The sequence below is a fragment of the Perca flavescens genome, chromosome 10 (assembly GCF_004354835.1).
Source record: "Perca flavescens isolate YP-PL-M2 chromosome 10, PFLA_1.0, whole genome shotgun sequence".
Classification (NCBI taxonomy): domain Eukaryota; kingdom Metazoa; phylum Chordata; class Actinopteri; order Perciformes; family Percidae; genus Perca; species Perca flavescens.
This window is the reverse complement of record NC_041340.1, coordinates 32099044-32387401: the sequence shown is the minus strand read 5'-3', so window position 1 is coordinate 32387401 and position 288358 is coordinate 32099044. Positions and strand designations below refer to the sequence as shown.

The 288358-nt window shown below is 40.7% G+C and overlaps 9 protein-coding genes, 1 long non-coding RNA gene and 4 other non-coding genes across 25 annotated transcripts in view; 8 read left to right on the top strand and 6 right to left on the bottom strand.

Moving 5' to 3' along the window:
- snx25 (sorting nexin 25) overlaps positions 1-2674 on the bottom strand; it is a 29884-nt gene extending 27210 nt beyond the window's left edge. For both annotated transcript variants that reach the window (XM_028589989.1, XM_028589990.1), the window contains exons 1-3: positions 2459-2674; positions 1419-2167; positions 472-556 (exon numbers count right to left, since the gene is read on the bottom strand). In XM_028589989.1, coding sequence (XP_028445790.1) covers positions 472-556; positions 1419-1778 — 445 coding nt within the window. In that variant the 5' untranslated portion in view covers positions 1779-2167; positions 2459-2674. The remainder of the gene's footprint in view (positions 1-471; positions 557-1418; positions 2168-2458) is intronic.
- A 1489-nt stretch (positions 2675-4163) lies between these two features.
- On the bottom strand, positions 4164-13100 carry fgl1 (fibrinogen-like 1). Its single transcript, XM_028589793.1, has 7 exons — positions 12845-13100; positions 10308-10476; positions 9829-9988; positions 9356-9444; positions 6509-6597; positions 4561-4748; positions 4164-4460 (listed from the first exon to the last, which is right to left on the bottom strand). The coding sequence occupies exons 1-7, from the start codon at positions 12908-12910 to the stop codon at positions 4262-4264; spliced, it is 960 nt and encodes a 319-aa protein (XP_028445594.1). The 5' UTR covers positions 12911-13100; the 3' UTR covers positions 4164-4261.
- Positions 13101-18466: 5366 nt separating this feature from the next.
- Positions 18467-30796, top strand: LOC114563408 (cytosolic sulfotransferase 2). 3 transcript variants are annotated; one of them, XM_028590269.1, is made up of 7 exons: positions 18467-19010; positions 20355-20459; positions 24516-24654; positions 24834-24944; positions 27132-27232; positions 29916-30090; positions 30175-30796. In XM_028590269.1, the coding sequence occupies exons 3-7, from the start codon at positions 24516-24518 to the stop codon at positions 30285-30287; spliced, it is 639 nt and encodes a 212-aa protein (XP_028446070.1). In that variant the 5' UTR covers positions 18467-19010; positions 20355-20459; the 3' UTR covers positions 30288-30796. The 3 variants fall into 3 exon arrangements, with proteins under 3 accessions (XP_028446070.1, XP_028446069.1, XP_028446071.1); XM_028590268.1 differs by lacking the exon at positions 20355-20459 and having other exon boundaries at positions 18471-19010; XM_028590270.1 differs by lacking the exon at positions 18467-19010 and having other exon boundaries at positions 20443-20523.
- A 17027-nt stretch (positions 30797-47823) lies between these two features.
- Positions 47824-49098, bottom strand: LOC114562350 (uncharacterized). The gene is made up of 3 exons (XR_003693494.1): positions 49045-49098; positions 48719-48784; positions 47824-47907 (listed from the first exon to the last, which is right to left on the bottom strand). It is a non-coding gene; the product is annotated as an uncharacterized LOC114562350 (long non-coding RNA).
- A 2554-nt stretch (positions 49099-51652) lies between these two features.
- Positions 51653-57383, bottom strand: LOC114563061 (cyclic nucleotide-gated cation channel). The gene is made up of 11 exons (XM_028589839.1): positions 57326-57383; positions 56889-56978; positions 56551-56661; positions 56226-56411; positions 56025-56135; positions 53942-54048; positions 53313-53800; positions 52911-53189; positions 52689-52787; positions 52029-52406; positions 51653-51937 (listed from the first exon to the last, which is right to left on the bottom strand). Exons 2-11 carry the CDS (start codon positions 56975-56977, stop codon positions 51752-51754), a joined length of 2034 nt encoding a protein of 677 aa, XP_028445640.1. The 5' UTR covers position 56978; positions 57326-57383; the 3' UTR covers positions 51653-51751.
- Positions 57384-64242: 6859 nt separating this feature from the next.
- On the bottom strand, positions 64243-88861 carry LOC114563164 (plastin-3). Of its 2 annotated transcripts, XM_028589983.1 has the most exons (16): positions 88534-88861; positions 81349-81417; positions 79023-79174; positions 75591-75720; positions 75337-75469; positions 75049-75130; positions 74503-74668; positions 73058-73197; positions 71585-71680; positions 69795-69984; positions 69585-69663; positions 67498-67615; positions 66674-66807; positions 65907-66030; positions 65597-65721; positions 64243-64604 (listed from the first exon to the last, which is right to left on the bottom strand). In XM_028589983.1, exons 2-16 carry the CDS (start codon positions 81407-81409, stop codon positions 64472-64474), a joined length of 1863 nt encoding a protein of 620 aa, XP_028445784.1. In that variant the 5' UTR covers positions 81410-81417; positions 88534-88861; the 3' UTR covers positions 64243-64471. The 2 variants fall into 2 exon arrangements, with proteins under 2 accessions (XP_028445784.1, XP_028445785.1); XM_028589984.1 differs by lacking the exons at positions 81349-81417; positions 88534-88861 and having other exon boundaries at positions 79019-79091.
- Positions 88862-98480: 9619 nt separating this feature from the next.
- Positions 98481-118497, bottom strand: ptcd3 (pentatricopeptide repeat domain 3). Of its 3 annotated transcripts, XM_028589982.1 has the most exons (24): positions 118375-118497; positions 118114-118246; positions 117295-117347; positions 115859-115898; positions 115607-115652; positions 115435-115503; positions 114597-114701; positions 114290-114413; positions 114107-114210; positions 112752-112916; positions 112531-112591; positions 110682-110764; positions 109001-109145; positions 107827-107877; positions 107635-107745; positions 107457-107485; positions 105450-105556; positions 105075-105153; positions 103142-103232; positions 101480-101565; positions 101249-101394; positions 101057-101098; positions 100498-100656; positions 98481-98645 (listed from the first exon to the last, which is right to left on the bottom strand). In XM_028589982.1, the coding sequence occupies exons 1-24, from the start codon at positions 118391-118393 to the stop codon at positions 98600-98602; spliced, it is 2094 nt and encodes a 697-aa protein (XP_028445783.1). In that variant the 5' UTR covers positions 118394-118497; the 3' UTR covers positions 98481-98599. The 3 variants fall into 3 exon arrangements, with proteins under 3 accessions (XP_028445783.1, XP_028445781.1, XP_028445782.1); XM_028589980.1 differs by lacking the exon at positions 118375-118497 and having other exon boundaries at positions 107635-107724; XM_028589981.1 differs by lacking the exons at positions 98481-98645; positions 118375-118497 and having other exon boundaries at positions 100494-100656.
- polr1a (RNA polymerase I subunit A) lies at positions 118238-179078 on the top strand. The gene is given in 38 exon segments (XM_028589979.1): positions 118238-118629; positions 119408-119516; positions 121110-121205; positions 121457-121510; positions 121512-121607; positions 125897-126007; positions 126587-126672; positions 127224-127312; positions 128025-128105; positions 129007-129124; positions 129463-129604; positions 132460-132621; positions 133606-133728; positions 133887-134114; positions 134246-134353; positions 134459-134605; positions 136082-136273; positions 136499-136648; positions 136945-137128; positions 137264-137346; positions 138999-139157; positions 143997-144095; positions 144252-144404; positions 144608-144690; positions 150405-150570; positions 153225-153348; positions 154370-154470; positions 154604-154803; positions 155472-155639; positions 155981-156116; positions 158380-158534; positions 160974-161103; positions 161271-161378; positions 169345-169626; positions 172296-172496; positions 176905-177022; positions 177137-177301; positions 178548-179078. Coding segments are annotated over 38 exon segments (5085 nt in total). The 5' UTR covers positions 118238-118552; the 3' UTR covers positions 178649-179078.
- On the top strand, positions 135798-135934 carry LOC114563440 (small nucleolar RNA SNORA5). The gene has a single exon (XR_003693624.1). It is a non-coding gene; the product is annotated as a small nucleolar RNA SNORA5 (small nucleolar RNA).
- LOC114563436 (small nucleolar RNA SNORA5) lies at positions 137557-137693 on the top strand. The gene has a single exon (XR_003693620.1). It is a non-coding gene; the product is annotated as a small nucleolar RNA SNORA5 (small nucleolar RNA).
- Positions 141676-141812, top strand: LOC114563441 (small nucleolar RNA SNORA5). The gene has a single exon (XR_003693625.1). It is a non-coding gene; the product is annotated as a small nucleolar RNA SNORA5 (small nucleolar RNA).
- On the top strand, positions 148386-148522 carry LOC114563439 (small nucleolar RNA SNORA5). The gene has a single exon (XR_003693623.1). It is a non-coding gene; the product is annotated as a small nucleolar RNA SNORA5 (small nucleolar RNA).
- A 23220-nt stretch (positions 179079-202298) lies between the features above and the next one.
- st3gal5 (ST3 beta-galactoside alpha-2,3-sialyltransferase 5) lies at positions 202299-269290 on the top strand. Of its 5 annotated transcripts, none has more exons than XM_028589118.1 (9): positions 202299-202425; positions 226077-226161; positions 228166-228282; positions 252563-252680; positions 254762-254971; positions 257837-257970; positions 258116-258302; positions 264279-264437; positions 268279-269290. In XM_028589118.1, the coding sequence occupies exons 3-9, from the start codon at positions 228251-228253 to the stop codon at positions 268537-268539; spliced, it is 1101 nt and encodes a 366-aa protein (XP_028444919.1). In that variant the 5' UTR covers positions 202299-202425; positions 226077-226161; positions 228166-228250; the 3' UTR covers positions 268540-269290. The 5 variants fall into 5 exon arrangements, with proteins under 5 accessions (XP_028444919.1, XP_028444918.1, XP_028444920.1 ...); XM_028589119.1 differs by lacking the exon at positions 202299-202425 and adding an exon at positions 225777-225846; XM_028589117.1 differs by lacking the exon at positions 226077-226161 and having other exon boundaries at positions 202300-202425.
- A 3112-nt stretch (positions 269291-272402) lies between these two features.
- Positions 272403-288358, top strand: part of LOC114562511 (long-chain-fatty-acid--CoA ligase 1) — a 35206-nt gene continuing 19250 nt past the window's right edge. Inside the window, exons 1-5 of one of the 2 annotated variants that reach the window (XM_028588919.1) lie at positions 272403-272459; positions 282208-282264; positions 282415-282613; positions 284234-284348; positions 284548-284612. In XM_028588919.1, coding sequence (XP_028444720.1) covers positions 282419-282613; positions 284234-284348; positions 284548-284612 — 375 coding nt within the window. In that variant the 5' untranslated portion in view covers positions 272403-272459; positions 282208-282264; positions 282415-282418. Of the gene's footprint in view, positions 272460-282207; positions 282265-282411; positions 282614-284233; positions 284349-284547; positions 284613-288358 lie in introns of both variants that reach the window. The other variant, XM_028588918.1, reaches the window with a different exon arrangement.

Below are 288358 nucleotides of genomic sequence, written 5' to 3'. Positions count from 1 at the left end.
ATGCATTTGCATTACATGGATATAAGATGTTCTCGGCAGTAAGTCGGACTCGTTTCAGGGGTTGGCCTCCGCCATGGCTGCGCTTTGTCACCAATCCTGTTTGTGACATTTAGGGACAGGATTTAGTCGTAGTTGAGGTGGTTTGGGCATCTGGTGCCCCCTGGACTAGGTGGAGGGATAATATCTCCACCCTGGCCTGGGAACGGGCATACTGAACTGCAGGCTGCAAAAGTGTGTTTACCCCTGCTACCACCAGAATCTCTCCTCCCATGTCATGTTCATACGTCAGCTTATTAGTAATAAACTAATTTGCCTCATTGTGGGTCTTTACAGTTATGGAAATGCAGACAACAACGGGCTGAAGAAAATTCAGCGTTCCTTGAAAAGTAGACTCCTGGGACAAAATTTACCAGTAACATTTTAATGGAAACACTGCTTTAAAAAATCTCTTAGGCAAAGGTGATCCATTACCTTCCTTCAAAGCTTTGTCCACATTGTGTGACACCACCACCCTCCTGCTCTGGCTTGACTCCTGAACTGGCACCAAAAAACGGGCCTGAAAAAGAAAAAGAATATCAGATCACATCTCTTCCCTTCACAGATGGGGACAACATCATACAAATCAGGAAATATTGGGCAAGAGAAGGAGGAGAAGATTGAGAGCTGTGCGTCTAATAAGCCTGAAAATCTAACAGACAAGACAGACAGACAGACAAGATGACAAATGCTTGTGACAATACTCCTCCGCTGTCAACATCAATAAGTCATCAGTACACAGCAGCACACAAACACTGCTGAAAGGCAGCCACTGGGCTATGGCTGTCTATTAAGGCAAGCCACCAGCCGCTTGCAAGGACACAACCACTTTCCTTGCAAAATAAATCAACCCATGTGTGTGCATGTTTGTGTGTGTGTGTGTGTGTGTGTGTGTGTGTGTGTGTGTGTGTGTGTGTGTGTGTGTGTGTGTGTGTGTTGAGGTGTGTCTAAATTCAGCAGCAATGCATGACTCCACCTCATCTATTATAGAACAACACAGTGAGGATCCGGAGGCAGGGAGAGAAGATGAGAGAGGGAAGAAAGCTAGGGATGGCAGATGAAACAGTTGAGAGCAGCAAAAGAGGAGAGTTAGGAAAAATTAATGAAACATATCATACTCAGATGTGTCTGTTCAACATTTTTACATGTGCTCCAGTCTGTTGGAGTAAAGGTTAGATGTGAGATGTTATCTAAGTGCCCTTAGATAACATTGGAATTTGGGAGTTTTTCTCTCTCTGTCGATAGATTCCAGCAGTTGGTTATATATCCTAGTGTAATGCTAATGTATTATCATAGAGGGCTGGTGGTAGAGAGTGTGTGCGTTGGCAGTGGTGCACTAGATGTGATTAGTTAGTTTAAACTAGGAGACACCAGTATCTTACCATAAGCTTGTTGAAGAATTCCTTCCGTGCAGCTGACTGCCTCCTGTTTCTGTCAAAGCAGCTGACTTTGAGAGGACTCTTCCTGACCAGCAGAACAAAACTCCCAGCCAGGAAACAAAGTAGGGCGAATGACACATAAATGAACAACTTCAAGAAGAAAGAGGTGAGAGTCAGGCCTCCCCAGGCCAGCTGAAATACTACTGCTGCCACCACGCCTAGGCAGAAAGCCGGGACGAACCGGAAAGAGGAGCCGATAGAAGAGGTGGAGGTGGCAGACATGGGCCCCTCTTCTTCTCCTCCTCCTCCGGCACTGCTACTCCCTCCGGCCAGTGGTGTTGTGGTAGTTGAGGGGGTGGGCATACTGCGACCCCACCATCCATATATGAGTCACTACTAGTTAGGCTGAAAAGTTGGTCCGCTAGTCTGTACGCCAAGTCAGAGAGGTGCGTATACTGTTTACACTCGTGTATACCCTCGACTACAACACTGTCTCCAAGACAAGGCATCCCCGCTCTGACATCTCCTGTCCGACCCACAGCGCTATGTTTCCCCCGCTCCTAGCATCGGCCCGCCCGGCGGTCACAGGCACAGAGCCCCGTCAGCGTAGTCATCCACAACGAGATACTCCAGACAACAGGACAGGGCACCAGGCTTGCCTTGGAATAGGACACAGAAGATGCAAGTCGCCCAGGAAGCAGACGGAGAGAGACCCGCGGTGATGGGATAGAATTAGCAACACCCACCGTCACCTTGGAGACAAATAGGTAGAAGAGTAGGTTAGGGACTGTTGCTAACCAACTGGGCTAGCAGAATCTCAACAAAGAAGCCAATGCTGCTACCTGCTTTAACGTTAAAACAAAAAAATACATAAAAAACGAGGTAAGAGCCAGCAAATAATTCTAAACTGCTGTATGGTTTGACTAGCTAGTAACGTTAACGTTAAGCAAACTGCAATACCGACAGCTAAGTTAGCTAGCTAACTAGCTTGCTTGCTAAGTAACGTTAAACAATTAAACATCAGCTAATGTTAGCGTACTTACCTATCGTTAAAAAAAGGTGTGCGATAACAACACTGCCTTCTCGCTTTCCTCTCAGTAAAATAGTGTATCGGAGGCTTCGCAATGGCGAATTAAAAGTTTTATAAACGCAACGACAAAATACGTCAGGTCCAAAATCTCCAACAGATAAAAACCACAGGCAACTGTTATTTTCCTCGAGCTCCAGCTGACTGACTGACTATCTCTGGACGTGGAAGGGTGTCAGCCAATCAGCGCTTGTGTTAACCACAGAGGGTGCGCCTGTTTTATAAATCATGACAGCCCGGAGTGGACGGGTGATTTTGATTGAACGTTGCTGTGGATTCCCTTGGTATAATACCGACCAACTGGGCAGCTACGAATAATAATCAAGTGTACAACAAAATATAGTATAATACCTTGTTTCTCTGATGATTAATTTTTATTTCAGAGATGGCTGTCTGACATAACATTATAAAATAATCTGTTTTCCGTTTTGTGGTAAATACAAAATATATATATTTTTACAGTAATGTCAAATTATATTTCAGCCATATTCACCTTTTTACACATGCTTTATTACTCTGGATATCTACTGAATATTATTTCTTGTTCTTATCTCTGTTTTGTAAAACAAATAAATAATTAAAGTGGATAACTTTTGCAACCTATCTTGTCACAGACTAATTGTAATTTTTACTAATACTAATTGACACAAAATGATCGGCCATCATTTATCCTTAAAGGCTTGATATTAGGCTAAATGAAAAACAAGCAGGCATGCACATACAGACACTGTTCTATCAAAAACAAATTGTGTATGATATACTGAGGCTACATTTAGCAGATTTGTACTCTTCAAATCCTAAATTATTCAAGCACTATATCCAGTTTCTATCCGAGCTTTTCAGAAATGGCAACACATTATCAGTAGGCTAATACATAACATGTGCAAATGGTTATGGTTAAGGTATAGTTATCCTTAACTGTAATATTTACAGTTGGTCAGGTCTTAAAGGTGCTCATGTAATACAGGAATATGACAATATTTCAATGGACAAGAGGAAGTGTTTCCTTGTTTTATTCCGTGAATTATGGTTATAATGCAAATGGCAGAAAAAATATAGCTGGTTCACAATTGGAGTTGTAAATAACCTGTAAGTGATAGTGAGAGATTAAGTACAGAGTATGGCCTACTAAAATCCTGAAACTAATCCTTTATATTTGTGATTTTCTTTTATGTCACTTGTATCTTCTTCTTTGTTTTCATTTATGTACATCATTCCTTTATTTTAGCTGTTTGTGATACACAGGTAATTTCTGCTAGTCTTCATAACATTTTGGCAAACTTCCAGTACTGAGTGCAGCTGCTCCTTGTATCATATATTATTGCATAAAAAGAACATTTTCAGTTCTCGTTTGCCATTTTCAATGACATGATGATGGCTCCTTTCACCGCCTTCGGTCTAATCTTTCAGCCTTTGTCTGACGCACACACTGACAACAACAGATTCCCTTTTCTCCACCAAAATAGAAAGCTGTGTGTGCACCCTACTTCCCCTTGCGACATTCATGTCTCTTCAAGTCCTCTTACAAGTACGTTGTTATATAAGCTACTGAAGTCTTTAAAGATTTTTCTGTATTGTTAAAGTGTGCGAACAAGTCTACATCCAATTTGAGAGGATTATGAAATTGGATTAAGGTTTTAGTTTTTTTTTTTTTTGGGATTTGAAATGAATGATTTCCCACCAATTAATATACATTAATAAAACCGTTTCTGCCCAAAATAGTGGAGCCAAGAAGACTTGATATCTCCTCATGTGCGATCTAGAAAGGTAGTCTGTGCTGAACAGCATTGGGGTCGTTGATGGGATCTATTTTGAAGTCGATGGGTCGCAGCTTCATGATGCTTGTCTTCAGGGAGTACCACCATCCTTTCCAAGTGTACCAAACTACACCATCATCTGTCAAAGCACTGTAGTGCCCATTGGGGTAGTACATGCCATTGAGATGTGCTGAGTGACACCTGGAGAATGAAAGTCATTGATAATAGTTGTTTTGAACTGTAATCAATGACTATGAGCGTCTTGCTGCATATGTATGCAAATATCACAAAGAACTCCTACTTGTTGAACCACCAGCCTCCTTTGTCTTCCTGTGCGCAGTTCCCTTTGTAGTTATCGTTGTCCTGGTCATAGGTGCTGAATTTCATGTCCTGGTGACTGGCCCACTCTGACACACCCACCTGATCCATCCCAGACAGAGCATCTCCAGCTGTACCTACATAGGTTCCAAAGGTTAGTCTGTAGTGATCCTGCAGAGAGAGAGAGAGATGTATGAGGAGAGCTGGTCAACTTGCTTAACCCATGTGTTGTCCTTCCGTCTACCATGCACGTTTTTCTGGGTCAAAATTTAAAATGAAAACGTTTATTTTTCTGTCGCTTTTTTCCAAGTCTTTTGGCACTTATTCTGATGTTTGTTGGGTTTTTTCTGCGCTTGTTTTTTTTCCACTTTTTGAACCCTTTTTCTGACATTTTTGTAATTTTTTTCAACACTCTTTTATCAATTTTTTTCTTCAAATACTATAAATTAAATAAAACACCCAAATTCAATAATAGTAGCGAAGGGATCATTTATTTTACTTATGAAGAGCGTTGCATGGAACCATCCACGTTATTTTTTTGGACAATTTGGTTAAAGTAAAACCCAAATTTATGACGTAGAAACTTTTTAGAAATGGGTCAAGTTTGACCCGAAGACAACAGGAGGCTTACAATTTTTTTTGAAAGGAATGGTTGTGGTGGAAGAAGTATTCAGATTCTTTACTTGAGTAAAAGTATAATACCACACTGTAAAAAAAAAAAAAAAAAAATCACCAGGAAAATGTAATTTAAAGCTATAGTGCGTAGTTTCTGTCTCCCCCATGAGGAATTCTAAGTAATGACAACAAAAGAGCATCCATATGATACAAGCCTTCGGTCATCGCGCACCACCCCCACCCCTCCTCCACGCAGTTGCTTGTAACCAAGGAGAACACGGAGGATTAAAAAAACAGGGACTCTTCGGAAGAGGTCATTATCTTCGCTCGATTTTCACGCGAAAGTCACCGGACGACACCAATTTCTAAACACAGCCATACTGAGAAATACAGAGAGAGTTTTGTGGAACTGATTGGCTTAATTAGCTTTGTATCAACTCTTTTGGCAATGGCTTGAATGTAACGGACGTTCATTAATATAAAAAGGTTACGCACTAAAGCTTTAAGTATTAAAAGTAAAAGTACTCAATGCAGAAAAATCCTTACAGTTTAGAAACTGGAAACAATCAAGTCAATCAACTAAGTATTTAGTCGTGTACACAATGTCTACATGTGTTTTGTAAAGTAACTAGTAACTAAAGCTGTTAGATTAATGTAGGGGAGTAAAAAGTACAATATATCTCTCTGAAATGTAGTATGTGAGTAGAAGTAGAAAGTGGCATTAAAACAAAAGACTCAAGTAAGGTAAAAGTACCTCAACATTTGTGCTTAAGTACAGTACTTGAGTAAATGCACTTAGTTACATTCCACCACTGGAGAGGCCAATACCATGCTCATGTGTGTACGTTAAATCTGAAGCTCCATGAAGTCACTGGTCCAGCCAGGAAGGAGTATTAGCTCACACCTTCCAGGAAATCCCAATGTGTTTTTTATGGTTTTTGCAGGGATAAGGGGGAAAAGGTATAATGTGTAAATTACTAATCTTTTAAAAAGTGCTAGGTGCAATTTTTAACTTTGGACAGAGCCAGGCTAGCTGTTTCCAGTCTTTATGCTAAGCTAAGCTAACCAGCTGCTGGCTGAAGCTTCATATTTAGAGTACATTAAAGTAGCATCAATCTTCTCATCTAACTCTTGAAAAGAAAGCTAATTTCCCAAAATGGTAAAAATTCCTTTATGCATGTATACATGAGAGAAAGAGAAAGCAAGATGGTTATTATTCTCAACATTTTGCAAATATTTGTATATTTTTACCCCAAAAATATTCAGGCTAATATAAAAATGTTCTCAACATTTTTGTGGTCAGTCAGCATCAACACCTTTTCATTGGCCACTTTGAAGTTCTTGTACTCGGCATAGCGCTGATAACCATCAAAGTCTCCCAGGTTAATCCTCAGAGAATAATTCCCTGTAAAAGACAAACAATAGAAGTTTTCCAAAAATAAAAAGCCCAACTCATAATCAATCAGCACAAGAAGTATGATTGTTATTCAGCAGGGTTTTGCAACAACACTTCTGAACATGTTAGCGAACAGTTGACTATTTACACATCCAACAGACATGGAGCAACATTAGCATTCATTTGGAGACGTGTTTCTGGGTACATGAAAAATGTAAGTCCAATATTTACTCTTCTCCTAGCTCTGTTTTTGGTCTCCACCGACTCATGAGGGAAATATCTGGCTCTTTAGCTGCTAAATGCTCCAATATGTTCAGGGACATCAAGTGGGATTATCTCAAACTGCATTCCGGAAACTTAGATTAATAAGTAAATAAATCAGGGACGCCTTGGTAGCTCACCTTGTAGACTGCGTGCCCCATGTGCCAAGGCTCAGTCCTTAACACAGCGGCCCAGAGTTCAGCTCCGACCTGCGGCCCTTTGCTGCATGTCTCCCCTCCTCTCTCTCCCTCCCCTCTTTCCTGTCTACAACTGTCCTCATGACCAGCAGTATAACCGTGAGGTAGGGCTTTGCAGAGCATAGTGCAGACACTTCAGAGGCAAAGCGCAGTGCAGTTATACATCATAATTACTCATAGCTATCTTCTTATCTCATTGGTTGCACTTTGAAAGGTCGGCATCAACAAGTTCAAATAATTTAAAATGTGAAGCGCAGCGCTAAGTGGCAACTTTGAGATGTGTTCCACGCCAAGAGTAGTTTCTCTTCCTAATTGTCTCCACTGTACTTCCCATAGGAAAACAATGGCACAGCCAGTGCCTGATCATGTGTAGGCGGCCTAAGTCTATGAATGAGGCAAGTGTCTGTGGTTAGTTCACGTGTCTGTGATAACAGCAGGAGGACAGTTGAGTGTTATCTAAACTGTTAAAGTCAGTTTTATCAGGTAAAGTGAAAATAATGTTGTTGGTAGCCGTAGTGATGCCCATATGAAGCTTCATGAAGCTTTGTAAACCATTTTTTACATTTTCTGAGCCCGCTATCTGCTTAACAAAGGGTTGAAAATACACTGAATTGCCATTTCTTAAGCCTTTCTCTTTAAACAAAAAGTACCATAGTGGGCTCAGAAAATGAATAAAATGATTCCTCATATAGCTTCATTTGGTCATCACTAGTAGCTGACATTAATGTGCTAATGGATTCTGTGAGTTTTAGCTGAGCTAGACAATATTTGGTTAAAACAGATCAGTGATGCTGTTTTGCCCTCATTGTTCTTCTTGAAGTTTTATGTGGAGTGAGTACCACACTATGCTTTAAATTAACCTTTTAAATGCTACATTGTTTGTCAGCAACCGATACAGTAACTTAAGAGGCAATTTGCCTTGTGTGCTCTGATTAATTTGGAATGCTGTTATAATTTAGTTTGAATGAAAACTCAACTCCTGAATTTACTCCTGCTGTTCTTCATCGCATTACAAGTTGCGCCAATGGTATGCAGTGGTGCACACTTCCTGTTTCCTCAGTGGGCACAGGCTCGTTTATATCCATCCATCTACAAGTGAAGGTGTGGATGGATGAAAAGTTATATTTGCATGATGTATTTATATTTTCTTTTGCTAACATTAGATATTTACACAGCTAAATTAATATTAAAATATTTAGCATTAGGAAAATTAGTTATCGCAAATGTTACTTGAAGTTAGCTTATCTGTGTTGCCAGATCTCACGTGAGTTTGTTGCTGAGACAGAAACAGGTCTTGAACAAAGTTAATTTTCCCCTGATTTGTCCGTCTAAAAAATGTGATTTTGTGTCAGAATGTTCAGGAGATATGTAGCTTGTGAAAAATGGGTCCAATATTTACTTTGGTGACTATGGGGCAAAAAAAATCGGTCATGTTCTGTGTTCACGTTCACACTTCTCCAATTGGAATCAATACACTCAGGACCTGCCGGCGAAATTACGAATCCCACTATTTGCCACGCCAAGACCCATATGGAGTGGCCATAGTGGTCGATTGGTTGGTATTAGGCATTTGATCTTTAGTGGTTAAGGTTAGGATAGACGATTGGTCAGGGGTTAGGACCTGAACAAATGGGATTACGTTACCTTGTGCAAGCATGGACGCCTGGCCAATAAATGCTTTTGAAGACCGGGTCTTGGCGTGGCCACAGTGGGATTCGTAATATCGCGACCTGCCGCTAGTCTCCTAAAGAGGCGTGGCCGTGGCGGAGCCCACGTGACAGATACAGGAAATACTCCAAGTTGCGCCCAAGCTCGCAGGCAGTTTCGACTTACATGAGCTGTTTAGGTTTAATTAATAATGTTAAATAGCATGTTAGTTAGCAATAATTAGCCTGTGCCCATGTTATCTCCTTACATACACCTACACTCTCCGTATCTGTAAGATTGGGAATGATTGAGATTTCTCTTGGCACAGCTACCAGAAGACTTAGAACTTTCAGACACGTTGCTCACGTCACATTCTCTCAGTTGGAGGCTGCGCAGTAAAGCTGGCCATCCCCGGAAAAGTGCTTCTAATATCCTTCACTGGTCTCCGTCCAGAGCAACGGGGTCTATTGGTCCATTATATACGGTCTATGGTTGCGCCGCCTCGCTTCTAAACCATCTCTGGAGTGACACAAAAACAGTGAAGCTGTGGGTTTGAAAACCAAAACAATGAGCTAAAAGATGCTAAAACTCTCCATAGAGCTCTGGGTGAATATGGATTAGTGCAGCTTTAAATTACAACATTTTGTAAAAATGGTGTTGACCTTGTGTAGTGATGTAATGCAGGTTGTCATTGCCGAGCCAAAACTCTGCATCCATGTCTCCAAATCCATCCTTATACTCTGCCCACGACCTGACAGATAGATAGATAGATAGATAGATAGATAGATAGATAGATAGATAGATAGATAGATAGATAGATAGATAGATAGATAGATGGATAGATATTTTTTTTCATATGATTTCATTATTTTACACTAATAGGTTAGCCTTGTGAGACCGTCCTGATCTTCCCGACTGGTTTCGGCAAGAGTTTGATCTGATTGGTTGATTTGGCCCGTCTATCACCAACATAGGTGGTGATAAGACAGATGGTTTATCCAATCAGCTAACCAGTATTTTTGCCCCTTCCTAAAAGTTCTCCAACGGAAAGTTCCCAGATGGATATGCTGAGCAAATGCGAAGCAATGGTGGAGTCAGGTTACTAATAGGTATCAGACGCCACAGACAGACACACCTGTTAAACCTCTCTGTTCCATTGATCCGTCTCTGAATGACGATCCAGCCGCCTCCATCCCTCATATCACAGTAGACTCTGACTGGGTGAGGGCTACCTTGGGGTTTGATGGTGTAGAAACCACTGGATTTGGAGCCGGAACTGAAGAGCTGGGAGCAGTCTGACACACACGCACACAAACACATTTCTACATACATTTATTGGGACTATGGTAATACAAAATCCAGGAAATAAATGGACCATAATGAAATCATGCCAAAAAGAATAGTAGGCTACTCCACTATGTATAAGAAAAATAAGTCTTACTTTCTTTATTGCTTAAAATAGGGGCAAATCACTGACACTTATAAATAAAATAAAATAATACTAATTTGAAAGTGGTGGGGACACAAACAGGATTTTCCTGTTTCTACAATATGAGAGCTGGAACTCATAATATTTTAAGCTTTGTTTCCCAGTCCTGAGGCCGTGGCCCTGACCTGTGTACTGGGTGTCCTGGCTCTGCTCGGCTCTGGCTGTGTCCACGTTGCCCGGTTGGTTTAGCAAGTGTAGTCTGTGTAGGAGGAGTTCTTGTTTCTGAAGCTGGCCCTGCAGAAGCCTCTGCTTTTCCTGCAGACGAGCCACCTCCTCACCGCAACTGTCGGACGCCTACACACACGCACACACACACACACACACACACACACACACACACACACACACACACACACACACACACACACACACACACACACACACACACACACATTTGGATTCACATTGTGAGGATCTTCACTTGTAAATATTCTAACTCTGAGATCAAATACAAATAGTGCCTGAATTGGACCAAAAAAAAGGTGCCACTACCCTAATTCAGCAGTTGCATGACATATGCAAGATCATGGCATATGTTTCAGATATATTTATATATTCATAATGATATATATATATGTTTTGTAGGGGTGACCCTAGGTAGTCAACAATCGATTATTCGATCTTAGGAGTCTGATTACTACCAATCTACCAATCTCACAGTTGAATCGTTGCAGTGTCTGAAACTATGGTTATGAAACAAAAGGATCATTCCATGCGGGCTATATAGGGGTGCTGAATGTTTGATTTTACATAGAATTGTTTGGGTCTTTCCCAATAAATCATGATTTATAGCCTATGTTGGTATAACTATCAGCCATAGACTGGATACAGTGATAAAGTGATATGATATCAGCCTATAATACTGATAATAACAATTAGAAGTAAGGGTACTCATGTGGACAAAAATAAGAAGCGCCGATGCACACTACTGGTGAGTACTGGCCCATTTCAGGCCCATTTCAGGCCCATTTCAGGCACTGCGCATAGTGAAACATGCAAAAATGATAGTCTGCAGAAAACTAAAGTATTTTCTTTTACTATATATTTGTTTCAATTAAATCATTATTATTTGATTGGTAAAATACTGTTACTTTTTCCAAGAAAAGGTGGATTCCCTCCCATGTGCAAAAACACATGTTATTGCCAGGTGTAAATGGGGTCTATGTCTCATAGATTACTACTCATGCAAGCCTAAATTTAATTTTCATAACATTAATTAACCCTTGCCAACCCTAGCACTAATCTAAACTAACTTCCAAAGAGTATTTTGACATTTTGGGAAATATGCTTATTTGCTTAAAGAATTATGCACTCTCTCATCTGTCCAGTAAATATGAAGTTACAGCCAACATAAGACTGGAACAGATGGACTGTCACTAGTTGTTTCATTGTTTAGTCTGTACAAAAGTAAAAGTGTTAAAATTTCAAAATTTGGGGGTTATGTGCAGTGACTTTTTTTTACCAACACTCCTGTTTTTTCCAGGGTTTCTCCCATATTTCTAGGCCATCTTTATAATAGATATCTAGATTGTCTATGATACATTATTTACACAGACAATGACGAGGATAATTGCCTGACATCCTCTGCATGTCCCTCACCTTCCGCTCTCTGTGTGTTGCCGTTCTCAACATCCCTTTGCTTCTGGAAATAAAAAACAAACTCCGAACTAGCACGCTACTAGTTAAGCTGCAGGCCTGCTTAATTCTTTATGGGGAATGATTGTAAAGATTTACAGAGAACATGTTTACGGCATTTACTCTCTAATTTACATTAACCCTTGTGTTCTCTTCTGGTCGACGCTGCACTTGTTGTCCTTCTGGGTCAAAATTAACACTTTTTTTGGACCGTTTTTTTAAAAATATTTTTGTCACTTTTTCTGATGTTTTTGTCACTTTTTTCAATGTTTTTGTCACTTTTATTACATCTTCGATGCTATTTTTCACTAATACCAACTTTTTACCAATAGTTTTACACGTATTTTTGGAATTCATGGTCAATAATTCTAATTTATAGGATTATACCTAATTTTGAAATGATTAATGATTTTGACTAATATTAGATGAACGTATGTTGGTGGAGAATCATAGACGTGTGTATGTCAAAGTTTAGTCAGGTTGTTTTTTTTTAAGATTTTTTTTCGGGGGGCATTTTCAGCCTTTATTTTGATAGGACAGCAGAAGACATGACATGGGAGAGAGAGGGGGAATGACATGCAGCAAAGGAGGATATATAGAGGAGTAAACCTCTATATATGGGTGCCCTCTCTACCAACTGAGCTATCCGGGCACCCAGGTTTTGGAACCATTTACATTTTTTCAAATGCTATTAAAATTGAATACCCACAATTCAATGAAAGTAGTAACCAAGTACTTGCAATTGTACTTAATTTTTTTGAGTAATTTGGTTAAAAAGAAACCCATATTTCTGGTATAGAAGTTTTGAGAATGGGTCAAATTTGACCCGAGAACAACATGAGGGTTAAGAGACAGCCATACATAAAGATAATGAATGATAGCACACTTCCAGATATAACAATGTATGATAAGAACACATAAGCACACATAAAAATAAAGCCAAGGAAAGATCTGTGGCTTAGAATTAAAATATTTCTGAAGTGTAAAGCAACAAAGCAGCCTGACTGATTCTTTGCAGAGTACTTACACAGAGAAAGTGAGAGCAAGCTGCGATGACCATCAGTCCTGTAAGCAGCAGCAGTGGGCCACCCATCCTCCTCTAGTTTCAATAGCACAAAAGATAAATAAGTCGAGAAAGAAGAAGACTTCTAATCCTCAGAGTTTAGTTGTATCGAGAGTGTTCTAGATTTTATAAAATGTTCTCCACACATCTGGACCCGAACAAAGCTGTGTACGAGGAGAAGGAGAAATTGACGAAATGCCTGATTCTCTACAGTCATAAACTACACAAAGTATGCAGGGAGTGTCTAAAACAGATCACACACTTTCTGGAAAAAAATCTATTTTTTCTCTCTTATGTAATAGAATAGAATGTGAAGGAATAGGGGTGTGGTATTGTTATGTTAACAGAAGGTGTTTTGGGGGAAAAAACACTATAACCATATTCCTCTACAAACATATGCATTTGATCAGAGGAAACAAAGCCAAAAATCAGCTCAGCTGTTGCTCAACATCCACAAATCTCTCCATACTTGTTGTGTAATCTGTCATGTGTTAGTCTTTTCCTCACTCCCTTCTGTTCCCCTCCTGCCAGCTCTTTGATTTCCCCGCTCCCTCATGGCCACTGATCCAGCTCTCTGAGTGTCATTGAGAGACTTGAGTAGTCATTTTGTTGATGAGCAGTATTGTGCCATTTTCAAATAAATGTGCGAACTGCTAAATGCCACTGAAGGTCAGCTCTGAGCAACGCAAGAATGGGCAGAGCAGGAGACATTTCATCTCTAAGGATCCCAGAGGAACTTGAGTGAATAACGTGGCTGTGGCTGGTTTCAAATGATACGTGAAGAAGAGATATGTGTTCTGTCAAAGAAAAGGAAACAAGGTTTAAATAGCCCAAGATGGTCGAGCTGTTTAACCATTTACAGTCTTTGTGCTATGCTAAGCTAACCGGGCGCTAGCAGTAGTTACACTAGTACAGTGCCCGTTCAAAATATGCTTGTTTGGAACCGGCCGATTGCTTCTTATTGTGTTTCCTTTCTTAGCGAAATGAGTGAATTTAAGCTGGGCTTTTATTGTGAAGGGTTAGAAATGCCTTTTTATTGAGTTACCTTTTAGCGAAATGCTCTGTAAGAAGTGAAAGACACAAGGTTTAAATAGCCCGAGATGTTCGAGCTGTTTTGCCATTTACAATCTTTGTGCTATGCTAAGCTAGCCAGGCGCTGGCAGTAGTTACACTAGTACAGTGCCCGTTTGGAACGGGCCGATTGCTTTTTATTGAGTTTCCTCTTAGCAAAATGATACACAAACACACACATATATATATATATATATATATATATATATATATATATATATATACAGAGATTCCCAGATTAATTGGAGAGATTATACACAATTCAAACAATGTTTAACCGCTCCTTTATGGAGTGTCAATATCAAAACTATCCTTGGCTTTAAACTTAAATCCAGATGTGTAATTTTAATTATGACACAATAACATCCAAATCCAACACAATTAATATAGATTATTAATATAGATGAATAGAAACACATGGAAACCTGGAAGAAGATTGGCTGCAGGACTCTGGATTTCTGGTAAGCAGGCTGCTATTTTATGTTAAGATGGAGTCAATGTTTCTGGTTGTGGTCATTTAGCAGCGTCAGGCAAAACCTGCCTCGGCGCCTTTGAAAGTGTGTAACACCTCTAGTCTGAATTAGAAAGAATAGCTTCATATCAATAACCTAGGCTCTGAGCATTCCAGTTGACAAGACTCACAAGGAAATGTTAGTTTTTAAACAGGTTTTTTGCACAATTCTCTGCAACACACTATGAATGCACTTTGCTAATGCTTTCACATGTTCAGGCGTTTTTTACAGTCTATGGCTATGTTTACTATGTTTTTGACAAGAAAAAGTTGACTAGAGTGCACTATTGTAGTAAAAAAATAAAAAAAAATAAAAGCTGGCAGCATTTTAGTTCCAAAAAGCAGGCAAGAGCATCTTTTGTTGCTATAACAAGAACTACTGCTACAGTATCCTAGAGTGCAATGTGGAGCGGTGCTAACGTAAGTTAATACAAAGCGGTGGAGCGAGCTAGAGAAAGAACAGAGAGAGAGAGAGAGAGAGAAAGAGACTCCATTTTTTTCTGTAATTCTTATACCAACATTGTTTTTATTGTTTTCACAACATAACAGAGAAAAAAAAAGAAATACAGTTACATGTCTTGAACAAACATGTCACCCCCCCCCCCCCACCCTTCCAAATCTTGGTTGGGAATCAGGTCAATGAATTAGTCCATTTTGGTCCATCATACAGTCCCTGACAAAAGTCTTGTCGCTTGTGTACAAATTGACCTGAAGTGCCGCTGAAATATATTTCTAATCAAGATGTTTTTACAAGAAATGGCTCATTTTAATCCCAACAGCTTTAGTAATAATGTTTCAGTGCAAAACGAAACTGTCAAAAACTATTCCAATATTCACAGCTTGGTAAAGCCCATTGAGTAAATTTTTGCAAAGACATAAGTGTTGTCGCCTTGTCATATGAGCTTCACCTGTGACTAATAATGGATCAATTAGGTCTCAGGTGTGTATAAAAACAACCCCAGTACACTAGACCTTCACATCAACTGCAACTAGACTTCTGCAAACATGCCTAAGATTCACCCTGAGACTAAAGTTTTGATTATCAAGAGGCTGAAGACCAGATCCACTGCTGATGTGGCAGACACCTTCAATGTGTCTCAGCGTCAAGTACAGAGGATAAAAAAAACATTTGAAGACACTAGAGACGTTTTTGACAAGCCCAGGTCAGGCAGACCCCGCAAGACAACTGCTTGAGAGGACCGTTTCGACTCGAAAATCCAAGGCCAGCCCATTTTCCACTGCAAAAATCATGGTCTGGGGTTACATCCAGTATGGGGGTGTGCGAGAGATCTGCAGGGTGGAAGGCAACATCAATAGTCTAAAATACCAAGAAATCTTAGCTACCTCTTATATTCCCAACCATAAAAGAGGCCAAATCTTGCAGCAGGACGGTGCTCCATGGCATACTTCCATCTCCACATCAAAGTTCCTCAATTCAATTCAATTCAATTTTATTTATAGTATCAAATCATAACAAAAGTTATCTCAAGGCGAAGAAGATAAAGATGCTCCAGGATTGGCCAGCCCAGTCACCAGACATGAACATCATTGATCATATGTGGGGTAGGATGAAAGAGGAAGCAAGGAAGATGAAACCAAAGAATACTGATGAACTCTGGGAGGCATGCAAGACTGCTTTCTTTGCTATTCCTGATGACTTCATCAATAAATTGTATAAATCCTTGCCAAACCGCATGAATGCAGTCCTTCAAGCTCATGGAAGTCATACAAGATATTAAATTTGGATCTCACAGCACCCCTACTTAATTTGCGGACATATTTTTGTATTTGCAGTAAATTTGTTCAATTTCTGTATAGGCGACAAAACTTTTGTCTTGTCAAAATTTTACCTTTTTGTCTTGATTAAATGATAAATCTTTTTTCAGTGAAACTAATTTATTTCAGTGCATTAAACATCATTTGGGAGGGTTTTAGCTTTTCATATAAGCTATTTCTAACACCAATTGATTAATTAAAAGTCAGTTTAATAGCAGGTGTTTCTACAAAATAGATAAGCGACAAGACTTTTGTCTTGACCGGTAGTGTATAGGGTTGCTGGTTCAAGTCCCCATCCGGACCAAAGTATGGTGGTGGACTGGTAGCTGGAGAGGTGCCAGTTCACCTCCTGGGCACTGCCAAGGTGCTCTTGAGCAAGGCACCAAACCCCCAGCTGCTCGGGGTACCTTTCCATGGGCAGCTCCCTCACGCTGACATCTCTCCATTAGTGCATGTAGAGGTACTGTGCTTGTGTGTATGTGTGTGTAATTCAGGCCTGTGTGTAATGTGTGTAATAACAACAGAGTGAAAACATTGTAATTTCCCCTTGTGGGATTAATAAAGTAAAACACTGACAGGGGAAACTTTACTGCATCATGAGTGTAATACATAACTTTTACTTCAAGTAGATTTTGCTGCTAATTACTGAACATACTATTACTTACTTTTAGGTTTGAATGCAGGACTTTTACTTGTAGTGGAGTTTTTTCACACTGTGGTATTGTGTTAGGGAGGATGCACTTATAGACTAATTGACCCTTCGCTAAGCCCCGCCCTCCTTAGTTACTGTTGCTACGCCTGACAAGCTTTCGTGCCTGGCATGTCTATTACAGTATGTATGCACCGGTGTCAAACATTCCCAAGGAGATAATTAGTATTTTTTGGCAAACAGGTGAAATATCTGAGAGAGCAATACAAAAGGGATTGCAGTATGCATTCGAGGGATATATCCACGACATAATATGCAACCCATTAGGGAATAATGTCATCAAAATTGAATGTGTTTGTTGCTTGAAGCTAGCGCCGATCGCTGATTAGCTTACAACGCTAGTATTCGGGGCACAGGGAAAGTAAAAACAAATTGCTATTTATACCACTAAAAAGGCTCAAATATCACCACAAGTCAATGGTAGTATAATGAGGGTCCCTAGATGTTAACCGAAGCATTGAGAACATTGTAAGTGTACAGACAGTTTATTAAAAAGATAGATTAGAAACACCGTAGCTCCCAAGACGGCGGCCGCCTGTATATGAGAACGCAACTGTCTTTATAATCTCTCTTTCTTAAATCTATTTCTCAATGCTTTTGTTAACATTTACGGACCCTCATTATGCTACCGTTGAAGTGTGGTGATATGTTGAGCCTTTTTAGTGGTATAAATAGCGATTCCCTGTGCCCCGAATACTAGCTAGCGTTGTAAGCTAATCAGCGGTCCGCACTAGCTTGTTTCAAGCTACGAACACATTCGATTAGCATGAAAACATGTACCAGAGAGCGATTGAGTGGGTACACATCTGTTATTATCCACTAGGTTCGTTTTGCGCCGGAATTGTCCTTTATTTTACGTTCAAATATATGCATTATGAACAAAGAACCGTCATTATTTCCAAGCAATGCTGTGCTGGGTTAGCTAGCTAGCTAACATTAGCGTGTTCTGTTGTCCGCGAAGCCGGATGAAAACCCCAAAACAAAGAAATAGCAGAATCATTCCATTATTCCATACAACATATATAGCGTGGTCAGTATTAACAGGATAACTATGTAATCACTTAGATAGATGTGTTTTGAAAAGCAAACAATATCATTGCTTAGAGTGTGTGTTGAAAACCCCAAAAAATAACATATATATCTTGCTTACATATTAATCTGTTTTTACTTATATATTAATCTGTTTTTTGCTTACATACTGATCTGTTTTTGCAGTTTATGATGGAAAGAGGTTTCATTGAGAAACTGTGAAGAGTGTAGCAAAGCACCTAGACAGATAAGAAGAGCACAGGCAGAAGCTGCGGCCTTGACGGGTGCATGCAACTGTATGTGTGTGCATTTTGATGGCACATGTGTGGCCATACACAGCACACAAGCTGTAGAGTTCATGAAGTTCATTACTGTAACGTTGTTTGTGAAGTGTTTCCTACATTACCTTACAAGGATAAGGAAGTACATAAAGTACATCCCTTTTGATAACTTTGGGAGGAGTAAAATGTTTTTTGTGTATAAATATGAGTGTTTTTGCTAAGATGCCTTTTGATGCTGGGGAAAGATTTATTTGCCTCTTTGACACCGGAGAGGAGATTGCCTGCGCTCATATGAGTGTGGGAGAGATAGGAGGAAAAGAGAAGCGGCTTTAAATACCTCTGTTAGAGCGGAGGCTTTATCTTCATTTTTAGTTTTATTTCTATTTTGTAGAGGACCACTTGCTTTTAATTCCTGCTTTTGTCACAAAATAATAAAAACTACCTGAGTCCGACTTTGGACTAGGGGACCCAACTTTTGCCAGTTCTTTATTTTCTCTGGGAGCGGGGAGGGTTTCCCCCTTACGGGGGTAAGTGACTCCTCTTTAACCCCCCGTGGAGAGTCGCGTCCCGACGGGGATCGACTTGGACACGCAGACCTCCTGTTATCTCCTAGTGGGAGTGCATCCCCCTACCTACACAGCCTGGTCAGAGCCTCTGAGCATCCCCCTCTCTCAGTCCGGCGACCAAGGAGGGCCAGGCGGGCGTCCTTGAGAAGGAAGGGGCCTCCTTGACCCTGGGAGGATGGCTGAGACCGTAAGTACTAAAGAAAAATCATTGGTTTTAAAGATCCCCTCGGGCAGTGCTTGTCATATACAGGGGGATAAGAGCCCGTGTTTTTGGGGACGTCTGGTGTAGTGTGTATCTAACCTCTTGCCTCGCCTTCAGGTTCCCTGATCCGGGCGAGGGTCTCTCCTTAAACGGAGGGCGTGTGTGTGTCTCTATAAACTAATTAATCAGGGAAGCGTCAAAAGCAACTCCTTTTTAGTATAGGTCAAAACATCCGCCCCGCTGACGGGCAACTGGTGTTCGTCCGTACGGCTGAAGAGGGCACGAGTAGGGCTGGGGGTTTTCTGAGGGGAAGGCAATAAAAGGGGTTGGCTCGGCTAGAGCGACGCGACGCCTCAGTAAACTGCCACACAGGTCTACAGTTCTAGCCTTGGAGCAAACGTAGCTAGCTAAGTGTTTTTGTTAATCTTGTCGACATTTAGTTGTGAATGGGGCCTCCCACACTGCTTGATACACGCCCGGCATTTCTCCCCTTAGGTTTCGGGAAGGGAACAAATTCCACCAACCTGTCCAAACTTTTAGGATACCGGGTATCGGTTTTGCACAACACTTTGGCGTGTTTCCCTCACCCGAAAGCTTGACAGACCTCCTGCACCTAGTTACGGTTGCTAAGACACGATTGGCCTGTGGCGGTTTTCGGGCGTGGCTTAGCGAAGGGTCAACTGCTGTTTACATTGGGCCCGCTATTGTGTTTCAAAATCCACTAAGTAGGCAAGGAGAGGATTTAAAAGTTTAACAAGTATTTATTTAAGTAAAATCATAGGAGCATAAACGTGTACACGGGTCCGAGTTGAGCAGGCACACAGGCTTCTCTCATCAGACTGAATTTTCTGGCTTATACATGAATTCATATATCAGTCTCTAAGAGCATATTGATTTGTTTATTAAAAGTTGGAGGAGTACCGTGGTTTAGACTTGGCGTCCCCTGGTTGGTGCACAGACTGGTCCCAGTCTTTTGGCCCACGCCCTCTTCATCAGTTGTTAGGCAGACTTTAACTATGCTGATGGTCAGAGAGAACAATGCGCCGCTGTTGCCTTTCACAGGTTGAGGAGTAACTTATTCTCATGGTCAAACTGATATCAAACTGATATTAACTTTGTTGCTGCACTCTTGTTGCTTTCTGACCACCGTCATACAGTGCTGCTTTCTGCACATACAACAGTATCCTTTTCTCATTTTGCATGACTAAGCTGTCACAGTGCTCTTCCACTAAACCCACTAAACACACAACTATAATTAAACTATGATTTTTATCCTCATAAAGCATAGCCAGCTTGACTGATTATTTTTATTTCTTACAATTGGACAAGACAGTAACGAAGAACAGGTGAGAGCAGAACCAGAGGGAAACTAACAAGACAGGAAGTGCAGACCATATAAGGGGATGGGCGGAGACAAAGACACATGACAGACAGGTAACCACAGAGCACATGGAAAACAGCAACAAGTGTCACTGCCCAATGTGAAACGAGTGCAGATGTGAGTTGTGCATGCATCACTTTGCGACAAGTAGCCTACAAGATGCTAACGGCTTTTTGAGCTAACGTTACCAATCAAACAAGCATAGATAGCTAAAACGTTTTTGAAATGACTGCTGCTGCTGGCTACAAGTTAGCAATCAAACACAACAAAAGTTGTCACTTGAATGGCGTTTTGAGCTAACGTTAGCAATCTAACAATCATAGATAGCTAAAACGTTTTTGAAATGACTGCTAGCTACAAGTTAGCAATCAAACACAACAAAGGCTGTAACTTGAAAGCCGTTTTGAGCTAACGTTAGCGGCAAAGGCCCTTTTGAAATTGAAGGAATTATTATTATTTTCTGCAAAGTAATTGCCTTTTTGAGGGGCTTAACATATTCAAAAACTCACCAAATTTGGCGGTCGCATCAAGTCCGGTGAAAATGTTTGTATTTTAAGGGTTCGCGATTAGGTGCACAAAAATGGCTCGCTAGCGCCCCCTAGAAAAATTGAGCCCCTGCAGTGTGTTTAACGTAGACTCACGAAACTTGGTACACATATGTAACATGTCAAGATGTACAAAAAACTTAATTGTAGCCGTACCCTAAACCCAACAGGAAGTCCCTTCATTTTGAATTGAAAGTTTGAAATTGTGCGATTTTGGCCATTTCCACATGTCGTACTTTAACGAACTCCTCCTAGAGAGTTCATCCGATCAACTTCAAACTCGGTCTGTGCCATCTTAAAGGTCCCATGGCATGAAAATGTCACTTTATAAAGTTTTTTAACATTAATATGCGTTCCCCCAGCATGTCTATGGTCTCCAATTGGTTTGAAATGGCGATAGGTGTAAACCGAGCCCTGGGTATCCTGCTCTGCCTTTGAGAAAATGAAAGCTCAGATGAGCTGTTCTGAAATCTTGCTTGTTATGAGGTCATAACAAGCAAGGTTACCTCCCCTTTCTCTGCTTTTCCCGCCCAGAGAATTTGGCCAACCCATGAGAGAGAGGCATCATGGCTTTCAAATGAGCAAAGTGGCAGTTGGTCAAGGCCACACCCCCACACTCCACCTTGCCCCTCCCTCTCTCCTCCTCAATAGCTACAGACACAGAAATGGCACATCTTAAGGAAAGCTCATTGTGGGACTGGCTCTAGTGGCTGTATTTCTGCACCAAAGCTGAATTTCGGGAAAGAGACTTCAGATACAGTATTAGGGGACCACTGAGGCCTATAGAAAAGCATCCAAAGAGCACCATGTCATGGGACCTTTAAGACATTGAAGATGAAAAGTTGTTAAAAGTCATAGGGCGTGGCCATGGCAGGGCGGCCATTTTGTACGTTTTGCCGCCGAAGCAGGAAGTGGGTGTAACTCGAGTGTACATTGTCCAACTGGCTCAAAACTTTTCAGGATTCATAAGAGTCCAACCCTGAGGACAAATGACGGCTGATATTTACGTAAAGTCATAGTGCCCCCTAGTGGCAACAGGGAGTAGGCCTAAAAGTCAAGGTGCTATACTTTAACGAACTCCTCCTAGAGATTTCATCCGATGGACTTCAAACTTGGTCTGTACCATCCCAACACCTTAACGATGAGAAGTTATTAAAAGAAAAACTTTTCGTCAGACAGTGTGGGCGTGGTGTGGCAGCCATTTTGAGTGTTTAGCGATGAACAAAGAAATTGTTGTACCTTGAGTGTACGTTGTCGTATCTGCCCGAAATTTCTCACGATTGACAAGGGTCCAGGCCTGAGGACCAAAATTGACTTTTGGTCATAGCGCCCCCCCGCTGGCAACAGGAAATGTGCCTTATATGACAAACATCATCCGATTTACATGAAATTTAGAATGTGTGGTCTACATGTGATACTGAGCCGCCCCCTATACTTTAACCACGCCCACTTACTCAGGCCACGCCCCCTTTCATAACATTTGAACCGTTTAACGTAGAGTTTTGTGTGAGGTGTCATTGAACTCAGCAGAGACTTCCTTCTTCATTGGTGATGGTTTGACCCGCCCCCTAAGATTTAGCCACGCCCCCTTGTATAACTATTTACCTGTTTGATGTAGACCCTTGTGTGAGGTATCATTGAACTCAGCAGAGACTTCCTTCTTCATTGGTGATGGTTTGGCCCGCCCCCTATGTTCAAGCCACGCCCCCTTTCATACATTTTAATGTTATGGCAAGACTAAGGTAGAGTCTTGTGTGAGGTAACTTTGAACTCAGCAGAGACTTCCTTTTTAATTGGTGATGGTTTGACCCGCCACCTATGCTTTAGCCACGCCCCTTTTCAAAGCTAATGAACCGTATGACGTAGAGTCTTGTGTGAGGTATCGTTGAACTCAGCTGGGAGTTCCCTTTTCATTGTTGACGATTTGCGGCGTCTGAGTGTCGTGCAAATGCACGGTCGCAAGGAGCGGCGTCCGCCAGTAACCCTGACGCGCGCAGAGGCGCGAGGGCCCGTCCATCGCTGCTCGCAGCTTTAATTATTTTATGTATTTCACAAATTTCAGTAAGACACGTTATGCCATAAACCGTTTAAATCTGAGCATGCGCAACTCACATCTGCACTCGACGAGAGCACGTCTGACTCGGCTAACATCAGGTATGACACATTATGCCGTAAGCCATTTAAACCTGAGCATGCGCGACTCACATCTGCGCTCGAAAATGTCTTCATATTAACACAGTATAGGCTATATGTATTCCTACATACTTTTATTAACAGTGTTAATTGCTCAACATGCAACATGGAGTTAACATTTGCCATAATGGCGTTTTTCCATTACATGGTACCTGCTCGACTTTTTTTAGTATCACCTCTGTTGAGGTTCCACGCGAGCTGAGGCCATACCAAAAGGTGACGTGAGAACCTGCAGACTACTGATTGGTCGGAGAGAATCGTCACTGCGTCATCATTGCTAGCAACAGACGGGGGTGTCTTTAACTGTCTATGGGTGTCCCAGTGTCCTGAACAAAACCGCCATTTTTAAATAGTTTAGCCAGCGGTGTTTTTTTTTTTTCTGGCTCCAGCTTCTTTTCATTTCTCTTCAGTACTCCATCTGGCTTCGCGGTATATTCTTGGGTTTTCTCCGGCCAAATATTTGGCGGTCCAATAAGCGAACAGAGGGAGTGGCTGAGAACGATGACGTTAGGACGTGCGCGAGAAAGATGCGAGCGAAGCCATTCGGTCCATTGTGACAACGCTGCCGAATATCCAGAAGTTAAAGCCCAAGCAAGACCAATCTTTGCTGAGTTGTGTTGGTGGCCATGATGTTGTGGCCCTCCTCCCCACGGCGGTTTGGGAAAAGTTTGATTTTCCAGATTGCTCCATTAGTGGTGAAGGAGTTGGCCAAGGCTAACGCTAGCGATGCTAATGCTAAATATAAGCCGATATTTGGTGGTCTCCCCTCTTACATACGCATGACATACGTCATGACCAAACATTACCGATTGGTTATGGCAGATCCAGAGTGGCTCTGGGCAGGTCCAATAGTTTTAAACTTCAACAGAGTACCCGCCTTCAAGGAAGTAAACACTTATCAATGGAGAGAGGCCAGACTCTCTGTACAAATTAAATGTACAAGAGTCTGGTAGGACCAGGCTAGTGTCAAAAAGCCACATGCCGAGAATCAAAAACAACACACCTTCCACGTTCTGTGTGTGTGTCGCGATAGGTTGACATCAGTTTCCTGCGGCGTCGCTATGACAAACAGCCACGCTCGCCTCACACATGGAAATGGATAAAGGAGGGCGGGGCACCGTGGTCGAGCCGAGCCGAGCAGAGCTTGTACTAGCAGTGGGTAAACGCCAATAATAGTCACTGGTGAAAGAAGTATTTAGATCCTTTACTGAAGTAAAATTAGGATTACCACACTGTGACTGCCATTTCTCTCCTGTATTTAACGATGACTTGTAAAAGTAATTTTCTAAGACAATCTGACTTCAGTTTGATTACACAATGATCATATGTTTTGTATATTTTCTGTCTTTTTTTCTTCTTCTCTTTTGAAAGATGGATGTCTTTCCTCGACCAGAACTGTTTGATTTCCACGGAGTCTGCATGACTCACTATTTCACAGACAACTGGGAGAAGGTTCAAAACTTCCAGGCCAGGCCAGATTATATACTTATTGATTCCTACACTAAAGCAGGTCAGAGCGCACACAAGAACAGGACATGTGCTTTAAAATGTAGCTCTGGATGAGATGTGTGTGTATGGAAGTGAGGGATTTGGATGATCTTATTTTATCTGTATAGGCTTATCTTATTTTTACTCATTGTTTATATTATTGTATTATCTTTTTTTTATTTTCTTCTATCTTTCTTTTAGGAAGCACCTGGGTCTCCTACATCCTTGACCTGCTGTGTTATGATCAGACATCCATCCCTTTGTATGAAAGGGTGCCAAACTTGGAGATCGCCATCCATTCTCTGCAGCTAGGTTGAATTAACAATTACGTACAGCACTTAGCATAGCATGTTTCATATGTCACAAACATGCAAACACTTCTATGCCATGGTGGTAATTCTCAGTCGTTTGCTTAAATCGGTAAACTAAACATTGAACGTTGAACGTTGAATTACATGTCATTGTGTTATATTGTAAAGCTTGTGTGCCAGGGAGTGGGTGATGATTGGTGCATTTAAATTTAACATCCCCCCCCATCATCAATGTTACTTCACCAATAGACCATATACTATATACCTAAAAGAGAAGTATATTAATTGATTTAAAGCGCTGTACCGTGAACAGTGTTTAGTGCCATAGAAAGATAAATTCCGAGCGGCAGCTGCTGGTTGAATTTTGCCGCTCCGGGACGCCAGCTACCAGCCGCCAATAGGTGATTGTGAGCCAGGTACAGGCACCGCCAGATGACAGTCCTTTCAGGGGCCACGGTAGTGCAGTTTAGCCATAAAAAGTGAGCGTAATGTGGAGATGACAGTTAAGTTTAGGCACCAAAACAACTAGTTAAGTTTAGGAAAAATATCGTGGTTTGGATTAAGACATTATTATTAATGTCTCCCGTTTCCTGGGTTAAAGTATTTAGTCCATAATATTGCAAGGGGGATTTTATTCTTGCATGTTTTCTTTTGTTGTGCATGATCAAAAAACACAAATCGCACCCTGGTCATAATTGTACTAAATGTTTGATGTGTTGTATTGTATTTGATAATGATGTCCAAATGAAGATTCATTAACCATTAGGCAGTGTTGGTAAAGTTTTAAAATGAACTAGTTCAGTTCATAGTTCATACTTCAAAATTTTTAACTAAGTTCACAGTTCCAAAAATGAACTAGTTCATAGTTATTTTTTTCCATATGTTGCTGCAAGCTATTATTTTTCAAAATGATTGCCACAGCCCATATAGAACCACAGACAGCAATAATTGTATCAGTTTTAACACTGAAACTATGCGTCAGATTTCATCTTCATATCCAATCAGTTCAATGTGCCGTTTCAGGTTTGCTGTGTATGTGACTGAAGTGCGGATTTTCTTTTTGAAAGCCGGCGGGGCAAAGTTTGCACAGAAATGTAAGATTTTTCCCATCCTCACCGACCTCGTCATAAAACTCGTTTAAATGATCATACGACGCCTCCTTGCTGCTGTCGCCTCCATGCTGCTTTTTGTTTTGATGACGCATGCGGCGGTGCAACACTGGTGGCTGGTGTTGCCAGATTGGGTGTTTTTTCCGCTACATATTAAGGCCTATTTACGGTGTGTTTTAGCCGGGCTTTCGCCTGGAAGGCTCTATAAAAATCTGGCACCCTATTGAACAAAGTTAAACTGAGAGAGCGTGCCGTTCACAGACACCAGAATGAACGAGTTCAACGTAACGTTCATCAGGCAGTAATACAGTACGTTCAGTTCACGTTCGCCCAAAATATGAGCGAGTTGATGAACTATCGTTCAATGAATGCGTTCAGGCAAGACGCTGACATTAGGTGTATTTTGTTGAACAAACTAGTTTAAAGAAAGAAAATTTAAAGAAAACGCCTTGATGTTAGAAGTCACACATATCAGGGGGAAGGTGGGATCTGTGGATGGGTTGGTCCGTCGGTTGGATAACAGCTATGGTCTGGGATGGGGAGAGCAGGAGTAGGGTGGTTCTGGCATCATGCGCCCTTGAATCAATTCCCATAGAAAAATACCCCTCCTACCAAGCTCCACCCCTACACCACTCCTTTTTTTCTTATTATTTCTCTCCCTTCCTTCTGGTGAGCCTCACCTAATCCAACATACTCAAAACTTCATACCCACTTCCTCTCATATCTATTAACACAGTACCACGATTCACAACATTTCATACTATAATCACAAAAACACAAATAGTCTTTGTATACTGTATGTTACATGTCTCTTACACTCATTTGGGTTATGTAAGGATTGTGGGTCTTTGTAATTATATTTATAACACTTATGGCAAAACAAAATAAAAACATAAATAAAGAAAAAGCCTTTAAGGAATAGCAATTCAGTGTGCTTTTAACCCTTTGTTGAACAGAGGGCGCCATCTAGTGGCCTCAAACAAAAAAAACAAAAATGCTTCATGAAGCTTCATTTGGACATCAAGTTTTTACCATACTGTAGGATTCACTGACATGTAAACTGTTTTAATAACGTACAGGATTGGGTTCTTCTCAAGTCATCAAAGGAACAGAAATGGCGGACAACCTCTCCATCTTTCCTCGACTCATTAAGACTCATCTTCCAGTCCAGTTTCTCAAAGTAAAATTACATGGAACATTGTTTTATCATTTATTTAAGTTTGATTACTCTTTTCGCTCTGTTTATCTGTAAACAGAATACTACTGTAATAAAACAGGTCCATCAGATCATGTACTCTTCTTACATGATTTATATTCTATATTGAGTTGTCAGATGATGTACACATGACCTTATTATATCATATCCTACTTTCTTAAGACAATCATGGTCTTTTTCTGAGGAAACTATTTCATTTTCTGTCACATTCTTTTCTCTTCTCCTTGACTTCTGGGTTTTGGGACAGGGTCTGTCTTCCACGTATTCCACGCAATAGTAATACTTTAACCATGAATACATCAGTGTTGTTGTGCATATTTTATGCCTGTTTGAGTGCTTACAGATCAATGTCCTTGACTAATCATGTCTCAAGTAAATTAAGTGTGCTAAAATAAAAGGCTGCGTGTGACGGTAAATGTTAGTTAGATGAGAAGATCGATACCACTCTCATATCTGTCTGTTGAAAAGGCTAGCCAGCAGCCAGTTAGTTCAGCACAAAGAGTGGAAGCAGCTAGTCTAGTTCTGTCCAACGGTCCAACATTGCCTCCTACCAGCACCACTGAAGCTCACTAATTAACACATTATAATGTATTTTGTTTGTGTAATCTGTACAACAAAACCTAACCTAAATTAATGAATTGCTGTTTTTATGCTTAGGTTTTTGTAAGGATTATACAACAGGATCCAGTTATATCTACCCAAAGCAAAAAGTCGTCCAAACCATACAACGATATGGTGCGATTTGTTATGAGAAACCGTCTAGGCCAAAAATACTCAGCATGGTGGCCCAATGGTTAGCACTGTGGCCTCACAGCAAGAAGGCTCTGGGTTCAAATCCATTTCTGTGTGGAGTTTGTATGTTCTCCCCATGTTTGCGTGGGTTTCCTCCGGGTGCTCCGGTTTCCCCCATCATCAAAAAACATGTACAAGGTGCTCCAGTCGGTGCCCTTGATCAAGACACTGGCTCAGATCTGGAGTTGGTCCCTGGGTGCTGTAAATGGCTGCCCACTGCTCCCTTGATGGGTTAAATGCAGAAAATTAATTTTGCTATGACAATAAAGTACCTTTACCTTACTTGCAAATACACATATGGCATCGGTATATATAACACACCAATTGGCGCAGCATTGTGAGCAATTTGGGGTTCAGTGTCTTGCCCAAAGGCACTTCAACATGTTACTGTAGGCCCAGAGATCAAACCACCGACTTTCCGATTGATAGACAATCGCTCCAACACTTGGGCCACAGCCGCCCCTGTATGCATACATACTCCACTTGCACATACTGTACATCTATACTTCCCTTGAACATACAGATATATATTTCACTTGCACACATACATACATTCACTTTGACATACTGGTACTGAACACTTGCACATACATGCATACTTAACTTGCGCATACATATGGCATACATATACAGTAGACTTCACTTGCACATGTACACTTCACTTGCAAATACATGCATACTTCACTTGCGCATACATATATACTTCCCTTGCACATATATGCATGCATACTTCACTTGTACATACATATATACTTCCCTTAAACATGCATGCATAACAGGTGTGAGTAGGTATGTATGTGTGTGGGGTCAGTGGTTGGGCTGGATGGAGGTTCACGCACATACAGAACTTTTTACTCAGGACGTCAGGATTTGAGTCTGGTCTGAAACCAAAAGTCAATTAATTGACCTATTTAGTTATTTACATTGACTACTTAAATTACATAAACTTATTTTAACCCAAACCATGAATTTTTCCTAAACCTAACCAAGTATTTAGCTTGAATTCACAACGTTAACCACATGTGATGTTAACTTGAAGTTGCTACCACACCATGGAACACCAAAGGCCAATAACATAAATTAAGAAGTTGAAACAGGTGGGGGCAAAATGCATTATGGCAGTCAATAATGCGGCTCAGGTCAAAACTGTCTCTCTGCTTCAGAATCTGCTTACAACTCCTTCTGTTATCAATCCATTGCAACAGCTGTGGAAAACAATAGTGTTGCTACCCTATAATACGACCCACAGGAGCGTTTCATAAAATTCAAAAAACGTTGTGAAATGATCGCAGTTTGGTTATGTGTTGGCAAAAAAACTAGGCAACTTAGTTAAGTTTAGGAAAGATCTTGGTTTCAGTTTAAATTGGACAGTACTTCACTTCTGGTTACACACGTAATGCTGAACGTAACGTAAATTGCCATTTACTTTAGTCTTAAACAAGACTCAAACCCTGCTCCTCAGGTAAAAGTCCTGTGTTTGTTTGTTGTTTTATATTTCGTCACCTTACTTCCTGCTTTGCTCCCGTCCTAATTACTACCGCCACTAGAGGCGTCGCCCCTAGAAACGTGAATGTAGGTCGCAATCGCTGCTTGAACAAATGACCTCTGGGAGCGTTTTTTTTAGGTAACGACAGTCTCACCCAAAGGTTCTAATTTCTTTTTCATTGTTATTATATCTGCTATTATTGTATTTTGATCTTTACACAACAGTGATTATTACACACGACACAAAATGTGCGGGTTGTCCGTGCATGTGTTTGTATGATTTAGAATCTCCCTGTTCAGGTTACTTTTCCCAAAGCTCTGTGCTAGCTGATGATATTGTGGTGATAATATGTGACCATTGTGCTTCCAGGATACTGGGCGGGAAATAGACAAACTCTGCTGCTTTCTTGGTTTGTCTCCTTCAGCTGAGAAGAAGGAAAGAATTACAGGCAGTGTGCAGTTTGATGTTATGAAAAAGAACACCGTGGTCAACTTTTCAACGCTTCAATTGATGGATTTCAAAAAGTCCTCCTTCATAAGGAAAGGTACAGTGAATAGTGATACACAATACATGTGACATGACTCCACCTTTAGCTAAAACACCCGTCTGATTTTCTGTGGTTCTGCAGGGAAAGTTGGTGACTGGAGGAACCATTTCACCGTGGCGCAGGATGAAAAGTTTGATGCTGACTACAAGCAAAAAATGAAGAATCCTACACTGCAGTTTTGTACTGAAGTTTAGAGGCTGTGCATGTCCTGAACTGTGATTCCTTTGATAATGGTGATGTCAGAAGTTAAATTTGATTGACAAATAGATTAGATTAGCCTAATTAGTGTGAGAGAATACTTATTGTGATGTCGACTTATGTCATGTGTTAAAGCCTTGTTAAATATCCTTCTATTGTGTTTGGAAATCAGCAATATGTCACTCATATGTGGAAATGATTTGGATAGAACTGTATTGAATTTACATTCGTGTTGTATACAGGGGTGCAGTGAGGAGGTGGCTTCTGGGACACCAGGCCCGAATGTTTTTCAAAAGGCCTTTACTAAAAAGCCTTTTATGGTTTTATAATTAAACTAAACTTTAGATTAAACTTTGTGTAATTTCCCCTCAGTCTCTCTGATGCTGTTTATGCCAAATCCCTGCCCTACTTACTGTACTGGTACGGTACTAGACTGCACTGGTGAAAATTACTACCTTCTAACTGCTTCAGACAAAGGACTTGTACTTGTCTTATTAGATCTTAGTGCTGCATTCAATACTATTGACCATACCATCCTGTTACAGAGACTGGAACATTTAGTTGGCATTAAAGGAATTGCACTAAGCTGGTTTAAGTCCTATTTCTCTGATCGATCTCAATTTGTTAATATTAACAATAAATCCTCCAAGTATGCTAAAGTTAGCCATGGCGTTCCACAAGGCTCAGTGCTTGGACCAATTCTATTCTCCTTATATATGCTTCCTCTAGGCAATATTATTAGGAAACACTCAATTAACTTTCACTGTTATGCGGATGACACCCAATTATACTTATCAATCAAGCCAGACGACACCAGTCAGTTAGCTAAACTTCAAGCATGCATTAAAGATATAAAATCATGAATGACCAACAATTTTCTGATGTTAAACTCAGACAAGTTATTGTACTGGGCCCTAAACACCTCCGAACCTCATTATCCAAAGATATAGTTATAGTAGTTACTCTGCATGGTATTGCCCTGGCCTCCAGCACTACTGTCAGAAATCTAGGAGTTATTTTTGATCAAGATATATCCTTTAACGCCCACTTAAAACAAACCTCAAGAACATCCTTTTTTCATCTTCGTAACATTGCCAAATGCAACATTGCAGATCCTGTCTCAAAACTATGCTGAAAAACTAGTCCATGCATTTGTTACTTCCAGGCTGGACTACTGTAATTCCTTACTATCAGGTTGCCCAAATAAGTTCCTTAAGACTCTCCAGCTGATGCAGAATGCTGCAGCATGTGTTCTGACAAGAACTAAGAAAAGAGATCATATTTCTCCTGTATTAGCTTCTCTGCATTGGCTTAGCTTCCTGTAAAATCCAGGATTGAATTTAAAATCCTTCTCCTGACCTACAAAGCTCTAAATGGTCAAGCACCATCATATATTGAAGAGCTCATAGTACCTTATTGTCCCACTAGAGCACTGCGCTCCCAGAATGCAGAGTTACTTGTGGTTCCTAGAGTTTCTAAAAGTAGAATGGGAGTCTTAGCCTTCAGCTATCAGGCTCCTCCCCTGTGGAACCAGATCCCAGTCTGGTTCCGGGAGGCAGACACCATCACCACATTTAAGAGTAAACTTAAAACTCTCCTCTTCGATAAAGCTTATATTTAGGGAGTGAGGAGTTGCAGCGTTCATCCAAACTGGCGGGGGAGGGTGTGTGTCTGCAGACGCAGCACCCGCAGAACCTAAGGTTTCTCCCTAAAAGAAGTTTTTCTTTGCCACTGTCACACTAAATGCTTGCTCTTGGGGGAATTACTGAAATTGTTGGGTCTGTGTAAATTATAGAGTGTGGTATAGACCTGTAAAGTGTCCTGAGATAACTCTTGTTATGATTTGATACTATAAATAAACTTTTATTGAATTGAATTGTTTGGAAATCAGCATTATGTCACTCATTTGTGGAAATTATTTAGATAGAAGTGTAGGCCTACTGTATTTACATGTGTGTCTACCATTGGATGGATGGAATTTATGTTAGATGTCTAGCTGGCTAGATATTCACTCAAGTGAAACTAACTAGTCGGCATCTCGATAGCCATTGTAACATAGCGCCACCGCACAGGAGCTGTGCGTCAGTAAATGCTTAGATGAATGGCCTTGAACTACAAGCAGTGCACTTAAATTCTCTACCTGTATCACGCCATATTGAGGAACGTTTTTGTATTACCGCAGGGCTTCCAGTACTCCGGCATGGTGCCGGACTTCTAGCGTATGACTATTTAAGAATTTTTTTTATAAATAAATTGATTAAAAAGCCTGCATGGGATTTGTTTTTGATGCCATTGGTTTAACCAATCATCGTAGTTCTACCTAGCAATGGTATCAGTCCGACCAACGAGTTCTAGCCGATCAGAGGCAAAGTAGAGCGGGTCTTTGCCAAGAAATGTAAGTCCGCTGTGGTAACTATGGTAACCTGGCACCACGGCTAAAACATGGAATCAAAGTTTTTTTTAAATCTGGCAAAGATACAGCTTTAGTTGAGAAAGGAGTTGAAAACAAATGGCGCTGGACATGGGTAGAGGAAAAGGGTGGAGCTGGGAAGCTCTTGGTGCCACAAATTGAAGGAGCCAGGTGCTTGCTGCTGCAGCGTAGGTTCGAGGAAGATACTCTACGGCAACAGCGGTAAGAAAATGCTTGCTCGTCATGACTTAGATGCTTGACACAAAGCTTTGCTCCGTGCACTCTATCATACGAGTACGTTACTGGGAACGACGGCTACCGCGAACACCGCCTTCAATGACCGACAGTGTTTGTGACTTTAAAAAATCTTGCGTGTGCACGTTCATAGCAGAACACGATTTGTTATTCAAGATGGCCCAGCCACTGGTCGATGTGTAAAAAGCTATCTGAAGACAACTCTGCCTTGACAAAGCTGTCTGTTGCATACTGCAGTTAAAAGTCTGTTGCATACTGCAGTTAAATGTAGCAAGGTGGTTTTGATCAAAACATTTTCAATCCATATCGGTGGATTTTGTTATTCCTCTTTGATGTGGGAGCAAAAAATAGTGAACTGAAACATTTACACCTACATTTTTTTTGTACAATTTAAAGGAATACGCTGACTTACTTAAGGTGAACCATCACCTTATCGTGGTGGAGAGGTTTGTGTGTCTCTGTGAACCTGAGGGCTGTGTTGTCTGGAGCTTTGTGCTCCTGGTAGGGTCTCCCAAGGCAAAGTGGTCTCAGGTGAGGGGCCAGACAAAGAATGGTTCAAAAACCCCAATGAATAAGCAAGGTAGAGATGGAGTGACCCTGCCCGAGGAAGCCGGGGCCCCGTCTGGAGCCAGGCCCAGACGGCGGGCTTGTCGGCGAGCGCCTGGTGGCCAGGTTTGCCACGGAGCCCGGCCGGGCACAGCCCGAACAAGCTACGTGGCTCCCATCTCTCCAGCCCATGGGCCCACCACCTGTGGGAGGAATCGTTGGGGTCAGGTGCGATGCCACATGGGTGGCAGTGAAGGTCAGGGGCCTCGACGGACCAGACCCGGGCGGCAGACGCTGGCTCTGGGGACGTGGAACGTCACCTCTCTGTGGGGGAAGGAGCCGGAGCTGGTGCGGGAGGTGGAGCGCTACCGGTTAGATCTGGTGGGGCTTACCTCTACGCACAGTCTCGGTTCTGGAACCGTACTCCTGGATAGGGGTTGGACTCTTTTCTTCTCCGGAGTTGCCCAGGGTGTGAGGCGCCGGGCGGGTGTGGGGATACTCACAAGCCCCCGGCTGAGCGCCGCTGTGTTGGAGTTTACCCCGTGGACGAGAGGGTCGCCTCCCCACGCCTGCGGGTTGTGGGGGGAAAACTCTGACTGTTGTTTGTGCATATGCACCAAACAGGAGTTCGGAGTATTCAGCCTTCTTGGAGACCTTGACTGGAGTCCTGCATGGGGCTCCAGTGGGGGACTCCATTGTTCTGCTGGGGGACTTCAACGCACACGTGGGCAATGATGGAGACACCTGGAGGCGTGATTGGGAGGAACGGCCTCCCTGATCTAAACCAGAGTGGTTGTTTGTTGTTGGACTTCTGTGCTAGTCATGGATTGTCTATAACGAACACCATGTTCGAACATAGGGATGCTCATAAGTGTACCTGGTACCAGAGCACCCTAGGCCAAGGTCAATGATCGATTTCATAATCGTTTCATCTGATCTGAGGCCGTATGTTTTGGACACTCGGGTGAAGAGAGGGGCAGAGCTGTCAACCGATCACCATCTGGTGGTGAGTTGGGTCAGGGGGTGGGGGAAGACTCTGGACAGACCTGGTAAGCCCAAACGTGTAGTGCGGGTAAATTGGGAACGTCTGGAGGAGGCCCCTGTCCGACAGACTTTCAACTCACACCTCCGGCGGAGCTTTTCGTGCATCCCTGTGGAGGCTGGGGGCATTGAACCCGAGTGGACAATGTTCAAAGTTTCCATTGCTGAAGCTGCGGCGAGGAGCTGTGGTCTTAGGGTCTTAGGTGCCTCAAGGGGCGGTAACCCACGAACACCGTGGTGGACACCGGTGGTCAGGGAAGCCGTCCGACTGAAGGAGTCTTTCTGGGATATGTTATCCCGGAGGACTCCGGAGGCAGTTGCAGGGTACCGAAGGGCCCGAAGGGCTGCAGCCTCTGCCGTGAAAGAGGCAAAGCAGCGGGTGTTGGAGAAGTTTGGAGAAGACATGGAGAAGGACTTTCGGTCGGCACCAAAGTGCTTCTGGAAAACTGTTCGCCACCTCAGGAGGGGGAAGTGGGGAACCATCCAAGCTGTGTACAGTAAGGATGGGACACTGTTGACCTCAACTGAGGAGGTAATAGGGCGGTGGAAGGAGCACTTTGAGGAACTCCTGAATCCGACTAATGCGCCCTCTATGTTAGAGGCAGAGCTGGAGGATAACGGGGGATTGTCGTTGATTTCCCAGGCGGAAGTCACTGATGTAGTCAAACAACTACACAGTGGCAAAGCCCCGGGATTGATGAGATCCGTCCCAGAAATGCTCAAGGCTCTGGGTGTGGAGGGGCTGTCCTGGTTGACACGCCTCTTCAACATTGCGTGGAAGTCTGGGACGGTGCCAAAGGAGTGGCAGACTGGGGTGGTGGTTCCCCTTTTTAAAAAGGGGGACCAGAGGGTGTGTGCCAATTATAGGGGTATCACACTTCTCAGCCTCCCTGGTAAAGTCTACTCCAAGGTGCTGGAAAGGAGGGTTCGCCAATAGTCGAACCTCGGGTTGAGGAGGAACAATGCGGATTCCGTCCTGGTCGTGGAACAACGGACCAGCTCTTCACTCTCGCAAGGATCCTGGAGGGAGCCTGGGAGTATGCCCAACTGGTCTACATGTGTTTTGTGGATTTGGAGAAGGCGTATGACCGGGTCCCCCGGGAGATACTGTGGGAGGTGCTGCGGGAGTATGGGGGTGAGGGGTCTCTACTCAGGGCCATCCAATCTCTGTATGACCAAAGTGAGAGCTGTGTCCGGGTTCTCGGTAGTAAGTCGGACTCGTTTCAGGTGAGGGTTGGCCTCCGCCAGGGCTGCGCTTTGTCACCAATCCTGTTTGTAATATTTATGGACAGGATATCGAGGCGTAGTCGGGGTGGGGAGGGGTTGCAGTTTGGTGGGCTGGGGATCTCATCGCTGCTCTTTGCAGATGATGTGGTCCTGATGGCATCATCGGCCTGCGACCTTCAGCACTCACTGGATCGGTTCGCAACCGAGTGTGAAGCGGTTGGGATGAGGATCAGCACCTCTAAATCTGAGGCCATGGTTCTTAGCAGGAAACCGATGGAATGCCTTCTCCAGGTAGGGAATGAGTCCTTACCCCAAGTGAAGGAGTTCAAGTACCTTGGGGTTTTGTTCGCGAGTGAGGGGACAATGGAGCGGGGGATTGGTCGGAGAATTGGCGCAGCAGGTGCGGTATTGCATTCAATCTATCGCACCGTTGTGACGAAAAGAGAGCTGAGCCAGAAGGCAAAGCTCTCGATCTACCGGTCAGTTTTCGTTCCTACCCTCACCTATGGTCATGAAGGCTGGGTCATGACCGAAAGAACGAGATCCAGGGTACAAGCGGCCGAAATGGGTTTCCTCAGGAGGGTGGCTGGCGTCTCCCTTAGAGATAGGGTGAGAAGCTCAGTCATCCGTGAGGAGCTCGGAGTAGAGCCGCTGCTCCTTTGCGTCGAAAGGAGCCAGTTGAGGTGGTTCGGGCATCTGGTAAGGATGTCCCCTGGGCGCCTCCCTAGGGAGGTGTTCCAGGCACGTCCAGCTGGGAGGAGGCCTCTGGGAAGACCCAGGACTAGGTGGAGGGATTATATCTCCAACCTGGCCTGGGAACGCCTCGGGATCCCCCAGTCGGAGCTGGTTAATGTTGTTCAGGAAAGGGAAGTTTGGGGTCCCCTGCTGGAGCTACTCCCCCCGCGACCCGACACCGGATAAGCGGACAAAGATGGATGGATGGATGGATGGACGCTGACTTATTTGGACTTTAGCTTATTCACCGTATCCCCAGATTTAGATAAGTCCATACATATCCTTCTCATCTCCGTGCATGTCGTAACTCTGTCTGGCGCACCCACCGCTAGCCTGGTTAGCACAGATCCTGGAGGTAACCGGCTCCATCTAGCCTACTGCTCCCAATAAGTGACAAAATAACGCCATTTTCCTATTTACATGTTGTGATTTGGATAGTCACAGCTTGTTCAATTAACAAGGTCACATGAGACACAGCCATCTTCTAACTGTATACAAACTGGGAACTATATTCTCAGAAGGCGAAGCACTACTATAAGGGCGAGGGAGTGATTAGCGCAACACCTGAAAAGCACCGTTACTCTCTGCTCCTCACAACAGGGCTTCTTGTGTGCCGCGAGCAAATCACTCCGCTCATGTAGCAGAAGCAGTGCTTCGCCTTTACTAAATTTACTTTCCACATTCCACCACTGTTCAACACCCACCCATGGTTATCACCCATGGGAAAAACGCAGATGAGACCTACAGGATGACCTAAATTGAGGACAGCTACTTTATTGTAAGTGCAATGATAAGTTAAAGTCCAATATGAAACTGTATGAATGTGTGTCCCAGCCCAGGATAGGAAATTAACTAACAATGTAAAATCAACAAGCCACTGACAGATATGTTCATATTTGATTCATCCAATAAATTATTATTTTGTGTCTTAAATCCACCAGCCGTTTTGATATTGTACCAACATCATCATCCTGAGCCTTTTTGGTAAGGTTCCTAGAAAATCTCAGCCCAGAGTAGTTAATTAATCATACTAATTATTATTCGCCCCAAAACAAGTTTCCTTTTTATTTATTTTTTTATTTTTAAGAACTATACAAAAATTTTTAAACTTTTTTGCAACAACTCATGTGTTATGGTCCACATTGACCAGTGTTTTGTTGTGGTTGTGGTGCGCGTAGGCTACTCCTGATTTTGTCAGTCCTCTCATCTCTTATGGTGTAGACACATATAGCCGACGGCCGACCGTTGACAGAAAACCCTGTCGATATGATCAGTCGTGTCCCCGAGTTCCAAAAAACTGCCACAGAACAGACCAAAAAGACGAGAGGAGACGAGACATAATACATCTCTATAACAGCAGGCGGCGCTACTCTGTAATGTTGCCGAAGAAATGAAAACCGGCAGCTGATTGGACGAACGCGTCACATGGGTTTGTTTTCTCCGGAAATTCAGACATGGACTGTCATGGCGGCCGTTCAGAATACGATCTCATATTGTACTAAAATAGTTCATTGAAACGTGTTTCTGAAAACATTTTAAGCGAGAAATAGGCCATGCAGTTGCTGAATCTGTCCTCATTTCAGCTCAACAAAGGTCAGTTTAAAAGATTTTCATCAGATTTTGAGAGACTGCAGTCATCTCATTTCGCTCGTCATTTCCGGGTGAGTCCCGACGGCCCTGCCGCCGACCGAACATGTCAGGTCGGCCAAAATGAACGCCGACAGCCCCCCAGACGGACGACGGCACGGGACACACCGAACAGATTTGAGTCACTGACCTCGCCAGACTGTCCCACGGCCGATAATCGGCCTGATGTGTCCCGGCCCTTATATGCAGTGGCATAACGAGCCAACACCGGACCCCTATGCAGTATTATCAAGGTTGGCCCCCTACTACAGCACGTGATGACGGCGCAATGTCCATGAGTAGGCTACCATGAATAGGACAGGACAGGATCATAGAGACACAGCAAGTCCTGTTTTCAATGACAGTCGTAATACATAGCAGTTTTGATAGTTTTTTTCTTACCTAGATTGACTCAGTGGGAAACCTGACAGTCTTTGTTATCCACAATCCTTTTCATGGCTGGCTTGTACTCGGTTGTGGCAACTTGAAGCGACTCTTTTAGTCTGAGCATCCGTATTAACAGAACAATGTTTTGACTTCACTTAAGTCAAAACATAAGTTGATGCAAACATTGCCATTAGTGATCCTTGTGGTTCCCTCTCGCAACACAGATTTCAGTCTGTCATCCTCAGAAAGTCTAGTCATCTCCAAAAGGGAACACTGCGTCATATGTCTAAAGGGCTTTCAAACTATCCGATTGAGCAGTGAAAGGGTTAAAGGTACAATATGTTACATTTCTGCATTAAAATGTCTAAAAATGACTATACCTATGTTATATATTTTGTTGAGTTGCGTATTTACACTATCCTAAATGTTTCCAACAACCTTCAAACCCAGAGAAATCTGATATTTTATTTTAATGACGCGGCCATTAATGGCGCTAACCCACGATTACATTTGCCAGCTAACGTTAGCTATAGCTGTGTCATAGAAGACAAATCTAATGCTAACTTAGCCAGCTATCCCACCCTGTTTTTTCTGCCTCACTCCCCGCCGCTAAGGGACTAGTTCAGTCGGGGGAGGGGGGCAGCCCCGGGGACACGACACATCCACACTTAGACAGCAGCCAGCCACTATTATAAACTTACAGCAATCCGAACCCAGCCAGCACAAACTCCAGCACCGGTTGTTAACGATGCTAACGGCAGTAACAGAAAGTTTTATGTTCTGTCGGGGAAACAGACTATCTTCTTTACAGTTACGTTTGACCCACAAATGGTGACTGTCCTGTGGACAAAAGGTGAAGGTGGGGAGAGTCTGAAAGCAACACCTGATGTAGCTAGGTGTTGAGTAACATTACAACAAACCCTTTTCCCCCCGGTGCTTGTTAGCTGCTGGCTAATGTTAGCTTGCTTGCTCACTAACTGGTCAACTAGCTAGCTAACGTTTGCTACCAATACAAATCGAATCAAGAAAATGTAATTATGTGGGGGAAACAGCAGCTATTTTATCAGAATGACATGAATAGACATTACTAAACGTAACAAGGATAAAACTGTAATGGATAAACCTATCCGTGAACAGATCTACTTTAATCGGCAATTGTATTAAACTACAACTTCCATAATGCCACTACAGAGCATCATCAAAACTCCGTGATTACATCCATTGTTAGCAGCAGAAAATAACATATTGTACGTTTAATGAGGAAGGTGATCTGTGGTCGTTTTTTTTTTCTCAGGTTGCACAATCAAAACTCTGCTGCATTATTTTTTTTATGTTAAAATGATTGGCAAATGTATTATCAATAATTGGCAGTATTGGCAGATGCATTCAAATGTGTTTTGACTCATCTGAAATATGTTTCACAAAGTTAAAAATAAAAAATCAACGGATAACAGCCCCGAGCCTCACAAGAGCAGGAAAAAAACCACATGCGGCTGAAATAAAATATAAATAGATATATTAACTAACTTATATGAATTAATACATAACATTAAATGTTTAATTAGTAATACTTCTTCCAAACTGTCAAACCTCAACTTTTTTTCTCCACTCAAAACAATACAGGACAGTGTATACCACACAATGCATACATGTTTATCATATGACAGTGTAATAATGTGCATACTTTTTTATTTGATATGTGTGTATATAAATATGAATAGTGTATAGCCACACTTTTGGTCTAACGTCTCAAAGTTTTTTAAGGACCCCTAAGTAAAATAGAGACGGAGCAGGGACCCCCTACTACATACGTATATTTTATAAATTTAAGTTGCAGAATAAACTGGGCAACAATAACGTGTAGGGGGACCTAAAGCTTTTTATAGATTGTTAAGCTTCTAATAATTGTATGCATGATTTATAAATCATGTTTTAATGTTAAACATACATGTGGCACAGTGAATCCTTAGGATTAACTGTATATGTGGATGGCCTTAGTGACAGTGGATTATATTTGGTCAAATATGTTGGATTCATGTTAAGACTTTTGAAAAAACTTTCAAAAATTAACAATAATTTGGAGGCCCTCCTGCATTGACTCTGAGGACCCCCTAGGAGTCCCCGGACCCCCTGTTGAAGATCCCTGGTCTAGATCAAGTTAAATATGTACGTATAAAGCAATGTTATTTAATTGTTAGGAATGCTAACAACACTAATAAAAATACTGATTATTAATTAATATTATAGTAATGTTAATATCATGAACTACGTTATTAATATACAAACTAATATTATAAAATAATAAAACCATGGTTGCTAATTAATAAAATAAATAAGTTAGTATAATTTATCAGAGAGAAAGAGAGACATTTTTTTCCCTTTTTTCTTGACAATGTTCTGACTATGTAAACTAATAAAAAATAGTAAGTATTCATGCAGTGGTCATGCAGGGAAGCCATTTTAATTTGAAAAGAAATTGAGTGACTGGGCGAGGGTGAGAGAGAGTGAGTGGGCGAGAGAGAGAGAGAGGGAGTGAGTGAGTGGGAGAGCAAGAGAGAGAGAGAGAGAGAGAGAGAGAGAGAGAGAAAAACACATTTAGAATTTAGAATGCTGTTATGTTGTCTATGATGCCTATGATCTTTTGAAGCTTATGATCTCATAATGATGTCATGAAGGTTCCACATTCCAACTCCCTAAGGGATAGACTTCTGGGGATAGACTGCAGATAGATAGTCTGGTCATTTACCCTTGGTTTACATTAAGAGTAGCAAGACAAAATCTACTACTAAACTTTACTCAGCTTGAAAAGTGTTTGGAAACATTTGACAACAAAAATGTCTTTCCTAACCTCAGATAGTGACAGTGAAAACAACATGGAGTCAGCGCCTGCACCATTTCAGGTAAAAAAGCTTGACGTACTCTGCAGCAAGTCTGTACGCTACCTTGTACTAGATTTTAATGGCGAAGGATGTTTCGGCAGAGTTGCCAAATGTCTTAACTTAAAAACATCTGAGACTACGGCAGTCAAGATCCACAAAATGAGTGAAAATCACACGATTCAAAATGAAGTGGAAATGCTGACAAAGATCAGGGCTCTTGACCCAGAGAAGAAGAACTTGGTGAGATTCATCGACAATTTCATGTTTCAAGACACATCCTGCCTCGCCTTCGAGATGTTGGACAGGAGCCTTTGGGACTTACTGAACCAGAGCCAGACACCACTATCTCTTCACAAAATCCGCCCGATCACACAACAGCTGCTTGTAGCCTTTGAAGCCTTGAAGAGTATTGGAATTATCCACACAGACCTGAAACCTGACAACGTTATGCTTGTCAACCACCGTGAGAAGCCCTTCAGGATAAAATTAATAGACTTTGGTTTGGCGCTTCCAGCGTCCCAAGTAAAGGTTGGAATGACAGTCCAACCTTGTGCCTACAGAGCCCCAGAGGTGACCCTGGGCCTCCCCATATCTGAAGCCATCGAAATGTGGGGACTGGGATGTGTCATGGCATTCCTCTATTTTGGCGAAAACCTCTTCCCTGATCAATCACCATATCATATGATGAAAGCTGTTTGCCGTCTGCTCGGTCAGCCGAAAGACCACGTGCTAAGTGGTGGGTGGAACACCTGGCAGTATTTCAACAGGGAACAGGACTTGTCCAATCCCGGATGGAGACTAAATACACCAAGGGAGTACACAAAGGCAACTGGGGTCCAGCCCCGAAATCCGAGGTGGATTTTTAATAATGGTAGAAATTTGGATGAATCAGTAGAGTGCTACGCAGAAGTAGAAGACTATACTGAGTATGAAGACCGGATGGCATTTTTACATCTCCTAAAACGTTTGCTGGATACGGATGCCCAGACAAGAGTCACGCCTGAGCTAGCCCAAAGACATTGTTTTGTTACAATGGTTCACCTGCACGATGAGGACATGGGCGCCAACTCTTATGCAGAAGACGCCTTGGAGTTGATGACCGTCTGCCACCTGGATGATTCAGAGGAATCGCATGATTCTCCCAGTAACTTTGAGACTGAGAGAGAGTCAACTGTCTCAAGCGATGGAGTCACGAGCACCAATAGCTCCAGTCGTGAAGACGCAGACCCTGCTGCATACCACTATATTCATCAATATGCAGCTTTAAGGGCTTATTTACAGAGACAGCCATCTTGGACTTCAAGTGCTGAAGATTCGTACTGTATCAGTTCCAGTTACAAAGAACGGCATCCACAAGAATACTCTCTGGAACCAGACACCTCTTATCTTTCTGAGGGAGAGTACATTCCAATTACTGGTGATGCCAACTTCTCTGATGGAGAGTGTATTCCAGTTATCGATGGTGAAGATGGTTCTGATAATGAGATAGTGGCCATGAGTATTAAACAATTTCACAGCTCTTACTGTATCAGTTCCAGTTACAAAGAACGGGATCCACAAGAATACTCTATGGAACCAGACACCTCTTACCTTTCTGAGGGAGAGTACATTCCAGTTACTGGTGATGCCAACTTCTCTGATGGAGAGTGTATCCCAGTTATCGATGGTGAAGATGGTTCTGATAATGAGATAGTGGCCATGAGTATTAAACAATTCCACAGCTCTTACTGTATCAGTTCCAGTTACAAAGAACGGGATCCACAAGAATACTCTATGGAACCAGACACCTCTTTCCTTTCTGAGGGAGAGTACATTCCAGTTACTGGTGATGCCATCTTCTCTGATGGGGAGTGTATTCCAGTTATCGATGGTGAAGATGGTTCTGATAATGAGATAGTGGCCATGAATATTAAACAATTTCCCAGCAATGGAACCACTTCAACACATTCTGATGGACCTCCACCCCAGACTGGCATCAAGACAGAGTCACACACTGCAATAAAGAAAGATTCACCCCCGGAAAGTTCCAGTGATGGATATTTACACACCGACATCTCCAGTGATGAAGATGCCGACGCTGATCAAGACTGGGATGAAGCTTTCTTCATTCCTGAGACCTTCGACAGATCTGCGGTCACGTGAGACCTGGAATAAAGACACTGCTGTAGCTCCGCTGATGTGACATCAGCAGAGCTGTGTGGGTTTCCCCCGGGTGCTCCGGTTTCCTCCCACAACTCTAAATTTGTCCCTATGTATCAGCCATGTGATATACTGATATTTTAAATAAAAAATGTGAAATTATGAGTTGTTATTGTTATTGAAAATGTTGAAAAAAATAAGAATGCTTATACTATACTGCGTTTAAACTGTAATATGAGTGAGACTCAAGTTCTGCAGCAAACGTTAAAATCATTGGTCACTTGAGTACAGTAGCAAGGTGTAACATGCACCTAAAGCCCTTCAGCAGGGTCCAGCATTATGAAAATATCGGCTCAATCTGATGATAGTGCTCAAGTTCTGTGACCAACTATCACGTGATTCTCAGATGCCCTATAAAGCTCAGCTGGGTCATATTTAACAAATATTTGGGAGATGTTACGAGAAGGAAGGCCATTTGGCTTCATAAATTTCAAAACCTGATATGTTATGCATGTAATGTGTAACCCTTATTACAATGTAGTAAGAATGTACCTTTATGAAATAGCTTGTTGTATTGATATGTAGTTGATATCAGTGTGAATTTAGACCAGAATCAGAAGAAAACTAGATTGTTAAGAGTCAGAGAATTGAACATCAATAAAGAAACTAAGAGACCAGGATAAAGTTGAGAAGTGTATTACACAGAAATTTGGCATACATATAGATAAAAGACATAACTCTTTCCATTTCTATGAGCTCGATTGTTCTTTGATGACGTGAGTTCAGAGATGTTCAATGTTGGTGCCCTTATTTGGTTCCGTTCTCCACCAAAAACCTGACCTATAGATAAGGCCAAATCATTTCTCTCAATTACTATTCAGTAATAAAATTAATTTCTTAGGTTACGATGAAAATAGAATGAGGTAATATTTCAGCTAACCCATGTTGAAATATCTAAATCTATATTCAGTTGGACAACAGTTCTTTAATTTCTTCTTAGGTATCAAAAGCATATAAGTCCCTTTCAGGTATCAAAAGTACATTCATATTAATAGGCAACCTATACAAAAAATAAATTTCTAATTCAAGTTGTATGGAACCTTAGTAACATTAAAGGTATTGTAGATAGGATTGTGAAGATCCAGGACTTAGCCAAAGAATTTAAACATCAACAGCTTCCCTCCTCCCTATCAGGTAAAGCCCCAAACTGTCTCTTAAGCCCCTCCCCCCACAAGGGAGAATGAATGCGTGTGCATGAGCACAGAGTTATTGACACGCAGTTAGACACAACCCCTGGCCCTGATTGGTGCATCTGAACAGGGAGCTGTGGATTTTTGCAAATTGCACTACAGGCTGTAGGTGGTGCCAGAGGAGCGAGATCTTCTTTTTTTTATTACCTGCTTCGTGTAGTTCTACTCGAACATAGGGTCAGTTTCATCAAATATGACAGAAAGTTAGTTTTATAAGTCTTACCCAGTGCACCTTTAACACTATCGTAATTAAAATTGCATGTAAACATCTCTCAAATTGTATTATTTTCCCATAACTTAAGCTACAGTGTTGTAATTTAGAGGCATTAAGACATGCATGCTTATTTATTCCCTTCCTGCACCGGTAACAGTAGAAAGAATGCACTAAAAATTAGTCTCTTTAAGTTACTTCACCATAAACTCCAGTCAAACAATTAAAGGGGTGATAGAATGCAAAACCGTCATAGTTGAATAACAACAGTTCAGTGGGTAAATAGGACATACTAGAAGCTCAAAATCCCATTGACACCCCTTTACTATTTAAATCTCATATTTTGAAACTGCCGCTGAAAACAGGCGAATCTCAACAAAGCAAGTTGCTTACGTAAGCATCCCAAGACCTGTACCTTTGTCACGCCCATGGGTGTATAAAGAGAACGGTCACGCCCCAACATTTACATAGGCTACACAACTGACAACGGGAGTGCCCCCCAATTCTAGCAAGACTCCCACGATTTCATTCCGATATCGGAAATGTGACTGCGCCAGTGGAAACGCTTTTAAAGTCAGCATTATGAAGAAAGTGTTCAGTATGAACCATATACAGGTATTTATGAACTAATCGTTAACCAAGAGTGCCATTTGAGTTGGGTCAACAAAAACAACTAAATAGTTCATGAAGCTTCTTTTGGACATCACTACTATATAGCACTCGAATCACAGATATTCAGGAATTACCCATTAACAATGCAATAATTATTAGGTCATTCCTGATTCATTCCTCACTCGTTCCTTAGAAACTACTCACATTTTTGTGTACCGTATTGTAAAGTGTTACCAAATAACAAAACCAGTTTGTTTCATAGTGAGGTTTTTATTAGCCATAAATGACTGGGGTTAATATTTCTGCCTACTAGGTGGTGACACTAGTTTCATACACAACCACATGACAAGACCTGAGATGACCAAACAACATTGTGTGTTATTCAACCTCTTATGTTCTACAATAAGACAAGCTGAGGAGTCCAAATCCTTCATTCCAGCTCCAAATGTTCTTAGAGGCAGACGTAGAACATATTTTGTATTATTTTGACTATGGGACAGTCCTCAGACATTATTGTGTTCACACTGTGTAGTATCCATTCATCAATACGACTGGCCAACGAACTGATTGCCCGGCATCCTCTTGTGTGTTGGTGGGGCTTTCCTCGCATGAGGTCATTCCACTGATCAATGAACCTATGCAAATGCACAGACAAACACAAACGTACATAATTAGTTTTTGTTACCCACAGTTCACGGACAAGAGTGGACTTTGTTAATAACGGGTTTATAGGACCAGTGTGTAGGATTTAGTGGCATCTAGTGGTGAGGTTGCAGATTGCAATCAACTAAATAATACCCCTGTTACTACCCAATCTGTACCAGAAACCTGATTTGTTCAGTTCCCGTACCCTGATCAATGGGCTATCCTGACCTTAACTATAACAAAGTCAATGCCTAACCTCAACAATATGCACACATGGGTAGAAAACTTAGATTGGACAGATAGTCTAGCTAGCTGTCTGCAGTTGACCATAGTCCTCCTAAATCCACCGGAGTTTAAAATTCCAACACAAAGAAAGCGGGAGGTAAGGGACATCCAGCCGAAAAGAGTGACCTCCGGGGGAGTTTCTCGGCGGCAACGGAGAAATCCCGGAAGTGGAACATCGTGGATATAGACTATTCACATGGTAATTTGAAACCAGCTAATACTTAGGGCTGGGCGATACGGACAAAATCAAATATCACAATATTTTTTACCAAATACCTCGATATCTATACCGCAACGATATTGTAGTGTTGACTATTGGTGCTTTCACAAAACATTTACACAATGAGATTTTAGATAAATAATCATCAGTAATGTGGATATAATGACTAAGTGGGTAAAGGCAAATAATAGAACAGTTACAACTGTCTGGTAAGTTCAGAAAATGACAACTTTACTGTAATGCAGCCTTTAAAACCAGGAAAAGACACTTATGCCATATCATGATATTACGATATCCAAAATCTAAGACCGATATCTAGTCTCATATCACGATATCGATATAATACCAATATATTGCCCAGCTCTACTAATACTTAATATCGACTAGCTCGTACAAATTTAATCTCATTTATTGTATGGATGTCAGCTACTTTTCACCCTCGATAAGGGTGCTTTAACACCCTCCATGTGCTTTTACATCTTTAGAATCAACATTATTACATTATGATGACATGACACATTATCCGTTGACACATCTCCCACCTTCTGGTCTAGGTCACGCCTCCTCTGGTTACCATCTCTTCCTTGTCCCAGCTCTGTCAGCCTTTCCTACACAGAGAAGAGAAGACATTACTACCATTACTACCACAGCCTTGGGTTCTACAACTAATGATGTAGTACCTAAAACATAAAACATTACCTTTGATATCCACAGCTTTTGTCTGCTCTGAGAGCTCAGAATCATCTGGTTGATCATCATCAGACTTCTTATAGTAATACTCCTGATCGATGGGCCCAAACCTCTACATGCACACACACACACACACACACACACACACACACACACACACACACACACACACACACACGCTTTGATTTCTTGTACTGTAGCTGCCCTGTTTGTTTAGAGGACAAAACCACACTCACACATCACATTTCTTATAGTTCTAATGACAAGACAATAACCAACACAAATAAACACATACACACACACATAAACACACACATGCATAAACAGGCATACTCTACCTTGTCAGGCCACATGAAGCTAATGAAGAGAATGACAGGAAGTCCAACAGTGAAGACATAGACCCCCCAGAGCCAGGGACGCTCATTGGTGGCCAATAGTAGGCTCTCTATGATACCTGGCTAGAATACACATATACAGATACTGTGTGTCAACTGTTATATGATCATATCTACAGTATATCCAACCAAACTAAATAAACATAACTGCTAACAAGCATAAATTTAATTGTTAACAAGCAACAGATGGTGTGGACAAAACCACGGTGCATCTGTAATTTATTTATAGGTGTCGCTGCTTGGGGAAGCATAGTTTTTGACACAATGTGCTTGCAGTGTAATATCTGACCACATGCAACATTCAATTACTATTTAATTAGTCAGGTCTCAACTACATGCTATAATGTTGTGGTTTATTTAGATATTTTAGATACCTTATCTATGGTTTAATGGAGCAATATAATCAATTTTACTTGAGTTTTTAAGTTTAAGGAAGGACTTTGACATTATTTATTTTTAAGTGTGTCTGAAAGATAAGCAATAGTGCCAAATAAATGGTGTATCAGGATTTTATCCACACCATCACCTTTGGGGCATGAGTGAACAGTAAGTAATTCGAATTAGCAAGCAAACCGTATTTGTCTCAAAGTAATTTAAAAATAGATTTTAGTTCTATTGATTAATTACAGATCCATAAAGCTAAAAAAGAAATGTAACTTTTGAAAAATATACTATTTTTTATAATACTCTTGCTAAAATGCCTTGCCATGGGGATTCATTTTATCCACGTTTTTGTATTGTCTGTTTATGTTTCAAATGGTTTGTATGTCTATGTACCTGAGTTGGCATCAATAAATATGTTAAAAAAGGAAAGAAAATATTGTGTTTTCCTAACAATCATTAATAGATTAATGAAAATTGCAATAAAACGTACCTGTGCTGCAGCAGACACAGGTGTCACACTGGCTACCAGCATCACGCACAGCAACACAAAGCTCATCTTCGTGTTTGAAGATCAGACTGGGACAGAAAGATTAAGGACAACAGACTGAGAGAAGCAATGATGATTAACACACACAGACTTCTGAGGAAGTAAAATAAAAAAGTAAAGTAAAATAGATAGAAGGAAAGAACCATGCAAAGAGTACAGGGGGAAGCAGAGTGCTACAAAAAAAACAACCAAGAAGATTAAAAAAGGAAAAAGAAAGAAGTGAGAGTAAAAATAAGCAAAGCACAGAGGACCAAACGGTATGTTTCTACCTTTTCAACACAGGGATATTCACTTGCCAAAAGTTCAAAAGACACTTCCTGAAGTCTTGCCGTCATGTGATGTTGGACTTTGGATCCAAGTCACTTGCTGACATGGCTGGAGAGCATGCAGTGGCCACATTAGATGGGGACCGAACACACACACACACACACAAATTATTGGGTAGGGCATACGGAGGGTGGCAAATTAGGAAAAAGGGTTGAAAAATTAAATTGCTTATGTTGTTTCATCTTTTTAATCTGCATTCATTTAATACAATAACATTTCATTCAATTACAGTAGATGAGTTGTGAAAAGAAAGGGAACTGCTTGATAACATTTACAAATCAAATGTGTAGACAACACTAGACCACTAAATACAAGTGCATGATTTTTGTCCGGTTTGGGTGTTTTCGTCCTAGAACTTGGACCCTTTCACAGTGTGTTTTCAGTTAATGAAAGTTAAATATAACATCTTGGCCACCTAAAAATGGCTTGCTCAGCATAAGGTTGTACTAAAAGATACTACAAGGCATCAGCTCTTCATTTCTTTTTTTGCACCTTGTTAACCAAGCTGGCTAGCTAGCACAAGCTGATAAATTAGCTTTGCGGTCTCGTCCAAATATGGTCTCTTCTGACTCCAATAAAACCGAGATGGCGATGGTGAAAAACCACAACAGCGATGGCCAAAAAATGTCATACTTGAGGCTTCAATGTAGAAAAATTAATGTGTGATGTAATGGTGGTTACATCGACTTCTTATAAAACGTCTATTGTGTTATGTATCCATATATACCATAGACTGGACATAGTCTCTGTGACAGAGACAAGTACTTTGAGCTGCATTTAAGGTAAGTGGTATACATATAATATTTATTATTGTTATTAGGGCCCAAGCACGAAAGTGCAAGGCCCCAACGGTGCCTTGCACTGAAAGTGCGAAGAAACCTATTGTTTTTCGTCAGATTATTATTTTAACGTGCGCCTTAATTCTGAAAAAAGTAAGAAGTTAATATACCAATTTTTGAGGGAACATAGGTCTCATCTTGAACTCCATGGAGCTATTTTTAGAAAAAATTACAAAATTCTAAAATTTCCGAAATCTTGGTTTTCGTGCAAAAATCTTCATTTTACGAACATTTGTTTGAGGAGTTTAGGATGCACGAAAACTCTCAAACTTTTGCAGCCATGTGCAGAATATTAAACTCTTTCATCTGAATACACATTTAGGCCTGGGAGTGGTATGGTTGCTCTATAGCGCCCCCTAATTGGTTTTAGCACCTGGGCACATTTATGACGGCCTCAACATATACGAAAACTCACAAAAATTGGCAACCACATAAACACCTGGGAGCTTTACGAGACTGTACAGCGATTTGGCCCATACCTGTAAGCGGTCTCCATAGCGCCCCCTAATGCGTGGAAGGCCTTAACGTGGACATAGTTACTCCAATCTTCACCAGACTTAATAACCATATTGCTCTAATCATTGCAGACATATTTCACATTTACCTTCATTAGCTCCGCCCAAACGGAAGGCGGCCATTTTTAATTATGCATTTTTCAGGTGTTTTACATTCTTTCAAACTCGTCCTAGGCCGTGATTTCAATCTTCTTGAATCTTTGCAGGTAGTATCTGTTGACCCTCATGACGAAAAGTTATCCACAGAATTTTGATAGTTGAAAAAATGCGCAAGTTATAGGAACTTCCTGTCTAAACAGGAAGTTGCCTTATCGTGGCAACAATTATTTGCATTGCCCCGAAACTTGACAAGGTTGTTCCTTATGGCTGGTTTAGCATCTGTGCCAAAGTTGGCGGCAATCGGCCATTAGATGGCACTGTTTTCATTTTTTTTATTAATCAGCAAAATATTGATATATAGGAAGCCTACTTTGACTAAAAGTTATCAAAATAATTTTGATAGCTAACACAATGCGCAAGTTACAGAGGACCAACTTCCTGTAGGGGGCTGTCGAAACAGGAAGTTGCATATCTTACCAAGATTTATTCCGATTGACACCAAACATGACACAGTTTTTCCGAATAGGGGCATGAGCATCCATGCCAAATTTAGAGTGAATCGGCCATTAGATGGCGCTGTGAGAATTTCTTTTATTAATTATTCACATTGCGATATATGGGAAACATACTTGGTCTAACTCCTCCTGGGCCGTGAGTCCAATCTGCACGAAAACTTGGATATAGACTCGGTGGACCCTCGTGACTAAAAGAATTTTGATAGCTAACACGATGCGCAAGTTATGGAGGAACAACTTCCTGTAGGTGGGTTTCGAAACATGAACGGTTCTATCTTGGCAAAAGTTATTCCGATTTACATGAAACTTAGAATGTGTGGTCCACATGTGATGTTGCATTTGCCAGTACCCCCCGGGGCAAGAAGCAAGGGCCCGTCATCGCTGCTTGCAGCTTTAATTATTATAATTATTATTATTATTGTTATGAATTCAATACACACCAATATGTTCTCATTCTCCTTTAAAAACTGTAAAATTTTAGGAGGCCTGCAGAAAGTTTGAAAAAGTTAAGAACAAACAAACATTTAGACAGCTTCCAAATAAAATACTTACACATTTTACACAGAATTGTGTCAAATAACGGTCAGTTAACATCAAACAGACGACAAAAGTCATTATTGCATTTTTTACAAATGCAAAAAAAAAAAAAATCAACATTAACATTTCTCCACAGTTTGTCCTTCAGAAGCGGATGTTGATTTCACTGCGCACGGCGTCACCACCAAAAACACTCTCGTTGCCGTCGGCGTCGGACAGGAAGCCGCTGCCTGTGCCCACTGTGGTGACGTTGTGTTCGAGGGTTGTGATTCGCTGTTTCAGTCGCAGCTGGGAAGAGTTGAACTCGCCCTGCAGACGGGCCAAACACGTCTGGAAAAAAGGTCATCCTTAGTTATTATCTAATAACTGATGTTTGGGACGTAGCAACAGTACCAACAGCAGCTGCAGTGCAGTAACTGACCTGTAGCCGATCCAGACTGGTTTCCAGCCTCTCCACCTTCTCCTCGAGGTCCTCCCCTGCAGACACATTTACTTCCTCTAGAAGCCCCTCCTTCTGCAGGATGTCCCGCCCCCTCTGCTCCAGCTGGGCCCTGGCGTGGGGGAACTCCTGAAGCGCCTCCATCAGGTCTTGTTTGGAAAGGCAGAACAGGTCTGAGTATCCCAGACTGCGAATATTAGCCGTACGTCGGTTCCCCATTTTGCTGCCGCTGATGTTAAGGATGCTGATTTCTCCAAAGCAGCTTCCTGATGTCAGAACAGCAAACTGGGTTGTTCCATCTTCCCCCACCACTGCCAGCTGGCCATCTTTAATTATGTACATCTCCTTACCCACATCTCCCTTGGAGAAAAAAACACAGACAGAGAATATATATCAGTACTTTTAACAGCAACAGAGACAGAGCGCATCGCGTTGTACTCTGAAAGCCAAGCCCACAATATGCAGCTAACGGCTGGAACGCTAACAATGTGCCCGTAGAACTAGCTAAAACCATCAGATTTAAGCATGTCAAATTATTGTTTTAGCGGAAGGTAACGGACATCTGAAAAGAGTGACATCCGGCGGAATTTCCGGCAGAACTAGAGCAATCCAGGAAGTGGAACGTCATGAATAAATACTAACCTTTCTACAAATGTAGTCTCCAGGGCTGAAAACCTGCGGTCGAAGTTTTAATACCAATTCTACGAGGAGGCCTGCCTCACAGTCCTTGAAAATACGCACCTATGTACACACACATAAACACACACACACACACACACACATTAATTAATAACCACATTAATTAAGAAAAGAGGCTTGGAGATGTAAATAGAACTGGGGAACCATTGTCTAGTGTGTCTTTACCTTCTTCAGTGTGTCCAGGTGAACATTAATAGCAATCTCTGCTCTCAGTTTATTGGGCAGGCTCCTCAGCACTTCCTGTTCATCTATTGTCTTCTTATTGGTCCAGAGGTAGTCAAACCAGCGGATGACGCGCTGCTCTAGCACCTTGCTGACGTGCCTGAATTGCATGTAGTGTTTCAGGGTGTCCACGCGGCCCTGAAAGGCTGCTCTTGTGGCATTCATATTGGAGATCATGGATCCAACGTTACCCACAATGGAGGCAAAAATCAGAACCCCAACCTAGGACAGAAATACCAGTATTAACCATTGTGATCAACTGTAACAACACACGGTAACAGGCTTTTATGGATCCTTCAAGGTAAGATCATTTCAGCAAAGGTTACACCTTTGCTGATGACTTACCAGAAAGTCAAATATCAGGAACAAATATTCCTCATCTCTAACAGGAGGAGGGGTCTCTCCAATGGTGGTCAGTGTCAGAGTGGACCAGTACAGACAGTAGATGTAACTTCTGGTCAGGGAGCCAAACTCGGGATCTGATGCATTGGGATACACCCAGGAATCAGAGCCCAGTCCGAGGACCTTGGAGAAGCTGTAGTATCCACAGGCGTTCCAGTGGATGATCACCAGGATGTACAGCACCAGTTTACAGATTCGGAAAGCATTGGGGTAACACGTTCGTGTCTCGGTACGCTCAAACCACTCAAACAGACGTGACAGACGCAGCAGCCGGTTGAATCGAAGAAGAGGAGTGTAGCTCATTCCAACAGCTAGGTACAGCAGGTCAGTTGGAAGGATGGAGCAAATGTCAATTTTACACTGCAAGGTTCGAACGTAGGTTTCTCTCAGACGCCGCACATCTTTCACCATCAAGCCTTGATCCAAGAAACCTTCACATAGATAACAGATACATAAATTAATGAATGTAGGTGTCAAATGTATACATTAAAACCAAGATCCAGGAAAGGGTTTCCTATTAGAACATTTTCATGAAGTAATGGACATTTGAGTCTTATGACGCTATTCAGTACCTGTGTGGAGACGAACAGCTATATCCAGGATATAGACGCCATCACAGATGTAGTCCAGTACCAGCCACACCAACACATTCCGCATCTGGAGCTCATCGAAACAGGCCCTACGGAAACACATACACTGAAACGAGACTGTCCTCTCCCGAAAAACACTCCCATAGGTCGTTTGTTCAGAAAGCAATTACAACTCCTCTTTACGTTTCTAGTGGCGGCGCCCTCTAGTGGGACGGGAGCAAAGCAGAGTGCCAAGTTCTTCATAAGGAGGCAGTTTGGGGTGGTGGCTGGGTTAATCAAACAAACAGGACTTTCACCCAGAAGACCGTTTTTTTTTTTATCCCGTTTAAAAATAAAAGTGAATGCCGAGGTATTTTTCACTTTACAGAACAAACAGAGTCACGTCACGTTCAGAATCACGTGCGTAACTGGAAGTGAAGTAACGTCTGATTTTAAGTCAAACCACTAAAAACTCTAAACTCTAAACTCTAAACCTAACATAGTAGTTTTGGTGCCTAGACATAACCAAACTGTGACGTTTCACAAATTTAACGACGCTGCCATTTCATTTTAAAACCGCGAGTGACGTTCTCCAGTTTAAATTTGAGGATGGAAAGCGCTCCTGTGGGTCTTATTAGAGGGAGAGGGAATAAACGACCCATATCTTTGTATGGTTTGGAGGACTTGTTGACTGAGACGCTTAGTAAATGAAGAAACTCCTGATGGAAATATCTAACTCTTTAGTTAATAAATGCTCCACTCTGTTCACCAGCTAATCGCTAACTGCGTCTGTCTGCTGTTTGATGGCGGGCAGATAGCGAACAGTGGTTTTATCTGAACTTTTTTTGCTGAAAACATCTATGTGCTGCTGCTGGAAACGATTTGAGTGGAAAGACTCAAACAAAACAGTAAAGTTGCATGTTAGAGAAGCAAAACAAGGAGCTAAAAAGGCGCTAGAACGCTCCGTAGAACTGAGGGGAACTACAGGGTCGGATGATAACTCCGTATGGGCTTTGTCATTAGGGGCAAGCCCTTTCATATGTACATGTCATTTTCTTATTTTAAATTTTTTAATGATTGCAGTTTTAAAGTATTTTTTAGTAGCATGTAGCTTGTAGCAGTCTGCTCGTTAGAATCAGAGATGGTGCTGGCCACACTAGCTTGCTCTATATGAGTCCATGCCTCCTTCTCCCCCAAAGCCCAAATATTGGATTTCTCACACCTGAAACTGGCAAACACAGCCAACAGTAATCCCAAATTCAAGTTTCTGAACATCCCTTCAAAAAAGCTGACATCACAATCACTGCGTCCATGTTTTCTACAGTAATGGAGCAGTAGTAGTAGTTGTCATAGTAGTTGCTCTAGTTGTAGTCTGGTACATTTCCAGGATAATTGTCCCCTCAACTTCCGCTCTGTGTGTGTTGCCGTTCTCTAACTCCATTCACTGCTAGAAACAACAACAAACTTTGAGCAAGCAAGCTACACGCTGAAAATGGCAGGTTTTGAAGAAAATTTGGATCATGCAACAAAGCAGGCTTGGTTCTTTGTGGGAATGATTGTAAAGATTTATAAAGAACATGTTTACTGCATTTACTCTCTAACTGGGATGTTTTGGGACCAATTGGTGGGGATTGCTATAGACGAAGTACAGTAACCACGGCGATACACTGGTAAGAGCATATTGACGTTTAACCATGTGTCCAGTTGATTTATATAGCTCACATTACTGTATTGTGTGAACAGTTAATTTTATTTAATATTGTATGTGGCGTTGTCTTTAGCGGTGTGCAAATGTTCCACCAAAACAAGTTCCTTCCCGAGACCATTTTGCTGAGCCAGTGTCGCTGCGTCCAGAGTTTAGTTTTTTTATTTTGAAATGCAAACAACCCAGAGCATTTTTTTCTCCTATCCTAGAATGAATGTGTGGTGTAGCCAGACCTCACTCCACAGGGCTGTGGAGATAGGTCTGGCAATGCGAGACTATTCTTGTAGTGACAAAAGTAATGGGATACATAGTACTACAAGAGGAACTTCTACTTAAAACTGATACTAGCACTGTGGTGTAGGTGAAGCAATAGTTCCCAACCTGACAACCAGTAGGGTCCAGTTATAAAAAACAGCAGCACCAATCAGCATCAGCCAGTGGTAGTATGCGTCATCAGATGGTGATAAGACCTCGACATTACACTTCCACCTCCTGACAGAGAGGGGCGAAACAAATAGGTAGAGATTTGTCAATTGATGTTTTAACGTGTACGGATTTTGTCCATTTTTGTTGTTGTCTTACGTGTGTCTGGAGCGTCTGATTTCATGATCTGTGTCAGAGCCAGTATGGCTGAACCTGCTGGGAGGGTCTTGCATGTCAGTGTTGACGGGGCCTCTGAAGCGTTCCAAGAAGGAATCTGGGCGTTCAGTCTCGTCAGCCAAACTCTTATGCGCCCAGTCTCTCAGAGTCATCACCATACTAACTATCCTGAGGACAGGTAGACAGACAAATGTAAAGTTTATAATACGGGGCAACATAGCAATGAACTGTACATAATCACACACGCTGAAAATGAAAAAAGATGTGAAGTCAACTTGTGGATTAGTTAACTTATCAGCTGTCATACCTGGACAGAGCACCTCGACCATGCAAGGAATTCTGGGAATTAATATCTCTTCTGTCAATGGCAGCCATTCTCTGAAGCTCTGAGGAAGTGTCGTCACACATCGACTGTGCTCTACACACATAAACCCCAACACGCACACACACACACACACACACACACACACACACACACACACACAAACACACATCAATCATCAAATACATAAAGAGAATAATTTAGTGACTGCTGCGACAACAGCTGTAAAACTCCTACTACTTCACACAGAAAGGCAATAACGTGTGTGTGTGTGTGTGTGTGTGTGTGTGTGTGTGTGTGTGTGTGTGTGTGTGTGTGTGTACCTGCTAAGATTGCTGTCAGCTCGGTCACTCTCCTCATCTGTCCATGTTTTCACAGAAAGCCTATGTGAATCCTGCACTTGACCCGTCATCCTGTGCACACACACACACACACACACACACACACACACACACACACAAACACACATCAATCATCAAATACATAAAAAGCATAATTTTGTGACTGCTGTGGCAGAAAGGCAATACCATTCTGCAATAGATTACATAGAGTGAAACTTAAATTGAACAGAGTTGTCACATAAACCGACAGTAGGAAAAAAGAAAGAAATGTACATATATTCATTATTAATGTTTATTTCTTTTGGTCACTTTGTGGCAGGGCAACAGGCTGTTAATGCTAGATCGCTAGCCAACAAGACTTTTCTCCTCAATGACTTCTTCACTTTTCGTGAGTTGGATTTTATGTTCTTAACAGAAACCTGGCTTCACGATGGCGAGCTCACGCCTTTTTCTGAACTTCTTCCTCACCGATGTGGCTTCCTCAGCTCCCCTCGGACCACAGGTAAAGGTGGAGGATTAGCCGCCGTGTTTAAGTGTGCTTTTCCATGTCGGGAAATTCTGTTTGACAGCTGCTCCAGCTTTGAGATGCAACTGTTTGAGACACATCTTCCAGTGACTGTTTTATGTGCTGTGGTTTATCGACCTCCAAAGTTTAATAAGGATTTTATTCAGGACTTTGCAGACTTTGTGGCTGGAATTGTTTTGAAATATGATTGCTTTTTGATCGTTGGTGATTTTAATATACATGTGTGCTGCAATCCAGACCAATGTCTAAGGATTTTCTTAATCTTATTGACTCTTTTAGTCTCACACAGTCTGTCACTGGCCCGACGCACGAAAAAGGACATACGTTGGACCTTGTGCTGTCATATGGCTTAGATGTTGCCATTAGTGAAATATGCGACACATGCATTTCAGATCATCTGCCTGTTTTATTTACTATGGTTGTCCCCTGCTCGGACACTTTGTCTGTTTGCCCCGCACGTTGTGTCCGTGCAATTAACCCTCAAACTGCCTCACAGTTTTCTGCTGCTTTTAAAACCTCAGTGCTTTACAATCTTGGTGATTTTCTTAAAGTGGAGGAACTCGCCAACATCTTTGACTCTACTTGTACAGAGATACTGGACTCTGTTGCCCCACTGAGGGAGAAACGCACAAAAACTCTTAAAGAACCTTGGCTGAATGACAACACCCGCTCTCTCAGACGGGCCTGCAGAACAGCTGAGAGAAAGTGGAAGAAGGACAAACTTCAAGTGTCATTTCAAATTTTAAAAGACTTATTACATAAATACCAGGGAGCAGTTAAATCTGCTAAAACTTATTTTTTATCTCACCTGGTTGCTAGTAACACCCAGAGGCCTCAGGTTCTTTTTAAAGTGTTTAACTCATTTATTAACCCTTGTGAAACTTACTGTGCTGTGACATCCACATTGTTGTGTGAAAACTTCCTGAAACACTTCATAGATAAAATTGCTGGCCTAAGCTTTTCATCCCCTGCTTTTACCAGTGACCCCTCTGTTACCTTTTTATGCCCAGCTGTCTTCCAGCAGTTTGAGCCAGTTTCACTCCACCTTCTCTGACATAGTCAAGCAGCTTCGTCCGGCTAATTGCCTGCTGGATAGTATCCCTGCACACTTACTTAAAGATGTTTTTAACACTGTTGGGCCCAGTATTTTATCCTTGGTTAACTCATCTCTTAGCTCAGGGTGTGTTCCAGCTGCTTTTAAACATGCTGTTGTGCAACCACTTTTAAAAAAGAAACATTTGGATCCGTTAGTTTCGTCTAATTTTAGACCTATTTCTAAACTACCCTTTTTATCTAAAGTCTTGGAGAAGGTTGTTTTTAATCAACTTCAATAATTTTTAGATGATTTTAGTATTCATGAAAAGTTCCAGTCTGGTTTTAAGCCACGCCACAGTACTGAAACTGCCCTCCTAAGAGTCTACAACGACCAGGAAACTCCGCTGTTTTAGTGCTTTTAGATTTGACTGCGGCCTTTGACACTGTCAACCACTCTATCCTTTTATCCCGACTCAAACAAAGTGTTGGCATTACGGGCATTGCCTTAAAATGGTTTGAATCCTACTTGACAGATAGGAGTTTTGCTGTCCACATTGGTAACTGCTCTTCATCTGCTGCCCCTCTTTCCTGTGGGGTCCCCCAAGGTTCCATTTTGGGACCCATGTTATTTTCTTTGTACATGCTGCCCTTAGGGTCCATTTTAAAAAAACACAACATTTCTTTCCATTGTTTTGCAGATGATGTACAAATCTATTTGCCTGTAAGAAACAATGAGAAGGAAACTATCCAGCCGTTGTTAAACTGCTTGAGTGATCTCAAAATATGGCTTAATGACAATAAGACCGAAGTTGTTGTGTTTGGACGTGCTGAACATTTCAGTGCCTGTGTAGATACTCTTGGTACTTTAGGTTCCCAAATTCGTCCTTTTACCAGAAATCTGGGAGTGATTTTTGACAGTGCTTTTAAATTTGACAAACAGATTAGTTCTGTTGTTAAAACTAGCTTCTTCCAGCTGAGACTTTTGGCTAAGGTCAAGCCTTACCTGCTACGTAAAGACTTTGAAAGAGTCGTACATGCATTTATTACGTCCCGTTTAGACTACTGTAACTCACTGTATGTTGGATTGGATCAGTCATCCCTTTGTCGGTTAGTCCAGAACGCAGCAGCTCGACTGTTAACCGGGACTAAAAAGCGTGATCATATTACACCGGTTTTGGCCACGCTCCACTGGCTTCCTGTTTGTTTCAGGATTGAATTTAAAATTGTATTAATTGTTTTTAGGATCTTAAATGGGTTCTCGCCTTCTTACTTATCAGATTTCTTACATGTCCACACGCCTGTCAGAGCACTGAGGTCGTCCAATCAGATACTCGATGTGCCAAGATCCAGGTTAAAAACCAAAGGTGACCGAGCCTTTTCAGTGGCTGCTCCAAACCTCTGGAATAGTTTACCTAGTCATGTAAGAACAGCTCGGACCATTGAAATGTTCAAGTCCATGCTTAAGACCCACTAGTATTCATTGGCTGTCAATTCACGTTGAGCTTTGATATCTTGACATTATTGACCTTATTCTTTTTCTACTGTCAGTTATTTTGTATTGTACATCGTGCCTTGTTTGTGTTTATTGTTTCGTTGCTTTTGGAGCATGTTAAGCACTTTGGTCAACTGAGGTTGTTTTTAAACGTGCTATATAAATAAAATTGAAAATTAAAAATTGAAATTGAAATGGTGAATGTGTTAGCAAACAGTGCATAACCTTTCAACTGGGTTGAACCTTTGCACATCCAGCAGACACGGACGGAGCAACATTAGCATCCATTTGGATGTCAGGCTTTATCTCAGCCATGTGCAGTACATCCATTGAGCCAGACTAGTCAGTGTGTAATTTATGTTAAATGGTTTATGATGAATTTAAAGTTTAAACTAAATTGACATCTCAAATATGTGTGATGAAGAACTAATTCTATATATTTAAAAAAATGAAAATTTTACATAATTGCAAAATTAAACATTAACGATAATGTTATATTTCATACATCTGTTTTCTGAAACAACAACTTCAAATCAGCTAAGCCTGCCTATGTACAGATAGCAGCATTACACATATGATCATGAAAATGTACTGTATTTGTGTGTGTGTGTGTGTGTGCGTGCGTGCCTGCTAAGTGTGCTGTCAGCTCGGTCACTCTCCTCATCTGTCCATGTTTTCACAGAAAGCCTGTGTGAATCCTGCACTGGACCCGTCATCCTGCGCGCACACACACACACACACACACACACACACACACACACACACACACACCAAAGTTAATTCATTTTCACCACAAACACGCACACACCAAAGTTAATTAATTTTCACCACAAACACACAGAACCACACAGTCAGACAGACCAAACCAACATCCCCAACTTAAGATACACACACAGTCATAACATACATTAATAAACACAATAAAATGCAGGCTACAACACATACTTACATTGTAGAGACATGCAAACGCAAAGAGGCTCACACAGACTGCTAAACACAAACACACACAACTTACTAACCAGCACACACATGCAATGATGGAACCACAGTCAGAAAAGGAAGGTCATCCAGTACGAGGTCATCCTGTATCAGGCATCACCACGGAAACCAGATGGCATAGCAACAAGCTGGATAGCAGTTATGACAACAGATCATAAGAGGGAGAGACAGAAAGATACTCAAAGTCATCAAACCTGATGTATTTTCAGATATCCCAATTCTAGCTTGTCAGTCCATCACTTCAATTCACGTCTCTAGTTCAGCTGGATCCCATCTCTGTTTAGTTAGAGCCACGAGACGAAGCACAGACACATACTCGTATGACGAGATGGATGGATGTGATGGATGGAGTGAACAAATGTAACCGATCAAAGGAATGATCACATGGCACTCAACAAAAAGCATCCTTTAAATTGCAAATTGTGTGTGTGTGTGTGTGTGTTCCTTCTCACTAGCGAGCTCATCTGAATTCAAGAACCTTGTTTGAAGTGGCCTCTGAACTACGAGTGTGTCTCTGTGTGCGTATATTCTCCTGATTACTGAAAGAGAAGGCAGATTATGCACACACCTGCAAATGTGAATTGAGACATTTCTTTATTCAAGCTTTGTTCAGAGACAGGATTTTATGTGTATTCTGAAATGCAGGGTAATAGCAAGTATTCCTTTGGGATTGAATGTCATACAGGATTGGCTGAATTGGACCAAGACACAGGCAGGCTTTAATCCAGCAATGTACATCAATTGAGGCAGACAGATTGAGTCAGTGTGTAATTGATGTTGTCAAAATAATGAGAAGCTTTCTCAAAATAATGAGAAGCTTTCTCAAAATAATGAGAAGCTTTCTCAAAATAATGAGAAGCTTTCTCAAAATAATGAATTAATATCGCTAAATTATGACTTGGTATCTCAAAATAATGACTCAGTCTCTTAACATGACAACATCACAAAATAATAATTACAAAAAAAAGTTCTCCAAATAATGACTTAGTATCACAAAATAATGACTTATTAACATGAAATAGCATAATAAATCATAATATAAGCAGAAAACAAATGAATTGTAAGATGGAAAATGGAACACACACAGAATAAAAAAAAAATCTTAATTTAAAGACATATTACATAGATCAAATTCTTAATTGGCAAATGTAATGATTTAAAAAATATATATTAGTTTTAAGGCATAATTCAAATGCAAATTTAATCACTTTATAGTTTTGTTCTGTTTTCTAATTCATTAATCATTCCTTTTAGTCCAGTTCCAGTCCATGAACTGATTAGAATTAAATACTGACAACATCTTTAATTATTCCAGTGGCACACTCAATATTCCATATGGGACAGAAAAAAAACAACAATCAATTAATGTATATATGGAAAATTGCTTTTATTGAACGTTATTGATCCGATTGTACACACTGAGTTTTGGAAGTATTGCTATCATGTAAAGTAATATGTTTGCCCACAGTAGCACCAATAGAGATAACCATTTGGGATTAAAGAAAAAAACTGAAAAATAGCGGAACATTAGCAGCAACAAACCTTGATAACTTTTCAACATATCCACATATTCAACTGAAGCATTAGGACATACATATTTTAGACTAATACAGAAATCTCTCTCAGAATGTTTATTACAACTGAATTCATATTTCAATCACTGTTTAATCAGCGAGAAAAAATAATCTGAATTCATGTTCCTTGACATTGTTTCCATGGATCTGTTGGATCAACTCATCAAATCCTGATGCTGTGTTCCTGTGTGAATAGTCTGATTTAGGTCAAGAAAAACAATATTTTTCAGGTGCAAATAATATATTTTAAGGGATTCTTATGCAGTATTAGAGGTGCAGTAGGTAATATTTAGAAAACTAACTTTCTGTCATATTTGCTGAAACTGACCCTATTAATTTAAAAAAAAAAAAAACTGGCTCCTCTGGCACCACCTACAGCCTGTAGTGTACCGCTCCCTGTTCAGATGCACGAATCAAGGCCAGGTGTGGGTGTCTAACTGCGTGTCAATCCCTGCTCATGCACACACATTCATTCTCCCTTGTGGGGGGAGGGGTTTAGGAGACCGTTTTGGGCTTTAGCAGAAAGGGAGGAGGGACTGAGAAGTTGTTGATCTAAAAAGGTATTAATCTTTTACATCCATTAATCTAATAATTGTCCCCTTAAAAATCCATTAAAACCCCTTAATTACATCAGTATTAATGGGTAAATGAATGGATTTTAAAGGATTTACAGCTTCTAGTGTAACATTATGAACTGCATATAATCCTGCACAGCTTTGGTCATGTATACAAACAAGGCAAAAAGGTATTCAGTAAAGAATACAGTATTATGGCTTAAGTACAATTCATTAATGGTCAGACTGTGAATTGGCTGGCACATTGAGTGATACAGCAGAACTTTGTATATCACGAGGCAGTGACACATGGGGAACCTGGAGGCAATGCAGCTGGGGAAGCAAGAAGAGGCAAGACTGCCGTAACATTTCATAAAGGATAATAATAATAAAAAAAATGAAATTCTGAGGAAAAACGATCACCTATCTTAATATATTGCTTTCAGCAGGGCTGATAAATGTTAATTGGTAATTGTGGTCCCAAATTTCCACGTATCACAGCCTTTCCATTTAAAGATCCTTTGATTCATTTGTTCTCATTCGTGTTTTTTTTCTCAACAGGCTTACCCCTCGTGTACTGGGCAGACCCTGTATACATGTCGCCAGTCTAGACAAACACATTCCTGCTGATATTTATATTAACGAGCAGTATGGAAAGATGAGTGTTTTCTTAATGTGACCCTGCTAATCACCCAACTACCAAAGTGTGCAAAAGCAAAACTGAGATTCAGAAGAAGAAAAAAAACAACACCCAAACCCCAAGTATTTACCCATAGCCTTTAAAAAAACAAAATCTAATTCCTGCTGAGCTCTCAGATGATCACTATTGTTAAAGAACAATTCTGGCGCAAAAAGAACCTAGGGGTTAATAACGTGTTTACCGAGTTGACCGTTCTCTGGGATCTGTTTTCATGCTAATCGAATGTATCTCTGGCTTGAAACAAGCTAGCACGAACCATTGATTAGCTTGTAACGCTAGCCTTCGGGGCAGAGGGTAAATCACTATTTCTACACCACTAACAAGGCTCAACATAGCACCACACTTCAACGGGTACCCTCTGCCCCAAAGGCTAGCGTTACAAGCTAATCACTGGTTTGCGCTAGCTTGTTTCAAGCCAGAGACACAGTCGATTAGCATAAAAACATATCCCAGAGAACGGTCAACTCGGTACACATGTTATTAACCCCTAGGTTCATTTTGCACCGGAATTGTCCTTTAAAGTGGCACTTGTATTTTGGCTAACGCAGAATAACTGCTTTAAAGAACAAGCCAATACAGCCATGTTAACTCTCTATGTCTCATGAAATCACACGGGCAAAGACAGTCAGTATGCGTATGCGTGCGTGTGCGTTTGCGTGTGTGTGTGCGTGCATGCGTCTGTCCTTTAAGCCCTCTTCATGCCTCTCCCCATCAGGCAGGCGAAGATGGTCATCACCATTTTCGGGTTAATCTCTACCAGGTCCTCAGGCAGAGCGTAGACTTTCGCCCCGATCTTCCTCGCCATGGAAATGGCATACCTGGTGCAGGAAAGGACCATAGTTAGTATCACTATGGCAACGTATTAGATCTGTGACACTCATTGTATTTTTCCGTTGTTCACGCGTCAAATGCATTTATTTCTACTTGACATTTTCTTTTTATCATCACTATTTATTTATTTTACCTCCCAAAATATGGAGTTAGATTTGTGTCAAAACTCTGAGCTTGTAATGGGACATTTTGAAAAAGGGTGAAAAAATGGCTAAATCTTTTGGCAAACACATAAATATTTTGAAGAGAAATTGTTGCTGTTATCCACATAGGCTAAGTGCACAATACTAACTTCCATAATAACTTCACCCAACTATCATTGTCCTAGTGCTTCACTGCCACTCGAGTGACCAGTAATCCTACTAGCAATCGGATTGGAGACAAAACACCCAATCAGAAATTACCTACTTAAACGTCTTTAAAGTGAGAAAAATTTAACAGGATTTTTATTCAAATTTTTAAAATAAAAAATATGAATATTTTCCTATGTATATTGGACTGAATATGTGTGTCTATGTAAGGAGAATTTTACATAACCCATGTTTAGTTTTATTTATATATGTTGTAGTGTCAATATATTACTTTAATTTGTTTTGATTTATTTTTAGACATACACTATTTTCATGTTAAATTGTTTGGATATATAAGACCTTATAAATATTGTAAACCCTTGTAAACTGGCAGCCTATGTTGAAATTCTTTTCACGTAAGAGGGGATGCGAGAAATACATTTCTTAAATCTCTGATTGATTGAAATCGTAGCACACTAACAGTGTACAGGTAAACTTTGGCGTATACAGAGTAGGTAGGCTATGTTTCTCAAATTAAATTAGTCTTTAAATGATAATAATTTCTCCACAAAATATAATTCATGTACGTGCGCTGTAGATGTCCCATTGCGTGGTCAGAATTTTGTCACAAATATAAAACCCGGCAACAACCAACAAACACAGTCAGAGAAAAGCAGGTAGGTGATTACTTGGCATTGTTTAGTTTGTCTTCGTCTGACAGACTTCCTTTTTGAACCAGCTCAAAGTTCACACTTTGTGGCTGAATGGCATCAATCAGGTCCAGAACCGGCATACTGGTACCGATCGCTTTGTCCTACACACACACACACACACACACACACACACACACACACACACACACACACGATACAGTAAAAAACAATTCCAGATATAGGTAAGATCAAAATGAATTATTTCCCCTACAACAATGATGCTGCTCACAGAATGGTTGTGTTGTTAAACTACACTCTTTAAAAAGTAAACCATAACATAACTCACCTTAAAGCTTTTGATAGAGGAACTCTTGCCAGCCTCAGCCAAAGTCTTGTTGACCCATGAAACTATCAAATCATCTCCTGCAACTGCTCCGTGCCCGAGGTCTTCAAGAACATTTAATGTGTACCTGCGTACAGATTATTAAGGCCACGTGTAAGAATATCAACAATTACTGTAAATCAAATCATATTCCATATCCAGTAGTTAGATTGTTAGGGAGATTATTTTAAAGTGCAACATGGCAGAATAACTACATTTTACTCCCAATACTCTAAGTTCTAATGTCCAAAAAAAATGTTGATATTTTGCTTAAGTAATACCAATAACAACATAACATTTTCCTAGTGTTTCATTGTATTTAATTTAGCTGACGCTTTTATGCAAAGTGACTTCCAATAAGTGCATTCAAACAGGGAGGTATAAACTCATAACAGCAAGAATCACATAGAACGCGTGTCAAACTCAAGGCCCGCGGGCCAAATCCGGCCCCTCGCAGACTTTGATCTGGCCCGACGCTTTTTTGCACTCAACCCATTCAGCCTTGTTTTACTTAAGCAACATATGTTAAAACAGCAGAAGCACTATTTTATTTTTATTGTATAATTTATTTTAATTTAATTTAATTTTTTCTTTGTTTAAATTCTTTCATTTCCTTATTTGTTTTGCTGTGTCAAAGCAGTAATGTAAACTTGTACTACATACTATATTTCATGCTGCTAAAATTGACATAAAAATGTATTTATAAAAAGAAAAAAAGAAGATTGCATCACCTCCTCATCAGCTGCCACACCAGTGCCAGAGTTAGAGTTGGATTTCCATCGTAGAGGTCCTGTCCGCCAATTCCCACCAGGGAGAAACCAGCTTTCTTCTTACCCAGCTCCACAGCATAGGTACAGTTTTCCATCTGTCACACACACAAAGTTAATATATTTTATGATAAACTCAGTTGATCAAGCAAGACTAACACCCTATTCACATTTTGTTTTAATTCAGTGATCGGAATACAAGTGGATAGCCGAGACACATCGCTGACCACGTATGTTCAGATCTCATGACGACCCACGTTAACTCCGCTAGAAGGTAAAAGGGCCCCGCGCACAATTATAACGTCCACACTCTCGCCAGTTCTGTTAGAGATTGGGTTGGTACATCTGGAGATATCGCCGTAAGCAGAAGCCAACGCAGTCACACAACTTTGTCCAACCTCGCTGTAAAATGGTCACCAAAACAACCACCGTGTCCGGCATTGATGACCTTATTTCCTGTTACGTCTTTGTCTGCAACGCATCAGGACACATTAGCGTTTGCACTGAAAAGGTATCCCAGACCACCTCAGAAAGTGGTTCGAGTGATCGGATCACAATGTGTCTTGGTGGTCGTTTACACTGGTATTTAGCATTGAACACACACACACACACACACACACACACACACACACACACACACACACACACACACACACACACACGTTAAGGACAAAAACATATTTTATTTCATTTAATTTCTTCCTCATTAATTAAAGGTTGTAAACCCATTCTTTAAAGCATACATACTGTATTGTAACAGTATGTATGCTTTATGTATGTAAATGTACCTTTTTTAAATGCCCTGCTCCTTTTCCCTTGAATGGAGGTTGGTTGACTTTGTCCCAGTCCACTGGCACCTTAATTGTTTTATAGAGCTGGAGAATCACCATGGCATCCTGCAGATCACTGCATTAACACAAGTTTACACACATGGATGTATTGAAACAGTGTGTATTAGTAGTCCCTCTTACACAGAGAGTCCGCAAAAGCACCGCAAATGAAGGTCTGCCGCTATGCTGGCTTTGTTTGTTCACACAGAACCACGCAAAGGCGGCATAAGGCCACTCCAGTGTGGGATTTTTTTAATAGCATGCCAGCATTCCTGGAGCAAATGAGAAGTGACGTGTAATACAACAGAGTCGTGTCTAGGGTGTGCGAGCCAGCCGGCACTGTTAAATCAACCACGCGTAACAGCATAACAGAAGAGTGGAGAGATTAAATTCATTCTCTATGAAAACAGCGGTATGAGTGAAATCCGCTGACAGCGGCTAAAGTGCCTGGATGTTCACCGCTCTCCCTAGTCACCCAAAGTTGACTCTGAGTCAACTTTTGCAGTGCGGTAGCCAATAAGAGGGCAGAATCACGAACGTGCCTCCAATATATTCTGCTGTGTATACACATATGCTATATTTAAAATTCCGCGCCTGTGCATGTGAGAGTAAGGCTGGCTACACACAGCCTGTGTGGCGTGAGCGTGACGTTTCTGTTGTGTGTCAGCTGCGTGGCGGCTGCGTGGATTTTTCTATGTCTTTACACACCAGAAACGTGTCTGACGCGGTGCTGCTACTGCTAGCCTTGTCTGGACACACGTATGTTTCCCATTGATAAGATGAAATACCATGTTGAAGGTGCCCTGCCACACATATTTCATTACTTATGTGGTGATGAAGTTCTACCATGGACTCTGTTACATTTTTTTGTGGAAAAAAATGCCTTGGTTACCTTGTTTCAAGCCATTCTAGTTTGGTATAGAAAGCCTGCAGGAAGACTCAGCTCGATTTCTGCCAGTTCTCATTAATATTCACAAGCTAGGCTGTTTGAATCTGATTGGCTAACAGCTGGCCAATGAGAGCCTGGCTGTCAGCATCCTTTACCCAGCGCAACTGGGCGAGCTCATGAATAGTAATGAGCTCAGGCAACATGATGTCAGACTGACCAGATTTTGTAATTGGCCTGATTTCTCTGCTTATTTCTTTTCAGTGGCTAGAGCTGTCAGAGGAGCTGTTCATTTTCACATTCACCACATGACACAAACACATATGGACCTAACATATTTCAAAAAATACAAGGAAAAACGGTTTTGTGTGGCAGGGCACCTTTAAACATAAATATATACTGATTTGATTACAGCAAAAATAACGTTGGCAGTATGGATGGCAAAATAGGCTACAGAACATTTTGTTCTGTATTGACAGGTGCAATATTAGAAAATACATTTATATATCTGCATTTATATCAAAACTTTCAAACATCAACATGTCATTTATTAATGTTTTTGTGTCAAAATGATATATAAACATCTTTTCCTATTCTATTTTGCCTGGAAATGCTTCCACCACGGTTGCGTGTCGTGTTAAAAATAGGCGTTGGTTCTATTTCTAGCAGGCACGCGTTTTCTCGAGACGTGCGTGTCAGGCAGGCAGTGTGAAAGCTCTAACCTGTTAACATGGGAGCCGAAATATGAAGGGACACCCCACGCAGCTGACACGCTTGCGCGACGCAGCCAGTGTGTAGCCGACCTGTATGTGTGTGTGTGTGTGTGTGTGTGTCTAAGAGAGGGAGTGAGCGAGTGGAAGAGAAGGTGGACTATTGCAAGCAATGTTTTTGTAAACTAATAACTTTGGCTACTCGAAACGCTGCTTTGTCACTTTTTGACCTGCCTATGGGTCTACTCGGTCATCACTAAAGCGTGTCGTCCCGCCATGCTGGCTGTCCCTATCATACAGACGTTGTTTTGGGGCTGTTACTGCTCCGTGACTACCTTCGCTGCCGGCTTGAAGGCGCAACAACTCTCCTCAACTCTCATGCAAAGGGCTACCGTGGTAATAAGCGGTAAACTACAAATACAGTCATTTTAAGACAGAGGGATACTGACCCGTAGATATGGTGAACGTGTGGACTGACTCCGAGAGAGTTCATCCAGTTCCTGAAAGTTCTCTCCTCTCTGGTCTCGCCTTGACAGAGACAAGAAAAGAAAGGTAAGCCTCGCAGACACACAGCAGGACTACACAGGAGGTTAGCTACTCGCCAAATGTGTAGAGTGGTGACGGCATATGTGAGAGAGGGACTGTTCATCCATGCTTACTCTCCACATTGTTCCAGTCTTGGTTGTCTGGTTTGGTGAGAGCCGGGTATTTGTTGAAGAGCTTGGCTACGAAGGCCATGTTGAGCTTTGAGTTTCCAGACACGACGTCGGTGGCAGTTACAAACTGTCTGCAGCCGAGGCGCTCGGCCTGTTTGAGCATACACTCTGCTCTCTTCTTGAGATCCTTCTCCTGGGGTCACACAAACAAACACACATTTGGATTTTGTTGGAGGATCTGTCTGTGGGATACAGAACATCCTTTAAAAGGTGCAGTAGGTAAGACTTAAAAAACTAATTTTCTGTCATATTTGCTGAAATTGACCCTATGTTCCAGTAGAACTACATGAATCAGGTAATTAAAAAAAAAACTACAGCCTGTAGTGCGATTTGCAAAAATCCACAGCTCCCTGTTCAGATGCACCAATCAGGGCCAGGGGAGGTGTCGAACTGCGTGTCAATCACTGCTCATGCACACGCATTCATTCTCCCTTGTGGGGGGAGGGGCTTAGGAGACCGTTTTGGGCTTTAGTGGAAAGGGGGGAAGGACTGAGAAGTTGTCGATGTTCAATTTTTCAAAGTCCTGGATTTTTGTCAACACCATCTATGGAATGTGATTGGCTTTGTTACACAAGGATGTTACTGTAATGAAAAGGCTAAACAGCAAGGGGCAAGATGATGCATACAAACCAGAGGAATGTAACTACTTTACTCAAGTACTGTACAAATGTTGAGGTATTTGTACTTTACTTGAGTCTTTTCTTTTCATGCCATTCATTACTTCTACTCCACTACATTGCAGAGAGAAATATTGTACTTTATACTCCACTACATTAATCTGACAGCTTTAGTTATATATACAGGGCCAGAATTTCTATGTTTTAAACCGATGTAAACTCTGCATTTTATTCAGTTATTTAACTGAAAAATTAAACAAATTAAATTAAATAAATTAAATAAACTCAAATACAAACTTAGGTACTAGTTACTTTACAAGTTAAGATTTTTTTGCACACAAAACACATCTACCCAACAATACAACAACCTATAAGTCCAGCTGAAATGATTAGCCGATCCAAACACTTGAGCTGTTTTGATCGTTTCCAGTTTCTAAAATGTGAGGATTTTTCTCCATGAGTACTTTTATTACTTCAAGTTCATTTTCCTGATGATACTTACCTACTTTTACTAACATTTGCAATGCAGGACTTTTTTTTACAGTGTGGTATTATTACTAATTACTTATGAATACTTCTTCCACCACTGATACAAACCCAGCATACAAAAAGTGCTGACAAGAAAAAATGTGACAGGGAGAGATCAGATAAGAAAGTCAGAACGACATCATGATCCTAATATAGTCCTTCAGGAAGGAAGCTGGAAAGGGGGGGGCAACAGGAAGTCTGTGTCCCTTCAGCCTCTGATAGCCATATGGAAAGCCTCGACTGAGCTCAGTTTTAATGACATACCAATGTGTTTCTGTGTGATTCTGTTGAGTCATGAACGTTTTGATCCAGTTAGGCCCAAATTCATTACTTATTTAAGTTTTAATGTCGGACTAAAATAATAAATGAATATAATATAAAAAGGTTAACAACAAACATACAACATTCCACTTTGCTGTCTTAAGATACATAAATAAATTGAAATAAACTAAACACTAAGGTTTTGTGTTGGCAATCTGTGTTATATTGGGATGTTAAGTTTGTCTGTACATTACATTTAGCGTGAGTGTGTGTGTGTGTGTGTGTGTGTGTGTGTGTGTGTGTGTGTGTGTGTATATATCAACTTACGTAAAGACCAGTCATGTCGATCTCAATCCGGGGAACGTCCTCTTTGCTGCCATCTGGAGCAATCTGCTCTAGCAGGTGGAAGTACGCCTTGGAGTCCTACTCAGAAACAGATAAGATGCTTAGAGAGATATGGCTAAATACCAAACCACACTGAAAATGACTCCTGACCACACACGTCGGATCTATTCTCCTGTGAGATGATTTCACTAGCATCGTGTAATGTTTTGTGGGAATAAAACACCTGATCACAATGTTTGTTTACAATAACTTCCTGGTAGAAAACCCCTGCGTCCTGTACATTCAATTTAAAGTCACAGAGCAAACAGGGAACACGGGGAACAAGTAGATATACTCTCATCTCATTCATCTAAAATGCAAGTTTTATCTTTTTCATATGTGAACACTTTCACTAATATTAGGTCGGAGACTGAACTAATTTAACGGTTGGGCCACTGACTAAAGAAACTGACAGTACCTAAACTTAGCAGTCAGTCCGACCAGTGGTGGCTGTGGCTCAGGTGTAGAGCGGTTACCTACAAATCGGAAGGTTGGTGATTCAATCCCTGGGCCAACAGTCCCATGACAAAGTGTCCTTAGGCAAGACACTGAACCCCGAATTGCTGCGCCATTGAAGTGTGAATGTGTGTAAATGTTTATCTGATGAGCAGGTGGCACTTTGTGTGGCAGCCTTGACTACATACATTACATGTCATTTAGCCTTTATCCAAAGCGACCAATCACAACCGTTGAGGCGGGCTTTACATGATGACGATAGCGCAGCGACGGCGAGCAGCTTTTTGTTTACATTCAACATGACGGCCACCGAAGCGCAGCAACCCGTTGATGCCGCTGCCGTGATACGTCACCCGGATCGTTGGTCTGATTGGTTGAAGGACTATCCAATGCACCCAGAGAGAGAGAGACATTTGAGGGGCATCCGTTGGTTACGCCCCTTTGGAAATGAGCTGCAATGAACCTTGCCCAGACCCACTCTCAGTTAGAAGTGAGAAGGGTCTGGTGTCAACCAGGTTAGTTCGTAACGCTAAATTTGGTTTATCAAAGACGTTAGCAAAGCAGCACAGTAGAAACGTCAGATAGGTCGGACCACAGTGTTGAACTTTATATCTTTAAACGTTGCAGTTATGGCTGAAAGTGACAACAGAAATACATAAGTTTGCCTATTTCACATATCTCCGCAATTCAGATCAACCGCCATTTGTCTACCCGGAAGTGATTTTAGCCTGACGTCACTGTGATTCGGTCTATATGTAACTGTACAATATGTAAATTTTTGCAAAATAAATGTCTATTAGATGTATTTAATAGAAGCAGATGGCAGTTCACTGCGCTAGAATAAACAATTATAAAACTAAGCTGTCGGACACAGGTAAGAGCCTGAAACTAAGGTTAGTGAAATAATAGTTTCAGTCGTCTACAGTAAGAGGTTAAGGCATTTCTCTGACATTTCCTTACCTTAATATCTCCAGAAAAGTTTGATATGGACATGCCGGCTTTCTTTAAATGGAAATTGGCCCAGCGCAGCAGCAGCTCCTCAGGACTGAGTTTCATCAGTTCTTCCAAACTCTCCCCTTCCTCCAGCAGCGCTGCTATAGCTGCACACAGAAAGACAAGCATGACTCGGATTTGTGGGGGTGCAATGATCCGTGAATAAAAGTTAATAGAAGACTAAGGGTGTAAGAAAAAATCAATACACTTGAGTATTGCGATATTTTATTTTGCAATACTGTATTGATTTTCAAAAAGGCAATATCAATTTTTTTTTTTTACATGCAAAAAATATTCATGTAAGACAGTGGTTCACGTTTATGTTGTGTTCAAACCCCCTACCACTAGATGGCTATGCTAAGACGCACCACTAGTGTCCTTGCCTAACAGTGCCTATCAGTGCCTAACTTTTTGCTAGAAGCTAACAATGTAGCTATGGTTGAACTCTGGCCTACTTTAGCATATAAACATTTGCTCACTAAGAACCTGTGAACCACAATCCCAAACTGGCAGTTTGATTTTCTGTGTACTGAATTGTTTACCGAAAGTAAACTTCTTTGAATGTCTTTTTTTAAATATTAGTTTTTCTAAAATTATAGGCTACTTTAAAAAAATCCAAATATATCGCGTGACCCATGTATCGTGAAACGTATCGTATCGCCAGATTCTTGCCAATACACAGCCCTACAGAAGACAAAAATGTTTGAATGAGAGAGATTGTCAGAGTGTATTGATGTAAGTGTATAATTCTTGATGCTGTGCATATACAGTATATATATATATATATATATATATATATATATATATATATATATATATATATATATATATATTTTTTTGTGATAATATGATGTTGTAAAGTAGGGGCAGGACTTATAGGCATTATGCTTAGGCCTGCTCCTTCTCAAACTTTTTTTTTGTTCTTTGATGGAATCGGTTTGATTTGTATATGATTGTGTTTTATCTTTGTGTTTTATTTTTTCTCTTTTAAAGTAGGGTGATTGTTCGGGATACATAAATAAACTGAAATAAAGTAAACGCTAAGGTTTTGTGTTGGCAATCTGTGTTATATTGGGACTGTAAGTGTGTATGTGTGGGTACATCACATTTAGTGTCTGTGTGTGGGCTTGTTTAACTATATTTGTGGGGTCCAAAAACCTGGAGTATACTTCTGGGGTCCCAACAGCTTTGTGGGGCCAAAATGCTGGACCCCACAAGTTTGAGAGGGCTGTTTGAGGGTTAAGACTTGGTAGTAGGATTAGGGATAGAATTAGGTTATGGTTAGGGTGAGGGTAAGGGAATGCATTATGTCAATGACTGGTCCACACAAAGATAGTGCCACAAACTTGTGTGTGTGTGTGTGTGTGTGTGTGTGTGTGTGTGTGTGTGTGTGTGTGTGTGTGTGTACAAACCTTCATTGCGGCTCAGCTCTATAGCAGCGAACAGTCCTATCTTGATAATCTGCCAGAGGAGTCCGAGAACCAGGTGAGGTTTTCCCTCCTTCAGATCTTGAGCTCCGATGTTGACAACTTGGCAGCCGATGGCCGAGGCGGAATTCAGAGCCAAGTTCAGATTCTCCTATTGGGGAAAACAAAAGATGGATGACAGAGGCCAAAATTAAGGTCAGATCCATGCAATGTAATGTGTATAATCAGGGATGTAGTTTTAGTATCACAGTCAACTGGAAGAAAACTGTTTCTTGATTTTTAAATGGCATATATATATATATATATATATATATATATATATATATATATATATATATAAACTAACTTCCATTTGATATTGTTTTCTACAATTTATGCAGTGAAGTTAAAACCCATTAAACACGACATACAGCCTGTGGTGGACCAATCAGTCAAGGAACACAGGTTTAAAGTTAAAAAAGTTGGGTTTATTTTCCCAAAACAAAGATTCCACAAAGCACAGTCGATTATCTAGTTAAGCAACAAACTAACCTGTGTGGTGAAAGCTGTCAGTTTCTTTTTATTAATGGTTCTCTCATCGATGGTGTCAGCGACAGAGAGGTTGATGAGTTTACTGCAAACACAGGTGAGAAAAACGGATGCAAGACGGAAAAGTGGTTCAAGTTAACAGATAAGGACCAGTGGAGTTGAAGCTCAAATAAGGATAAAGATAAACCAAATGACGTTATGGATAGAGAAGTACAGCTAATTACAAGGTGGGTGATCAGTATGTTTTGCTATGTCATTGATAAGACTTTTGTCAGATTTGTTAAGGTTTACCAAAGGATGACGCCGTCAGCCACCGCTTTAAACAGAGCTTCAGTTTCGGGGTTGATGGGCAGCAGGTGTTTACAGTCTGGATCCTTTTCCAAAGAAGAGTTGATGTAGTTGGCAAAGGCATAGCGCTCCTGCTCTGAAATTGATGAGTCAAGTGTCAGGTCCCATCTGTCATGATATTGGCTTGATGGCATTGATGGACAGTGGACCCTTACATATCATTGGGTAGGTATTAGTGTTACTGGAGCTTTACTAACCAGAGATGGAATGCTGAGTTCCTGCACTAGAGATCTCGCTGGTGCCCCCAATGGCCACGATGCCTTGTTTCTTGTTCAGAGCTTTCTTGAAACCCTGGGCCATGCGGTCGTCCTTCATATCCTTGAAAATCTGAAAAACACATGCCAAGGCTTCAATTAAAGTCAACTGAATTGTGGCTTCATTTGTTAAAGGAGCCGTGTGTAGAAGGGATTAAATTAAAGAAATTAAATATTCATGATGATTTAGTACAGGGGGTTCCTTCAAGGTTTTTTAGGCCAGGGACCCCTAAGCTGAAAGAGAGACTGAGTAGGGAGCCAATACTGCATATATTGTATACAATTGAGTTGCATATTAAACTGTGCAGAATGGATGAAAATAAATTATTTATACATTGTGTTGGAACGTTAAACATACAGTACATGTGGAAGGCACAGTGACTCCTTAAGCTTGACTGTATGGCTACCATAGTGGCTACCTTACTGTGTGAATTTCTTTTGTTTAACAAATAGGCCAATTTATCTTTGCCATCAAAATATTGGATTCATATTAATGTATATTTTCAGACATACAAGAAGAAACCTACAAAGAAAATCTTTACTAACTCTGAGGCCCTGTTTACATGAATACGCTTGCGGGTGAAAACTACAAAATATTGTATCAGATGTGCCTTTTGTTTAGACGGCAACGTCGTTTTTAGGGCTTAAAAAACGCAAAAAACTGAAACCAGAGTGGAAATCTTAAAAACGCTCCACCGTCGCGTTCCCGTCTAAAGGGTAAAAACGCACTGTGTGAGAGTGTGTGTCGCGTGTGTGTCTGTGTATGTGCCATGTGTGTGCATTGTTTGGAGCAATAACACCACCTCCTCGTCTGTCCAGACAAAATTGTCAGCTTTTGTTGTTGTCGTTGCTACTAGGGAGAGAAGTAGAAGGAAGGTTCTACGCAGGCACGCGGACCTGGTGGTGTTGTGTGGCAGTGCTTCACACTACCACCTAGCCTAGTGTGCATACTACATCAAATTTCACACACTTTTGCGTCACCATATGCACTCAGATTTCCTCCCCAAAACGCTTGTTTAAATAAGGAATAAAAAAGTGAGAACGCAACGCCACTTTTGCGTTTTCTCTTCAGATCGTTTCCGTCTAAACATAGCCTGAGAGGGGAGGGAGAGGGGGAATGACATGGTTAAGCCTTACACCCCAGCCCAGTCACTCCGCATCAGCCATTCTGCTTGCTGCTCCCTTACTGCGAGGGAGATCTAGTCACTAGGGGTGTCCTCGACTAAGAATTTTCATAGTCGAATCACAATTTTCAAGTCTTGCCTATTGTCGACTGGTCATCGAATCACGGGGGTGGGGAGTTGGGGTGACTGTCGGTCACAGATCATGGAAAATGAAACTTAAATCTGTCATTAGGCGGTTGGATTTATGTACCCACTTGAAAAACATTTATTAAAATCTTCAAAGACTCGCAACGGGACGAAACCGCTTAAGAACGTTACAGGGAAAAGTTGCAGCGCCCGCCAGCACGGTATATGTGTGTGACTGTAGAGAGCGAGCGTCGTTAAAACAAAGCGAAGTGAATCAGAGAAATAAAACATTGCTTTCGCCGTTTCATCACTAGAAATGCAACTGTAGCAGGCATCTCACTATCACTAACGTTATCCACATTCATATTTAGACGCAACAGATAATATCCAGCTACAGAAATAAGCCTGAAAGTCGGAAATTGGAATGGAAGTACAAAGAGTCGTGCTATGGAGATCATACTAGGGCTGCTCGATTATGGAGAAAAAAAAATAGGTTGGTGTAAACTGGCAGGTTTTTAGAACGTTGCAGGCCGGCGCGTTGCAAGTAGCTGCAGGTTTACACTCGTCTGGTCCGGAATCTTTAGTCTGAATTGGACTTTATGGCGCTGCAAAGATTCCAACTGTGAGACTGGCAGTCAAATCACGCTCTTTCCATCGAAGCATTTAATATTTGACTATTCAGGGTCACCCCTACTAATTACTCAACGAAATCCCGACGGTATGCTGACATGGCTCCTAAATGGTGGAACAAGTTCCCCATTGACATCAGGAGAACTTAACCCCTTGACGCCTGAATTTATTAACAAAATATTATGTGTGTTTCTGGCTCCAAGCTGGTGCTAAAGTAAGTTGAGATTGTTAATTTGTCTATAGCATATGGAATAGATATAAATTTAGGTATGATGCAAATTAGCGACAACAGGCATTATGGTAAAATTCTTTACAAAATGGTAAAATTAATAAAAACACATAGTAGATTTCATTCATGTCACAAAGTTGTTAGAACTTCTAAACTGTAAATGACAAATACATGGATCTTGGACAACGGCAAGAAATAAAACACTCTCCTACTCCCTAACATTGACAGTAGTTTCTTTAGGCTTAGGGGTAGGGTTAGGTTTAGGGGTAGGATTAGGTGTAGGGGTAGGGTTAGGGGTAGGGTTAGGGTTAATTTCGCTTACGTGAACCGGATGTATCTCCCACTCCGACCGGTCCTACGAGAAACCAGTGCATACAAAAGGTTCCTAGGTATGTATCGCATGTAAACAAACCAGCATTGGGGGGAATACACACGCTATCTCGCCTGCAGTCCGAATGGAAGGGGTTTGATGCAAATTAGCGACAGTCGGCGTTAAGGGGTTAAAGGCTACAACCGTATCTCTTCCGACTGCACCTACTACATCACTGGCTAAGAAGATGATAGTAATAAAAAAAATAAAAGAATTCACTCACATGTGGCACTTTGTAGTTTGGCTTATTAGAAGCTGATGTACTTCTATGTGATTCTTGTTTGGAGTTTGTACCTTTATGGTTGAATGCACTTATTGAAGGTAGCTTTGGAAAAAAGCTTCAGCTAAATGAAATGTACAGTAATATAAATAAAGATGTTCCATCTTCTATTTTCATTATTACAATGGTGTATATATGTGTATTGATTTGAGCTTATGTTTCTTCTGTCAAAAACTATTGTTTTAAAAGGTACTATATTAATACAGTTTATTATTATTATTATTATATATATATATATAATATATATATATATTATTATTATATTAGTCCACACAGCATTCCGGGATGGTTTATTGGCATTTCTTTTAACAGATCACAATCGTCTTTGGTGGTGCTAAGCACCGGCAGCAGGCCACGGTGCCGCTGCAGAACAGCCCAGCTAGCTGTCTGGATTTACCCTGCAGAGATCTGAAGAGCAGTTAACCATAGTCTCATAAATCCACCGGAGTTTAGAATGCCAACACAAAGAAAGCGGAAGGTAACGGACATCCAGCCATCAAGATAGGACTTAAACTAAATAGATAGTAAACGGTACATCAAGTTGTGAAGCAGTTGTAGTTAGTTAGTTAGTCAGTTAGTCAGTTAGTTAGTTAGTTAGTTAGTTAGTGTTACCTACAGCCGTGAACTCATCAAAGTTGATCTGGCTGTCGTTGTCTCTGTCCAGCTTCTGAAGCAGTTCTCTGATCTGGTATCCGGGCAAAGGACAGCCCGCCTCGCGGAAGAGATCGCCAAGTTCAGAGGAGACGATGTACCCATTGCCGTCCGAATCTAGAGAAATGTGGTGGAGGCAAGAGGGACGGGGAAGAATGGAGGGAAATAAGCAAGCAATATTTAAAAGTTGGGTTTTTTTTGGCATCTAGGCCTGTACTTTTGTGACAGCTTGGACATGAAAGAGAAAAGAGGGGGAGTTACATACAGGTCGGAATCAAACCGCGGCCCCGCCAAGGACCAAGCCTCCACATATAGGTGCGTGCGTGCTCCACCACTAGGCCACCCAGGCACACAATTGCAAGCAATATTTTAGTTGGATCCCATGCTGCTCTAACCTGACTCCGCCAGATGGATTGCTTCGCATTTGCTCGGCATATCCATCTGGGAACTTTCCGTTGGAGAACTTTTGGGAAGGGGCGAAAATACTGGTTAGCTGATTGGATAAACCATCTGTCTATCACCTATGTTGTTGATGGACGGGCCAAATCAACCAGTCAGATCAACGAAGCGTATGAAAATACAACAAGCCCCTGCTGCTGCAGGAAAAGCATAGCTCGTTAGCTCAGCAAGCAAGCAACATGTCGGTAAAGGATATTTGCCGTTTGTGTAACGAGAATTTACGAATAAAAGGCACCCTTTCACGTTCCCGGTCCATATTCCAAAAGAAGGCTCCAAGAGAAAAAAGCATTAGCGAGCAGCTAACAGAATTAGGGTTACCGCTGGCTGAAAATACTGGTTAGCTGATTGGATAAACCATCTGTTTATCACCACCTAAACCCGCCTCAAAACCAACGCTGATTGGTCGGTCAAACGGCTCCAAATTTTCTCTATCTCAAGATGCCAGACTGATCTGTGAGTGGAAAACTGGAGCTTGCCTCGGTCTCACGAGGCTAACGCTGCTCTTCTCTATTTCTGATTGATCCGACCCTATCTAGGATTCAGTCAGTATCTTCGTGACAAGTTTTACATTTGATAATTCTAAACACCAGGAGTCTGGTAGGACTAGATTCAAAGTTTGCCTCTCAGGAACATGGCATCATGACTTTGCGTAGCTTTTTCAGCTATCCGCGTGTATGTCTACGCTGTATAGAGCGGGTATACACATACACACCACTTGGCGTGTTATCACGAGAAGAACGTGTTATTGCGAGAAGAAAGCTACGGTTGAGTTTAGGAAAAGTCACACGCAGGACAAGCAAACATCACACGCGGGACACAATCCCCGGTCTCCTGGGTGAAAGTCCTGTGTTTTACCCATCCCCCTACGCGGATTTTCGCCCTTTCATACCACTCACTACAGCGTAAATTTGCATGCAATCGCAAGGTAATGTTAGTCAATGGAGGCCAAACGGCATTGATAAACACGCTAAAAAGCGAGCATTTGTCTTTATAATACGCCAATAACGGCATACGAATTGCCGTAACATACATACGCCATTTCATGAGATCAGTCTGCTACCAGCTTGTCAAATTTACATGTGCTCATAACTGTTTACAATTGAGTACAAACTATTCTCAAATCTGGATTAATTGGGGGCATGGAGTTGAAAAGATGTGTTTATTGTTCGACACATACTCTGGACTAAAGGTCAAGATACCTTAGACCTCTAATTTTACTGTTTTTTTTTTTTTCACTCTCTCACAAGTCCCCCAACTTCTTCTAAAGCTAATACTAAAATGGCTGCAATATCCCTTTGATAACACACTGATTAAAATGAAGCTCTGCAGCACCTTCAAGAAAACCTGACAAAACTATGACATCTAGAGCAGAACTACGATATGTTGACTTACAGCATCTTGTGAACAGAAAGATCTTCTATTGTCGTTGCGGAAAAAAAGAATACTGAAAAGAGTGATATACTGTCCAGACAGATTTTGGGAGAGATATTGAATAAATGAGACTGCTTGTCCTTTGAAACAACTCAACTAACAGTTTTGTGAGAAACGTTTATTCGCTTTCTTACCGAGAGTCAGATGAGATGATTGATACCAGCTAAGCTAACAATAAGCACAGTTTCCAAAATGTCAAACTATTCCTTTAAGCCATAACTTAAATGTGGGCGCTTTAAAGGTCTTTCATTTCTTTACATGAATCCCAAGATAAACATGTGTCTGTCAGATGGTGCACACACGTGTTGGTCAGCTGCTTTAACCCACTTCAATCATGACTGACTAATTCATCATTGTCTGATGGGTGTCTGCAATATCCGCACGCACACATTTTTACTCACCCACTTTCTGGAAAGCCTCCCTCATCTCTGCCATCTCCTCGGCGCTGATGTTTGTCGACATGCTGACACCTATAAAAGAATAGGGCAGCTGCATTTAGGTACTGTTATACAATGTGAACTCTTTACACATTATACACATGATTGGAAAGGATCAGTTTCTAAAATGGTACTACATGTAACATTTTAAACAGTTATACCTTACCATCAAATTATATGCAGCGCTTCAATTTAATTGAGGGATGATGATTGCGTGCTAGAATTATAGCATAGTGTTTTTCAATAAACATTATTTCACATAAGTCCCCTGTCAGAAGTTTTCTTTTTAGCTGTGTAGATTGAGCTCAGACATCAGGGTCAAACGTGGTTGATGTTAAGAGCTCCTGTGTATTGATGATTGTTGTTTGGCTACATTGGTGCTTTTTTTTTATATTCTCATAATATTGTTGCCACTTTGCATGCTCAGGAAGAGCATCTTCCTGTAGTGTAGTGATGTTAGACTCACGTAGTGAATCGTAAACGAGTTAACTGGATTCGCAAGATGGGAGTGAATCCAAAATCTTGCTTCTGTATGGTGTACGCACAGTTGTGAGAGCCAGTTTAACTTTTGAGAGCCGCTGCTCTACAGTAAACTCGTCGTTCAGTGCGACTCTCATTCAGACTGTTTCTGCACGCATTTCCTGAGCCGAAGAACGTTGAAAGTTATTCATGACCAGTGTTGGGAGTAACGCGCTACAAAGTAACTAAATATTTTTTTGAATCAAGTAACGCAATTACAATTACTGAAATTTAAATGAGTTTGTTACTCATGTTACTCTCTTTTGTGAAAAATGACCGCTTGCAGACAAGAAGACAGATACGCCTACTTTAGCTGCTTCTGATCTAACGTTTTGTCACCTTTTTGTAAATTTGTAGCTTTTTCTGACATTTTTGTATGCTTTCTGTCGCATTTGTGTTACAAAAGTCATCAAAAGAGTTCCTTCTGGGGGAATTTCTGAGTCTCAGAGTCAGCAAATCTGCTATATTCTGCTTTGAATGTCAGGTAATTGCAGTTTTGGTTTGGCGCACAACTAGGTGGGCCAAAATATATTGTGAACCCAAATTGATATACGGGCCGGATCTAAATCTACAAGTGGCCGGATTTGGCCCGCGAGCCTTGAGTTTGACACGTGATGTAGAGCGAGGCGGTTGTTATAGCGAATACAACCCCGACAGGGTGATCAGGACCTCGATGCCTTTTTGCACAGCCGCTGCAGTTGACACACCTGTAACGTTAAACATGTTGCAATGTAAGCTAACTAATTAGCGTTGTTGTCCCTACGGCTGTTACTGCGTAGCGATCATAGACCGTATGTGAAGATGTAGCGATCGCGCACACCAGATCTGCTGTCATTGCTTGAATTGGAAGACAGAAGTTGATCCACGTTTCCCCACTTTTTGCCACAGCTGATAAAGTATCCGGACTTCTTTCAATTCAATTCACTTCAATTCAATTCAATTTTATTTATACAAGAGTTATATCGAGACACTTTACAGATAGAGTAGGTCTAGACCACACTCTATAATTTACAAAGCCCCAACAATTCCAGTAATTCCCCCAAGAGCAAGCATTAGCAGTGGCTGTTGCGACAGGAAAAACTCCCTTTTAGGAAGAAACCTCGGCAGACCCAGACTCTTCGCAGGCGGTGTCTGGCGGTGCCGGTTGGGGGTGTGATGAACAGTGGCAATAATAGTCATAATAAAGATAACAGTGACTACAATGGTAGTGGTAGTCCTTTCAGCGGATTGATAGCTAGATAGTGCGGATAAAATGAGCTTTCTCTCCTGGAAGCACGGACATTACTTTTTCGCTCGTCGAAATTAAAGACAAAAATGTAGTGGGGAGTTATCAATTATGTGCAGGTGTAAAGAACCTATCCACATCTAAGAGTAGCAATTCAAATCTTCTGAAGCACCTGTTGAAGCAACACCAGCCCCAGCCCTACGGATGCTGAAGGCGCCACTCCATGCAAACAACCAAAGCTAGATTTTACACGGACTGCAGTGCAGCCGATAAGCCAGGCAGAGCTGAATAAATTGATTGCTAGGTATGTTGTCGATGACATGCATCCTCTGTCAACTGTTGATTACAATAAATAGGTCTAAAAATTATGTTTATTGTGTTTGACTGTTCAGTACTGTTCATATTTACATTTAAAAAGCAGACATAAAAGTAACTTAAAAGTTGCTTTCCCTAGTAACTAATTACTTTTGATATACAGTAATTGGTAAAGTAATTCAATTACTTTTAAAAGAAGTAACTAGTAACTGTAACTAATTACTAATTTTTAGTAACTTGCCCAACACGGTTCATGACTCAGCGACGGACTCATTCAGCACATATTGAAAAATGTGCAAATATTGGATAACTTTAGCCACCATATGCTGCTGTACTCGTCCAAAAAAAAAAAAAAAAAAAAAAAAAGAGTTTCCCCTCTACATCATTTTCCTAGCCTGACATCGTCATACTCAAATTCTAGTCAGAATGTGAGTCTGATAGTGCTCCACTGGGCCGTGATTATGGGGCGTGTTTCAACCGAACCAGGAAAGAAAATGCCTCTGCACTCAACTGGATAGACCTACAACCAATCAGAGCAACGGAGTATGTGACATATGTAGGTTTTTAACAGACGCAATGGCAGAATCTACACATCTCAATTCTCCAGCGGCAGCCATCTTTGTTGTAAACAAATTCAACCCAAGCGCTCTTCTTTGGTGACGTGGTTGATTATGTTACTGTTGATCATCTGTCCAACACGAACATTACGTTTTCATTGATGACGGTCATTATTCCCAAGCCTTTACTAGCGCAAAATACAGATGGTTGAGCTCATCTGTGATATGTCTGCCTGTTTGACACTCTTTGACCAACTGCTGGTTTTGTGATGATGGTTTGAAATAATCCCTTATTTATTTATTTCGCCATAATAAAAGTACATAAAAGACAAGTTTAACAAGGTTAAGAATCTCTTTATTAACACCTAGACATTGCCCTAGAGATGCAACGATTACAACTTTCTAGGCCGATTCCGATTTCCGATTTTCTTTGAGTTAGGCCAGCCGATACCGATTTTAGCCGATTCCAATAAAAAAATTTCTAACCACTTTACAGCACACACAAATATTTATTTTCTATCTTTTCTTTAATAGAACATTTTGCACAGAACATAGAAAATCTTTTGAACAGATAATGGATCACTATAAAATAGAACTATATAAATTACTCCTGGGTAGGGAAATTCACACAAATCTAATGCAATCTAGTGCAATGTTATGGAAGAACCATTTCCTTATTTTCACATCCAATATCCAACTAAAGAACATTTGATTTTGGTTTTTGGTGTCGTCCTACTTTTTCCTTGCGGGTGGTTGCATATTGCAAACTTGTTATCTTCTGCACACACGCTGAACAGCTGACATGTTGCAGGTTAATTCACGAGGTTTCCTACATGTGCGAGAATAGTGCTGACACGCGCTTCACACCGCGAGCGGGTACGCGTGTGAACCGTGTCGCTACAGTTTCCGTGTTGAACGACACGTTTCCTCGGAACGGTGTGAAACGGTGTGCAACTGCTTTGAGATGTGTTTTCTCTCACTTGGTGGGTGTGTCTCTCGTTTATTTCCTGTTACATGCTTGGGTCAGCCTGGAGCCATACATCTTAATAGCATAGCTCTTAGCTCTCAGGAACAATATAGTAGTTTGATCTATTATGCAAAGAGCCATTAAGCATTACAGTTAGCCTAGAGACCCTTATAACATCTAATAGATTGATGTAGATTGCCTTTGGGGTAATATGATTCTGTATTGGAGGGTGTAAAAGGTTTGTATTATAGATTAAGTAGATAGCTATTTATGTTACAGCTACTGTATATGTAATAGCTCTCTCTACACAAAGACATGTATCATATGATCCACATAAGCTTGTGGTATCACAAACATTCATACTTTTCACCACAATGTTGTCCATTTTGCTTACGTTTTGAGACCTATGTCATAGATACCCTCTCTACCACCCAAACACAATGGATGTGAATGGCATTTTGGCATCCAAAAACATAAAAAGCAATGTGTATTTTCAGAAACAACATCCTGGGTACTTAGGTGATCCACAGATCTCACTGTGAACACTTTCTGCCGACGTATAAACACCAACCATCACCCCATTTGTAGTGGGGTACAAACTTCCCCAAATCAAACCAAAGGTGGTATCTTCTTAAGGTTTTTGGAGGCATTATGATTTTGGAATTTGGGTTTACTGACCATTTAATACCACCAAATAGGCTAATAGGCTTTTTTTGGCACGGAGATCCCTTCATTAACAGATAAATCCAGCCTGGTCTCACAGAATTCCGTGAAATGATTACAAACTGTTAACAGCGCATTACGTGGTGGTGGCACGGAATGTGTGAAAATTCCGTGTGGCCCCTGCGGAAAGCAATGCCAAAGTAAAGTCAATGAGAAGATGACGTAGCATTATAAGCGACTACGGTAGCGAGTAGTATGACAGCCCGAAAATCTGGAGGTTGGTTGGGATGTTGGTTGGGTCAAACAACACAGGACTTTCACCCAGGAGACCGGGGATCGTGTCCCGCGTGTCACGTTTCCTAAACCCAACTGTTGCTTCTTCTTTTACTAAATCAAACCGTCCCGTTCTTCTTTTACTAAACTCAACCGTTCTGTTCTTCTTTTCCTAAACCCAACCGCCCCGTTGTTGTCCTGCGCCCTGTTATTGTTTTCCTAAACTCAACCGTCTGTTCTTCTTTTCCTAAACCCAACCGTCCCGTTGTTGTCCCGCGTGTCATGGAAACGTAAGCCTACCCACGAACTTTTCCTTAACTTAAGGGGCCGTGTTCATTTCACTGAATTCTTCCGTGGGCCCATTACGGAATTTTAAGGGGCCGTGAAACTGCCACAGATTTTAAGTTAAGGGGCCATGTTCATTTCACGGAATTCTGTGAGATCAGGTTGGCTAAATCCTATTAGATCTTAGGCTTGGATGACGCTTATTGGAGCAAAAAGCAGGGCTCTGTAGTAGCAGATGTAGCAATGTATCACACAACACATCAGATAATGTTATAGAAAGTATTAGCCTTTATATACTACAGTACAGCCACAGTATTAAGAGAAGCCTGTATATGATTTAATCTGAGAGAGAGCTTTCTGCTGCAGAGAGCAGAGGCCTGCTAGCTGAGGCAACTTGATTTATTACATCTACAGACAATCCATACAAGCCTAGGAAGCCAAAGCCATCCAGCCTTATTAGTCTGAGCTATCAATGGCATCTAACTGAAAACACCATATAGAAAAAGAGACCTGATCTCTCACCTCTAATCGATGTTGGAAAAATCTAACAAAATACTACTTTTCCCTGTTTAGACATCAGTTAAAAGACGAGAAATCCAAAACCAACTTAAAGATCATACATTTCCACATCGAAATTCACTCATGTTCATTCAGGATTCCTCTCTGGGTGTCTCACAAATCTCCCGTGCATTGGCCGTGTTAGAGCATTGACGAATAAACAAATAGGCAATGCTTCAGCACAAACATGCAAATATGGTGGTTGCATAGTCAGGCACACACTCACGCAGACACAGGCAGGCCAGCAATCACAGGGCCACCAATGTCACCAAAAGCCCTTGAAACAAATATTTTTAGACTCTCCTAATAAAATAGTGAAATTAAGCAGTTTTAACACTAGTGGTCAGATAACACATAATGTCAGTATCTATTTCCAAAGTTATTTGAATAATGAATGAAGATGCATTTTCCTTAATGCAAAACAGGCCTGTATACACAAATCAGACAGTATCCCCCTCATAACTACAGATACTGAAGACCTTAACCCCATAGTTACTGATTTACCAACCAGTCACCAGTGGTGATTTACCTAATATTATAATTTTAACTAGTGTAACTAGCACATGCATGCAGAATTGTTGGATTACAGAAAAACATTTTTTTTCAATGCCACAAGATGTCACTGCTTCAGAAAGAACATACATTGCTTGTAAGGGCTGTCCTTGCTATATTTCCTGGGATAGTTTATGAAACTCGAGGTAGAATAGAGGTCTGTTTATGCCAATATTATTCTGAAAATGTGTGCATGATCACACAATGGTGGAAAAATACCAACTTATAAAGTTAACAAATTAAGTCTTCTCTGTCCTTATCAAACATATTTACAGCACCAAAAATACAAAATATAAAAATATTCATTCATCAACACTCCTGGTGTTAAAAGCCAATTATTCCTGGTGGATCTAACAGGCAATCAATAACACGTGTATTGTCTGGATGCTATTTGTCATCCAGGAGTTAATTAACCTACAAGAATCCTGATGGATCCACACAGACAGACAGACAGACAGACACACACACACACACACACACACACACACACACACACACACACACACACACACACACACACACACACACACACACACACACACACACACACACAGGTATGTCTGTGTTTAGACTGATAGCAGTTCATATCTCTTCATCTTGACACATGGTTGCTGTTGTCTGCCACTCACACTTCAGTATTTTCCATTTCGAAAATATTCATTGAGGAAAAATGTAACCTTCAGATAATATAGCCTAGGCCTAATACGCTGCGAGTAATCTGGAGGAAATTGGCATTGTCTTGACACATTCTATACAAAATAAATGTTTTTTGTTTTTTTTAGAAATACCAGCTATAAGCTTTTCCATAATAAATTGGATAGCATACTGCACATTTAAAACATAACACATAGTATTCATCATAATATAGGCATATTGAGATAAGCTATTCCTAAAATGGTAGCCTAACAAAAAATTTATAAAATATGCATAAATGCATTTGTACACGTGGTACCATTAAATAACGCTGACTGGAAAATTGTTTGTCTGGAGAAAATAGTATTTCAAGTGTCCAAACCAGCTTTTGTCATATGCTACTCACACATGCTGCCCTTTTTTTTTTTTTTTTTTTTTTTAGCTAAGTTAATGTTATTTTTATTCACATCTCTTTACATATCCTGAGGTAACGTGCTGAATGGAAGAACAGCTCTGTGCCACAAATCCTATTTACTGCTGGAGGATCCTCAGTAAGCCTCCTGAGTCATGAGAAAACGCCCTGAAACGCTCCTTCCTCTTACCTGGAGTCCGCTGGTGCAGTCAGAACAATCAACCGGGGAAATGTGTCCGTCCTGTGTCGGTCTCTCACTGCTCCTCCGTCCCGTTTTCTCCAGCTGACACCGCCCGGTAAGGAGAACCGCTCCGCCCCTCCGCGCCACTCCTTTCCTATAACCAACCTTCCTCCGCCTTCCTGCCATCAGCAGTCATCATGTCTGACCACTTAGCACGAAAACATAAACATTCTATGTGGACACCTTTTATACAGTCTAGGGTGGCATTCGAATAGCTAACAATAGCTAATTGTTTCAACCGAACTTTTCCTTAAAGATATAATAAAACGGAAAGAGAAAATGGAAACGGTTTTCTAAATTTGCTAGCTTTATAGCCAATTGTTATGCTAATGCCAACCAATTTTAATGCAAACTGCATTAAACACTCATGCACTAGCTTAATTAGCCGAATGGCTCGGTGTATAACAATTCCATTGGTAAAAAGTGTTTTTGAAGGCGGACACATGATTCCTTTACAGTCAAAGTTAGAATTCAAATAAAGTAACTGAAAAGTGATCTATAGCAATTATTTTTTACTTCAACCAACAAATGTGCTTCCAATTCTAGTTATGACAAAGCATTAGTTTTCCTCTGTTGTTAGTTTAAATACATTTAAAGATTTAATATGTAACTTTTCTGCATTAAATGTCTAAAAGTGACTAGACCTAGGCCTATATGTTGGTGAGTTGTGTAGGCCTACTTACATTGTTCAAGTGTGTCCAACAATGTTCAAACCCAGAGAAATCTGTCATTTTAATCAAGCACACATTTGGTCGCCATCGCTTGTCAATGGCATCATATTGCCTCATAAAACAACTTATCCAGTTTCAAGCCAATTTTAGTTTTTAATTACATATTTAACCGGATAAAGGATTTTAGTCATGAGACGTATGGATCTTTAGTTATCAGAGAAACAAGCTAGCAGCTCAGCTTGTAGCCCCTCCGCCAACATGACGAATAGCATTGGAGAAACACTCATTTTTAACGTGAAACTGCTTTATTTGAAGTGTTTTTACTTGTTTTAAATCACCAGGTCGGTTTGTTTTAAAGAGGAGGAGACCTCCATGGATAATTCCGCTCATCATTGTTATTTGTTTAAGTCGAAATCCCCAAAAAACTATTTTATCTTATTTTTATTTTATCTTATTTTTTACAATTTCAAGCAGAAACTGTAGGCCTATATTAAAAAAAATGGGCTTTAAGTGTTATCTTAAGGCTAATTTTTTAATATAGGCCTACGGACTGACCCACCAACCCGATAATCGGTCGTTGGACAGTCTGGCGAGGTCAGTGACTCGAGTCAGTTTGGTGTGTTCTGTGCCGTCGTCCGTCGGAGGAGCTGTCGGCCTTCATTTTGGCCGACCTGACTTGCTGGGTCGGATGGCGGGCAGTCGGAGTGCTAACCCGGAAATAACGAGCGGGATGAGTGACGAACGCCTCTCAAAATCTGACGGAAATCTTTTAAACTGACCTTTGACGATCTGAAAGGAAGACAGATTCAGCAACTGTATGGCCTATTTCTCGCTTAAAATGTTTTCAGAAACACATTTCAGTGAATTATTTTCGTAAAATACGAGATCGTATTTCGAACAAGCCGCCATTACTATCGGCTGGAGAAGCCAGACCCACGTGGCGCGTTGTCATTTCCGGTTTAAATTTTTTGTATTTTACGTCTCGCACACACAAGCTCAAGACGGTATCGCTTCGGGTGTGTTCCAAGGCACTTTTTGGACCCCGGGGAGCAGACTGATCAGTCCGACTGCCTTTTCTGCCCACAGTCAGCTGTCGGGTTGGTGTGTCAGGGCCATTACTGCAGCAAAGATGGCACCAAGCTGAAGAGATGATACCCAGAAGGAGGGCTAGAAATCTTTATTGTGAATGAGCTGCTTATGATTTTTGGTCTTCTTTTTGTTTGTGCAATAAACGAGTTCAGTACAGTAGTACTGGAACTCTACATCTACATTAGCAACTGAACAACGTTTTATTGAGTTCAGTATTTTATTGTACCTCAGAACAGCCTCACCCATCTGTTACTTAATGAACCTTATTGGTAAATACTATTTGACATTCAGCTCAAGTCTGTAACATACTATGTAAATGCCACTGTAAGATTAGTCCCTCTATATGACTAGTTTAGAGGTAAAATAATAATTTACCTGCACATTCTACACAAAAGCCCTTTGTTACATCTAACAATTGAACACATCATGTCAACCTAAGATTAGAAAATGTATCACCATCAGGCAAGGTTAGGTAGATTGTGTTCAAATAGTGATCTGCAGCAGATTACACATTATTCATTCGGCAAACATGCTTTATCAGTGAGTGTACTTTGTGAACTGTTGGAGCTCTGCTGCTGCTACCAGTCCCTACACGCAGGAATTCCTCCTCGTTTCCTCCTCCTCCTCTCATTCCTCCTCTCCTCATACATTGCCTTCCTATCCCTCCCCCCTTTTCCTCTTCCCTCTCCTCTATTATCTCCCTCCGTGGAATGATGTGCTGAATCTTGTCAGAGAACATTCCCCCGCAGTGGCCAAGACACAGGAAGATCAATATGTACTTTATGAATTAAGAAATTGGGCCCCAAAAAGGGTGAGACAGCCGGCATCAACTAGTCATGAAGTTAAGTCTTACATAGCTTGGGACTGAAATGTAGCTCTTAATGTTTAAAAAATGTCAGCCCCGCCTCTAAATGCCAGACTTTATCTCTTTATTCAAGTATGTGTTTTTTCCAGATTTGGTTGAGCTAGATGGTTAATGAGAGCTCTGTTAAACTACCCTGGGTTTATGCTTTAAATGTCCCATATTCTGCTCATTTTCAGGTTCATACTTGTATTTTGGGTTTCTACTGGAACATGTTTACATGCTTTAATGTTCAAAAACACACTCACTGAATATAACTGTATTCACCAACGCTCCGTTTTAGCGCCTGTCTCTTTAAGCCCACCTTGTGAAAAAGTCCAGTCTTCTCTGATTGGTCAGCATTCCTTTTACATAATTATGCACTCTCGGCGCCTCTGCACCATCATTGTAGACGGGGAATGATTGTATCGGCACTGTAGCAGCACTTTCTTACTATTTATAGTATAGAAACATCACAACTGTACAGAAGTCCTGAGGGCTCGTGTGCATTTCTCTGTGGATTGAGTTTTTTGACACTTTCACAGTATTTATATAGCACCTCGAACCTGCTTTATAATTAAAAAAAAACACATGGAAATCTCACGTATTAAATCTCACTTATTACATTACATATTTAAATAAATCCTTGTTCCTTCCTGTCTTTCTCTACACTATTAACTTTCCAATAAAGACCAAAAAAAAGAAAAACAGAAGTGCTCATTTACACATTAATACTCCCAAGAAAAGGTCCCTTTCAATAATATATAATATATAATAATGTTATTATATAATAGCATAATTTGCTGTTGCCATTGTCATATAGCAGAGTTGTTAAGGGCTGCAACAACTGCTGATTGTTATTACTGATTAATCTGCTGGTTTAAAAAAATAATCAATTGTGGCCAGGTTTGCTCAGTGGGTAGAGCAGGCGCACACATACTTGGAGGTTTATGCCTCGACGCAGAGGTCCAGGGTTCAAATCCGACCTGTGACGATTTCCTGCATGTCTTCCCCCTATCTCTCTCACCTATTTGTCCTATCAAATAAAGGCAGAAAAGCTCACAAAATAGTCTTTACAAAAAAATTTAAAATCAATTGATCACTGAATCTTTAAAATGTCAAATAAATAAAATAGACAGAAATGCATATCACATGTTCTGGGAGCGTCCTCAGATGTCTTGTTATGTCCAACCAGCACCCCAAAGTTATTACATTTACAGATATATAAAATAGAAAAGCAGAAACACCTTACACCAGCAAATACATGTCACTTTGCAATGAAATGATTGTATCGAAATGATTAATCGATTATCAAAAGTGTTGTCATATATTTTCTGTTGATCTAAGAATCTATTACTGTAGATTGTTCAGCTCTTTGAATGTTAGTAGAAGTCCTCAAAGTCTAAAGGCCCTGAACATCCAGACAGGTCTTTCGTTGTTGGGACTGATTAGACCTCTGCTCAGGTTAACTCTGGGCAGTGCAGGACTGAGAATTACATGAGATCACTAAATCACTAATCACAAAATCCTATGTACCAATAACAACAGTAGTACACAGTCCTGTCACATCTGCATTCATAACAGTTACATTTGAGGTCGGAATCAATTCATTTCAGTGGAATCGCTGCCATGATGTGTGGTTTTGCTTTGGGAGGCAAAGTTAACCCTGCAGAGCTTTTATCATTTTAATTTGAGCCATTGGCCAATAGCAAACTGCTGGCCTTTGAGGGAGATGCATCCTGGTCAGCAGTCGGTCATAAGACAAGAGTCGATGGTTAGGCTACAAATGTGTGTCTTAATTAAACTGTGTGAACTTAATAGTCCTGTAAGTGAAGGAGCTTGTTTGCAAAATTACACTTATCAAATACATTTTGCTTTACGTCTTTCTGGTCTGAACAAGAAAGTCAGGAAGATGTCAATCAGTCTGTCCACATGGTCCTGAGAAGACACCATATTTTCAATGACTAATCATTAGTCAAATGTTAAATTGAACACGTGTGAACACGGCAACAGAAGGACCTTGGATTTTGTGTGCTGGTGCTTTAACTGAGGCTGCAAGCTGACCACTGGCTCATGTGATAACTGATAGTATGTCAACAAGCCAAATAAACTATTGGCCAATTCACTATTGTTGGCTGCTCCTCTTCCCTCTCGGCAGTATGTGGGAGACAGACAGGGATAGGAAGAAAACAGACAGAAAGAGCCACAGACAGGGCAGATACAGCGAGTAAGAAGGACACACTAATAGACTGACCATTGTGTGCAGTTTTGGCAGGACCCTTTAAAACACATGCTTGTATGACTCATAAACCAACACACACACACACACAGAAACACTGAACAAGCTGATACTGTGCGACTCCCATCTATTTTAATATTCTATAAAACTGCGTGCAAGTACGCATGTTTATTTGTGGTGTGTTTACCAAGGTAAACATTAGTTAACTATTAAGCTACATAACACTGCTATGAACACTGTCTGTACAATGTCTTATCAGATGACAATTTAGCCCAAATTGAATTAACCTTAGATGACTCCAAAACCCAAAACTCTGATAGTCCATTTCTCAACTACTTAAAGGTCCGGTGTGTAACGTGTTTAGTTGTTCATTACCAAAATCTGTGTTGCCCCTTCACAAACTTGTCCTTTTTCGTGAATATTTACCGCCACCATCAATTCCAAGGATTCCTTTTGGCTTGACATTTTACATTTGCATTCGCATGAACTGGGGTAGACTCTCCATATTCATGCACCATCTTGAAATACGTTAGACGGTAAGGGATATACAGGACATATTGCTTCGCCTTTCGCGTTTTCACTGTCACATGATAAACTCACAGCTGCTGCTAATGCTGCTAATGGGTATCGTAGCTTCCCGGCCCCGGCAAGTTTGAAGAAGGAAACATGGAGGACCACACGTATTCAAAATCCAAATTTCAGGAACAAGAGTCTTCTTTTTCGCCCAGAAAACAACAAAAGGATATTGAAAAGAGCAAGAGACCGGCTTTTTAAAGCGTGAAGGCTACCGTAGCTGTAATACGCTCTTTGAACTGCGTGGCGCAAGAGAGTTGATTGCGATATATGATCTCAACACTAGATGAGAGAAATTCTTACACATTGGACCTTTTAAGACTTTCCTACCCTGTCAGTGGCACTCAGGCCCAAGGCCATTGGTTCCTACTGCACGTGTAAATCTTTAAAATAGGAGTTACAAATATACACTTTCATTTCCTAAAACAACTGGGCACTGGAGTCTTTTTTTAGCGAAAGTTACTCTAACTGCAGTCTATATCCACGATGTTCCACTTCCGGGATTGCTCCGATAATTCTGCTGGACGTCCCTCTTTTCGGCCGGATGTCCCATTACCTTCCGGTTTCTTTGTATAGTAATGCACGAATAAAACAACCTTTGAACGTACACACGTTCCACCAAAACAAGTTCCTTCCCGAGACTATTTTACAGCGGCACCGCGGCTCAGTCCGGCGCTTTGCACCGCCCAAGACGATTGTGATTGGTTTAAACAAGAGCATGTTTTTCTCCCATCCCGGAATGCTGTGTTGACTAGCCAGACCCTCCTGCCCAGCGCTGTGGAGGAAGGTCTGGCAAAGCGAGACTGTAAACAATGCATTTTTTGGGGACTATTTTCAGTCACATATTAATCCACATTTGGTGCTCTAGCCGTATATTCACAACAGTAGGACAATGTATTTAAGATTGACTTAAAAGAACCTAAAGTGCCAATGTTTTTACATTGGTAGCCGAGTGATTACAGTGCATGGCACTTCTGTGATTAGAGGATGTAACACACTATTGGTGGGTGTAAAAGGACTGTGGGAAGTGGTTATTGAGACAGAAAGCTATATACTGTGTATATATGTGTTGTGAGGCCAGACCTCAAGCCAATATGACTTTTCATCTTTTGCTCTTTCCAGTGTGTGGGATTAGCATTGCTTGATGCCAGTTATAGCTGTTAATGACCATGACATCTTGTTGTAGGTAGATTGTGCTACTATGTGCAGTTTGGCTTGCCAACCTTCTTTTCTTCTTTTTCTTCTCCACAGAGATATACAGCTATTCTGCTTGAGTTCAGAATTTCAGTAATACCCCTTTCATCTACTTTCATCGACATCTCTTTCTGCCCTTTCTGCTAGCCACCAGGTGGACTTAGCTTGGGGGGGGGTTGTGCAGGCTGACATGCATCTTGGATGCCACTATGGTAGAAGAAACATGATGTAGTATCCTACAGGGTGCCCTTCCAGTGAAGAAAATGGGTATAAGTGCCCTATAGGGTGACCTTAAACAGAGAAACCATGATGATGTGCCCTAATGCGCACCCTTTCAATGACAAAAAACGTGATGAAGTGCCCTCTATTGTGCCCATAAATGGAGAAAACACAATGATGTGCCCTCTAGGGCACCCTTCCAATGAAGAAAACGTGATGAAGTGACCTCTATTGTGCCCATAAATGGAGAAAACATGATGGTGTGCCCTCTAGGCTGCCCTTAAATGGAAAAAAAAATATGATGAAGAGCCCACCCGGTTGTCTTTTTAGTGGAGAAATAAAGATGCAGTGCCCTCTAGGGTGCCCTTCCAGTGAAGACAACCTGATGAAGTGTCCTCTAGGTCCCCTTTAATGGAATAACCTGATGAAGTGCCCTCCGGGGGGTCCTTTCAGTAAAGAAAAAGTGATGAAGTGTCCTCTAGTGGGCCCTTAAAAGGAGAAAACATATGATGAAGTGCCCTCCAGGGGGTCCTTTCAGTAAAGAAAGTCTTCTATAGTGTGCCCTTAAAAGTAGAAAAACATGTTTTTTCAAGATGCCGTTCCAGTGGAGAAAACAGGTGAACAGAAGTGCTCTAATGTGTGTTCTTCATTGGAGTACACATCATGAAGTGCCCATCAGGGTACCCTTCCAATGGAAAAAAAAGAGTAAAAAAGTATCCTCCATAGTGCCCTTAAATGGAGAATACATAAGGAAGTGCCCTCTATAGTGCCCTTCTAGTGGAGAAAACAAGATGAATTGCCCTCTAATAAGTCCTAAAATGGAGAAAAAAGTGCCCTCCAGGGTGCCTTCCAGTAGGAAAAAAAAACATTAGTGAGAATAACCTTCTGCACACTGGTGACCCACCCCATGCAGCTGGTGTCCTTTTTAGTTTTTTTTCCCACCACTGCCATTAGCACTTGCTTATCCTCTCCAACTGGAGTTTATTTGATTAATGATTAATAGCATTATTTTAGGATATTTCTTCCTAAACTGGGAAAGGGAAAATACCGTTATACTGTTTTTGTCTGACAACTCTCCAATTGTGTGTGTGTGTGTGCGTGTGTATGTGCGTGTGTGTTTTCCCTCAATCTTGGGCAGGTGAAAAAAGAAAACAGTGGCGTTTTGAAAGGTTGTGTGCGAAGTTTGAAATGCAACAATGGTGTGTTCATCAGTGTGTAACAGGGAGTATATTTGTATCAGAGAGTGTGCGTGGCTTGAGGCAGGTCCTCTGGAGAGCAATTCCCCAGACCACACCCATCCGACCCCCCCACACACACACACACACACACACACACACTCCACTCCTCTCACTTTAGCCCACATTAGTCCTTATATGGTCAACAGGCAACTCGGCTGATGATTGGTCTAAAAACAAACCATGTATATGATTGAGGCACACACCTGTTCAGGCTTGCACACACACACACCCACAGACTTGATACCAATGTTTCCCCTGTATGCATTTATACTATCAATGCTGTAATTATGGCAATACTTTAACACAATGAACACAATTAACTATGCCTTATTATGTATGTAATTCAACTTTGACCTAAATTGTATTATAAAGCGGTGGTTCAGCTTTAAAAGGCTGGAGTGATGTTGTAATTAAGTTGTGACACACACAAACACACACTCTTCTGGCACCTGTCTTGTCTAGACATGCTGTCCGTAAAATCCTCAAGTCTTCAAAAACACTCACAGATTTGCATACCTGGATGTACACACGCACACACACACAAACTTTCTGTTTATCTGAACCTGCTGGAGGTCTATATGGATAAAATGGGACGCTGAAATGTCTGAACAGAAAATCCAGACTCCTTAAATATGACACAGCACTTTGAGGAAGTAGCTCATCAGTGATATGAGGAAGTTCGTCCTTTATCACCAAGAGAAATGTGCCGTTGAGAGGGGAGAGAGAGGGGGATGACACGCAGGAAATAGTCACATGTTGGAGTCAATCCCTGGACCTCTGCGTCGAGGCATAAACCTCTCAGTACATTGTGCGCCTGCTCTACCACTGAGCCAACCTGGCCACCAAGCCACATTTTTTTTATGGTCATGGATTCTGCAGAAAATACAAATTCCCCCATCCATGGTCACAATAGGGGAATTTCACAATCGTGTTTTGCTTGGCTGAAAATAATCATCTAATGCATAAAAAGTGGGAAAGAAAGTGTAAAATATGACACATGCAGGAAGCGATATACGAACAAATCTCCTCAAATGTATTTTCATATCCACGATTTGTTCTTATTTTGCTAGTACCCATCGATTTCTGGGATTCACAGATATTTTCTTTTTGCTCTTTTTTGGTAAGGCAAAATTCACGAGTGGTGGAGAGCACTCTACAGAGAAACAAACATCTGGTTGTTAGTCCACAAATTGTTTGTCCAACCCAAACATAGGTTTTATACTTGAGGCACATTAAAAAAAAATGCAGTTGCATGAAAATGCATGAATATCATAATCAAATTTAGATGATTATGAGTATTATATTTATATATTAGATTATTGTTTTGTTTGTGCAGGTTGCATTTTTTTTAAGATTCTTTTTTGGGCCTTTATTTGATAGGACAGCTGAAGATGTGAAAGGGGAGAGAGAGGGGGAATGATGTGCAGCAAAGGGACGCAGGTCGGATTCGAACCCGCAGCCGCTGCATCGAGAAGAAAAACTCTATATATGGGCGCACGCTCTCCCAGGTGAGCTACCCAGGCACCCTTGTTTTTTAGTTTACCTGTATGTTGATTTCACGACTGCTGGTGTTTCTATTCTTGGGCATGTGCCAGACTATTTGCACACAACACCTGCCTACAGTGTTTAGGGGGCGTTACCTAATAAACAATTATGATCAAGTGGGATTCATCATTCAGCACACTTGGGTGAGAGCAGATTTGGATGGTTAGAAACGTATTAGGAGAATGTTGTTGCTTGAGGCCCATTGTTGCATAACCTGTAAAGTGACTACTACTAAGGAGAAATAGTGGCCTCTAGCTGACACACCAAAGACAGCATTTTAACAGGTTTACATTTTATGTGACATATTTTTATTACATAGATAACGAAACAAGTACACTAGACACAATATGGGAAATGTTTGAATTAATGGATCGGCGTCGTAGTGGTTCACCCACTATTGCCTCTTTCAGTCAGAGGGCTCTTCCGTAGACTCCAGTTCAGATAATACGGCTCTACATGGGACAGAAAAACAAGTGTCTGAAAAAAGGCATTCAGAAAAATAAATACACATCATTTCATAGTCAGTTCAAATGCTAAACAATCCTTTTCCTCTGTAGTTTCCCAGCACTGCAATTAAACTAAAATCTAAACATCTATTACACTATTCTAAAATGCTTCTCTTCTGGACAGGGTACAGTGTGGAGCTACTGTGGATGAAAACATCCTTACAGTTCTAACAGAAAGACTACTCTTCTTAGTTTTTGTCCCTGAGGGCTTCAAAGCAATGTTCGTTTTGCGGTTGTTAATTTGTTCATCCATCACACCTGCCGTCTCCACAGAGGGGACTCTGGAGGGCAATAATACAGTGCGCCAAAGCTCTGGGGCCAGTCTCACAAAGATATTTTAGACTGGTCTGTAGTGTCAGGCCAGTCTTAATTATGCTCTTCGATGTGCCAAATGCTTAGTTAGACACCTAGGGCCCTATTTTAGGGATCTAAGCGCGCGGCGCAGGTGCGTTTAGGGCGTGACCAAATCCACTTTTGCTCGTTTGACGGTGGAAAAAAGGGTCCATGCGCCGGGTGCATGGTTCAAAAAGGTTGTTCTTAGTGTCTTCATTAATTCATAGATGTGTTTTGGGCGTAACATGCAATAAACTAATCAGAGGGTCATCTCCCATTCCCTTTAAAAGCCAGGCGCGTTTGGACCTCGGCGCATTGCTATTATGATGGAGGATTTGCACCGTAATATTTTTATTTGTAATCTTTTTACATGTGTGTGTGCTGCTGCGCTTCCCTGTGTGTGTGTAACAAGCATAGTGTGCCTGGGCTGTGCATAAGCCTAGGAGCATTTTACTAATTTGCTATTAAAATAACAATGAAATGCTGTGTTATTGACTTTAGACCAGGTTTTTGTTGGTCAATGGCGCGATCACTTCCCGCTGCCTCAAGATAGCAATACGCCAAGAATGCACCTGAACACACCTCCCTGTAAGACCAGCACGCCCATGGGCACAAAGATTGGCGCAGGTGCATTTGATATTTAAACGACGCAGGCGCTGGACAGGAAACAAGAAACAACGTTGGTCTTAAAATAGCAAAGACACCTGCGTCTGGCTTTGTGCCGCGCTGCGCTGGGTGCAAGATAGGGATGCATGTTTCCACGGTAACAATTAGTGACACCTGCTGACCAGTGGCACAAAGTGTCAAAAAAACAAAAGCAGAGAAAAACGTGGTTCATCATTTTTGGTTTGCTAACATGTTGTGAAGCAAACAATGAGAAGGGAAAGAGTTTTTAGAGATCGCAGTAACCTGATGGGAATATCCGGCAGTGATGACAGGGAGTCTGTAGCCTGAGCGATGACTTATTACGGGCACTGATCCCTGCCACAGTGTCAGCTCTGCAACAGGTCTGCACTGCCCTGAGATTTTACGCTACTGGAAAGTTTTTCCGCATCGTTACGTCTTTGCTAAATTTTCACAATAAATGTGTCCTCGTGACGGTTGAATTATTTCAGAAAATACATTACATACCAAACTATTTCAGCTTGAGTGCACGGAGCAGAGCAGGGTGATGTTGTTGCTTTTTTTAGTTTGAAACCATCTTAATTTACCCAGAATTGATCAGCTAATTAATCCTACTTAAAATCGCCTAAATCTATCTTTGTGAAACAGGCCCCTGGCGTTTGTTAAATGGCAGTGATCAACCCAAGAGTGAAACAACTTTTATTTAAAAAACTCTTTCTTCCTGTCATTCATTGATGGTAAAATCAACACAAATGACAGCTTTTCTTCAATTATTCCTGTTTCACCCGTTATCCAAGATGACACATTTCCTTTTGTCATTCTATAGTTCTCTCCTCCTCACCTTTGTTCCTCGGTCAGATTAAATTCGGCCAGTGTTCGTTTCGCCAGTCTTGGCGTTGCAGACAGACAGAAGGATGCAGACAGCTGAACCAGCTCCACTGCTCTCTGGGAAGAGCCGGCGCTGTGATACATCGACAGGAAGTCCTCTAAGAGCCCCTCCCTGGAAAATAACCAAATGTGTGCCGTGTCAGAAGTAGTGCTAAAATGGGATTACACGTCAATCCGACAACTTGTTTTATCTGTTGGAACAGTGGCATCCAGAGTCATTTACATTAGTGAATGTGATGCTTAACTATTTGTATGAATATAAAATTACATTTGATTACCTCGTTCTAGTGGCATGTTTACCGACAAGTTTGAGATAATGGAGCCAATGAAAATTCCATTTCTTTTCTATGTGTTATTACCAGTTAGATGATGTCATTATACAATTTCCTATGATGGTAGTTTTTACCAGCAACACTTTCTGTTTATATGTGAAATTATGTAATAAATTAGACCTCTGTGGTAACGTGAATGCTGTTTAAAGAGTGTGTCCATTGACAAAATGGATTTCTTACTCAGGAACTCTGTTCTTGGTTTTGAAGAGCTGCAGCATCTCCCTGCAGACGCACATAGACAGGAGGAGAAGTCAGATGCATTTCATTTTAACATCATTTGGCAGTGGATGAGTCAAGTCGGACTACAGTAAAAGCTCTCGTGTTAAAATGGACTGACAGACAGACAGACAGATATACAGCGGTCTCTCCTACCAGGCCTGTTGGCTCTTGTTGGCTCGCAGCAGCAGGGAGGTGATGTGTGAGAGGGCGGAGGTGCTCCACTCCAGACTGTGCCTCCCTCGGTCTCCGTCAAACACACTCTTTACATCCAGAGCACACACTGCAAAAGCCTCCTGAACCTACACACACACACAAACAAACACATTATATATCTCCTATGCTTTACTTTCTCCCATCTCTCATCATTGTCCACGCCTTACTGACCTCAGGACCGTGTCTGTCTCTGGCCATCAGGGTGAGCAGCTCCTCCACCAGATCAGACTTATTATCATGACCCAGAGTCCGGATATCTGGAAAACAGATTAGAGTACGACAGTAACCTACGTTAAGTGGCCTGAAGTTTGTACTTGTGCGTGGTGTGTGCATCGACCTCTTTAATAGCAGAGCCGGCGTGTGTGTGTGTGTGTGTGTGTGTGTGTGTGTGTGTGTGTGGGGGGGGGGGTTAGCTTCAGAGTGAGTACCGTCTCTAGAGGCATAGTGAGAGAAACAAAGTGTCTCCCCTGTGCTTTCTGACCACGGTCAGAAAGCTGTTGCAGGAAAAGTTAGCCCTTTCCTTGATTTCATGTTGTTTACAGAGAAGGAGAACCCGGAAATGAGTTGGGGGCGAATGCAACGCTACCAAGCCACAGCCGAGCGACGTGGCTTGGTCGCAACATGTAGTTATTTTTCGAGAGGTGCACGTCAGGCTACGGCATAGGGTCCGGTGTAGAGTCCATGTGTCCACGTAGCTATGTATGTACCCACAGCGTCGATTTAACACAGAGGCATAGGTCACGCTTAAAGGACAATTCCGGCGCAAAATGAACCAAGGGGTTAATAACATATGTGTACCGAGTCGACTGTTCTCTGGGATATGTTTTCATGCTAATCCAATGTGTATTTAGCTTGAAACAAGCTAGCGCGAACCAGTGATTAGCTGCCAACGTTACCTTTCGGGCCGAGGGTAAATCGCTATTTAATACCACTATCAAGGCTCAAAATAGCACCACACTTCAACGGTAGCATAATGAGGGTCCCTACATTTAAACCGAAGCATTGAGAGTTTTGTAAGTGTACAGACAGTTTATTAAAAAGATAGATTATAAAGACAGTAGAGTTCATGACTGTTTTTCAAGACGGTGCCCGCATGTAAACATCACTGTTTCACGCTAGCTTGTTTCAAGCTAAATACACATTCGATTAGCATGAAAACATGTCCCAGAGAACGGTCGACTCGGTACACGTCATAACCCCTCGGTTCATTTTGCACTGGAATTGTCCTTTAAGGCTACGTTAACATTTTGGTTAAAAAAAAACTAATATCTTTTGCTATGTTTACGCCACGCTACTACAGTGTTTCTGAGCCCCGAAACAGAGACATTTGGAAACACTGCTCTTATCGGTTAGGTAGGCTTACAAACCTTTCTGTAACCGTTCCACCTCGCCGTCAGCCCAAGCAAATAAATCCCTGGTCTGGTGTTTGCATTGTTCTTTCTCCAAAGTGTTTTCTGTATTTTCAACTTATAAATTTTATGATGATTTTCAACCGCAGAGTTACGTCAGACAATCTGCTTCCTGTTCACACCGGCACTCGCAAGCCCAGTGTTGTCATGTGATATGCGTCGTCAGTCATGTTAATATGGACGGAGATTAGTTCTGCTACTGGAGCTAAAACTTGACAGAAATAGTTGTTGTCTCAAAATGTTGCTTAAAAAATGAAAATGTAGTAGCGTTTTTGTCGCTTAAAAGGCTCTTTGGAGTGAAATGTAAAGGGGCAGCGTTTCTAAAAATGTAAACCAACTTTTGTCATAAACTAGGGGTCCGATTTTTGAGATGTGTACGGAGTGATATTAGAGTTCTGTAAACATAACATTATCTTAAACTAACCCTTCCATATAGTGGGCAGCAAGTCCAGGCGACTGTCTGTGTCCAGAGCCTGCAGCAGGTCCCTCAGTCCCTGAGGGTTCGGGTAGTACAACTGGAAACACACAACATAATCAAAAGTTAATTCCCATAAAGCCAGGGCAATAATAAGTTAGATCATTCATTATCCATCTCACTTTCTCCTGAGGAGATTACTGAGGCGAAAATTCAAACATGCTAGATCAAGACTATCCCACCTTTATGCAAGACAACTTAGAGAAGTCTATGTGACAAGCCTTTAAGTCCAAGGGCCCTATCTTGCACACAGCGCAATAGACTTTGTACACCGACGCATGTATCATTCCTATTTTGCACCCGACGCACAGCAGACTTTTCCCTCCACAGACGCATGTCGGTAAATTAGGAAATGAACTTGCGCTGCCCGGGGCGGTTCAGCGAAAAGAGGGGGCGTGTTCAGGCGCAAACGTTCCCTGGTGCTATTTTGCAGTTTCAGAAAACAATTCCGCCACAGACCAGGAAAAACCTGGTCTAAAGTCAGTGGCGCTAGTCTAAAGTCGGTAGCGCTAGTCTAAAGTCAGTAGCGCGTTATTCAGATGCTATTTTAGGGGCGCATGCTTGGCCATAATGTAGCGTGTGCACAACCGCATACACCTTGCTTCTCTCATCTACACGGACGCAGGAGTTCCCATTTTTGCAAACCATACATAATTACAAAGAAAAATCTTACTGAAAATGCGCTTCAGGTGTTTGGATAGATCAGGAGGCACTTTACAGTACAGTCCTCAAAAAGTCGCAGCATTCTTTGTGGCTTGTTGAGTTTTACACAACATTTCCATGAATCATGGATGTGTTGATGACATAAATGAGGAAATATTAGAGGACTTAAGGAGACGTGATGTTGAACTACAGCGGGATAGGACACTCCTGTGGAATCTTGTCCAGGAGTGGCAATGCGCGATGCGCTCCTGGTGGAGCGGGTGCACGGAGATGGAGTGGGGGGAGGAGGAAGGGGTACAACAGGTGCAGGTGGTGCGTTTGGAGGCCCACGCTCTATGGCTGCAACAATTCTCTCCAGACTTGAGGAGATGCGAGTAGAGGATATTACTTTGCCGCATCCCGGACAGCTCCCGTTGGCGTGCGCCAGGCAAATCCGCCGTCATAATAGCAATCCGCCATGGAACAAGCGCACCTGCTCTTAAAGGGAATGTGAGATGACGCTCTGATTGGTTTATTGCACGTTACGCCCAAACCACACCTAGCTACTTCAGACCAACCCATTTTATTTTTTCGTCGGGCGCAAGACTCCTTTATCAGATCCACCCACAAAGCTACTTCCGTTTCGCCTTTGATACTTGTGTTTCAGATCGTTAAAATAGGGCCCCAAGAGTTAAATCACGGCCAACCTGTGGTTAAACTAGGGCTGGGCGATATGGAGAAAATCAAATATCACGATATTTTTGACCAAATACCTCGATATCGATACACCCAACGATATTGTAGTGTTGACTATTGGTGCTTTCACAAAATATTTACACAATGAGATTTTTGATAAATAATCATCAGTAATGTGGATATAATGACTAAGTGGGTAAAGGCAAATAATAGAACAGTTACAACAGTTTGGTAGGTTCAGAAAATGACATCACTTTACGGTAATGCAGCCTTTAAAAATCAGGAAAAGACAACACTTATGTCATATTACGATATTTCTATATCCAAAACCTAAGACGATATCTAGTCTCATATCACGATATCGATATAATATCAATATATATCGTGATATTTGATTTTCTCCATATCGCCCAGCCCTAGACACAGTGAAGTACCAGCTGTGGCTTGTAATATCTTAAAAGGTGTTACTGAAGGGTCAAATAAGACATGATGCTGTCTGGAGTAGCAGAGTTGAACAGGAAGAGAGATGCGGAGATGTACTAACCGAGGGAATGAGCCGTCTGTACCACTTCAACACCACGTCAATGTGCTCCATCATACACAGCAGGTTGAAGAAGCGACCACTGGAGAGGAGAGAGGAAAGGAGAGGTCCACTTACGTAGGACAAAACGTGGAAATATATATATATATATATATATACATAATTGGATCTAAATCACCAGATTTCAGGTTTCAGGCTGCGTTAAGGCTGTACATATGTTGTATAATGTATGAATGTGGTTTATTAATTGACCAACATCTTCCACATCCTCCTTGCTGTTTCCTGCCACCTTGAGGCCAGATAGAATGAATATAGGATAAAATATATATAGGGAGGTACAGGGGATGTGTTTTACGTTGATGGAAGGTTTTTACTTACTAGTAAATACTCTGTTGGTAGGGATCTCCCAGAAGCCTCCAGTTCTCCCCCTGTTCTACTAGACTGTGGACCTTATAACCCAGCTCCAAATCTTTATTATCCAGACACTGTTATGATAAAAACAGGCAGAGAAAAAAACAGGTTAGGTGGACAAACAGATGGGCACCTGCTCCAAATTGACAATGAATGGGGTGACACGGGATCAGGTTATCTGCATGTTTCAAGACAAATTGAAAGGGAAAGTTCATCCAAAAATGGCAAATGGTCTGCATTTATATAGTGCCTTTCTACCTTATCGGACAAAGCTCTTTACATCTTGCCTGTCATTCACACACACCGCCTTGCAAGGTGCTGGCCAGGGAGCAACTTGGGGTTCAGTGTCTTGCCCAAGGACACTTCTGCCCCGTAGTGCTATTTATCTATTTATATTTTTGTTTCGGTGCGAGTTGCTCAGTGTTGGAGATATCGGCCGTAGAGCTGTCTACCTTCTCTCTAATATAATGGAATATGAATATGATGGCACTTGGCTCAAAGCACCAAAAAAAACTCATCAGCAATGACCCAATCATTACCCGGTTACTCAAGATGATCCACAGACCTGGTTGTGAGTAGGTTCATGTAGGAACTATTTTCTACCCAACTACACCTCCCAACCAGACTTGGTAAACCCAGCCCGATCTGCCGGGCGATTAGATTTCGCCCTGCAGCTCAGGCTGGAAACCTGTACGATTATCTATTATCTACTGTAGCTATTCAACATGGCGGTCTCTGAAGCGCAGCAACCCATTGATGCTGCTTTCGCTGCTACGTCACCCCGGATCGTTGGTCTGATTGGTTGAAGGACTATCCAATTGCGTACAGAGTCATTTGAAATATGTTGATCACGCCTCTTGTGCAGTAGAAAATACAGAGCAGACTCCCCAGACTGCATGTTCCATCTTAAAAGATTGAGCTTGGTCTGGTGATAGCCAGACTACTTCTGTATCACTGCGCAAAAGGAAGCCGAAGCTAATGGATGTTTTCCTCAAGGTGCAACATTGTTGAGATTAGTTTATAGCTAACCGATACTACTAGCTCACCTGAGCTAGCTAACAGTACAGCTCAGCTGGGGAGGGCGCCATTAATGTTTACATGTCACGCTGTTACGAGCACGAGCCTCTCGCCCAGGAGTGCTCTTTGTCCTATAGCACCACGAGCTGAGTGCCATCTAGTTCTATTATAAACGGAGAGACAGCAGACATCTCTACAGCAGATATCTCCAACACTGGGCAACTCACACCAAAACAGTCTATTAAGAGCACTACAGGTAAGAGTCAAAAATATGTATTTTAGATTGTTTATTAAATGTATACTTTTTATTGATCCCCAGTGTGGAAATTAAAATTCACACTCTGTTTGTTAGAAATCACTACACACAGGCCTGAAATACACACATGCTCAGGAACTATTCATGCACAAATTGATGTACGGTGCCTTGCTCAAGAGCACCTTGGCAGTGCCCAGGAAGGCAGCTGTCAATCCACACGTCGTCCGTACCGGGACTTGAACCAGCGAACCTCCGGTTCCCAACCCAACTCCCCACGGACTGAGCTACTGCCACCCCATATTGGGGTGAACTGTCCCTTTATGACTAGCATTTTGAAAACCCTTAAAAAGCCAGTAACAATTTAAATGGTATCTAAGAATAGCTAAAAGCTGTCCAAGCCAGTCGACATCTGATGGAAAATAGCTAATTATAGTTTATAGATATGTGGAATTAAAAAAGGAAGGCAGGATTGATTGACTTGGATGTTAAGTGGCAGGTGTGATTCATATTTCAACAACTATTTTAACCCTTGTGTAAATCCAAAACTGGGCAAAGAAACATAAGTGCTTTTTGAAAAAACAAAGAGCTGAAGTAAACTCTTAACTTAAAACTGTCATAGTTCTAATAAAAAGGACCTCACTTTGGAGAAATTCATTTGTGATAAATATTTAAACAATACAAGTAATAAAAAAAAGACTTACTATTCTCATTGCGCTCGAGAAGAATAGAACTGGAAAGAAAAAGAGAGAATACAAAATATGCATTAAAAGCCACATGCAAATGGATAAAGATGTCTTGCGTTGCATTTTAAACAAAATTACAACGTTTTATTTCCCAAATTTGGGATTATGAACTCAACACAAATCCACAGCAACATACCGTCATTGGGGTCCTGGCAGGTGAAGCTGGTTCCTGCCAGCTCTGACATCACTTCCTGTAAAATGTCGGTGTTGCCCTGGCCAGAGGAGGCTGGAGAGGAAACAAAACCACCTAATACAATTCAGCATACAGACGGCACCAAAGACTATGCAGGTGATGTTCAAATGTAATGTAACATCTCACTCCGTTTACCTGCTTTGGAAAAGACTGCCAGGATGTGGTCGAAGGAGGCCAGGCTGGGAGCTGAACACACACATGCAGACACAAACGTTTTAAGTAACTTAATGTAACTTTTAAATGTGTCTGAAACTAGGGTTGCACAATATTAATAAAATGTGATATTGCGATATCGATTATGAATATTGCGATACCGATATTAATTTAGATATTTTTTTAAACATGTAAAATTACAAAAGTTATGTGAAAACGCATCAATTCGCTTATTCGTTCCGTTTTGTTGTCTCGTTATCTATTTCTTCACTTACACGGTCACTCTGTCAAAATATGCACACACGTGTTACGCTACATAGGGTTTTTCTTGTAGTGGACCCGTGTGCTGACGTGTACTAACATGTGCAAGTGGCAAGGTAACTGGCCGATGAAATGATGATCATTATAGCGTTTCAATCGGGCTCTAAATCAAACACAACTAAGCCACACAGCCAACGGACGGGACGTAGCGCTCCACAATATACTGCATACTTATCGATATAATATTGCGCAACTTCATATCGCTATATCATGCCCCTATCTGAAACCCTAACCCGTCCTTGGATTTTATGAAATGCGCTATATAAATATAAATTATTGTTACGTTCGTTGCTGATACAACCTCTTGACACAGTAAAGGTAAAGGTACTTTATTTGTCATATACACGTACATGTAGCGAAATTCATTCTCTGCATTTAACCCATCCCTGAAGGGAGCAGTGGGAAACCAATGACAGCGCCCGGGGACCAACTCCAGATCTGAGCCAGTGCCTTGATCAAGGAGAGAACCTAGTACATGGTTTTGATGGTGGGGGAAACCGGAGCACCTGGTGGAAACCCACGCAAACATGGGGAGAACATGCAAACTCCACACAGAAAGGCCCCAGAACGTCCTGGATTCGAACACACAACCTTCTTGCTGTGAGGCCACAGTGCTAACCATTGGGCCACCATGCTGCCAAACCTGGCTTGGCTCTAGAGACATACAAACTAGGCTAAGTTACAGTATGCAACACTTGAAATGCAACGATACATCTGTAACGAATTCTCTTATTGTAAATGAATGATTTTCTGTCCGAGCAAAACACACTGATCTTGATTTTACTACTGTACCCGTGTGTGTGCGCGCGTGCATGCATGCGTGTGTGTTAGTAACCTATTCCCACAGCCTTCATCTCATTCAGAGTGTGTAGAGCTTGTGTTTTTGCCAGGGAGCCACAGCGCCTCAGAGCTTTGAGAACGCTGTTGAAGGTGAGCAGGTTGGGCTGAACTTTCTGTTGACTCATCTGGTTCAACAGCTCCTGCAGACCGAGAGACACACACATCTGGAGGTTTAAACAATCTCACAATAGAGAGAAATGCTATCTTGCCACATTAAAGGAGACAGTGGATAGACATGAAAGAGGGAGAGAGAGATGGAGGGATGTCACACAGCGAAGGGCAGCAGGTCGGATTCGAACCCGCACTGTTGCAGGACTCAGCCAACATGGGGCGAACGCTCTAACGCTCTATGCAGTTTTTTTTAAGCTCAATTTACCTTAACTGAACAGCTTTGGAGTCATTGGAATGGCTATAGGACTTTTTTGGGGTTGAATGTTGGTCGTTTCGCTTCCCCCTAGCGCCTGTGAGCGGAACAACCACCCTTGCAACTTTGGGCCGGCGAGCCGGCAGCCTCAGCGTCAGGAAGTATCGCGTGATATCAGGTCTCGCCATGTAACGAATTATTTTACGGCGCTGCACACATCCAGGAACCGGATAGCTATAAGAACAAGGTAGCGATGCAGTTTTTCACCATATCGTCACGGCTGAGCCGGAAAAAAAAGAAGCAGAAAGCTTGGAAAGCATTGTCGCATGAACAGAGAAAGAAGAAACGGCAGACTGACCGAGCGAGGACTCAGACACGAGTGAACATCGGACCTGCGTTTTCAGAATGGCGAGAACGGAGACAATCCGATGCTGACCTGGCATTCTTGCTAGAGATGAAATATAGACCGGCCGGTGAACGGAATTGGCCGGTTTTCACGTGCTGGGCCATGACCGGCGACCGGCAGGTCAGTCCGACATAAGCCGATTTCATGCCGGTCAACGCTACAATTAACCGACAACACAAGTTATACGAGTTACAGTTCTCAAGGACGCACGCACACACAGACGCGACAGCACAGTCTCTTTTTCCTTTCTCTCAACTTCGCCGCCGTGTGTCGCGCGTACCCGCTCGCGGTGTAAAGCGCGTGTCGGGTCATGTAGGGAACATCGTGAATTAACCTGCAACGTCTCAGCGGTTTGGAAATTCTTCAGCGTGTGTGCAGAAGATAACAAGTTTGCAATATGCAACACCTGCAAGGAAAAAGTGGGACGACACCAAAAACTAAAATCTAATTTTTTTTGTTGGATATTGGATGTGAAGAGAAGGAAATGGTTCTAACATTGCACTTTAGATGTGTGTGAATTTCCCACACCAGGAGTAATTTATATAGTTCTATTTTATAGTGAGCCATTATCTGTTCAAAAGATTTTCTATGTTCTGGGCAAAATGTTCTATTAAAGAAAAGATAGAAAATAAATATTTGTATGTGCTGTAAAGTGGTTACTTATTCATATGAGTATTTAATTCATAACAGATTTTTTATTGATCAATTCATCGATTAATATTAAACATTTTTATTTTATTAATCTGAAAAAAATTATTTACTTATTTTAGAACGTGGCAATTTAAATAAACAGTGTAGAGCAAAGGCAAATGCATTTTTAATGACACTAAAAGATTATTTTACGAGGAAACCTGGTGATGTGTTCTTAAGACGTGTACCAAAGCTCTGGAACAGAGGGATACTTACAGCGATGAGGTCCCATCTCTCGTTGTATTTATCTCGGACATCTGGAGCTGCTGACATCAGAGCGTTGAAGATGTGCACGTCAGCTGGAGACACAAGGTTGAGTTATTGGTACAGATGTCCCAATATATACATACTGATACCAAGTACCGATGCGATAATAGGGGTGGGAATCTCTTGGCACCTCACGATTCGATTCCAATTCAGAGGCCAACGCTTCGATTCTAAACCGATTATCGATGCAACAATTATTTTTTTATGTACATTTCAATGCGTGATTTTTAAAAATATATATATATATATAAATCTGAGTTTGCTACTCAAGAGTTTGTTTAATCATTTCCTGGACACGCTTAGATTTTGACATATACAGTATAAGTTTTAATGAAACATTTACATTCTACTGAGGTTTTTATTTTTGTAGTCCTTCCATGCTTCAGCCTTAAACATGCTTGTGAAAGTCACCTTCTCTCCCAGTAATCTTCCATGTCAGAGGCTCAGTCATGTTTAAAGGTGGAGAATTGGCTTCTTAGAACATGAAGGTGTCAGATGTAATGTGATAAAGTAGATGAACAGCCTATATGTGTTTTGCCTAATTATTTTATGTATGTCTTATTAGATCATGTGTATATATACACACACAACATTTAATTTTTTTTCCTTTTTGCCATTTTCGTGTGTTTTTTTTTCTGCACTTTTGCCTAAACTCTAAGTTGTTGTCCATTATCCCATCCTCTTTGCGTCACTCTGTTTTCTGATTTGTACTTGTCTGGAGACAGTAACTTTGAAATAAAAATCCATCTTTTTTTTTTTTTTTTTTTTTTAATCGATTATGAACGTTCTAGAGAGAATCCCGATGCATCTAAGAATTGATATTTTTTTTCCACCCTTATCCGATAACAGTGCATAAAAAATAATAATATTGCAATATGTTTAAAATCGCAATAATATCGTATCGTGACATAAGTATCGTAATGATATCGTATCGTGAGGCCTCTGGTGATTCCCACTGCTAACATACATATACATATATACATATACACATATACATATACATATATATATATATAATACTGGCCCTGTATGAATGTGATATAACTGCTATCAGTGTTGTATGGCTTAGCTCAGGTTAAACCCTTTGTAAAACATGAACAAATACATACAGACAATGAATGTCATAACACATTATTTTAATGTCAGTCATAATAGAGATTTTTTTCTCGGGGCTAAATTACGCGGTAAGGGATCCGTGCATAGACATTTAGTTCCAGTACGTAGAAACTTCAACAGGGAAGGAACAGGATGCTAACAAGCCAATAATAGTCAAGATGAATGTGTTGTCTGCAGATTTTAAGAGGGTGGAATTTAATTTCTAGAATTTTGGCACCATCTAATGGTACTTTCAAGAATAACGCCTAAACTGGCAGCAATACACATGGCCAAAACCAACATGCTGCATTTTCAATTGAACATACTTATATTAAGGAAGATCAAACGAACACAATAAACTAATAGTGAAGGCACAAAATGCCTAATGTCTGTGTACTAGAGGTCACATGCGTATATTTAGGTGACGCTACACTACGTTCTCAACACAATATCACTTTCACTGTTAAATTCAAATAAAAAAGCATCACAACACAAATCTGTAACCACTTTTTGAAATAAAAATAAATTTTTCAATTCAAATGACCTGGATACTGTACTTTGTATTAACCAGAGTTTTAAAGCAAAGAAGAAAGAAAATTATGAAAAAGCTGTACATGTCAAAGATATCAATTCAACTTCTACTGCAAATATTACCTTCAAAGTTGTGTTCGTATACTACAATCAATGGGCAATTAAAACTCACCGGTCATTCGGTTGTTAAGCATGTCTGTGTACATGCTGAAGGCCTTTGCGTAGGCTCCATGCTGCGGAGAGACAGACAAACATATGCACTTAATCTACAGTCTATGCACCAAAGTTACCATTTTACTGCCACAACAATCCCTACGCAATACAAGAACCAACCAGTGGTTCCGCTGCACCTCCAGTAGCATCGACATCATGACTGAATGAACGTGTTCATACCTTCACCATGCCTCTGATCAGAGCAGAGTAACACCGGGTGTCTCTTTCCGGCAGCAGGTTAAAGATTCTCTCGGCGTTGTTGTTTTCTCTCCAGGTGAACCTCAGGAAGTCTGAAGCCCGGCGGAACCTCCCTTTCCTTTTCTTCACCTCCTCTCCTGACTCTTCCTGAAAACACACAAAGACATACAAAAGTAAGCATGCATACAGTATATACTGCAGCATTTAAATGATGTCTAAGGTCTCCAGCTGGATGTGGCCGATGTATTCTTTTACTTGTTGCAGCAAAAAAAACAACTTTGAGTTGATCAATTATTGATGATTGATATTGATGAACAATCGATGATTGATCGCAGTTAGTATTTTTATAGTCTCCCTTTGCCAGACCTTCCTCCTCAGCGCTGCGGAGGAGGGGTCTGGCTAGTCCACACAGCATTCCGGCATGGGAGAAAAACGTGGCCTGGTTTATTGCCATTTCTTTAAACTAATCACAATCCTCTTGGGTGGTGCCAAGCGCCGGACGGAGCCCCTGTGGCGCTGCAAAATAGCCTTGGGGAAGGAAGTTGTTTTGGTGGAACGTGTGTACGTTCAAAAGTTGTTTAAGTCGTGGAACAGAAAACTCAGATTGGAGTCTAGCCAGCAGAGATCTGAGGAGCACTTAACCACAGTCCTCATAGAGCGCAAGGTAACTGACACCCGGTCGAAAAGAGGCACATCCGGCGGAATTTCCAGCGGCACTGGAGCAATCCTGAAAGTGGAATGTTGTCGAAATTTTGTATTTTTTTTAATAATCGCTTAAATGTTTTGAGCCATTTTGTTTTTCAAAGAAAAAAAATTCTCTGGTTCCAGCTTCTCCAATGTAATTATTTGCAGGTTTCTTTAGTCTTGAACTGAACTGAATATTTTTGGGGGTTATATTTTTGGACTGTTGGTTGGACAAAACACAACACTTGAAGATCTTGGACTCTGGGAAACTCTGATAGACAATTTGGGTTTTTTTAAGATTATTTTTTGAGCATTTTTAGGTCTTTATTGACAGGACAGCTGAATACATTAAAGGGTAGTAAAGGGGGAATGACATGCAGCGAAGGGCCGCAGGTCGGAGTCGAACCCAAGCCCGCTGCATCGAGGAGTAAACCTCTATATATATGGCCGCCCACTCTACCAACTGAGCTATCCGGGCGCCCCATTTTCTGACATTTTATAGACAATACACAATGAAACGAGAAAATAACTGGCAGGTAATTGATAATTAAATAGTTGTTGGTTGCAGCACTTATTGTGTCACTCTTTACCTGTCTCTGACCATCACTCTGAGTTTTTTATTTATTTATTTTTTTAAATCAGGGATGACTCACCATGTCCTCTGGCTGTGGTTCTCCCTCCTGGACAGGGTCTCTGTCACAGTACAGACAGATCAGGTCTAACAATTCATGGGTCGTTTCCATAGAGACTGCTGTGCCTAGAAGAATTGAAGTAGTTGATGGAGCCACATTCCTAAAATAGAAAATATGAATGTGTGTCTGTGTCTGTGTTCTCACCAGCTTGCAGTAGTTGATCATACATGTCAACAGCAGCTGTCACTTTCCTCAAGTTGATTCGTTCCTTTAGTGCTTCCTCACTCTGCTCCTCGAGGAGCAGTGACACAGTCTCTGGCATCAGACACTACACACACACACACAAATTTTAAATATTGAAGTGAAACCCCACAAGATGTTTGCTATTAGAGTAAAAGCTACAGATTAAACTGTTTTAGCTGCGTTGACTGTTTTGATTTTGAATCCCCCCTTATTACATACATTCTCCAGCCCCCTCTATGTATTCACTCAGTGTATGTGTGTTTCTTACTGGTATATGTGGTTCAGCAAAATCTTTGGTGAAGAACTTGGAATTGCTGTTGACAAAAAATTTGGCTGCAGATCTGCCAGACTCCTGAGAGAGAGAGTACAGCTTCTGCAGAGAGAGGGACAACGATGAATAATCAGTTACAAAGAAATCGGACAGTGAACATGTCTCAACCGTATATTACTGCAACTGTGCCCTGTGACTTTGATTATGGATACAATCTGAACAGTAAGTACAGATTCATTGTGTCTGCATCGGTATGGCTTTATGGAATTGTTAGTGACGTTGGGTTTGACTACATCTTAATGTGTTCTCAATGGGATATTACAAATATCAAGAGGGTGTTAAAACAACGATATAAACTGAAATACTACAATCTACTGAAATGTAACCAAAATTAATTTGGCTACTTGGATAAACTGGAAATATATATAAAAGAATAGACCTTTTTCTCAACACCACAGGTGGAACTGATAACACTAACGGCAGGGCCCTGGAACCGGCTGATGTAAATGAAATGCAGCCTTAATTATCTTCATTAATTACACCTGTACTTCCTGCTATGTCAAAATAGCCACCATGAAAAAGTCTTATTTTAGTTTTCATCATTTTGTTGATGAAAAAAGTTCTTTTGAGTAAAATAACATGTTTAAGAGACACAACATCTGTAATAATACCTGATCAAAATGAACTGCCCATTCAAAAATGACTGAAACTAAATCGAAAAAACAAAACCTTTCAAACAATCATTACAAAGTAAAAATGGTCCCTAATAGAAAACTTAAATCAGCCAGCTGAGTAAAGTAATGTCAGTTTGAAGTTTAGCATATTTATGACGTACAAACTCAGACGAGGTCCTGGGAGAGAGGTAAGGATCATCCTGGAACTGGTAGGAATACGCTGTCGGATCCTGGAAGGAGAAAAATACAAATAAAATAAAGAGTAACACACGGAGAGACAGACCGAACGCTCCACACAGAAAGACCAAGAGAAAGATGTGAAGGAGCTCTCACCCTGCTGACAGTCGAAGCCAGAGCCTCCAGCACTGCCTCCTTGCTCCTGTTCAGTAAGAAGTAACATTAATCAAGAGTCTTGTTAAAAGACATTTATGCAAACTTAAAATACTTGAGTGACTGGATTTTAAACTGGGTGGTCTATTTAAATAAGCTCTATGTAAATGAAGTTTCTCAGACTATAAGGTACACAGCATTACCTGCACTGTATGAAACTTTAAGACGTTATGCAACAGTAATATGGACACATACCATGTTTTCTTCCTGGGGATCACAATAGTGCCTGTAGATTCTGCAACGACATCAGGAAAAAGGTGTGATTTTAATATGATTTATCGCTCATATATCACAATCAATTATAAATAACGCCTTGCCTTGGATGTAGTTAATGGGAGGGGCAGGATTTCTTTAAAATCTAGACATTTGCCAACAATAAATCCAATTATTATTTCAGTTCTAATTGTCAACAAATCCCTGTCTGTTGCTTATCCTCAAGCCCATTTGTTTTCGCTGTTCTTGCTGAGGATGAAAATCTTTAAAAATGGGTCATGATTGTGTAGTTTGTTTCAGTTTTTGTTTTTTTAGGCTAACAAGGCTTAGAAAAAGTCCCGCACACTGACCATTACGCAAGCAATAATTTATTTAGAAAAATACAACGTTTCGGTCTTAGACCTTCCTCAGGTAAAATAGGCTAACAAGGCTGAATCTTTTCCTAAAAGAGTCAGACACAAGTAACATTACTTATGACTTATTGGAGTAAATGGTGCATTTGTTGGAGACTAATTTCAGCTGCAGATTAATGCACATTGCTCTAGTGAGTAGATTTATGGCGGCAGGATGATGTATGTTTCCGACCGCAGGGATTTTTGCAGTTCCTAGAACATAACGTTCCTAGAACCGTTTTTTTTCTCGTGTTCCGACTGGACCAATTTGGGGATTATTAAGTTACTCTGACCGCAGTTGCTGTAACTCTTTCAGCTCCTACTTCAGGGCAGGGTCTTTTCCCTTTTCCACATAGAAACCCTTAGTGACCTAGCAACTTCTGAAACACAAACAGTTCATATTCTTCACTGTCTGTTGCAATTTGCCTACGTATGCTAACTCATAAGGCAAATTGTTGTGTTGTATGTGGTGCTTAAGTCAAGTGACGACGCTATAAAGACTGTTGCCGTGCTTGCGTCACTCCCTTACCCCTCCTACCTGTTCCTACGGCCACGGCAAAACTGGTTTTGGGGGAGAGTAGTTAGTAGAACTGTTTAGAAGTGGACTGTTCCTATAACTACGTTCCTGTAACTACTTGGTCGGAAAGAGGCTTTAGATCAAATCAAAATAAACTACAGTGTCATTGTCTTAAACTTCATGTATAAACATTTTACCCTGTGCAACAGTGGGGATTGTGTTTTTGAACAACAACGAACAGAGAAAAAAAAACTACATCCTCCATATATTCAATTACACAGACAACAGTTGTTAGTTTGATCAATTCATTCTTGGATTTTTTTTTTTTTTTTTTTTTAGCAATACAGAAAATATTCATGTATTTATATTATTATCATTTAAGTATAGTTCAAGCAGTCACCCAGAGGATGACTACACTTGGGCTCAGCTTATATTTTAAGGCAGTTCAAAAAAGAAATTTACAGTGATATTTTCTGTTTTCAGCCATGACCAAAAAAAGTCTAAATTACCTTCATTAGCTTCTGCAACTTGTTGTCGAAGAGCTGGAGTCCAACCAAAGCTCCTTGGGGGAGGAAAAGTGATTAATTAAAAAGGAGGTACACTTTACAACGGACTACTTCAGTTCTCTGATAGGCTGTGTTAATTCATATATCCCATATTAAGTAGATAAAACATGTTGAAGGAGGACGTGGCCAAGTATCTCACACAAGTGAGTACACCCCTCACATTTTAGTAAATATGGGAATTTAACATAGGGGTGTACTGACTTTTTTTTGCCAGTGGTTTAGACATTAATGGCTGTATGTTGAGTTATTTTGAGGGGACAGCACATTTACACGGTTATACAAGCTGTACACTTAATACTTCACATTGTAGCAAAGTGTAATTTCTTCAGTGTTGTCCCATTAAAAGATATAATGAAATATTTACTAAAATGTGAGGGGTGTACTCACTTTTGTGAGATACTGTATGTATGTTAACAGTCTATGATGTCAAAAGTCTAAAAGGCAGAGTGTAACGTTACAGAGAGAGTGACTGACAGACAGCATTTGGGCTTTAGAAAAAGCCCTATGCTCTTTCAACTGACAAATATAAACGTATAAAATATTTTGAGGTAAAACACATGCATGTTTACATGCCTAATAACTCGCATCTGCCTAATTATCAAATCATGCACTGCAGTGATGTAACTTTAACGTTAAGCGTCAGAAGACATGACCTCATGTCAAATGATGCTAGCTGCAGCTTTAAGACTCATGTAACAACCCAAATGAAATGACAATAAAGTCGACTTAATACTTTTCTATTTTAAAACAGAGCTGTCTTACCTGTGACCCCATAACTGCTCGAAATTATGTATCAAAAACCGGCTGTTTCTCTGGATATAATGCCCTACGTGCCTACCGGGCGCCGCCATGTTGTTACAAACTGGAGGCTTCTGGGAGGGAGAAACCATGTGGGCTGAGAAAAGGGGAGACAAAATAATAACACCCTGTATTATGCAAAGATATTACACTTTGTCCACACTTAACATCGAGCAAGCTACGAATTAAATGTTAAATCGCTTATTTTAAAAGTATAATATCCACTAAGTTTGTGAAAAAGCATAGTCCTCTGTATTTGCGTCTCCCCTCCAATTTTGCGTTTGGTCTGACGGTCCCAGTCCCACGTGTGGAAGTGGAGCAACTTTGCTTCGCATGTGGTTTTAACTGTACGCCATGAATTTATATCAATAAGCGACTCAAAGTCTGGCTAATTCTCCAAAAAATGTTGTTTGGAAAAGACGTGCCATGGCGGCGACTGGAGGGCTTGTCGTTTGGCATGTATTCTGCCGAAGAGATAAGGTGAGAGATAGCTTGTTAGCTTTTGGCTTTATTGCTAAAAAAAACAAAACATAACGCTTCAAAACCACATGCCTACTCGTGGCTTCATGCTGTAACATTATGTTCCAGTACTCGTCTCGCAAATTACACTCATGTTTAAGCTAGGAGTTGCTATGTCAATGTTCATAATAGATAGCTAGGCTATAGGGCTGGGCGGTATGGAGAAAATCAAATATTACGATATTTTTAACCAAATACCTCGATATCGATACAGCAACAATATTGTAGTGTTGGTGCTTTTATTAAATATTTACGCAATAAGATTTTTGATAAATAATCATCAGTAATGTGGGTATAATGACTAAGTGGGTAAAGGCAAATAATAGAACAGTTACAACAGTCTGGTAAGTTCAGAAAATGACATAACTGTAATTCAGCCTTTAAAACCAGTAAAAGACACCACTAATGCCATATTACGATATCCAAAATCTAAGACGATATCTAGTCTCATATCACGTTATCAATATAATATCGATATATTGCCCAGCTCTACTAGGCTATTTCATATTTATTTTCTTGTGCACCAAACTTGATTCACTTGGAGCAACTGTGGATGTACTGTAGTAGAATAACTTTAACCCCCTTTTTAAGTTTATACACCTGTCGTTTTGTTGTTTTTTTCTGACGTACTTTGGTTAAACCCTGGATTGACCCTTTAGGGACCTATCAAGATGACACTAAACTGGCTAAATACCGAATAACAATTAGTATTAACACATTCTTCCTATCTCCTCTATAGGAAGTTGAGTGTGAAGACTATCACTAACTTCAGGTTCCTCGATGCTGTTGGGAATGTGGCCCCGAACAGCCTGTACGATCTGGCCCTGGGACCAGCGGACAGCAAAGAGGTACATCTCCACTGAAATCACATTACTCGCATTCATTGTGCGTATTGCACAATGCACAATACAGCAATAACACAAATGTGAAATGCCATATATCCGTCTTTTCCTGACTTGTGGTTGTACCTCTCTGGTTTTATTCTCTGTGTGGAAAGTTTAAGATTGTGAGCCTTAAAGGTGCAATATGTAATATTGTGTGTAATACTGGCAGCTAGCGGTTAAAATAGTTACTGCACTACCAATTCAAAATACTGGAGAGTCGTCTCCCCCGCCCCCTCCTGCCCAGACTCGAAGTTCACGGGGGTTTCCAGGCTGAGACCGCAGCATTCACAACAATGTAGCTGGACGCTTTTCTCACATAGCCAGACATTACTCCACAGCACAGCGGAGTAGCTAACGTTAGATGCTAGTCTCACATAGCCAGACATTACTCCACAGCACAGCCGAGTAGCTAACGTTAGATGCTGGCTATATTGACAGTCATAAAAGCCCGTGCTCACGTGGAGCTCTGTAACCAACTAACAGACACACTTTTTCGGCTTAAAATTACAGTATGAACCGCTAAAAACACAACAACCTCACTGTTCTCTCCACACGCCAGTCAGGCACACTTCCTCGGCTTAGAATTACAATACGAAACGCTAAAAATACCACTACCTTGCCGACGGAACACACTTCATTGGCTTAGAATTACGGCAACAATCGCTAAACACACTGCAAACTCATAGTCCCCTCTTTCCGATTTACAGCCCCCCTCTTGTGGCTTAAAATAACTCACCGTTGTCGGCTCCGGCCGCTGAAGAGGCTACACGCTGTAAACAGCCATGGGCTGCTTGCCTGGTCCTCCCGGTAACGTTAAAAGTTAGCAGGGTTAGCATGGCGGCGTTAGCCAGGACCAGTCGGGATCACTTTACTGGCTATGTCTCAATTGTTTTTGCGAGTAACCAACTCGGTTACTCTAGCTATATAATTCAATGTGAGTACACAAATGTTGAAATGACAAAAAATGCCCATCCCTAGTAGCTGTGATAAATTAGCGTGGAGCTAATGCTTACCGGTTCAGGAGAAAATAAGCCAACTCTGCGTCCTTTTGGGCTCTAAGCTGTCTCCATCTTTCAAATACATCTCCAATATTTACCAGGGGGTTGTTACGTCTCTGGTCACGCAACTGTTAGAAACATGCTGTTTTCTTTTTTTTATGTCATGTAGAATCTATCTCCGTTGATCCTGTTGGTTTGTTTGCTGCTTTCATGGCTGTACTACCGTTACAGCTGTAGCGCGCTGGGTTTACGTTTTTACAGGTATATCTGGCAACCCGGCCTGCCTGTCAAACTGGGCCGTTGATAACAACACACAGATCAAAACATAAACAGAAATTCCGTCACGGAATGTAAATTTCAAAAAGAAAAATATTGAAATTAGCATTGTTGTCAGAAAAGATAGTATTTCAGTTTAACATGTTTCCTTAATATCTGATGAGGCATTGGTGTCATTTTTGGATTTATTACAGTACAAATATTACATATTGGACCTTTAAGTTTCAGCAAGTACTTAAAAAAAAAAAATGTCATGTTAACTCTCTGTTATTGTTTTTACCAGGTGTGTTCAACCTGCTGTCAGGACTTCAACAACTGTCCGGGACACCTGGGACATGTAGAGCTACCTCTACCTGTATACAACCCTCTGTTCTTTGATGTAAGCAAGTCCACACATGAGCCACACAACCGTACATATACTGTACATGCAATACACATGTTTACGAGTTAATATTACTGGGTGTACTACTGGTAATGATGGACCTGCCTGAAGGGTTAAGGTCTTATATATCAGTATTTCCGTTTAAATCACTTTCTTAGACGTATTCCAATTTACTTGCATTTATGAATTTTTCATTTAATACTTTTTATCGTTTTCTCTCCTTCCTTCCTACTACTCTGTCTTATCAGAAACTTTATCTGTTGATTCGTGGTTCCTGTCTTTCGTGTCATATGTTAACGTGCCCCCCGAGCTGCCATCCACCTGCTGCTGAACCAGCTGAAGTTAGTGGACCATGGAAACATGCAGGAGGTCTACCAAATAGAACAAGTTCTCAGCCAGGTAGGTTTCAACTTGTTGTGGAAGCTTAAGCTAAGCTATAGAAGCTAAAGCGCACTCTATCCAAAAAATAAAGCAACCATTAGTCACTGCAATACTTATCAATTGATGTGGAGGAGCAAATTGTAAGGGTGTGACGAGATTAAAACGTGACGAGACTTCTCGTCGAGGTGAAAAGTTGTCTCGTGAGGCGATGTGATGTCATCGTGATGGAGTGTGAAATTACTATTGAAGATCCCCTGCCACTTTTAAATCATTTGTGTGCAAATATTTTGGTTTTCCTGCGGAAATAATAAACGGCGAAAGAGTGACAGACAAGACGAACACAATATGTAAATATTGTAAGAAAAAAATGCCGTATACCGCGGCTAACACGAGCACTATGCAAAAACACTTACAGCACCACCACAGCTCTCTACCAACTACAGCACCCGCGACGAAAACATTAAAAGGCCAAACAACTCTAAAAGCCTTTGCATCTCTGCCACCGGTAAGTACAAGAGCCACGGCAATAACGAGGGACATAGGCGTTTTCATTGCAGCTGATATGAGGCCATTTTCTGTGGTGGAAAATGTCGGATTTCGGCAACTCCTAAATATCCTTTGCTGTCTCCACTTGCCAAAGCATACCTTTCCATCCCTGCTACCTCAGTTCCAAGTGAGTGTGTTTTTTCTACTGCAGGAGACATAGTTACTGCCCAAAGGTCTCAACTGCTGCCAGAAATAGTCGACATGCTTATATTCTTGAAAAATAACATGACCATATCTTAGGCTGTTCTGTGTAGTTTATCTTATAGAAAAAAATTGTTTCTGTTTGCACTTGTAGTTTTGAGAGAGCAGTACTTTGGTTATTGATACACTTACGGTTTGCATTTAAACATTTTCTGTTGTTTACACATTTATTTTATTTATACTGTTTATTTTTTTATGTTCGATTTGTGGAAAGGAGTTAGATTTCACAGGGCAGAAGCCAGTTGGTAGATTTTATACAAAACATTTTGCAGTGTTTGCATGTCCTTTACTGCATATGATTCATTAAAATAGTAAAAAAAAAGTTAAATAACATTCATCATTAATAGTTGATATCAAAAGGCACCTAAATTGTTTGGCATTTTGGGATTTTTCAGTTGAATAAAAAAACTATTTTCCATTCATATATTTCATCATTGAGGATTTCTTTAAAAAAAAATTTAAAGTCTCGTTCTCGTGAACCCAATCTCGTGATGTGTCTCGTCTCGTGGAGTAAGCGTCTCGTCACACCCATAGCAAATTGTGATGTTAATGATTTAAGGCAGGGGTCAGCATAGCAACCTTATGCGGAAGCTCAAACAATGGCACACTAGCAATAAGTGTGCAAGAGAGTTATTTGGAAATGTTCCAATCCGCATGCCAAATGACCTATTCCACAGCCTGCTATTAACGGTAGTTTGATTTAAATAACACTGCCTGAGCGGGCTCGGGACAGGATGGCAGGCATAAAGGGTAACTACTGTTTTGTTTTTCAACACTGTCGAAATCATTTAAATATTGAGCCATTACATTAAAAAATCTTTTAGATAACAGGAGCCTATAATTTCTGTAGCCTACACCGATACAACGGACTACCTGAACGCCTTTTTCTCGTCTTGCGTTTCACTCTCCACGCCGCTGTCTTCGGACAAAAAGTCACGTCCTGAGATCGATATTGTTTTGCTACTGAACCTGTCGGTAGCACAAAAAAAAATACATTGTAGCTTGGTCCACACCGGCCCGTCGTTGCAATCTGTTAGACACAAGTGCATGAGGAAATGGGGCCCAGGTTGAAAAAAGGTACCCTTTAATGCTGATATGACACGCTGAGTAACAAGAACATTTTAAAATGGCACTAAAAAGGTGGCCAACCCCTGATTTAAGGTGGTGTATAGATGTGTTGGATAGGGTTTTTAATTTATTGTGAATGTGAAGGTATTTCATCTGATTGTAAGGTTGCTCTAATAACTAATGTAGCTTTCTGGTGTCTTTTTAAAGGGGTGATAGAATGCAAAACCGATTTTACCCTGTCATAGAATAACGACAGTTCAGTGGGTAAATAGGACATACATATGAGCTCAAAATCCCATTGACACCCCTTTACTATGAAAATCTCATATTTTGAAACTGCCGCTGAAAACGGGCAAATCTCAACAAAGCTAGTTGCTTACGTAAGCATCTCAAAATCCGGAACCTTAAGAGAACAGTCACGCCCCAACATTTACATAGGCTACACAACTGACCTGAGATCAGGTAGTCTTCTCAATCTAGGTCGCGCAGATCTCTGCTATTCCATTACAAAATTCACTTCTGAAACTTTTTTATGCGAGAAATCAACTATGCAAAGCTCAAATATGGGCTGTTTTACAAAGATGTATGTCTAATTGCAAATTTTGTCCGACTGTATTGTATCGGACTGTATTGTATCGGAGTTCAGCGCCGGTGCTGCCTGGGTTACTGCCTCGCCGCCTGGGCCTGCCTTCCTTCACAGACCCTGGCCTGCTGTGAGCTCGATTGAGCTCCGTTACGGCTGGCAACCCACGGCACTTCATACCCGCGCAAAGTCACTGTTTTTTGGCTAATGGACTACTAAACACCGGTGCTCTGACAGCTCCAGGGCCTGCAGTTCCCCTCTTCCTAATGCCAGGTGTGTGTGAGTGAGAGCGTGGTCAGCGAGCTTGTTACGCCAGCAATCTCTTACCACAGGTTCCAGTTAATCTTATAATGTGTGTAATTATAATGTGTTCAGTTATTTAAACAAATGATCGGTGAAATACACGGCTCTTGTCTGCGAGTCTAATTGATAGAGCCTGCGGCTGGATGTGATAGAGCCTGCGGCTGGATGGAGCTAGCTAGCCTCCTCTTAGAATTCCTCTGGAATTCACAGAAATTCATTAACTTGAAATCGGACACCGTTGTTAGCTTTATAAGACATTTAGTTAGATGTTGTATACGTGGCGTGACGAAATTTAAACTGTAAATATACTCGGAATTACGACCAAAAATTAAGCTAACTATCCGTGATTTGTAGCTACACATAGATCGGATTGAAGGGACAGTCGCAGCTAACGAAACCCTTACAGTTCACAAATATTCATTAACTTGAAATCGGACACCGTTGTTAGCTTTATAAGACATTTAGTTAGATGTTGTATAAGTGGCGTGACGAAATTCACACTGTAAATATACTCAAATTACGACCAAAAATTAAGCTAACTATCCGTGATTTGTAGCTACACATAGATCGGATTGAAGGGACAGTCGCAGCTAACGAAACCCTTACAGTTCACAAATATTCATTAACTTGAAATCGGACACTGTTGTTAGCTTTAGAAAACATTAAGTTAGATGTTGTATAAGTGGCGTGATGCAATTCAAACTGTAAATATACTTGAATTACGACCAAAAATGAAGCTAACTAGCTGCAATCTGTACACATAGGATTGTAGGGACAGTCGCAGCTAACGAAACCCTTACAGCTCATAAATATTCATTAACTTGAAATCGGACACCGTTGTTAGCTTTATAAGACATTTAGGTATATGTTGTATAGCTAAGTGGCGTGACATTGTGTGTAACATGTGGTAAGCGATTGCTGGTGTAACAAGCTCGCTGACCGCGCTCTCACTCTCACGGGCCATTTAGCTAGCAGGAAGAGGGGAGTTGCAGGCACTGGAGCTCTGTCAGGGCTGCCAGCCTAACGGAGCTCACAGCAGGCCGGGGTCTGTGAAGGAAGGCTGGCCGGGCGGCGAGGCAGCAGCACCGCCGCTGAAGTCCGACACACAGTCTTAACATATTTGCAATTAGCCATAAATTTTCGTAAAACAGCCCATATTTGAGCTTTATATAGTTGATTTCTCACATAAAAAAGTCTCAGAAGTGAATTTGGTAAGGAAGCATTGCAGTGTCTGGAATATGAGATTCTGTCGCTTGCTTCTCTAATGTGTGTGTATTGAGGATTCGCTCAACCAATCAGCGTGCATTTCTAATGTCTGCGTATGGCAATTCGCTCAACCAATCAGCGCGCAGCTCATCTAAATATTCATGAGCATACCATATTTGGAAGAAAAGCTCTTGTTACAATAGGGCCAAAACACAGGGATGCATAAGGGCCAATAAAATATCAACCAGGCCATTTTCAGCCCAACCAATGTTACATACCCCATTAGGAGACCATAAGGAACAGTGTGAAATACTCTATATAATCATTCTATCACCCCTTTAATTAATCATGACAGTTCTCTGTTCATACTTTATTTATTAATTTGTGTGAACTATGTTAGCATCTGGAGGAGAATCCCAAAGCCACTGGAGATGAGATTGAGCAGGTGCTTAAGAAGTTTACAGACACGATAGTTGGAGAGAACGCTGAAGGTTCAGAGAACACCAAACCGGTAAGAACACACACTTACACACGTACAAAGACATGGAGACACATGGCACTCAAAAACAAACACACACACATACCTAAACACACACACACACGCTTAAAATCACTTGAGGACTGTTTAATGTGATTTTAAATATGGAAACCATATTGGGATATACGTAGAGGTTGGGTATCGTACTTTTTTCCCAGATAGCTAAGGCAATATTTTTAAAACGGTTTAATCCAGCTGCTAGCTCACGGTAGGCTAAGGTTACCTGCTGTCCAATGTAGTGTTAATAGCGTCACGTGCAGCGATGCTTCTGTTGCCTGTAGCGTCCGTTTTGGGGCATCAGAGAGAAGCGCAGGCATTTCAATGGCACCGAAATGAGGCACCCGAAAAGCAACTCGGTTTCGGTGCCTCATTTCGGTGCCATTGAAATGCCTGCGCTTCTCTCTGATGCTCCGAAACGGACGGTAGATTCCGGGCATTTAGGCCCCCGTGCCATATTATCACCGGGTTTCGGTACCCAACCCTAGATGTACAGTACATTAGTTTCAACCGTACCATCCAAACCTAATGGAGGTGTGCGTCTTTGTCTGTCAGATTAAACATCTTGTTGAAAAGAAGAGCAGTTTGATAAACGACTTCTGGAAGATCCACATGAAAACTAGGAAGTGCCCTCACTGCAGGTAACTTGATAAAACTGTACTGTATACAAACTGTTGTGGTTTAAACATGGAATGAAACGGTGAACCGGGAACTAATCTCCCACTGGCCACCATAAGTGAATTGGGTTGTATGATCACAGCGAACTCTTCTGATTTTTAGGCCTACTTTTAACAACTAAGCACAAAATGTATTCAATTGTCCACTACATTTGTTGTATGACTACTAGTGCAGTGCCCGTTGAAAAAGGGCCTGTTTGAACGGGCCAATTGCTTGGCCTGTGGTAGTGCTGCTTGTAGAATTCATCAAAACCACAATCTTCCAATGATATTCCCTCATATTTTCACATGAGGTTTTCTGAGAATTTTTAGTTAGTGTGTGCTCATTATCACTTTAGTATAATTTGAAAATCACAATGATTTAATCTCGATACGATTCCCTTGAATGACATTAAATTATTATTTTATAATATCGCCCAGCATTACGAGTAATAGTACCTCTTTTTTTTAGATGTTGATAATAGTCAAATCCTTAATAGTCCACTTTATGCTGTAATAATGGTTTGTGTGTGTAGGAGTGGCAGGTTTACAGTGCGTCGTGAACACAACAGTAAGCTGATTGTCACAATGCCATCAGGAGTACAGACCGGTGACAATACTAATGGTAAGTCATATTTTAAAGAAATTAGATGAGATTTCGTACACCTGCTGTTCATCATCGTGCCAACAGTTGGCAGACTGAGAATAAACATATTGGTAATTTCTGAAGGAGTGGGAAAGTGCCTATTTGTGTTTTTTGTTTTTGTGAAAGTGGTGTGTAACCTGTAACTGCACCTGCAACTCTCCAACATAGCCAATACTTGGCATGGCACCCATTGTGAGCCCTGCCTGTACATTAGAGATGGTCCAATACCATTTTTTGCTTCCCGATTCCGATACCTGAACTTGCGTATCGGCCGATACCGAGTAACGATCCAATACCAGTGTGTCATATATTTTATTATGTTTTAACAACTGTATACTACTATCCCTGTATGGATGTGATATGATTTCTATCTTTGTTGTCGGTCTGGCTCAGGTTAAACTCTTTGTGAAACATGAACAAACACAGAACTTTCTTTTATTCTCCAGTTTGACAGTCAGTTCTAACGGAAAAAGAACATAAATAAACTACTTTAACGTAGATTTTCTTTAGGGCTTTATTACGTGGTATCGAATCGGTGCATAAACTCCAGTACTTCCCGATACCGATACCAGAGTTTAAGGCAGTATCGGAGCCGATACCGATACTGGTATCAGTATCGGACCATCTCTACTGTACATATATACATACAGTGAATAGATCTTACCTGGCTTATGTTTTTGTCTTCCTGCAGAGGATCTGATGGCTGGAAAGAGAGTCTACCTGACGGCTAGTACCGCTAGAGAACACACCAACAAACTGTGGGAGAAAGAAGGTAGGCCAAAAATAAACCAATGTGTGCATAAAACTGGACTGTTTAAAGGCCAGTTTACATCATGTTTAATACGGGTAGGGGGAAAAAATTTAAACAACATAGTATCACAATATTTTCTTTGGCAATGCTGTATTGATACACGGATGCCAAGTATCGATCTTTTTTTTATATAAATTGCACATGAGAATTTAAGTTTTGATACTAGAATAATAAAAGCAATTGATTTTTCAGTCCACTAGATGGTGCTGTTGAGGAGTTGTTTTTCTGGATAGGAGATGATGTTGACAAAGTTTTCCTTTGCAGACATAATTTGAAGTTGAGGTGGGGGGAGGTAATATTTGATTTTGATTAGATTAAAATTTATTTTGAACATTTCAACACATTTCATTATTTCGAACATTTCAGTCTGAGAACTTACGTTTCACAAACGGTAATCCCACAACTGTACATCAGCGTGAAAGACGACATACTAAAGGAGATCAAAGACATTTTGTGGATATTTAAAGTGTCTTCCAGTTCCAGTGTTAAATATTCTTTAGAAATAAAAGTATATTGATCTTTGAAAAGGTGTACCTGCATTATTATGCCATTATCATTTATATTAGATGCAAATGGTCTCTCGATGACAATATTATCGTTTATCGCAATAATTTCTGGGACAATTTATCGTCCAGCAAAATTTGTTATCGTGACAGGCCTATATTTGATCCTCCTTTGATAACTTATTTTTGTCTCGCATTGTTTTCTTTGATTCATTCACCATTATTAGAAGTGTTGTACTGTAGGATACAAAATGACCGAGTTGCCAAAAAAAAAAAAAAAAGCCAAATTCTCATTCACTTTTGCCTGTTGCAAGGAATCCATTTTAAAATATGATTCTCATCTTATCTCTTTCTTCCAGGTTTCTTCTTAAAGTGTCTGTTCTCTGGGCTGGAGCAGGGGACGCTGTCAAAGGAGGGAGAGGCATGTTTTTATCCGGACCTTTTCTTCCTGGACCTACTGGTGGTCCCACCTTGCAGGTTCAGTGTGAACAAACCCACTCACATAACTGTATATTGAACATTGAACCCCTGGTAGTATACAATTATACAAACATCGTAGACAACATAGCAGAGATCTCCTTAACAACGATACAACTCTAATTAATTTAGATTTTCTTTTGGTGGCATAAAAGCAAGCTGTAACAAGCTGGGAGAGATGTACAATCAGAATACAATCTCAGCCTAAATATATTATTATGATGTTATAGTTTGTTTTGTTGTGTGATGATAAAGCTATATGCCAAAAGTGTTGATGTTAGCAGCAGAGGCTGTGGGACTATATTGCTTTATCACACCCCTCCTCCTGTCCCTATCAGGTATCGTCCAATTAATCGACTGGGTGACCAGATGTTCACAAACGGCCAGACAGTCAACATGCAGGCTGTCATGAAGGACTGCGGACTCATCCGGAAACTTCTGGCTCTCATAGCAGGGGAGAAAACTATTCAGGAGGAAGAGGTAAGTAAGTGTTACCGTGTTCCTGTCTGTCCACAGTTGTTCTCTTCAAATTCATGTTCATGCATAATATGGCATAGCTGCAGAGATGCAGTTAAAAAAAATCTTAATTTTTGTGGTTAAATTTTATTTATAGTGTCAAAAAACAAAAAAACTTGTATTGCTTTACGGTCATACATTAAATCAGAGTAAACCTTTTCTGTTTTAGATCAATACATATTAACATATTTTTTGCATTTGTTAAAGGAACACGCCAACTTATTGGGAATTTAGCTTGTTCACCGTAACCCCCAGAGTAAGACAAGTCGATACATACCCTTCTCATCTCCGTGCGTGCTGTAACGCTGTCTGACGGTTCCAGCATTAGCTTAGCCCAGCACAGATCCTGCAGGTAACTGGTTCCAACTAGCCTACTGCTCCGAATTGTGACAAAAGTGACAAAATAACGCCAACATGTTCCTATTTACATGTTGTGATTTGTAGAGTCACAGCGTGTACAAAAAACAACGTGAGACACACCCGTCTTCTAACCGTAAACAAACCGGGAACTATATTCTCAGACAGGCTTGCTGCGAGCATATCACTCCGCCCAAGTACTATATTCTTCCTCCTGAGAATATAGTTCCCGGTTTGTTTACAGTTAGAAGACGGCTGTGTCTCATGTTACGTTATTTTTTGTACATGCTGTGATTCTATAAATCACAACATGTAAATAGGAACATGTTGGCGTTATTTTGTCACTTATTCGGAGCAGTAGGATTACTGGAACCATTCACCTGCATGTTCTGTGCTGGCCTGAGGCAGCTGGAGCCGTCAGACAGCATTACAGCACGCACGGAGATGAGAAGGGTATGTATCGACTTGTCTAACTCTGGGGGTTACGGTGAATAAGCTAAATTCCCAATAAGTCGGCGTGTTCCTTTAAATGTCAGAATCGAGCGAGGGAGAATTTTTATGTATTTTTTTTTATCACTTTCATCAAAGTCAGAAGTATACATACACTAAGTTTATTGTGTCTTTAAACAAAAAGAAAACTCCAGATGATTCCATTCTGAGCTTAAGAAGCTTGTGATAGGTTAATTGATTCCATTTGAGTTAATTGGTGGCACACCTGTGGATGCATATAAAGGCACACCTCAAACACAGAGCCTCTTTCTTTGACATCATGGGAAAATCAAGAGAAATCAACCAAGACATCAGAAAAAGAATTGTGGACCTCCACAAGTGTGGCTCATCCTGAGGTGCAATTTCCAGATGCCTGAACGACCCACGTTGATCTGTTCAGACAATAATACGCAAGTATAAAAAACATGGGAATGTACAACCATCATAACGCTCAGGAAGGAGACGGATTCTGAGTCCCAGAGAGGAACGTTTTTTGGTGCGAAATGTGCGAATCAATCCCAGGACAACAGCAAAAGACCTTGTGAAGATGCTAGCTGAAACTGGTAAGACAGTGTCATTATCCACAGTAAAACGAGTCCTGTACCACCATGAGCTAAAAGGTTACTCTGGGAGAAGAAAGCCATTACTTCATAACCACCATAAAAAAGCCAGACTACAGTTTGCAACTGCACATGTGGTCAAAAATCTTAATTTCTGGAGACATGTCCTGTGGTCTGACGAAACAAAAATTGAACTGTTCGGCCATGATGATAAACGGTATATTTGGAGGAAAAAGGGCGAAGCTTTGAAGCCTCAGAGCACCATCCCAACTGTGAAGAATCGGGGTGGTAGTATAATGTTGTGGGGCTGCTTTGCTGCAGAAGGGACTGGTGCACTTCACAAAATAGATGGCATCATGAGAAAAGAAGGTTTTGTGGATATACTGAAGCAACATCTGAAGACATCAGCCAGGAAGTTAAAGCTTGGGCGCAAATGGGTCTTCCAAATGGACAATGACCCCAAGCATACCTCCAAATTAGTTACAAAGTGGCTTAAGGACAACAAAGTCAAGGTATTGGAGTGGCCATCACAAAGCCCTGATCTTAATCCCATAGAAAATTTGTGGGCGGCACTGAAAAGGCGAGTGCGAGCAAGAAGGCCTATAAACCTGACCCAGTTACACCAGTTCTGTCAAGAGGAGTGGGCCAAAATTCCAGCAAACTATTGTAGAAAGTTTGTGGAAGGATATCCAAAACATTTGGCCCAAGTGAAACAGTTTCGGGGCAATTCTACCAAATACTAAGGAAGTGTATGTATACTTCTGACTTTGATGAAATTAAAAAACAAATACATAAAAATTCTCCCTCGCTCGATTCTGACATTTAACAAATGCAAAAAATATGTTAATATGTATTGATCTAAAACAGAAAAAGTTTACTCTGATTTAATGTATGACAGTAAAGAAATAAAAGTTTTTGTGTTTTTTTTTAATGTAAATATCTGGTTTCAACTGTATCTCAGGACACTTTACAGATAGAGTAGGTCTAGACCACACTCTATGATTTACAAAGACCCAACAATTTCCCATGAGCAAGCATTCGGATAGACACTGGCTCTTGGTGGGCGGCCATCCACCGCTGCCGTTTGGGAGACCGAGACACAGATATACACTGATACAGATATACAGAAATATGTTGCTACCGCCAGTAGGTGTGCACATTTAGAGGTTTTTTTGTGGTTACTAATAGCACATATTATAGTAATAATTGGTCAAAATTCTTATCTTCTGGTTGGACGCAAACTGCATTTCGTTGTCTCTGTACTTGTGCTCTGCACAATGACAATAAAGTTGAATCTAATCTAATCAAAATTGGTATTGTCTGTTAACGGTTAAACATTTCATTATTAACATCTGTAACAGTCAGCCAAATTGTGACACAAAATGTCATCCCGTCCCGTCCTTCTCCTCTCAGGCTCCTGACCCGACGGACCAGACGTTTCTGTCGGGGATCCCCGGACAGACGCTGACCGATAAACTCTACAACATCTGGATCCGACTACAGACCCACGTTAACATAGTCTTTGACAGTGACATGGATAAAATGTTGACGGAGAAATACCCTGGGATCAGACAGGTATCGTAGACACAGATACTGTTCAGTGCAACATGACCTATTTTGTCCACGTTATTGATTACTGATTACTATGTTTTTCCAGCTGCCTCTTACCCATTGCATCAACGAATCACTGCAGTAATCTAGTGTAATAGGACTACAACGTAATATAGCAACTCATGACTAGGGATGCGCCAATCCGACTTTTTCAGTCCCAATACGATGCCTGGGCTTATCTGTCGATACACGATACCAATCCGATACCGTTGTTGAATTAATTAATACACTGTACACCTTATACCTTCCTTCTACCATGTGGAAGAGACTAAAGGCACCAGAATTTCCTAACTAAACATTACTTTCCTAACTAAGACAAAATAACATAGATGTATTGAATTCTTATTTATTTGTACACTCAACTCTTCCAGCATGCGACACACGTGCGACAGAGGGGGGTGGGAAACTAACAAAACTGGATCTGTAAATTTCTCCGATCCAGCTATTTGTCAATATCTGGTCCGATCTTAATATCGGATCGGTGCACCCCTACTCATAACTAGGCATGGGCCGGTTCTGGTTTTAAGGTATACCGAGGTTTGAAAAAGTCAAAACCACAAAAAAAAAATTCTGTCATAAGGTATGAGCTGTTTGTTATGAGTCTTCAAGGACAGAAAATGCAGTTTAGAAATCCATCTCCCATCCAGTGTGCAGTGTGTTTCACAATAAAATACATTGTGTTCAATGGAAAAAAAATGTTTTGTTTTTTTACCCAGACACTTAAAAAATAACACATTTATAGCTGTCATTGCAATACCGTGAAACCGTGATAGTTTTGTTAAATGGTATCATACCGTCAGAATCTCATACCGGCCCATGCCTACTCGTAACATAGTGTAACAGTCTGTTAGGTGATCAGCATTAGCAATGTAATAAGCCTTCCTTTTTCTTATTTTGTTGGCTGATAAAGACGTTCCAGTTGCCTGATTGTCTCCTTCCCCCTGCCAGATCTTGGAGAAGAAGGACGGATTGTTCCGGAAACATATGATGGGAAAACGAGTGGACTACGCCGCAAGATCTGTCATCTGTCCAGACATGTACATAGAGACCAACGAGATCGGAATACCTATGGTACATCTGACTGTGTTTCTGATTGATTGTTCCTTCAAAGAGAGAGTCCCAAACATCCTTGAGGAAGGGGAAATATAAACAATGTCAACATCGTTCACCCAAGCTCCAAGTTTGATCCAGAATGAAACCAACTCTCTGTCTCTTCCGTGCTCGTGCAGGTCTTTGCCACCAAGCTGACCTACCCCCAGCCTGTCACTCCGTGGAATGTGAAGGAGCTTCGTCAGGCCGTTCTCAACGGGCCCAACGTCCACCCCGGTGCTTCCATGGTGATAAACGAGGACGGCAGGAGAACCATCCTCTCCCCTACCAGCCTTGCACAGAGAGAAGCTGTCGCCAAGCAGCTGCTGACGCCCTGTCCTGGTCCACATAAGATGCCCATGAAGATTGTAAGTCAGACACCCTGATTGTAATTGGTGTATTTCACAGACATGCTGCCTTGTACACTCTGCAGTGTGCAAACTTTCTTTCAGTCAGTCAGTAGCGTTGCCCTTCACTCTTCTGCCTTTTGTCTGTCCAGGTGAATCGTCACATAAAGAACGGAGATGTTTTGTTACTGAACAGACAGCCAACTCTGCACAGACCCTCCATACAAGCCCACTGTGCACGCATCCTACCAGGAGAGAAGGTACGATCTAATCGGTCCAGGCTCATTTGGTTAATTGGGATTGATTGTGTGTTTGAAATTAATGATGTATAACCAATTTTACTTGATCTTAATTTGATGCTACAGGTACTAAGGCTCCACTATGCCAACTGCAAGGCGTACAACGCTGACTTTGATGGCGACGAAATGAACGCACACTTCCCTCAAAGCGAGCTGGCCAGAGCAGAGGCCTACACGTTAGTCAGCACTGACCAGCAGTACCTCGTCCCCAAGGTGGGTGGGTATACACACACACTGTAGATACAAGGTTTTGATAAAGTATACCACAGCTTCCCACAGCCCTAACCCCTCAGCTGCAAACACCTGATTATGTTTCTTAACAGTTAACACAGTTTCTATCTGTTCTGTTTTACCTCATAATTCATTTCATCAGACTTGTTATTGAGTATTTAGATTTAAGATTAGCTAACCAATGCCTATTAGGGTTGGTCCGACATCACAATGGAGAGCCACCATCGTGATCTTTCTCCCCTCGTTGGACTAAGTTTGTCGACACTACTCTGTGCATGCATCAATAAGTAAGTCTGAGGTCCTGTAGGTACGGGACGATGTTAAGCAGGATTTATGAATGTACGTTAGCAACAGTAGGCTAATTCACGAGGGTGCTATTTTATGTGTGAGCTAATATTGTGCATCTGTTCATGTGCGCTGCAAGAGTTATGTTTCTGTTTATTGAATGCATTATTCAGTGCAAACATAACCGATAATTTAGTTTAAACTCAGTAATGATGGTATGTTAGGCTATTACTGCTCTGTTGAAGGCAGACGTCCCACTGTACTGTCGTTACGCAGATCACGGACATCTGATTGACTTTACTGCACCGTACTTAAGTGAAAGTAGGTCAAGTTGTAAAACCTACCAGCAGGGCACCATTTACAGAGGGCATTTAAATGTATGTCTAATCATTTCTATGTTAACTGTTGCCCCCCTCCCCCCCCGGCCCCGACCCCGACGAAGATATCACTGTCCATCACGATGTTTTACTGTAAACATCGTCAACTGCCAATTAAGGGGACATCGCCCAACCCTAATGCCTATAGTCTATCTGTCTCGCGTTCCATTAGGACTGAGGCCTGTTATCTGGATAACTGTGCTGAATGAAATGCGGAAACTTCCTAAAATGGGCACTTCTGAGTGCAGCTAGCCAACCAACCTAAGGCATTTTAACATATGAAGTCCAGACAATTACACAGACGTTTACACAGACTTTGCACTAGGGAGCTGGCATGGTAGAGACCATTTGATTGTCCGGGACAACTGATCTGAACGTTTGCGTTCTCACATAAATTTCTCTGCTGGTTATTGTCTAGATAATTTCAGGTTGCAGTGCATGTGTGAAAGGGGCTTAAGTAATACTGCTTTGTGGCACATAAATTAACTTTTTCAGTAACTTAGTAGCTAAAATGCAGCCTTGTCAAATTCAGTGCTTCCTCCTCAGTGGATGCCACTGGCCAAAATGGCTGCCACAGTGACAATGTAGTTCATGGGCCCCACGGTGCTATAACTTGGCCACTGGGGATAAATATGTACTGCACACAAACATGTAGTGAAATGAACTGAAGCAGCGAAGAGTGCTATTGCTCTGCGGCTGGCTCAAATAATGTTGGAACGGTAAGCCTCTTTCAGTGGCCTAAACATTCTTATAAACACACACAGATCAGCACTCTGGTTTTTCTTGCTGTCTTTAGGATGGCAAACCTTTAGCAGGTCTGATCCAGGACCACATGGTATCGGGTACAAGGATGACCATACGAGGCTGTTTCTTTACCAGAGTCCAGTACACTGAGCTGGTGTACAGAGGACTGACGGACAAACCAGGCAGAGTTAAACTGCTGCCACCGGCCATACTCAAACCCCAGCAACTGTGGACAGGGAAGCAGGTAATTGAACTCGTAACATTTAGTCCATGTTTTCAGTAGGTACTCGTTGGCTTTTTGATGGTGCCTTATGACAGTGGCAGCCTAAAGGAACAATGAAAGCAATGATGAGTAAGTTTAGCCCAAATGTTGAAGTCACATGTTCACTGTGTTTAGCTCTTGTCTTTGCTCTAATGCCGCTGCAAAATCAATGTTACTATTGTGTCATTGACTTGGCTTTTGTTGCAGGTGGTGTCTACGCTCCTGCTGAATGTAATCCCACAGAATGCTGTGCCTCTCAACCTGGTCGGCAAATCGAAAATCCCCAGCAAAGCATGGATCCAAGTCCCACCGCGAGCTGCTCCAGGATACATACCTGACAGCATGTGTGACTCACAGGTAAACACACACACATACACTTGGAAAATGTTACTTTCCAATCCAAATCAACATGTGCCAACAATGATACAGATTGATACAAGACCTGCATACTTTTGCCTTTATTTTAGCGTACTGAAACTCTCCCTTGAAAAATAAAAAAAATGACGATGCAATGAATGACGCAATGCTAAAAGCACATATGGAGAGAAAATTAGGCGGCGCTTGTGTTGAGCATTTCAAATTCCAAGTCCAAAAGGAGTCAATCTTTTACCTTTTATTAACCCCTCTTCTTCCCTTTTGTCTTTGTTTCCCAGGTGGTGATTCGCCAAGGGGAGCTGTTGGTGGGGGTTTTGGACAAAGCCCACTATGGCTCCTCAGCCTACGGTCTGGTCCACTGCTGCTATGAGCTGTACGGAGGGGGGACCAGTGGCAAACTGCTCAGCTGTCTGGCTCGACTCTTCACTGCTTACCTGCAGCTATACAGGGGCTTTACGCTAGGTAAGAAGAACCCAGATGCAGTAACGATAAGGTTGCCCTCCTGACACAGATGTATCACAGACCACATTATTGGTTTATGTCTGTCAGTTAGCAGAGCAGCAGTATTCTTTTTAACCTTTTTGTGTTTGTGTCAAGGCGTGGAAGACATCCTGGTGAAATCGGGAGCCAACAGGCAAAGGAAAAAAATAATTCAAGAATCACTGAAGATTGGCACCAAAGTGAGTTCAAGCACCAGCTTGTTCTGGCAAAAGTAGCTGTCTGAGTAATGTTTTCATTATTGTGTGTTCATCCACCATGGTTCGAAGGCCCTGGATGTGTAGAGCACCCTTATAAATGGACTAAATTGTGTGTTATTCAAACCAATAAATAAAGAGAAAACATGCAGTATAAGGCACTAATTCACTGTTAATAAGTAGTAAGAAAAAAAATGCAGCCTTGTCAAATTCAGTGCTTCCTCCTCAGTGGATGCCACTGGCCAAAATGGCTGCCACAGTGACGATGTAGTTCATGGGCCCCACGGTGCTCCAACATGGCCACTGGGGATAAATATGTACTGCACACAAACATGTAGTGAAAAAATGAACTGAAGCAGCGAAGAGTGCTCTTGCTCTGAAGAGTGTCTGAACTTTTAGCTACAGCCCTGTACAGTGATTTCATCACTGATTTCTTTCAAATCTGAACTTCTGTAAACTGCATGTTCGCTGACAACTAGTGCAGTCTATTTGTTGCTTCTGGTTGTTCATCTCTGTGTTCCTCGATCGGATTTGTAAGTAGGGCTTGCATAGACGGTGCAAGACTTTGCATTATTTTACCACTAAGACCACTAAGGACCACTAAGGTCTATATAAAAGATACTTCAGATACAGTATTAGGGGACCACTAAGGTCTATATAAAAGAGATTTCAGATACAGTATTAGGGGACCACTAAGGTCTATATAAAAGAGACTTCAGATACAGTATTAGGGGACCACTAAGGCCTATATAAAAGCATCCAAAGAGCACCATGTCATGGGACCTTTTAAAGTACAACCTTAAACCTGTAGTAACTGATCTTTTCGGTCACTGGGGGACAGCCGAGTTGTTAACACAACATTGAAATAGCCAGCTGTTTCACGCATCCAGCTGTACTAGAGCAGAGAGAGTTTTTGGCCCTTGAAGGTAGTGTTCACCAGCTAGTCTCTAACTGTCTCTCTGCTGTTAAAGGCTGTCGTGGACAGTGGGTTTTTAGAGCTTTTTCATTAAAAACAGTGGCCTGCTGCGGCCAAAAACAATGGGCCTCATTCACCAACCGTTCTTACGAAGAAATGCGTTCTTAAACCCTTCTTAACTTGGATTTGTTCTTAGCTAAGAACAAAATCTACGAACACTGAAAAACACTCTTACGCACATTTGAGTGATGACAATTTGCTCCAAATGATTGCTTACTGCATTTTATTTAATTCTACAGTCATTTACAATGATAGTATTGTATTGTAATGTATTTCTGATCATTTGTTGAAAAAAGAAATCATATTATGCAAAAAAAAACACTAACACTGCAATTTACATCAGCAATTAAACTGATTAAATCCTGCGTTATTTGGTGATTGATCGCTATTTATAGGGCCAAAATGCAGTGGTAGAATGTAACAAAGTACAAATTCGTCCTAAATGTACTTAAGTACATTTTTCACGTATCTGTACTTTACTTAAGTAGACTCAATAGTGCATAGCCTACTTTTGACTTTTACTTTGTTACATTTTGCAGCAATTATTTATACTTTCTACTCCACTACATTTCTACAATGTTCCGTTACATTTTCTGATCAGTTTCCCCATGCCAAAACGTCTTCCTGACAGTCAAGAAATGTTTTCCGTTCTGTCTCTAAGGCTCTCCAGGCAGCCTTCAACCTGCCCGCCAATGTGGATCAAGCTGAGGCCCAGAGCCGCTGGCAAGATGCTCACCTCAACCCAGACCAGAGAGACTTCAGCACGGCCGACCACAAGTTCAAAGAAGTGGCCAACCAAGTGAACAATGACATTAACAAGGTAACCTGCCACTAATAGTACCACCACCACTGCTACTACTGACATTGGCCCTCATTTATCTTCATTGCGTAGAAACGGGCGTATATGTTGGCGTAAGATTATGCTTACACTCCTCTCACCGCCTGATTTCTGAAGCTGTGCGTACCTTTGAAATCCAGGTGTACGCAATACCTGCCCTTGATAAATGCCGCGGCTGAAAACGATCGTCATTAGAATAACACTGGGTTTTGAGGCCTCGCCCCTACAATTCACGACATGGCGAGACGTAATCCGGCTGAGGAGCGGCACTTTTCAGAGGTGGAGATTGAAACCCTGATATCTCCGGTTCATTTGCATTAAAGTGTGTACTATTTGGCAGCCTGAAAACTGTTATTAAAGGCTGTAGAAAGAATGCGGAATGGAAGGAGATCACTGATGCGGTCAACAGTGTTGCCGTGGTAAATCGGACTCCAGCTGAAGTTTAGCCTATTTAATTTATACATCGACACATTTTTCTATAGTCCTAATAGTAATATACAGGCTTCTATTGCAATCTCTTAGGCCTACATATGTAGGTGTACTTATATTTAAATAAACACACGGTAGCAGAGTTTATGAAGTGTCTTTTATTTTACTCGTGTTTTTTTTCATGAGTCAGAACGAGCCAACTGCTGAGGAAGAGCACTTGTCCTCCGCCCCCTTTTAAAAGCGAGGAATAATATCCTGTCTCCTTGGTATAGCCCCCAGTTGGGGCTGTTCTGGACACTGCTCTCCGGGCATCGGGTCATCTGGCTCCATCACTACATTTATGGCACTGTGTTTTCCTGCGAGATGTTGTACAGAACCCCCCCAGGCTAAAACAATGTTGCATAACGGCGCATAGAGGTCTTCTTTTAGTTTGTCAGTGCGTTATGTGGTGTTAGGAATTGTTTTTCTGCGCATTTCCGCACTAACTCAAAACGTGCGTACATGTACACCACCTCCTGAGCTGGCGTAGGATTTGAGCGTGCCGTACGCCAACGTCCATATTGATAAATCTCAAAGTCACCATGGTTTTGGGTGTACGCCAGGTGTACACTGGAAATTTGATAAATGAGGGCCATTGAATCAGAAACTCTGTGTATAACAAGATTAGCCTCTTTCCTTTTCGGTTTCTGAAACCTAACCACATGCCATTGTGTTTTCAACAATGAACTACTGTCTTCCAATTTGGTCTCTTACCACTTACCACAACAGGAAATTTCTGAACCAATAGCACGACTATACTACAGAGCACTTAAGATCCACAGTAATCTTCCAAAGTGGTCTCGTCATTGCAGTGCGCGATGTGTGGGGGGGGGAGGGGTTGGTGGTCTTGTTGTTGTCCGTTGTTTATGGTCTGTTGTCTGTCTATTTGATGAGCTGTATGGTGCAAGATGAATTTCTATCTATCTTACACGAACAAATGCTCTGACTTACAAGAACTACGTAAACAGCCATTCTATTGCATTTTATTTTCAGATTCTAAATAGCTCTTCACCAGCACTTATAGTTCTTCTTCCGACACACAATGTGAGACCAGAACGCTTCACTAGGTCAGTCTCACAGGCACTCATTCCACTTCCCTCATACAAAAACAACTATAGTCAGAAATCCTTTTTTTATATTTACACCAACATTTGGAATGACATTCCCCATCACATTCGAACATTATCATCCATCACATATTTCAAAAAGTCATATAAACTGTTTCTTCTCGGTAGTCATACTTACACACACTGATTTTTATGTATTGTTTTTAGTCTCGTTTTTTCGTATTTTTGTTTTTATCTGTCTAGTCAATAATTATGTTTTGTGTGGATGTGTCGAAGCTGTGTTCGATGTTCTATGTTGCTGCAGAACAGGAACCTGCTGTAAACCAGTTTAAAACTGAGCCAGGCCCGTTTTATTGTAACTTAATTGTTGCTTTTAAAATTTTCCTATGAAATGAATGAATGAGATAAGCCACCTCTAACTCCCTTTGAAACACTTAATACCAGCACTGTTTTCACTGGAGGATATTTACGGGACCCAACAACGTTTTGAGGAATTCAGGGACGTCATCTGTTAAATGAAGTTCCGGATAGTTCCGGGTGTAACAATATCCCAGGGGTACTACTTTCCAAAGGTTCATGAACAATAGGGCTACAGAGAGAGAAGAGAGAAGTAGCTGTTTGCTCAGTTTTAAAATGCCAATATAAATATAAGCCATAATTTCCCTACTAACTTACATTGTAGCTTGTTTCGCCGTTGCAGACTGCAGCGATATTGCTTAATACTGGAACAATTCCAAAGATTGTTGTTCCCATCAGTCATGTAGGGCGCTTTCACACCTCCCTGGTTATTTCGGATGAATCAAACTAGAGTTTGTTTGCCCCGCTGGTGCGGTGTGTTTGGACAGCTGAGAATGCAGCAATCACAAACAAGCGTACCGATCTGGTTGCCCCCTTTAGTAACCACCTGTTCAATATTTGTGTATTTTTGTATATATAAAAACAAATCCTTTATTTCAAGAAAAAAATGCAGCCTTGTCAAATTCAGTGCTTCCTCCTCAGTGGATGCCACTGGCCAAAATGGCTGCCACAGTGACGATGTAGTTCATGGGCCCCACGGTGCTCCAACATGGCCACTGGGGATAAATATGTACTGCACACAAACAGAAACCTGTAGTGAAATGAACTGAAGCAGCGAAGAGTGCTAATTTATTTCAAAAGAAGTCAATATTTTTATTTCGTTGTCTCCGTAAAGTTAAACACTACGTTAGTGCGCAACACAACATTTCAGCTGTTGTGCGCCCGCTTTCCACACATGCGCGTTTGCCGTGAAAAGATACAAGCAATGCTGTTCACGTTAACGCCGCATGTTAAAATGTCCGCACGGAATACCAACGCGGATTTTGGTGCGTCATTATGGCCGTTTTACAGTAGCCGCAGCCAAGCTGGCGCGCGCCATCGGGACGTCAAAATGACGTAGATCTTGCCGTGTTTGCCCGCGCCAGCTGGGCTGCGGCTACTGTATAACGCCCTTTACGGTGCCACTTCAATGTCTGCGCTGCTCTCTGATGCTCCGAAACCAGCGTTAGAGGCAACAGAAACATTGCTGCATGTCATGCTAGTAAACACTAATAACACGTTACACAGCAGGTAATGTTAGCCTACCATTAGCTACAGTAGTAACTGGATTTAACACGGTTAAAATGCTGACAGTTAAACAGTGTAAAAGTGTGACTGTATTGTAGAGGATTCCAACAGCGGGACGTCCAACAGTCTGCCGCTAAAGCTACGAGCTTACAGACACAAACTAGCACTACTGTCACTGCTGTCGGAAAAACAGCACAGACGGGACAAAATGTTGCGTTTACTGGTAAACCTTGTGGTGCGTTCAAAGTTATTGTAAAATACCCTTTTCTCATCGTTTTTTTTTTTTCCTTAACAGCAATTTACTGGTGAAAGAAGTAATTATTCTTAAAAGTTATTGTTATTACATTTTTAATAATCATTTAAATTCCCCCCTTTTTCGTGCTGATCCACAAATGTATCCGATCCGTGACTTCAAACCGTGATTCGATCTGTGAGTTTTGTGAACCGTTGCACTCCTATTTGAGAGGGATGGGAAATTATATTGCAAGCCATTATCTTATTGTTTCATTATTAAAATGTGTGGTATCGTTACATAAGAAATGAATTGCTCCAAATATAGGCAATTTAAAGCATGGCAACCGTATTGTCAATTTCGGCAACCAAAAGCTGATGCCTGGTTGCCAAGCCGGCAACCACTTTAAAAAGTTGGCGTTGAGCCCTGTTAACATACTCTGCAAGTCTGAGCTAATGTCTCCTGTAGTGAGTTGTGTTTAGCAATCTGTGATGCAGCAGAGCAGGAAACTGTTAGCCTGACAAGCCAGACCCACATCAAGACGTTGGGTCTGGGAACTCACCATTGACGGACCTCAATCCGAGGGGCGGGATAAACGGTTGTCTTTCAAATTCCCTCTTTTCGCAATAGGATAGCGCTACAACCAGGCAGAGCAACGAAGAAGGTAGCGGAGCTAGTTGATAGATTAAACTTTTGCCGTATCCGGTCGGCAAAACTCCGATCACATCTTCCCTTTTTTCTGTGCCGTTCTTTGTTCTTTTCTCAAAGAAAAGCTTAACTCCAAGTCTTCCAGAAGACCGCTGATCCCAGCAGCAGCAGCCATAAGCCCCGCCCACCAACTCTATACACGATGTAATTGGCCTGACGAAAAATTTTCAGCTCGCAAGTCAATGGAGAGTGCTTCGACCCCGCTGGCTGCAAAATAAATTTGCTGCCAAGGTGCGTTTAGATTTCTAGGCTAGGAAACTGTAGCAGCTTGCAGTGTTTCTAGCACAGAAATAGACAGCGGTCAAGCTTACCGTCACTCGCATCTCCGTGGTCAGACGGCGGCAGAGTAGAGCGAAGTCTCTGTAACCAGAGCAGTCTCTCACGTAACAATGTCTGATCATTTTAATGAAATGAGCCGGTTTGACCATGGTGATGTAAGAAATGTGCACTAGTTCAGAACACAGGACCTTCTTCCTGTATTTACTCACTTAAGTCTACATTCCTGTCGTGTGTTTAGGAGTCTGTGTTGGGGCGTCCTGGTTGCCTATGAGTTAAAGATGCTGACCATGTACTCAGAAGTCCAATATTTGAGTCTAGCAGGGGACGTTTGCTGCATGTGACTTCCCATTTCCTGTCAGCTTTCTAATGTACTCAATCCAATGAATGAACAAAAAGCTCCAAAAAATATGCATTTTAAAAAAAGGACAGCATGTTGCCAGTCTTCACTGTTCTTGATGATGAAATGTTGTTGTGTGTTCACAGGTGTGCATGCCAGTCGGACTCCACACCTCTTTCCCAGACAACAACCTCCAACTGATGGTCCAATCAGGAGCCAAGGGATCTACTGTAAACACCATGCAGGTACCCCCACACACACACACACACACTCACACACACACACACACACACACACACACACACACACACACACACACACACACACTCTTCAATAAAGCCTCATGAAATTTAGCATTTTTCCTACAAATACCCTGACTGTGTGTGTGGTGTGTCTTTCAGATTTCATGTTTACTAGGTCAGATCGAGTTGGAGGGCCGTAGGCCTCCACTGATGCCTTCTGGGAAATCCTTGCCGTGCTTCCAGCCATATGATCCTGCACCAGGTGCCGGGGGCTTCGTTTCTGGAAGGTTCCTCACAGGCATCAAACCACAGGTACACAAGGAGAGCTGTGTTTGTGTTGTGTAGTGGACTCGTTTTAAAAGTTGCTTTTACACTGTAGCTCCTGTTGTGGACACGTATGAAAGCACTCTCTAACTCTTATAAGTCTTTTTTACGAGTACTGCTGCTATGATGTTTCTCTTGCTACTTTATGATACATTTCTTTCATTGTCTGTGTTTAATCTTGTTGCATTTAGGAGTTTTTCTTCCACTGTATGGCCGGCAGAGAGGGACTGGTCGACACAGCTGTGAAAACATCTAGATCAGGATACCTGCAGAGGTAACATAAACCTTACTGCTTATTAGTTCAGAAAGGGCTGAAGACTTTAAAGTATGGTCATGTTACATTCACATTTGGTGCGATTTAAATCCCTCTCTCAGAAACTTTTTGAAACAAACACCCTATCCACATTGGGATTTGTATTGCATAGCGACGTTTAGTAATTTTGTAATAATTGAGGAGGTCATCTGTGATTTTAACTCTGTGCAAATCTGCCACTTCTGTAATTTGTCAAGTAAAAATGAATTATACAACCTATAACCAGAGGTGTGTAGAGTAGCCAAAAATTGTGCTCAAGTAAAAGTACTGTTACTTCAGAATAATATGACTCAAGTAAAAGTAACAAATAGTCATCCAAATAATTACTTGAGTAAGAGTAAAAAAGTACTTGGTGAAAAAACTACTCAAGTACTGAGTAACTGTTGAGTAACGTCTGATTTATTTTTTAACACAAGCATTCAATCACATGGACAAAAATACAAAATAATCATCTTTAGGCAAATTATAGTTCATCCAATCAATAAAATAAATTTAAATTAATTACAAAATAGCTTAAATTAAAATAATCCAGGTAAATTCAAGTACTTAAAAAATAAAATCAATAAAATAATAATACATAAAAAATAAATAAGCACAAGTAACACAAATTTCCAAACCTTTATACTTTTTTTACCAGGCTCTGCAGGCAGAACTAGAACAAGGTAATGGAGCTGCTGTTTAGCACTTTTACTAAGGTAAACATGCTTTCAATAGGAGGCCAGAGGCCTGGACTACGAAGCAAGATTTGGGGTTAACGAGGTAACTTCAGGTTCAACCCAGGGTTTTCTGTATCACGAAGGTGGATCACTTGATACCGGGTTCAATCGCCATGGTAACTTATGCTGGACGCCTAACCTGGTCGGAAGCAGGTTGGAGATCAGAGATGAACCGGTGTAAAAGCACCGCCTACTGACCAATCAATACTCGATTGATAACGGCGTCACTGTTCTTATAGAAGATCAGGCGGAGCTTGGTGCACAGAGAGAGAGAGAGAGAGAGGGGGAAAGAGAGAGAGAGAGAGGGGGTGCGCTCATACAAAAAACATTTAGAGACAGACAACCCCGTTAACATTCCGTGATGGATATATTTATGAAATATATAGATTTAATGGGAGGGAATTACATATCGGCTATTTCTTGGCTTCTTGAGCCGTGTGTCGCCAATGCGCACAGCGGTTTGAATTATGTTTTTTATATATTTTTTATTTGCTGCCAGGGTTGCAACTGTAAATAGGCTAAAGCAACGACAGTTTATGGAAAGTAAAAGTGTAATTATGGTCAGATCTTGTGCCTGAATGATGGGGAAGTGATACTGATAAGTGTTTGATTTACGCATCTACAGCGTCTATTTTTTTTTGCCAGCTGTCTGTCCTGTTTTAGGAAGCAGCGACTGTATTGCGTTTTGCCTGTAAAACCGTGTCTGTGTTCTTCATATTTATGTAGAATGATAGTTTGCTCTTCTTATGTAAAATATGTGGCTATTGGTCATCCATGGTCCGGTCCCGCCGCTGAGATTGAGTACGGTCACATGACGAGACTGCACTACTACGTTTGATTGGTGAAACACAGTCACGTGGTAGAGCCTTTAGCGGAAGTCTCTCTCTCGGTCAAAATAAAACCTTAAAATGTGTACGTGGGGGGATAAAAGCAAAGACCAGAGGTGTCAAAAGTATTCACATTCATTACTCAAGTAGAAGTATAGATACTAGGGTTTGAAAAGACTTTTGTAGAAGTTGAAGTATCAACTCAAGCTTTTTACTTAAGTAAAAGTGTAAAAGTACTGGTTTCAAAACTACTTAAAGTATAAAAGTAAAAGTAATGTAAGGCTGAGATCTTCAACAGGGGGTCCTCAGAGTCATTGCAGGGTGGCCTCCAAATTATTGTACATTTTTGAGTCTTTAAAAAAAATAAAAAGCCTTAACATAATTCCAACATATTATTAGCAAATATAAATTCCCACTGATGATAGGCTTACTGGCCTATAGGTAAGGTAGTCACTAAGATATCAGCCCACAGATACAGTTAATCCTAGATTTACTGTGCCACATATGTAACATTAAAATATGATTTATAAAGTCATGCCAACAATTAATATTTTAATAGCTTATGAAAAACGTATGTAGGAAGGTTTTAGGTTACCCTAACAGTTATTGTAGGCCCAGTTTAATATGCAACTTAATTTCATACAATATATAGGGGGTCCCTGCTACATCTCACTTTAAGTTAAGGGGTCCTTGGCTTAAAAAACGTTCAAGACCCCTGATGCCATTAAGGACAACAGCTTAACTCTAAAACGCGGGGACAAAATCATATGACTATAATAATGTTACAGTATATTAAAATCATACCTGAAACTCAGAAGGGCTGAAAAAGGTGACACGTAGGCTACATCTCTTCTGTGTTTTTCAGACAACGGCAGCTACAGTCTGGTGTCAGACTCCTCTCCAGTGAAATATAGACACACTTTTACACCGTTTAGCTCTCAGCATTTTATCATGTTTACTCCATCTTCTAGCTAACGCTAGGCTAACCTGCTTCAAACTGTAGTGTTGACTAGCATCCCGTGCGGCGATGTTCAGTTCCCTCTAACGTCCGTTTTCGGAGCATCGCGCAGGCACCTAAGGCACCGAAATCCGTGTTGCTATTCGGTCCGGTAGATAACGGTCGTTAAGGCACCGGTGGCGTATTAGTACCGGGTCTGTACAGGTGTTATGGATCGCGTACAAACCAATAGGGTGTCGGAATAGCTATGTTTATACTTCTCATCCAACCACAATCAAATTCACTCCGGATGGAGCGATTTGGATAGGTTTTTTGTGTGTGTTTTTTTGAACAATGACTGACGAGCTGGAATGAAAACAAGCCGAACTGAAATATGAGTAACGAGGCTATTTTTAAAATGTAAGGAGTAGAAAGTACAGATAATTGCGTGAAAATGTAAGGAGTAGAAGTAAAAAGTATGCTGTAAAATAATTACTCCAGTAAAGTATAGATACCCAAAATTTCTACTTAAGTAAGGTAACGAAGTATTTGTACTTCGTTACTTGACACCTCTGACAAAGACGCATAGAATACCAAAGAGGTAAAAAGAAAAGTAACGAGCTCATTGTAGCCTAATGTAGCGGAGTAAGAGTACAGTTTCTTCTTCACAAATCTACTCAAGTAAAAGTAAAAAGTATAGTGATTTAAACTACTCCTAGAAGTGTGATTTTTTTCAAAAACTTACTCAAGTAAATGTAACTGAGTAAATGTAACTTGTTACTACACCTCTGCCTATAACCATATATTCCCTACCTTAATTTGCCAAACACAGAGGTTGTGGAATAATATTAGTCCCGATTTCTGTGATTTTGAGGTGCACTGTTAATACTAGTTCTATGCAAATAGAAAACAAACTGTTGTGTCTGTGCAGACCCTGTTCACAGGCAACAGGCAGAGGAAAAAAGGTGATTGAAGTAAGATAAAGCACCAGCTTGTTCTGGCAAAAGTAGCTGTCTGAGTAGTGTTTTCATTATTGATGTAACATCTAACATGGTTCGAAGGCCCTGGATGTGTAGAGCACCCTTATAAATGGACAACATAGTGTGTTATTTAAACCAATAAAGACAAAACGTATAAGGCACCAATCTATTGTAAATAAGTATTTAGAAAAAAAAATGCAGCCTTGTCAAATTCAGTGCTTCCTCATCAGTGGATGCCACTGGCCAAAATGGCTGCCACAGTGACGATGTAGTTCATGGGCCCCACGGTGCTCCAACATGGCCACTGGGGATAAATATGTACTACACACAAACGCTTCGACTAGCATTACCTTGGTACCTCTAGTTATTTGTAATAATTGAGGAGGTCATCTGTGATTTTAATCCCGTGCTAATCTGCCATGTCTGTAATTTGTCAAGTAGAAATGACCCAGCAAATTACCTACCATGAGTCTCCAAACACAAAGGTTGTGTGATGATATTAGTTCCCTGCGAATCAGCATCTCTGTGATTTTGAGGTCCCCTGGTAATCCTAGTTATGTGCAAACAGAAAAAAAAAAACTCTTCATTGCACATGCCCTACTAATGCATACTGTGTGTGTGTGTGTGTGTGTGTGTGTGTGTGTGTGTATGTATGTATGTATGTATATATATATATATATATATATATATATATATATATATATATATATATATATATATTCATATTCATTTAACCTAGTTTGTCCAGGTCTGGTGCCCCATAGTACATGTTAATTTGAGATGGAAATGTGTGGTTTACTTATCTGATATAAGCCACAAACACTATTACATGAGCGGTCTCGGTTGTTAAAGCCCCAACGTTATTCAAATTCCTGAGTTTGAATGACACAGCTATGCCAGCTGGTTTTCAGCAGTTAACTTTGACCGGTTGGATTTTATTGGTAGTGTGAAAAGATTGGCACGGGTTACTTTCCATAAAATCATCTCTCAATGCAAATCAAACCAGCTAACTGAAAAAAAACCATGCCAATCTCTAGGTATGGTGAAGGGTGTGATGATGTGGGGCTATTTTAATTCCAAAGACCAAGGGAACTTTATCAGGATGCATAGTACCAAAGTCCTTTTAGGCAAGTCATACCACTCGGCCGCCATCTTGGCAATGCCTCCGGGCAGCTATTTCAGACTAACAAGACCAGGCTCCTATCTAAATGAATGGGCAGAGAGTTAGAACTGCACTTTCACTGGTGATCGGGACATAAAAACTACATGTATAGAAACGGCAGTAGAATATGATAAAAATCACTGAAAAAGTTTGATGACTTTGCCCCAAAATAAGGTTTAAAATGCCTTTTTCCACACAGGTTATACTGTTACTACGCATGCGCAAGGGTTCACGACACCAACTTCATTTACGTCTCTATCCAGAATGCCAGTGTTGTGCCCATAGATATATATAATGCCTTAAGGTTTTATATATATCTATGGTTGTGCCAAGCCAGAGACAATTTAAGGACTTTGGCCAAGCACTTAACAAATGCTCAATGTCATTTGTTTTATCAGTGTACAGTACAATATTTTGAATTATTATTTTTCTTGTGTCTTGTTCTTCTTGTGTCTCACTTTTTCTTGTTGTTTTAACAGTTACGTTAATGCTAGCTAACGTTATAGCGTTGATAACTGATGCTACGTCATGAAGCTAGCTTCGTCGCGTTGCTAATATTAGCAAAAAAAATTAGCTGTTTCGGATGCTAACGTTAGCATAGCTAGTCTAGTCTTTTAACGTTACTTACCGTTAAGCTGGTTTAGTAGGTCTCCGCTGTCGCAAAACCTCAACTGTGCGCAGACCAGACGCAACCAGACGATAGGCTTAAATGTTTCCTGGCTTGACTGTTAAAGAGCAGATGATTGGCTTTCCAGCGGGAGGGGCGGGACATGTGCATACAACCGACATCTTTGCCGTTACGGGTTTTCCTTATATAATTGTATTGAGGATTGAGGAAGTGGCATGTCTCTTCTAAATAGTCTCTGATAGTACCCTGGATACTATGGATCATAATATAAATACAATTGAATTGAAAAAAAAAATGGACTATAGTACATGAACCCAACATTGTATTTACTGTACCTGACATACTGATCTGTAGGATGCACTATCCTCTCCTCTCCTTTTACTGACCTTTTTCCTCTATCCTCCTTCACATCCTCGCCTCTGCAGATGTGTCATAAAGCATCTGGAGGGTTTGGTAGTGCAGTATGATCTGACGGTGAGGGACAGCGATGGATCTGTGGTCCAGTTCTTGTACGGTGAAGATGGACTGGATATTCCCAAGACTCAGTTCCTGCAGTCAAGACAGTTCCCCTTCATCGAGGACAACTACAAGGTAAAACGGAGCAAGGCGCACGTCAACAATAATTTGAATGAATTGAAATAAATAATGCTGATGGAAAATTTGGAGGAGCAGCTTGTCACCTAAATGAGAATAGCTGGTCCACCTCAAAGGCCAGCAAGCCAGCATTTCCCTGACCGGAGTGAGAGAAAAGGTTAAAAGCCGAGACACCCCAACCAGACGGCCGACCGGCGTCAACAGAAAAGCCAGTCGAAATGATCAGTTGGCTCCCCGAGGTCCAAAAAACTGCCCCGGGACACACTGAGGCGACGCTGACTTGAGAAACGTAATACGTCTCCATAGCAGCAGCCGGCGCTACTCTGTATTGTTGCCCAAGAAATGAAAACCGGCAGCTGATTGGACAAACGCGTCACATGGGTTTGTTTTCTCAGGAAATTCAAAGCCAGACTGTCACGGCGGCTCGTTCAGAATACAATCTCATATTTTACTAAAATAGTTCACTGAAACATGTTTCTGAAAACATTTTAAGCGAGAAATAAGCCGTGCAGTTGCTGAATCTGTCTTCATTTAAGATCAACAAAGGTCAGTTTAAAAGATTTTCGTCAGATTTGAGAGACTCTAGTCACGCTCATTCCGCTCGCCGTTTCCGGGTGAGTCCCAACTGCCCTGCCGGCGACTGAACATATCAGGTCGGCCAAAATGAACGCCGACAGCCCCCCCCCCAAACTGACGACAGCACGGGACACACCGAACAGACTCGAGTCACTGACCTCGCCAGACTGTCTAACGGCCGATTATCGGCCCTGTGTGTCCCGGCCCTTAATGTCGGGATCTTTGCAATAAAATATCTTTGATGTGACGTCTCGAGTATTGGCCAATCGGCTTCAGGATGTCTACGCCGTCTCCATCGACTTCTCATTCCCTCCAAATTTTCAACCTCTCACTCCAAGTTGAACTTTGACCCGATTTTCTACCATGACAATGAACACTACTTTTGAGGTCAGTCTTGTTTGCTGACATTACAATGTAATATGCTGTTACGTCGGTAAAGTAACGGTAACCTTCCAAATAAAGTTGTCTGGTAATACGATAAAATCCGAGCGGCTGTTGCTGGTTGTATTTCGCCAGTACAGAGCTTCAGGACGTCCGCTACCAGCGGCAGTTGTTAGCCATCAATGGGTGACTGTGAGACAGGTACAGGCACTGCAAGATTACGGTCCAAAGTCACACTAGGCAACCACAAGATTGACTCACTGCGAAACATAGAGCTGATACAAAAAAATCCTGTGAATTGTTGGTCTACAACTGTGGAAGACCAGATGTACAAGGTTTCTACAGCAGACTGTGATAGACAGCCACACTGTGTAGAACTCACAGCACTTGATGAAAGATCCTGGACTTCATACACATTCAGTGCATATTATCAGGCTGTATTTTTCACATTATGCAACAGTTTGCACATGTTTTGTCTTGTTTTTGTCGGTTATTAATTCTACTGTATTTCTAAACTTGTATTGCTTAAACTTTAATAAGGTACTTAAAACGAAAGTAAACCAGATAAAAGGCCATGCAGGTTCAAGCATGATGATTAATTTGGAGACAAGCTTTGCTTTTGGAAGATGGACGGCATTTTGAACAGCGATGTGTTGCAACATGTAGCACATGTACTGAACTGGGAATGATACAGAGAAGATTATCAACGTTCCCTGGTGCCGATGACAACTAACATTAAACTCCCTACTGTTATGTGCAATGAAACCTGTTAATATCAATACACCTGTTAAACAGTCATAAACATGCAAAAAAGCTGCTCTATCTCTTATCAGCTGCTGCTGTTTGTATGTTGTCTGTTTATCTTAGTGTGCCATATATATATATATATATATATATATATATATATATATATATATATATATATATATATATATATATATATACATACATACATACATACATACATACATACATACATATATACACAGACAGACTGACAGACAAATCCACATGGCTAATAATATGAACGTGAATGACGTCATTGGACCTTGGCGATGATGTTTGCGTTCTTCATACTTTGTAAACTTCACTCAGTATTTTGATGTCAGGAATATGATTTATTTGATTGACAACAGGTCAGAGAAAAGTCCATCCCAAGGCATTGAGCTTTCTGAAAATGTGTCCCCCTGAACAATACAGTTGAATTAGCCTTGCTGTAAGCTTTGTGCAGTCCCACGTACCTGGGCTTAGCTGTGAACAGCACTTTTGCATGTTGAGTGTAAACAACCATTAATCGTCCTCCCGCTGCCAACGCTTTGTCACAAAACAAGCATACATTTTTTTAGATTGCAAATTAGTCATATAAAACAATGGAAGAAAGTGTTTGCGATCCAGAGTTTTCCCATCTAATTATCTCGGCCCACTGCCTAAGCAAAAGGCAATCCATTAAGATGAAATAGAACCGCTCGCCTCACGCTCACACACAGTCAATTCTTTTCATTCATTAAACATTAAAGCGTCTGAACACCCGCACGGTCCTGGAAAAGGTCCAATTAGCCACATTACCTGTGAGGGTGTTAAAGGCCTTTTAAACATGAGACAATGGTGGTGTTTCCAGTGTCTACATTTGGTAGAAAATTAACCTGGACAGTCATACAAATCAGCCATGTGTTATGTTTTCCAATTCCCATTAGGTCATCAAGAGGTCCCAGTGCCTGGACGAGGTGTTGGCACGTTTGGACCCTAAGACCGCCAGTAAACACTTTGCGTCCATCCAGCGCTGGAGAGCAAAGAGAGAGGTGGCATGTCCACGGAGAGGTAGATAACGTTTGGTTTGGCATTAACATTATCTGACATCCTTGCTGCTCAGACTGGATTTATAATCATATATATTACGTATAAACTGATATTTATATATTTAAAGTGCTCATATTATGCTTTTTTTGCTTTTTCCCTTTCCTGTATTGTGTTATGTATCTCTTTTGTGCATGTTATAGGTTTACAAAGTGAAAAAGCCCAAAGTCAACCCCAAAGGCACTTACCATCTCCAACAGAAAACACTGTTCACAAACTGCTCCCAACAGCTCTATTGTAGTCCAGCCTTTACGTCACTTTGTAACACACGTTATAATGCTCACCTAGCTGCTAGCGTGGCACGGCCTCATACTCTGCTTCTGACTGGCTAGTAGTCCTTACCTAGCTACTGTGCATGTGCGACTCCCAACAAAGATGGTACAGAAGTGAGATGCCTCACTCTGTAGCTAAAACGTAGAGCTAAACACACTGGGTGAAAAGAGGAGCTGCAGCAATGTGCAGTACAACAAAAATATGGTGTTTTTTGAAAATTAAACCATGTAAACCTATTCTGATATAACCTCTAAATACAATTATGAAACTGAAAATGAGCATAATATGAGCACTTTACGTTGACTAAAATGTAATTGTTTTACCTCTGTCATCACCATCCCCATAACAGTTAACCCAAGTCACGTTCTTTGCTGCTAAGCAAAGATGTCTATACATATTTGCCTTAGCCCATTGCTAAGCAGGCACAGCACAGTGCAATCTTTAATACGTCTTGAGGCGTAGACTTACTGTTTAAATATTTGTTAGAGCAGCTGCTGCTTATTTTAATGTGCTTTAGAGTATACTGTACGTTTGGTAATTATTGTAATCACAATCTGATAAAAAAAATTGTAGAGCAGTAGGAGATCATAAATATGATCAGCAGAATCCAGGAAGTGGACAGTAAAAAAAATGTTGCATGCTATATACTGTATGTATGTTTCCTATGTGAATATTTGTCATGTAATATTTATGTGTGTTTAATATGTATCAGGAGCATTCTTGCTGTTTTCTCAAAAGAAGTTGGCCAAACTGAGACAGACTGAACAAAGCACAGAACCCGATGTCTACGGCAGAAATGCTGCTATACAGCAGGTATATTGAGACAAAATGTGAAAGATCAGCCAGGTTTTCTTGGTGTTACTTTGTCCCTTTAGCCTTCGTACATACAGCATGACGTAGACCTCTGACCTAGTCTAACCAAGCTTGTCAATTGCTCCCTCCACAGCTCATACAGCAGTGGCACTCACTGGATGATTCCGGCAAATCGAAATACAGCAGGAAGTCGTCCCGCTGCCCTGAGCCGTCTCTGGGCGTGTTCAGGCCTGACGTCTGCTTCGGCTCCGTATCGGAAAACTTTCACAGCATCACAGAGAAATACCTCGAGAACGAAGGCAGAATGAGTCAAGACAGCCTGGACACCGACAGGTACTGACTGAGGCTGAAAAGTATCTAGTCTTAGAGCTGTAACAGTTCCAAATTGTACTGTACAATTAATTGTATATATAATGTATATAATGGTCTCTTTCAATCAAATAAAAAAAATCTCTTTATGTATTACTTTTTCAAACGAATACAGTTTTGAATGAATCCCAGTATCCTCTTTTGGTCATATCACTGTTATGTGACCAAGATAATGTAAAAACACAAATAATCAGTCTATACAGTAAACCACAGCTTTATTGTCATAAAACATTGTATTTTTTTGCTTAAATTAACATAAAATTGACAATTACATTGTTTCCTCTAGAATTTGCTCCAGACATATATAGCAGTTGTATAAAGCCAAGAAATGCTGAAGAACTGAAAACTAGTTGTCCAACCACAAGCTGGTAAATCTAGTTAGTTAGTGGTTAGTAGCTCCCTACTTTAAATACATTTGACCAAAACCTGTTCACAGTGACAGAACCGTACATGTAAAATGTAAAGGTAATGTTTGTGCTTACCTGCCTATTGAAGCAACTGAGATGTGTAGGAAGGGTTCCTTGACCTAGCCCATCGTCCACATGCACATTGAAAACCAAGTTCTTATTTTTGTTAGGTGAAATAAGCTCATGACTCTCTCTCTCTCTGTCTCTTTCTCTGTCTGTCTCCAGCCTTCGGCAGCTGTTGCACTACAAGTGGCAGCGTTCGCTGTGTGATCCGGGAGAAGCAGTGGGTCTGCTGGCGGCTCAGTCCATAGGCGAGCCCTCCACGCAGATGACCCTCAACACCTTCCACTTTGCTGGCAGAGGAGAGATGAACGTCACTTTGGGGATACCTCGGTAACGTCACCTCTGCGCCCGATTCCTTGACCTCTTATGTACATACACAGCTCTTTGAACCAGCGGAGAACAGCTGTAGACTGTTGGCTGTGTCTGGCTTTGCTTCCATAGAATAGAAAAAAATGTGAGAAGTAGGGATGCTAATTTCTTATAGCCAACCCTCGTTAACCGAACATTTTTATGATTAACAGTTTTTTTCTCTCCTAAAACGCCTTTTCTACATCAACACCTCTTCTTCTTACTTTTGGCCACTTACTCGTCCGTACTTGATCCATTCAAGCCTTCCACCGTACTTTTCCTCCACGTCTCACTCTGTGTATATATGTCTATGTGTCTCGCAGACTGAGAGAGATCCTCATGGTGGCCAGCTCCAACATTAAAACTCCCATGATGAGCGTTCCAGTGCTGAACAACAAGAAAGCCTTGAAGAGGGCCAAGACGCTCCGAAAGAAACTGACCAGAGTCTGTCTGGCTGAGGTAAGGGTCAGCTTCTTGTGTATTTTCTTGCCCCTTTTTGTCTTAGTTTTTCTGTTTTTGCTCCACCTTCTTTTTCCTTTAGTTTAGTTAGGGCCCGTTAGTTAGGGTGCAAGGCCCCAACGGTGCCTTGCACTGAAAGTGAGAAGGAACCTATTGTTTTTCATCAGATTATTATTTTTCCGAGTCCTTTGTCGCATTTTTGAGGGCGTTAGCATGCACGAAAACTCACAAAAATTTGCACACCTGTCACAACTGGTGAAAATTGCAAAGTTCTGTAGTGCTTGGCCTCGGGTGTTGCCAGGGGGGTCCATAGCACCCCCTAACGTGCGCCTTAATTCCGAAAAAAGTAAGAAGTTAATACACCAACTTTTGAGGGAACATAGGTCTCATCTTGAACTCCATGGAGCTATTTTTAGAAAAAAGTCACAAAATTCAAAAATTTCCAAAATCTTGGTTTTCCTGCAAAAATCATCATTATACGAACACTTGTTTGAGGACTTTAGGATGCACGAAAACTCTCAACGTTTTGCAGCCATGTGCAGAATATTAAACTCTTTCATCTGAATACACCTTTAGGCCTGGGAGTGGTATGGTTGCTCTATAGCGCCCCCTAATTGGTTTTAGCCCTTGGGCACATTTTTGACGGCCTCAATATATACGAAAAATCACAAAAATTGGCGCCCACATAAACACCTGGGGGCTTTGCGAGACTGTACAGCGATTTGGCCCATACCTGTAAGCGGGCTCCATAGCGCCCCCTAATGCGTAGAAGGCCTTAACTTGGACATAGTTGCTCCGATATTCACCAGATTTAATACCCATATTGCTCTAATCATTGCAGACATATTTCCCATTTACATTCATTAGCTCCGCCCAACCGGAAGGCGGCCATTTTTAATTATGCATTTTTCAGGTGTTTTACATTCTTTCGAACTCGTCCTAGGCCGTGACTTCAATCTTCTTGAATCTTTGCAGGAAGTATCTGTTGACCCTCATAATGAAAAGTTATCCAGAGAATTTTGATAGTTGAAAAAATGCGGAAGTTATAGCAACTTACTGTCTAAACAGGAAGTTGCGTTATCTTGACAACAATTATTCAGATTCCCCCGAAACTTGACAAGGATGTTCCTCCTGGCCTGTTCAGCAACTGTGCCAAAGTTGGCTGCAATCGGCCATTAGATGACGCTGTTTTAATTTTTTTTATTTAATCATCAAAATATTGACATATGGGAAGCCTACTTTGTCTAATTACTCCTGGGACGTGAGTCCGATCGGCACAAAAACTTGCATATACACTCGGAGGACCCTTGTGACAAAAAGTAATCAAAAGAATATTGATAGCTAAAACAATGCGCAAGTTATGGAGGACCAACTTCCTGTAGGTGGGAGTGGAAACAGGAATGGTTATATCTTGCCAACGGCTATTCCAATGGACACAAAACTTAAGAAAGTTGTTCTTCATGTGCCAATGAGGCTGTTTGCCAAATATGTCGTCAATTGGCCTTTAGATGGCGCAGTTTTATTTTTTTTTTATTAATTTGCTAATTTGCTTTGAGCGAAACCTACTTTTTTTAACTCCTCCTAGAGCATGAGTCCCATCTGCACAAAAATGTGCACGTAGCCTCGGTGGACCCTCATGACAAAAATATATCAAAAGAATTTTGATAGCTAACACAATGCGCAAGTTACAGAGGACCAACTTCCTGTAGGGGGCTGTCGAAACAGGAAGTTGCGTATCTTAACAAGATTTATTCCCGATTGACACCAAATATGACAAATTTGTTCCGTATAGGCGTTTGAGCATCCACGCCAAATTTATAGTGCATCGGCCATTAGATGGCGCTGTTAGAATTATTTTTATTAATTATGCACATCCCGATATATGGGAAACATACTTTGTCTAACTCCTCCTGAGCCGTGAGTCCAATCTGCACAAAAACTTGGATATAGACTCGGTTGACCCTCGTGACTAAAAGTTATCAAAAGAATTTTGATAGCTAACACAATGCGCAAGTTATGGAGGAACAACTTCCTGTAGGTGGGTGTGGAAACATGAACGGTTCTATCTTGGCAAAAGTTTTGCGATTTACATGAAACTTAGAATGTGTGGTCTACGTGTGATGTTGCATTTGCCAGTACCCCCCGGGGCAAAAAGCGAGGGCCCGTCATTGCTGCTTGCAGCTGTAATTTTTATTATATTATATATAAGTTTGGGGAAGTAAAAAAAAAAAACGTACTGTGTGGTGTGTGTGTACGTGTACAGGTGCTGCAGAAGGTGGATGTGATTGAGACATTACGGATTGAAAAGCACCAAAAGCAGCGGCTTTTCAAAGTCTCCTTCTACTTCCTTTCTCCTGACCGTTACTGTGACGATAAGCTGCTATCACCCCAACAGATCCTCCACTACATGGAAACTAGGTAGGTGTATATGTGTATGTGTGTGTCACTGTCTGTGTAAATAGGGGCTGTTGCTTCTCCTGGACCAGGAATAACCCGATATTAACTAGGGATTTACCGATTATCGGCTCGTTTTTTTGGCGGTTTGCAGATTATCTGTATCGGCATTTTATTTGCCTGGCTCCGCTACAGCTCTGTGTCTGTCCCTCTGCTTCTGTTTTACTCACCATTGAGTCCAACTTAAATGTGTTACATTTTCTGATTTATGAAATAATTGCTTAAAGGGGGGATAGAATGCAAAACCGATTTTACCCTGTCATAGTTGAATAACGACAGTTCAGTGGGTACATAGGACATACATAGAAGCTCAAAGTCCCATTGACACCCCCTTACTATGAAAATCTCATATTTTCAAACTGCCGCTGAAAACGGGCGAATCTCAACAAAGCTAGTTGCTTACGTAAGCATCTCAAAATCCGGAACCTTAAGAGAACAGTCAAGCCCCAACATTTACTTAGGCTACACAACTGACCTGAGATCAGGTAGTCTTCCGAATCTAGGTCGCGCAGATCTCTGCTATTCCATTACAAAATTCACTTCTGAAACTTTTTTATGCAAGAAATCAACTATGTAAAGCTCAAATATGGGCCATTTTACGAAAATGGATGGCTAATTGCAAATTTTGTCTGACTGTGTGTCGAAGTTCAGCGCCGGTGCTGCCTGTGTTGCTGCCTCGCCGCCCGGGCCTGAATTCCTTCACAGACCCCGGCCTGCTCTGAGCTCGATTGAGCTCCGTTACGACTGGCAGCCCACAGCACTCCATACCCGCGCAAAGTCACCGGTTTTTGGCTAATGGACTACTAAACGCTGGTGCTCTGACAGAGCTCCAGGGCCTGCAGTTCCCCTCTTCCTAATGCCAGGTGTGTGTGAATGAGAGCGCGGTCAGAGAGCTTGTTACGCCAGCAATCTCTTACCACAGGTTCCAGTTAATCTTATAATGTGTGTAATTATAATGTGTTGAGTTATTTAAAAAAACGATCGGTGAAATACACGCCTCTTGTCCACGAGTCTCATTGATAGAGCCTGCGGCTGGATGGAGCTATAGCTAGCCTCTTCTTATAATTCCTCTGGAATTCACAAAAATTCATTAACTTGAAATCGGACACCTTTGTTAGCTTTATAAGACATTTAGTTAGATGTTGTATAACTGGCTTGACGAAATTCAAACTGTAAATATACTCGAATTACTACCAAAAATGAAGCTAACTAGCCGCAATCTTGTACACATAGCTGAGACTGTCCCTACAATCCTAACGAAACCCTTACAGTTCACAAATATTCTTTAACTTGAAATCAGACACCGTTGTTAGCTTTATAAAACATTTAGTTAGATGTTGTGGAGTGACGAAATTCAAACTGTAAATATACTCTAATTACGACCAAAAATGAAGCTAACTATCCGTGATTTGTAGCTACACATAGATAGGATTGAAGGGACAGTCGCAGCTAACGAAACACCTAGCTAAACTTCACAAATATTCATTAACTTGAAATCGGACAACGTTGTTAGCTTTATAAGACATTTAGGTATATGTTGTATAGCTAAGTGGCGTGACATTGTGTGTAACATGTGGTAAGAGATTGCTGGTGTAACAAGCTTGCTGACCACGCTCTCACTCTCACACAACGGGCCATTTAGCTAGCAGGAAGAGGGGAGTTACAGGCACTGGAGCTCTGTCAGGGCTGCCAGCCGTAATGGAGCTGACAGCAGGCCGGGGTCTGTCAAGGAAGGCAAGCCGGGCGGCGAGGCAGCAGCACCGCCGCTGAAGTCCGACACACAGTCTTACCATATTTGCAATTAGCCTTCAATTTTCGTAAAACGGCCCATATTTGAGCTTTATATAGTTGATTTCTCGTATAAAAAAGTCACAGAAGTGAATTTGGTAATGAAACATTGCAGTGTCTGGAATATGAGATTCTGTCGCTTCTCTAATGTGTGTGTATTGGGGATTCGCTCAACCAATCAGCGCGCATCTCTGTCTGCCTATGGCAATTCGCTCAACCAATCAGCGCACAGCTCATCTAAATATTCACGAGCATACCATATTTGGAAGAAAAGTTCTTGTTACAAATAGGGCCAAAACACAGGGATGCATAAGGGCCAATAAAATATCAACCAGGCCATTTTCAGCCCAACCAATGTTACATACCCCATTAGGAGACCATAAGGAACAGTGTGAAATCACCCCTTTAAAGCATTTAAACAAAGTTTTGTGTTGGAGTTTGTAATTTTGACTTAAAGATTTTCATTTTCACTGTAAATACATATCGGTTACAAATATCGGTTTCTAATAATCGGCATCGGCATTGGCCTTGAAAAAACATTTAACGGTTGATCCCTAATATTAACCTCTCATCTTCTCATGTTTTACTTTTTTTTTCGGTCGTTTGTCCTCCCAGGTTTTTCCGTCTCCTCCTTGAAGCCATTAAGAAGCGCAGTGCCAAGCTGGCTTCCATTGCCGTGGAAACGAGGAAGGCCACCCCCAGAGATAAGGACCATGATGGCGAGGGAACAGCTGACACGGCAGGGGTCGGTTTTTATTTGGCTTGTCTCCATTTCAGGATAGGATTTTTTATTTTAGGATTAGTGTTATCAATCATTTTTGAATGGTTTTTACCTGCACATTTCTTTCCTTTCGTTGAATACCAAAACAACAATGTGAAGTATCCTTGTCTTGTCATGTTGACATTCATCAGTTAGACGACGTGGAGGGCGAAGAGGAGCGAGAGATTGTGGACGACCAGGGGAACGAAGGAGACGCTGATGCTTCAGATGCCAAGCGAAAAGACAAACAGGAAGAGGAGGTACGATGATGGAGGAAATACCTCATTAAATACTACTATTATTTTAAGTCTGTGGCGTCTTGGTATTCCTGGAAATAGAAAGCTCGCAAACATATTACACTTTACATATTTTTAAAGTTGTTAACGAAAGCATCACAACATGTAGCTGCTCCTCTTAAACAGAAACTCAGGCAAAGGTATAATGGTCACCATCTTCGTCTAACGTGAGCATGCTAACAGTTGCTAATTTTAACACAAAGCGCAGCAGGAGGCTGATGGAAATGTCATTAGTTTTGCAGGTATTTGGTCATAAACCAAAGTATCGGGAAAATAAACAATTTGACCTGATGATGGCGCTAGACGAAAGAGTTAAGACATTGCCAACGTTATTACAGTTCATCATCACAGATGATGAACTGTAACCAAAACCGTGACGATACATCCAGCAGTTGGTGTTTCACCCAGAATATGGTGGCATTGGAGGCAATGTATCACCAAAAGTATTGGAATGCATTTTCTGGAAACTATGAATGTCTGCACAAAACTTTGGGCCAATCCATTTAGTAGATATTGAGATATTTATTTTTTAGAGGAAAAGTCAGGGCATACCAAATTGGTAGGAATAATTGTCTGGGGACCATGAACAGCCGCTGGCCATCCCAAGAGCCACGTGGCAAAAAAAAAAAATCCATGATTAAAAGACATAAACAAACAAGTAAAAAAAAAAAAAAAGTACACAGTATATGGTTGGTTTTAGATTGTAATACAATATAAAGTGATTGTAAGGTCATATTGTATAATCAAGTAAAAACATATAAACTAAATAATAATTTTTGTGTTATTTGGTTGTAATAATCAAAGAATCTGCTAGTTGGGTTAGCAAACGTGACCTGATTTCTTGAAACTAACTAAATAGTCTAAATATTTAGACTATTAAGAAACATTGTGTGACTATCTGCCCTTTATTTATTTATTTAATGTTTATGGGACAAGTTTGTCACACACCACAGCATTTATAGCCTAAGCTAATTTGCAATGCACGTCCCAGATGGACCCCTTTTTTTTTTTTTTTTTAAATACAATAACTCAACACTTACATAAAAGACAGCAGAGGACACAAACCCATCAATAGATTGATACCTTTAAAAAGGCAAAAACTCACAAGGAAATGCAGACAAAACAATACAAAACCCAGACTAATACAATAAATCACCATACAACATGAGCACCAGATTATTCATGACTACATGACTGCTCCCTCTTCAAAAACAGTTTCAGAAGAACTTTAAAATGATCCCAGTCAGGAAAAACTGATCCTGATCATTTTAAAGTTCAATAGGTAATGGATTCCACATATTGATCCCCCGAACAAAAAAGGCTGATTGTCCTCATGAGGATTTATGTAAGGGCATCTTACAGTTCCCGTTGGATGCTCCACGCGAAACAGAACCCAACACTCTAAGAGGAACCACTAGGTCACCGAGCACCTGGGGAGCCTGGCTATGTACGCACTTATGTACAAGTTTTAAGATTTGCAATTGTAAAAAATGATCCAAATTTAACACATTTAATTTCTTGAGAACATGACACAAGATTTTGTCGGCTTTTCAATTGCTCGGTTGTACTGTATATCATCATAAGAGGCTTTGTTATTGTAGGTGCTGCTTGTGACCAAGAGGTTACACAATAACTTTTATGTGAAACCATCATAGCGTGCATGAAAGTATTTGCAGCATGAAATGGGAGGCAGTCTCCCAAGTCTAAATGTGTCTAAGTTTGCAACCCCGCTCCCCATTTTCACACGTTTTATTGAAATTTTAAGTTGGGGTCTAATATAAGGCTGATATATTTTACCTCCGAGACCTGTTCGAAATGTTGCTCATTAATCTTCAAATTTAACTTCCTAATTTCTATTGTGGGCCAAGCCCTGGAAGAAAAGCAAACCGACAGTTTTCTTAACATTGACTGAAAGACGTGACTTCTCAAACCCTGCTGCTATTGACTGTAAATGATCTGACAGCTGGGTAGAAATAGACAGTGTTGTTCTACCAGGTACATATATGACTGTATCATCTGCGTACATCTGAAAAACCTGCTCCCGGACTCGATTGTGGCAAGTAATTTATATATAAATAATGAATAAACAATCCTCAAGTTTACAACAGTCAACCCTTTTGAAAATGAAGAATGATTACACAATTTAGCTTTAGAGAACAAGAAAATCTAGATAACTGGTATGTCAGACTTTGTAAATTGATTAAAGAAGACCGAGTTTGATTTTAAAGCTGGAGACAGCTATAATTTTACAAGACAGACATTTAATACGAAACCTCATTGGAACAAAGAATAAAATAGGTTTCTGAACTGCTCAAATAATTATATAGAAAGGAAGAAATCATTATAAACCTTCAAGAATAGAGGACAGGTATTAAACCTGAAGAGAATCCAAACGTCTGACCCTAAGAGATTTTGGTCAGAAATTAATAAACTACGGCCAAGGCGTAGTTGGAAAATACCCATGGAAGTGCTGGGGTATGATGGTAATTTAATGACTGGGCTGCCTGATATACTCAATAGGTGGGAGAAAGACTTCTAAGGTCTCTTCTCTAGTGAGTAGGCCTGTCGCGATAGTCAATAAATGAATTAATCATGCAATCAAAAAAAAATTAGCTCTAAAATTTTTCCAGCCGCGATAATTTCCATTTGAGACTGGAGGACCACTCTCAGTTCTTTAGCGTAACGATGAGTGAACCCCCTTGTCAGTTGCATCGTCTTTGTTTGGGGATGCGGGACTCCTGGCGGAGAGAGAGAGAGAGACAGAGAGCACCAAACGCTAGTTGAGAGTTGGAGCAGGGTTTCCCGCAGCACTTTGCAGTTAAGGCGCCATTAAAAAAAATATATACAGTACAGGCCAAAAGTTTGGACACCTTCTCATTCAATGCGTTTCCTTTTTATTTTCATGACTATTTACATAGTAGATTCTCACTGAAGGCATCAAAACTATGAATGAACACATGGAATTATGTACTTAACAAACAAGTGTGAAATAACTGAAAACATGTCTTATATTTTAGATTCCTCAAAGTTGACACCTTTTGCTTTTTTTATTAATAAGGGAAAAAATTCCACTAATTAACCCTGACAAGGCACACCTGTGAAGTGAAAACCATTTCAGGTGACTACCTCATGAAGCTCATTGAGAAAACACCAAGGATTTGCAGAGTTATCAAAAAAGTAAAGGGTGGCTACTTTGAAGAATCTAAAATATAACAGTTTTCAGTTATTTCAGTACATAATTCCATATGTGTTCATTCATAGTTTTGATGCCTTCAGTGAGAATCTACAATGTAAATAGTCATATATATATATATATATATATATATATATATATATATATATATATATATATATATATATATATATATATATATATATGAGCAATATCCGGCGTGTTACTCGGCATCCCGTTTTCTCCCTTTCATTCCAAAGCACACAGTTGACAACCTGCAGGTGGAGGGGGTGGAGACAGGCTCGGACATACACGCCGCTGTGGACTTGTCAGTCTCGCAGGCGGTTTCAGGAAAGTGGCTGCATGCGTTTGACAATGCACGGAACATTAACGGGTACAAGCCTACAGCTGTCGGCGGACACGCAGTGCGGAAAGTGCGTCAGAGCCTCCCGGACGGTGAACTGAGGCTCCGTTACCTGCTTGTCGGTCAATGGTTAATGATCGGTTATTTAATTTCATTGTGCTTTCTTTTGGAAGGCTGGCTGCCAAAAATCGCCACTTACTAACAAATTAATTAGCCTTAGGTAAACGGTGTGTGTGTGTGTGTGTGTGTGTGTGTGTGTGTGTGTGTGTGTGTGTGTGTGTGTGTGTGTGTGTGTGTGTGTGTGTGTGTGTGTGTGTGTGTGTGTGTGTGTGTGTGTGTGAAAAAGGAAAAGATATCTATGTGCTCAGTTGAGATCTGGGGTTTTACCTTTGACTGTTGAAACAGGGTGATATATTAATTTAGAAGAGGAAAAATGGATCTGTCCCATGTGTTGTTTGAATGATAGAGAAAATCAGTTCCATTTTGTTTTCTACTGTCATTTTTATTGTGAACAGCGTGATTTTATTTTTTATTTTTTTTTGTTTAGTAAGATAAAAGCAGAGATTGATTTGGTAAATATGGATGATGCTCAAAGACTGAGATGGCTGTTCACGTGTGAAACGTACATTAGCCAATTGTCTTGAGAAAGCCTGGGAGAAGAAGAAAAAAAGCTCTTTATCAAGATGATCTGTAGATAAGGTGTGTGTGTGTGTGTGTGTGTGTGTGTGTGTGTCTAAAGTTGACTAAAAAGAGGAATAAAAAAATCATCTTTTGGAAATTGATCTTAATGCCTTACTTAAAAAAATGAGGAAAAATCCAACCTTTAAGGACACCAATTTTCTTTGTGAATGAATAATGTATTGTAAATAAATGTTCTTCCTTGAAATACAGGGTAAGTACAAGGAAGGCAAGCCGGGCGGCGAGGCAGCAGCACCGCCGCTGAAGTCCGACACACAGTCTTACCATATTTGCAATTAGCCTTCAATTTTCGTAAAACGGCCCATATTTGAGCTTTATATAGTTGATTTCTCGTATAAAAAAGTCACAGAAGTGATTCTGTCACTTCTCTAATGTGTGTGTATTGGGGATTCGCTCAACCAATAAGCGCGCAGCTCATCTAAATATTCACGAGCATACCGTATTTGGAAGAAAAGCTCTTGTTACAAATAGGGCCAAAACACAGGGATGCATAAGGGCCAACAAAATATCAACCAGGCCATTTTCAGCCCAACCAATGTTACATACCCCATTAGGAACAGTGTGAAATACTCTCTCTACATTCTATCACCCCTTTAAGTTTCTCCTTTTTCTGTTTTGCATTTCTCGTTATGAGCTCGGTTTCTGTTACCTCTTTTGTTTAATTTCCTCTTCACACGATATCTTCATGTTTCTGTGTCTTGTGGACCGAGGTGTCAAAAGTATTCCCATTCATTACGCAAGTAGTATAGATGGTATAGAAACTAGGGTTTAAAAAGACTTCTGTAAAAGTTGAAGTATCAACTTAAGTTTTTTACTCAAGTAAAAGTGTAAAAGTACTAGTTTCAAAATTATAAAAGTAATGTAAGGGGAACAAAATGCCATTAAGGACAAAAGCTCCACAGGGGCCTATAGTGCATTACCACATCTCCACAATTTTTTTTTTTTCTAAAGGCCATAATGACTAAAATGTTATATTGAAATGTTAATGTTGAAAAATTTGTGATGCACCTGTTTCAGCCGCATTTATGCCCATTGAAAATGAACGCATTTTTGTAAAACGCAAATACATTAAAGAACCATATATGTGTACTACTGAGCATTAACATGTTTCATGGAGTGGAAGATATGACGACTAGTTGCCTATAAGTATTTTTAATTAGCTCGTGGTACTTGGATGCGCAGAGCTTTTAGCGCATTCGAAAGGAGTTGTTTTTGCGTCCAACCATTTTGAAAAAATTCTTCCAGGTACGGCCAGGGATGTAGAAGGGTTGGCTGGTCTTCCTGGCTACCAACCTCGTCGCTGGTGCTTGGTTGAGACATTTATCTCGAGTTCTCTTGAGTCTCTGCCACGGACATCTTCGTACTAGGCTACATACGTCTGCCATTTCCTTGCTGGACTGTGATGTGATTTGTGTCATGTGCAGGTGCGATGGATCGTGTACAAACCAATAGGGTGTCGGGATGTATGTTTATACTTCTCATCCAACCACAATCAAATTCACTCTATCCGGATGGCGAGATTTATCTGGATAGGTTGTTTTTTTGTTTTTTTTGAACGATGACAAGCGGAATGAAAACAAGCCAAACTGAAATAGGAGTAACGAGGCTATTTTTAAGTAGTCTGCTGTAAAATAATTACTCCAGTAAAGTATAGATACCCAACATTTCTACTTAAAGGGGTGATAGAATGATTATAAAGGGTATTTTACACTGTTCCTTAAGGTCTCCTAATTGGGTATGTAACATTGGTTGGGCTGAAAATTGCCCGAATGGTATTTTATTAAGCCCTTAACTACCCTGTGAATATGGCTCTATTTGGAACAAGAGCTTTTCTTCCAAATATGGTATGCTCATGAATATTCAGAATGAGCTACGCGCTGATTGGTTTGAGCAAACTACATAGAAACACATGGGAGACTCGACAGCAGGTCTCACTGCAAAGTTATACATTGTTTGTCATTATTAAATTCACTTCTGAGACTTTTTTTAAGCGAGAAATCAACTATATAAAGCTGAAATATGGGACGCCTGTGTTGCTGCCTCGCTGCCCGGCCTGCCTTCCTCCACAGACCCCGGTCTGCAGATCCCCTCTTCCTTCTAGCTAAATTGCCAGTGTGTGAGAGTGAGAGCGCGATCAGCGAGCTTGTTACACCAGCAATCTCTTACAACAGTTCCAGTTAATCTAGACTGGCTGTCAGCTGCCGGCATAACTAGAGTAGCTATATTTACAGTTTAAATTTTGTCACGCCACTTATACAACATATCTCTAAAGGTCTTAAAGCTAACAACGGTGTCTATGACTGTCCCTTCAATCCTAGCTATGTGTAGCTACAAATCACGGATAGTTAGCTTCATTTTCCGCATAATTTCTGTATATTTACAGTTTGAATTTCGTCACGCCACTTATACAACATCTCCCTAAATGTCTTTATAAAGCTAACAACAGTCTCCGATTTCAAGTTAATGAATTTTTGTGAACAGTGGGGGTTTCGTTAGCTCTGACTGTCCCTTCAATCCTAGCTATGTGTAGCTAGCTACAAATCACGGATAGTTAGCTTCATTTTCCGCATAATTTCTGTATATTTACAGTTTGAATTTCGTCACACCACTTATACGACATCTCCCTAAAGGTCTTATAAAGCTAACAACTGTGTCCGATTTCAAGTTAATGAATATTTGTGAATTTCAGAGGAATTCTAAGAGGAGGCTAGCTAGCTCTCATTTATAGAGCTACATCCAGCCGCAGGCTCTATCAATGAGACTCGCGGACAATCGGCGTTTATTTCCCCCAATCGTTTGTTTAAATAACTTAACACATTATAATTACACACATTAAAAGATTAACTGGAACCTGTGGTAACAGATTGCTCGTGTAACAAGCTTGCTGACTGTGCTCTCACTCACACACACCGGGCATTTAGCTAGCAGGAAGAGGGGAGCTGCAGGCCCTGGAGCTCTGTCAGAGCACTGGCGTTTAGTAGTCCATTAGCCAAAAACCGGTGACATTGCGCGGGTATGGAGTGCTGTGGGAGCTCAATCGAGCTCAGAGCAGGCCGGGGTGTGTGAAGGAAGGCAGGCCGGGCGGCGAGGCAACAACACAGGCAGCACCGGCCGCTGAATTCCGACACGCATTCAGACAAAATTTGCAATTAGCCATCCATTTTCGTAAATCGGCCCATATTTGAGCTTTACATAGTTGATTTCTCGCATAAAAAAGTTTCAGAAGTTAATTTTGTAATGGAATAGCAGAGATCAGAGCGATCTAGATTCGGAAGACTACCTGATCTCAGGTCAGTTGTGTAGCCTATGTAAATGTTGGGGCGTGACCGTTCTCTTAATACACCCATGGGCTGACAAAGGTTCCGGTTTTTGGGAGGTTTACGTCAACGTTGAGATTCGCCCGTTTTCAGCAGCAGTTTCAAAATGGGGTGTCAATGGGACTTTGAGCTTCTATGTATGTCCTATTTACCCACCGAACTGTCGTTATTCAACTATGACAAGGTAAAATCAGTTTTGCATTCTATCACCCCTTTAAGTAAGGTGACGAAGTATTTGTACTTCGTTACTTGACATCTCTGATTGTGGATGAATACAGGAGTGACTGGACACATACAGTACATAGACATACAGAATGTCTATACTGCAGTTTCTGCCATCCTAAAACCTTTAACGCCCATCTCCGTCTTCCTCTGCAGGTGGACTACGAGAGCGAGGACGAGGACGGAGTGGACAACGGCGAGGACAAAGACGACCAGGGGGACGAGGAGGAGGAGAACGTGGAGGAGAACGTGGAGAAGACCACACCGGAGGAGTCCCAGCCAGAGCCTGCAGGAGTGAGAGCGGGGAGGAAGAAGACACGAGCGAGAAGAGGCGGAGAGGAAGAGAGCTTGAATCGGATGAGGGTCAACTCTGTCCTGGAGTCCAACTCCGCCATTGAGAGATACTGCTACGATCTCGAGCACGAGCTGTGGTGTGAGGTGGGTTTGTACACAAGCGGATTAAAAAAGATTGTAGGTGAACTTCCTGTTTAGATTTTAGATTTGTTTTTGCAGTTGCAGGATCTTATCTCTCTCACGCCACTGGGTGCTTGCCAATACGTGTCAATATGCAAATCATAAATCATCTCAAAATGGTAACTTATGGAACCACTTCATAATGCTGTTTTTTGTTTGCTTTGAATGTACTGCAGTATAAACTCCCGCTGCTAGCATTACTATGCCACATGATACACGAAAAGTGCTTTAATACGTCACAGCCCGAGTGTTCAAATCGGTTTTCAGGTCAGGTTTCATCAAGACAAGACAAGAAATTGTGTTTACACTGTGATTGTGACCACAGAACTGCAAAAAGTGAGAGAGAATATTGAACCGCATCCTGCCATGCGAGGTTGTCAAGACTTGTCAACACTCTCTCACTAGAGTCCGGATCGGGCAGAATTCTTCTGTCCGAGCCCGGCCCGCGTCCGACAGAGCCGTGACCGAGCCCGGCCCGAGCCCGACAGGCATTAAGAAGTTTGTGTCCGAGCCCGACACAGTTAAAATCTCATTTTTTCTCATACTAATGACGCATGTAGGCTACGTTTTTGTGTGGAAAGCCCGCTTTTATTAAGCAACTGTAGGATGGCATTCGGAAATGTCAACAGCTGAGAGCATCAGCGCACACTAGGCAACAAGCACATGTTAATAAGCTGTTTAATTTTAAATGTTCAACGTGTTAACCTTTCCTGCTTGCTTCGCTTCCGACCGTGGTCAGAAAACCGGCGGAGACTCGTTACCTCCAGGGCCAACGTTATAAAATGAATAACGTCGGGGGTTAAAATCCCGTTTCTGGCGAGCAAATGAATAATCTTGGCTTTCAGTCTGGGTTCTCCCAGTCTCATTTTCTGTGCAGTTATGTCCTGCCCGATTCAAGCAGACATTTGGCAACTAAATGTGTGCGGTTCTCTGAAAGCAATTTTTACATTTTGAATTGATTTCACACATAACACAGGTTCCATTTTCTTCCATTATCCCAGCTCAGCTTCACTGTTCATTGATAGCATAATATATAGGTTGTTTGCACATATGCAGGCAAAGTAGTCTACATAGTTGTATATAGAGGTGTGATGAAACCTATCGGTCACAAGTGCAGAGCAGCAGACAGAGTCTAACCTGGTTGGTCTTATAATACATCTGGCTTTGAAGATGAGTCTGGCTCAGACCTCTAAGTAAGCATAGACGATCCCCCGCCCGTTCGCCAAAGTCTACTCCGAGTTAGATTTTGAAGAGCAGTAGCGGAGTTGCAAGCTCCCTGTAAAACCCAGCGTTAGAACATTAAGAGGCTATGGTCTCGCTCTCTCTCTGTCTCTCTCTCTCTCACTCATTCGCGCCCGACACACACACATGGACTGCAGCATGCAGCTCAGTGTGGCGCTGTCTCGCACAGATTGCTCTCTTTCTCTTTTTTTTATTTTTTAAATGAGTCGAAAGCAAAACCTGACTTTACTACTTTAATACCTACCTTACTTTAATGATTATACTAACCAAAGAAATACCCCCCGTTGTAAAATGGTCATAACTCGTTATGTTCCCAGCTCAGCTTCACTGTTGCTGTTCGTTTATCTGAAGTTTAGTACTGGTTTATTGATTAAAAACACCTGTCAGGCCAATTAAAAGTGAGGTTTCTCAGTAGCCCCTGTCTAGAAACATTGATGGCATAATATTTAGGTTGTTTGCACATACGCAGGTGATCTCATACAACACCCTCTTTGTCGGGAGATGGGAATATGCTGGTTTTAAACCATACAAACGTGCAGAGAGCTGAAGAATATTGTTCTTTCTGATGAGCAGCTCATAGCGGCCCGTGCCTTGGAGGACACCTTAAAGGTTTCGTCATTGAGTATGTCAGTTCCCATTCACTAACAGCACATTGGCTGAGAAGGAACCAACGGAGGGTTGTGGGACCGTTGTGAACTAGAAGAACTGTGCGGTGTAGCTCTGGGGAGTTTACTCCCCGGAGTCCTTATGTTTCTTCTTCGCAGAGCATAGCTCTGCGATTCTCTGCATTTCCCGGCCGCATCCTGCTGCGTCCTGCTGCATCCGCAGCATCCACCCGTGCTCTGCAGCGCCACGTCTCATCCCACAACGCCCTGCTGAGATGTTCCTATGCACAGAGTAGTCAGGATCCGGTATAGGAGACTGCACTACTCAGTATGACACGATGTGCCCTGCTATGACATGAACTTCCACGATAACCTTCGAAGTCACTGTGACTTCTAATGTGACTGTTATCACCACTGTTCATCACGCCGCCAACCGCCCCGTCCAGACACCGCCTACCAAGAGTCTGGGTCTGCCGAGGTTTCTTCCTAAAAGGGAGTTTTTTCTTGCCACTGTCGCAATAGCCACTGCTAATGCTTGCTCTTGAGGGAATTACTGTAATTGTTGGGGTTTTGGAATTTATAGAGTGTGGTCTAGACCTACTCTATCTGTAAAGTGTCTCGAGATAACTTTTGTTATGATTTGATACTATAAATAAAATTGAATTGAAATTGAATTGAAATTGTATATGCTCTGCATTCTCTGACTAGACGTTTCATCTGCCCTTTGACTTGTATACGATATTATTGTATACGTTATTCATCCACCTGTTGTCTCCCCGTTCATAGGTTGACCTGGTCTTACCGGTGAGCAAGGTGCACTTTGACCTGACTTCAGTCCTGTCCACACTGGCCCAGAACGCCGTCATCATGGAGACCAAAGGCCTGACACGCTGCCTGCTGAGCGAAACCACAAAAAAGACGGGAGAGAAAGAGACGGTTCTCAACACCGAGGGCATCAACATGCATGAAATGTTCAGGCACAGTGACGTACGTAGCCACTTCAGACTTTGGGACTTTTTCGGTTTTGGTTCACGCTTCTAATTTGTAACTCTAGTACAGTGCCGCCGGTTATTGTTGCTTGCAGTTTTTTTGCAGAACCGCTCAGACCGCATCATTCTAGAGAGAGAGAGAGAGAGAGAGAGAGAGAGAGAGAGAGAGAGAGAGAGATTACAAGGACATACTCACTCACACACACAGAAAATACAAGAAATATACTAGAAATAATAAGATAAGTTAAACCTAGATCAAAATACTAGAACAACTACAAAAAAAATATACTTAAGAGGAATAAAAAGAATGTACTGTATATACAAGTGCTGTGTGCGCTGTGTTCCGGCTGCGTTGTGGTATTCAGTGTTTCCTCTATGTTGATTGGCAAGTAGCGGTCCGCCACGGTTAGATTTCTCCCGCCACGGTGTCAGAAAAAAAGCCGTCTATCAGCAGTGATTGTTAGAGAGTCGCAGAATAGCGCGAATACACGCTTCACAACGCAAGTGGGCACGCGTGCCACTCAGAGAAAAGGGAGAAAGAAAAAAGAGACAGGCTGTCCGGAGGACCCTGTTGTGATGGCATTAGTGCATCCTTGAGAACTGTAAGTCGTATAGCCTAACTTATGTTGTCAGTTCATTTAAGCCTGTATTAGTCTATAGTTCTTGCACATTTTTAGTTTCACCTTCACCTGCTAGCTAAATTGCACGTGGCTGTTGATTGAATACAACACCCTTGATATCATATCATGGCATAGTAGGCTAAACCGTGATTATTTCATACATTCATGTCCCAAAACATATTCAAATTCATTCAACATAATTCCAGCCAAATAACAATTAAAAGTAGGCTATGTTATTTGAACATTTATGACCTAACCTAACTGCCACTGCCTCCGTTTTGGTGTCTGCTGCGGTGCGCAGCGCAGCACGGACCGTGCGCCCCTTCCCTTTTTTTTTTTTTTCTCCGCTCTCAGCTCCTCTGCCAGTTGATGCATGAACTTCCTCCGGGACATTTTACAGCTGGTGCACTCCTTGGAGAGGATGTGTGTAATGATTCCAGCCAGTTGTAGCATGTAAAAAGTTATATGAACACGTAGACAGCTACCGGCCATCTAGACTACGCGTAGGCCTACGGCGCCTTTCACAGAGCGAGCGCCCGGTGCTTTTCTTCTGATTCAGAACAGAGTCCATCCATGCCGCAGCCTGCGTTACTGACTCTGGCTTTGCCTTCGGCCCATCGGTGATGCCCACTAGAGTCCGGATCGGGCCGAATTTTTCTATCCGAGCCGGCCCGCGTCCGACAGAGCCGTGACCGAACCCGGCCAGAGCCCGACAGGCATTAAGAAATATGTGTCCGAGCCCAACACAGTTAAAATCTCATTTTTTTCCTCATACTAATGACACATGTAGGCTACGTTTGTTTGTGTGTGTGGAAAGCCCTTTTTTATTAAGCAACTGTAGGAAGGCATTCGGAAATGTCAACACATGAGCGCATCAGCGCATGGGGAAACAAGCGCACGTTAATAAGCTGTTAAAATGTTCAATGGGTTAACCTTTTCTGATCGCTTTGTTTTCCGACCGTGATCAGAAAACCAGGGGAGACTGGTTACCTCCAGGGCCAACGTTATAAAATGAATAACCACTAACTCTGCTCCGGTTGCATCTACAACACGTCTGCTTCCTTTCTCTATCTCTCTTCTGCCCACTTAGGCTACCACCTTAATGACCTTAATGCCCACACTTGTTACTCGAGACCGCTAGTTACGTTTCTCTGACAGAGACTATGATTATTACTAAGCAACCAAGATGCATCTTCAACCACGCAAAAGATTAAAAACAAAACTGCCAAAATAGGTAAAAGTGATTTGTATTTTCTTTGCCTTTTGTGTAATGTATATAGCCTAAAAACAATTTTAAATGAAAACACTGACTATTTTTTTATTTAGCAAAGTTATTGCACATATAAATTTCAAAACGGTCAAAATGACCGTCCAGGCCACAGGGGTTCCATCTAGCAGCATGTTTGCTACGTAAGGGATAATGTAGAGCGAGGCGGTTGTTATAGCGAATACAGCCCCAACAGGGTGATCAGGTTTTATCAGCCTTTATTGATTTAAATACGATTGTATTGCTTCCACTAGAGAAAATAGTCCGTTCCGTCTCTACGGTTGGAATCCTGTGTCCATAGCAACGTAAACTCTGTAGCTTTTTAATGCAACTCTTCGTCTGTGGCTTATATATATGTCAATGGTCTGTGGTAGTAGCCGTATATTTTATGGGGTGCTGCCGTGGTGGACAAATGACCCAGTTGCTGTTTTAATCACTGCGGGAATTGACACAACATTAGCTGAAACGTTGTAGTGAGCTAGCGGGCTGCTTTAATTCCCATTAAACTGAACATTTCTGTTGACGGTGAAGTGAGACACGGTGAATGGCTTCTTCGGGAATATTTATGTGGACGTTTATGTCCTCATTCATCTCCTTTACTTTTTACACAGCCGCTGCATGTTGACACACCTGTAAGTTAACGTTAAACTAGTTGCAATGTAAGCTAACTAATTAGCGTTGTCCCTACGGCTGTTGCTGCGTAGCGATCATAGATGGTATAGAAAGATACTAGCGATAGACGCTCATCAGATCTGCTGTCATTGCTTGAATTGGAGGACAGAAGTTGCTCCACGTTTCTCCACTTTTTGCCACAGCTGACAGGCTAAATTATCCGGTCTTCTTTCAGCGGATTGATTGATAGCTGTCCTGCAGAGTGAACAGAACTGCGTCCATGGCAACGCTCTGCTTTTGCATGGCAACGGTGTGTTATCCTTAGCAGCGGTCTGTTATCAAGAAATAACAGACCGCATTCTACATTAGAATTCAACCAAGCCATGTAATAAGTAAGGGATAATGTAGAGCGAGGCGGTTGTTATAGCGAATACAACCCCGACAGGGTGATCAGGACAAGACAAGAAATTGGGTGTTTCCTCAAATGAAATCTTCCCCTATTGGTCAGATGTCTCTCAGGTTAAGGACACACCTCTGTCGTTATTCAACTATGAAATCGGTTTTGCATTCTATCACCCCTTTAAACAAAGAGAAATGTTCTCCCCTCCTCATAAAATGGTCATAAATTGATACGAGAGCAACCTACTTCCTTGTTTACTGCTGCAATGAAATGCTTGGTTACATTGTAACCAAGAGATTAAAAACACTTGTCAGCCCAATTAAAATGGAGGTTTCTCAGTAGCCCCTGTGTAGAAACATTGATAGCATAATATATAGGTTGTTTGCACATACGCAGGCGAATTAGTCTTGTAATCTTGGTTCTCGGAGTAAAGACTATTTTTCCAGTCACATTTCTTAATTGAAGTTTTCTAAACTAAAGTGCTCATATTATACTAATTTTCATGTTCATAATTGTATTTAGAGGTAATATCAGAATAGGTCTACATGGTTTAACTTTCAAAAAACACCATATTTTTGTTGTACTACACATTGCTGCAGCTCCGTACTGAGGTATACTGAAATATACTCTGAGTTACATGACATAGGCTAAATCGCTTACATCTCTGGTTCACCCCAAACAAAGATAAAACCTTACAGTAATCTCACAAAATCGTGTATTCCATAAATATGTAATCACGTCAGTGCAATTTAGACAAGTCCAATGGATTCATAGACCCAGAAAACATGGGGTTAGACACCAAGATAACTTGGTTAGGTCAAATAATGAAGGAGTTAGGATATTTTAAGGGCTTCCTGCCCATCTTGGACGCCATCTTGAAAATGACACCTTTCTAGAGGTCAAACTTTGGTAAACTTTTAGTATGTTATTAAGGACAACTAATACTACAAAAAACAGTTAGAATTTTTTTTCTTTCTTTCATATATGCATATACTCCCCTGTCATGCTGTCCTGGAGATTGAAAGCAGAAATGCCAAAAAAGTAATCTTTAAAAAAAATAACAAAAAATAGTCTTATGATGACCAATGTCCTTTTTTGTCTGTTGTACAGACATGTCTAATAAATATGTCCTATAATCTGATCAACATAGTCCAATTTTAATAAAATATTGGGTTGTTATTTGCTTTTTGGACTGCAGATTACAATGACAGTTGGACATATCTAATTCAGTTTTGCCTGTATGAAGTGATATTTTCAGATCTCTGACTCAGACGTGTGACTTTTCACATCTGTTGGTCATGATGTGACAAACTCTTTGTGGTGGATATGAGTCTTGCGAAACAGAAATGATATCTGGTTTGGACTGTAACACCGTGTAAATACTGAAAAATGCGGTGACTTCATAACCAAAGAGTTTGTGGTCAGGGTTAGTTGCTCAAGAAGTCTTATTGTACCATTGTTTGGTGATAATCCCAACGTTGAGACTGTATTTTTTTTCCTTGTCCAGATCTTGGACGTCAACAGGCTGTACTCCAATGAGGTCCACGCCATGGCTAACACCTATGGGATTGAAGTGGCTCTGAAAGTGATAGAGAAGGAGATCAAAGATGTCTTTGCTGTCTATGGTACACGCACACACACTCTCTCTTCTACAGTAAAGCCCCAGATCTCAGACCACCACATGGCTGTCAGAACCACTCACGTTTTGCCTGTGTTTGTATTTCTCTGTCCGTGTCTAGGCATCGAGGTGGACCCCAGACATCTGTCCCTGGTAGCAGATTACATGTGTTTTGAAGGCGTCTATAAGCCGCTGAACCGGCACGCCATCCGCTCCAACTCCTCCCCCCTACAGCAGATGACCTTCGAGACCAGCTACAAATTCCTCAAACAGGCCACCATGCTGGGTGAGGAACGGACGATGACAATAATAATGCCAAGAGAGGGAGAAAAAAAAAAGCCATTTCTACACATAAGTTGATTTTGTTATTTGTCGGAAAAGACTGAAGGTATAAAATTAGGACCGTTGACCAGTTCTGGTCCGGCCCAAAAAGGCCAGACGTAATCGGACTCCAATTCTAAGGTCATTTCACCCCGCACCTTTTAACTCTTAAGTGCTCTTGCCCATCCTTGGTGGTGGTGTTATCAGTTGGATGTAGTCCAGGCCTCCTGGTTCCTCACGCCATCGTTAAAGCAAGGTCGTGCCAAAATACCTTCGCTCTCCCGTTCCCAGGCCCGAGAAGACAGCATGTTACTAGTTGGCATACTTTATGATCATATTCTGTTTATCAAATGTATACACTGCTACAGAATGTTTTGTAACTGTTCGTATTACTCGAGACAAGTGCGAGTCTCATCTTTCTACATAAAATCATCTCTCAATGCAAATCAAACCAGCTATTAGGCTAAATGAAATAAAAACCATGCCACTCTTTAGGTATGGTTAAGGGTATGTGATGATGTGGGGCTATTTTAATTCCAAAGGCCAGGGGAACTTTATCAGGATGCATAGTATACTGGATCCATGAAATAACTGGCTTTTAAAAATAAAAATCTGCCTGCCTCTATGGGAATTTAGCATAGGGGTGTACTGACTTTTGTTGCCAACAGTTTTAGACATTAATGGCTGTATGTTGAGTTATTTTGAGGGGACAGCACATTTACACTGTTATACAAGCTGTACACTTAATACTATACATTGTAGCAAAGTGTAATTTCTTCAGTGTTGTCCCATTAAAAGATCTAATGAAATATTTACTAAAATGTGAGAGGTGTACTCACTTTTGTGAGATACTGTATGTCCATTTTGATTGTAATTAGTGCATGTGTACAACACGCGCTAAGTCCCTGCAGTGGAAAGGGGGCCGTTAATGGAAATGGAGATCTACTCTTTTTGAGATTCACTGGAGAAAAGTCAAGTTAAAAAAGAAAATAAAGGTGAAAAACATTTCATTTTAAAAGGATTTATACAACAGTTTCTTTCAACCATTATGTTGTTTTTAAGTGAAGGTTAGTGACAGTGACTCCTTTAACCTTCCAACCACTGTTGCTCTTATCTTTGTATTTTTGTTCACGGCTTTATTTTTATTATTTTATTTTCTCCAGGAATTTCCCCAGTGTGGGATTAATAAAGTCTATCTTATCTTTTCTCAGGGTCACATGATCAGCTGGTGTCCCCCTCAGCCTGCCTGGTGGTGGGGAAAGTGGTCAAAGGTGGAACAGGACTGTTTGAACTGAAACAACCTCTGCAGTAGCGGAGCAGATCCTGCAGTCTTCACGTGGACTCGTATAATCACAGCGCTGGAGAGGATTCACCTTCACTTCAGCTGACTCAAACTGCTGTGACACACTTTAGCTCCTTGACAAATAAATAAGAATGACCGCTTTCATTTTGGTTCATTTTTTAATGTGGTGAACGTGTCAGCCTTCTTGTGTCAAATGTTCTTTTGATATTTGTGTTTTGAATAAAATTCCTCCTGAATCAATTCATTTGGAAATGAATGTAATCCAGCCATTGTGAAAAAACTAATGCTCTCTATCGGAAATGAAAGAGATGACTGAGCAGTCACCGTATCATGCATATGTCCACACGTGATTCCATTATTCGAAGCATAAAATCTGGTAGACAAACAACCCTTTTATCTTTGTATTTAATAATAAAAAGCAATATGTGTATAAAAACAATGTGTCTTATTGTGTTAAGACATTTTTTTTTTTTTTTTTATCCGTCTTTTTATTGTATTATTACATACAGCAAACCGATACATAACAACCCACATCCTACCCACCCACATTGCACCACTGCTACAAAGAAAAGCTGACCATAAAATAAAAAGAAAAGAAGGGCGGGGGGGACAACATTCACATCATACAATGTCATTAGAGTCCGTCTATTCAACCAATGAAAGAACAGGTTGCCAGATATTACTGAATTTAATATTACCTTGTAAATAACAAATTTGTTCAAGAGTTAAATAGTGCATAACATCGTTGATCCAGTGTTTCAGTACAGGTGGAGACTTATCCTTCCATTTTAATAAAAACAATGCGTCTGGCCAAGAGAGTTGCAAATGCTATCACAGTTCTGTCCCATTTGTCTTTGCCAAGTTTTTGTGGTACTACTCCAAAAATGGCAATGACCGGTGATGGGTCAATATGAGTATGCCACTGTTTACGAAGTTATTGAAAGTAAAACTAATGACAAAAGGCACAACTCCGGGAGGACTTGGTGTCGCCATCGTCAAAGCATTTTTTTTTATATGTGAGTGCGCGCACATAAGGCATAACGCATGCGTTATGTTGCACATTATGGCAAAGGGCAGGGGACATGCAGCTCGTCATACGTTTCCCCAACGTATATGCGCCAATAAAAGAAAATAGAAATGCATGAATAAATTTAGATTTAAAAAGCAATAATTGCATGAAAACAGGTTGTTGACGAGTCTCGAAGCTTGAGTCGCAAGTCTAGTCTGAAGTCTTTTGGGTCGAGTCCGAGTCAACTCTGAAGTCAGCTGTTAGTGCAACTTAAGTGTGACTCGAGTCCGAGTCTCAGACTGGAGTCCCCATCTCTTTATTCCTCTAAGGCTGAAGACAGTCCCAAGTGGCTACAGCTTGAGCTGTAGCCACTTGGGACTGTCTTCAGCCTTAGAGGAATAAATCCAATGCATTATGTTTTTAATGTTAGCAGACCAATAATAGTCCTGAAAATTGGGTAGGGAAAGCCCACCATGTAATCGGTGACATGGTGTTTTTTCCCCTACGTATACGCTGGTTTTTACCATTCCAAATAAAATTGGACAAAAGTTTATCTACATTTATGAAAAAAGACTTTGTTAATAAGATGGGGATACACTGGAAAAGAAACAAAAATCAAGGCAAAATATTCATTTTGATTACATTTATTCTCCCCCCTAACGACAGGGGAAGGAGATTCCGACGATCTAAATCTTTCTTTGAGCAATTTAAAAGTGGAGAGAAATTGGCTTCATAGAGATCTTTAAACTTACGGGTTATCCAAATACCTAAATATTTAAATTTATTTGTGCATATTTTAACTTGCAGGGACTGGATTGTAGTGAGCTGGTAAGTGGGATCAATAGACATAAGCTCACTTTTCTGCACATTGATTTTATATCCTGATATCTTGCCAAAGGAGTTCAACAGATCAAACATCTTTGGCAGAGAGGTCCTGGGGTCAGTCATATACACCAACATGTCATCAGCATATAGTGACACTTTATGTTCTGCTCTTTCTCTCATTATGCCTTTGATATCCACACTGTTTCGCAGTGCTATAGCTAGCGGCTCTATTGTTGGGGCAAATAGAAGGGGTGACAAAGGACAGCCCTGCCTAGTACCACGCTGTAGATTAAAAAAAGAAAATAAAGTGTCTCAATCCAGTGCATGAATTTTGGGCCAAAGCGAAAGCATCTCAAAGTATAAAAAAGTTAATCCCACTCCACCCTATCAAAGGTTTTTTCTGCATCAAGGGATATTAATACCTCTGTGCCTTTGGGCAGAGTGTGATCGTACAGAACATTAAGTAATCTATGTATAATAGAAGATATTTGTCTATTTTTAATAAATCCTGTCTGATCATCTGAAATCAATGAAGGAAGTACTTTTTCCAGTCTTAGAGCCAGCATTTTAGCAAGTATGTTACTGTCGACATTTAATAGGGAATGGAGCCGCATTCTACTGGATTTTTCTCTTTTTTAAAGGGGTGATAGAACATATAATACATACCCTTCTCATCTCCGTGCGTGCTGTAATGCTGTCTGACGGCTCCAGCAGCATCAGGCCAGCACAGAACATGCAAGTGAATGGTTCCAGCAATCCTACTGCTCCGAATAAGTTATAAAATAACGTCAACATGTTCCTATTTACATGTTGTGATTTATAGAGTCACAGTGTGTACAAAAAACAACGTAACATGAGACACAGCCGTCTTCTAACTGTAAATAAACCGGGAACTATATTCTCAGGCGGAAGAATATAGTACTTGGGCGGAGTGATATGCTCGCAGCAAGCCTGTCTGAGAATATAGTTCCCGGTTTGTTTACTGTCAGAAGACGGCTGTGTCTCATGTTACGTTGTTTTTGTACACGCCAGACTATACAAATCACAACATGTAAATAGGAACATGTTGGCGTTATTTTGTCACTTTTGTCACAATTCGGAGCAGTAGGCTAGTTGGAACCAGTTACCTGCAGGATCTGTGCTGGGCTAAGCTAATGCTGGAACCGTCAGACAGCGTTACAGCACGCAAGGAGATGAGAAGGGTATGTATCGACTTGTCTTACTCTGGGGGTTACGGTGAATAAGCTAAATTCCCAATTAGTCGGCGTGTTCCTTTAAGGTCTCCTAATGGGGTATGTAACATTTGTTTGGCTGAAAATGGCCTGGTTGATATTTTATGGGCCCTTATGCATCCCTATGTTTTGGCCCTATTTGTAACAAGAGCTTTTCTTCCAAATATGGTATGCTCATGAATATTTAGATGAGCCGCACGACAGAATCTCTTATTCCAGACACTGCAATGTTTCATTACCAAATTCACTTCTGAGACTTTTTTATGTGAGAAATCAACTATATAAAGCTCAAATATTGGCCGTTTTACAAAATTGATGGCTAATTCAAATTTGGTAAGACGTGTCGGACTTTAGGAGCTCCACACAGTCTGATTAGAAAGCGGCATATTGCTGGGCTCCATACCCAGCGCAAAGTCACCCTTTGTGGATTACTGCACTACTGGGGCTCCGCGGCCGGCTGCCGGCATAACTATAATATATTTACAGTTTGAATTTCGTCATGGCACTTATATCACAGCTACCCCAAGGTCTTACAAAGCTAACAAAAGCTAACAGTCCGATTTGAATTTAAGGCATTTTTATGAACGTGAGGGGTCTTGTTAGGAGGAGCAGCTAGCTAGCTATGTGTCCCATTCAGTACAATGGGAAAAGATCGCAGCTAGCTAGCTACACTTTCGGCATAACTATAGTATATTTACAGTTTGAATTTCGTCACGGCATGTATATTACAGGTTCCCCAAGGTCTTACAAAGCTTAGCTAACACTTGTCCGATTTCGGATTTCAATTTAATGCATTTTGGTGAATTTCAGAGGTCTCGTTAGGAGGAGGCTAGGTCTCATTGATGGACTCCAGCTCACTCCGGCTCTATCAATGAGATTCACGGACAAGAGGCGTTTATTTCCCCAATCGTTTGTTTAAAAAGCTCAACACACATATCCATCATAAGATTAACTGGAACCTGCGGTAAGAGATTGCGGGTGTAACAAGCTCGCTGACCGCGCTCTCACTCACACACACTAGCCATTTGGCAGGAAGAGGGGAGGGAGAACAGCGAGCTGCAGGCCCTGGAGCTCTGTGAGGGCAGCGGTGTTTGGTAGTCCAGTCACCCAGAAAACGGTGAGTTTGCGCAGGTATGGAGAACCGCGGGCTGTTTGTGGCTCAATCAAGCTCACAGCAGGCCGGGGTCTGTGAAGGAGGACAGGCAGAGCGGCGATGTAGCAACCCAGGCAGCACCGGCCGCTAAACTCCGACACACAGTCGGACAAAATTTGCAATTAGCCATCCATTTTCGTGAAACGGCCCATATATGAGCTTTACATTTGATTTACATTTGATTTCTCGCATAAAAAAGTTTCAGAAGTGAATTTTGTAATGGAATAGCCTAGATTCAGAAGATTACCTGATCTCAGGTCAGTTGTGTAGCCTATGTAAATGTTAGCGCGTGACCGTTCTCTTAATACACCCATGGGTGTGACAAAGGTACAGGTCCTGGGAGGCTGACGTTAACTTCCAGCTTTGTTGAGATTCGCCCGTTTTCAGCAGTTTCGAAATATGAAATTTTCATAGTAAAGGGGTGTCAATGGGATTTGAGCTTCTTTGTATGTCCTATTTACCCACCGAACTGTCGTTATTCAACTATGACAAGGTAAAATCAGTTTTGCATTCTATCACCCCTTTAAGGATAAGGGATATAACAGCCTGACGCATAGTTGGAGGGAGTGAGCCAGATACAGATGATTCTTTCAATGTAGAGAGCAATAGAGAGGCTAATTCTTTAGCAAATGTTTTGAAAAATGTACTAGGAAATCCATCTGGTCCTGGACATTTACCATTTTGCATAGATTTAACTGCAGAATGAAATTCTTCCTCTGTGAATGGTTTTTCCAGCTCAGAGGCTATTTGGTCACCTACTGAGGGGATTTTTAATTTATCAAAAAAAGACTTGAAAAGATATTCATCTTTATGTGACTCTGAAGTGTATAATTTTGAATATAACTGATGAAAAACCTGGTTAATTTTAGAGCGGTTAATATGTTTGGTGCCAAACTCATCTGTTATTTCAGATATAGACTGGGCTGCAGCCTTTTGGCGTAGTTGGTGTGCAAGGATTCTGCCTATCTTGGTGTGTTCTATTAAGGACATTTGATATTGTTTGGTTGAAAGGAGATTGAATTCCGTCTGAAGTATCAGTCTTTGCTTTTATAAGTCTGGTGATGGGGCTTGTGCAAGTATTGTGTCTATATGTAATTTATCATCAGTTAATTTCTTAAGCCGTGCTTGTTTCACTCTTTTTCTTTTGGGCGCAATATGAGATAATTTGTCCTCTTAGATATGCTTTCATGGATTCCCATATAGTTGAAAACAACATGCTATGCCTGGTGTTTTATTGTATTCCAAAAATGTAACTATTTCAGATGAGATAAATTGAACAAAGCCTTCATTAGCAAGCCATAAACTATTTAGGCGCCATGCACAGTGTTAAGACATTATTCAGGTTTTATTTCCAAACTGTATACAATGTATACAATTTCTTTGTCCCTTATTTAAGCTCTCACTGCTGACGCACACTGGTATTGTGATCAGCTCATGTGGCAGATGCCGGCGGGGATGGTGGTGCTAGATTGCACCCGATACACGTGTCGACGTCAACACGAGTATAATACTGCCAGACAATTCTCCCGATTAAAGGTGTTCAATGTCGGCTGTAGGCCGGGCCTCCCTCCGTCCTCCTGATTCTCTGCTGGAGTAGGGGCATGAACCAAAAACTAGACCTTATTAAAAGTATGTAACATTAACATGCCGTTGTAGTGTATTTATTATTTAGTTGTTTTCCTTCTTTAAAAGTCACTAGAATGCAGGAACAAAGTATCTGACATTTTTTTTAGGGGTAGGACACCCAGATCCCTATCCCCCCACCCCCCACGCGCCAGGCAAAAAGGCGAAAACGTAATGTAATATTTACTGAAGACGGTTCCATTCTAGCCATAACCCCATAATAAGGGCATTGTGCAACATGACCCCACAAACATTGCAACAGAAACTCTTAACTGATCTAGTCTCACAAAAGTCTCCTTTATAACATATAAAAAGTCTTAAGAGATCCAAGTGGTGGGAAGTAATGAAAAATACTGAAATCGATTAATTAAGCCCAGCACCGTTATTTATGCAAAGCACATATTTATTAAGATAATGCTGCATTTGCATAATAAACACACACACACACACACACACTCACTCACACATACACTCTCACTCTCTACCTCACACACACACACGCACTTTCTCTCACACACACTCACTCACTCACTCTCTTTCTCTCTCTCTCTCACACACACAGAAAAAGAGAGAAACAAGCTAGGGTAAAATGAGAGAAAAAATGAAAGAAAATATTTTTGCTTTTCAGACAACTACAACAAGGGAGGAGACAACGTAGAGATGCACAAAGGAAACAAAGTTTAGTTTATTTGTTTATTTGAGCAGTTATCATTCTGCTCAAAGGGAGTGGGCAGAAGCAAAAGAGCTTATAAGCGCCGCCCCCCCCATTAAATAATACAATAGTACAAAAAAACATATTACAAAACAACACAACGAAACAATATCAAACAAACAGTATAACAATCAAAACAAATACAAAACAGAACAAAAATGGATTATATTCACTTCCAATGGTAGAAATATTCCTAATGGCTAATCATTTCTTCTTCTTTATACTTTTCGAAAATCTATTGTTTGTGTCTATATTTAAAAAGGTTGATATTTGGACATTGTTTCATCTCTATCTCCAACTTATTCCACAAATGCACCCCATTAACTGTAAGGCTAAAACTTTTCAAAGTTGTACTATGTTTCTGCGTCCTAAAGTTTAAATCATCACGTAATTCATAACAACCAGTACGTTCTTGGAACCTTCCTTGTATTTGGCTTGGTAACAATTTGTGCCTTGCTTTATATAGCATCTGTATCGATTGGAACTCAACAATGTCATAAAACTTCATGATCTTAGATTTGAAAAATAATGAGTTTGTGTGGTCCAAAAACCCAACTTTATGAATTAGTCGAATAGCTCTTTTTTGCACCATTACTGTTGGTTTTAATGTGCTTTTATAAGTACTACCCCATACCACAGAACAATAATGTAAATAGGGCAAGATTAGAGAACAGTATAAAGTATGCAGAGCTTTGATGTTTAAAATATGCTTTACTTTTGCAATTACTGCAATGCTTCTTGATATTTTAGTGATTAAGTATTTAATATGAGAGTGCCAAGTAATTTTATCATCTATAATAACTCCTAGAAATTTGATTTCATGCACCAGCTCTATAACAACACCCTCTATCTTAATTGCTTCCTGAGCATTGGAATTACCGTTTCCAAATATCATCATTTTGCTTTTACTCAGATTTAATGATAATTTATTTTGTTTGAACCACTTATTAACACGTTTGAGTTCCAAGCTTACAATTTGACACAGTTGTTGTAAATCGTTTCCAAATGCCAAAATATTTGTATCGTCTGCAAACAAAATAAATCTAAGTATTTGAGATGTTTTACAAATGTCGTTTATATACATGTTAAACAATTTTGGACCCAAAATGTAACCTTGAGGTAAGCCACACACCATTTCTTGATAACTTGACTGATAATCTCCTGATGTCACATATTGTTTTCTGTTTTTTAAATAACTAGTAACCCACTGTAGTGCTACCCCTCTAATCCCATACCGTTCTAGCTTATTAATTAAAATATCATAATTTATTGTGTCAAATGCCTTACTTAGGTCAATAAATAACCTTATTGCAAATTTCTTGTTGTCTACAGCATTAGTTATTTCATCAATGATATCAAAGAGTGCATGTGAAGTTGAACAATTATACCTAAAACCGTACTGGTTATCTACGAGTAATTTATTTCTTTCAATAAAGCTATCAAGTCTAGAAGAGAAAACCTTCTCTAAGATTTTTGAAAATTGCGGTAAAAGGGAAACAGGTCTATGGTCAGTAAAGAGATGCTTATCTCCTGCCTTAAAAAGAGGAATCACTTTAGCTACTTTCATACTATCAGGAAATTGGCCAGTTTGCAATGATAAGTTGCAAATGAATGTTAACGGCTTACAGATATTTTCAATAACACATTTTAAGGTCTTCATATCCATATCATAATAATCTGTCGCGGTTTTACTTTTACACCCTCTAACAATATCCAAAATCTTGTTTTCCTCCACAGGTTTAAGAAACAACGTATTTGGATTTGTGTCTATTAACTTGCACTTATAGCTTCCAACAGTTGCAATATTTGCAGCAAGGTTCAGGCCAACATCTACAAAGAATTTGTTAAATGTGTTGACTATAGTCTTCCTATTATTTATAGTTTTGTCTTCATCTCTGAAGTATTGTGGGTAATTGATCCTTCTAGGTTTATTTCTAATTAAACTATTTAAAATATTCCATAAACCTTTACTATTATTCTTATTGCTATCCAACCATTTGTTGTAATAATCCTGTTTACATTTTCATATAATATCGATCAATTTATTTTTATATTTCTTATATTTATCCTCCGCTTCTTTTGTTTTATCTTTTATAAATTTTTTGTAAAGTAAATTTTTTTTCTTGCAAGCATTCAGTAATCCCTTAGACATCCATTTGTTTTCTTTGTACTTTCTTTTTTACAAAAATTTTTTTATTGGGCAGTTGTTATCATAAACTTTTTGAAATACTCGCACAAACTCATCATATGCCTTGTTAGAGTCATTCTGTCTATATATGATACTCCAATCTTGCATTAATAAATCCTTTTTAAATACTTCAATAGTTTTTTCTGTTTTTACCCTACTAAACCAATACATGAAATCCTCTTCATTTTTTTGATATTCATTTTTATTTAATACAAAAACAAAAACTGGGAGGTGATCAGTGATATAATTTATCATTAATCCGCTGACTGTATTACTTTCTATTTCATTGGAAAAAATAGTATCAATGAATGTAGCACTATGGTTTGTAATTCTACTGGGTTTAGTTATTAGAGGAAACAAACCTATACTAAATAGAGTATTAATAAATTCGTCAGTCTTTTTATGTTTATTTGGGTTTAGCAGATCAATGTTAAGATCACCCCCAACAAACATAAGTTTCTGATTTGAGTGTGAAAAGTGCTCCTCCATCCAATTATTAAACACATCTATGTTGGAACCTGGTGTTCTATAAATACAACTTACAATTATATTTTTCTTTTTTGTCCTTACAATTTCAATAGTGAGACATTCAAGTATATCATCCACCACCATAGTCATATTTTCAATCATTTTATAACCATAATTTAAGTTACTGACCGTAATTTAATCCATGTTTCTGTTATTAGAATCACACTGAATGGATTTAGAAATGATTTTAAGTAGCTCTTAATGTTGTCAAAGTTTGCATAAAGGCTTCTACTATTGAAGTGGATTACTGAGAATGTATTAACATTTTTGAAATTGCCATTGTAATGATCCTCTGTATAATATTGACATGTTAACAGATCTCGTAAAGAAGTTATTTTCAGGGTCGATGTCAATCTCAGTGTTCTGTAAATCATATTGTGAGTATGCAAAATCCATATTGTTTGATTCCTTAATTTTCCTTAAAGAGAGTTTGAAGTCCAAAGTTCCTGTAGTGGATTTGTTAGTGGCAATGTGAAAAGAAGTGATTCAACATACCAGTATTATGCCGAATATCCTGATGTTTACACTGGGTTTGGTGTAAGGGAAATAGAGAAACTGAAAGACAAGATCATTGGTTGGAAACGAAGATATGAAAAGGGGAAGAAACGTAACGCACGACTGCAGCATGCAAATCTCGACAGCCCAGAAGTTAAAACACAAAAAGTTCTTCAAGGTCAGCGAGTCAACACCAGTGTCAGAAAATCCCTGAAATATCACTTTGCTGTTTTGGGAGCGCTGAAAACACAAATACAAAAGTTTTAGAGACACAAAGTCAAAACAAAGTCTTGCACAGCTGGTATCAGAGAAGGTGATCAAAAAAATATAAATGCAAGACATACTGCAAGAAGCTCATCGGTTGTCATTCTCGAATCATCAGAAAAACAGAGCAAGTTCAAAAAACTGGCATACGGAAGGAGACTCAAAAATTTGTCAGACAATTTTTTCTCAGGGACGACATCAGCAGACTGACTACAGGGAGGAAGAACACACTAACTCTCAAGAAGATTAAGAGACAGAGGAGGCTACTGTCTGATTCCTTGCTCAACCTCCACAAGAAATATGTATCTGAGCACCAACACATTTCGTATGCTTTCTTCTGCCGTCAGAGACCATTTTGGGTGGTTCCACCAAATGAGAGAGACTTAGAGGAAATTTCTGACAGCACTGTCTGCAGCAGCTCCAAGACACATTAAAGAAAATCTGTCACATGTGACTGAATTCTGCTACACTTTAACAGCTTTAAAGGATTGTATCATTGCTTGTTCATAACTGTTTTTCAAATATTTTCATTGTTTTAGCAAATACATGGTTGCGCAAACGAACTAACATCATTCAGTCACACTTTAAACAAACCTGATTAAAATAAATAAAACATAATCTCCTTACTAGTTAGATTATCATTAATTTTCTGTACCTCTGACTGCATGTACTGAAAAAAAATTTAAATAATATTTCATAAACTGGGGAAGTTTCATGGTGATATCTGTTAGTTAACATATTTTTCCCCATATTCATCTGCAGTGTCTCCTCTTAACAATGTGCGGCAATGGGAAATTGTGGATTTCAGAATCTTTTAATACTTTCCACCACTTGGATCTCTTAGGACTTGTTAGATGTTATAGAGGAGATTTTTATGAGTAATAAACATTTGTCAGCTTTTCTGTTGCCAGTTTTGGGAGATTTTTTATCTTGGTAGCCGACCGATTGCCTGCTAGTTTGTTAGCTCGTTTGTTAGCTTGACTTCGCCAGCTGTGAAGTTATCGTTACACCAACAATTACGAAGTTCAGTAGTGAATCTCTGACACCTTTGATTTAGTTAGTTATTGATGTTGGATTACTAGGATCATTAAGGTTGATTAAGGACGGGTTTTATTTAGGTTTTATCTACTGAACCTGACGGTGTTAGCTTAGTCAGCTGAGTACTGGGTCTAGAAACAGGGACGTCGTTAGGCCTGTTTTAGGGGGGCTGAAACTACCCAAAAATGTTCCTAAGCCCCCCCAAATAATAAGAAAAACTAGAAAATGCGTGGGAATGCTGAATAGCTGAAATGCTAAAGCTAAACTGGTTGAATAGCTTAAATCCGTAAGAAGAAGTTGAAGTAGTGAAAATAGTTGAAAAAGCGGAAATCGTTTTAATAAGTATGAATTTCATTAAAAAGTTAACAGTTTATGCTAAACTGAACTGTTTGCATTAAAGGTTGAATAATGACAAAATATGTAGAACATTGTGAGGTCTGAGTAGATTTTCTAACTGATAATGACTCACATATGCAGAAATATGAAACAAATTAATACTGTAATACTGTTAAAGATGAAAGTTGAAAAGGCTGAAAGAAGAAATATTTTCATTATTATCAGATATATACACTGCATAGAATGAAAAAGCATCAATCTAGCTGAGATGACCTGAAATATACAGTAGGCTATTAGGTGAAAAGAATGGGTCTGAACAAGAAGAAAGAGAGGAAAGAGAGGAGAGAAAGAGAGAAGAAAGGAGAGCAGGAGAGAAGAGACAAGAAGAGGAGAGAAAGAGAATAAAGAGAGAAGGAGAGAGAGAGGGAGGAGAGGAAAAGAAAGACAGCAACTTTGACTAAAATTGACTAAAAAGGCTGAAAGTTTAAAGACTTTGTATTATTATCAGCCATATCCATTGCGTAGAACAAACAAGCATGACCCTAAAGAGCTGAGAGGTGGATATATTGCCTGAAAAGAAACGGGCTATATACATGGATGAAATCACAAATGACCCTGGAGGGAGGACAGAAGAAGTAAGGGAGAGAGGGAGTGAAAGAGAAAACCGAATAACAATAGTTGGAATGCTGTAGAACAGCATTTCCACAATAATATATATATATATATATATTTTTTTTTTTTTTTTTTTTTTTTTTCACTTTGTAAAAACTTTTTTGTATCACTCACTACTTTGAATCAATCTTCCTTCACCATTCATCTGTTTGTGTCGTCGTGCACTGCAGTCTGTCTGTTTTATTTATATTTCACTAAGTGTCAGCTGGTGGAAAAGGCCGAGACGGAGGCTCGACGAGCCCGCGTGCACGTAACGGTATGTGGACGAGCGAGGTAGAGAGGGACTGAAGAGAGAGAGCGCCTGGCCGCATTAAAACAAAGCAGGAAATCCGAGAAATAAAACGTTGTTTTCGCCGATTTATCACTCGAAATGCAACTGTAGCAAGCCTCTTACTATCGCTAAGGTTATCCAAATTCATATTTCGAAACAACAAATAATATATCCAGTTACAAAAAAAACGGAAATTCGAAATTTAAACAGAAGTACAAAGAGTCGACGGATGTGACTGGGCTGGAAGATGATAGGCTACACCGTCCCGTCACGTCTCATTGGTGTCTTTTTTTTTTTTGTCTGAACTTGCTACTGCACACAGAGTGAGTGATAGGCTACAGAGTGAAATTGTAAGTTAGTCTAGCTAGAGTGAAATACAAGAAATACCTAACCTAGTTAGTTATCCGAAGTTCTCTATTATTTGCCATTAATATAGCATGCTATCTCTATAGTATTAACAGTCCCCACAGAATGTTGTCACTGAAAACTAAATGTTATAGTGTCACTGTTAATGCTATTATACTGTTATATCCTTCAATTTATTGAGCTGGTGGATACTGGACGATATTGAGAGAGAGAGAGAGAGAGAGAGAGAGAGAGAGAGAGAGAGAGAGAGAGAGAGAGAGAGAGAGGAGTTTGGCAGGGCAGCTGATTCTGAGGGAATTGGCTTGATTGAGGTAAGTTATGTTAGTGGTCTGCAGCATAAGTTATGTTAGTGGTCTGCAGCAATGGTTCTCAAAGTGTGGCCCAGGGACCCCCAGGGGTCATTGAGGAGGTCTCCAGCAAAAAGTGAAATAACTTATTTTCACTACAATTCCATCCATAATTAACACGTTTCATAGATTCATTCATAGACTTTCTGTAATAAAACATCTAAAAGCAAAAATCCTATAAAATGGGGACCCCTGGACAAAATCTAATCAAATGGGGGTTTGTGGTCTAGTCGGCATTTCAGTTTAGGGGTCCTTGATGTCTAAAAGTTTGAGAACCACTGGTCTACAGGGCTAAGAAAATGTGAGGCGTTTTGTTTTCTTCCTAAACAGGCATTTGTTGGCAGGTCTAGGTACAAAGGCATAGCCTAAATTAAATTATTTTATGATATTTATTATATATGCTATATTCTGACCAACTTAACTTTCTACATTGTTATACAGTATGTAGATTTTGTAGGCTAGGCTCTACATGAACATACATACATATCAGTCCCTCCAGGAATTTGCGATGCAAATTCAACCACTCACCCTGGTTTTTATTTTTAAAGTATAGTATACACAAAAAAATCTTTTTTTTTTGCAATTTTCAGTCTCTCGCAACTTCATTGCAACAAAAATATCAGACTCAGCAGGTCTGGCCTAAGTACGTTCCCCCCCATGCAGCTTTGAAGTATCTAAAAGCTAACATTAGAATAACCTTTGTAAGTAAGATTTTACAAGGTAAAGTTTTGCATAGCCCCCCCTGTCTTTCAATCCTAGTGACGTCCCTGTCTAGAAATAAGGTTGCGTTTGTTTAATTATACCCTTGAAAGGGCTGTTGGATTTCATGTATGAATACAAGTTATTCCACACACAAAATATCAGTAAGTGACATATGACAATGACATAATTTTAAATATGAAAAAGTATTAAGGCAAATTTCACAGTTGTGTTTTTTTTTTTTTTACTGTTGATTTATTTAACGTTTTCCACTGTTTTTTTAAGTTCAATAATTGCAACATCTTTCCAGAAGTCAACAAGTAATCGTGTTAAATTATCGTGATTTCAATATTGACCGAAATAAGTATGATCATATTTCTTTCCATATTCCAGCAGCCCTACTGGTGCTGGCGACGACTGCTGGTGGTGGCTGCTGAAATAAGAGGAGACTGCGGGCTGCGGACGGTGTGCCGGGGATGGAGAGGCCAAATACATCCATGGCAACCAGTAAGGTGTTTGGCAGTGGACTAGATGTTATAACCTTATGTGAGGAAGTCTGCTGTGTTGAAATTGCCTTCTTAGTCTGACTCTTGCTGCCAAGGTACCCCTTATCACGGCTGTTTACCCTGATGCACTATGATTGAATCCTTAACCTCAGCCTGATATATGTGGAGGATACTTTTTGTTAATTAATCACTTATACTATTCCCCATATTCCTGGCTCTACTTTGTTGCTCTTATTCATACTTGTTCCCACTTGTTTTTTGTCCCACAAACCTCAGCCTGATATATGTGGAGAGGATTTGTTTTATTAAACACTCAGCATCTCAAACACTAACCCCCAAAACTCCTGGCTCCAGCTTTACATGCTGTATCCTCCTTTGCAGCGTGCAGATGTTAGGCAGTAGAATCTGCATTTGCTGAAGGGTTTTATAACCAGTGGTGCCAGCGGTGAATCTTAGTTGTATTGCTTTTTTTTTTAAATTGTCTCCTTTCCCCACCGTATTCATTTTTTCTGTACTTGTCCTTGTGTCACTCATTGTTTAATAAAAATGAAAAATGTATTAATCCAAGTGTATTGAGTTTTTATTCTTTAATATAAAGAAGAAAAAAAAAATCTCAAAACATCTCCCCCTTTTGGAAGTTAGCAATAACAAGATCTCGAACATCTGCATTTTGCAACATCAATTAAACCTTAAATTGTGTTAAACAATATAACAAAGATAAATGCAAAACTTTGCTATCAAATAACATCTGTCTTTTTTCTTTTGTTATTGGGTCTTGGCAAACAATCTCCAAACGGTGCAGGACCTCACAGGGGTAGACTACCCTCAGTCCTGAAAGGGGTTATTCTGCCCTTTTGAACATCTCTGTCTAGTAACCTAAGAGGCACCCTTATCTCACGACCCCTGGAAGTCCTTTTCACAGGAGTGGATGGTGGAAGGGGAGACCCTGGGGAAGGGCCTGCTGGTAGCTGGCTCACTAGTGATTCCGGCGGCGCAGCCACATCTTTCAGCGGGGAACCGATGTCCGGCTGAGGCTGAGCACATTGCTGTTCCTCCGGAGATTCGGTCCCCGGAACAGTCTGGAGATGACCCCTGTTCCGACGGGTGACGTTCCCATTGTCCATCTCCACGAGGTAGGATCTCGGCTCCTTAGACTTACTGATGACCCTGGCAGGTGTCGTCCAACCGCTCTCCCCATCGAGCTTCACTCTAACAGCCTGACCAGGGTGAAGTTCAGGGAGCGCGCGTGCCGAATGCCTGCGGTCATGGTAGAACCTGTATGAACCCTTTGCTGTTGCGTCCTTCGTGTAGACTTGGTTCCAGTTGAACGGACGTGGCAGCAACGTCTTTTTCAGGACCGGAACAGTAGTACGGATCTGTCTACCAGTCATGAGCAGTGCTGGACTTTCACCTGTTGCTGCGATTGGTGTAGAGCGATAACCCATAAGGGCCAAGCAGGGGTCCGGCTGTTTGAGGATGTACTTAGCAGTCTGAACAGCCCTTTCCGCAGCTCCATTCGACTGGGGGTAATGTGGGCTGGAGGTAATGTGAGTGAAACCATACCTCTGTTTGAAATCACGGAACTCTGCTGATGTGAACTGTGTCCCGTTGTCGCTGATCAGTTCCAGCGGGATGCCCCATCTCACAAAAATGTGCTTGAGCTTGTCGATAACCTGCTTGCTGGTAATGGCGGGTAGGGAAGCAATCTCAATGTCCTTAGAGAAGTAATCGACAGCGACAAGAAAGGTCTTACCCTTTAGCTCGAACAGGTCAACAGCAATCCTTTGCCATGGGCCACTGGGCAGGGGAGTGGTCACCAGTGGTTCCCGTCTTTGTGTAGGTTTGTGTTCTCTGCAAAAGTCACATGATTTCACTTTGCTTGTGATCTGTGCTCCGATGCTTGGCCACCAAACTGTCAACTTGGCTCGCTCCCGACACTTGGTGAGACCCTGGTGACCTATGTGCAGTTGGTCTAGGACTCCAGCTCTGAGTACTGCTGGAACTACTATGCGGTCGTGGTATAGGACCAGACTGTCCGACTCTGATAAGTGGCTTCTGGCTGCATAGTACCCACGCAGTGGTGAGCCCTCCGCCATTTTGCGAGGCCACCCTTTTCTGATGAATGTGATTACTTTTTGAAGTTCAGCATCACTTTGTGTGACCCTGCGAATATCCTCAAGCTTAGGTGACTTTATTGGTTTGCTAGCCACCATAGTGTTCACATTTGCTTTTACTTGCATTTCTGTTTCAGGCACGCAACTGTCTTTCGGTGGATGTCTGGAGAGCGTATCTGCGACTACTAGCTGCTTACCGGGAACATGTTCGGCAGTAACGTTGAAGCGCATGAGGCGCATAAGCAGTCTCTGACATCGTAGTGGCATTTTGTCCAGATCGTACGAGTTAATCAATGGCACCAGTGGCTTGTGGTCAGTTTGTAAGCGAACCCGGCCCATACCTTGGATGTAGCGGGCGAAACGTTCACAAGCCCTGACCGATGCCAGACACTCTTTTTCAATCTGTGAATATCTCTTCTCCGCATCCGTGAGTGTGCGTGAGCAAAAGGCAACAGGCCGCAACTCTCCATCGTGGTCCTGTAACAGGGCAGCACCAAGGCCATAACTGCTGGCATCGGCGCTGACCACTGTTGGTTTGTTGGCGTCGTAATAACAAAGGGCTGGTGCAACCATGAGCATTGCTTTCGCTTTTTTAAATGCTTGCTCCTGAGGCTCACCCCAAACCCACGCAGTCTCTTTCTTGAGCAGGTTAGTGAGCGGATGCAACACTGTAGACAGGCCCGGCAGGAATTTTCCAACATAGTTAACCAGTCCAAGCACCTGCCGCAGCTGCTCCACGTTGGAGGGACTGGACATCTGAGCGATAGCCTCCACTTTGCTCTCATCAGGCTTCACCCCCTCCGCGCTAATGATGTGTCCAAAGAACCGCAGTTCAGTCTTTCCAAAGTGACACTTGGCCTTGTTGAGCTTGAGACCGGATGCCTTAACCGTCCGCAACACCATGTCGAGATGGCGGTCATGCTCCTCTTTTGTAGATCCATAAACCAGGATATCATCCATCACAACGATGGTCCCTTCTAGGCCTTTGAGCAGGTCGGTCATCAGCCGCTGGAAGATCTCAGGCGCTGATGTAATGCCAAATGGCAGACGTTTGAAGCAAAAACGGCCCATTGGGGTAATGAAGGTTGTCAATATTTGGCAGCTGGGGTCCAATGGAATTTGCCAGAACCCACTAGAGGCATCCAGAGTGGAGAAAACCTTGGCTCCTGCCAGCTTAGGTGTTATATTGTCCAGTGTGGGCAAAATGTAACGTTCGCGCTTCACTCCCTTGTTCAAGCGTTTCAAATCCACACACACTCTGACCTCGTCCTTGTTGTGTTTTGGAGCAGGCACCATTGGGGCACACCAGTCTGTCGGGTATGTCAAGGCTCAGCATATGCTTTAGTTCCTTTTCCACTTTTGGAAGGTGCGGAAACGGAACTCTGCGTGGCGTGTTGACGCTGTATGAGACTGATTCCTCTGTTAGCTCGATCTTAACAGGCTCGCATGAGATGATAAATCCCTGGGTATATAATTCCATACCTGCAAGACAGTGGCTCATGGCACGATGTAAAGTCTGCTTTTGCCAACAACTGCTTTTAATTCCTTCACAGAACTAACTTGTAATTTCTGGATCTTGCGTCCTTTGCCTGTCCTTGCCAATTCAAAGCCTACCAAATTTAAACTGACGCCAGGGTAGCTTTGGCAAACAAAGTTGTTCAATTCAGATAAACTCCAGTTTAACCCAATCTTTGAGTTTGTGCGTCCAGCCTCTGTTGACTCATGCACAGGTTTTCCTAAAAATGGAAATGTAAACATCAGTATAATCTGTTCCTAGTGGCAAAGTAACATTCATTAGTTGCTATATACAAGATCTTTCAGGACTCCTAGCAGTCCTGAGAGATCTTGCCCTGACTCCTACAATGTTCAAGTAAACAGTTTCAAAGACAATAAATTTCACAAATCAAGGCATCCAGACATAATCGTAGTGTTGCCAAACCCCAAAAGTAGACCTGTATGACTACCACAGTAGTCTAAAATAATTTGTGTTTCTAATAAGTTTACAGCTTTAAAACTAAACAAACCCTACACTCTCACTCACAAGGCCATCACACATTTGAGCATAATATGTGAAAGAACATAAACATACGTTATATGGTGTAGTTTAGCCTCTGAATGCACCACCCAAATCCTCACACATTAACCATAACCACCATTGACTAACTTCAGATAGTTGATGCAAAAGGTTTCATTGGCAGGTATTCCTGGACACTTTCAAAGTGATGCCTTGGCATGAGAAAGTGTTGCATAGGTGTTAACTATTAAAATGGCTACATGGGAATTTATGAAAATGCATCAAAGAGTAAACTGCTCTATAATATTTCTTTAAAACAAATGCTAAATGTATTTTAACATAGTCAAATGTTTCCCAATATAGAGACAGTATAACAAATGGGACCAGACAGGGTCAAGCCAACAAAATTCAAAGCAGCTCATTCCATAGCTTCCTTTGCAAGAAGGTTAGATAAGGTGTAAAAGTAAATAACACTCAATTATTATGTGCTTCAATCTCACATTTACCTAATCCAAGTTTAGCCAGTTCCTCAAGTTCTTTTGTGGAAGGCAGAAAACCATTATGTAGCCCTGGAAGGAGGAAAAGTTTTGCTTGCCAAATAGGGTTTTCCCTGCGGCCACCAGATCCTCCTGTAAACACAAATACATAACTGTCAGCAGTCATTCTTGGCTAAAATGATTTTTGAGCGTTAAGCGTACATATTTATGGAGGCTGGTACATCAGGCCAGTACATTATGCTACAAATAACTTTACAGTAAGGAAGCAAGATAAGTAAACCCAGCAAAACAAGCTAGGAAACCAAAAACCATGGCCAAAATACAACCTAGGGTCTTTTTGTGAATGTACACGAGTCAAACATTCGTTTAAAAAGGGTGTTGACAACAAAAGCTGCACTTGAACCAGAGCATTGTTCGTGTACAAGGAGTTTACTTAAAATAACGTTTTTAACACTGGAACTTCGCTAGATAGCTAGCTACATATGGCAGTAACCGGAAGACAACATGAGGTAGCTAGCTGAGTCCTCCGCTAACAAAAACGTCTTTTAAGCAAACTCTTCGCACACGAACAATGTTCTCAATGCTACAGTTCATGTGTAGGGACTAGGGGTGTGACGAGACGCTTACTCCACGAGACGAGACACATCACGAGATTGGGTTCACGAGAACGAGACGAGACGAGATTTTAAATTTTTTTTTAAAGAAATCCTCAATGATGAAATATATGAATGGAAAATAGTTTTTTTATTCAACTGAAAAATCACAAAATGCAAAACAATTTAGGTGCCTTTTGATATCAACTATTAATGATGAATGTTATTTAACTTTTTTTTTACTATTTTAATGAATCATATGCAGTAAAGGACATGCAAACACTGCAAAATGTTTTGTATAAAATCTACCAACTGGCTTCTGCCCTGTGAAATCTAACTCCTTTCCACAAATCGAACATAAAAAAAACAAACAGTATAAATAAAATAAATGTGTAAACAACAGAAACTGTTTAAATGCAAACAGTAAGTGTATCAATAACCAAAGTACTGCTCTCTCAAAACTACAAGTGCAAACAGAAACAATTTTTTTCTATAAGATAAACTACACAGAACAGCCTAAGATATGGTCATGTTATTTTTCAAGAATATAAGCATGTCGACTATTTCTGGCAGCAGTTGAGACCTTTGGGCAGTAACTATGTCTCCTGCAGTAGAAAAAACACACTCACTTGGAACTGAGGTAGCAGGGATGGAAAGGTATGCTTTGGCAAGTGGAAACAGCAAAGGATATTTAGGAGTTGCCGAAATCCGACATTTTCCACCACAGAAAATGGCCTCATATCAGCTGCAATGAAAACGCCTATGTCCCTCGTTATTGCCGTGGCTCTTGCACTTACCGGTGGCAGAGATGCAAAGGCTTTTAGAGTTGTTTGGCCTTTTAATGTTTTCGTCGCGGGTGCTGTAGTTGGTAGAGAGCTGTGGTGGTGCTGTAAGTGTTTTTGCATAGTGCTTGTGTTAGCCGCGGTATACAGCATTTTTTTCTTACAATATTTACATATTGTGTTCGTCTTGTCTGTCACTCTTTCGCCGTTTATTATTTCCACAGGAAAACCAAAATGTTTGCACACAAATGATTTAAAAGTGGCAGGGGGATCTTCAATAGTAATTTCACGCTCCATCACGATGACATCACATCGCCTCACGAGACAACTTTTCACCTCGACGAGAAGTCTCGTCACGTTTTAATCTCGCGAGATCTCGTAAAACGAGATCTCGTCACACCCTTAGTAGGGACCCTTATAATATACAAGCAAAGTGTCATGTTGTGTCGAGTGGTCTTAGCTAGCCATCTAGCTAGCTAGTATTTTAAAAATAGCGATTTTGGTGCTAGTAGTGCCCCTAGCGTTGACCCTGAAACTAAACAACCGTCAATCTTAAAAAGTGCAGTTTTTGTCGTAGTTAAGTATAATTTTAAACAGACATTTGACTCGAGTACATTCACAAAGACCCTAGAATGCATTTTGGCAACGGTTTTGCTTTAAGTTAGCATATTATTAAACAGCTACCCCGAACTTCTGCAAGCACATTAGCAATTCTGATGTTAAAAAAGAAAACTTACCCCGAACTCGATGAACTTGCCGGCGAAATAGTCGTCTTGTTGTGGAAAGTAACGTTGAATAATTATTTCTCGCTGCCAGCTCCTGTCTTGCACGGGCTGCAGCATTAAAAAGATGATTAAAAACTCCTTCGGCCTCTGGCTGCTCCGACATGGTGCTAATCAGTGCTAATTACAAGTTAACAGGTGCTCCGCCTAAAGTGGGATGCGGGCTTAATTTGCATACAGATATCTGCAACGTAATTTTGCCTAGTCAAAACTCAAATTCAAGATATCTGTAATTACATTTTGACTAGGCAGAATGAAAGTTACAGATTTGTGCGTTCCGCCGCCGAAACAGGAAGTGGGTGTAACTCGAGTGTACGTTGTCCGATTACCTCGAAACTTTTCAAGATTCATAAGAGTCCAACCCTGAGGACAAATGAAGGCCAATATTTACTTAAAGTCATAGCGCCTTCTAGTGGCAACAGGAAGTAGGCCTAAAAGTCAAGGTGCTATACTTTAACGAACTCCTCCTAGAGATTTCATCCGATGGACTTCAAACTTGGTCTGTACCATCCCAACACCTTAGCGATGGGCAATGGGCAAGGGTTATGGGTAACGTTAACGTTATTCTGAAGTGCTTCCGCTGAAGCAGAAAAAAAAAACCAACATAACGGTTAACGTTATACCCCTCCTTGGCCAAGTCCCTACGCGTGATGTTCTGTCATATCCACATGACAGAATTGCAGTATTTTATTGCGGAGGCTACAAGCAGGTTAATCTAGCGTTACATTGCGAATTGCGCATTATGAGTAACGTTAATTATAACGTTAATAACGTTAGTTTGTAGAGTTAGTTAACAGTTAACGTTAGATGCTGTGCGGGACTGTCACGAGGGGTCGACAGTAAACCAAGGGCTTTTTTTACCGAAACTGGCAAAACATTCCTTACTAGCAACTGCTGTGTTCTAATAACTAACTTATTTAACAGGCTTACCTTATCTACGTTTAAATGTTTAAAAAGATGGAGGAGCCGTGAGCTCTCTTATCTTGAACCACATGGCAGTGGTAGATAGTTGGATCATTGACGAAAAAGGTTTTTTAAAGTGTAAAAATAAAATAAAAATGGAGCTACAAACAATCTTCCAAAATAAATAAATTAATTAATTAATTTAGATTTTCGTTTTGTTGATTGTTTTTGTTTTGTTGTTCACAATGACAATATGTGGTTTATGCAATAATAATAATAATTTGCAGATAATTATATAATGAACAAACCTGATTTGAGATTGATTTTGAGACAGTAGGCTATATAGTGTGTAACACAGAAGAAATATGACATTATCAGTGATCAACAACTTCTTTGTTCATCGCTAAACACTCAAAATGGCCACCACGCCACGCCCACACCGCCTGACGAAAAGTTTTTCTTTTAATAACTTTTCATCGCTAAGGTGTTGGGATGGTACAGACCAAGTTTGAAGTCCATCGGATGAAATCTTTAGGAGGAGTTCGTTAAAGTATAGCACCTTGACTTTTAGGCCTACTTCCTGTTGCCACTAGAAGGCGCTATGTCTTTAAGTAAATATCGGCCTTCATTTGTCCTCAGGGTTGGACTCTTATGAATCTTGAAAAGTTTTGAGGTAATCGGACAACGTACACTCGAGTTACACCCACTTCCTGTTTCGGCGGCGGAACGCACAAAATGGCCGCCCCGCCACGGCCACGCCCTATGACGAAAAGTTTTTCTTTTAACAACTTCTTAAGATGGCACAGACCGAGTTTGAAGTTGATCGGATGAAATCTCTAGGAGGAGTTCGTTAAAGTACGACATGTGGAAATGGCCAAAATCACACTAATTTCGAACTTTGAAATCAAAATGGCGGACTTCCTGTTGAGTTTAGGGTATGGCTCTAATGAAGTTTTTTGTACATCTTGACATGTTACATATGTGTACCAAGTTTCGTGAGTCTACGTTAAACGCACTGCAGGGGCTCAATTTTCGTAACTTTCTAGGGGGGCTAGCGAGCATTTTTGTGCGCCTATTCCCGAAACCCTTAAAATACGTACATTTTCACCAGACTTGATGCGGCCGCCAAATTTGGTGAGTTTTTGAATATGTTAAGCCCCTCAAAAAGCCAATTCATTTGACGGGAAAATAATAGAAAGAAAGAAAGAAAGAAAGAAAGAAAGAAAGAAAGAAAGAAAGAAAGAAAGAAAAAAAAATATCCTTCAGTTTCAATAGGGCCTTCGCCGCTGTCGTCGCTCGGGCCCTAATAATTCCTTCAGTTTCAATAGGGCCTTCGCCGCTGTCGGCGCTCCGGCCCTAATTACAGATATCTACAATTCAGTTGCAGATATCCGTAATTCACATAGTGGATATCTGAATTGTAGATATCTGTAAGGATAAACCCCATTCAAATGAATGTCAAAAGTGACGTCATTTGTCCTAGGAAGAATGTCTTTGTGGATATCTGAAATGACAATTATGGATAGGAAGAATGTAGTTGCGGATATCTGAAATGTTCTTTTTGACTAGGTAAAACTGAATTACAGATATCTGCAACACATATCCAGTCAAGCTGTTAAATGTTAAAAAGGCTTGCCATAGAACGCACCATTATATCTCTATGGCTCTGCTCTTGATGTGAAAAAACCGGAAATGATGGGAAGTATTCTGCCCGCTGATTGGCTCGCTGGCTGAAAGGCTGCTAAGTGACGCTAGGATGAAGAGCTAACGGGATAAGGTGATTTATTAATTTTACCGAAAGGATTCGTCATGGCGAAGCTGTGGAATCCATGGAAGGGTAAGTAAATACGTTAACACATGCTGTAGAATAAATTGTAGTTTAAAGGATATACTTTCGTGCAAAACGGCGTGTGTTGTCCATGGTTAACGTTCCGTTTGGTCAGCTGAAGCAAAAAAAAATAAAAAATAACAGCAGAACGGGTAACGTTACCTTTTCGTGGCACTGTATGGCACGAGTAAGGAACATTATCTAACTTAAGGTTAGCTAACTTTACTTACGCTGCGTTGTTGTTGCTGCTATCAAAACGTTATCCTTTTGCCCCGGTTTAGGGTGGTCTGGCTTGGTTATTCGAGTTAACAGCCCAGTCCGGATGCGTGACGTTCTTTCATATGAATGGGCCATATTATTTAAAAAAAGTATATATAGCTAAACATGACAGAAGAGTAGTATTTTATTGCGGAGTTGCCAAGCAGCAGGTTTATCAGTACCGGTATAGCGAAATGTACATTATGGGTAACGTTAATGTTATTCTGAAGTGCTTCCGCTGAAGCAGAAAAAAAACAACAACATAACGGGTAACGTTATACCCCTCCTTGGCCCAGTCCCTACGCGTGATGTTCTGTCATATCCACATGACAGAATTGCAGTATTTTATTGCGGAGGCTACAAGCAGGTTAATCTAGCGTTACATTGCGAATTGCGCATTATGAGTAACGTTAATTATAACGTTAATAACGTTAGTTTGTAGAGTTAGTTAACAGTTAACGTTAGATGCTGTGCGGGACTATCACGAGGGGTCGACAGTAAACCAAGGGCTTTTTTTACCGAAACTGGCAAAACATTCCTTACTAGCAACTGCTGTGTTCTAATAACTAACTTATTTAACAGGCTTACCTTATCTACGTTTAAATGTTTAAAAAGATGGAGGAGCGGTGAGCTCTCTTATCTTGAACCACATGGCAGTGGTAGATAGTTGGATCATTGACGAAAAAGGTTTTTTAAAGTGTAAAAATAAAAATAAAATAAAAATGGAGCTACAAACAATCTTCCAAAATAAATAAATTAATTTATATTTTCGTTTTGTTGATTGTTTTTGTTTTGTTGTTCACAATGACATTATGTGGTTTATGCAATAATAATAATAATTTGCAGATAATTATTCATGAACAAACCTGATTTGAGATTGATTTTGAGACAGTAGGCTATATAGTGTGTAACACAGAAGAAATATGACATTATCACTGATCTCATAGTCTGTTCATTGGACTACTCTAAAACCTCAGACATATTCAAGTAAAACATTGCACAGGGAAATAAAAAAGGGGAAGTTAGAATAAATAGCGCTTTGTATTTGTATTATTGTAGTTCCTTTAGTTATTAATATTATTAATGTGTATGACATGTGTATGAGCAAATGAAAACATACTTCAGAGACGGTTTAGAATCAAGACGCCCCAACTCTGAGTAGTTTCCTGTCTTTGTGTCGATTCTTTCTCCCCGTAGTCACCAAAGTAAATATTGGAGCCATTTTTTCACAAGATATATCTCTTGAACATTCTGACCCTAAAATGACATTTTTCAGACACACACACCAGGAAAAAAATGACTTTGTTTGAGCCCTGTTTCTGTCTCAGGACCAAACTCTTGTGAGACCTGGCAACACAGATAAGCTAAAGTCAGCTAACGTTCCTGAATGCTCTAACAAAACTAATCTCTGTGACAGGGTTTCCACGGGGTCTTAAAAAGTCTTACATTTGAAAATCAAAATTGAAGGCCTTAAAAAGGCTTAAATTAACTGAAATATTGTTAGGTAATGAACATTTTTCAAAAGGTCTTAATTTTCCTATGTCGGAGCAATGTTTTCTTTATTAAATGGTGTTCTAACGCAAAAATAATTCGATGTATTAGAGCTGGGCAATATATCAATATTATATCGATATTGTGATATGAGACTAGATATCGTCTTAGATTTTGGATATCGTAATATAGCATAAGTGTTGTCTTTTCCTGTTGTTTTATTTTCAAACTTTATTTAATTTTTCAGTTCTTTTTAACAACAATAACACATAAACAAACATGAAAAAAAAAAAAAAAACAGAGAATAAAAGTGAACAGACAGGTTGGCAAGTTTGACACAGGCCATAGATTAGTGCAAAATGGAGTAATCATTCACACAGACAATGAGCTACACTTTGAATAATATGAAGTCCACCTTTCACAGTACTTTGTATACTGTTCAGCCCGTAGTCTTAGGGTGAAGGTCAGTTTTTCCATGCATTGTATTTCGTTAACAATGGTGATCCAGTCAGTCCTTGATGGCAGATTTGTCTGCAGCCATTTTCTTGTAATGGCCTTCTTGCTTGCAGCCAAGAGCACTTTATAAAGGTACTTGTCGTGGGCCATAAGTCCAACTGGGATTTTACCCAAATACAGTGTAGTAAAAGAAAAATTGACCGAAGTTCTCCAGCAAGTTCTTGCCAATATGGTTGAATAAGGGGGCAGGACCATAATATATGAAAGTGATCTGCCTTTGTCTGTCCACATTGTCTTCAGCATGTATCCTGTCCCTGGGAACTCTGCTGTTTAAATTTCAGTTTAGGGGTCACAAAAAATCTTATTATGTTCTTCCAACAAATTCTCGCCATGCTCTGGAGTAGGTGGTCCTAGCTTTGCTCGCCCAAACAGTTCTCCAGTCATCCTCAGATATCTCCAGGCCAGACTCCCCACTCCCATTTCTGCTTAACCTGGAGAGTAGATTGGTTCTTTGGACCGGAATTTTGTAGTCTTTTATAAATTTGTGACATTAAGTGTTTAGTGTCTTTAGCCTTGTATGCATCGGTAAATATACTGATCAGATTGATATCCCTATTGTCCTTTTGTTGGATTTCCTTGTTGAAGTAGTCTCTGACTTGGAAATATCTGAACCTATCCTCTCCTCCCAGTCTGTATGATTTAGAGATGTGGGTAAAAGACTGTAGGCCGTCCTTATCAGCTGTAGTGCAGTAGGCTGTAATACCATTGTACTGCCTGAATCGCTTATCTAGACCTGATGGTAAAAACTCTGAGTCATATGCCACCCGTTTCAATATTTTGGCATGTTTCTTGAGATAGAGTTTTTTTACATTTGTTAAACTACACCTTAAGGGCAACCCTGGTCCAGCAATTTATTTTGTCCAGGTGAGGATCATGGTGTTGGCAGTTACCTAATAAAGACTGTGCTGGTGTTTCAGATTGCATTAGTTCCAAATCTTTCCATTTGGCGGAGTAGTTTGGATTACACCATCAAACTAGGGGTCTTAGCTGGGCAGCAATATAATAGTCCTCTACACATGGTAGGGAAAGTCCACCCTCTTCTTTGGGTAACTGCAAGATCTTATATTTAATTCTGGGCCTCTTGATATCATTCTATTCCATTCCCTAAAAAAAGACCTCTACAGGGAGTGACTGGAATAAGTACAGAAGCCGGGGAAGGACATCCATTTTTATTGTTTCATTTCTATTAGACATGTCTAGGGCCAATACGGTCCATCTATCTAGATCTGTTCTGATTGTCTTAATAACTGGATCATAATTCGTCTTATATATTTTGGAGATGTCTTTTGGGATCCAGACTCCCAGATATTTAATAGCAGGGGTGTCCCATTTCAAATAAAATCTGCCTTTCAAGTCAGTATTCGGTGTGAAATTATATGAGAGTATCTAGGTCTTATGTGTATTCAATTTATACCCCGAATAGGAGCCAAAGAATCTCAAAAGGGACATCAATTTAGGTGCACTTCTCTGTAAGTCCATCAAAGTGAGCAATATACAGTATCGTCTGCAAACAGACTTATCTTGTATTCATTATCTCCAATTGGAATCTCTTTAATCTCTGGGTCCTCCCTTATTGCCTGAGCTAAGGGCTCTATGAAGAGTGCAAAGAGGGCGGGGCTTAGTGGCAAAGCCGGCCCGAAGCATAAGCGAACTAAGCGGCTGCTTGGGGCCCCCTGGCCACCAGGGGCCCCCCAATCGAGTGTTGTTTTTTTTCTCCTTAACATTCGCCGACGGTCCCATCTGGGCTCCTGTAGTTCCGAATGGGCCCAGCCCTCCCTCCGCGCGTTTGCCATGGAGATACACAAACAACATGGCAGCGACAGCGGCTAATATTAGTTATTTTCTTAACTATTCGTTTCATTACTTACTTAAGGGTCAGTGATATGGAGCTAAATCGGGGCCAAATGTTTTGTTCATTCAAAAAAAATATATATAGTTGAAAAAATAAAGCTTGAAATTGAAAATTTAAGTTTTGGTCAAAACTTGGAAAAAATAAAACCATGTATTTGAACTAAAAATAAGTGTACCAATTTTTCTTTCAGTTTGAATAAAATATAGATTCAATTCTGGAATTATTTTGAATAAATTATAAATTTTCATTTTTCACTTTTATATTTGTTTTCAGTTCCACATTTCATGTTTTCAGATTCAAAAGTTATTTTTTACGGCTTCAAATCTTTTTTTACTTCAAATCTTTTTTTTTTTTTTCGGTTTCAGATCTGTTTTTCACTTTCAGATATTTTTTTTTTCGGTTTGAGACTTTTGGCCCTGATTTGGCGTGGGGGCGTGGCTTCAACTCAGAGGGGCGTGGCATTATGAGTGACAGCCTATCAAAGAAGGCAGAAGACTCCTCTTTCATGTTGACTTCAGGGAATGGTGTTACTGTGAGAACTATGACTGAATGCTTTCTATCCACTATATACATGTGATTTTTACTTAAACTGATGCCAGTGACAAAGTTCCATTTAAAAAATGTTTTGGACAACAAATGGTACCAATTACATTATAAGAGCAATAAACTGTGCCAGATTGTGCAGTTCAGCAGGAACAATGACTTCTCCCACTTCCATGTATGACTTATAGCACCACAGTATTCACTGGCACCAGCCCACAGGTAGGACATGTGAAAGATATTAGCATTTTTGAATAGATACTTTGCGACGTTATCCCCTCAGTGGCATTTTTTTTGTGATTAACACATAAAAGGAAAATAGGTGGACAGCTGGACAAAGCTGGCAATCAAGCATCGCTAGCACTAAAGTTAGCATTAACTAACGTTAGCTTCACACTAGCTGGTGTTTTTACACTAATTTCAGTGTCCAGCTCAAGTTTTTTTTTACTTTAACGTGTATTGGTCTTTGTTAACCTCGGTTTGTCAGAATGACCATAACTTGACACTGGCTGCAGTGAAGAAGGTCTCCTTTTATAGAGTAGACAAATATGACTTTACATTAATGCTCTGACCTGATAAATTACGTTTTACACTATAACGTTACATGTAACAGCATGACAGTTATGCCTTACAAAATATGCCAAGTGGGCAAACTTTGAAGGCTTCTACCACAGCCTAACTTAAGTATCAGAATACACTAACTTGTCTTTTTGTATTTGTATGTCTTACTGTCTGTTTTCTGGACCGTGTGTGTCCGTAATAAAAGCTTTGATTGATTGATTGATTAACAAAGCGGACCAGGACAAGTTATGTTGTTTAAACGAACCATGAAAAGGTAACACTAGCAATGTTAGTTATCTATAATGTTTTACATTATATGTAGACCATTTACATTTTTATATTATATGTTTTATAAGGCTGTACGGCTGCAGGCAGCCACTGTCGAGTTATGGTCATTCTGACAAACAGAGGTTAACAAAGACCACTACACGTTAAAGTCAAAAACTTGAGCTGGACACTAAAATTGGTGTAAAAACACCAGCTAGTGTGAAGCTAACGTTAGTTAATGCTAACTTTTGTGCTAGCGATGCTTCATTTCCAGCTGTCCACCTATTTTCCCTTTATGTGTTAATAAAAAAAAAAATGCCACTGCGGGGATAATGTCCCAAAGTATCTATTCAAAAAGGCTAATATCTTTCACATGTCTTACCTGTGGGCTGCGCCAGCAGGTTGCCTTAGCGGAGCGGACGCTATGCTGACTGCCGAGTGAATACTGTGGTGCTACATTCAATGTCATACATGGAAGTGGGAGAAGTCATTGTTCCTGCCGAACTGCACAATCAGTTTATTGCTCTTATAGTGTAATTGGTACCATGTGTTGTCCAATACAATTTTTAAATGGAACTTTGTCACTTGCATCAGTTTATTAAGTAAACATCACATGTATATAGTGGATAGAAAGCATTCAGTCATAGTTCTCACAGTAACACCATTTCCTGAAGTCAACATGACAGAGGAGTCTTCTGCCTTCGTTGTTAGGCTGTCACTCATAATACCACGCCCCTCTGAGTTGAAGCCACGCCCCCACGCAAAAATCAGGGCCAAAAGTCTGAAACCGAAAAAAAAATTATCTGAAAGTGAAAAACAGATCTGAAAACGAAAAAAAAAAAGATTTGAAACCGAAAAAAAAAAGATTTGAAGGCGTAAAAAAAAATAAGTTTTGAATCTGAAAACATGAAATGTGGAACTGAAAACAAATATTAAAGTGAAAAATGAAAATTTATAATTTATTCAAAATAATTCCAGAATTTAATCTATATTTTATTCAAACTGAAAGAAAAATTGGTACACTTATTTTAAGTTTGAATACATGGTTTTATTTTTTCCAAGTTTTGACCAAAACTTAAATTTTCAATTTCAAGCTTTATTTTTTCAACTATATATATTTTTTTCAAATGAACAAAACATTTGGCCCTGATTTAGCTCCATACAGTGACAAATAAGGGTTGGTATGATGTCCAAATCAAAAATATGCTTTAAACTTGTTAAAAGAACATGTTAGATGTTTGTTTAAATGTATAGTTTGCATTTCTGTTGGTGTCATAGTATTTTATATGACATTTCTACAATTTTTAACCAATTAAAGAAACACAGTCCCATTAAATTGTCAAATGGTGTAACCATAAAAGCATGACAAGTATTAAATAATTCACCCTCCTAGCAGTTATGCAAGTGTACTGATGAAAATAAGTTATTTATTTTGATCTACCATCTCAAAGTATATTTAAAATATTTCATTTCTAAACTTAAATAATATGGGTTTTTGTTGTACTGAGCAAGTCAGTATGCCATAGACATTAATGTTTTCTCTCTATTCTTGGGTCAGTTGGTTTAAAATCATTTTAAATTTCATTTTTACAGTGAAGTAGAGTGCTAAAATCATATTCATAGTAACTTTTTTGCGCAATATCAGAATTTTATGAGAAACATTGGTTACACCAATTGACATTTATCGGTTACACCAACTGACCATACTATCTGTACAGAGAACGACAAGCAATTGACACATAGAATTGAATGAAAAGTCATGGAGTAAAATGATTTAGGTATTTTAATAACTGAAAACACTTTAATAGATATTTTTTCCAAACACACATAAACAATACTCTTAACAATGAAGAACCAGATTGACCTCTGATTTCAGTATAATTTCTGCTTAGAATCCAAAAAATGGCACTTCTGAAGGAAAAATTTGTAAGAACAATTCATACATTTTATTCAATATATTACATTAATAACAACCATGTCTACAATCAAATTTAAGACAACAATATCTAGCAGAGAGAAAAATTAGCACTATATTCAAATTGTACATACAACAATGAAGAAACGGATTGGCCTCTGATTTCAGTACAATTTCTGCTTAGAATCCAAAAAATGGCACTTCTGAAGGAAAAATTTGTAAGAACAACTCATACATTTTATTCAATATATTACATTAATAACAACTATGTCTACAATCAAATTTAAGACAACAGTATCTAGTAGAGAGAAAAAAATTACCTCTATATTCAAATTGTGTATACATTGTGCATGAGAGAGAGAGATTTTTTTTATTACTACATTCTAATTACTACTTCTAAGGTTTTGGAACATTTCAATCCATCTCTCTGAGAAAGGTTCACAAGGATTACACATCCTGGCTTTGAGTCTGGAATTTTTTCCAGTCTTCTGTTGTGAGTTTGGAATGACGGGAGTTGACAGGCTCTGGCTCAGAGATCATGAAGAGCACATCAGATTCAAAGTAGAAGAGGAAGTCGGGTGGGTGAGGCCAGGTGAAAATATTCTTTGCACTCAGCTGTTTCATGCAGCTCACCTCTATCTCATTGCCCACAACCTGAACGATCTGCCCCACAAAAGGCTTACCCTCATAACTCACAACAACGAATTTTCCTTTCTGATTCAGGCTGGGTGGTTCTTTGACTTCTGACACATTTCTGAAGTCTACTGTCAATGGATTATAACATTTGCAAATGGCTGCTGGTCTCGAACAGAAGCATGAGATGTCTCTGTACCGAATTGTGGCTGGCTCTGTGGAGATGACTTGATGCAGCTTCATGGTGCCCTTTACAGCTGGCACAAGCTCTGGCACTTTTTCATCAAACTTTTCAACATCCTCCTCAGATATCCAGTAGAAGTTTACGGTAGACTTCTGTTTGGTCAGGAAGTCATAAACATCCTCAGGGGTCTGCAAATCTTTTCCTCTCTGCACTGCTGTATCGGCAAGACGCTTCACAGTTGCCCCAACTCCATCAGGTGTGCCTTTTCCGTGTGCTTTCTCACTGAAGTTCCAAGTCACACTCTTGAAACCCAAGAGAAAAGGTACAGTACTCAAGAGGTAAAAGTTCTTTCGGTTCCTGTACTGTGTTACAGGCCCATCACTTATAATGTGGAGGGAGGAAGGCGGCGTTTCACATTTTGTCATGGCATCTCTCACAACAGGTTCTAAATGTGCCCACACAGCACGTTCGTCATGGCGAAGACAGCCAGAGATGGTGGCATAGGTGTGAGTGGCATTACCTGTGTATACCACACTGGTGTGGATGGTGGCCTGTTTCCGGCTGCCACCAAAGTGAAACGGCTGGATATCGCTATTTAGTTTGCAACCATAATTTTCCGAGAAATCAATATGAACACACAGTTCATCTTTAAGCAGAGAATGTTTTAATTCTCTTAGGGACCGGGTCTGGTGCAGCCAGTTAAACTGATGGCGTGTGAAGGCGTCTAGCTTCTTGTTCAGGAGACTGAGAAGGTCTGCCGTCCTGCCACTCTTTTCAATCTTGTGATAGTTTGCAAATGTTTTCTCCTCCACTGTAACAACAATCCTCTCCCACTGCTCCCATGTGATGATGCTATTATCCAGTGGGCCCTCAAACTCCACCTCATTGTAGCAACACTTAGTACATAAGCGGTACATACACTTCTGGTTGGTCGGGTCACAAACAATGGCTTCCAGGAGCTCCGAAATGCTGTTAGTCAACAGGATACCTTTCTGACAGAGCCTGTCAACAATCATTTTAAAGTTGTCATGGTCAAAGCAGCTACAGGTGTTTCGGTCGGACTCTTTCGCTTGAGTAACGTAAAAAGGGCAGTATCTGAGGAACTGTCGATAGGAGACTGCATGGTGTTTCAGGGCGGTTGTATTGTAGTTGGAGTGTAGGTCTTTCAGAGAATGAAGTAAGTGAAATAAGTACTCTCCTTTGGTGTTTTATTTTATTTTTTGTAACGGTGTCTTTCTTACCTGACAGCATGCGGCTACTTTCATCTCTACAGAGAAAGCGGACAACCCTCTCCTTTTTCTCCTCTGCAATTTTCTTTTTGTCTCTCTTCTTGTTTCTCACACTTACTTCCTTTCCTTTCTTCGCTTTGAGCCTATCAACTTTCCCTTTTAGCTTTTTTGCCTTCATTCTTTCACTCTTAAGTTCCTTTCTTATTTTGATGAGCTCAAACCTCAGCTTTTCCCTTTCCTTCAGCACTGCTCTATGTTTGCTGGTAATTTTCTGCACTGCCCTCACAGGAGTTGAGGATGCCTGTGGTCCCTCTAAACTTTGCTGCACATAGTCATGATCACCAACATTCACTATGTGCTCTGGAGGGCCATTAAACTGGTAATCTGCTGTTGAATTCAGTGAGGGAGGAGTAAGGTTCAAAACTTCAGTAAGCACCCTTTTCTTCTCTCTGTACTGCCTCTGATACTACTTCCACTTTTCCCTCATCTGCACTTGTTTTTCCCTGGGCAGATCTGCGACTGGGATGTTTGTGATCTTTCCCTGTCTCTTTGTCCTTTGATAGCTAAGAGTAAAGAAGAGCAATACAACGGTTAGTCTTATGTCCAGAGCCTAGCACTAGTGTGTGTGGGGTGGGGGGGTGTAGTTTACCTTTGCCTTCTTTTAGCAAGATAATTTGCCCTTGCAGCAGGATCCGCATTAACCCGCGCTCTGTGGCGAGCCACTTTTACTTTACTTGTAAGAGGCATCTATTAGTAGAAGAAGAGAGAGTTTGTTGTTTGCGACAATGTTCATAATAACACTTCACGTTAGCATGTATTAATTAGTAATGCTTATCAAAATAAACAATGGATGTATTTAAACAACCAAGGAGCTGTAATCATTATGTCGTGCTACTAGCTAGAGGTAGAGAGTGCTAGCTAGCGCTAGCTAGCACTCCTCTACAGGAGACCGATGGATGTGCCAGTGCGATTTGCAAAAATCCACAGCTCCCTGTTCAGATCCACCAATCAAGACCAGGGGCGGTGTCTAACTGTGTGTCAATCACTGCTCAGACACAAACATTTCATAGTGTCCTCCCCTCCCCCGCACATGAGCTGCAGATAGGTTTCCTCCCCTTCCCCCCTATTCACACACGCTCCGTTGTCGGGGGAGGGGCTTAGGAGACTGTTTCGGGCTTTAGCAGAAAGGCGGGAGGGACTGAGAAGTTGTTGATGTTCAAATTTGTTGGCTAAGCTAAAACTTTTTTTTAAACACTAAGGCTTTACACTATAATGATATAGCCTAGCCTAGCTAAAAAAAGCTAGCTTGATAAAGTTGTGGATAAATTAACTAAACTTTTAAAAAATACAAACAATAAACACATGAAAATATGTCTAAATAGTAATTAACCTCATATATCAACTTGAACCAGTAACTTAACTAGTTATATTTGAAAAGATTGGCCAAACATTGAGAGGCTTGTAGTAGGAGTCAAATGGTGTAACCGGTTACACCATTTGACATTTCAATGTAAAATCAAATTTGACAGGCATTATTATGGACACATAAATCAGCAAATGGCCTTGGTGTGAAGAAATCAAACATCATTTTTAGACTAAATACACATTTTTATTCAAAAGAATGTTTTTCAATGTTTTACTTGGGTCATACCATTTGACATATTAACCAAAGATATCTGGACTTACCCTAAAAATGTCTTATTAACTTATATTTATCAGAGAGTTACTAACCTTGTGATGCAGCAGTTATGCTCATCAGGGGTCCTTTCCTCTGATGTCATTTCCTGTCATGTGGTCTTCTTGCTGATTTTGACAAAATGGCACCTTGAATGGTGGTTACACCACCTGACATTTCAGGAAGCTAGCATGACTGACAGTATTCCCTAAATTATTAAAATAAATATAAATATAATTTTTAATTATATTTTAAATATGTATAATAACCTTTAATTTAGGTTAATGCCTAATTAGTTTCTGGGATCTTTTATTAAGACATTTGCCCTTTTTAAGCAAGCTAAACATTTTGGTACAAAGTTTTGACGGTTACACCACTTAGACATTTTTGCCATTAATCACCAATTATTCTCTTAAAATTGATTAAAACCAAACTCTTTAAAATATGGCCTCTAAAAAAGAACATTTTTAAGTAATTTGTTTGTTTTTGTTTTAAATTGAATGTATTTAAATTGACTTTAACCTTATAGACACAAAAAAGTGGGCGTCACGTCATTGACCCTTAACCGTAATCTCCGCCGAAATTATTTCGCATAACTGAACAGTGTTTCCTCTAGGATTTTTTTTAGCAGTGGGGGCAGATCTGTCGGAAACCCCCCCTTCATTTTACAAGAAATTCTTCATAGGGACCAAAACCAAAACCCAAAGTAGCCTATAGTATGAAACCATTCATAACAGGGCTCCACACTAACTTTTTGCCTTGGTTGCACTGGTGCGCCTAACTTTTTTTATTTAGGTGCACCAGCACAAAATTTAGGTGCACCCAAATTTTTCCTCGCATCGCCGTAACGCTGAATGGCGATACACAATATATAGCACTATATTAGTGGGCTAAATGTTAAGTTTTAAGTCAAAGCCACTTTTCACAAGCTCTTTTATTAAAACAGATTGTGATTAAAATAAAATGCAAAGACAGGGTTTCCTTTACCAGTTTGAAAATATACAGCTGCAACACATGTAAATGAAAGTTATCTAAAATAAATAGTCTAGGACCGTGGTTCTCAACCGGTGGGGCCCGCCCCCCTGGGGGGGCGCGGACACTCTCCCGGGGGGGCGCGAGTACGCTACAGGATGGGAGAAAAAAAAAAATTTCCCCCATGTTGAAATGCAAGTGGTTGGACTGTAACACACAAACAAATCATCCTCTTGGCAATTTTTTTTGTCAAAAACTAATCTAGCGACTTTTGTGGTGTTTGGAGACTCGAAAGCACGTATCACTCTGCAGCTACTGTGCTCAACGAGCAGCGGGTGTTGCCGCGAGCCCCTCCCCCATCCAAAAGCACTCACAGGCGGTCAGTCTCTCAGTAGCCTCGCGCACCAGTCCCAGCCTGCAGTCGGACCAGAGAGGAGACACACACCACTCCTCATATAACCTTCACACAAAAACTTGACCTATGGCATGGCCGCTTGCAGACTTTATTTTATTTATTTAAATCGGCGTCTGAGCACCTGTCAGCAATGAGAGAACAGCCACTGACCAAGTGGGAGTGAGAACGGGTCAAATTAATTTCCTTGTTTCTGTTATAAAGACAATTGTGTGTGTGACTCGAACATCTCACATTTACCAACAAAACGTACAGCGAAAGACCGCGCAAAACATTTCAGACTCTACTGCCAACGTGTGTACATTTTAACGTCAATGTACGCTGTAACGATTTTTCATTATATAGTCACTGAAGCGGCTGCTGTTTGGTTGTTCAGTACTGTCTGCTCTCTGCAGCGGGCGGGGCTGCTGCTCCATTTCCCCGCGACTGACGCACGCGCACGCACACACACACACACACACACACACACACACAATCACACACGGTGGATGCAGGAAAAAACGCAGATGACCTAAATTGAGGACAGCTATGCTCGTTATTGTAAGTGCAATGATAAGTTAAAGTCCAATAATTACTTTATCAAACCGTATGAATGAATGTGTGTGTGTGTGTGTGTGTATATGTGTGTTTGTGTGTGTGGCCAGGATAGGACATTAACTAACAATGTGATCAACAAGCCACTGACAGTGACAGATATGTTCATATTTGATTCATTCAATAAATTATTTTTTGTCTTAAATCCACCAGCCATTTTCCCATTATACCAACATTTGCAGCATCCTGAATTAATTAATAGTACTAATTATTATTCTCCCCAAAACAAGTTTCCTTTTTATTTTTAAAGAACTATAAAAAAAAATTTCAACTTTTTTTGCACCTTTCACTATCTTCTGCAACTTCATTGCAACACACATACAAAAGACACCACAACTTTTATCGCAATTTTTACAAAAGCTCCCGTGAAATCTGGCCTTTTGGGCCGCAACAATCTCAAAAAAGGCTGTGAAATCCTGGAAGGACTGCCCTTGTGTGTTTTTCTATGTGTTATGGTCAACATTCACCAGTGTTTTTTTGTTGTTTATCCTGTCCTATTCATGGTAGCCTACTATATATATATATATATATATTAGGGGTGGGGGAAAAAATCGATACAGCATAGTATCGCGATATTTCCCGTGGCAATACTGTATCGATACACAGACGCCAAGTATCGATCTTTTATTATTTAAATTGCACATGAGAATTTAACTTTTTGGTAGTAGAATAATAAAATCAATTGCTTATTCAGTCCACCAGATGGCGCTGTTTGTTTTCTGGTGAGGTCAGCGGGGTGACTGTCAGCGTGCAGGAGGATGTAGATAAAATAAACATGGCAGCGTCAGAGAAAGAAATCAGAAATGCACCATCTGCGTTTAAATCAAGTGTTTGGACTTTTTTCGGATTTTTTAACAAGGAAGGGACAACTGAGATGGATATGAGACATGGGATTTGCAAGGAGTGTCGTATGCAAATAAAATACTCAGGGAATACCACAAACATGAGGGCTCATCTCACACGCCACCATCCAGAGTTAGCGTTGGCCGAGGACGGTAAAGCTAATGCTAAACCAGCTCCGCCGAAAAACCAACCAACACTGGACACACTTAGCTTGACAAAGCTACCTCCCAATTCAGAGCGAGCTAAGAAAATAACTCAAGCTATCGCCTACTTCATGTGCAAAGACCTGCGTCCATACAACGTTGTGGAAAATGAGGGATTTTGTCACTTGCTAAAAACACTGGAACCAAGGTACGTGACTCCGTCGCGCCGTTTTTTCACAGATACAGCCGTACCCAAGCTCTACAGAGAAGTTAAGCTTAAAGTTAAGGAAAGTTTGAAACCAGCAGAACGTGTTGCATTGACTTGTGATGCATGGACGTCACGGGCAGTGGAGTCCTATGTGACTATTACAGCTCATTATCTCACAGAAGACTGGCAACTGCTGTCTCACGTTCTCCAAACTAGAGCAGTACACGAAAGTCACACCGGGGCAAACATCGCTAACCTTCTGCAAAATGCAGCACGGGAATGGGGGATTGCAGACAAAAACCTGGTGGTTGTCACCGACAACGCTTCTAACATGGCCGTTGCCGTTCAGTTAGCGGGACACCTCCATGTGAAGTGTTTCGCACACACGCTGAATCTGGCGTCGCAGCGCGCGTTAAATCTGCCAGCAGTGGCCAGGCTCATGGGGAGAGTACGGCGAATAACCAGCTTTTTCAACAGAAGCACGGTGGCAAACCACGCTTTGGAGAAAAAACAGATGATGTTACAGCTCCCGACCCATAAACTGAAGACTGATGTCAGCACGAGATGGAACAGTGCTTATGAAATGCTACTGCGGTTTCTTGAACAGCAGCCTGCCGTTTGTGCAGCGCTGTTGTCTCCCGAAGTAAGAAAGAGTAGCACAGATGTCTTCACATTGAATGAGTCTGATATTGGGAACGCTGAAGAAATTGTGCGAGCATTGAAGTCGATGCAAGTGGCGACCACCGTGATGTCTGAGGAAAAGAATCCTACTCTCTCACTCGTCGCACCGCTGCTTTCGCAGTTGTTACATGACACACAGGACAACATTGGTGACACAGGCGCTAATCAGAGACGTCAAAAAAGCATCAGTCAAGATCTTAACAAGAGATATGCCAGTGCAGCAGAGAAGAACACCCTCTACACAGCATCATCCCTGGACCCCCGGTTTAAAACCCTGCCATTCCTGTCCCCAGAGGAGAGACAGGAAACCTTTGCCAGAGTGGTTGCCGAGGCAGTAACCCTTCAGGTAATCAAACATTTAAATAATAATTAACCCACATGTCACTCTCTACTAATATTGTAGTCATATTAGTAAAGATTAAAAAAATAAAGACAAACTATAAATTACCAAATATAAACAACATTTTCTGCATATTAATTAAAGATACAGTACATATTTATTCTCTCCTACTGTGTGTGTGTGTGTGTGTGTGTGTGTGTGTGTGTGTGTGTGTGTGTGTGTGTGTGTGATTTTACAGGAAGAAATTAGGCAGCAGATCATCTCTGAGCCAGAAGTCCAGGAGCACCAGGAGGAACCTGGCTATACTGAAGAGGAACCTGGACCAGCCAAAATGAGGAAGTCATGTGGGCTAACAGACTTACTTGGTCAGACTTATGGTGATGTTGGAGCCCCAACAAAATCATTAACTGCCATAGCTGAGGAGGAAGTGAAAAGATACCAGGAGGTCACACCACTGTCACTCACAGAAGAGCCTCTAAGCTGGTGGAAATCACATGAGCGAGTCTATCCTTTCCTGGCCAAGCTGGCAAAAAGATACCTTTGTATCCCAGGTACTAGCGTCTCAGCCGAAAGGGTCTTCTCGACGGCTGGAGACATTGTCACAGCACAAAGGAGCACTCTGAGCTCAGAGCATGTTGATCAGCTCCTCTTTCTGAGCAAGAATGCTGACATTCCTTCACTGTCCAAATGTTTTTGAACTTTTTTTAGTACCAAGGTTGGCAGCAAACAGTAGCCCATTTTGTTTACTTAAAGAGTACATGTTGCAATTTATTTAATTTTAACATTTTATTTGAATGTAAGGCTACATGTTTTATTTTATTTAAATTTAACAGTTATTGCCTTTCCCTAGGGGCTGAAGGGCCTGCACAACTTTTTTTGTACAAGTTTCATTGTAAAAAATACCTGTAGTAGCACAAAAATAAAATAAATACATTTTGGTACCTCTGGTGATTCCCACCCCTAATATATATATATATATATATATATATATATATATATATATACACATATATATATACACATATATATATATACACACATATACACATATATACATATATACACACATATACACATATATACATATATATATATATATATATATATATATATATATATATATTAGGGGTGGGAATCACCAGAGGTACCACGATACGATATTATCACGATACTTAGGTCACGATACGATATTATTGCGATTTTAAACATATTGCGATATTCTGCAATATATTGCAATTTATTACCTTTTTTCCAACTTCATTATTATGTCCCCAAAGGAAAACTTTGTCAACATCTGTTTGTTCATCTCACATGAATTTTATTGCTGTAAAATGGGACTGTCAAGCTGACTGACTAACCAGCACTTTAATGAATATGTTATAAATGTTGTATACAACTGGCAAACTGAACTGTTTGCATTTTTAATTAAGGTGGACTAGACTGTAATACAAACAGGTATGCACTGCTGTGCTACTACAGGTATTTTTTACAATGAAACTTGTACAAAAAAAGTTGTGCAGGCCCTTCAGCCCCTAGGGAAAGGCAATAACTGTTAAATTTAAATAAAATAAAACATGTAGCCTTACATTCAAATAAAATGTTAAAATTAAATAAATTGCAACATGTACTCTTTAAGTAAACAAAATGGGCTACTGTTTGCTGCCAACCTTGGTACTAAAAAAAGTTCAAAAACATTTGGACAGTGAAGGAATGTCAGCATTCTTGCTCAGAAAGAGGAGCTGATCAACATGCTCTGAGCTCAGAGTGCTCCTTTGTGCTGTGACAATGTCTCCAGCCGTCGAGAAGACCCTTTCGGCTGAGACGCTAGTACCTGGGATACAAAGGTATCTTTTTGCCAGCTTGGCCAGGAAAGGATAGACTCGCTCATGTGATTTCCACCAGCTTAGAGGCTCTTCTGTGAGTGACAGTGGTGTGACCTCCTGGTATCTTTTCACTTCCTCCTCAGCTATGGCAGTTAATGATTTTGTTGGGGCTCCAACATCACCATAAGTCTGACCAAGTAAGTCTGTTAGCCCACATGACTTCCTCATTTTGGCTGGTCCAGGTTCCTCTTCAGTATAGCCAGGTTCCTCCTGGTGCTCCTGGACTTCTGGCTCAGAGATGATCTGCTGCCTAATTTCTTCCTGTAAAATTCACACACACACACACACACACACACACACACACACACACACACACACACACAGTAGGAGAGAATAAATATGTACTGTATCTTTAATTAAGTATGCAGAAAATGTTGTTTATATTTGGTAATTTATAGTTTGTCTTTATTTTTTTAATCTTTACTAATATGACTACAATATTAGTAGAGAGTGACATGTGGGTTAATTATTATTTAAATGTTTGATTACCTGAAGGGTTACTGCCTCGGCAACCACTCTGGCAAAGGTTTCCTGTCTCTCCTCTGGGGACAGGAATGGCAGGGTTTTAAACCGGGGGTCCAGGGATGATGCTGTGTAGAGGGTGTTCTTCTCTGCTGCACTGGCATATCTCTTGTTAAGATCTTGACTGATGCTTTTTTTGACGTCTCTGATTAGCGCTGTGTCACCAATGTTGTCCTGTGTGTCATGTAACAACTGTGCGAGCAGCGGTGCGACGAGTGAGAGAGTAGGATTCTTTTCCTCAGACATCACGGTGGTCGCCACTTGCATCGACTTCAATGCTCGCACAATTTCTTCAGCGTTCCCAATATCAGACTCATTCAATGTGAAGACATCTGTGCTACTCTTTCTTACTTCGGGAGACAACAGCGCTGCACAAACGGCAGGCTGCTGTTCAAGAAACCGCAGTAGCATTTCATAAGCACTGTTCCATCTCGTGCTGACATCAGTCTTCAGTTTATGGGTCGGGAGCTGTAACATCATCTGTTTTTCTCCAAAGCGTGGTTTGCCACCGTGCTTCTGTTGAAAAAGCTGGTTATTCGCCGCATTCTCCCCATGAGCCTGGCCACTGCTGGCAGATTTAACGCGCTGCGACGCCAGATTCAGCGTGTGTGCGAAACACTTCACATGGAGGTGTCCCGCTAACTGAACGGCAACGGCCATGTTAGAAGCGTTGTCGGTGACAACCACCAGGTTTTTGTCTGCAATCCCCCATTCCCGTGCTGCATTTTGCAGAAGGTTAGCGATGTTTGCCCCGGTGTGACTTTCGTGTACTGCTCTAGTTTGGAGAACGTGAGACAGCAGTTGCCAGTCTTCTGTGAGATAATGAGCTGTAATAGTCACATAGGACTCCACTGCCCGTGACGTCCATGCATCACAAGTCAATGCAACACGCTCTGCTGGTTTCAAACTTTCCTTAACTTTAAGCTTAACTTCTCTGTAGAGCTTGGGCACGGCTGTATCTGTGAAAAAAAGCGACGGAGTCACGTGCACCTTTGGTTCCAGTGTTTTTAGCAAGTGACAAAATCCCTCATTTTCCACAACGCTGTATGGACGCAGGTCTTTGCACATGAAGTAGGCGATAGCTTGAGTTATTTTCTTAGCTCGCTCTGAATTGGGAGGTAGCTTTGTCAAGCTAAGTGTGTCCAGTGTTGGTTGGTTTTTCATGGAGCTGGTTTAGCATTAGCTTTACCGCCCTCGGCCAACGCTAACTCTGGATGGTGGCGTGTGAGATGAGCCCTCATGTTTGTGGTATTCCCTGAGTATTTTATTTGCATACGACACTCCTTGCAAATCCCATGTCTCATATCCATCTCAGTTGTCCCTTCCTTGTTAAAAAATCCGAAAAAAGTCCAAACACTTGATTTAAACGCAGATGGTGCATTTCTGATTTCTTTCTCTGACGCTGCCATGTTTATTTTATCTACATCCTCCTGCACGCTGACAGTCACCCCGCTGACCTCACCAGAAAACAAACAGCGCCATCTGGTGGACTGAATAAGCAATTGATTTTATTATTCTACTACCAAAAAGTTAAATTCTCATGTGCAATTTAAATAATAAAAGATCGATACTTGGCGTCTGTGTATCGATACAGTATTGCCACGGGAAATATCGCGATACTATGCTGTATCGATTTTTTCCCCCACCCCTAATATATATATATGTATGTATGTATGTATGTATGTATGTATGTATGTATGTGTGTATATATATATATATATATATATATATATATATATATATATATATATATATATATATATATATAAAAAGGTCCTGCATAAGCTTTCAACAACAATAACAGAGAAAGAGGACGCCCGGATAGCTCAGTTGGTAAATATAGAGGTTTGACTCCGACCTGCGGCCCTTTCCTACATGTCACTCCCCCCCTCTCTCTCTCCCCTTTCATGTCTTCAGCTCAAAATAAAGGCCGAAATCTTTAGAAAGAAAAAAAAAACGACTGAAAGACCGAGGGAGTGCGATGGACTGAAGCATATGCTAGGCTACTCAGAGAGTGACGGCTGACTCATTAGCGCCGTTACACCCGTCTTGTGTGAAATGTCTGTTTCGTCACTGCGCTGCATTTTTATGAACTATGATCCAGCAGGCTCCGTCTTACATGCTATTACTCAACCAACTGAAGTTAGTTGCATTTAATAACTTCTAATGTGTTTTTCGCCGTGGCGGCCGCAGTAACAGAGAGTTACCAGAAACACTGGTACCAATACAGGTTTCCCTCTCATACTTAACAATATACAGCTGTGTTAATAACAATTAAAACTGTAGACAAATGTCGGGAGTTTGGACCGGCGGCGCTGTGTCTCTCCATGTTGCCGGTGAGCCGGCCGTGTGTGAGTGAATGGGGGCGGGGCTGTGCGGAGGAGAGATCCAAACACAGGCCCGGCTTTCCAGAAGGAATGGGTCATGTAACGCAACATTAAACCATATCGATATAAACGACATGGCTTCCTTAGTTGAGAAGCAGCGGTTGCGAGGACGTTAGGTGCACCGGTGCGACCTAGGAAAAATCTTAGTCGCACCCTTTCAAATTTTGGTCGCATTTGCTCCAAGGCTCGGCTATAGGGGAATTCAGAAGGAGGTGGCCCATTAATGCTGAGTAGCATACATGCTGCTAGATTGTCCCCTGTGGCCTGTTCCTTAACACTAGAACGGCCAGGATGGTCATTTTGATCATTTTGATTAATAACTTTGCTAAATAAAAAATATACAATCCTGCTGGTACCTGACTTTTCCTAAAAGAGTCTGTATTTTCATTTAAAATTGTTTTTAGGCTATATACATTACACAAAAGGCAAAGAAAATACAATCACTTTAAACTATTTTGGCCATACATGGTCCGCTCGGATTTTCGCGGTTTTGTTTTTAATCTTTTGCGTGGTTGAAGATGCATCTTAGTTGCTTAGTAATAATCATAGTCTCTGTCAGAGAAACATAACTAGCGGCCTCGAGTAACAAGTGTGGGCATCACCGATGGGCCGAAGGTAAAGCCAGAGTCGGTAACGTAGGCTACGGCGTGGATGGACTCTGTTCTGAATCAGAAGAAAAGCACCGCACGCTCACTCTGTAAAAGGTGCGGTACACGTAGATGGCCGGTAGATGCCTAGGTGTTCATATAACTTTATACATGCTACTGGCTGGAATCATTGCACACATCCTCTCTAAGGAGTGCACCAACTGTAAAATGTCCCGGAGGAAGTTCATGCAGCAACTGGCAGAGGAGCTGAGAGCGGAGTTTATGGAGAAAAAAAGGGAAGCGGCGCACGGTCTGAACAGCGCTGCGCACCTCAGCAGACACCAGTTATTTGGCTGTGAATTATGTTGAATGAATTTCCCCTAATATGTTTCGGGACATGAATGTATGAAATAATCACGGTTTAGCCTACTATGCCATGATATGATATCAAGGGCGTTGTATTGAATCAACAGTCACGTGCAATTTAGCTAGCAGGTGAAGGTGAAACTAAATTGTGCAAGAACTATAGACTAATACAGGCTTAAATGAACTGACAACATAAGTTAGGCTATACGACTTACAGTTCTCAAGGATGCACACATGCCATCTCAACCGGGTCCTCCGGACAGCCTGTCTCTTTTTTCTTTCTCCCTTATCTCAAAGTGGCACGCGTGCCCACTCGAGTTGTAAAGCGTGTGTCCGCGCTATTCTCCTACTCTCTAACAATCACGGCTGATAGACGGCTTTTTGTACAGTTCTGTAACCGTGGCGGGAGAAATCTAACTGTGGCGGACCGCCACTTGCCAATCAACATAGAGGAAACACTGCTGAACCACAAACTACCACTGACCTGACGGAGCACCATGGAGCACTGTCAGGTGTTGAGACCCGGTGTTGAAGAACTCTGTTGCAGCTCAACACATCTACTAAAAGCCGCTGATACGACCGAGCTGTGATGGAGGTCTGTAGCGGCTTAAACAACTAGCAATTGCCGCTTTATAGCATGGAGCTCCACTTCAATGTTTTTTTTTTTTTTACCGCTAGTTATTACGAAGGAGCTTGCTATAGGTATGCTACACTCATGAGACCATGGCATGTTAATGTACGTTACTCAGCAACAGGTGAAAATAGGGGCAAGGTTGCGCGACTCAAGTCAAAATGAATTGAACTTTTACTGAGGACCGAGAAGTGAATTACCTGTATGTGTGAAAACAGCTTTATCTCACACATCTGTTGAGTTGTTGTTGTATAGCATAATTATATAATTTGTTGAATATATAGCATAATATCATTTTGTCATTCTTTTACAGAGGGCGCACCCCCCCAATACAATGGTAGGGAAAACACTCAAATCAATTTGCATAAAATTGGCATGAATAATCATAATGGTATACATGCCCCGTGTGTGTCTGTGTGTGTGTGTGATCTTGTCATTTATTTGTCATCTGCAGATTGATTTTAAGTAGGGGGAGAATAATCGATTTAAATCATGAATCAGATTTTTTTGGGGGGTTTTTTGAGGACATATCGCCCAGCCCTACTTCCTACTAACACAGTGTATGTCCGGCAAACCCACAGCTGACAACCATGCAGCTAGACTAATTGATGTGGTGGAGACTTGGGGAATGGGAAAGTTGCTGCATGTGTCAACAACAATGTACGCAACATTGTGGCTGCTAACTCTCCCAGACGGGTGGACTTGGACTTAGTCGGCTGATTGTTAACGGTTAATAAGCGGTTAACACGGGCGGGCTATCGGTCAGGAAAAAAAATCAAAATATGCATCCCTATTAGGATAAATAGATGTAATATTTTACTCGAACATAAAGTCCTGTGGGATTGAACGTGTTGTTTGGCCCTGAATCCCAAGTAGTTGCGTGAAGTCACTACCTTATTAAGTCAAAAAGCAAAAGGCTATGAATCTGAACAAATTTAGGTATTGCCCTTCTCCAGCTGACCATCCCAAAAATGCACCAGAATACAGGAAATCACATTTACTCACGGTTTGCAACCACTTTTGCAAAAATAGAGTAGGGGGGAAGGGTCCTTATGCATCTGTGCCCAGAACAATAGTTCATAATCTGTCACTGTATTAATACATTACCTGACTGTATTCACTTATAATGTAACATTATAGCGTGACATTTGTGTCAATAATCGTCAAGCACAGGTGACTCCGCGTGCTGCTTAGGGCCCCCAAAAGGCTCGGGCCGGCGCTGCTTAGTGGGCAGCCTTGAAGACATCCTCTCTCTAGCTTGATGGATTGAGTTAAGTGGCCATTGATTCTTATCCTAGCAATGGGCTTTGAATAGAGTGATCTAATACACTGAACATATTTTTCATTAAAGCCAAAACGTTGCAGTACTAGGTAAAGGTAGCCCCATCCAACTGAATCAAATGCGTTCTCTGCATCTAAACTGATCAGTGTTGCACTAATATTTCCCTTGATCACATAGTCTACCACGTGGAGTGTTCGTCTAATATTTTCCTGTGTTTGTCTTTCCCGGACAAACCCTGTTTGGTCTGGGTCTATCATTTCAAAGACAATGTTTTCTATACTTTTGGCCATAATTGAGGCAAATAACTTATAATCCATATTCAAAATGGATATTGGCCTATATGAACTGCATTCTCCCTTGTCCTTGCCTTCCTTAGGAATAATTGATATTACTGCCTCGCTCCAAGATTGGGGCGTCTGGCCTTCCTTAAGGGTGTGGTTAAAGCATCTGCGGATAAGGTATCTACATATCTAATGGACTGTGATTAAAAAATACCTCTCAAATCGGTTATGTGGAAATGAAAATACATCTATAGTCGGGACTCAATCATCTCCCGACATAAACTCTCTATGAATTAATACAGCTTTTTCATCAACCTGATCGTCGAAACAAAGGACATGACATGTTTGAGAAAAAAACGTTTTATAATCTGCCTAACATAAACCAATGCGTTTTTTTATTTATACAGATAACAAACTGCATTAAAAAGCGCCTGATACAGACTGAATGACTGACTGAGGAAATGAGTGAGAAGAAAACCTGCTCCCGACCAGGTTAGGTTCACAGGCTCAGTTACCATAGTAACTGACTCTGAGGTAAAGTTACCTCTTTTTCTGAAACAGAAAACCCAGAGTTTCCCTCATCTCAGGGTTAACAAACTCAAGAGTTTTCACTAAACCTGCTTTCTGGAACGGACCCCTGTTGTATTTAGTCCCTGTGTCTTCTGTGTCTGTTGTTGGTGGATCGTCATTTGTTTTTCGTCGTCAGTCTTTGGTGTAGAGTTCTGTTCTGTTTGCTGCTGTGTTTTTGTGCTCCTGGATTTTTACCCATTTCTTCCTTGTTCCTTTGTTTCTGGATTTCCTCACCTGCCCTGCTTACAAGTTTGTAAGTCTCCTTGTGTTTCATTCAATTTCTATTATTTCAAACTGCTGCACTCTCCTCGCCTTCCTGCATTTGGGTCCAAGCCTACATCCCTGACAATTTTATGTCCCTTAGCTGTACTTGAGTATTTTTCATTGTATGCTGCTTCTTTCTGTCGTCCACTGTCTTGGAAATCTGCTTCTGTTGATCCAAACTAGTCAATTAAGATTAAGATGAAATTAATCACCAACTATTATGATAACATGTAATCGGTTTGAGTCGTTCTTTATGGAGAAAATAAATCTAAAATTCTCTGATTGCAGCTCATTAAATGTGAATACTTTCTGTTTTCTTAAACTGAATATCTTTGAGTTATGGACAAAACAAGACATTTAAGGACTTCATCTTGGGCTTTGGGAAACCTTGATCAACATTTTTCACCATTTTCTGACATTTTATAGACCAAACAACTAATCGATTAATCAAGAAAATTATTGACAGAATAATCAACAATGGAAAGAATTGGTAGTTGCATCCCTAGCAGTGACACCTGTAAATATGACCTCATACAGCTGTTTGCATGCAATCACTGAGCTTCACAGTAGCAAATAGTGGTGTAACGTCTGTCCCTGTTTTGGACCTGTACTGGGTTGGTTTGCGGTGTAGGGGACTTGAGGGGAAGTGACATATCAGTTCCATTATGCTGTGTTCACTTTGTTCATTCTGTTCTGTCACTTTTTGTTTACATTTAAAAGTCAATAAAAAAAAGTTGGACAAAAAAAAAAAAAAAAAAGTGGTGTAACGGACCATAGTTGGTCCGTGGTCCGTACGGATCACGGTTTGGAAGGCATGTGAACCGCGGATCAGGTGCAAAGTTTAACCGTGAAAATAGTGTGTGTGAAATGCATGTTTTCTGTTGCTGTAACTTAAAGTAAGCTGATACACCTTTATGAAGGGTTGCCGTGAAAAGATACAGGCAACAAAATTTTCACTTCACGTGAACGGGGCATGTTATAACGATCGTTATCTAACACGAATTTCGGTGCCTCATTTCGGTGCCACTTAAATGTCTGCACTGCTCTCTGATGCTCTGAAACCGACATTACAGGCAACAACAGAAGCATCGCTCCATGTCACGCTAGTAAACACTAACGTTACCCTTGGCATTGGGTAACGTTATCCCTCTAGTAGCTGGATTAAACACGGTTAAAGTGCTGACAGCTAAACCGTAAATGGTGTAAAGTGTGTCTGTATTTCACTGTAGAGGATTCCAACAAAGGGACGTACAACAGTCTGCCGCTAAAAGACACAAACTATATATAGCACTAGGTCACTACTGTTGTCGACCTCGTGGTGCATTCAAAGTTATTGTAAAATACCCTTTTCTCATCTGTTTTTGTCGTTTAACTGCAATTTAATGGGGAAAGAAGTAATTATTGTTGAAAGTTCATGTTATTACATTTTTAATTGATCATTTAAATACCCCCCTTTTTTGTGCTGATCCAAAAATGTATCCGATCCGTGACTCAAAACCGTGATCCGATCTGAACCGTGAGTTTTGTGATCCATTACACCCCTAGTATCAAATAAAGAACCTATTCATTAAAGTACTGCTGTTGTTTAAGTAGGCTATCCCATGAATGCATTGTTCAGTAATGTGGCTAACAGAGTGTTTGTGACTCTCCCTGTGTATCCAGGACAAGATCCCTAAGAGCCAGGGGCTATCTGGCTTCATCACAGATACCAGAGGAGTTCCCGGATTCCACTGGGAAGGAGAACAACATGAGACTTCCTAAACGCTGGGCAACATACCGGTAATTTTCACATGACACGGCACAAAGACTCCTACTGTTCTCTTTGAACCGTGCTGATTAGACACTGCCAACTTGCTCTCCACTGTTCTTAAGGTCTTAAAGGAGCACGCCGGTATCATTTATAGTCACAGCCAGTTTGTTTATGTATACTTTATGGGTGCAGGTGGCTTTCCATGACTTTTCAAAGTGGTTATAACATTTAAAAAGCAGTTGTAACATTTAAAAAACACACACTGGAAGTGATCACAACCACTCTAAATCCACAGTATAAACACAGATGTGGCAGTTATGTTTCACCCCAAACGCTGGCCTTTCTTCCAGTGGGCAGCAACAAGATAAAACTTAATTTTGAAAGTGCAAGAAAAAGGAGTGAATTATCTCACTCTGTGGAATCTGTTTATTACACTTTGAAAGAACTACTGCAGTGCCTGTTTGGAACGTGCCGATTGCTGGGCCTCCTGTATTGCTGCTTGCAGCTTTCTCCAGAACCATTGTACCCCAAAATAACTTACAGAAGAACTTAATATGCAACCCAACTGTGTGCTACTGACTTACTGTGTACTTTGTACTACCACGTTTACCTGACAGACAAATGTTACTGGTTACGTGTCAGATTCAGATTTTACCCACACAATATCACAAAAACGGCACTGAAAAGGCATCAATTTAAAAAAGGAGAGCTCTAGAAAGTGATGCGGCCAAATGAACTTTTTCTATTTTTAGCTGCAAACCAGCGTCTATGTTTATGAATCAAACTTGTTCTTGTAGCTCCGCAGCAGCAGCTACTAGTCCAGTTTGCTGCTAACAGTGACAATGAAGAGCCAGTAACGTTACCAATCAGCAGCTATATGAGCCCAGAACTCCAGTTTGGGCAGGTATGGTTGCTCATTGACTGAATATTATAAGAATTAATAAGAGTGTGGTGTTGACCTGCTCTATATGAAAAATGCCCTGGGATAATTAATGATGCCAGATGATTCGGCACTACCATAATGACACTGATTTGACTTGATCAGAAAGCTTTGTAAAAAGGAGAGATTTGTGCTGAGAATTACAATTTATAAAATGTGATTTAGTGTCAGAAGCAGAGCCAGTAGTGTGCATTAGGGATAGCTGCTGTCAGTGTGGATGGCACATCTACTGTAAGCTGTTGTATCACAGTGTGTTTAACAAGCAAACATGATCAGATTAGCTACAATATAATCACTTTTTATGCCCAAATATTACTTGTGACCCATTATAAAAGTTGTATGAAATATTCAAAGGAAAAAATAGATTATGGTGTCATTAGAAAGTGCAATACAGTGTATCTTGTTCTTTATTTAATCTGTGATTACTTATTTGCACAGAAATAGATTCTGATATTGTTCAACATCATTGGGTTGTTATACACCGAATTACAAGGATGTAGAGAACAGGGTGCTATTGCAGAGTTATATACTACGGTTTTGATTACATTTTTTTTAATATAGTTATTTGTGAAGTAAAGTGGACCGGTCTAAGGCATGAAAATCCAGGGCTGAAAATGAGTCCCAATCCGGCCCTGTATGATGCATTATCATTCATTAAAATACCCAGCATGATATTAGAGTTTAAAGCTGCACCTTGAACAGACGTTAAGTCATTTTAAGTACATAGTGCCAATAATGCCTCTCTTTCACTCTTCACTTGTGCGGTATTAATAGTTTTAGCCTACTATTATATAAGTAATAGTTTTTACTAGGGCTGGTCCGAATACCATTTTTTGAGCTTCGAAGCTTCGGTAGTAATGAGCATCGAATATTCGAAGCTTCGGAGAGAGGGGGCTGAACATATTATTATCTCTAATAAAGCCAGGAATCTCTCTGCGTCTGTCTGTTTGTTTGCATTTTGATTATTTTGAGAACCTTTCATCCAAACGACTTCACAAGGGAGTGCAGTGTCGTATTTGGTGCAATATCGATAGACAGGCCAGACGCGTTCAGAATTAATAAACTTTTAACCTCTCAAGGATCACCGTCCCTTCAACGGGACACTTTGTGACTGGGGCGTCGCTGTAACCTCGATAAAACTTCCACTCATGAGCGTTTTTATAACTTTAAAGCATTAAATCTTAAAAATATACAGCCATGTACACAACTGTTACAATGTAACAGAAAATAAATCAATTCAGCCGTAATCTGCGCAGCCGAGAGTGCATGCATACCTGTTTTCGTTGTCCTTTCAGCAACAAAGTGGTATTTTGACCAAAACTTGATTTTCATAAATCCCCAAGAGTCCAAGGAAATGTAATATCCAAGCTTTATATTCCAAAACGATCTCTTCGCCTTGTGATGGAAGTTTCCTATGAAGCAGCAGCGTTTAGAAATATCAATGATCAAATGAAAACGAATAACGACTGTTAGAGAATTAAACCAAAGTTTGGTCTTTGAGTATTTATTTACATTTGCAAATGGAGAAAACACAGTTTCAAAGGTACACGCAGCACAACTGAAAATGTCTTTCTAACCTAAAATCTAAACATCCAAACATCATATAGCGAAAACCTCTCTTTAGCCACCCCTCTCACTTTATCTTTTAGCATGGCCATAGTTCAAAAGAGGACATCATTAAAAGTCAAACTATCCTCACCTTCCCCTCTGCTCCTGTTCTTTTCATTAGCCTAAACAATAGTTAATCTCAGGAGGTAGAAGCCTACGTAGTTGTCACTGTTGTAAACAGTCATCGGCCTTCTCCACTTCTATCTAAGCAAAAAGTCAACAATGTGAGAAGGTTCAGGCTAGTAGAACTAAATAACTCTACTGGGCTATAGTTCACGGTTGCAGCTGTCCCTCTCTAGTCTTTAAGAGTCTACGAAGAAGGAACAGCTTTCTATGGAGGTTTTAAACAATCTTTAAGTAAATGGTTAAAATCATTAATCAATAATGGTTAAAACAAAATTTGCCACCACAGTCCACCCTTTTGATTACAAAATAATCACAAAAAATAAATTTTACCTTTTAAAGATTCAAACCTTATTAAATCATTAATCATTTTAAAAGATTCAAACTTTACTTCTTAAAGATTCAAACTTATGGATATAATTGTCTATTGCTGAAATGCTGTTTTTGAAAGAGGTACAAAAAAAAAAAACTTTTTAATTGTAGCAAGCTTTCACGCCTAAGTAAAAATCATTAAAACAAAATTTTAATCAGTCTTACACATTATCGGAAACAATGTCCAAGACCTCATCATCATATCTGGACATACGAAAAAAGTCAGAGGACTCAGTGTTCTGAAGTGCCTGATACTGTATCATGTTTACCATGAAGATGGAGGAAATCATTTTCTTGACAAGTGGGATTATGCAGCATACACAGATCAGGAAACCAAACATCAAAGTTATTAGTGGTGCAACAAATCTAGCTAACCACGCTTTCCATCCCCCCTTGAAAACCCAGGCCCACCAGTCCCATCCTGCATAGTGTTCTGGGACGTCCTGTGCTTTGAGGTTAGTCAAAAGTAGGTTCAAGTGGTGAATGGTGTCTAATATATCATACTACATCTTCCTGCCCATCGTGGAGTCAAAATCTGATACCAATGATCTCCGCAAGCCAAACATAATCCACTAGAGACCCTGGACCTGAATGTCACTGGTTAATGTCACATCAGACTACTGCCTTATAATTTGTGTAAAGAATGTGTTATGTATTTAAACATTAAAATAACCTGGTGTGAAGTGTGAACATTTACTAATTTCATATCTACCCATACGGCGAAGTCAAATTTTCCATAAAGCTGATAATTAAATTATGCAATGCCATCAAATGCTTCCCCCCTTTGGTTATTTTAATATAAATCAATTGAAACACGCTCAGTGCAATTATCAAAGCTCTCACAGAGTGAAAGTTGAGAAGAATCAGAATAAGACTGACCCCTCCTTGTCTCTAGCATCATTAAGTGCTGTCAGAGCACAAATAAAATTCAGTTATTCTATGTGTGTGGTTTCACTGGAAACAGAAATCATAACCTACATCACGTATACATTTCCTAACTAAACCCAAGTCATTCCTTAGTAGAAAATGTATCTATTAGATAATCTTTCAAGAGTCTTAGTCAAACGTGGTGTTTATACGTGTCATCAAAATGTGGAAGGTGAAATTACTTCAATGTAATAAAAGATCCACAAGGAACTTTTCCTAAGTTCTAAAGCACACAACAAAATGGCCTAGGTCTTTATACTTAACTTTGTTCAATATTAACAATATTGCTGTTTAGGAATAATTTACTTTCTTTATCAATAATCTATCAGTTGAGTTTGTGTGGTCATGAGGAACCACATAAAGTACAAAACCCCAATTTAGTACCATTCGTATGCCAAACATCCCTTTGCCTATTATCGGAACATAAGAGTGGACGTAAGTTAATCATTACAGTAATATTAGCTCTGTACTCGTACTTATTGTATTCCAACCACCATGTTCTCATTGATATGGAAAGTAGTGAACGCATCACCTGTCTTTTCCTCCAGTCACCCTAGTGTGTTGGTGTATGTAAATGTTGGGAGGAATGGTTACACCTGATTTATCATACTTTTCTCTCAACAAAGATAAAATGCAAAAACCATAAATGCAGTAGAAAATCATAATAATCACACTACAAATGTGGAATAACCCCCCCAATGTTCTTCTTGAAGGGTACCTGTTCCAGTCCTTTCTGTCCATCTGCTCCATGTGTGCGCCAGAGCACTCTGCTCTGAAAGTGTCTGTGTTTATCTCAGAGGAATGTCAACAGTTCCTCAAAAGAATGTGCAGTGAGTGTGTGTGTGTTCAGAGAGAGAGAGGTGGTGTGTCCTCTACAATTGTGAAGTATATTCTGCTGTCACTGTCAGAGAATGTGCTGTGGTTGTCAGAGAAGAGATCAGTATCACTGCTGTCTTCTGAAATGATTTTAAACAGCAGGCTACAATACCAATATGTAGCTTCTGGTTTTTCCTCCTTGGAAAAACTTCTCGTTTTCCTCCTCTCTCAATGTGTTGCAAACAGTGAGAAAACTCCAGTTTTCCCCGATTGATTTCAGAGATAGCACAGAAACGCCGTCTGTCAGGCTGATCTCTGAATCGATTTCCCTCGTAGGTGACTCAGCAGAAGATCTGCTCGTCACTTGTTGCAGGTTGTAGAAAAACCTGTCCTCCTCTTCTCCTCCGGAACCTTTTGTAGTGATGCGTGTATCCAGGTGACTCTCCCTGGAACCTTTCACTGCCCTGTGTCACTGGAACGATCGCGATGGTCTCTTTCACCGTCTATCTGCCAATCCTTCCTCCTGAAGTTGTTATCACCACAGAATCCCCAGGCTTGACACCTGGATTCTCATGGCCAAAAGAGCAGAAGAAAGTTCTCACGCAATAACCTACCCTAACCTATCATTTCCCTTATACTGCCGTGGAAGAAATAGGTGTTTTTTATTATGGGCCTCTCCCTACCTATGTATAAATAAAGAAAATCTTTAGAGCAAAATTCTTTGGAGCAAATCGGAACTAATAAAACAAAAACAATTACTATTGCATCCCCTTACACTACTGTGTCAATCAGGGGGTAGATGATCCTTTTGTTTACAGTTGAACTATCAATTTTGTCAATTTTGTTCTCAGCTAAGCAGATTTTTTCTTAACTATTCTATCACTTTGGTTATTCAAGGTCTTTTAAACTGGAGCTACAGTGATGTCACAACAAGTGTTTCAAACGTCTTTTAGAAAAATCTTTTTTTTTTTTTTTTTATTAAACCCCTTATTTATCATTGCTATACTATATCCCTCCTATTTGAGACATGACAAAGCTCATGACTCAAAAGCAATATAGATAATCTGTGTAATATTCTAATCCTTAACATTGTTCTAGGTTTTACAGCAAATCCTGTTTATCAGAAACAAAGTTCAATGAATAATTTCATAAGGAGAATTTTCACCACAGTAAAAAGCAACTCAAAAACTCATTAGAGTACGACATGAAACGTACTGCTTTTAGGATTAAATCTCATTTAAACCTTCATTTATTCAATATCACCATTAAACTAAGACGAATTACCCAAAATACATTGTTTATGTCATTTTTTTTATCTCCAGTTTACAAACCAAAGTAACACTAATTACTATCTGCTAGTTCCAAGAATCATTACAAATTAAAGTTTTTAGCTGTCTAAAGCACACCTAATCACGTGTACTTTGAACATCTATTTATCCAAATCGTTACCTGTTACGGGAAACATATCCCATATTTTTTCATTAAACCAAAATTTCACTTGTACTACTGTACTACTCATGTTTGGTTTTAGCTTGTGCCTTATCTGTGTGGTGTGTGTGTGTGTGTCTCCTCCTCTGGCTGTCCTCTGTCAAAGAAAGAAGGATCTCTCCAGGGTACATATAAACACACTGTTATTCTTTCTGTAATTTATGGCATCATTAATTAGCAAATCAATGTATTCCTGAAAGTTGTGTCAAGGTGTACAGCTTACCATCACCCAGAACTATAAAACGATATTTACTGTCTTTTCTACTGGAACTCTGAGGAAAGAAAAACGTTAGACGAAACAACAGAGAATCAAAACCTTTAACATTCCGTGCAGAATGTTATGTTTAGCTGTGGGAGACATTAGGTGCTCGAGCATAGACCCTCTGCATTTACTGCTCGAAGGTCCTGAATGAAACAAATCTTTAACATTTGTAATAAAAATGATTCTTCTTATTTATGTTACTTGAGAGAATAAGTGTACGTGTTGGAGAATCTAAACACGGAACTATAAACCCCATCCGTCAATAAAGAGTTAAAAACACGGTCGGATTTCTGTTGATTACTTCCTGTTTTAGCGTGTACTGATGTTTCTGGGGCCTGTAGTCCGAACGCAGCTTGATGACTACAGGTTGACAATTTGTCTATCAATCCACATCACATTTGTGTGTTTTGCCCAGAGATAACGCTGTACCTGAGACAAAAGGTGGTGAAACATCAGTAGATAAAACGTTGTTTTTACCGTGTGAATATGCATCTATTGTAGTCACAGGTTCACTGAATATGTAAAACACTGTGAATACAAGGCCTACGCTGTCGTATAGGTTTTCTATAGTCTCCTGTCAATGGAGACAAATAAAAACATTATCAGTAATGTCAGTCCAGTCAGTCAATTTTTACAAATAGTCACAAGGTGTCCTAGGTCTGTCTCCTCTTCTGTTGGAGACAAAGAAACATGAATGTGAGCTTTTGAGTTAGAATTTCTGAAAAACTTCTGTAGTTTATCAGTCAAGGTGACAGCCACTGGACATGCGTATATGCAAGCAGACAAAAGAAAACTCATGCTCGTCCTTTGATTTGTTAAAAAAAACTTTTCAACGTAGTCTTCATCAGGGTCAAAAGTTGACAAAAGGAATCCATGTAATATTTGTGATTCCTTAAACTTAACTACAGGTGTCCCAATTTGTTACCGTAATCAGGAGATTAACAGACTGACATGGTACGTGTTACATTCAAATTTGTAAACAAATACGTACTTTTAGGCTGCAACAAAAATATGTCAGCCAAAGAGTGATTTTTATCAAACCGCACAACTTTAAAGCCAGTGGGCAAAAGAATAAACATTCCTAAGACCCGTGGGTGAAAGAATGTCTTCAATTTCAAATAGACATTTTCAAATGCAATCTGCATAACAAATTTACAGGACACTCAGATGGAAGGGAGAAAGAAACAATGAACATTTTCCTTTCATATCTAGTTCAGGATCCTAAGGATCTGAATATACTCAAATCATAAGAATGGTGAACTCCTCTGAGATAACCATTCTTCTAACCATTTCTCTAAGGGAAAAAAATCCTAGTTTACCAGAGAGCTTCTGGTTTGAAGAACAAAACTTCACTAAACCCAAATTGTTGCTCCCGAATCAACTAAAAATCCAATTTTCTTCCCTTGTATAATTAACACCATGGTTGGCAATTTGTATACACACCAGACAAACACATTGAATACTTGGACATATTTTCCAAAAGTTATTTCTGTTTGTCGTGCTGTTTTTGCGTCTAATTTGATCTGTCTATCGTGTGGGGAGTGTTTGTAGCATGCAAAAAGCCTGTCTTCATTGCAAGCATGTGTATGTACGTGTATGTCTGTATGAACTGTTTTTAGGGATCTGGCAGTCCCAGCATCGGGGAAGACTGCAGAGACAGTTTCATATCCACGAACGCTTCAATAGCTTTGGCAGCAAAAGTCTTACAGTGACATAAGGAACGTGTACAGACATTCTAGGTGACCGGCTCAAGTAAAAATCTAATTGTTAACACTAAACTGAACAAGCTGCTATTCTGTTCATTTTACATGAAAACAGCACTGCACCAAAAACCTTTTCATGAAACCAAATAAGTGGAACCTTTATACACCAAGAATTGGTTTTTTTTCCCATGTACAGGAGAGAGGAACAGAGAATTGTTCTCTCACTGTTTGACCTGCAACTCCAATTGACCAAATAGAATGACCAAATAATCTTCAGTGTCAAATCTTTAGCTCTGATAATCAAGTTATGTGAGTGGAACCCTTTTAACTTTACCCTCAGTAGTAGGCATTTTCTTCTAGGTTTCAGAAGATAACATACTATAATGGTTTAACTGAATAGATTATTTTTCAGAACTTTCTAACTTATCAATTGTCCCTAATAGCAAGAACAAAAACAGTGTATCAGTGCAAAGCATTTCTTCATTGCATGAAGCAAGTGTATGTGTGTCAGCACTACCTTCTTCATCAGCTGTTGGACTCAGTCAAACAGAGGGACAAGTGTTGTTCTTTGTCGGAGGTGTTATTTGCTTTTCTTCGGGCATTTACATACCCAATGTCCAAAGTCCTTGCAGTACAAACACTGGTCTCGGTTGTAGGGCTCACCATTTTGCCCACGGTACCCGCCTCGGCCTCTCTCTGGCTCGACCACGTCCTTTGTGGGAGCAGCCTTTTTTTCCCTTCGGGTCCGCGCTCCATATGTTGCCCACCAGCCTGTTGTAACATGCAGACAAACGCTTCAAACATGGTTTTCTCACGTACTCGTTGGTCTTTCCACCCGATGCAGGTGTGACTGATGCTGTTGGTCCTGTCCGATTGTTGAGTCTGTGTCCTCTTCGTCCCTCCGTTTCTCCAGCTTGTCTTCCTGATTTTTAGAGAAAGCTCAGAAATAGGCTTTGGTTAGAACTGATGAGGTTATTGGTGCATGTGTGTTTGCATTCTTTCCCTAGATCACTGTTTTCTTAAAACAGTCAAGAGCGCTCCGTGGTCCTAACCCTCTTCTCTCTGAAAAACCTTTTAAAGGTTAGAGGTATGAGGCAGGTGATTTTTAATCCCTGGATAGCCAGTCATCAGCGACCCAACGGAGCTCTTTTCTCTGTTAACTCATCCATCCTGCCGACAACGCCAAATTGTGATGGAAGTTTCCTATGAAGCAGCAGTGTTTAGAAATATCAATGATCAAATGAAAACGAATAACGACTGTTAGAGAATTAAACCAAAGTTTGGTCTTTGAGTATTTATTTACATTTGCAAATGGAGAAAACACCACAGCCTCACAATGTTGAAGTTTCTGGCCGAATCACAACGGAAAAACGCGAAACAGTTTTCCATTTCGCACTAGCTTCTCTGCCCAGCTTGCTAAATGCTCGAAGTGGGCGTCATCGTGTACCAACAGTATCTTCTTCTTCTTCTTCTTTGTAGTTTATTGGCGGTTGGCAAACCAACTTAAATGTGCATTACCGCCACCAACTGGACTGGAGTGTGAACGAGAGATAAATGCAGAAAATAAATAAACCAAAATAAAAAAAATAACAATAAAAAAACGAATATTCGAATGTCAAATTTTCAAATCGAATACCAACCCACCGAACGAATATTCGAATATTCGGGTCCAGCCCTAGTTTTTACAAAATCTTTTGAGTACTACTTCTAGCACTGCCAAGACACAGTAATTTTTTCTTTTTCAGCTATTTTTTAATTTAGGCTTCAGAATATATTGAACAATTCTCACCAAAAACTGAAATTATTGCATTCAAAATGCAATCCATTTCCTAAACAGACCACCCTTATTTTTGGGTGGAACGTATTTGTGAACAGAAAACAAAAACCATGCTTTTCTCTTTCACATCCCAAAACGTTGTGTTCTATTCTTATCTTAACCCCTTTATCTCTTTCCTGTTATGTTGCGGTGCGAAAGAATTTGTAATTCTTTCTGTGACACTTTAGTTATGCCTAACCACCAGTGTCTTCTCCTAACCACGTTTACTCTCCACAGGAATAAAGGCTTTGGCGTTAACGGAGGCAGGACAGGGAAGTCTTGCCTTGCTCTAACAATAAGCTTATTGTTAAAGACACCAGTCACACAATCCTTGCTCATGTCAAGGCTGTCTTTTTAGATGTCGCTTAATGAAAGAGGAAGGCACACTTGACATCCATTGTGCAGTCACTGTAAAAATGGTATTTTACAATAACTTTGAATGCAGCACGAGGCTGGCGAGGCGAGTTTCAAGTGAATGCAACATCTGTGTTGTTTTTCAGACAACGGCAGAGGAATCCTCTACAGTGAAATTCGGACAAACTTTTACACCATTTAGCTGTCAGCATTTGAACTGTGTTTAATCCAGCTGCTAGGCTAACGGTACCTGCTGTCAATTGTAGTGTTTACTAGCGTAACATGCGCCGCTGTTTCGGTTGCCTCTAACGTCCGTTTAGGAGCATCAGAGAGAAGCGCAGGCATTTAAGTGGCACCGAAATGAGGCACCGAAATCCACGTGGCTATTCGGTCCGGTAGATAATGGTTGTTAAGGCACAGGTCGATGCCGTATTAGCACCGGGTCTCGGTACCCAACCCTAGTAACTGCTGAATATTCTAACTGATAGTGGTAAATGGGCTTATGTATCATCTTGTATCAGTTGTAGGCCCCTGTTGTAGGTCTCTGAATCAAAATTGTAACGTGGCAGACTTTGTGATATCAGAAAATATTGTATTGTTGTCGAAAGAATCAATATAATTTGTGATAAAATGTGATTTACCTCGTGAGAGTTTGTTCCTGAGACAGAAACAGGTCATGGACGTTACCTTTCTCCTGATTTGGCTGTCTGATATAAGCTATCTATGCAAGGTGGTATTATGAAGAAAAGAAATGTATGACAGCCTGTTAAAATACTCCACAGATGAACTGTTGCCATTGTTAATAAACAACAGACTGTAGATTATCTGTGATCAGAATTTATTTTGCAGGGGTGTAACGCTGTTTGTTCAAGTACCGGAGTGCACCTGTTCACGTGTGGGTCGTCTCCAGGGTTCGTTCTCTGAGGTTTCTATGAGCTTCTCCCGCAAATAAATCGTTTTTCATGAGAAAAAAAAACCACGTCTGTTTGGTTCTGATGGGGGTTTGAGTTGTAAGCAGTGTAAAACCTTAAAAAGGCATGAAACAAATGCTGAACCATTGTAATCAATTTCAGCATTTACATCTTGGTAAGTACACTAAATGGTAAATATAATCCAGGTGCAAATGATTTCATTATAATATTGTATCCAAGGAAGGAAGGACAACAACTCTCCCCTGTATTTATATTTGTCTTTCAGTCAACACACTATCCTACCATCTGAGCGCACACATCCACACTAACCTATCCACGATAATACAATTTACAAACAATTTAGTGTTTTGTGTAAATGAGTCACATAAATAATATTCCTGACACAACTTTCATAGTCAGAGTATAGTTTGGCTTTAATTTCTGATAGCCTGTTATACATATATGACAGGATGAATTATGTGGGCTTACATACATTAGTGTGATTATAACTATAAGTGCATGTGAATAAATGTTGGCGTGCAAACGAGTTTCAGTCATTGTCTTAAAGGGATGATAGAATGATTATATAGGGTATTTCACACTGTACCTTATGGTCTCCTAATGGGGTATGTAACATTGGTTGGGCTGAAAATGGCCTGGTTGATATTTTATTGGCCCTTATACATCCCTGTGTTTTGGCCATTTTTGTAACAAGAGCTTTTCTTCCAAACATGGTATGCTCCTGCCTGGATGCCAGCCGAACTTAGCCCCGCCCACAACATTTGAGGTCGGGAATCTGAATATGACCACGTCAGGCTAGGTATGCTCATGAATATTTAGATGAGCTGCGCGCTGATTGGTTGAGTGAATCCCCATAGACATACATTAGAGACGTGACAGAATCTCATATTCCAGACACTGCAATGTTTCGTTACCAAATTCACTTCTGAGACTTTTTTAATGCGAGAAATCAACTATATAAAGCTCAAATATTGGCCGTTTTACGAAAATTGATGGCTAATTGCAAATTTGGTAAGACGTGTCGGACTTTAGGAGCTCCACACAGTCTGACGAGAAAGCGGCAGCCTGCTGGGCTCCATACCCAGGGCAAAGTCACCCTTTGTGGATTACTGCACTACCGGGGCTCCGCGGCCGGCTGCCGGCATAACTAGAATATATTTACAGTTTGAATTTCGTCACGCCACTTATATCATAACATCTACCCCAAGGTCTTATAAAGCTAACCGTTGTGTCCGAGGAGGAGCAGCTATGCTAGCTATGTGTCCCATTCAATACAATGGGAAACGATTGCGGCTAGCTAGCTACACTTTCGGCATAACTATAGTATATTTACAGTTTGAATTCCGTCACGCCACCGGTAGTGTATACAGTATATACAGTGTATATATATATATATTAGGGCTGTCAAAATTAACGCGTTAATTTTTGCGTTAATTTTTTAATGTTTAACTCGTTAAAAAAAAAATTAACGAAATTAACGCAGCTGTGTTTGTTTACTTCATGTGGCGGCTGAGAATATAACGTAATACGTCTACATAACAGCAGGCGGCGCTACTCTGTATTGTTGCCCAAGTAATGAAAACCGGCAGCTGATTGGACGAACGCGTCACATGGGTTTGTTTTCTCCGGATGTTGAGAGCTGAGAGCCAGACTGTCATGGCGGCCGTTCAGAATACGATCTCATATTGTACTAAAATAGTTCACTGAAACATGTTTCTGAAAACATTTTAAGCGAGAAATAGGCCGTGCAGTTGCTGAATCTGTCTTCATTTCAGCTCAACAAAGGTCAGTTTAGAAGATTTTTGTCAGATTTTGAGAGACTAGTCACCTCATTCCGCTCGCCATTTCCGGGTGAGTCCCGACTGCCCTGCCGCCGACTGAACTCTCGGCTCGTTGGAGATGAACTGCGCCTCGCCTGTAAAGTAGACGAGAGCAGGCGACAGCAGCCGGGGACGGTGACAAAAATCTGCTCTCAAGTCAGACAGTTTCTAGCCGTTTCAGCAGCCTTCAGCAGGACTAAATAAGCCAAATTGTTGCTGCTGTTGTTCTGAAAGATATTAAACATTCTGAACATAGCAGAACCTTTCCTCCTTTGTTTGTTTTTTTCTTCATATTTTCAAAGTTAAGTGATTTAGCATTTAAATATCCATTATTACAAGCTTCAGTCTCAATTTAAAAAAGCGATTAATCGTGATTAATTACAGCAAATTGTGCAATTAATTAGTTAATTTTTTTTAATCGATTGACAGCCCTAATATATATATATATATATATATATATATATATATATATATATATATATATATATATATATATATATACACAGATCACTCTTAGCTGAAATGTAGTTCTCAAAGTTAAGTTGCACAACCTAATGGCAATGGTTATGTATTATTATTTTAATGTATGCCTTAGATCGAGGTTCAACAGCCGCTTAGGGAAATCTCACATTCAGGTGGAGGATGGCACTGAGGATCATCAGAGCAGCTGGCTACTAGGAGACGGCAAGGACAGGGAGAAAAGGGTGCAGAGTGGTGCATAATTAAAATGAGTTGTCAGGACTTACGGGGAAAGCTGTACTTGCGGCAACTATTTTATTCTATGTCATAATTTCCTGAAATGTAATGACACCTGACAATGTAACGCCGTCGCCGATGTTGTTCAGCTCTACATCTCCACCAAATCCATCACCACGGTAAACTCACTCCACTTTGACCATTGGCCTCAGTGAATTAAATCATGGGTGCAAACCAACTTTCTCAAACTTAACTGTGACAAATCAGACACGATCATCATCGGTCCCAAATTCCTCTTCAAAAACCACTCACAACTTTTGCTTCACCATCTATAACTCCACTCTGTCTCCCTCTTCACACATCCACAACATCAGGAGTTACTTTTGACAGCAACCTCTTCTTTGAAAGGCATGTCATCAAAATCACCAGAACTGCCTTTTTCCACCTTAAAATCTGTATAAGTATCAGTATTATCTTTTGATTACAATGTTTGTGTATTTGCACACTTTACATTTTCGAGAAAGAAGTATTGCCTACTTTATTTATTTATGATTTTTGTATTACATTATCTTCCAAAATTATTATATATGGTGGTGACAAAAACCCGTATTAAATATGTACAATTGGCTGATTTTGGCGTTGCATAGATGCCTGCTCGCTGTCCGATTGTCTATGAATGACCACATTGCAATGATACATAGTGTTCTGTCTTACACGGCAAACTAATACTTCACTGCCACCAACATGATAACATTACGATAAAAAAAAATAACATTGTAATAACATCTTGTGAATAGGCCTATACCTAAGTGATATAATCAGAGGAAGGTTTTAAAAATATTAAAAACAACAAAGCGATACTTTACTGATTCTCTGCAGTGAACTGACGGAAAAAGACGAAAAATATATAGGCTACTTTTAAAATATGATGTGAAATATTACGTGAAAGTAGGCTACCCTCAACTAGAGAATGACTCCCATATGCATTGATAAGCCTAGACCATGTAAAATGAACAGTCACCATCCACACAACAACGTTACATGATTTAAAAAAGCAACATATGATACGGGGACAGAGGGGTGGTGACATGCGGGTGCTGGGCTCTAGCTAAATCAGAAAAAAAAAAAATTATTTAGGTGGGTCGGTGGACGCAGATTCGATCCGGTCATTTATAATAATCACGGTTTTGCCATTGTTAATAAACAACAGACTGTAGATTATCTGTAATCAGAATTTATTTTGCAGGGGTGTAACGCTGTTTGTTCAAGTACCGGAGCGCACCTGTTCACGTGTGGGTCGTCTCCAGGGTTCGTTCTCTGAGGTTTCTGTGAGCTTCTCCCGCAAATAAATCGTTTTTCATGAGAAAAAAAACCACCTCTGTTTGGTTCTGATGGGGGTTTGAGTTGTAAGCAGTGTAAAACCTTAAAAAGGCATGAAACAAATGCTGAACCATAGTATTTACATCTTGGTAAGTACACTATAAATGGTAAATATAATCACGGTGCAAATTATTACATTATCATATTTTTTTATATTTTTGAAGCATTTCTTTATTTAGATTATTTTTTGGGGGCATTTTCGTTTAATGAGTGCATGCATTGGTTCAATACAGTTGGTAATAGTTAACCTAGAACTTATTGTGTGTGCAGAGTTGTTACTGTACTATTTTATATAATTAAATTAATATTTAATGTGGTTTCCACCGTACCAAACTGTTCGCCCTTTTTACCAGCAGTGTATGAAGGTAAATATGGTGCAAAAGGGGAGAGCTTGTAGAAGAATACAATGTGAGAACTTGCAGAACAAAAAATCTGAACTATGTTAAAATTTGCACTTGTAAAAAAATATTCACACACGTGATCTGAATTTGAAGTCGCAGAAAAAATATTCACAAATGTGTAGATATTTGCATGAACACAATGACAGCTGCAAACTTGTAATGCAACATTTACTCGTGTACTTTATTTCTTTTTACTCAGGTTCATTTTCCATTACAACCACAACTCAGTGATTACAACCTCTCGAATCTGTCATTGCAACTTCACATATGTGCTCATCTGCGGCTCGACTTTTGCAACACTTCTTGCGATACATTTGGTGCAAAACTAATTTGGAACTGGACTGTGGCTGTGGAGCTCTGAGCCAACGGAACGGGGAAAGCAGGGTTTCTATCGCCAGATGAGGGACAACTCTGTCCGGCTTTGGAAGCTTAGTGGAATAGCAAGCTAGCGTTAGCCAACTAACCAACCAGCCTACTTCTAAATAAATACCTTTTTATTATCTTAACACTTTTTAACAGTCAAACTGAAACACTGGCGGTGAGCTCCAGGTCCTGCAGCCGCAGACGGACCGTCATCAGTGGGGATCGGCCAGCGGAGCAACGTTACTATTGCCAGAAAGCTTCGCTGCCGACCTCGACCTGCAGTCGGAGCTCCAGCGGGACACGGAGCCCCGCACTCGGTAGCGTTTTAATTAAACGTAATTTACAAAGCGATCATATCGCACTGAAAGCTAAATATTTTGTCACTAGCAACCTACACCTGTCCTCTGTCAAATACAGTTGCATTTTCAGCTTTGAATAAAACCGTTCAGGAATTATTACAGCAGAAGTGGGGCGTGCGTAATGTTTCCCTGGTCGGGACGATTGAAACAGCACAGGGGGACGAATGAAACATACAATTTAAGCCATATAAACTTCCCACAACTTCAATATTTTACTACATTTACTACGAACGGTTTTCTTCAAAGCTGAACATGCAACTGTATTTGACAGAGGACAGGTGTAGGTTGCTAGTGACAAAATATTATCTTTCAGTGCGATATGATCGCTTTGTAAATTACGTTTAATTAAAAAGTATTTAAACTGTCCCGGCTCTCCCCTATATAATATAGTGCTAATAACAACTCTGCACACACAATAAGTTCTTAGGTTAACTATTACCAACTGTATTGAACCAAACAATGCGCTCATTAAACATGACTGGTGATGCGTGGATAGGCACGATATTAAATCACTGTAATAAACTACTGTTGCTAACATTTCTTTCGGTCCAGGTTTATATAAGCCTATTTATTGATTCATTTTTTTCTTCTAACGTTACTCTGGTATAACGTTAGTGCTGCATATTATGACCGTTCTAAAAGCTTGGATTTTATTTTTATAGGCTTTATTTACTATTACTTCCGGGTCACGTGGCCAGCCTGTCCTTGTTTTAATGTAGATATTCAAACGGAGAAATAAAAAAAAGGAAATTCAAAAAACCAAAATCGGACCGTTATTTGAATTTGGTTTAGTCGTTTTTCGTTTTTGGATTCATAAACCAAAATCCGAGAACGGCTCTTTTTTTTTTTACCGTTTCTTTGTTTTTGGTTTGAAACGACAAACGAAAAACAGCTGGTTTCTCGTTATTTTGTTTTGTGGTTCAAACGAAAAAACAAACTATCAAAACGTACACGGACCCTGAGCGCGCACATCCACACCAACCTATCCACGATAAAACAATTTGCAAACGTTAGTGGTTTGTGCAGATGAGTCACATAAATAATATTGCTGATGTTATCGTGCATAGCCTACATACCGGGACACAACTTTTATAGTCAGAGCCTATTGGCTTTCATTTCTGATAGCCTATAAGACAGGATGAATGATGTGGGCTTGCATACATTACTGTGATTATAACACTGTAACTGCATGTGAGTACATGTTGGCGTGCAAAGAGTTTCAGAGTTTCAGTCATTGTCATTCAGTCAAATGCAACGGTTTGGCTGCAGAAACAACGATGAATAGGCTATTTGTGGGCTATTGTTCCAGTGTTAACAGTATGACAACTTTGACCATTCCTTTTGTTTTTATTGTCTCTCTCGTATGACAGGTTACGCTTTCGTGATTTTTGGATCCTCATGCACTGATTTTTTTTGCAAACTATTAGTATTTCCCCACTTGGCATAAAAAAAAAGTGGCAGCAGCACTACACCCCTGATATTATGGTTTCTGACTACTAAACGTCTCCACCAGCCACACATGCATTCTGTTAATAGAATAATCCTTCAAATTAGACAAATAGCAATCTAACTTTTCATCGTTGTTGAATTGAACACTCTTGTTGTTGAGTCAATTCCGAACCAATCGGCTGTTAGACCAGTTGAAAGCAAGGCGTTCCCCATCATGCTCTGGGTCTTGCAGTCGGTGGAGAGCAAATGCTCCTGATGTCCCGAAGTGGTTGAATCAGACATGGAGAAACAACTCATTGTAGCTGTCTGTGAGCAGCCGGAGCTCTATAGGAACTCGTTTTTTGCAAAGAAACCGGACAAAAAAAGAGCTTTCTTAGGGAAAAATAGGCCTATTCGGGGAAATTGGACTAACGTTACCTGGTAAGTTGTGAAACTCTGTCTGTTGTTGTCGTGTTTATGGAGCAGGTACAACGTTAGCATAGATCGATCCGAACTTCATTCACAAAACAAGCATTTTAAAAGTTGTTTGCTTGTCGTCTAGCGGACAGACCTGACAAAGTATGAATTCAGACTTTCAACAAATCGGCATCATGATGTTATAATTTCGGTATACTTTTTTTTTTGTTGGTTTAATGCAACAACAAAAAAAACTACATCCAGACGTAAGTTAACATATACAGCGATGTTTATATGGTATCCGCGGTGATCCCGGCGTGAGGTGCGCGAGCCATAAAATTATGTCACCCCGGCTGTTGTCTCCCATCGCGAGCTCCGTGCTTGTGCGCTTCTGAATTTGTATAGTGTTAAGAATATCTAAAAGACGTGTTCGTTCTGATTTCTGGAGGAAGGAAAAGAGGCTGGGGTCGAATTGAAAGTTAAGCAAGAGGTTTAATAAAACAACATGAAAACGACAGTCAAAACACAATCAAACACTGCAGCAGTTTCCCCTTGCGGGGTCACAGGCTGTAGTGTCGAATCTTTCTCCTGCTCCCACATTTATTCCTGTCTCTCAGGAAAAGGACCCACCTCTGAATTTCAAGTCACAGACTAAAGTTGTTTATCATGGAAGTGTTGATTCTACAGTAATATGCATTTCCTTTGTTCTAATCACGTATAGCTCAACAGGGGATGGCTCCCCAAAACAGTTACCTTTCCTGTGGGGACAATGAGTCTCCTACAGTATGCTAAATAACAGCCATGACCTAATTAATTCTTTAGAAGCTAGGTTTTGGGTGAGACAGTCAAATGCTGATTAGTGTGGTGTGATGCAATCGGTTGATTCAGTGCTTCCTCCAGCTACAGTGTTCATTCAACTAAAAGTACATTTTTATCAGACATCACCAATGTTTTAACTTTTTTAAACCTAACAGTAGTCACGCGCCCACTGCACGCTGCGCTTTCAGTTCAGTCTGGAAAGACTGGCGGAGCAGCTTTGCATGTAAGTCTGTGTGTACAGAGCGTCAAACATGCTCAAATAATTGGTCAAAGAGAGACACCGCACTGGGAAAAGAAGACACGTTTTGCTGGAGAGTGTGGGAAAATATGGGAAAATTTTTGTCAAAGCTGAAAAACCAGTTCATGGAAAGAGTTTTCTTGACAGTGTTGCAGACAGACAGTCATTTCTATTTGGAGCATGGGCGATTTTAGACCCTTATTTTTATTTATATATTTTTTTGTCAATCAGTTTTTGTGCTTCAAGTTAGAGTTTGCGAACTTGTCTGTTAGTGGCAGAGGACAAACAATTATAGGGCTTGAAACGGTTTAATATCCTGTGTGTCGCCGATACCATGCATCGCTGCTTATCTCAGTCAGTCACCCAGTCAAGGAAAGGGTTAAACGTAGTGTTGGCCAATCGGTTGTGCCAGACTCCCGCCTTTGGCTGAGTCTCTATTAGTGATGTGCGATGCCACTTAATTCCTATTCAATCCGATACCAAGTAATACCCAGTATTGCCGATACCAATACCAATACTTTTTACGTATTTTATTTGTAGTGTGATGTGACAACTAGTTTAAAGTAAAGTAAAAAAGTAGGCTGTAGGTTTACCAATTCCAAGACAATAATCCACTCTCATATTATTTAATTATAAAGAAAATCTCAGAACAAACTACTTTCTGTTAGCTTGTTGTAAGAATGCTGGGATTCCGGGGAACTCTTGAACATTAAAAAACTAAAGCCTTAACAGCGTGAATAACTTTCCCACAGTCAGTGAGCCTGTCACGCTATCTCCCTGTACCTGGATAACTTCTGCCGATGCTGCCAAATGACTCACTGATTGAAGTATGTCTTGCCCTAGCAACTTGCGTCTTCTTGCCCTGAACCTCCTCCTAGGGCTGGGCGATATATCGATATTAAAAATATATCGATATATTTTTAAATGAGATATGGAATTAGACCATATCGCATATATCGATATAGTTCAAATGTGATCCTTGCTCCCATAGATATATACACAGATGTCGCCTTGAGGTTCTAAACATACGTCAAAACCGCCCATCTTCTTGGAACAGGGGTGCGAAGCATTCAGATCAACGCTAAAGATGCCGGACTTTTGTACTGCTTAATTATGTTTGATAGAGGAAATGAAAAGAACAAACAGCAATGAATAACATTTAACAGGTGACAATGTGTTTTATGATTATGTATGCCGCCTTCGACCAGCAACCTGAGCTCCGGCGGCAGCGGGAGGCGGAGAGCTCCGTGGCCGGCCGCAGCGTCTCTTCCCCGGGAAAAACACAGCTTTGCCTCGCTGCTGCGCGGGTCCCCGCTGATCCAAATCTGACCAGCCAAAGACAGAGTGGTGATCGGTAGGATCTTACACGTAGTCCAGGACGACCTGTATGTCGATATCGGGCGGAAAGTTCCAATAAGTTTGCGGCGGCAGGCGGACGGAGAGAAGCTACAGCGGGGCAGCAGAGACCGTCTGCAGCTGCAGGATCTGGAGCTCAGTGCCCGTTAAAATGACATGTAACGCATAAATACATACAGAAATAAATAGTGGAGGAATGAGCCTGGACATTTCAGTCTGTTTTAAACTTCACCTTGAAGCAGAAACTCTTAGTTCAGAAGGGTGAAGTTTCCGTTTGGACTCAGATCTGTGAACCGATCATAATAAATATTCTTTGTATTAACACATTAATTAGTTTCTTTGTTTTGTAGTCGATAGTTCATCTTTTAGTTTACTTAAGTGGAAGCAGTATCAAGTGGAAGAATGGGACTATAAACCTAGGCTTACAGGCATGAGGCATTACATTTTGAACAAAGTAGATTATATTAATATCAAAAGCTTAATTGACCTTTGGAACGAATCACAAATATGGAGCTTTGATTTCAAAAAAGGTACTCCTGTTATACAGTATTTAGGTTTACATTTTATTGTTATTTGAACAGCTGAGCATTTAATCATGAACCAGGTGAAGAAACCGGTTTATTATTTATTTGATTTTGCAACTGTCTCTATGAAACTACTTGTGACATGTCATATTTGATTTTGGCTTTGACTGAACATTTGCTCTCACTTTGCGGAAAAAAATATCGGGATATATATCGTATATCGATATTCAGCCAAAATATATCGGGATATGACTTTTGGTCCATATCGCCCAGCCCTACCTCCTCCTAAGACTGACGCTATATTATATCATCATATTTACTCTTATGACTAAGATGTTTAGCGAGGTTTGTAGTGTTACCACTGTATTTCCCACACACTCCTGTGCAGACTGCAGTCTGCAGTCTTCTTCGTAGCGGGAAATTAAAGAAGGGCTGCTGCAGCGGCCAGCTCCGTCACTGAGCCGCAGTGCACACACAACTGACCGGCGGAAGGAGAAGTAGTTCCTTCCCCTAACCGGATATAATTCGACTTTTCTAGTGACAACAAGTTACTTACGGTATGACAACATAAACACTCACTCCAAATTACTGAGTTTAAATATTGATCTTTTTATAAGAGAATTGATACTAGAGCAGGAGACGTTGGGATCGTAAATATCGATACTTTAGTATCGATCCGCACATCACTAGTCTCTATCTAATCTGTCAGAGGGAGAGCAGGAGTGTGGTTGTGAAGTTTAACGTGGGTAGTCCCCCGGGGAGAAGAATTTGGTAATTTCATGGCCCAGATTAGATCCCGAATTGAAACGTAAGCAACTAAAATTGCTGAACGTTAGAACATTGTGTCAATTGGGTCAGTTTTAGTGTGACTTATAAAGTGTCAGGTGTAGTTCCATCATAGTGTTAATAGTGTCAAAAAACGTTAGCTGACGTTGTTGTTCAGTAGGTAACACTGGGTTAACACTTTTGCAAGGCACTGTATCCGTGTCATATACTCATTAGGGGCTGAGCCCCCCTAAAGGTCAGATCCTAGAATCGCCCCTGATTTGGAGATAAATGACAGTCACCAGGGGCGTTTCTAAGACTTGAGGAGATTCTGGGGCTTAGCCCGGACCGATTTTAAATAAAGTGAATGCAATGAAAAACGGCGATTGCCTTGCCCAGCTTGTTAATAGCCAGTGTATGTTCATTTTAGCTGCCCAGTTTGTAGATGTTAGTTAGACGGCACAAACGTTTGGCATAATCTTAACTGGCCGGGCAACCTAAAGGCCGAGGTTTTCTTTCCAGATTTATTTGGTGATGGGTCAATCCTAAACAGGATGGATAAGAAACACATAAGAAACTGGGTCCAGAGTAGTTTAATGATAGCCAGACAGATTATTTTAAGAGGATGGAGGAAAGAAGGGGTGCCGTCAATCCAGGAGTGGGCTTGTGAGATGGCTAGAGTGGCGGCGTTTGTCAGATTGGATGTCTACACTAGAAAATTGGGAAAGTTCCTGGAGGACTCCTAGGCAGCTTTGTGCTTGGGAGAGACGTGTATGGTGGGCTTGCGACACTTTTTAAAAATCGATTCTTTTCCTTTATTTATTTAGATTTTTAACCAACGATTCACGTAAATATGTTGTGTTTATACGGTACCGCTGATGGCAACTACATCATATACGTGTGTTTTTGAGAGTGAAACAATTGTTAAGAGAGTTGAGAACTGAAACCAAGTTTGGTCTTTGTATTTATTATAGTTGCAAGCAGGAAATACAATTTCACAGAGAACATATAGTACAGTGTGGAAACGTCTTTCGACGAGTGAACAAAACACTGGGTTTATATAGACTTCAAACTGCAAGGCGTACCCATTCTTAGTAAACATGACTCAGCACTCCTAGCAGACAGTCTAAATAACTCCCCCTTTAGCCCACTATCTCCCCCAAGGGGAAGTTCCTGTTTTATCTCTTAACTGCCTTGGGAACAGAATGTGCTGAAAGACAGTCTTCAGTGAACCTTATCAATTTGTTTCTGGTTGCATTCATTTCAGCACGAGAGAATCAACTTCAAATAGAGACAAAAACTAAAGTAAAATGTACTTCTTTACAAATTAAAAAAATGTCAGACTGACTTGACTGACATGTGATGTGCATTCATCAATTACGTACATAGTTTTTAGAAATGTCTCATGATATATTGTCTCTAGAAGGGTATTATTAAAAGTTTTGTTAAAGACGGAAAAGAAAATCGCAATACTCAATACTATCGAACAGCAATACTTCCAGAAGAGCAATACATGAAAATTGCAATACAAATCGAATCGGCACCCATGTATCGTGAAAGAATTAGAGATGCACCGATTACAACTTTCTAGGCAGATACCGATTTTAGCCGATTCCGATTTCCTTTTTTCTAACCACTTTACAGCACACACAAATATTTATTTTCTATCTTTTCTTTAATAGAACATTTTACATAGAACATTTTTTGAATAGATAATCAATCACTATAAAATAGAATTATATAAATTACTCCTGGTGTGGGAAATTCACACACATCTAAAGTGCAATGCTAGAACCACAGCGTACAGCGTACAGCGTACAGCGTCTCTTGCAGCCGGACGTCCGAGGCAGAGGGACAGTCACCGCAGCGTTCGCTAACGTTAGCTTCTTGTCTCATCTGGGGTCTGATCAACAGTAAATTCATCGAAGCCAGTGTGCCCGACGCTATTTTCCGATAAACTGTAGCTGTCATGTTTCACGGGACCCACGGTTTTCATGTTCCACTTATTCAGCCTCAGAGGGGAGAGAGAGCGCCTGAGATCAATAGAGCAGACGGTTCTGCAGAGCCGTGTATAATTACGACTTTATAACATTTCATAAACAGCTGATTGAGCAGTGGTGCGCTGATCTTGCGCGATGTTAATCATGCGGAGCCCGAGTGCATTTGACCGGCATGAAATCGGCATATGGCCGAGCACGTGAAAATCGGGCAATTCCGGTCACTGGCCGGTCAATCGGTGCATCTCTAGAAAGAATCGTGTCCGACAAAAAGCATATCATCCCAGCCCTTGTTTTTAGCTGTCATTTAAACACAATGTTTCATAATCTAACAGAATTCTTTGTCCCCTTCTCTATCTTCCTCTCCCTCTCCCTCTCTCTTTGTGCGTGTCTGTGTGTGTCCAGGTGTGGGTTGGTACTGTGTGTGGTTGTAGTTTTGCTGGTTTTGGTAGTTTTTCTACCATGGTTTGAGACAGAGACCAGCAAACCTCTGGCTTGGCACGTCAACAATGCACATAAAAAGGTAAGATGTCAAGCAGGCGTCCACATTTACTGTGTACTGAAAGTTAGCAGAATTCGAAAGTAAAGTTGAGAGTGTGGTACAGATGGTCTAGAATGGAATAAAACCACCATTTTGACCGAGCGGCCGCAAAGACTTGACCCCACAGTGTGACGAGAGGCCACTGGAAGACAGCCAGAGGACTTGAGACCAGGAACGGAGAGCTGGAACCGGTTCAGGGTCCGGCTGAACGTTGATCACACAGCCAGGCTGCAGAGACTCTGAGCCGGGTTTCATTTTACCCGTCAAATGGGAAAAGTTCCGGTCAAATATTTTCTTAAAAACAATTGATAGGCGAATAATATCATCAGATTTATACTATTTTTATTGAAATGTGATGCTACAGGCAGAGAGGGCAAAATAAATAAATCAATGCACATAATTGTCCCGATCTGAATTCACATTGGACTATTTTCCATTTGCTAGGCTGAGGAAATAAAACAATACAAACTTACAGTACAAACAAACTGGCTCATCAAATTATCAAGTGCCGACTTGAATCAAAATAATTGTCTCTGCAACTCGCGATGCGCATGAGCCTCTGCCTGACGCCGCTGCGCTGTAGCTGTTGTTTAATTTTTTTTTAAATCTTTTACGCAAGACTACTTTGGCCAGTTTGACCCACCCACTCCGGATATATTTCCACCGTGATCCAAATAAGAACCTCGCAGGCTTTTGAGAAAGCCAGGCCTCCATAACCGCAGCGATCGGGTATCTCGTTGTGCGTCTGTGGAGAAGAAAATATGATTGTTCATTGTTTTTTATAGAACAGAAGATCAGAAAAGCTCAGTTTTAACACAATTCAAATTGTGCAGAGGGAATTATTTACACCGGAGACAATTAGAATTTTCGGATCTCCATAATTCTTTTTCTTCCTGTCAATGACCTTTTAATGACCGGACCGAAACAGAAACTCAGATATGGCCTGACTGTAATCGCCAGAGAGTTTGAAAGGAGGACTGAAATGCAAGAGACCAGTCAGACAGGTTGATGGAAAATGATCAACAAAATCTGACAAAGGCATACTGGAGAAGTAAACACTAGGAACAAAAGCTGACAATAGTCCACACGGACACGGGTATTTTTATAACCGGAGTTTTTTCTCCTCCGTTTTAAAAAAAAAAAAAACCCGTCCACACATGCTCGGTTTAAAATAAATCTCCGTCCACATGAAAACGCAAAAACACGCTGTCAAGCCATTGCAAAGAATCATCAACAAAGCAGTTAGCGGCGCACAATATGACGTCAAACACAGGCAAAAAACCCGGTTATACTGTCCACACGTCAACACTGTAACCGGCGTTCCTGAAAATGCTCACCCTGGCCGGAGTTTTCAAAAATGTTCGGTTACAGTGCCCTGAAACTGCGTTTTCGTGTGGACGGAAGGTCGAAAAAAGTCACGGTTATAAAAATACCCGTGTCCGTGTGGACTAGGCCCTAACCCCGAAACAAGAGAACACCAAGACTAAAAGACAACGAGGGACAGGTGACCGGTGACATGAGGCATGACGAGGAACAGGTTAAACACATCAGCGTTGCAATGTTTGCGCGTATTATGTCACACATGGCTTATTTTGGAATATCAAATTCGGAATAATAAGGTAATATTAGTGTGCATGTAAACATACTCAATCATCCCTCAAAAAGTGTGTGGCGGTGTCTGTATCTGCAGAGACCCTGCCCTCTGCCTATATTTTCTTAATGGGCTGTGTTTGGGACAATTCCGGGAGTCAACTTCTATAAAAAAAAACACAAAGCAACCAGGTGCCAGAACGTAAGCACTCATCCAAAAGGAAGCTACGAAAGTGGGAGACAGCGCCGACAAAAATCAATATAAGAGACTAAAATGCAAATTGAACAAAGCTTATTCTGAAATGATAGTGGATCTGGGGTTGGCTTTCACCCGCTGGTGACAAATCCTTCTCATTCTGCCTTTTTAAGACAAGATTATTGTGAAACAGTTTCTGAACTATTGCACACTGTAATTAGAATGACGCTGACATGGTGCGTACATTGTGTTTTCACAACCTGTTTTTCACTCGCAGCAGGTGCACGAGCTCGTGCACAGGGTTTTGAAGAGTCCGTGTCGTCCCGGCAGCGCCAGGAAGAGCTTGTTAGCTCGACTTCGTGATACCACTCACATGACCCAGCCCTTCCTGTGGAGGGATGTTCCGCTCCCTGATGACCTCTTCCTGTATCCGCCGCCATTTGGCTTCAGAAGTCTTCGGGGCAATGTAGAAGACCTGCTTAAGCTGGTGAGTGCAACTTCTTTCTAGGGCTGGGTAGCGGTAATGATTTTCTGCATCAATTCCTATTCACAAGGTCCCAAATATTCACAAGGTCCCGAATAGGCATGGGTCGGTATAAGATTCTGATGGTATGATAAACTTCAGCAAAAATATAAATAAATATTTAAGGAATTGCAGTATTGCAATCACAACTTTAAAATGTATTATTTTGAAAAAAGAAACACAACTTTTCTTTCTTTCTTTTTTAACACAATGTATTTTAATTGAAAAAACTGTACACTGGCAGGGAGATGGATTTCTAAACTGCAATTTCGGTCCTTGACAACTCATAAAAAACAGGTCAGACAATTTTAGTGGTTTTGATACCGTGACTTTTTTAAAACCGCGGTACGCCTCGAAACCGGTAACCGGCCCATGCCTAGTCCCCAATTGATTTTATTCCCGATTCAATTTTAATTATTAAATTATTCAAAATATATCAGTTATTCCTGTGACGATTCAATATCAATTAGGTTAGGAACATTGCAGTTACAATATGGGGGCGTGTATGTGGGCAGTGCCTAAAGCAATTCGTTACATCGCAAGACCTGATATCTGTTCAGTGAAGGTAAATTAAGCTACAAAAAACTGCATAGTTCCCCTTTAAGGTGAGAGGGAACCCCTTTGAAAATGGCCATGCCAGTTTTTCCCTCACCAAAATGTAGCCTAACTTTGGAGCGTTATTTAACCCCGTTTCTCGACAAGCTAGCATGACATAGTTGGTACCATTGGATTCCTCAGGTCTTTTAGTTTCAAAGATGGATTCTTGGATTTTATGAATCGATTTTGGATCGTTCAAATGAAAATTGATTTCAATTGGAAAATTCAATTTGGGGGGATTTTTTTAAAACCCAGTCCTACTTCTTTCTCTCTCTCTCTCTTTCTCTCTCTCTCTCTCTCTCTCTCTCTCTCTCTCTCTCTCTCTCTCTCTCTCTCTCTCTCTCTCTCTCTCTCTCTTTTCTCTCTCTTTCTCTCTCTCTCTCTTTGAATTATTTATACCTAATCTACTTAGCATTTGGTCATTTATAGTGTAGCCGTATTTATTTAATGTCATCTCGTATGTTTTTAGCCACGTGAGAAAAGGCCCAAAAGCTGAGTGTATCATACAAAGAGCCTAACCTCAGTTAGAGCGGCCTCTGCCACATGAGCAAGCACACCATGCACCAATCAGATGGCGATGCAAGGTATTTGGTCATAATAATGATATTATCGATAATGCATGATGCACGACTCATAATTCAAGATGTCTGCATCTTACCACTGCTATTTTACCACTCCAGAATCAGAATCGGAAAAGCTTTATTGCCAAGTTCATTTTTTACACATACAAGGAATTTGTTTTGGTGTCGTAGGTGCATGTCACACATTATCTAAAATAAGTTAAACAAACAGGTTAACAGAACAGACAATATAAGTATAAATATATAAATATATGTGTATATGTACACACACAGGATGTAATATAATAAAATGAGAGTAACAATTAAGATAAAAAGAGCAGATTAAGTACAGTGGCATGTAGAGCCAGAGGTGGGTGTGGAGAGAGTCAGGGTGGTTTCCGGGCCTTGTTAATAAGGCTGGTGGCGGAGGGGAAAAAGGTCCTGGAGCGGTGGGAGATTGCAGCCAATCACCTTCTCCAAATTCCTATAATGAAATTATACTGGTATTTAACTTGAAAAATATTAATACAACGAAATAGTAGCTTGCCACAATACAGATATATTTAATTGATGACTAAATTCACTAAGATCACTGATTACATTCCAACTAATATGGCATAATTGACTTTTGCCATTCGTCGACAAACTAGCGAATCTTAACCTTAAATTCAAGATATCTTCAATTTAGTTTTGTACAGTCATATTTCAATTAAAGATAACTTCAAATGTTTACAGCTAAAGTCTCATAATAATAATATTGGATATCTATTTGTGGTTGTCATAATTCACTTACATTTATTTAATATATATGATATAACATAAATAATTCAGTTTTAGGAACTGCCAGGATTACATTTCACTGAAATTGTATGAGAGAGCGAGAGGGAAAGAGATTTTCTTTTGAGTCACACTCAGGTGGCTTCACGTGTCTCTGATGGCTCGCCACACCTGGCCCCGAGGGTTTTTAAATAATATTATCACATTATTGCATGACCTGAAATAAAATCAATATGGGAAGGAGTCGTTTTGAGTGCAGTTCAACTGGAACGAGCACCTGAAGGCAAAGTATTCGCTCTGAACAAAGTGCCTGACATGTGGCCAAACCGGTTTAATTCTGAATGTTCAATGATTCCACTGTGTCTATAGTATTCTCTCTATTACTGCAGTACTTTTACAGGGATGTAAATCACCTATTTTGTACTACAATATTTAATGATTGTATGAACAATGCCACTGTGAAACTATGGGTAGCTTGTGTGTGGGTGATCTAAAGTAACGTTTCAATGGTATTTCACAATCAATTAGTTTTTTGAACCAATGATTGTGCAAGTGCAAGATTTCATTAAAGATATGATTGCACAGAGGATTACAAAAACATGTTGGGCTCTTCAGAAGAGGTCATTATCTTCACTCAAGTTTCTGCGTGCAAAAGTAGCCATACTGAGAAATACAGAGAGAGTTGTGTTAGAGTTGTTGTCTTAATTAGCTTTGTAGCAACTCAATTAGCTTTGTAGCAACTCATTTGGCAATGGCTTGAATGTAACGGACGTTCTTTAATATCAAAACGTCACGCACTAGAGCTTTAAGCTAATTTGCATTTTTATGTTCTTGTAAGTGCAGCACTTTTTGAAACATAAACCTAATGTTTCTACCTTTGAATATTCCTTCAAAGCTGCCAGAAGCAGACTCCATTCCACTGCCTGAAAAGACGGATAAGTGTCGCCGCTGTGTGGTTATGGGAAATGGAGGCATTCTCAGAGGCCTGGAGCTGGGCCCACTGATCAACCGCTTTGACACCATTATCAGGTTGGGAACACAGATGCCATGATATAACCTTATGATCACATTTTTAGTTTTGTGTTACACGTCGTGGTACACATCATCACAGACACTTCCCACTGTACTTAATCGACAAAGGGAGCCAATGACTCCCTGTGTCTCCCTCCTTCAGGTTAAACAGTGGCCCTCTGGGAGAGTTCAGTGTTGACGTTGGAAATAGAACCAGCATCAGGATGAGTTACCCAGAGGGAACACCGCACCGCTGGATCGACACAGACCCAGACACTGTGTTTGTAGCTGTGGTGTATAAAAGTGTGGACATCAGCTGGATCTCTGCTATGATGAAGAAGCTCACTGTGGTGAGTAGTGTGAACTTCCTGTTTAGATTTTAGATTGGTTTTTGGAGGTGCACAGTCATATCTCGCTCACACCCTGGCACAATAAATGTCAATATGCAAATCATAAACCATCTCAAAATAGTCATCCTTTGACTTTTGGAACCACTTAATACCACTGTTTTTTACTTTTAAATGTACTTCAGTACTCCCAACTACTAGCATTACTATGCGGCATGTTACTTCTCATCAAAGCAGTGAATGTAAAAAGTGGTACGCTTCACCAAGCTCGCAGCCTTTAACACGTGGCAGCTCGAGTATTCAAATCCTGACCTATTTTGAGAGGTTTCATCAAGACACCACTCTGATTGTAACCACAGTGAGAGAGAAAATATAGAACAGGGGTCGGCAACCTTAGGCCACCATGGGCACGCGGGACCTTAACCAATGGCACGCTGGCAATATGTGTGCAAGAGAGTTATTAATGTGTTGAAATCTTGGTTGAAATGCTGAAGCACTCTCTCATCCGCATGCCAAATTACAATGTTCACAGTTGCGCGACCTCATAGGTGCCGAAAATAATGAGAATCCACGTGTGCCAGACTGCCAGTTCATTTTTACATTCATTTAATATTAAACATTGCAGCGGTGCTTAGTGGAGCGTCTGTCATAGTGTGATTGGTCATGACGGTGGCATTGATTTATAATTTCCCACGAAGCTGATTAAACTTTCTCATCCCCAATCCTATCTGTATCTGTGAGAAGTGGCGCTGTCCTGAGTTGAAAGATAGCCTACTTTACGGCTTTAGTATGGTGTGTTTGTTCGTGCTGGCCGCTGTCCTTTTCCTAAGGTTCTGAAATGCAAACATTTTTGACAACTTTATTTTTAAAGGGTGTGCACTTGTGATCACCCACGGAGGAAAACAAAAAGAAATCGGCACCTGTGCGCGACCTGTTATTTACGGTAGTTTGATTGACGGTAGTATCTCTGACTGGAAACAATACAAAGAGGATTACCAACGGCTGCCGGGGCAGATGAACTAACTACCTAACTAAGTAGGCCACGTTAAAACCTTCTTGAGTTAAACGTCTTTACTTTTCAGCGCACTCACCTGTGTAGACCGACATAAACATGTAGAAAGCGATATTTCTTAAAAATTCTTAAAAACTCTCTCTCTCTCTCTCTCTCTCTCTCTCTCTCTCTCTCTCTCTCTCTCTGCTTTATTTGCATGAATGTCAGGAAAACAACATTGCCAAAGTGTCAAGGACAGTACAGTTCAATAATAGTAAGATGAGAAAAAAAAATGCAAAAAAATACATACATAAAAGTTTACATTGAGTAAACTAAAATATATAAATGTATAAAAAGCAATTGTTTTGCATTTGTAAGTTACATTGAATTACTGATACATTAGGAATTCAAATTAGTTTAACAATCTCATAAAATCATGATATTCAACAATATAATTTGAAATCTGCTTAGAAAAATGTGAAAAACAAGAACAATTTAGAAGAACCACTGAATGCACTTGGGTTAACTGGAAAGAGCAAACATTCACCTCCTTCACGAGTCTGCCCTAAAGGCGTCGGCTTTACTCTTTACTCGCACGCTCCCAGACCCCGCTGTCAGCTGCCTGCTCGTTGACGGATCCTTTGGATAAATAACACAACATAGATGTCTGTTATAAGATTAACGAGAACCTGTGGTTATTTGTTTTTTTGGGAGAGAAGAAGCTCCACAAGCGGCTGATAGTTTGTGCTCAGAGAGCAGCTAATGTTACAGAGCAGCGGCGAGGGAAGAGGCGAGGGAGAGAACAGCGTCTGACAGGCCAGAGAGATACACGTCTCTCTTTAAGGGGGCTTTCACACTTGAAAGTCTGAACCAAGGGCCGGACCAAGGATCATGTTTTTGCATTTGATCCGGTCAGTTTTGGTTTTACACTATAGAACTATACATGACAAAACTACGTCCTGTCGTCATCTCATACGTGAGCCGCGTCTCCCGACAGTTGTGATTGATTGGTTTGTAGACGGGCTTCCCCGTCCTCTCGTATTCTCTCTGTGGTGTCTGAGTTTTTCCAGCTGACTGCTGCTCTCCCACCCAAAAAATGCCTTGATCCAGACCGAGACTCTTTTTGTCGGACCACATTTCGGCAGTTTGGTCCTGACCGTAGTCTGGGGAAGGTTTCACACCTGTTATTATGATTTGGATCAAACTGAAAAGTCCGACCCAAACATGATAGGTGGGAACGCCCCCTAAGAGATTTAGACATTAGATTTAATATTTTGTTCATATTGGTGTATTTGCTCTTCTTAGATAAATACACTTTAGAAATTGACTTTCAGTTTGTATGGTAGATCAATAACGTTGTACATAAGCTGGTAACATCCTATAGCATATGTGATTAGCTCTAAGGGAAGACACTAAAGTTTATTATTTCCAATGCTAATTTCCTTCTGTATGCAGGGGTTGGCCATAACAATATAAAACTGATAATTTCACATAACACTAATAGGGACACCTGTAGGACATTCCAGTGCGTATCCATTCAGAGAGGCGTGATTCTTTTCTTAACTTTAAACTGACTAAAACTACACTGATATTCGTAGGGTATTCAGATAGTCTAGGGGCGCCTAGGACACAACATGAAAAGGCCCCATCTTCCCCATCTCCCAAGTAGCCACAAACAATTATTTGTTTGAATGTCAGAAAACTTATTTATTTGACATTAAATAGAAAATATATAGATAACATATAGATATAGGTAAATTATACAAGACTTCAGGGTGGCCTACCACCAAAATAACAAACGATCCTGTCTAGGAGATAAGAAATTGACGTAACAAACAAAATCCCTAACTAATTAAACAGGAGAAAACAAGATTACCACACCTGGCAGTCCACCCTTACTATTCAAAAGAAACGGTACCTAATCTAAAACAAGGTTGAACAAAAGCAGAAGTGAGGCCAGTTGGGAGATGAGGAGGATGAGAAACGCCTGCTTCCAGCAGACAGCCGCCATCTTGGCTTCTTATATCAGGTGGTTTCCCCAGCTGCAGCCAATCACGAATTTGGACATGAAATCTCTCCAACAATTATCTCCCGGCTATGGCACACATCTATTTGCATGTGAAAAAAAACACAGGGCACACACGCACACACAGCAGACTAAAGAAGTCATAACAAGGGTTTCCCGCAGAAAATGTGTTAGTTAAGGTGGTAGGGTGGGGTTTGCTATCTGCCACATTGCGAGTAAATGTTTGTACCAAAATAGTTCTGTTTGTCAGTCTTCATTTTGGCGAAGGTGCAGCTACTTTCTTCTGTTGCTCTCCTCTCTGCATGTCGGAGGTTCGCGGGGGGGCAGGCCGACAGACGCACACACACAAACACTGGCGCACACACCAGACGCCAGCCACCACGTCACTTCTGTTCTGATAGCTATCGTTTACCTCAGGCTAATTAATTGGCTAGTTAAGTGGCGATTTTTGGCAGCCAGCCTTCCAAAAGATAGAACAATGAAATGAAATGTTAACCGATCATTAACCGTTGACCGACGAGCAGGAAACGGAGTCTCAGTTCACCTGTCCGGGAGGCTCTGACACATTTTACGCACTCCGTGTCCGCGGACAGGTGTAGGCTTGTACCGGTTAATGTTCTGTGCATTTTCGGACACATGCAGCCACTTTCCTAAAACCGCTTGCGAGACTGACAAGTCCACAGCAGCCCGTGGCGTTTATGTCCTAGCCTGTCTCCACCAGCTTAACCTGCTGGGTCGTCAATTGTATGGTTCGGAATGTGGTTTGACTACGTAGTTAAGGCGGCAGGCGTATGTTGCTTAGGTGGCCGCCTTAGCTGCAAAGTCCTGCAGGAAACCCTGCAATGATATCGCAGTAGTGGTATGAATTTTTTTGTTCGGTGCTCGTTTAAATAGTTTATAAGTGTATAAGTGTTGTTGTGTTTTTATTTCTGGCTGTTATTTTGGAGCACTGCAGCTGCCTCTGTGCTGGGGGTGATGCGCAATACCAGCAAGAATACATCGTCTCAAACTGTCGACAGCGCTTTGAGTGCTCGTTACCGTGCAAGTTCATTCTTGCCACGAACCAGACCAGCAAGAACGTTCTCTTCTAGACAATAAATCCGTTCTTTGCATTCTTGAGGTTGAGAAACTGCGCTTTGCCTTCCCCATAAGTGAGTTATGTCAGCAAATTACAAAGGTAAAGCGTGTGGGCTCTGATGGAACTCCATGGTGCAATCATGTGCACAAAGTTAAATTGCACCTCGTAAATTCTGAGGAGCTCAGACCCTTGTTGCAAAGTACCATTCTGCTATCTAATGGCTCTTATGTGGCATTGCTGTCCCTGTTGACATTTTTATCAGGACCTTTTTAAAATACACAAGTATACTTTTTTCTTTCTTTTTTTCTTTCGTTTTCTCGTCTTCTTTTCTAAAAGCTTGTTTACAGTTTTTTACAATTGCTTACACACTAAAATTAAAACTTTCCCCCAATTAGCAAAACCTTACACTTAAGGAGCAAAACACTGGCCTAGATTTGCACAACTGTAAGCCCATTGTCATCTTCCCACTTTTTGCAGAACATCACACAGTGATTTGCAAAACGCTAAACACACTTGTATGCATTTGACACAGAAATTTATCATGATGTCATTTCCTTGCAATTTCAAAGCAAAGGCTTTCAACACCAATTGGTTAAACACAGCCACCAGGTACGCAAACACATGATTGCTAAATTGTAGACACACCAATCGGGTTTAAGCACTATATAAAATTCAGCAGGTAAGTTTACCTGCCTTCAACCAAAATGGAAGGAGTCAGAAGAAGAAGAAGAAGAATGAGAGTGAGAGGGAGAATCCACAGAGGAGGAAAAGGAGGTAGAGGAAGAGAAAGAGGCCGAGCCAGAGGTAGAGGCACACTAGTGGACCATGTTGTGAACCACGGATTGATGCTGAGGGAGACTGGACTAAGAGTCAGCCAAATCTTAGCAGATATACAGCAGCATCTGTCATAAGTACATTTCAACAAGGAAACAGGTAAAAGAAAATCTGTCTACAGTTCCAGTAATCGGCTGCTCATTGTATGCACCATATCAGCACTTTTGATACCCCTCCCCGTGACATTTGAGGATTGAGGGTTGAGGACGACAAGGAGGAAGGGGGCCCATATTCCCGCGAGGGTTTATGATCTCTGGCCCCAGGCTCAGGTACCCCTCACTGAGGCCATGGAGGACGCCTGTGACCAAGTCGACGCCCCAGCTGTGCAAGGATGGATTCGATATTCAAGACAGTTGTCTTGCCAATGAGGATATCGCCTGTGATGTTGATGAAATTCTCTGGTCAGATCCAGCTAGGCGAAGAGATAATGTCTAGTATTTTCTGTACTTTTTCAGATCATTTTTTTGTTTGTTGTTTTTTTTGTGATTGTAACCTGTACTGGATACAGTATTTTATGTTTTGTCTTTGTTTGCTGACCTAACAGTGTTATGTAAACTACTGTAGTAGCATGAAAACTTGTGATTCTCCATGTTGACATGTTGACTGATTTGGGTATATGGAGAGAAATACATTATATTTTCCTCAGTCTGCAGCATTGGTCTTGTGTAGTGTTTGGTGAACTTATTGTAAATTTGCACTTTCTCTGTGTACTTTACATTTACAGTACTCTAATCACTGAGAAGTAGAATTGCTAAAAGTGTTTTAGGTTAGCAACAGCAGTGTGTATCTGGTTCAAACTGAATTAAGTCAAATGAAACGTGTGTTTCATATGGTAACAAAATATGTTTTTTTTATAAATTAGTGTATAGTTTTTGCAAGAGTGTTTCATTTTGCAAAGGGTCTGAGGTGTTCTGCTAATTGGGTGTGTGGTTGTGCTAATTGTGTGTAGTGTTTTGAAAAAGACGGTCCCTGTTTTCAAAATTGTGCTTAAGCAATTGAAAAAAAAACGGTAAGATCAGAGTCAGGACACATCTGTGCTTTGTGTTGCAGCCTCTGTGGGACTGGCTCTTCTTCTGGCAGAAGGTTCCAGATCAAATCCCTCTTGAGCCCCACAGGTTCAGACTTCTAAACCCAGAAATCATCAAAGAGACTGCGTTGGACCTGCTGGAATACCCTCCACCCAGACAACGCCTGTGGGGAAGCGACCAGGTAATAGACTCTTCCAATACTAGGGAATAAATCTGTTCTAATTTCTGTTCTAATAGTGATGATAAAGCGACTATAGAATCAACCCAATGCAAACTTTATAAAATACAGTCGTTCCCACTTGCATATTATCATATGTTGGAAAATTATTTGGACACGTTTGTGGCGTCCTAATTTAAAACCCATCAAAAGGTTGTGTCCTACATAGTCTTGCATTGCCAGGCCTATCTCCACAGCGCTGCGGCGGAAGGTCTGGCATACACTCCTGGATACGAGGGGTTGTTTGCATTTCTTTAAACCAATCACAATTGTCTTGGGACGGCGCTAAGTGTAATGTCTTGTTTGTGTTCTAGTATGTATAGTGTATGGAGAGATTTGTGGTGTAGTATGTAACCATTGTCCTGTCTTTTATGTATTTTGAAACTTGTTGCCGCCTGTCTTGGCCAGGACTCCCTGGAAGAAGAGTTATTGTAACTCAATTGGACTTTTCCTGGTTAAATAAAGGTTAAATAAAAATAAAAAATCCAAAACCTAAAGAACGCGGAAAGTGAGGGACATCCAGATGTACTGTTCTGGATGAATGTGCGCTGGATGTGCATTGCCTTCCGCTCTCTCTGTGTGTTGCCCTTTCGCTTCAGGAAACAACAACAAACTTTGAACTAGCAAGCTACACACTGAAAATAGCATGTTTTGAAGAACACTTGGATCGTGTAACAAGGCAGGCCTGCTTGGCTTTTTTAAGTGAATGATTGTAAAGATTTACAAAGAATATGTTTTACGGCATTTACTCTCTAACTGGGACGTTGTGGGACCGATTGGTGGGGATTGCTATAGATGAAATACACACAGCGATAGACTGGTAAGAGCAAATTATGTTTAACCATGATTCCAGCTAATTTAAATAGCTGTGTATTACGTATTAAGACTGTATTAAAGATTTAGTGCCTAACTTTTTTATAATAATGAATGTCCGTTATATTCAAAGCCATTGCCAAATGAGTTGATACAAAGCTAATTAAGCAAATTTTTCAGTATTGCTGTGTTTAGAAAATGGTGTCGTCCGGCGACTTTCACGCGCAGAAACTCAAGTAAAGATAATTACCTCTTCTGAAGAGTCCATCATGTATTTTTTAATCCTCCGTGTCGTCCTTGGTTACTAGCAACTGTGTGGTGGAGGATTGGGGGTGGTGTGCGATGACCGGAAGGCTTGCGTCATGTGGACGCAACAGCAGTGTTGTTGTCATTACTTTAATTTATTGTTTACTTGTTTATTTCATTTACTGTAATTCCTCATGCGGGGGTTGGAGACAGAAACTACGCACTATAGCTTTGATATCACTATGCACCTGTTAATAGTTGGATATATTCAAGAGCCATAATTTAAACCCCATTTTTGAATTTCTTAATGTATTGTAGTTTTTTTTTAATGATTTGAATTCAAAATAAATAACTACAGTCTACATTCTGTGTCTAGAAGGGTAAGGATGTCACAATTTTGAAAATTGATCGAACTAAGCTTTCGGCAAGCCAGCTTTATTTATATAGCACATTTCAGCAACAAGGCAATTCAACACACTTTACACTTTGTGCTCTACAACAGTAAAGAGCAATGAAAAACAATTAAAAAACATGTATTAAAGAGAATACATACCAATATTGCTTTGCTTTGCTTGATTGATACACATATTGAAATCGGATGTCTATTTGTATTCGCGGTGCTAGTTTTTGGTGACGTATATACAGTATATCATTTGCTCAATTGTTTTTGATGGTCCGACAAAGCTTTTTTTCTATCTATTTCATCATTATTGTTTGTGACTCTGAATGGCACCCTTCTTAATTCTAAAACCGTCCAACCTGCTGCAGTTTGTTCCCTTGTTTGGTTGTGGATCTTGCAATTATGATCCTAATCAAAACCAACATAACCATTTGTAGTCCTCATTATAATTATAAACTCATATGAGTTACATTCCCTTCCCTGCTTCACAGCTTCTGTATTCATGTGGAAGATTTGAAAGCCGAGCTCATTATTGGATGAAAAGAATGACATTAAGATCAATCTTCAGTCTATTTGTCTCTTGAGGTTTGGCAAACACCATGCTCAGCGGGAATGACTTGCGGATTTTTTGTTGATCAACCCCATATGTATACAACGACCTTTGTACATTGTGGTTGTATCACCTTTTTCTAAATTTGACCAGTTTTCCTTTATAATCTAAACTTTTAGAAATGTGTCATTTAAAATAACTTTACGTTTCATATAAGGTAAAGAACTCAATAACAATCATTCAACTATTGTGTTCTAGATCTTACATTATTTTAAACCGGTCTTAACTTTCCTACGTTCATGCAACGCTACCTCTAATGCTCTTTTTTTTTTTTTTATTATTATTCCGTGGTGTTGTAGTTCTTTCTTTCTCTAGTCCAAATATAATTCCGCTGTGTTACGACTACAAATGAGACCAACATGCAACTTATATTGCAGCCTATCAGCTTTCGTGTTATTGGCTCAAGTCTCTTTCGGATTGTACCACAGACAGAAAACGGATTTTATTCTTCAGCTTTGGGGAATTCCAAGTTTAGCGATACTTGGCTTGATTAAAATTTAGGGCTTACTTGACGTTGTGATAAAGGTCTTAAATATCATTCATAATGGTCTTAAAAATGTCTTAACGGTGCTGTAAGTAGGATTGTGATGATCCAGGACTTAGCCAAAAACTTTGAACATCAACAACTTCTGTCCCTCCCCCCCTTTCCGCTAAAGCCCAAAACGGTCTCCCTAGCCCCTCCCCCCACAAGGGAGAATGAATGCGCGTGCATGAGCAGTGATTGACATGCAGTTAGACGCACCCCCTGGCCCTGATTGGTGCATCTGAACAGGGAGCTGTGGATTTTTGCAAATTGCACTACAGGCTGTAGGTGGTGCCAGAGGAGCCGGATTTTTTTTTTTTTTATTCCCAGCTTTATGTAGTTCTACTGGAACATAGGGTCAGTTTCAGCAAATATGACAGAAAGTTAGTTTTATGAGTCTTACCTACTGCACCTTTAAGAAGAAGTCTTAAAGCTGACTTGGTGAAACACGCAGAAACCCTGATAGTGTATACTAAATTATTATCTTGAAGGATCTAGACTAATGATCTGTATAAGTATAGAAAATATGAGATCGAAGTTGTAGAATGTATTATTTAGGTAGTTTATTTTTTATTTCATTTTTTTAGGATCCCTACTAATTGTTACCGTAGTAAAAACTAGTCTTTCTGGGGTCCACACAATAGATAAAACAAAATACAACGTTACATTAACACTTCCCATATTGTCATTACAATAAATACATATCATCATCAATCATTACAATATAATTAATAAGTCCACATTATCAATAAAATGTAGTTCTACTGATACAGTCACATTTCCTTCTCAACAAACTTACTTAGGTAAACAACACAACATTAATCATATTCATGATTTCATTTTTTAAGATTTATTTTTGGGCATTTCCATCTGAGATATGAAAGAGGAGAGGGGGGAGAGACATGCAGGAAACTGTCACAGGTCAGACTCGAACCCTGGACTTTCTGAGGAATTAACCTCTTCATATGTGCGCCCACTCTACCAACTGAGCTAACCTGGCCCCAGTGATTGCTGTGATTTTATTCTATTATAATTAGAAGTACAAAAGCAGCTCCCTTAGAAAATACAGGAATGTAATAAAACACATACGATTTCAGAAAGAAAAGAGAAAGTTTTCTGTTCAGCAACAGATAAGTCAAGAATGGGAAAGAAATACCGAATAAACAAAATGACAACAATAATGTTTGTTTTTTTCTTCTTTTCTTTTTTGTAGCAGAATGTGCCTACCATGGGTATCTCTGCACTGAATTTAGCCAGTCTGCTGTGTGACGAGGTGAGCCTGGCGGGCTTCAGCTACAACCTGTCCCGGCAGGGGGCGCCACTGCACTACTATGACCACCTGCACATAAACGCCATGCTGAAGCAGACTTCCCACAACGTGGACAGAGAGACGGAACTCCTGCTAAGCCTAGTGAGAGAGGGAGCCGTCACCGACCTGACACAAGGGATCCACTGCTCCTTCTGCCCCAGCTGACACAGCAATTTTACCAATAGACTTTCTTTACCGACCAATGATTTATAATATGTTAATGATTTTCATTTGTATCAGGTATTATAAACATCAGCAATTATAGGCATTGGGTTGATAGTATCAATGCATAGATATGTCACCCACCTTTTGAATTTAGAACTACTTCAAATGGTAATACGATATTGTGTTATTGGTGCCATTATACAGTAGTTCTCCAAGTACGTTGAGGTAAAACGTTTCTATCAACAGACATCCCTAGTAAGTAAGTAATTTTCGAAGCAGCTGTCAAATACATGTATGTACAAGTATTTGAAAAAGTATTCCTTCGCAGTTTAATTTATTTTAGTTTTAAAGGTTTTAAATGTGTTAAGTTCTGTGCTCTCTACAAAATATTGTGACATACTAGTATTTATCAGCACATCTATCTCATTCCATTATAAATTAACAACAGTTACTTTGTTAGTTCTGTCTATGGTGGTACAAGAGCTCTGATTTATTAATATATATATATATACAGTATATATATTCAAATGGCTGGTCTGTAAAAATTAATTGTTTTGAAAAAGATTTTTTTTTTTTTAAACTGTATTTTTATTGTTCCACTGCACACACACTTGTTGTCGTTCATGTGCTCATTTCTTTTGAGCTTAAGCTTTTAAATGAAATTGATTTCAGTTTCAGAATCATTTCAAAGTTATGTGTGTTCTTATTACTTATGTTGTTTAACAATTAAGATTAAAGGGTTTACATGTCCCCTTTTTGTCCATTAATGTTGTTTTAGGCATCGAACAAATAGCTTCCTAAGTATCGCGTGACAAAAAAATGCCTCGTCATTCAATACCAAATTTTAATACCCAGGAGCAAATCAGTGGGCCAATAAGCATGCAGCATCCTTCTACCAAGATCTAATAATGCTGCTGATTGGCTGTCTTACGTTACACGTCATAGAGACACGCAGGAAAAACTCTACGATTTGCACAGAGACGGGGCTCACGTAGTAGGAGCTGAAAAATAAATAAAGATTTGTGTCGTAATGTTTTAATTTCTTTATGTTAAAATTGATTTTATTAAATTGGAATCGTTCAGGAACCGGTATCGAAGTCACGATGTTTCTATCGTACAAATTTTTTTGGAACAATTCCCAGCCTTATCCACAATTCACATTCAGGGAAACCGCTGCTACGGCTGTCATCCAGCAGATGTAGGTATTAAGTTTTACACTGAAAAAGCAGAAGTTAAATGTGCCGCCAAGCGATTCATGCACTTTTCAAATTATGCAGGAGTGTGCGTAGCCCAGGACACTCCAGGTTAGATATTACTAGCAACTCAGCAACTCCCAAATCAGTGACAGACTCTCAAGAGCAAAACATGAAACACCTCATTGACTTTCATTTTTATTTATAGTGTCAAATCATAACAGACGTTATCTCGGGACACTAAAAGCGTTATAACCTCTTTGGTTAGAGTAGGTCTAGACCAAACTATAATTTACAGAGACCCAACAATATCCCCAGGAGCACGCATTTAGTGTGACAGCGGCAAAATAATTTATATATATATATATATATATATATATATATATATATATATATATATATATATATATATATATATATATATATATATATATATATTCACATATATACTGCACTTTGTGCAAGTTATAACCACACTGACTAGACTTTGACAAGACCGGTGAAAGTGCAGACCAGATAAAAATTGTGTCCTAAATTTGCTGATTGTACAACATAAATTGTATAATGTCATGCAGTCATATATTAAGGGATAGGTGCATAGGCGGAGTTTGACATTCCAGCCAGGGGGGGCAAAAAAAAACAAAAACCTCATTGTAGCAACTGAGACCTGGGCAACACAGCACGAGCACATATGGACAAAACAAACATGCTAAATAAACATATGTTTATTTTTTTAAGCAGATTTGAAATTACATTGTAACAATTTAAAACCTCAAGCTCAATTTAGTTAAAAAAAGAAGTCCATAACGCATATAATTCTTGAGCTTGCTGCTGCTCAGGCTGCATGCATCTCTGTTCACAACGCTGCCTGTTCTGCTTAACGTGAAAAAGCTTAACGTGGTTTAATGTACCTCAACAACGATCACCAAATTAATCATGGCCTTATCTTGTAATGAACACTTATGCCTGTCAAAAGAACTTGACAGGCCATGGTGAGGAAAAAGCGAGGAAAAAGCTTGTACCTAAACAATGATCAACGATTACCAAATTTCTCTCACATTGCTCCTCATAACCACTGAAAACTGTCAAAAAATCTAACCAGAAATGGGGTGATGATTGATCGTTGTTTAGGTATATTAAACCACGTTAAGCTTTTTCACGTCAGGACTTATAAAGCCCATGAGAACCGTGGGGAGTCAACCAACAGCTGCTCCGCTGCCCTGCTGAAAATGTGAAGCAGAAACGCTAAATGTCAGATAACGTCCATAATAATAGGACTTTGAGTTCTATTTTTTGACAGTTTTCCGTGGTTATGAGGAGCAATATTAGAGTGAAATTTGGTAATCATTGATCATTGTTTACGTACATTAAACCTGACCTGCGCAAAAGAGAGAAAAAAAATGTATGCGTCATTGTACCCAGCACTTCTGGATATGTACCTCCGAACGCGTCTCTGTCCGCAGCACATTTCAAACCAAACTGACGCCCGTGGGCACGGCTGTGTTGGAGCACAATAGACAGACGGTGGCAGAATGCCCCGACACTTAATATTCAACTAACATGTAGGTTAACAGTGAACAATCAGTGATGGACCTACAGTCTGTGGAGATGCCTCTCCAAACGCAGAAACCAAGCGCAATCGCACCATAAAACGTTAAGACACGTTAAGAAAAAAGATCAGTATTTTGCCGTAATGCAATGACATGAAAACAAGTCATCCACAGCGATCAGTAGATTCACAAACAGAGTCATAGGCCTTGCTTGTATCCAGCAAGGCCTATACAAGCGTCATATTCACCAGTAAGCTCCAAACAGGTGAACGAGGTGAACTTCGCCGTTTAAACAAAGTGGAATAAAAGGTATAAAAGTCCAAATCTACACAAAACGCGCATTCAATTAGTAAGCTGACAGCAAATTTATATGGCATTTAGGCAACCTTTATTGCAACGTTGGCACGGTAAGATGTCCCGACTAGTGCAACAAATTGTTTTTTGCGTCCTGCATATGCGTCGACAATGGTCTCAGATGGGAGGCAGAGCCCTGAAAAAATATTATTTTTACTAAAGCAGTAGGCCTATATGAAATCAGATGTATTACCTATCCCCATTTAGTTGTTTTGTGTTTTTAAAGTATTTATAAAATATCTGGTTATGTCAGAAGTAATTATTCCACACATTTTTGAAACAATGCAATTACCCGTTTCAGCTACCAGGGGGGGCAGTGCTCCCCCTGCCCCCCCCGCAAACTCCGCGCATGGATAGGTGAAATTCATGTAACATTTTCAGCTTGAGCTATAATTAAATTTAGACCACAATGAGGCAATCAGTGTCTGATCAACTGAGAGCGGTTCAAAGCCAAGCCACTCACAACATTGCACTATCATCACCTGATCATCACCTTCTTTCGTGCCCTGCGCTTATATTATGACCGGAAATCAAGCAGTTTGCCTTCAAAATAGAGTGTGAAAAACACAAAACATCAAAAGAAAATCTGCGAAGACTAAAGTTATTCATTAGGTTACTTCAAAATCTTCATTATAAAACATTTGATGCACTTGGACTATTTTAATGTTTATCTGTTTAAAACCAAAAAATATTCTACTCATAAGAAAGTTGTGTAAATATAACAGGTTTTATTTTGAAACCTTTGAACGGAAGTTATAGTTTTTAATACTACAATTGAGCGCGTGGTCAGCAACAAGAAGACGGGGACATCTGCTGCTAACAGGTGGGAAGCGTGGATGGTGGCAAATACTTCAAACAAGCTAGCTAGTTGGTTTAATAATATTGACCCAAAATAATAGTTAGTTTAGTTGTTATACCACATGCTTAGCAAAAACGTACACATGTAGCACATGAATAACATGCAGTGGTATTGAAAGATAGTCGGTTTAAAATGTGTCTTCTTGTTAGTGGGAAAACATGAATAACGTTACGCGTGACAGAAAAACCTACGGCATTTTCTTAATTGTTTTGTCCGTTGCATTTTCTTTTAATTTGGCGTTGAAATAAATCAAAAATGTTCAATAATGCGCACAGGAATTACTCGTACCCACAGTCTTCTTTCACCACGTTAACGTTACATTACGGAGTCTGCTCCGTTAACCAGTTGTATGGTTGTAGTTAGTAGTTTGTTAATAGTTGAATGGCTATAACGTTACGTCAAAGAGACGTCAGACCAATTTAAATGATTCTGTACGTGTGCCTTTTTTTCGCTTTTCAAACACTTAAATGGAGTTTTCCATTTATTTCCCTTTTGTAACGGTTCTAAGGCTACGCTGGGCTAAACGTTGGCAGAGGGGGAGAATGAATAGTGGACGTTTTGGTATCCCAACGGTTACACTAGTCGGCCTACAGTGTTCAATGTCCAATCAAGTTAAATGGAGCACTGAAGATGGTTAAGTTCTAAGTCCAACGGTAGCGATATAGAGATATAAGATATAGATTACGACCGGTTTTGCATAGACCTGCATTCCGGTGGCTGGCTTGTGTGTGCGTTTGGTTATGTGTATAGTATGTAGTAAAGATTTAATAATAATGACATTCTGTAGAAACAGTGTTATGCGTTGCATACTTTAGGCGGGTGGACACTAAAACATGACTACAGGGATCTAGTGGCACCACGAGTGGCACGCTGCAGGTTTTGAGGTGAAAGGTGACTTGTCTCTGATTGGCTGAGATCCATGAACCCACCCAACTTTCATTGGTTTCTTGGTATGCATCCCCCCCTCCTCCATAGTACAGCGCTACTCTCCTTTATCTTTCTCTGGTGGCGTTCTATGCACGCCGGTGCGCCCAGGCGGGATAAGCGTATAGGTGGACTATCTATCCGCTACAATAAAGCGGATCAAGTGCTTCACAAAAACCACAGGCATGCAGAAAGTCATGCAGCTACTACTGATAAATGATATGGACACACCGATTCTGCAGTTCTTTACTTGCAGTTATTTTAGCAACAATCAAAATATAGGATCTGTGTTGGTAGGGCTGCAACTAACGATTATTTTTCATAGATTAATCTGTTGATTTTTTTTTCTCGATTGATCGATTAGTTGTTTGGTCTCTAAAATGGTGAAAAATGTGAATCCGTGTTTCCCAAAAGCCCAAGATGACGTCCTCAAATGTCAGTTTACTGTCACAGAGGAGAGATGAAACTAGAAAATATTCACATTTAAGAAGCTGGAATACATTTTTTTTTTTTTACTTTTGTCTTAAAAAATCACTCAAACCGACTAATCGATTATCAAAATAGTTGGCGATTAATTCGAGAGTTGACGATTAATCGATTAATCTTTGCAGCTCTATGTGTTGGGTGTTCATATAAAACATATCTGGGAAACGATGGGGTTATAAGCTTTCTTGACCTCCAGTTCATACCATGGTGTACATGGAAATGTGTAGCATGGAGTTACTGAGTCTGCACACCTGAGCAAGTTTTGTATAAAGTAGCATAAAATAGAATAGCTAAAGTAAAATATAAATACATCAAAATTGTCCTTGGTAGGCACTTTATTTTGGCATCATTGGGCAAAAACTAATGTTTCAGCATGTTGTAATTCAAGTGGTCTGAGAGGAAACTAGACTTCTGCTCTTCCTCTTGGCTCTGTTTAGATAGATCCTTCCTGATGGAGACTTTGGTCGGTCCCAGGTCATTTCAGAGAGTTCCTTTTATGGAATCCCATTTTATTCAATATAAATTAAATATATATGCCTATTAAATACATCCTGAAATAAATAAACAAGGGTATAAATATATATATGAATATGTGAATAAATGTAAATATAAGTATATAAATGAGTCAATATAGGTCCATATATTGTTTTTTTTAAAAGGACATTTTTCAGATCACTACTTTTATTTATCTCTCCAGACTTTTTTTGTCATAAGTCCACATTTATTTATTTCAAGGGACTTTCAGTTTATAATGTCACATTTGTTTATTTCCCTCTATTTATTTCCATTTCTTATATTCAATCGAAGGGGCATGGCTACTTAAGGGGACCTATTATATAGCATTTTCAGGTTCATACTTGTATTTTATGTTTCTACTAAAACATGTTAACATGCTTTAATGTTCAAAAAACGCTTTATTTTTCTTATATTGCCTATGGTTGCTGCTGCACCTGTATTCACCCTCTGTATGTGGCTATTTCACAGAAAGCCCAATTTATTGTCCTGTGTTAAATCCACATACGTAGGTATGTGTAGATGATAAAGACAGTCGCGACGGCAGCAGCGTTCTCGTATACAGGCAGCCGCCGTCTTGGGAGCTACTGTCTTTCTAAACTATCTTTTTAATAAACTGTCTGTACACTTACAATGTTCTCAATCCTTCGGTTAACATGTAGGGACCCTCATTATGCTAAAGTTGATGTGTGGTGATATTTTGAGCCTTTTTAGTGGTATAATTTGTTTTTTCTTTCCCTGTGCCCCGAATACTAGTGTTGTAAACTAATCAGCGGTCCGCGCTAGCTTGTTTCAAGCTACAAACACATTCGATTAGCATGAAAACATGTCCCAGAGAACGACAGAGTGGGTACAGATCTGTTATTAACCCCTAGGTTTGTTTTGCGCCGGAATTGTCCTTTAAAGAGATACGCTAGAACGCTGCAGACACCAGCATACAAGTATAAACCTCAGGCCACTTACGTGGGCTAGGGCTGGGCAATATATCGATATTATATCGATATCGTGATATGAGACTAGATATCGTCTTAGATTTTGGATATCGTTATATCGTGATATGACATAAGTGTCTTTTCCTGGTTTTAAAGGCTGCATTACAGTGAAGTGATGTACTTTTCTGAACTTACCAGACTGTTCTAGCTGTTCTACTATTAATGATTATTAATCTAAAATCTAAGTGTGAAGATATTTTGCGAGAGCTCCAACTGTCAACTCTAGAATATATTACCGTAATATCGATATCAAGGTATTTGGTCAAGAATATCATGATATCTGATTTTCTCTATATCGCCCCAACACTATATTAGAAAATATAGGATGTAGAAATAAGCACTGAAAATGTGTAGAAGAAAAATTTACAATTTAAAACGTTGGAAAAAACTAAAACAAACTGAAACATTTGCTCTTACTTTGCGGAAAAAATATCGGGATATATATCGTATATCGATATTCAGCCAAAATATATCGGGATATGACTTTTGGTCCATATCGCCCAGCCCTAACGTGGGCTATGGTGCAAGCTCTGCGTAGAGCCCACGCAGAACCACAAATCCCGCTTAAAGGACAATTCCGGCAAAAAATTAACCTATGGGTTAATAACACATAGGTACTGAGTCAACCGGTCTCTGGGATATGTTTTCATGCTAATCGAATGTGACCAATTTTAGCACAAACCGCTAATTAGCTTGTAACGCTAGTAGTCGGGGCACTGGTAAAAGGAAATCTCTATTTCTATACCACTAACAAGGCTCAAAATAGCACCACACTTCTACGGTAGCATAATGTGCTTGAGCTATGTTACTGGTTACTGGTTGCACGGTGTTCGTGGTTTGACTGTATACGTGAACGGTACTGTCTTCATAAACTATCTTTTTAATAAACTGTCTGTACATTTTCAAATTTCTCAATGCTTCGGTTTACATGCAGGGACCCTCATTATGCTACCGTGGAAGTGTGGTGCTATTTTGAGCCTTGTTAGTGGTGTAGAAATAGCGATTTCTTTTTCCTTTACCGGTGCCCCGACAACTAGCGTTACAAGCTAATTAGCGGTTTGCGCTAAAATTGGTCACATTCGATTAGCATGAAAACATATCCCAGAGAACGGTCGACTCAGTATCCATGTGTTATTAAACCCTAGGTTCATTTTGCGCCGGAATTGTCCTTTAAAGCAACTCGCTAGGCACAGCCGTGCTCTTTTCTCCCTGCCTGTCTCTGTCTCTTGCCATCGCTTAGACAACTTTGCCGTGAAAAGGTTGGATACCAGCCCCTGGAGATAGACCTTCAGCTCACGGCTGTAGCAACTCAAATTCAGCCAGCGCAAAGGTTCACAGTGGGCCGGCTCACAGAAATGCTAGCACAGCAGCTAACTAGCTGCTAGCTCACTGCTACCTGAAGAAAACGGCAACAGCTAACTTTAGACCCAGCGCCAAGGTCTGATCCCAGCAAACTTTCTGTTGCTGCCGTTAAGTTTGCTGATCCGGCAGAGAGTCGTGGCGGTTCAGGATCAGGCCATGGGGATCAGACCAGACTAATCTGCCAAGCTCATGTTTTGCTTCCTCTGGCAGGTAATGATATGCTTGTGATGCTGGGCTACTAGGTAGTTGCTTTAGTCTGAGTCTGTAAATAGCCACGCCCCTTCATTTGAATATAAGAAATCGAAATAAATAACTGACGTAAAAGTCACCTGAAATAAATAAAAGTTTTGACATTTGACTAAATTATTGGTTTTGGCGAGACGAGATTACCTGAAATGTTCAATATATTTTGATAGGACATAGGGAGACCGGAATAAGCCTAACTTTTTAAGAAAATTCAGGGAGAAAAACATTTTTTGCTAAAAGTAATGACTAAAAGTTGACTAAAATGCAATGACTTTTCATCAACTAATACTGGACTAAAATGTTTTGAGTTGTTGATGTTGGTATTGACAGTGGTGGAAGAAGTGCTCAAAACTATTAACTATTAATAGCAGGCTAAAGCTATTAATACCGCATGGTAAAAGTCCTGCATTTGGGTTGGGTGCTCCAGGAGTGGTCTGAAGAGTGAAAGAGAGGCGCATTATCAGCACAATGTAGGTGAATGTTTAAGGTGGAGCGTTCAACTCTAATATCTTGCCGGGTAGTTTAATGAATGAATAAAGTATGAACCTGAAAATGCTATATAATAGGTCCCCTGTAAGTAGCCACGCCCCTTCATTTGAATATAAGAAATGGAAATAAATAGAGGGAAATAGATAAATGTGACATTATGAATTGAAAGTCCCTTGAAATAAATAAATGTGGACTTATGAAATTAAAGTCCGGAGAGATAAATAAAAGTAGTCATTTGAAAAACGTCCTTTTAAAACATACAGAAAAACAACAACTATGTATTGAGTTTATTTTGGGACGTTTTAAGGATCAAACCAAATAGGCTAATTAATGGACTCTAAACACAGACCCAGTATGTAAGAAACAACAGCTTAAGCCACAAATTATCAGAACAGCTTCCTCGCTATTGTGCAGTTTTTCCTTTTGATCAGCTTTTATCTCACTTTCTCTAATCATGTCAGCTGCCCACTCCAGGGTCGCAGGTCAGTGGGGGAAAGGTGACGGGACCAAGCAACCTACAGTGTTGGCTTTTGCAAGGCACTTAGTTAGGGAAGTCAAATTTCTATTCATGGTACCACAGTAAGACGGATAATGCAGTTGAGTAAGATAAAACTGATGCACAATGCAGTATTGTGTTATAAATGATGCAAGTAATTTGTAACAGCAAATCAGAAAAATCCCAAACTCAACAATTTGGTCTCCCAACTGTTACGATCTCCCATTGATCTTGTCTGTGGATAAGTTCACTGTTGTGAACATTCAGCCTTTGAGTCAATCAGATCGACAGTCTTGCCCCAATCAGCCAACCCCCACCCCACCCCCCACCCTTTGTTACTCTCGGAGCCAGTATGACCTTTGATTGGAAGATTAACTGAGGTTACACATCACATTGGAACATAATCTGTGCAGAATCAGGTTTTGGTGAGAGTAGTATATCCCAGTTTCCTCCTCCTCCTCCTCCTCCTCCTCCTCCTCCTCCTCCTCCTCCTCCTCCCCGTGAGAGCACAGTGTGCCAGTTGCTGTAGCAGCAGCAACAACAGCATTCCCATTGAGCTGAAAAAGGGAAAGCCACTGTCTCTCACGTGGCTGCTTGCTGTTACAGGTGAGTGGGGAAGGCGTTCAATAGGGATAAAGTACACTGGCATATAAATAGCTCTGCGTTGTGCTTGGAGAAGATGGAAACAATGTGGTCATCTCACCATCTGTCTGTGTGTTATTGAAGCCTATAGATACCAGGCGCAGTCTTATACAGGTTTTTTACAGCTTAGAGGTGGCGCAGTTACTTGTCTGTAACCTTTGAGGCATATTTATGGTAAACTTGCTAGTTATCATTGAGGTATCTCAGTGGCTGTAGAGGAGTGGATTTGCGTTGAATGTCTTCAATTCTGTGCCGTGAAACACAGCGCCTATGAGTTGTATTTTATGTATGTGTTGTATGTAAGGTATGGTTTGTTTTTTTACTTGCAACCATTTAAAAGTGAACTGAAAGCAATCCCCACACTTGAGGCATTAGAAACTAGAAAGGAGTATTTTTTTGGGAGTCTACCTATATTATGATCACAAAGAGCGCAGTATGAAAAAGAAAAAAAAAGGAAGAACTTAAAGCATGACTTTCTAGCTTTTATAGTAATATATTATATAAGTAATAACACAATCTTCACAAGTGGAAATTGTAATTTATTAGCAAAACCATCAGTGGGTTTTGCCGCTCCAGTCTTAATTGGTCCGGTACGACCAGTAGCTTATGGTGTGGCTAATGTTCGGTAGTGTTAGCAAGTGTTATAGCTTTGAAACTGACATTACGTAGTCGGGTAACTAATGATATGACTTGATCTCTACTTGTTCTACTGTCACTCTACATTTGAGCATTATCCCATAATTGTCACTTGTGTCCACAGTGGCTGCTGTTATGCAAAAGTGACATAGGCTCGTTTTAATGCCAAGAATTAAAATTGAATCCATATTGAAATGGGAAGAAAAGATTAATTATTAAAAAAAAAAAAATGCAAAAATGTCTCACAGATGTTAGGCTATATGAGGTGTAACCACTAGACAAATAAGACTGAAGCACCAAAATCCTCTCTTGATGAAGCTATATCATTGCTAACAATTTACAGTGTAAACACAGAAGGCTTGTGAGAGTTTTAAGTGATCCCACAATGCTTCACACATGGATTCATCACGCTCCCTTGTGGCTGTCGGATCCGTTTGCTAATGGGCGACTGATTGATTTGATTTTCTAAGAGTTGGGTGTCAAAGCAAGGCCGTCAGTACAACTTTGGTCTTGATGTGATCAGTATTTTCATTCCGTTTGTATCGTTCACTTGGAATCTGGGCCTAAGGTCGTTGCCTTCACATGGAGCCGGACCTGTCCCGGTTGTCACCTAAAGACCTCGGACTCTGTTTCTAATCTATTTATTAGGGTTAGAGGTTAGGGTTAACAGCTCTTCTAGCCTGTCACCTCGTGTGTGTGTGTGTGTGTGTGTGTGTGTGTGTGTGTGTGTGTGTGCGTGTGAGAGAACCTTCTTCCCCACCTGTTAAACACAAACACACACCATGGGAACGTGTCCTCGGAGAATCTGTTAAGTATATGACATATGATCTAATTATACTGCAAGACTAGCCCCTGTCATTATTCTACAGTAGTAGTAGCAGCAGAACAAAGTGTTTTGAGGGCTCTGTACTTGAGAGTAGACTGTAGAGAGAAACATAACTTTGCTGGTGGTTGACGTGGAGTGAGCAATGGATTCATAATTTCAACAAAAAAAACTGCACAAATGCTTTTTGTGTCAAGTAGCCTAATGTTTGAAAAGCATAATGTATTGGTACACAGTAGGGCTGTGCAATTAATCGAAATTTAATCGTGATTATGATTTCTGCTCCCAATGATCACAAAAACAGAATAATCGAGAAACACAATTTTTTAGCTCATTACATTTTGCAAGTAAACTCTTATTTTCTCTTTTGTGTTCTGAATGAAAAAATAAAGTTTCAATAGGAAAAGTATTAAGGCAAAGTTCACAGTTGTATGTGTTTTTTTTTGTTGATTTATTTGACTTTTTCCACTGTTTAAGTACAATAATTGCAACATCTTTCCAGAAGTCGAGTAATCGTGTTAAATTATACTGTATTTTTTCCCATAATCGAGCAGCCCTAGTACACAGATAGTTCTATTTTAAACGGCGTTTTGAAACAAAAAAACGATCTTTGACCACAATCATTTAGGCTCCATGTCAGAAATGATCTCCGTCCATAATAACGCGTCTGACAACGCATATGACCATTGGCAGGAGGCGTCTGGCATTGTCTGACGTTACTGAAAATCATGGATGTATAAGTATAATACAGAAAATACGTAAGAAAAGTAAGAGAAGGGATTTATTTGCTTGGGCCGACGATAAGGTGGAACTGCTATTGAAAGGTATGTAAATAAGCCTACCTAACATTTAAGACTGACATGGGTCGTCTTCCTTGTTTTTTTTTTTTTTTTTTTAAGCTTTCAAACTTAAACCGGCTCAGCGGCGTATCCAGATGTCTTCGTTTTAGGGGCTCGGAAATGCATGAGTAGTGTGGACACGAGGCGTAAACGTAGCGAAAGATATGCGTTTTGAAACAAAATGAGTGTGGATGTAATCCCAGAACTAAAGAATTATTAGCCTAAACTTTCCGACCGGAGGGATTTTTGCAGGTCCTAGAACATAACGTTCCTATAACCCTTTTTTTTCTCGTGTTGCGACTGGACCAATTTGAGGATTTATAAGTTCCTCTGGCCACAGTTCCTGTAACTCTTTCAGCTCCTACTTCAGGGCAGGGTCTTTTCCCTTTTCCGCAGTGGTGGTTAGATGGCTGTGTTATAATAACAAAAGGTCAGTTCCTATGGCCACTTGGCCAGTGCGAAAAACTGGTTTTGGGGGAGAGTAGTTAGTAGAACTGTTTAGAAGTGGACTGTTCCTATAACTACGTTCCTGTAACTACTTGGTCGGAAAGAGGCTATTGTGTGACCCTGGGTGGCTGTTGTGTTGCTCCACTCAATAACAGGCCTGCCATGGCTCCCTGCACCTGCCGAGTGTATATGTATCGGATTCCATGTCAAACCACAGATTTGGCCTAGACTCAATCTTGAGGTTCTCAGAAGTTACACACTAACCTACAAGGGGCATATTTTTGTTTTAAAAAAAATCTATTGCTTGCACTGTACACAATGGATTTATTGGCTGAGGCTGGCCATTTACATTTCTGGAGGGTCCTTTAAAGATACAGTATATGTAACTTTTCCGCATCAAAATGTCTAAAAACGACTAGACCCATGTTATATATTTTGTTGAAGGGGGAGGGGGGGGGGGCAATTTTGCACTATTAAAGGCAAAATATGTCAAACCATTCTGAATTAAGTATTGTGGTGCTGCAGAGACACCCCAGTCTACAAATTGTATCCTACAGACAAAGAAAAAATCTTTGTTTTGGCTTGTAATCATGTGGACGCGCCGACAGTGTTGTTGTCATTACTTAGAATTCCTCATGGGGGGGGCTGTAGCTTTAACTAGAGCTTAGTATTCTGTTAAGATTTCACAGTACAAACAAACCGAATGAGGGATGTGATTGCTCGGTGGTTAAAAGTAATAAACCTCCCAAAATGACGGATCCAAAATACTCGGAAGTGATAACGAATGAATGACCAGTCTTGTCTTTCCTCTCTTTAGGTCCCCTCGTGGCCAGTTTCTCTCCACACACACTCTTACCTCACCTCAGGGCCGGCTGTGAGTGCTCAGTGTTATCAAACACACCCAGCCCGTCATTCATCTCGCACACACACACACACTTACACATACACATACACATACACATACACATACAAACTAACAAACCGGTACACTTTCCACAAACACACTTTCCCCCCTCATCAGCAGCATCATGCTGAGCCAGGAGATCTTGAAGAAGCTGAAGTTGCCAGATCTGAATGATGTCAGCCAGTACATCAGGAGTGTCTCCACCCCGGTGTTGGTCAGCGCGGGGGCCGTGGCTTTTGCGACAACCTACTACCTGGCGACACGACCCAAGGCCATCCCACCGGTCTGCGACCTCCGAATGCAGTCAGTGGAGGTTCCGGTGAGTTGGCAGTGTGTCTGTCCGTATCAAGAATCTAAAACGGTTGCAGGTTAAAAATCTCTAAACTTAAACAGAAAAGCAGTGATTACCTATAAGGTTATACTGCGCAGATCTAGGCATACATACTGTAACTGTGATGTTGCTGATGAAACGCCATGGAATGTAAATGTACAGTAGGCCTAAAAGTTTATGAAAATTGAGGGAGCCAAAACTAAAGGAGGATAGTTCCGTTGATTCACGCTGTTTCCCATAAATGAGTATTCTTACATGACTACTGTCTTTTACTACAACCCTGACCTCAACAACCTCTTGTTATTGGTGCATCTCGTTGCACAAACTAGCCTTTGTGTCTGAACAGACATTACCCCAAGCAAACTACTACGAAACAAGCTAGTATAATACCAACTAGACTTGTAGTCAGTTATGACAGGTATTAAGGATTTAAACTATTGGACCTAGGGCTGCCCAATATATGGTTACTTTATCGTCATTGCAATATCAGCTGCCGCAATAAACACATCGCGAAAGGCTGCGACATATCGCGATAGACACTCATAGGTTTTTTGTGTTAGTTAAAAGAAAATATCAATAGAAAACTGCACATTAACATGTAACATATTCTGTTTTAGTGGTGCTTTTTATAGTCAATGTTCAGTTTGTTCAATAAAAGAATGTTAGAAATGTTTTAAATTCAACAAGCAATTTGTTGTATTTTATTAGAATACTAAAAGCAGAAGAAATTTAATTTGTTTATTTATCGCAAGAAATATCTTTATCGCGATATTCAACGTTATCGCATATCGCGTATTTTCCTCACATCGTGCAGCCCTAATTGGAACCAATATTTTACAAAAAAATAAGGCAAAATTTACCAAAACTAGTGTTGTGATAGTTGGGAAAGTGGAAAGACGACCCAAATTGGCTTTTCATAATTTTATTTAGTTTCTGTCGACTTTGAATGAAGTGTATTTTACGATGCTAAAATGACTGTTTATGTTTATTGACATTTAGTCTGGTGGGTTTAGCGAATGCGATTTTGCGGATGTTTTCACGTTTAAAAAAAGGTTCTTACTCTTTAACAGAAAGGTCCTCCTTAGAAATCCCTTCCATAATGTTGTCAGACACTTAGAATATTAATCTGAGCCTGTCAGCGGCAAAACAAGCACTTTTGTGAAGGTAAATACAAGCTTTACAATTGCCCTATTAACTTGAATCGTAGCTTTTTTCGCCGCTGCCGACCGCAGCGATCTCGCTTAATACTGGACCAATGTCAACGATTGCTGTTCCCATCAGTCACTTAGACATAAAAACATAGGAAAATAGGGTCCAGGTTGAAAAAAAACTGTAGTATTTAAAAAATATGCAGTATTTTATGTATTTGTTAGTTTTCAATACACATAGTTAAATGTGCCAAAGAATAACTTAAAGACAATACTGCATTATACATTATGTATTTGTCAATCATTGGAGCCCCCTAAACCTGGAAAAGCACACACGTGTTCTCAACTATCCCCACAATAACCAACCTGTAACTGTGTGTGAATTAAATATCTAAGCAAGAGACAAGAGGCTGCAGCGGATGTTTGAGTTACTAGAGGATCTTTCATTTCTTTTTTTCAGGGTGGAGACTTTGCACGCCAGTCAGTTTTGCTGAACGGAAATGGTCACATAACACATTTCTACGATGATGCCAGAACATTGTATGAGTTCTTCCTCAGAGGGGTCCGGGTTTCCAGTAAGTCGCAAATGCATTCATATTGTATGGAGAGAAAGAAAACTTGTCTTATATGTCAGCAGCAGAATATACAGGGTAGGAAGGTACAGTATGTATGTGTATTAATAATATGGTTAAAATTTTCTTTGTTTTTCAATTTCTCCCTTTCTTTCTTTAATTTCCCCCCCTCCCCCTCTGTTGCTCTCCTTTCGTCCTCAAGATAATGGTCCCTGTCTGGGCTCCAGGAAACCAAAACAGCCGTATGAATGGATGTCCTATAGAGAGGTCAGAGGCACCATATGACCTGCATGTATTTATGTCTGAATTTAGTCTTTAAGGTGGCTTATTTAATGAATTATATTTCTTCTTGTGCTGGGAAATGATAAAGGGGTATTTCACCAGTTTTACACATGAAGTTCAGTCAAACTCGTCATGAGGAGTACTACTCCTTCTGTAAAAACACTTCCATAATGTCTTCAGTGGCTTTGGAGGAGCTTTGGCAAGTCTAAGAAAATCACCCTGGTGATGTAATCAATGTTATCTCAGCTTGAGCTGTGTCCCAGGGCTAGACAAAGAATGGAGATGAGTTGTGGCTAAAAACAAGTTAATCCTACATAACTGAAAGGAAATTAGTGTAATGATAAACTAAAGGTTTAAAAAAACTAAAGGAGAGAGAAAGACTGACCAACTGCCACCAGCTTATATCATATACACCGTCCATTGCGGTCTGTTCACAGCTGGGAGACTACACATTTATAACAGAAAGCCTGCGTTACAAACTGGGATTGTGATGTTCAAAAATCATGGGCATTTACGCGGCTTTAAAGCTTTAGTGCATTAGTAAAGTTTTTTTATATTAATGAACGTCCGTTACATTCAAGCCATTGCCAAATAAGTTGCTACAAAGTTAATCAAGATTATCAGCTCCACACAACTCTCTCTGTATTTCTCAGTATGGCTATGTTCAGAAGATTGTGTCGTCCGGTGACTTTCGCGCGCAGAAACTCGAGCGAAGATAATTACCTCTTCTGAAGAGTCCATCATGATTTTTTAATCCCCGTGTACTCCTTGGTTACAAGCTACTGCATGGGGAGGGTGGGGGCACGTGCGCGATCACGGAAAGCTTGTATCACGTGGATGCACTGACAGTGTTGTTTGTCATTACTTAGAATTCCTCATGAGGGAGACAGAAAATTTGCACTATAGCTTTAAGACTCTAGTGAAATAGATTATCGAGGTGTATTATGGGAAGTGTTAGCCTAGAAATCTAGACGCACCCTAGCGGCAGCAAATTTAATTTGCAGCCAGGGGGGGTCTAGGCACTCTCTGTTGGCTTGCGAGCTGGAAAAAGCAAACTCTGTTCAAGCCAAATACATCGTGTATAGAGTCGGTGGGCGGGGCTTATGGCTGCTGCTGCAGGGAACAGCAGCCTTCTGGAAGACTTGGAGTTAAGCTTTTCTTTGAGAAAAGAACAATCAACGGCACAGTAATCATTCTTAAAAAAAGGAAGATGTGTTCGGAGTTTTGCCAACTGGATACGGCAAAAGTTTAATCTATCAACTAGCTACTACCTTCTTCGTTGCTCTGCCTGGTTGTAGCACTATCCTATTACGTGCAGAGGGAATTTGAAAGACAACCGTTTATCCCGTCCCTCGGATTGAGCCCTGTCAATGGTGAGTTCCCTGACCCAACATCTTGATTTGGGTCTGGCTTGTCAGACTAGGGAAGTGTAGGATCCATTGTTTTTGGAGGTTTTTTTTGGCCTTCAAAGTCAGGATGTCTCGGCCTCTACTAAACTGATTTTGATAATTTAAAAAATAAAGAGTCCCCCATCTTAATGGTAGAGCAACACAAAATCACTTTATGTATTAAATTAATTCGATTATAGCTGTTATAGTTCTGTTTTTATCTGTTTTGATGTAAACAAGGATTTTAAACAGACAAATAAAGGGGATATACTTGATGAGTAAACTTAATTGTCTGCTGATTCACTGTTACAGTCAAGCACGTTGTTGGTATATTCTATTAACATGTATTTAATCTGGGCAATTATTGTACGCTTAGTTTTTGTCACATCTATAATGTTGGATGTTTAACAAGGCCAACAATTCAAATAATGACATATTTAACATATGTCATTATTACAAACCATCCATCCATCTTCGTCCGCTTATCCGGTATCGGGTCACGGGGGCAGCAGCTCCAGCAGGGGACCCCAAACTACCCTTTCCCGAGCAACATTAACCAGCTCCGACTGGGGGATCCCAAGGCGTTCCCAGGCCAGGTTGGAGATATATCCCTCCACCTAGTCCTGGGTCTTCCCCGAGGCCTCCTCCCAGCTGGACGTGCCCAGGGGGCATCCTCACCAGATCCCCGAACCACCTCAACTGGCTCCTTTCGACGCAAAGGAGCAGCGGCTCTACTCCGAGCTCCTCACGGATGACTGAGCTTCTCACCCTATCTCTAAGGGAGACGCCAGCCACCCTCCTGAGGAAACCCATTTTGGCCGCTTGTACCCTGGATCTCGTTCTTTCGGTCATGACCCAGCCTTCATGACCATAGGTGAGGGTAGGAGCAAAAACTGACCGGTAGATCGAGAGCTTTGCCTTCTGGCTCAGCTCTCTTTTCGTCACAACGGTGCGATAGATTGAATGTAATACCGCACCCGCTGCGCCGATTCTCCGACCAATCCCCCGCTCCATTGTCCCCTCACTCGCAAACAAAACCCCAAGGTACTTGAACTCCTTCACTTGGGGTAAGGACTCATTCCCCACTTGGAGGAGGCATTCCATCGGTTTCCTGCTGAGAACCATGGCCTCAGATTTAGAGGTGCTGATCCTCATCCCAGCCGCTTCGCACTCTGCTGCGAACCGATCCAGTGAGTGCTGAATGTCACAGGCTGATGATGCCATCAGGACCACATCATCTGCAAAGAGCAGATGAGATCCCCAGCTCACCGAACTGCAACCCCTCCCCACCCCGACTACGCCTTGATATCCTGTCCATAAATATTACAAACAGGATTGGTGACAAAGCGCAGCCCTGGCGGAGGCCAACCCTCACCTGGGCTGGTTTTCTTTATATGGTCATCTAGCCTGACAAGCCAGACCCACGTTAAGATGTAGGGTCTGGGAACTCACCATTGACAGGGCTCAATCCGAGGGACGGGATAAACGGTTGTCTTTCAAATTCCTTCTGCACGTAATAGGATAGTGCTACAACCAGGCAGAGCAACAAAGAAGGTAGTAGCTAGTTGATAGATTAAACTTTTGCCGTATCCGGTCGGCAAAACTGCGAACACATCTTCCTTTTTTAAGAATGATTTCTGTGCCGTTCTTTGTTCTTTTCTCAAAGAAAAGCTTAACTCCAAGTCTTCCAGAAGGCTGCTGTTCCCTGCAGCAGCAGCAGCCATAAGCCCCGCCCACCGACTACAGTGGGGGAAATAAGTATTTGACCCCTTGCTGATTTTGCAGGTTTGCCCACTTACAAAGAATGCAAAAATCTACAATTGTAATCATATGTACATTCTAACAGTGAAAGACAGAATCCCAAAGAAAATTCCAGAAAATCACATCATATGAATTTATTAAAATTGATAGCCATCTGATGAGGAAAAACAAGTATTTGACCCCCCTGGACAAACAGCAAGTATTCTGGCTCCTACAAGCCAGTTAGTCTTTCTTTAAGACACAGCCCCAATCCGAACCAATTATCTACATCAAATACACCTGCCTCACCTCGTTACCTGTATAAAAGACACCTGTCAACACCCAAACAACCAGCATCCAACATCACCACCATGGGCAAGACCAAAGAGCTTTCTACGGACATCAGGGACAAGATTGTTGATCTGCACAAGGCTGGGATGGGCTACAAGAGAATCGGAAAGCAACTTGGAGAGAAAAGATCAACTGTCGGTGCAGTTATCAGGAAATGGAAGAAGCACCACACCACCGCCAACCTCCCTCGGTCTGGGCCTCCACACAAGATCTTGCCTCGTGGGGTGTCCCTGATCATGCGAACGGTGAGGA

What these genes read in the sequence shown, in the direction of transcription:
- LOC114563408 (XM_028590268.1), top strand. An exon ending in CATCCATTCTCTGCAGCTAG is followed by an intron (nt 24,945 to 27,131) that starts GTTGAATTAACA and finishes AATAACGTACAG; the next exon opens with GATTGGGTTCTTCTCAAGTC. An exon ending in GTCCTCCTTCATAAGGAAAG is followed by an intron (nt 30,091 to 30,174) that starts GTACAGTGAATA and finishes GTGGTTCTGCAG; the next exon opens with GGAAAGTTGGTGACTGGAGG.
- st3gal5 (XM_028589114.1), top strand. Translation starts at nt 246,343, where the DNA reads ATGGAGAAACAACTCATTGTAGCTGTCTGTGAGCAGCCGGAGCTCTAT. An exon ending in CGCTTTGACACCATTATCAG is followed by an intron (nt 257,971 to 258,115) that starts GTTGGGAACACA and finishes TCCCTCCTTCAG; the next exon opens with GTTAAACAGTGGCCCTCTGG. An exon ending in TGATGAAGAAGCTCACTGTG is followed by an intron (nt 258,303 to 264,278) that starts GTGAGTAGTGTG and finishes TTTGTGTTGCAG; the next exon opens with CCTCTGTGGGACTGGCTCTT.
- LOC114563164 (XM_028589983.1), bottom strand. Translation starts at nt 81,409, where the DNA reads ATGTCGACAAACATCAGCGCCGAGGAGATGGCAGAGATGAGGGAGGCT. An exon ending in TGACAGCTTTCACCACACAG is followed by an intron (nt 74,669 to 75,048) that starts GTTAGTTTGTTG and finishes TTTCCCCAATAG; the next exon opens with GAGAATCTGAACTTGGCTCT. An exon ending in AGAGCTGAGCCGCAATGAAG is followed by an intron (nt 73,198 to 74,502) that starts GTTTGTACACAC and finishes TTCTGTGTGCAG; the next exon opens with CTATAGCAGCGCTGCTGGAG.
- LOC114563061 (XM_028589839.1), bottom strand. Translation starts at nt 56,977, where the DNA reads ATGACGGGTCAAGTGCAGGATTCACATAGGCTTTCTGTGAAAACATGG. An exon ending in ATCAGACGCTCCAGACACAC is followed by an intron (nt 56,136 to 56,225) that starts GTAAGACAACAA and finishes CCTCTCTGTCAG; the next exon opens with GAGGTGGAAGTGTAATGTCG. An exon ending in ACCTGGACACACTGAAGAAG is followed by an intron (nt 52,788 to 52,910) that starts GTAAAGACACAC and finishes GTGTGTACATAG; the next exon opens with GTGCGTATTTTCAAGGACTG.
- ptcd3 (XM_028589982.1), bottom strand. An exon ending in AGTTGCAGAAGCTAATGAAG is followed by an intron (nt 115,899 to 117,294) that starts GTAATTTAGACT and finishes ATGTCGTTGCAG; the next exon opens with AATCTACAGGCACTATTGTG. An exon ending in TGATCAGAGGCATGGTGAAG is followed by an intron (nt 112,592 to 112,751) that starts GTATGAACACGT and finishes GTCTCTCCGCAG; the next exon opens with CATGGAGCCTACGCAAAGGC.
- fgl1 (XM_028589793.1), bottom strand. Translation starts at nt 12,910, where the DNA reads ATGGGTGGCCCACTGCTGCTGCTTACAGGACTGATGGTCATCGCAGCT. An exon ending in GCATTACATCACTACACAAG is followed by an intron (nt 6,598 to 9,355) that starts GTCAACACCATT and finishes TGTCTTTTACAG; the next exon opens with GGAATTATTCTCTGAGGATT. An exon ending in GGAGGCTGGTGGTTCAACAA is followed by an intron (nt 4,461 to 4,560) that starts GTAGGAGTTCTT and finishes TTCATTCTCCAG; the next exon opens with GTGTCACTCAGCACATCTCA.